Here is a 288,358-nt window from a genome sequence, read left to right as displayed (position 1 = left end):
GCATTTCTGATGATTTGGTCCTTGAGTACTGCAAGCAACTGGGTGACCAAGTGCGTTCTATCTCTCGCCAGATTGGGGAAGACGCCGTCGCCAGTCCAGCAACTCCAGTCCATAAATTGATTCCAGGTGATTGGGTGGTACTCAAGAAACACACTCGTTCAAGTTGCCTTGCACCGAAGTGGGGAAAGCCAAGACAAGTGATTCTGGTGACCACAACAGCGGTGAAGTGTGCCGGTGTCCCAAAGTGGATCCATGCCAGCCATACCAAGAAGGTAACGGGAGAAGAAACAACTGACGCAGAAGGTTGTCCAGCTGAAGGGTCTCCAGACGTTGGTCCTGAAGTAGCTGATGAAGAACAACCGAGCACCAGTCAAGACGAGTGGATACCCATAATCGACCTGACAGATGATCCCGTAAGAACAAGAAGTCAAACCTACTCAGACAGAGAGTGGAATAGTGAGGACGAGACAGGAATAGGAGGAGACAATCAGATTATCAAAATCCATGTCAAATCTGATGAGGAAGAAAATCAGATAGGGACAGAACAGGTGATCGATACACCTCCAAGAACTCCTGAAATTGAAAAGGGACAGACAGAAATTAGGGCGAAAGTTCGAGCAGAAGAAAATCAAAGGTTCGAAGTGCTTGAACAGGATCAGATAGAACTAGACGAAGGTGTTCAGGACACAGAAATCGAAAAGTCCATAAGTCAAATCCAGTCTACACCTGAACAAGGCCAGCTTAGCAACCAGGCAGAAGAAACTGAAGTAAGACCTGGAACTAGTCAGATAGAAAGGGAAGAAACAGAAGCAGAAGTGTCAAGCAAAACGAGAATAAAAGAACATTAGAAGAAAGCCATACAACAGTGCCAGTTAAAAGATTCAAGAAAAAGAATACAGAACCAAGGTACATCAAAAGACGAAGATTAAGACTGAAAACAGTAGAAGACAAGCTTGAGCAAAGAAAACTGGGCTCCAGTAAAACAGAGCAAACTGGAGAGAACTCCAAGCGAAGGAGTGAACGTATAAAAAGACTGAACGAAAAGTATCAGGATCCTGAATGGACTTACCTGGTGTTGGAGGAGTTTGAGGATCTTGATATAACTGACGAAAGTGACGAAGAACTGACTGCTGACCAGTCTGCCGAAGAAGAAGAACCAACCTGAAATTGCCCAGTGTAAGCTACCTGTGCAAAGTTACAAAGAGGGGTTGAAAACTTCTTTTGAGCGGAAATGTCTGATTCAAATGTGAATGGAAGACCTAGACGTAATTGCTGTAAAACAGGCTGTAAAGTATGCATATGTAGTGTAGCCTTAGTGTTAATATTATGGATAGGACTAACCATTACCATTCCTTATATGATGAGCAAAAGTACTAATACTGACACTACAGAGACTGTGACGAAAAATACAGAAAAAGTGACATCACAAAGTGTAGAAAAACATGAAAAAGCACTTAGCATTAGACAAACTAAATCGGACTTAGAAGCACCAGGTGAGGAAGGACTACATTATCACGGAATCAAAAACCAGACTCATTTAAACGTATTCGCTAACCTTTTAGTGCATTATGTAGAAACCATGGAAATAGAAGACTGTTATGTTTGCATGAAGCTACCTACTTCTGTAGCTGAGGGAGTGACATACCATCACTTGCCCCTAACCTATGGAATTTCTTGTAGTATTTTAGCTAGCTTATTTTACAAAAGAGGACCGTTACAGTACTATTACTCTAACTCAGACGTGATATTTTCTGAACTTCCTATACGTGGAAACCTGAACCCTGTACATACCAAAAGTGACGTAACACGTTATATGGGAGAATATTTTCTGACTATAGGTACCATAGATTTAGGTGAAGCACACAGAGATAACTTGACCTGTTCCTTACATGAACAAGAGAAAGTATTCTTAAATATGGCAGAGAAAAGAAGAGAAAGTTCCCAAAGAAAAGCGAATGATAAAAAGCAGAGAACTTCTAAGTGGGCGGAAAACATAGGAAGCACCTCAAATGGTGGGGTTAGTCCTGCTTTGTTGCTGGATTTCGAGAGAAAAGGGACACTTTGTCTTCACCGAGAAAAGACTAGTTATTATAATAACATTTTCATTGGTTCCAGTCAATGTGAACACAATTACAAGGTAATTGGAGGTTGGGGTTTCAAAAATGGGTCAGAACCTGTGTTTCCAGGAATTTATTACATATGTGAAAACAAGGCATATTTCAAATTGCCGGATCACTGGTATGGAAGCTGCTATTTTGGAATTGTCTTCCCGAAAATATACCATGTGAATGAAATTGCTGGAAGCAATGAAAACACTAACAGTTTAGTGCGTAGTAAAAGAGAAAGTGTAGGTGAAATAATGGGTAGTATATTTAGTGCATTGATACCTGCAGTAGGAGTGGTTCTGAACACACACAGAATTTGCAAATTGTCAACTATAGTGGATCGGACTGATAGAGGGCGCGAGGTCACCCAGCCAATGATTCCGCCGTTTCCGGCTTCAGGGCCCATATACTTCCAATTCACACTATTCATTGACAGGGCGACTCCACGGGCTGCTACCAATTGTGTGTGTTCCCTACTGTTATCACTTAGTGTACCCGACTTACCATCCACCGACACGGGTACCTATAACTTCAACGGATCAGGGGCCTAGCTGTAAAAGGAAAGGCAACAAATGCAAATTCAAATGACATTCAATACTGTTTGTAAAAGGACCACGGACAACTGGAAGTTTTAAAATGTTTATCTAAAGTTCGTTTTCGTCAAGCATTAAACTTACAAGAATAAGGCAGTCAATAACCAAGATAATGAAAAGTACATAACTATAGAGAAATAAAGTCAGGGTAACCATTTAAATGTAATTATGAGATAAAGAAAAAATGCTATGCATTCAAGGCAAGGAGTTTTCAGACAGTTTAAGTAAGGCCGTTCTAGACCATATCAGAAAATGACAAACTGCAATGCAAAATATGATTTCCAAAAGGTAGGATAGCATAGGAACAATTTAAGAATATATGCACTTGACTTTATGATTCAATAGTTTGCGGCAAAAGCATGGAAAAATCAACATGTGCAAAGGTGTGTCTTTATTAAAGCAAAGACAGAAAATTAGAAAGGTGCAAGTTTAAAGAACTTAGAGCAGTATTTACCTAGACTGGTGTAGAAACCAAACCCTTCTCACGGGTCAGTTAAGGACAGGAAACCCTCAAGGAAGGATACCCCTCAAAGGACAGCAGGTGCAGAATGGACACCCAGGACAGGACAGGATACCCTCAGATTAGGAATCAGGACAGGACCTCAGGACAGGACAGCAAACCCTCAGGACAGGACCGCTCAGGACAGGACCGCACCCGCAGTTTGGAAGCAACGCCTGCGCTCCACCCTCTCTGCAGTTATCGATCAAGACCCCGATTGGGTCAGCGAACTCCCAGCAAAGTGCTTCGCCAGCACTTTAAGGTTCAGTAGAACCTTAGTCTATGGTCAATTTCGGACAGAGTGCTCTGCAGCGCTCTGTATCTTCAGTCACCTATTGAGTACTATGGGTCAGTGACAGGTCAGCTAAACCAGACAAGTCGGACAATTTCCCTAGGTGAACCCAGGGTAGATATACAGTTTTGGGACAGGGTACCACCCCCCAAATGTTGCAAAGTGTCAGAATCCACAATTTCGATTGGTCCTAAGGTAGGATTTGGGTAATACACCAATCATAACACACTATTTGGATGCTTCATTTACATATCTGGGTACCGCCTAGCGAGATCGGGGTTCCCATGAGAAACTGCATAGAAATACAATAGATATATTACATTGTTTCGGAATAAGAACATGTGATTCCGTCCTGCTAGGGTTGCAGGTCAGTTCTCAGGAGCATCTTGCCCATCACTGCCAACTGGCGGTGTTCCATCAGCCAAGGTTGTCGGTGCCCCAGAAAGTCGCACATGCGTAGAAGGGACCTCCAAGATGGCTTTTGGTGCAGTTAGACCCCCATTCCCCGCGGTACATGAAAAGTAAGCGAAAACAAATTAATACATAAAAATAACATTATGAAAACACATCACAGGGTTTGTACTTTCAACTTATCACTATAAAATATACTTATGCAGTCTAAATGTTAGCTACATATAATAGGCACAAGAGCAGTGGCACGAGCAGTACCACGTTACTGGCAAAGCTATGTATTACGCATGCGCATAAATTTCCCTCCAACTCTGCAGACACGTCAGGACACGTGAGTGTGACTGACTCATGCGCAGTAACTAAATACAAGCGGCGGCCATATTTTACGGACATGGATTAAATGCATTAGGAATACACATAGGCAAGCTTCATAAACTTTGCTTAAACTAAATATAAACGTTAGTAAGACGTACACTTATTACCTTGTTACACATAAACGAGGTTCATGAATACAGCAAGTCGCAAAATATGCGAAGCTTTGCTTCATAAATCCCCTCTTTGATGATATTTACTATCATCACAAAATTTTAATGGAACCAGATGCCAACTTTCTTTCACACTTTGTACAACTCTATCTCTTCCAGCAATTTCTCCAGTTTTTCCCTTTCAGTTTTAGTAGGGTGAGAATTCTTCACCTTTTTATAGATCTGATTATTCACTTCCTCCAATTCGAGCTCATCCACACTTCGTTTCACTCCTCTGGCATTCACTTGATGCTTTCCGGTGTGTTTACGACACTTGCAACAGACAAATATAAAAAATAGGATAAGACCTATAATTCCAATTGGCATCAGTACCTTAAACAATAAGCTTTTACCTAAGCTAGCAAACCAATGACCTACATTTGAGAGACCATCTACCAGTCTCTTCCAGGCACTGTCAACCTCGAGTGGTTTGAGTTCCCTTTCCAAATTAGTAATGTTTTTCACATATCTTTTGAGCTGCACACTTTTGTCCGGAATATAAGTGCAACAATGTTGCGCCTTCAACATCCGGCAGACTCCGCCCTCTTTTGCTAATAAGGTATCAAGAGCAAGTCTGTTCTGCAAAACCATTGATCTGATCGCAACCATTTCGGTATTGACCAGCAGAAATCCATGAGCTGTGTCAGTAGACAACACATCCACTATAGTGGACAATTTGCAAATTCTGTGAGTGTTCAGAACCACTCCCACTCCAGGTATCAGTGCACTGAAAATACTACCCATAATCTCACCTATACTTTCTCTTTTACTACGCACTAAGCCATTAGTATTTTCACTGCTTCTAGACACTCCATTCACATGGTATATTTTCGGGAAGACAATGCCAAAATAGCAGCTTCCATACCAGTGATCCGGCAATTTGAAATAAGCCTTGTCCCCACAAATATAATAAATTCCAGGAAACACAGGCTCTGACCCATTTTTGAAACCCCAACCTCCAATTACCTTGTAATTATGTTCGCATTCACTGGAACCAATGAAAATGTTATTATAATAGCTAGTCTTCTCGCGGTGAAGACATAGCTTGCCTTTCTTTTCAAAATCCAGCAACAGAGCAGGACCCGCCCCACCAGTTGAGGTGCCTTCCATGTTCTCTGCCCACCTTGGCCTTTTCTGACTTTCGTCATTAGCCTTCTTTTGTATTTTAATTCTCCTTTTCTCTGCCATGTTTAGGAACATCTTTTCCTGCTCATGCAAAGAACAAGTCAAGTTATCTCTGTGTGCTTCACCTATGTCAATATCACCAATAGTCAGGAAATAGTCTCCCATATATCGTATCACGTCACTTTTGGTATGTACAGGATTCAAGTTCCCACGTATAGGAAGCTCAGAAAAGATCACGTCATTATTAGAGTAATAGTACTGTAACGGTCCTCTTTTGTAAAATAAACTAGCTAAAATGCTACAGGAGATTCCGTATGTCAGCGGCAAGTGATGGTATGTCACGCCTTCAGCTACAGAGGTAGGTAGCTTCATGCAGACATAGCAATCTTCAATTTCCATAGTCTCTACATAGTGTATTAATAAGTTTGCGAAAACATTTAAGCGTGTCCTGTTTTTAATTCCATGATAATGTAGTTCTCCCTCATCTGATGCTTCTAAGTCTTGTTTTGTTTGTCTCAGTGCTCTCTCATGTCTAGCTACACTCTGTGTTGTCAGCTCTTCACTGTCAGTATTTACAATTTCAGTAGGGACAATATTAGTATCTTTGCTTACAGCAAAGGGAATGAAAATTGTTAGTCCTATCCAGAGTAATATCAGGACAACTATACTACAGACACATACCTTGCAGCAAGTTTTGCAACCGCTGCGACTAGGTCTACCATTCACATTTGAATCAGACATTTTGGCTTCAGAAGAAGTTTCTCAACCCCTCTTTGTGTCTCTACACAAGTATCTTACTTTGTGCAAATTCACGGTGGCTCTTCTTCTTCTTCGTCAGAGTACTCAGGGACGGGCTCTCCGTCGCTTACGTCAGTGATATCGAGATCTTCAAGTTCTTCTAACACAAGGGTCCATTCAGGTGACTTGTACTTTTTGTTTTGTCTCTTTATCCGATCACTCCTTCTTTTGGAAGTGTCTTCTGGTTGTTCTGCTATGCGAGCACTTCTCCTTTCTTCTGCACGTTTTTCTTCTACTGTTTTTATTCTCAGTCTTAATTTCTTTATGTATCTAGGCTCAAGATGCTTTCTTTTCTTAAGTCTTTTTGTTGGTACTTGAACTTCGTTCCCTTCTCTTGCCCTTTTGTTCTCATTAACTGTTGGCAATTCTGTCTCAGTTTCTTCTTCTTCTATCTGACTAATTCCAGGGCTAGCATCTGTTTCTTCTGCCTGGGTACTAATCTGGCCTTGTTCAGGTAAATTGTGTGTTTGCTCTTCAAGTGTCTCTGACTCTGTTTCCTGAACACGTTCTTCTAATTCTATCTGATCCTGTTCAAGCACTTCGATCTCTGGACTTTCTTCTGCTCGAACTATTACACTATGTCTAGTCTGTCCCTTCCCGATATCAGGTGTCAGTGGAGGAGTATCAATCACTTGTTCTGTATTCCTCTCTTGTTCAGGATCCTTCACTTGTTCAGTATCGGGCACCGGCTCTGCAGCATTCACTTGTTCTGTATCAACCACGTGCTCTGTCCCTGTCTGACCTTCTCCTTCCTCAGTTTTGATGTGAATCTCAAGAGTCTGAGGCTCTTCGCCTGTGCCTTGCTTTTCCTCTCTAGTCCACTCTCTACCTTCCCAAAGTCGTTCACTTGTTCGAATGGGGTCTTCGGTGAGATCAATCAAGGGAATCCACTCTTCTGGCCATATGCTCGGCAGCTCGTCTTCAGCTACTTCTGGCTCAGCTTCTTGGACCCCTTCAGCAAGCTGCGCTCCTGGTAGTTCGTTATCAACTATTCTTGGGCCATCGTCTGCTGATTCTGTAGCTCGACTGGTACTGGGCTGTACGTCGTCAGCTACTTCTGGTCTGGCTCCTGCAGAGTCCTCTGCGGGACGTCCTTCTGTTTCAGGCACCTCGTCTGGTGGTACCTTCTGGGTGTGGCTGGCGTGTATCCAACGCGGAACCCCTGCACACTTGACTGCTGTGGTAGTAACCAGAATCACCTGACGTTTTTCTCCCCACCTTGGCTCCAGGCAGCTCTTCCGAGTATGCTTCTTTATCTTCACCCAGTCCCCCGGGACCAGTTTGTGGAGAGGAGTCGTTGGATTGAGGATGGCGTCTTCTCCGATCTGGCGAGAGATAGAACGCACTTGGTCACCCAATCTCTTGCAGTATTCAAGCACCAAATCATCAGTAATACTCAACAGTTTGCTTCCTGGCACCCATGCTTGTCTCATCACTCTTCCCATAATAATTTCATGGGGACTTAGGCCTGTCTTGCGATCAGGAATACTTCTGAGTCCCATCAGGACCAGGGGCAGGGCCTTCACCCAGGTCAATTTCGTTGCATCACACAGTTTTGCTAGTCTGTTCTTGATAGTTCCATTTACTTGTTCCACTATTCCAGAAGCCTCTGGACGGTATGCACAGTGAAGCTTTTGTGATATTCCAAAGGCTTTACAGAGTTCGTCGATCACCTCATTCTGAAAATGTCGGCCTCTATCTGATTCAATAGTGACTGGAACCCCGAACCTAGGTATCAGTTCTTTTAGTAAACACTTAGCTACTGTTATTGCGTCATTTTGGGGAGTAGGGAAAGCTTCCACCCACTTTGAAAATAAACAGACCATGACAAGGACATATCGCTTCCCTTCACACCGGGGCATGGTGATGAAGTCAATCTGTATTCGTACAAAGGGACCCCCTGACCTCCCAATTTTCCCCAATTCAACCATTGTTTTCTTTCCTGGGTTCATCCTTTGACATGACAGGCACCTCTGGCAGAGGGACTCTGCTACTTTCCTGAACTTTTTACTGTACCAAGTCTGTTGGAACACTAGAATCATGGCGTCCCTACCAATGTGTGATCCTTCATGTATCAATCTCGCCATTGTGCTAAGTAAGTGTCTAGGTAACACAGGCATACCAGTTGGACCTAAGATGACACCATCCACTCGTCTTGGTCTACATCCATCTTCCTTCCACTTCTCTCTTTCTTGCCAAGGTGCCGCCTGCTGCCACTCTTTCACTTCATCCCATGTAGGCACTTCTTCAAACACCTGAAGTTGGCAGCTGGTTCCTGGCCCCCCTCGTTTTGGATTTACGATATACCGATCTCTTGCGCACCATTGGGCCACTCGATCAGCATAATCGTTTCCCAGTGATACCTTGTCCATGCTCTTCTTATGAGCAGCACATTTTACCACTGCCAGTTCCTTTGGTAACTGGATTGCCTCTAAAAGGTCCTGAACAACCTTTCCATTTCGAATAGGGGTACCTGATGAAGTCAGGAACTCCCTCTGTAGCCACAACTGGCCGAAGTCATGCACAACCCCATAACAGTACTGACTGTCAGTATACACTGTTATGCGCAGGTTCTTCCCAATTTGGCAAGCTTTTATCATAGCAATCAATTCGGCTACTTGTGCAGACTTTATATGATATAGGTAACCTGCTTCCTCAATTTTCTCTAAGGAGACTACCGCATAGGCAGCACTCAGGCCTCCTTGTTCATGCCTTAGACATGAACCATCTACAAATAATTCTTTGTCATGCTCAGGCAATGGCGTTTCTTTTATGTCTGGGCGTGGCTTAGTGTTGAATTCTGTTAAGTCTATGCAATCATGTTCATCATCCACCCCCCCTCCATATCCTTTGGGTCGGGAAGTAAGGTGGCTGGGTTCAGAATACTGCACCTAACAATGTTTACATTTGCAGCACCCACAAGAATCCTCTCATATTTAGTCAGCCGACTAGGGGTGAGATACTGAGTTTTTGTTCTGGTCAACAAAATTACCACTCCATGTGGGACATACACAGTTACCGGATGTCCCATGACAATGGAATCACTCTGCTCTAAACTTGCGCAGGTAGCAGCTACTGCTTTCAGACAACCTGGCAATCCAGCAGCCACTGGATCCAGGGTGGCAGAGAAATATGCCACAGGCCTTCTCGTTGTGCCATGATCTTGTGTCAGGACCGACAATGCACAATTATCACGAGTGTCACAGAACAGGGCAAATTCTTTGGAATAGTCTGGCATTCCCAATGCAGGGGCTGTACACAGACAATCTCGCAGTTTCGTGAAGGCTGTTAAGCTTTCATCATCCCATTCTACAACATCTGGAGTTCCTCTCTTGGTCATTTTTATCAAGGGCCTAGCTAGGACTGCAAATCCCAGAATCCACTGCCTGCAGTATCCTATCACACCCAGGAACATTCTGATCTCTTTCTGAGTACGGGGTAACTGCATCTTTTGTATTAGTCTCACTCTTTCTGACGTCACTTTCCTGACCCCTTTCTCTATCTGGTGCCCCAGATATTTCACTGATTTTGCACAGAACTGTAATTTGTCAGGGGCCACTTTATGTCCTTTCTCACTCAGATGATTCAGGAGGGCAATGGTGTCAATCACACAATCCCTATGACTTTTAGACGCCACCAAGAGGTCGTCTATGTATTGCACTAAGACAGAGTTTCCAGGTAAGACCAAAGTTTCCAAACATTTTTTCAAGATCTGATTAAAGATAAAGGGGCTCTCTGTGTACCCTTGAGGGACCCTGTTCCAGCAATACACGTGACCATTGAAGGCAAATGAGAAAAGAAATTTGCTATCTGGATGCAAGGGAATGGAAAAGAATGCATGACATAGGTCTATCACAGTGAACCATTCAGCATCCCAGGGAATCTGATACAGAATCACTGCTGGATTCGGGACAATAGGGCAGCAGGGGACTACTATCTTGTTGATTTTTCGTAGATCCTGCACTACTCTGTACTTGCCACTAGGCTTTTTAATGCCCATAATCGGGGAGTTACATGGGCTACTCATTACTTCCTGTATGATGTTTCCTTCTAGCAATTTCTGTATTTCCAGAGTAACACCAGCTTTCACTTCTGCATTCATTCTGTAGGGTTTAGTATTGGGGTATACTGCATTGTCCTTGATAGCTATCTGTATGGGGTCCACATTTTTCATTAACCCTACATCTTTCCCAGTAAAGTCCCACACCTCTGGCTTCACTGCTTCTTGGAGTTCTTTGGGTAAATCCTGCATGGTCATTCGTTTAATTTCCGAGTCAGGGCGGACTAACATTATTTTATAAATGCCGTCTTCATCTGGGGTCTGAATTTCAACACCCTTTGGTGTGCAAAAGATGGTACAGTTCATTTTGCACAGCAAATCACGTCCCAGCAAGTTCACTGGACTGGTGTCGCAAACGACAAATCTATGCATTTCCTTAAAGTTTCCAATTGAGATCTCCATGGGCTTGGTAACAGGAGTACTAATCAATTGATTAGATACACCCACTACTTGGATGGCTTCTCCCGAGAGGGGTAGGTTTGGAACGTCCACTGTTCTCACAGTAGAACGGGTAGCGCCAGTGTCCAACAGAAAGGTGACATCATTCCCGTCAACCTTTCCTTCAATGTATGGTCCGGACTGGTCTACCGGCAAGGAGGCGCCAAGTACGCACTCCTCGTCCTCCCCTCTCAGGCCCCGTCAGTACTGGTCATCACAAAGGAAGGTATCATTCAATAGATACTGCGAAGTTGCTGCATTTCTGTTCTCATTGCTTTCCCAGACTTCTATCTCATCTCCCTCTGCTTGTTTTCCCTTGTATACCTGCTTTGGTGCGCGAGGCACCTGCACTGTCTTTACCTGTGGTTGAGTCTTTCTTGGTCTTTCTTTCTGCGTCTGTGGAGTTAAATCAGGTGTTTTGGGGTTATCATCAGGCAAATAAGGACACTCGTTACGCCAGTGTCCAATTTCGCCGCACTGATGGCAGGGAAATTTCTTCATAGCCTCCTCCCTGCTCATTCTGGGCCGGGGCTTACTTCCTCCCCCACCCCCAGGACCTTCATTCTTAGCATTTTTGACCATTGTACTCAACTGCTTTTCCTGCTGTTCTGCGAGCTTCACCTGAGCCCACATCACTTTCTCCTTGAGAGCCTTTTTCTTTTCTGCCATTTCGTCCTCGCAGTACTTTGCGTACCGTAGGACCTCGTCTACCTTTTTGGTATGCCAACAGATTTTATTATCTTTTATCCACTGACAAATTTCAGGCCTTAAACCGTTTACAAACCTGTAAATGAAATGCGTCATATCCTTCATTTCGATGTTATCTATACCACTGTATGTTTTAAACACCTGCAACAACCTTTCATAATAGGAGTGCACTGTCTCCTCTCTTTCCTGCGTTGTTCTATCTATCCTGGTCCAATCAGTTTCCTTTGCTGGCACCTTTTCTTTCAAGTGCTGAATTACCTGCTCATATTTTCTCATGACTTCCTTTGAAGGTTCCCCTGTTTCTTTATCTCTTGTGTACTCCTCACTAGGCCAGGCTATGGCTATTTTACACTCGGTCCATAGATCGACCGGGACCACAATGTCGAAAAACCCATCCAGGTCTTTCCACAGACATTTTTGCACCTTTACGAACCTTTCCACTTGCCGGTACCATTCAACCGGCTTCTCGCGCAGTTTCGGGAAATCGTTAGTAAAGGACACAATATCCTGTCTGGACCATGGAACGTGCACATACCTCCCACCTGGTACCTCACGCATAGGGCATAATGTTTCAGGCTTGTCTACTTCTCTTAAAGGGAACTCAGGGGTAGCTTGTCTGGATCAAGCCTCATCTTTCTTTCTTGCCCACCTGCTTCTCCACCTTTCCACATCTCCCCATTTTTGCAAAACTGCAAGCAACTCTTTAATCTGCACCTTCTTCCCTGACACATTCAGGTTCTCTAAATCTTTGTCTGAGAATTCAGCTCTGTAAGGTTTTTGTAAGGGCTTGGATCTTGAAATATCTACCCCCATACTAGCTGCGGTGTCTGTCAGCTTTTCGTGGAGCACCCTGGTACTTCTGGTAAGGCTTTTACACATGAACAGCAATTCTTCTTCAGAATAGGTGTTTAATCTGTCTAACCCCACATTTCCTGCCATTAATTCCTCTATTTCTACCCTCAGCTTGTAGAGGTCTAAAGGTTTCGTTTGCGGAGCCTGTTTTTCTAAATCACGACTCCAACTTTCAATCTCTTCCGGAGTTACCAAGGAAACACTCCTAGTCCCTGTTGCTGATTCTAATTTAATTTCTTTCGCATCAAAAGGATTATGCCTCTTCTGCACTCCCTTTCCGGTCTGTTTGTTTGGTAGATCCAAGAACACCACTTCGGACTCGCACTCACTGGACTGATCGTCTATCAGTAGGGGCTCTTGCCTCAGCGGGGCCATTATCGGGTTCATAACTGGAGGGTTCGAACTTCCTTGACTATTCCCATACAACGGGACTACTGGTCCGATCGTTACCGGAATAGTCAAAGCTTCAGGACTGGTATTTAACTGGGAGATCTTCTGAATTATTTCTGTCCTCTGTCTAGCTAGGACTTCTTGCTCCCTTTCATCTAGTACTCTTCCTCATGTCCGGTCAGGTATCATCTGTGGGGTCAGGTGAGGGGTAAGACTCGGGGCAGTAGGATGCGTTTCACTTGGTCCTCCGCCATAATTTGGTTTTGGGAACAAAGTTCTTGTGCCAAATGACCTACGCTCTTCCCCATATGGAGGCTGCAAAAAGGGTACTCCTGAACTTACTGGCTTTTCTTCGTTTTCATACAGAGGTCTGGGAAAAAATGTTCTTTCACGGGAATATTTTTCCTCTGAGCTCTCGGGCATTCTAGGATATATATTGCGTACCTCTGCGGGTCCGGGATTTTCAAAATAGGGCAATACCTGGCCACCTCCCCCCCTACATAGGGATCTGTCCTCCTCCTTAATAGATGGACGCTGGGGATTCTCTCCTGCACTGGAAGGTCGGGCTCCCTCATTATAAGGGGGCGGACTTCTCGTAAAGATGTCATCTAACAATTCATCGTCTGACTCTCCAAGGGCTCCCCAATGCTTACATTTTTCTGTCTTTTTCTCTTCCCCCGAAGGGGTACATGCTGGCATCATGGGAAACAGACCCTCAACAATCATGCTCTGTCTCCACTGTTTCATCCTCTTGTCCCTAGTCTCCTGTTTCAGCCTTGGGTACCACTTGGTCAGACCTTTGTCCATCCGGGGTTTCTCTCTTTCAAAAGCCTCAATCTCCCATTCCTCTAGTGCCTCATACTGCATTAGTCTCGGTTTGGGATGTAATTCATTCATGCGGGTTCTCAAATTGAATAAAATCCTACCATTGAAGGTACCGTCTAACGGAAAAGCCAATACTCCGTCATCTTTTGTGTACCTTACCCAATTCTCCAACCACACACAGGTATTGTACCCTCGGTCAAACATCATGAATGAGGCAGGAGTATTCGGTGGCGGGATAGTAACGCCCTCTCTAGATTTAATCGGTTTGTCCGTTTTGAAATAATTCTTTACCCTGCTTACAAGGGACATCTTCCTCTTAGCTCCGTACATGATATCGTATCTATTAGCTTTCCACTGATCCCTTTCAAACCCTTGGTTTCTTGGATCGGGTCTAGTCTCTGGACAATACGAGTGCCACATACGATTTTTTACGCTTAACTCTGTTTACAAATTCACCTCCAATCAGAACGCGTCTTGTAATTCCGTGCGACCAATGAGGTGCACGCGTTCAAGTATTTTCGGCCAATGGGTGCGCGGCCCCTTCGTGAAACTGTTCTCACGCTCTGGCGCTTCACCCCTCCTTCACAATTCCAGCCCCGCTACCCGCCCGCTGCTTCTACCAATCCCAGCGCGGCACGGAGTGACGTCAGAGGTGCTTCGCGACTGACTCCCTCCCTTCACAAGGTAACGGAAACTTTCTTTCCTTTTAAAGTGCTCAGTGCTTGGTTATTTTTACAACAAATACACATTCGCCACAGTGCTCAAGTGTCTAGACAGGATAGCTTTGTTTTACTGCAAGTAAACTACTTCCATTTACTTTTCACGCGCTGCGGGTAGATCTCTTCCGCCTACCCTTCACTCTAGCATCGGTGAACCTGTTATTCCCCTAAACTCATCCACTTCTCCGGGATATATCCGAGTCTAAGGTTTCCCAGCGGACCCCTCTGCTTTCACCCTAGCTCCGAGGAACCTGCTACTCTTCCGATGTGACCCTTACTAGGTTACGCCACTATGGGAAGTTTGCCAATGAACCTCGTTACTGACATTTATTCACACATGTATTCAGAAAACCCTAGTTAGTGCTTCCCGGTTATCCTAACCTGCACCTAACTTTCCTTAAGCCTGTGACCTCAGGACAATGGATTCTATTCACCACTTGCCCTTTCAATTCCCCGGGGAGTTCGGACAACACAATACGAGACGGTTTACAACTGCATGGATTAATACATATAACAATATAAGAACAAGAATAATAATGAAAAAACAATTCATTGATTTCAGCAGCGTATTCACAAGAGAGTGATCGGTCCCCTCGGAACAGCCGCTCTTATAGCAGCATTAATGTACTAGCAGCTACCGACTTAACTAGTCTAACTAATCCTGCCTAACCTTTAGCTAGTCCCTAACCATCCTCTGCTACCAGAAAACTGATAGAGCGCGCGAGGTCACCCAGCCAATGATTCCGCCGTTTCCGGCTTCAGGGCCCATATACTTCCAATTCACACTATTCATTGACAGGGCGACTTCACGGGCTGCTACCAATTGTGTGTGTTCCCTACTGTTATCACTTAGTGTACCCGACTTACCATCCACCGACACGGGTACCTATAACTTCAACGGATCAGGGGCCTAGCTGTAAAAGGAAAGGCAACAAATGCAAATTCAAATGACATTCAATACTGTTTGTAAAAGGACCACGGACAACTGGAAGTTTTAAAATGTTTATCTAAAGTTCGTTTTCGTCAAGCATTAAACTTACAAGAATAAGGCAGTCAATAACCAAGATAATGAAAAGTACATAACTATAGAGAAATAAAGTCAGGGTAACCATTTAAATGTAATTATGAGATAAAGAAAAAATGCTATGCATTCAAGGCAAGGAGTTTTCAGACAGTTTAAGTAAGGCCGTTCTAGACCATATCAGAAAATGACAAACTGCAATGCAAAATATGATTTCCAAAAGGTAGGATAGCATAGGAACAATTTAAGAATATATGCACTTGACTTTATGATTCAATAGTTTGCGGCAAAAGCATGGAAAAATCAACATGTGCAAAGGTGTGTCTTTATTAAAGCAAAGACAGAAAATTAGAAAGGTGCAAGTTTAAAGAACTTAGAGCAGTATTTACCTAGACTGGTGTAGAAACCAAACCCTGGCCACGGGTCAGTTAAGGACAGGAAACCCTCAAGGAAGGATACCCCTCAAAGGACAGCAGGTGCAGAATGGACACCCAGGACAGGACAGGATACCCTCAGATTAGGAATCAGGACAGGACCTCAGGACAGGACAGCAAACCCTCAGGACAGGACCGCTCAGGACAGGACCGCACCCGCAGTTTGGAAGCAACGCCTGCGCTCCACCCTCTCTGCAGTTATCGATCAAGACCCCGATTGGGTCAGCGAACTCCCAGCAAAGTGCTTCGCCAGCACTTTAAGGTTCAGTAGAACCTTAGTCTATGGTCAATTTCGGACAGAGTGCTCTGCAGCGCTCTGTATCTTCAGTCACCTATTGAGTACGATGGGTCAGTGACAGGTCAGCTAAACCAGACAAGTCGGACAATTTCCCTAGGTGAACCCAGGGTAGATATACAGTTTTGGGACAGGGTACCACCCCCCAAATGTTGCAAAGTGTCAGAATCCCCAATTTCGATTGGTCCTAAGGTAGGATTTGGGTAATACACCAATCATAACACACTATTTGGATGCTTCATTTACATATCTGGGTACCGCCTAGCGAGATCGGGGTTCCCATGAGAAACTGCATAGAAATACAATAGATATATTACATTGTTTCGGAATAAGAACATGTGATTCCGTCCTGCTAGGGTTGCAGGTCAGTTCTCAGGAGCATCTTGCCCATCACTGCCAACTGGCGGTGTTCCATCAGCCAAGGTTGTCGGTGCCCCAGAAAGTCGCACATGCGTAGAAGGGACCTCCAAGATGGCTTTTGGTGCAGTTAGACCCCCATTCCCCGCGGTACATGAAAAGTAAGCGAAAACAAATTAATACATAAAAATAACATTATGAAAACACATCACAGGGTTTGTACTTTCAACTTATCACTATAAAATATACTTATGCAGTCTAAATGTTAGCTACATATAACAGGCACAAGAGCAGTGGCACGAGCAGTACCACGTTACTGGCAAAGCTATGTATTACGCATGCGCATAAATTTCCCTCCAACTCTGCAGACACGTCAGGACACGTGAGTGTGACTGACGCATGCGCAGTAACTAAATACAAGCGGCGGCCATATTTTACGGACATGGATTAAATGCATTAGGAATACACATAGGCAAGCTTCATAAACTTTGCTTAAACTAAATATAAACGTTAGTAAGACGTACACTTATTACCTTGTTACACATGAACGAGGTTCATGAATACAGCAAGTCGCAAAATATGCGAAGCTTTGCTTCATCAGGATGTCTACTGACACTGCTAGTGGATTTCTGATGGTCAACACTCCCCTGGAGCCCGAGGTGAAGTCCGCGTGGGTCAGAATTCTATATTGCCCCTTTGCCAGGAAGGCGCATTTAGTACCTTGTAGATGCGTTTCTTGAAGGAGAATGACATCCGCCCCTGATCTTTTAACATAGCTATTGACCAGTCCCCGTTTAATCTTACAGCCCAGGCCGTTTACGTTCCAGGTCAGTACTTTAACACCATCACTAGACACATTTACTCTTTCTGAGTCCCCCATGAGCATATCGTGTAGTAAGAGCTGGTGGCCACTTGTTTCCTATGTCAGGAGTCGTGGTGAGGTGCGCTCGTGTGCTCAAAATGACATGACGAAACAAACTCCACCCCACCCCTGCCATTCCCCTGCCCCAATAAACTTGGTCTTCTCCTCAACAGCCCCCCATCCCACCGCCCCCCGCCCCACCTTTCTCCCCTATCCATCCCAGCAGTGCAACAGGCAGCGTGGTGGACTTCCAGGCAGAAAAGGTCTGCCACCCTCCCTAGAAAACCAACTAGTTTGTCCCTATACTCCTATCTTTACTGCATACAGTGCTTCCCTTAATGTACAAACACTGTTGTGATGAAACAATACCCTGAAAACAGTAAGCCCAGGAAGAAAATAGGGGGTAGCATGATAACTTGCGTGTCTCTCAGCTCTGTGCCGCCTCTCCGTCGTCCATCACTTCGTTAATTCAAGAGTGTGAGTCCTTCACATCTTCGGGCGAGGCCCCCACTTCCGGGGCCAGCTCCTGTTCCATCTCGTTGATAGCTATTACCAAAGGGGGCATGGATTGTTCCTTGGGGTCGCCGGAGTCCGTTGTCTCGCCGCCGGGTTCTTCCTCTCCCTCTGATCTTTCTTTCCCTGCTAGGCAATGGAATCGTGATCCTGTCAGGTTGTCTGTGGCCGAGGATGCTGAATTGCATTTCCGTCTCGAGGACATACTTTTGGCCGGATGTGGTGTCGTATTCACCATCTTAATGCCCCTCATATTTCTTGTCCGTTGCGATCGTGGTTGTTCCCATCCTGTGCCATTAATGGTCTTTTGCCTCTCCACCTCAGTTCTGTTGTCCTCAGGCCTCCGAGTGGGAGGGCGCTCCTCCAACCACTGCCATGCCTCTTCAGGGTGGGCAAAGAAATGTGTCTTTCCCTTATACATTACTTTCAACTTCGCCGGGAACAGCAACATATATTGAATTTGTAGGTCCCTCAATTTTGCTTTCACTGCGTCGAAGGAGCGCCTCATTTTCTGCACTTCCTGCTTGTAGTCTGGGAAGATCATGATGTTGGTATTTTCCAGACGTATCTCCCCAAGTTTCCTAGCTTTTCTCAGGATCAGGTCCCGGTCCGCAAGTTCAGAAAGCGGGCTATGACCGGCCGCAGTCTCGCACCCTCCGGCGGTCTCGCCAAGAGCGCCCTGTGCGCCCTCTCTATCACGAAACACGCCGAGAATTGCGCCGCTGGGAAAGTCTCCTGTAGCCAGGTGCACAGGAATCCCTCCATGTTGGCCCCTTCGATTCCTTCTCTAATACCCACAAAGCGGAGGTTGTTACGTCTTGCCCTATTTTCCGCATCATCGACCTTCCATTGTAAGTGCCTGTGTGATTCCCGGAGCTCCGCCACATCTTTCTTCAGCGTAATTATCGTATCTTCGGCCTCCCCCAATCTGTTCTCCGCCGTGGTGACCCTTTCCGTCAGATTGCGGAAATCCTGGCGCAATAAGGTGACCTCCGATCCCACCTCTCCTATCTTGACTTCCAGGGCACTCCGGGACGCTTGTATATCATCCCTGGATGCCTGTATGGCTCCCATCAATAACTCCGTGTTGGTATGGGCACCCGAAGGCTCAAATGTACCAGTCTGGGGGGCCACCGTGTAGCGTTCCATGGTGCCCTGTCTTGGCGTCTTGGGGATCGGGTCTTTTTTCCCCATTGTGGCACTCTCCGTGAACCAGATGTCTCCTCCTCAGCGTGCGTCAATTTAGCCCTAGGTCCCAATCGTCACACCAGGTGCCCCAGGCCCCGCGCTGGCTGTCACTGCGTGAGCCACTGGCAATATCCCCTGGGTCCCCCGGTCAGTCGCCTCCGCACCGGGCCCAGCCCGTCGCCGAAACAGGTGAGTGATGGACCTCGCAGCCGCCTAGGCCACGGTAAATGCAGCAGATGTGGCAGTGCCCCGCTAACGTTGTGGCCCGCTATGCACCTCCTGGACCTCCCAGTACCACAGGACGGAAGGTAATGGCTGCCTTGGGCGGAGAGGGAGGGGGGAGAATGCCTCATGGGTCCCAGAGTCCAAGTCCTCCCGCGGTGCCAGGGGCACTCAGCCCGACCCGCGGGCCTCAATTGCAGGAAGGGCGTAGGGGATTGGCGCCAGTCCCTCCTCCTTAAATCACTGGGAGACCAGCGGCTTCCCCCGCGTCTACGGGCCGATTGCCCCGAGCCTCCTCACCTCACTCGGACCTCTGGGCAAAGTCATCCGCTGCCCGCGATGTGGTCTCCCCCTCCTGGCTGTCTGGGGAGGCGTCCTAAGGGCAGGTCGCGGTCCGGCAGTGCACAATCTCTGGCCCGGGGACGGGCCGCCGGACTCCCCCGCACGTCTCTCTGTGTCCCCTGTCAGCACCCCAGGGTCATCAGGGGCCGCCGCACCCTCGCTCCGGCATCCGTGAGGTCTCCCGATGCTTTCTCCGGCACCTCTCGGATTGCGCCTCAGGGCGCCGCCATTTTGATTTTGTCCGGGGTCGGCTCCCGCAGAACAAACAATCGTCCGGAGTCAAGTTTTGGTGGCTGGAAGGCGGAATTTTTTTGTGTCCCCAAGTATTACGGGACCTTCATGGGTCCGTGCAGGTCCAATTTCAGTCTTTTGGACGCCGGATTTGCGACAGATTATTATCGGCTGTAGAGAGCTGGTGAGAATTCCGACTCACTCGGCCATGCTTCAGGCCACGCCCCCCTCTCAGATTTATTCTTGAGTGTTTGTCTCATCAAATGCTTAACACTACCCTCTGACAAGCCTAACTGCTCAGCCACACTACCACAAACAGAGCATTAGTATTATCTACTTTTGCCTCTGTATACTAATCTGGGACTAACTGGACTCTCTGCATAGTGTACTTCGTTTTAATGCACTATATAGAGAGCCAGCTTTCTACATTGGTGGATCAGCGGTGGGGTCTATGACTTTGCGTCTGCTGATATCACTCTGTCAATAAGTGTCCACATGAATAAATCCAAAAATTGCCTTTAGCTAGTTCTATTTTTTCGATTGGTCTATTTTTCCACATTTCTAAAATTAACTGTTAGGGCTTTGGTTAAGTCCATAAAACTAGTTGTTAGAATTTAAAAGACCTAGTTTAAATAGGAAAAAAAGTGTCAAGGTTTTTTTTTTACCTCTCCACAAAGGTCCCAACTTTAGTGCAATAATGAGTAACACAGAGTGACAGACTCAAGAGCTCGACCTGACCACTTATCTGCAAATGTCCTTCTCTCGGTTAAGGGCCCTCTGAAAGGGTTACTGAATCAAAACTGGCTCACGCACTACCATTGTAAAGCTTCGAAGGCAGTTGGCAGAATATAAGCGAGATCATGCAATGGATGACACTGATACCCATGAGGATTAGGCCAGGGCATAAAATTCTGCTCCACTCGTGGTGTTTGCGGAATTTGGCAACTCTGTGTTCCACATAGAATGCAGAGTTACTGATAAACTGCACTCCGCAACGGAGCACAATTTTTTACGTGCTCGCCACGTAATTTCAAGACAGTGGTTGAGAAAGGGGGCGGGTCCTCCAACGACGTCTTAGCAATCTGGCTGTGGGGGACTTACTTGTCGCAACAATAGAGATTCTTGGCCTCCAACAACTCTCAGTAGCCAAGGGGACTTCATCCCCTAACCAGTAGTGTGCAGGAGGCCCCTGTGCAAAGTGGTTGAGAAAAGGGGTGGGCATGAGATGAAGTCTCAAAAATCCAGCTGTGGGGGGCCTACTTGTTGCAACAATAGGGTTTCTTGGCCCCCAATGACCCTCAGCGGCCATGGGGACTTCCTCCCCCAACCAGTAGTGCGCCAGGAGGCCCCTGTGCAGAGGGATTGAGAAAGGGGGTAGGGTCTCTGATGATGTCTCAGCAATTCCGCTGTGGGGGACTTACTTGTCACAACAATAGGGGTTCTTGGCCCCCAACGACCCTCAGCAGCCAACAGGACTTCATTCTCCAACTAGTAGTGTGCAGGAGGCCCCTGTGCAAAGTGGTTGAGAAAGGGGGTGGGGCCTCCGACAACATCTCCGCAATCTGGCTATGGGGGACTTGTTGCAAAAATAGGAGTTCTTGACCTCAATGACCCTCAGCAGCCAAGGGGACTTCATTAGGGGTGGCTGAGCAATACTCTGCCCACTTAAGGAACTCCCCAGAATTTGGCAGAGTTTTTTGGCAACTTGATGGATTTCCACAAAGTGAAACTCTGTGAGCTCCACCCAGGCCTAATGAGGATCAGGAAGAAGACAATAACATTGAGGAGATGGTAGAGTCCCCTCTTTCAGAAGGAGAAGACCTCTCAGAGGAAGAGCTTCTTCTTGAAAGACTGGCCAGGTGGGCAGCTATAAAAGCTCAACTCCAGGACACAGAGAAACAGAGAAAAGAGTTGGGCCTAGGACCCATCTATGGTGGCAGCAATTTTCTAACTTAGGACAGAGAGGAAACTTCGACCCGAAAATCCCCAAACAGATTGTCCCCAAGTATATATATGGTGATGATATCACAAAATGGTTTACAGCTTTGGATTGGTGCTCCAGGGCAGAATAGGTAACATACGCTGACAGAGGTTGTCCGCGGAAATGGGACAAAATATGTGGATGATGGAATTCGTACAGAGGAATTTAAAAGAAGAGACAGTTTGTATGGAGGTAGCACTGCAGGAATTGACTGTACATATGAAAGGAAGAACGTTATTCCATAAGTGTGTAGGAGCATCAGAAGTTATTGTGTGTGCAAATACGAACAATATGGTATGTTTAAGTTTTTTTTTATTGTGTGGAATCTACTTTAATACTTTTATAAGAATGATGTACTGAGTGGATTTAATTTTTTTTAAAGTATTTAAAAAATGGTTTGCAGCTTTCCTGAGAGCTCACATCAGAAGTGGCGGTTTCTCTATTAGGGCGTCGGGGCTCCGCCCCCGTTATGAAATATACCCATGAATTACGAGCTTCCAAAATCAATGCCTTGAACGCGAGGGACTGTATGCCCCACACTCGCTCACCGATATCACCACTGCAGTGTTAATTGTTATGACCTCTCACCTCACATGATTCACCCTGCCCTGTTGTTTTCTCAAGCAAGCAGCCTAGCCTAAGGCTACGTGTTTGCCGGCTGAGAACCTCACAGCCCTGAAGGCTGTGATGTCATCAGCTCGGCAAACAACTAGCTGCGAGGCGCAGTCTCCACCCCCTGATGGCGTGGAGGTTAAGTTAGCCCTGGGCGTTTTGAAAACAAGCCCGGGATCGCTAACCCTCCACATCAATCAGAGAGTGGAGCTTGTTACCACGCCCTTTCCCAACTCGTTACAGGGGGTGGGTGGGACCCCTCCCTGTGACAAGTTGGGAAAGGGTGTGGCAGGTGGGAAGCATGAATTGAGTCTGTGCAGACTCGACCACCACAGGTTTCCCACGCATGACCTCCCTGTACTCTGCAGTCACTGTGGCAATTGCGGTCGGAGTGCATTTTTTATCTGCGTCATCATCGTCATTTACTGCAGTGCCAGGCCAGCACTGATTACTTCGCAGTATTGCCGCCTTGCTTTCCGATTCAAATAGCACCGGTTTTGGAACTTTTTGCTGCCGCCTGCCAGAGAGTACTAGGCCGGACTGCCTGCTGATGTGATGTCGTCCACTCTGAACTAACTCGGGTCAGTTCACAAGTTCAGGTAAGGCCCAGGCGGGCATTTCTATTTTACAGTAATTCCACCAGTAGGACGCTTGGCTCAGGCTGTTGACACACAGCGCTATCACTGTCATGTTGGATGCGGGGGGCTGCAATGGTGTCACTGTCTCCTGTGACAGACAGTCAGGGCCGCTTTCATGTTTGCCAGACCGAGGTGATAGCTGTGTCTGGGTTAGTGTGAAGGGGTGCTTCGGAGGTTCTGCGTTTGAACAACGAAACCTCCTATTTCTCTGAAATTATCTGTCATTTCCCACTGGAATGAGAGAATGTGATCCTCGGGGGGAGCAGAGAGAAGCGGTCTCCCCCCGCGGATTTTCGCCCGGGTGGACAGACCCGGTGCGATGACGTGCGTTAGTGCAGGGCAGCGCGCGCGTAGATTGCGGCGTAGGCGTTAGTTAGGTGACGGGCGCCATTTTAGGTTCCGGTTTCAAGGAGGCAGGGGCTTTTTGGCGAGGCCCGCCCACCCACCCCTTTGCATTGCAGTAAAAAAAAAAAAAAAAAATTGTTTATGTTCATGTATAAATGTTGTATGACAAAACAGAGATGTTAATACTGTAAGATGCCACAGTTGGTCAGGCAAATTGTTATATCATTTAGCTGGAAGTGGCGGAATAGGGGGAGGTCAAGATCTAGAGCGGACTTGACCGTCCTTCATGAGAGAGGGTGGGGGGAGGTACAGTATGGGGGAAAAGGAAAGAAAAGATGGAAAGTGAAAGATTTTGGAAACATGGGGGAAAATGCACGAAAAGGAAGTTATATTTGGTTTTGGAACAATACAGTTATAAACAAAACAAATGCAGTAATAAAGGTTATGGTTTTGGTACAATATGCAAATTTTAATGGTTTTGATGATAAATGGAAAATTTAACTGTTGAAGGTTTTGTGGATATTGATGATATTGCCTGATCTAACAAATAAAAGTGGCCTTTTATGCTTCCAGTGATGTCTGTCTCATTGCAGTGGGTCTGGGTTATCTTGGGCGATAGGTTCTGGGACCTCGAGGTCATGGTGCACTGGACGCCTGCCCCTGGTTACGTGGAAACGCACTTGTATGGAAATCCTTAAATGTGGGAGGGAGCAAGCACGGACGTCATGACAAAACTTTCACTAGTGACTCAATTTCACCCCTGGACGCATATTGTTATTAGGTCTTCGGCTCTCTCGTGTAGAAACCTGATGAAACTGTTCAGAGTGGGCCTGGTTCACGAAAAAAGTGTCAAGTATGGGAGAAGTTCTATGAATGTATTTCCATGCTTATAAAAAAAATCATAAAACAGTATAATAGTACGAACAGAAAGCCACCGCGGATGCCGTTTTCCAGGGGTACTTGTTGCATATGATTTTTTTTTAGGTTGTCTAGTCCTACTGTAAGCAGTTGTGCATACCGTGCATTTCTGCACATTAGGAAGAGCTGCCAAATGTAAAAAAAAAATGTTCTTTATTTTTATTCTCCAAAATAAAAACATGTCACCACTGAAGAAAGCTTTCCTCATACATTCCCACCAATCTTCATCGAGATTTGCTCCTTTTCGTATCCTCATTAAAAAGAACAGTGTGAAGACGTGATTTTGTCTTCGGCACTCCTCTCCACTCCCTCCGTACAGAGAGGGCATCTCCAGGTCACAGTATTTGCGCTTCACAAAAACAGCGCTCGAGGATCGTTTTGCCTACCGCATTTCTCCACTCTCCAGTGGATTTCCAAATAAAAAATTCTACAGAAGTAGTCTTCACCCTCCTCGCTGGATTGCTATTATCGAGGAGGAATGTACTATCAAGTGGGCTTTTTCCCTAAACACAGCAGTCTTCTGTATCTGTAAAATTGCAACTGGCGTCTCATTTTCCAAAGTAAGTCGTTGTTCACATTTATGAAAAGGGGAGTATAAATGTGGGAAATACTGAATTGTGGGGATTTAAAGCACAGCCTACGAAAAGCCTCTGTGCCTGGGACAAAGTCGACAGGTGAGGCATGAGCAAAATCAAAAGCTTAGCATTCATTCCTTAACATAAGAAAATTACCATATAGGTGACCTTGAATAGCCTTTCCAAACATGGTAACTAACATGGTCTTGGACTGCCGGCCACCTCCCCCCTTAACACACTGACTGAATTACCCAATTCAACCAGTCAACACATGGGGGTCTTTGGAAGTCAGGGGGTACAGGCCCCCCCCCTGGCCGTATTTATTAAAATATAAAAACAAATCAAAACTTTAATAAATTAAACATTTCTGACAATTATTAAAATGCACATTCCAGAACATTAGATTACATCCGTTTCGACATGGTATGATGGGCTAACCTTAACAAATATCTAGTACAGCGTGTTTCCTAACCGAATCTAAACATCCTGAAAATTAAACTGCATTCTAATAATAAAGTCGTACGGCAAGGTCGTCAACCGGTGTCAGATCCTTTTACAGCTGCGCTCTCACGTTCGAGATGCGCATGCGCAACCCAGGGCACGTTTCGCCCACGTGCGCTCCCTGAACTCCATTTAACCATAACAGGAGGGCCCAGACACTCGCGCACCTTAGTGACGTCATAGTGTTGTGAGGGGTGGCTACCAGCCTGAGGAAAGCGTAACTCCCTCCCCCGCACCCTTTAAAAAACGGGATATCATATCCTGCCCCTGAAGTTCTGAGAGAGACCAATGGCCCCTCCCGCGGGCGGCCCCTTTCGTGAATGGGTCCGCCCCCCCGTAAGGACCTTAAAATGCTGCTCACCGATTAATGACCTTACCGCCACAGGCCAGGTAGTTGACCGACTATCTGGCCCCCCCCAACCGCCTACATTGAAAGGTCATATCCTCCTAATCAAGAAACCCTCTACCCCTGCTAATTTGTTCCCTATCCTTAGGACATTCCTTGACTGTCAACTGGACCCCCCCACCCTGTGAGTAGAGACAACCCCTCCAATAATTGTCCCCTCTTCATTATCAGCCGACTGGCAATTAAGGTGTCTGAACTAATTTCTCAAACCAAGTGTTGATCCTCTTTATCGAGTGATTCATCACCGAGTGACTCCGTGCACTCGCATAGTCCCCCCCCTTGTACGTGCAGCCTGGGGAAAAATTGCCCCCTTATGGTGCAGTCTGAGTCCTATCATCGTTACCCCATGTCCTGTAATGCATGAGGGTGTGGGGGCACGCCTATCGAGGATCCCTGGCCGTGACCGGGGGTATCCTGGTACTATCCTTCTACCCCTCCCACTGGCATACTGTACAGTCTGCTAACCATCCACACCTAGCCACTACGCTCTGGAAAGTGTTAAGTGTATGGTACTACTTTTACTCTGGAAGTCCCTGCTTCCTGGACAGGGGAAATGAGGCGTTGCATAGGCCTATCATTCCCGGGGTTGCCGAGGCCAGGAATGCACACACCCTTGTGTACTGTTCCATCTCTACCGTTGTCAATACCAATTGGTGATCTATGCATATACCATGCTGACACTGGTGGCCCTGCGTGCACAGGCGCCGTTACTGTAGGTATACAATTTCCTGTTAAGGCAAATACTGCCATTGTTGTGAAGCAACATCCTGCTACATTACTGTCGCCAGCCCAATTAAGGATTTACACACCAAAACAATCAACTCTGTGTTGGCATCTCCTGCGTCTTTTGATCGCTCGCCCATCACACTTGCGTTGTTGCTTGCCATCCTCTACCTGACGTAAGCATCCCTTGGGCTGTCCACCAGTAGCAGCTGTTGTGATGTGGAGCACTCCAGATATCCACCATGGACCCGGCCATACATAAATGGAAAAGATAAACACAAACCATTAGTGTTTCTGGCGATAACTGCTGTACACGTGCTAATCTTATATTGCCATCACTTGCTACGTTTGAGATACAATTAGCGTCAGATGCATACTCTTAAACACTTCCGACTAAGTGTTGAGCATAGCCTCAGTCGGTGTCCCCTGTAGCGTGACTGGATTAGTGTTATGAAGAGTGCCCTGTAGAATGGCCTTCGTTAACCAATACTAGCCAGTGTGCAGTGCAGTGACACAAAGCCTGGAGTCCCCAGCGAATACCATAGCGCCCTCATGACTCCTTAAGGATCATTAGGATATCAGTTTAAAAAGGAACAATCTGTTTGGATTAGCACCCACCCAATCACAACTTGATGAGATATACGTATTCCAAGTATCGAACCCCTCGCGCCTGACTGTTGGCTTCGACCGTGGCTGACAGTGGTAACGCGTACTATAACTAAGGGGCTACCATAACCTATATATATTATTTTTATGATACCAAACTGAGCATCATTCCTTTAACAAGTTGCACGTAACAGGTGGCCCTCCGGCTGCAACACATGATTTTTCCATCCATTCATAGTATACCGCCACCTATTGTAAATCATGACGCAACATTAGTATCAACAGATCAGGGTGTTTAATGTGTTACCGTTCATTAACCCATTCTGCCTCCCCCAGTTCAGCCCTGGTCATATGCAAATCTGTCCGACCCTCCTGCCCATATAAGAGCACCAGCAGTATCAAAGATGGGATTTAGGCATTGTCACGACCTTCCTCTTTAGATCCACCCTACTATAGTGAGTCCTTTGCGTGCTATGTGTCCTCTGAGAAAATTGCTTGAAACTAACAGGCATACTATGGAATGGCAACTTCCTGGCTGACATTTGGTACGGCTGACTTACTTAGGCAATAAAAACAGGGGGGGAAGAATTAAGTGCCACATGCTGTTAAGTAAACACGCAAGTGCACACAGGGGACCCAGAACTAGCCTTGTCAATATTCCGATAGATATATCCCTTACGTAGCCACTTTACCATGTTACCGTTGGTAAGTAGCATTACCTTGGTCCGGGGCGTCAAATGTTTTCTACCACTGTAACCAGGCGTAAATCGCACTGTGCCTGGTAACTTGTGCTACACATTTCCTAGATCTGGCTAGGTCAATGTTTAAAGCATGTAGCACCATCTCCAGAGCATCTCAATGCAAAGGAGTACCACTATACACCAACTGTAAGTTATTCAGACAAAACAGGGTTCTTTGCCTCGTAGCCTCCTAAAGGGACCCGAGGAAAGTGTTTAGAATAAATACCTATATCTATATCTATAACCACCTGGTGTGGTATTACTTTAATTTCCTCACTCGTGAGAATTTTTTGTACTGGTAAAACCAGCTGCTTTACCTCCCTAGCCGCCTGAGCCTGACGGCTGCTCGCCACAGCTACCACTAGGATAGATTTCTAATAATGTTGTCTTTAACCTACCGTCAATAAGGGTCGCCTAGACTGGTGCAGTGCGCCCCCTATAATGTCAGTCAACTCTCTCACACTATGCTCACATAATTTGGCTCCCTGGTCTGGCTAGATCAATGTTTAAAGGCCTTCTGAACCCCCTACAAATCCTCTCCAGGAAAAGGAGGAACACTACAAACAAAATGTAAGCCATGCCGACCACAAGAGTGGCCACACCCCAGCTTCTCACTCAAGAATCACTAAAGAATCCACTTGAGGACTCCCTTTTCGGTCCCAGTGGCCAAGCCCTGGAAGTCATAATCACCTGATATTCGTTGCATTCAGTAATGCATAAGGTTCAGAAGAGAAGAGTTGGATGTTCATGAGATAACCATATGACGCACCCACCCTAGGAATGAGCCACATACATGCCTCTCCCCCTACATGCACGTGTGCACACACATATATACTACACATATGCATCTAGACATAAAGACACACCCTGTCCCTAGTCCCAGTACTCGTAACTGCCTGTTCAGTACCAAACATAGTACTATTCGGTGTTTAAACAGAGCTTTTTTAGAACTTTTTTTTGGGCCCCTGTGTCACTGCACCTGTTGCACCATTGAAATCATGAAGCTCAGTACTGTAAAGTAACTGTATTTTCGTTCACCTCTGCCCAACAGTTCTGCCTGCGCATGGAAATGATGTTTGTGGCGCACCCGGCCCTTGCAGAGACAATTCGGTTTAAACAATCATAAACGCCACAAATCCAGACTGGCATCATTAACGCCAGGGACAGTTTCCAGAGTGAGTAATACTATAGACAAATTAGGAGTTCATATCTCATACTCCTGCCAGGGACTGACATCACGCATATGAAAAGATGTGCTTTAGACTAACTATATATTCTCGCTGTATTGTGCGAATGGTGACGTTATTGGCCTATGAGCAATGGAAGGGGAAACCTATCGACGTGGTAATACCCCCTATCTAAATTATCTGCTTCTCATCCAGCTGACTACCCTACTGCGATCCCACCCGGGCCACATTGCACGTGGAATGTATTTATTTATGCCCTTACATATATAGCGCGGACTTTACCCGAAAGCTTCATAGCGCTTCACGATAGGAACCACATTTATACATGAATGAGAACAGTACCTGAGAACAGATTACCTGCTTCTCGTCCAGCTGTCTACCCTACTGCGCTCCCACCCGGGCCCCATTGCACGTGGAATCGCAATGTATTTATTTATGCCCTTACATATATAGCGCGGACTTTACCTGAAACGTGACACACACACACAACAGGGTATATACCTCTTTAAATTGCAAATCATAAAATACAACCACACAGTTAACTAGTATAAAAGCACTTTCAATTATTGCCTGTTGTAAAATTGGGGTGCATTCACTATGTACATTATCATCTAACCCTTTGTTTATACGAAAAACAAAATTAAAACATTGCCCTTCAAAGAAACCTTCTTTAGTCTCCCATCCACCTTGTGCCCTAGCTGTCCCTGCTTAGCTTCGCATGTAACCCGGTGCAACAACAATTAGCTTGGACAATATCGCATGCGGCAGCTCGACAATCGCTCGCGTTTCAAACCACTCTAAAGCCATCACTTTTGATCACACTTTTTAATGTTGCATTTTAGAGTATTAATTAGGAATGTCCATTTAAATGTTCCTTAAATTGAGTTTTTCTCGGTGTAGAAAGAACATGCAGCCCTTTTAGACTCAGCGTACTTTGGCAACAACGTTTTCTGGGAGAATGTAACTAAACCGTATTGTCCTAGTCCGGGAAAGATCCTCAGTTACCTTCACTTTAATTCCTTTATTTATTTTCCTAGACTAGCATGGCGACAGACGACAACCTCATTGTCAAAACTGAGCACATAAAAGTGCGTATTTTTTGCTCAACGAGCGCCCACTAACATAGCGCACAAACTCCTCAATCATAGCGCAAATTAAAATTGTGCTCCACATCGGTATAATTAACACACAACCATGGGAATATGAGCACCACAATACACAACCATGGGAATATGAGCACCACACTCTAATCTAGCGGCACATCGTTCCCAATGGGCAACGCACTACCTAGGTAAATTTACCTATCTCCATTGCCCCTGTGCACTCCAGCCTTCCGTCGGGTAAAACGATGGGTGGCCGCGACGAACGCTGCTCCAGCGTTGCTGAAAGTCTGTCCACCATCCTTCGGACCTCCGGATGGCTCCTCTTTTTCGCCCTTGTCCGCTCCTTCCAGAGACCACGATCCTCGTCGACTCTGCTTGCTCCCCAGGTACGAGACCGCAGACCTGCAGAGGAAACAAAGAAGAAAAGACATTACGGGCCGCTGGGGGCCCAATAGCTCGCTCGATCTCCGGTCACAGCAGATTCTCCCGCTCCGCCACGAAGAAAACGCTCCTCGCTGCCCGCTTCACAGGGTGTGCTCCCACGAAACGCCGACAATTCTTGGACCTGGAAGACAAAACAGAAAATTACACAGCCCCACGGTGGGGCGAGGAGCGAGCCTGGGAGCGCGGGCACAAAGAGGCCGCTTCCCGCGCTCCCCAGGCTTTTAACCCTTTCGCCGCCGCGGCCCCGCCCCCTCGCCCCGGAAGCGCACAACTACTTCCGGGGCGAGGGCGCGGGGCAAGCGACCCCGAAAGGGACGGGGTGTGGGAGGGGCCGGGCCCCGACATGCTTGCGTGGGGGGCGATTGGCCCCCCCTTGTCTTGTGTTGTGCTGTTAGGATTGCCGTGGTGTAATGCTGCCTCTGATACGAAACTGCAAACAAGTTGTGTGATGTATTTGGAGATCTCCAGCTTCATAGTGACTTCAGAGAAAGTCTTCAAGAAATGTGAATGTTGTGGTGATGGTGTAAGATGTGAGGCAGGTAGAACCTTGCGCATCTGGCTGCATGTACCCTGGCCCCTTTCCACACAGATTGTTTCAATGATCTTGTGGGTATACTGATAGAGCGCGCGAGGTCACCCAGCCAATGATTCCGCCGTTTCCGGCTTCAGGGCCCATATACTTCCAATTCACACTATTCATTGACAGGGCGACTTCACGGGCTGCTACCAATTGTGTGTGTTCCCTACTGTTATCACTTAGTGTACCCGACTTACCATCCACCGACACGGGTACCTATAACTTCAACGGATCAGGGGCCTAGCTGTAAAAGGAAAGGCAACAAATGCAAATTCAAATGACATTCAATACTGTTTGTAAAAGGACCACGGACAACTGGAAGTTTTAAAATGTTTATCTAAAGTTCGTTTTCGTCAAGCATTAAACTTACAAGAATAAGGCAGTCAATAACCAAGATAATGAAAAGTACATAACTATAGAGAAATAAAGTCAGGGTAACCATTTAAATGTAATTATGAGATAAAGAAAAAATGCTATGCATTCAAGGCAAGGAGTTTTCAGACAGTTTAAGTAAGGCCGTTCTAGACCATATCAGAAAATGACAAACTGCAATGCAAAATATGATTTCCAAAAGGTAGGATAGCATAGGAACAATTTAAGAATATATGCACTTGACTTTATGATTCAATAGTTTGCGGCAAAAGCATGGAAAAATCAACATGTGCAAAGGTGTGTCTTTATTAAAGCAAAGACAGAAAAATAGAAAGGTGCAAGTTTAAAGAACTTAGAGCAGTATTTACCTAGACTGGTGTAGAAACCAAACCCTGGCCACGGGTCAGTTAAGGACAGGAAACCCTCAAGGAAGGATACCCCTCAAAGGACAGCAGGTGCAGAATGGACACCCAGGACAGGACAGGATACCCTCAGATTAGGAATCAGGACAGGACCTCAGGACAGGACAGCAAACCCTCAGGACAGGACCGCTCAGGACAGGACCGCACCCGCAGTTTGGAAGCAACGCCTGCGCTCCACCCTCTCTGCAGTTATCGATCAAGACCCCGATTGGGTCAGCGAACTCCCAGCAAAGTGCTTCGCCAGCACTTTAAGGTTCAGTAGAACCTTAGTCTATGGTCAATTTCGGACAGAGTGCTCTGCAGCGCTCTGTATCTTCAGTCACCTATTGAGTACGATGGGTCAGTGACAGGTCAGCTAAACCAGACAAGTCGGACAATTTCCCTAGGTGAACCCAGGGTAGATATACAGTTTTGGGACAGGGTACCACCCCCCAAATGTTGCAAAGTGTCAGAATCCACAATTTCGATTGGTCCTAAGGTAGGATTTGGGTAATACACCAATCATAACACACTATTTGGATGCTTCATTTACATATCTGGGTACATCCTAGCGAGATCGGGGTTCCCATGAGAAACTGCATAGAAATACAATAGATATATTACATTGTTTCGGAATAAGAACATGTGATTCCGTCCTGCTAGGGTTGCAGGTCAGTTCTCAGGAGCATCTTGCCCATCACTGCCAACTGGCGGTGTTCCATCAGCCAAGGTTGTCGGTGCCCCAGAAAGTCGCACATGCGTAGAAGGGACCTCCAAGATGGCTTTTGGTGCAGTTAGACCCCCATTCACCGCGGTACATGAAAAGTAAGCGAAAACAAATTAATACATAGAAATAACATTATGAAAACACATCACAGGGTTTGTACTTTCAACTTATCACTATAAGATATACTTATGCAGTCTAAATGTTAGCTACATATAACAGGCACAAGAGCAGTGGCACGAGCAGTACCACGTTACTGGCAAAGCTATGTATTACGCATGCGCATAAATTTCCCTCCAACTCTGCAGACACGTCAGGACACGTGAGTGTGACTGACGCATGCGCAGTAACTAAATACAAGCGGCGGCCATATTTTACGGACATGGATTAAATGCATTAGGAATACACATAGGCAAGCTTCATAAACTTTGCTTAAACTAAATATAAACGTTAGTAAGACGTACACTTATTACCTTGTTACACATAAACGAGGTTCATGAATACAGCAAGTCGCAAAATATGCGAAGCTTTGCTTCATCAATCCCCTCTTTGATGATATTTACTATCATCACAAAATTTTAATGGAACCAGATGCCAACTTTCTTTCACACTTTGTACAACTCTATCTCTTCCAGCAATTTCTCCAGTTTTTCCCTTTCAGTTTTAGTAGGGTGAGAATTCTTCACCTTTTTATAGATCTGATTATTCACTTCCTCCAATTCGAGCTCATCCACACTTCGTTTCACCCCTCTTGCATTCACTTCATGCTTTCTGGTGTGCTTACGGCATTTGCAACAGACAAATATGAAAAATAGGATGAGACCTATAATTCCAATTGGCATCAGTACTTTAAACAATAAGCCTTTACCTATACTAGCAAACCAATGACCTACATTTGAGAGACCATCTACCAGTCTCTTCCAGGCACTATCAACCTCGAGTGGTCTGAGTTCCTTTGCCAAATTAGTAATGTTTCTCACATATCTTTTGAGCTGCACACTTTTGTCCGGAATATAAGTGCAACAATGTTGCGCCTTCAACATCCGGCAGACTCCGCCCTCTTTCGCCAATAAGGTATCAAGAGCAAGTCGATTCTGTAAAACCATTGATCTGATCGCAACCATTTCGGTATTGACCAGCAGAAATCCATGAGCTGTCTCAGTCGACAACACATCCACTATAGTGGACAATTTGCAAATTCTGTGAGTGTTCAGAACCACTCCCACTCCAGGTATCAGTGCACTGAAAATACTACCCATAATCTCACCTATACTTTCTCTTTTACTACGCACTAAGCCATTAGTATTTTCACTGCTTCCAGCAACTCCATTCACATGGTATATTTTCGGGAAGACAATACCAAAATAGCAGCTTCCATACCAGTGATCCGGCAATTTGAAATAAGCCTTGTCCCCACAAATATAATAAATTCCAGGAAACACAGGCTCTGACCCATTTTTGAAACCCCAACCTCCAATTACCTTGTAATTATGTTCGCATTCACTGGAACCAATGAAAATGTTATTATAATAGCTAGTCTTCTCGCGGTGAAGACATAGCTTGCCTTTCTTTTCAAAATCCAGCAACAGAGCAGGACCCGCCCCACCAGTTGAGGTGCCTTCCATGTTCTCTGCCCACCTTGGCCTTTTCTGACTTTCGTCATTAGCCTTCTTTTGTATTTTAATTCTCCTTTTCTCTGCCATGTTTAGGAACATCTTTTCCTGCTCATGCAAAGAACAAGTCAAGTTATCTCTGTGTGCTTCACCTATGTCAATATCACCAATAGTCAGGAAATAGTCTCCCATATATCGTATCACGTCACTTTTGGTATGTACAGGATTCAAGTTCCCACGTATAGGAAGCTCAGAAAAGATCACGTCATTATTAGAGTAATAGTACTGTAACGGTCCTCTTTTGTAAAATAAACTAGCTAAAATGCTACAGGAGATTCCGTATGTCAGCGGCAAGTGATGGTATGTCACGCCTTCAGCTACAGAGGTAGGTAGCTTCATGCAGACATAGCAATCTTCAATTTCCATAGTCTCTACATAGTGTATTAATAAGTTTGCAAAAACATTTAAGCGTGTCCTGTTTTTAATTCCATGATAATGTAGTTCTCCCTCATCTGATGCTTCTAAGTCTTGTTTTGTTTGTCTCAGTGCTCTCTCATATCTAGCTACACTCTGTGTTGTCAGCTCTTCACTGTCAGTATTTACAATTTCAGTAGGGACAATATTAGTATCTTTGCTTACAGCAAAGGTAATGAAAATTGTTAGTCCTATCCAGAGTAATATCAGGACAACTATACTACAGACACATACCTTGCAGCAAGTTTTGCAACCGCTGCGACTAGGTCTACCATTCACATTTGAATCAGACATTTTGGCTTCAGAAGAAGTTTCTCAACCCCTCTTTGTGTCTCTACACAAGTATCTTACTTTGTGCAAATTCACGGTGGCTCTTCTTCTTCTTCGTCAGAGTACTCAGGGACGGGCTCTCCGTCGCTTACGTCAGTGATATCGAGATCTTCAAGTTCTTCTAACACAAGGGTCCATTCAGGTGACTTGTACTTTTTGTTTTGTCTCTTTATCCGATCACTCCTTCTTTTGGAAGTGTCTTCTGGTTGTTCTGCTATGCGAGCACTTCTCCTTTCTTCTGCACGTTTTTCTTCTACTGTTTTTATTCTCAGTCTTAATTTCTTTATGTATCTAGGCTCAAGATGCTTTCTTTTCTTAAGTCTTTTTGTTGGTACTTGAACTTCGTTCCCTTCTCTTGCCCTTTTGTTCTCATTAACTGTTGGCAATTCTGTCTCAGTTTCTTCTTCTTCTATCTGACTAATTCCAGGGCTAGCATCTGTTTCTTCTGCCTGGGTACTAATCTGGCCTTGTTCAGGTAAATTGTGTGTTTGCTCTTCAAGTGTCTCTGACTCTGTTTCCTGAACACGTTCTTCTAATTCTATCTGATCCTGTTCAAGCACTTCGATCTCTGGACTTTCTTCTGCTCGAACTATTACACTATGTCTAGTCTGTCCCTTCCCGATATCAGGTGTCAGTGGAGGAGTATCAATCACTTGTTCTGTATTCCTCTCTTGTTCAGGATCCTTCACTTGTTCAGTATCGGGCACCGGCTCTGCAGCATTCACTTGTTCTGTATCAACCACGTGCTCTGTCCCTGTCTGACCTTCTCCTTCCTCAGTTTTGATGTGAATCTCAAGAGTCTGAGGCTCTTCGCCTGTGCCTTGCTTTTCCTCTCTAGTCCACTCTCTACTTTCCCAAAGTCGTTCACTTGTTCGAATGGGGTCTTCGGTGAGATCAATCAAGGGAATCCACTCTTCTGGCCATATGCTCGGCAGCTCGTCTTCAGCTACTTCTGGCTCAGCTTCTTGGACCCCTTCAGCAGGCTGCGCTCCTGGTAGTTCGTTATCAACTATTCTTGGGCCAACATCTGCTGATTCTGCAGCTCGACTGGTACTGGGCTGTACGTCGTCAGCTACTTCTGGTCTGGCTCCTGCAGAGTCCCCTGCTGGACGCCCTTCTGCTTCAGGCACTTCGTCTGGTGGTACCTTCTGGGTGTGGCTGGCGTGTATCCAACGCGGAACCCCTGCACACTTGACTGCTGTGGTAGTAACCAGAATCACCTGACGTTTTTCTCCCCACCTTGGCTCCAGGCAGCTCTTCCGAGTATGCTTCTTTATCTTCACCCAGTCCCCCGGGACCAGTTTGTGGAGAGGAGTCGTTGGATTGAGGATGGCGTCTTCTCCGATCTGGCGAGAGATAGAACGCACTTGGTCACCCAATCTCTTGCAGTATTCAAGCACCAAATCATCAGTAATACTCAACAGTTTGCTTCCTGGCACCCATGCTTGTCTCATCACTCTTCCCATGATGATTTCATGGGGACTTAGGCCTGTCTTGCGATCAGGAATACTTCTGAGTCCCATCAGGACCAGGGGCAGGGCCTTCACCCAAGTCATGCCAGTTGCATCACCCAGTTTTGCTAGTCTGTTTTTGATAGTTCCATTTACTTGTTCCACTATTCCAGAAGCCTCTGGACGGTATGCACAGTGAAGCTTTTGTGATATTCCAAAGGCTTTACAGAGTTCGTCGATCACCTCATTCTGAAAATGTCGGCCTCTATCTGATTCAATAGTGACTGGAACCCCGAACCTAGGTATCAGTTCTTTTAGTAAACACTTAGCTACTGTTATTGCGTCATTTTGGGGAGTAGGGAAAGCTTCCACCCACTTTGAAAATAAACAGACCATGACAAGGACATATCGCTTCCCTTCACACCGGGGCATGGTGATGAAGTCAATCTGTATTCGTACAAAGGGACCCCCTGACCTCCCAATTTTCCCCAATTCAACCATTGTTTTCTTTCCTGGGTTCATCCTTTGACATGACAGGCACCTCTGGCAGAGGGACTCTGCTACTTTCCTGAACTTTTTACTGTACCAAGTCTGTTGGAACACTAGAATCATGGCGTCCCTACCAATGTGTGATCCTTCATGTATCAACCTCGCCATTGTGCTAAGTAGGTGTCTAGGCAACACAGGCATACCAGTTGGACCTAAAATGACACCATCCACACGTCTTGGTCTACACCCATCGTCCTTCCACTTCTCTCTTTCTTGCCAAGGTGCCGCCTGCTGCCACTCTTTCACTTCATCCCATGTAGGCACTTCCTCAAACACTTGAAGTTGGCAGCTGGTTCCTGGCCCCCCTCGTTTTGGATTTACGATATACCGATCTCTTGCGCACCATTGGGCCACTCGATCAGCATAATCGTTTCCCAGTGATACCTTGTCCATGCTCTTCTTATGAGCAGCACATTTTACCACTGCCAGTTCCTTTGGTAACTGGATTGCCTCTAAAAGGTCCTGAACAACCTTTCCATTTCGAATAGGGGTACCTGATGAAGTCAGGAACTCCCTCTGTAGCCACAACTGGCCGAAGTCATGCACAACCCCATAACAGTACTGACTGTCAGTATACACTGTTATGCGCAGGTTCTTCCCAATTTGGCAAGCTTTTATCATAGCAATTAATTCGGCTACTTGTGCAGACTTTATATGATATAGGTAACCTGCTTCCTCAATTTTCTCTAAGGAGACTACCGCATAGGCAGCACTCAGGCCTCCTTGTTCATGCCTTAGACATGAACCATCTACAAATAATTCTTTGTCATGCTCAGGCAATGGCGTTTCTTTTATGTCTGGGCGTGGCTTAGTGTTGAATTCTGTTAAGTCTATGCAATCATGTTCATCATCCACCCCCCCCTCCATATCCTTTGGGTCGGGAAGTAAGGTGGCTGGGTTCAGAATACTGCACCTAACAATGTTTACATTTGCAGCACCCACAAGAATCCTCTCATATTTAGTCAGCCGACTAGGGGTGAGATACTGAGTTTTTGTTCTGGTCAACAAAATTACCACTCCATGTGGGACATACACAGTTACCGGATGTCCCATGACAATGGACTCACTCTGCTCTAAACTTGCGCAGGTAGCAGCTACTGCTTTCAGACAACCTGGCAATCCAGCAGCCACTGGATCCAGGGTGGCAGAGAAATATGCCACAGGCCTTCTCGTTGTGCCATGATCTTGTGTCAGGACAGACAATGCACAATTATCACGAGTGTCACAGAACAGGGCAAATTCTTTGGAATAGTCTGGCATTCCCAATGCAGGGGCTGTACACAGACAATCTCGCAGTTTCGTGAAGGCTGTTAAGCTTTCATCATCCCATTCTACAACATCTGGAGTTCCTCTCTTGGTCATTTTTATCAAGGGCCTAGCTAGGACTGCAAATCCCAGAATCCACTGCCTGCAGTATCCTATCACACCCAGGAACATTCTGATCTCTTTCTGAGTACGGGGTAACTGCATCTTTTGTATTATTCTCACTCTTTCTGACGTCACTTTCCTGACCCCTTTCTCTATCTGGTGCCCCAGATATTTCACTGATTTTGCACAGAACTGTAATTTGTCAGGGGCCACTTTATGTCCTTTCTCACTCAGATGATTCAGGAGGGCAATGGTGTCAATCACACAATCCCTATGACTTTTAGACGCCACCAAGAGGTCGTCTATGTATTGCACTAAGACAGAGTTTCCAGGTAAGACCAAAGTTTCCAAACATTTTTTCAAGATCTGATTAAAAATAGAGGGGCTCTCTGTGTACCCTTGAGGGACCCGGTTCCAGCAATACACGTGACCATTGAAGGCAAATGAGAAAAGAAATTTGCTATCTGGATGCAAGGGAATGGAAAAGAATGCATGACACAGGTCTATCACAGTGAACCATTCAGCATCCCAGGGAATCTGATACAGAATCACTGCTGGATTCGGGACAATAGGGCAGCAGGGGACTACTATCTTGTTGATTTTTCGTAGATCCTGCACTACTCTGTACTTGCCACTAGGCTTTTTAATGCCCATAATCGGGGAGTTACATGGGCTACTCATTACTTCCTGTATGATGTTTCTTTCTAGCAATTTCTGTATTTCCAGAGTAACACCAGCTTTCACTTCTGCATTCATTCTGTAGGGTTTAGTATTGGGGTATACTGCATTGTCCTTGATAGCTATCTGTATGGGGTCCACATTTTTCATTAACCCTACATCTTTCCCAGTAAAGTCCCACACCTCTGGCTTCACTGCTTCTTGGAGTTCTTTGGGTAAATCCTGCATGGTCATTCGTTTAATTTCCGAGTCAGGGCGGACTAACATTATTTTATAAATGCCGTCTTCATCTGGGGTCTGAATTTCAACACCCTTTGGTGTGCAAAAGATGGTACAGTTCATTTTGCACAGCAAATCACGTCCCAGCAAGTTCACTGGACTGGTGTCGCAAACGACAAATCTATGCATTTCCTTAAAGTTTCCAATTGAGATCTCCATGGGCTTGGTAACAGGAGTACTAATCAATTGATTAGATACACCCACTACTTGGATGGCTTCTCCCGAGAGGGGTAGGTTTGGAACGTCCACTGTTCTCACAGTAGAACGGGTAGTGCCAGTGTCCAACAGAAAGGTGACATCATTCCCGTCAACCTTTCCTTCAATGTATGGTCCGGACTGGTCTACCGGCAAGGAGGCGCCAAGTACGCACTCCTCGTCCTCCCCTCTCAGGCCCCGTCAGTACTGGTCATCACAAAGGAAGGTATCATTTAAAAGATACTGCGAAGTTGCTGCATTTCTGTTCTCATTGCTTTCCCAGACTTCTATCTCATCTCCCTCTGTTTGTTTTCCCTTGTATACCTGCTTTGGTGCGCGGGGCACCTGCACTGTCTTTACCTGTGGTTGAGTCTTTCTTGGTCTTTCTTTCTGCGTCTGTGGAGTTAAATCAGGTGTTTTGGGGTTATCATCCGGCAAGTAAGGACACTCGTTACGCCAGTGTCCAATTTCACCGCACTGATGGCAGGGAAATTTCTTCATAGCCTCCTCCCTGCTCATTCTGGGCCGGGGCTTACTTCCTCCCCCACCCCCAGGACCTTCGTTCTTAGCATTTTTTACCATTGTACTCAACTGCTTTTCCTGCTGTTCTGCGAGCTTCCCCTGAGCCCACATCACTTTCTCCTTGAGAGCCTTTTTCTTTTCTGCCATTTCGTCCTCGCAGTACTTTGCGTACCGTAGGACCTCGTCTACCTTTTTGGTATGCCAACAGATTTTATTATCTTTTATCCACTGACAAATTTCAGGCCTTAAACCGTTTACAAACCTGTAAATGAAATGCGTCATATCCTTCATTTCGATGTTATCTATACCACTGTATGTTTTAAACACCTGCAACAACCTTTCATAATAGGAGTGCACTGTCTCCTCTCTTTCCTGCGTTGTTCTATCTATCCTGGTCCAATCAGTTTCCTTTGCTGGCACCTTTTCTTTCAAGTGCTGAATTACCTGCTCATATTTTCTCATGACTTCCTTTGAAGGTTCCCCTGTTTCTTTATCTCTTGTGTACTCCTCACTAGGCCAGGCTATGGCTATTTTACACTCGGTCCATAGATCGACCGGGACCACAATGTCGAAAAACCCATCCAGGTCTTTCCACAGACATTTTTGCACCTTTACGAACCTTTCCACTTGCCGGTACCATTCAACCGGCTTCTCGCGCAGTTTCGGGAAATCGTTAGTAAAGGACACAATATCCTGTCTGGACCATGGAACGTGCACATACCTCCCACCTGGTACCTCACGCATGGGGCATAATGTTTCAGGCTTGTCTACCTCTCTTAAAGGGAACTCAGGGGTAGCTTGTCTGGATCGAGCCTCATCTTTCTTTCTTGCCCACCTGCTTCTCCACCTTTCCACATCTCCCCATTTTTGCAAAACTGCAAGCAACTCTTTAATCTGCACCTTCTTCCCTGACACATTCAGGTTCTCTAAATCCTTGTCTGAGAATTCAGCTCTGTAAGGCTTTTGTAAGGGCTTGGATCTTGAAATATCTACCCCCATACTAGCTGCGGTGTCTGTCAGCTTTTCGTGGAGCACCCTGGTACTTCTGGTAAGGCTTTTACACATAAACAGCAACTCTTCTTCAGAATATGTGTTTAATCTGTCTAACCCCACATTTCCTGCCATCAATTCCTCTATTTCTACCCTCAGCTTGTAGAGGTCTAAAGGTTTCGTTTGCGGAGCCTGTTTTTCTAAATCACGACTCCAACTTTCAATCTCTTCCGGAGTTACCAAGGAAACACTCCTAGTCCCTGTTGCTGATTCTAATTTAATTTCTTTCGCATCAAAAGGATTATGCCTCTTCTGCACTCCCTTTCCGGTCTGTTTGTTTGGTAGATCCAAGAACACCACTTCGGACTCGCACTCACTGGACTGATCGTCTATCAGTAGGGGCTCCTGCCTCGGCGGGGCCATGATAGGGTTCATAACTGGAGGGTTTGGACTTCCTTGATTATTCCCATACAACGGAACCACTGGTCCGATCGTTACCGGAATAGTCAAAGCTTCAGGACTGGTATTTAACTGAGAGATCTTCTGAATTATTTCTGTCCTCTGTCTAGCTAGGACTTCTTGCTCCCTTTCATCTAGTACTCTTCCTAATGTCCGGTCAGGTATCATCTGTGGGGTCAGGTGAGGGGTAAGACTCGGGGCAGTAGGATGCGTTTCACTTGGTCCTCCGCCATAATTTGGTTTTGGGAACAAAGTTCCTGTGCCAAATGACCTACGCTCTTCCCCATATGGAGGCTGCAAAAAGGGTACTCCTGAACTTACTGGCTTTTCTTCGTTTTCATACAGAGGTCTGGGAAAAAATGTTCTTTCACGGGAATATTTTTCCTCTGAGCTCTCGGGCATTCTAGGATATATATTGCGTACCTCTGCGGGTCCGGGATTTTCAAAATAGGGCAACACCTGGCCACCTCCCCCCCTACATAGGGATCTGTCCTCCTCCTTAATAGATGGACGCTGGGGATTCTCTCCTGCACTGGAAGGTCGGGCTCCCTCATTATAAGGGGGCGGACTTCTCGTAAAGATGTCATCTAACAATTCATCGTCTGACTCTCCAAGGGCTCCCCAATGCTTACATTTTTCTGTCTTTTTCTCTTCCCCCGAAGGGGTACATGCTGGCATCATGGGAAACAGACCCTCAACAATCATGCTCTGTCTCCACTGTTTCATCCTCTTGTCCCTAGTCTCCTGTTTCAGCCTTGGGTACCACTTGGTCAGACCTTTGTCCATCCGGGGTTTCTCTCTTTCAAAAGCCTCAATCTCCCATTCCTCTAGTGCCTCATACTGCGTTAGTCTCGGTCTGGGATGTAATTCATTCATGCGGGTTCTCAAATTGAATAAAATCCTACCATTGAAGGTACCGTCTAACGGAAAAGCCAATACTCCGTCATCTTTTGTGTACCTTACCCAATTCTCCAACCACACACAGGTATTGTACCCTCGGTCAAACATCATGAATGAGGCAGGAGTATTCGGTGGCGGGATAGTAACGCCCTCTCTAGATTTAATCGGTTTGTCCGTTTTGAAATAATTCTTTACCCTGCTTACAAGGGACATCTTCCTCTTAGCTCCGTACATGATATCGTATCTATTAGCTTTCCACTGATCCCTTTCAAACCCTTGGTTTCTTGGATCGGGTCTAGTCTCTGGACAATACGAGTGCCACATACGATTTTTACGTTTAACTCTGTTTACAAATTCACCTCCAATCAGAACGCGTCTTGCAATTCTGTGCGACCAATGGGTGCACGTGTTCAAATGATTTCAGCCAATGGGTGCGCGGCCCCTTCGTGAGACTGTTCTCACGCTCCGGCGCTTCACCCCTCCTTTACAATTCCAGCCCCGCTACCCGCCCGCTGCTTCTACCAATCCCAGCGCGGCACGGAGTGACGTCAGAGGCGCTTCGCGACTGACTCCCTCCCTTCACAAGGTAACGGAAACTTTCTTTCCTTTTAAAGTGCTCAGTGCTTGGTTATTTTACAACAAATACACATTCGCCACAGTGCTCAAGTGTCTAGACAGGATAGCTTTGTTTTACTGCAAGTAAACTACTTCCATTTACTTTTCACGCGCTGCGGGTAGATCTCTTCCGCCTACCCTTCACTCTAGCATCGGTGAACCTGTTATTCCCCTAAACTCATCCACTTCTCCGGGATATATCCGAGTCTAAGGTTTCCCAGCGGACCCCTCTGCTTTCACCCTAGCTCCGAGGAACCTGCTACTCTTCCGATGTGACCCTTACTAGGTTACGCCACTATGGGAATTTTGCCAATGAACCTCGTTGCTGACATTTATTCACACATGTATTCAGAAAACCCTAGTTAGTGCTTCCCGGTTATCCTAACCTGCACCTAACTTTCCTTAAGCCTGTGACCTCAGGACAATGGATTCTATTCACCACTTGCCCTTTCAATTCCCCGGGGAGTTCGGACAACACAATACGAGACGGTTTACAAATGCATGGATTAATACATATAACAATATAAGAACAAGAATAATAATGAAAAAACAATTCATTGATTTCAGCAGCGTATTCACAAGAGAGTGATCGGTCCCCTCGGAACAGCCGCTCTTATAGCAGCATTAATGTACTAGCAGCTACCGACTTAACTAGTCTAACTAATCCTGCCTAACCTTTAGCTAGTCCCTAACCATCCTCTGATCTACCAGAAAACTGATAGAGCGCGCGAGGTCACCCAGCCAATGATTCCGCCGTTTCCGGCTTCAGGGCCCATATACTTCCAATTCACACTATTCATTGACAGGGCGACTTCACGGGCTGCTACCAATTGTGTGTGTTCCCTACTGTTATCACTTAGTGTACCCGACTTACCATCCACCGACACGGGTACCTATAACTTCAACGGATCAGGGGCCTAGCTGTAAAAGGAAAGGCAACAAATGCAAATTCAAATGACATTCAATACTGTTTGTAAAAGGACCACGGACAACTGGAAGTTTTAAAATGTTTATCTAAAGTTCGTTTTCGTCAAGCATTAAACTTACAAGAATAAGGCAGTCAATAACCAAGATAATGAAAAGTACATAACTATAGAGAAATAAAGTCAGGGTAACCATTTAAATGTAATTATGAGATAAAGAAATAATGCTATGCATTCAAGGCAAGGAGTTTTCAGACAGTTTAAGTAAGGCCGTTCTAGACCATATAAGAAAATGACAAACTGCAATGCAAAATATGATTTCCAAAAGGTAGGATAGCATAGGAACAATTTAAGAATATATGCACTTGACTTTATGATTCAATAGTTTGCGGCAAAAGCATGGAAAAATCAACATGTGCAAAGGTGTGTCTTTATTAAAGCAAAGACAGAAAAATAGAAAGGTGCAAGTTTAAAGAACTTAGAGCAGTATTTACCTAGACTGGTGTAGAAACCAAACCCTGGCCACGGGTCAGTTAAGGACAGGAAACCCTCAAGGAAGGATACCCCTCAAAGGACAGCAGGTGCAGAATGGACACCCAGGACAGGACAGGATACCCTCAGATTAGGAATCAGGACAGGACCTCAGGACAGGACAGCAAACCCTCAGGACAGGACCGCTCAGGACAGGACCGCACCTGCAGTTTGGAAGCAACGCCTGCGCTCCACCCTCTCTGCAGTTATCGATCAAGACCCCGATTGGGTCAGCGAACTCCCAGCAAAGTGCTTCGCCAGCACTTTAAGGTTCAGTAGAACCTTAGTCTATGGTCAATTTCGGACAGAGTGCTCTGCAGCGCTCTGTATCTTCAGTCACCTATTGAGTACGATGGGTCAGTGACAGGTCAGCTAAACCAGACAAGTCGGACAATTTCCCTAGGTGAACCCAGGGTAGATATACAGTTTTGGGACAGGGTACCACCCCCCAAATGTTGCAAAGTGTCAGAATCCCCAATTTCGATTGGTCCTAAGGTAGGATTTGGGTAATACACCAATCATAACACACTATTTGGATGCTTCATTTACATATCTGGGTACCGCCTAGCGAGATCGGGGTTCCCATGAGAAACTGCATAGAAATACAATAGATATATTACATTGTTTCGGAATAAGAACATGTGATTCCGTCCTGCTAGGGTTGCAGGTCAGTTCTCAGGAGCATCTTGCCCATCACTGCCAACTGGCGGTGTTCCATCAGCCAAGGTTGTCGGTGCCCCAGAAAGTCGCACATGCGTAGAAGGGACCTCCAAGATGGCTTTTGGTGCAGTTAGACCCCCATTTCCCGCGGTACATGAAAAGTAAGCAAAAACAAATTAATACATAAAAATAACATTATGAAAACACATCACAGGGTTTGTACTTTCAACTTATCACTATAAAATATACTTATGCAGTCTAAATGTTAGCTACATATAACAGGCACAAGAGCAGTGGCACGAGCAGTACCACGTTACTGGCAAAGCTATGTATTACGCATGCGCATAAATTTCCCTCCAACTCTGCAGACACGTCAGGACACGTGAGTGTGACTGACGCATGCGCAGTAACTAAATACAAGCGGCGGCCATATTTTACGGACATGGATTAAATGCATTAGGAATACACATAGGCAAGCTTCATAAACTTTGCTTAAACTAAATATAAACGTTAGTAAGACGTACACTTATTACCTTGTTACACATAAACGAGGTTCATGAATACAGCAAGTCGCAAAATATGCGAAGCTTTGCTTCATCAATCCCCTCTTTGATGATATTTACTATCATCACAAAATTTTAATGGAACCAGATGCCAACTTTCTTTCACACTTTGTACAACTCTATCTCTTCCAGCAATTTCTCCAGTTTTTCCCTTTCAGTTTTAGTAGGGTGAGAATTCTTCACCTTTTTATAGATCTGATTATTCACTTCCTCCAATTCGAGCTCATCCACACTTCGTTTCACCCCTCTTGCATTCACTTCATGCTTTCTGGTGTGCTTACGGCATTTGCAACAGACAAATATGAAAAATAGGATGAGACCTATAATTCCAATTGGCATCAGTACTTTAAACAATAAGCCTTTACCTATACTAGCAAACCAAAGACCTACATTTGAGAGACCATCTACCAGTCTCTTCCAGGCACTATCAACCTCGAGTGGTCTGAGTTCCTTTGCCAAATTAGTAATGTTTCTCACATATCTTTTGAGCTGCACACTTTTGTCCGGAATATAAGTGCAACAATGTTGCGCCTTCAACATCCGGCAGACTCCGCCCTCTTTCGCCAATAAGGTATCAAGAGCAAGTCGATTCTGTAAAACCATTGATCTGATCGCAACCATTTCGGTATTGACCAGCAGAAATCCATGAGCTGTCTCAGTCGACAACACATCCACTATAGTGGACAATTTGCAAATTCTGTGAGTGTTCAGAACCACTCCCACTCCAGGTATCAGTGCACTGAAAATACTACCCATAATCTCACCTATACTTTCTCTTTTACTACGCACTAAGCCATTAGTATTTTCACTGCTTCCAGCAACTCCATTCACATGGTATATTTTCGGGAAGACAATGCCAAAATAGCAGCTTCCATACCAGTGATCCGGCAATTTGAAATAAGCCTTGTCCCCACAAATATAATAAATTCCAGGAAACACAGGCTCTGACCCATTTTTGAAACCCCAACCTCCAATTACCTTGTAATTATGTTCGCATTCACTGGAACCAATGAAAATGTTATTATAATAGCTAGTCTTCTCGCGGTGAAGACATAGCTTGCCTTTCTTTTCAAAATCCAGCAACAGAGCAGGACCCGCCCCACCAGTTGAGGTGCCTTCCATGTTCTCTGCCCACCTTGGCCTTTTCTGACTTTCGTCATTAGCCTTCTTTTGTATTTTAATTCTCCTTTTCTCTGCCATGTTTAGGAACATCTTTTCCTGCTCATGCAAAGAACAAGTCAAGTTATCTCTGTGTGCTTCACCTATGTCAATATCACCAATAGTCAGGAAATAGTCTCCCATATATCGTATCACGTCACTTTTGGTATGTACAGGATTCAAGTTCCCACGTATAGGAAGCTCAGAAAAGATCACGTCATTATTAGAGTAATAGTACTGTAACGGTCCTCTTTTGTAAAATAAACTAGCTAAAATGCTACAGGAGATTCCGTATGTCAGCGGCAAGTGATGGTATGTCACGCCTTCAGCTACAGAGGTAGGTAGCTTCATGCAGACATAGCAATCTTCAATTTCCATAGTCTCTACATAGTGTATTAATAAGTTTGCGAAAACATTTAAGCGTGTCCTGTTTTTAATTCCATGATAATGTAGTTCTCCCTCATCTGATGCTTCTAAGTCTTGTTTTGTTTGTCTCAGTGCTCTCTCATATCTAGCTACACTCTGTGTTGTCAGCTCTTCACTGTCAGTATTTACAATTTCAGTAGGGACAATATTAGTATCTTTGCTTACAGCAAAGGGAATGAAAATTGTTAGTCCTATCCAGAGTAATATCAGGACAACTATACTACAGACACATACCTTGCAGCAAGTTTTGCAACCGCTGCGACTAGGTCTACCATTCACATTTGAATCAGACATTTTGGCTTCAGAAGAAGTTTCTCAACCCCTCTTTGTGTCTCTACACAAGTATCTTACTTTGTGCAAATTCACGGTGGCTCTTCTTCTTCTTCGTCAGAGTACTCAGGGACGGGCTCTCCGTCGCTTACGTCAGTGATATCGAGATCTTCAAGTTCTTCTAACACAAGGGTCCATTCAGGTGACTTGTACTTTTTGTTTTGTCTCTTTATCCGATCACTCCTTCTTTTGGAAGTGTCTTCTGGTTGTTCTGCTATGCGAGCACTTCTCCTTTCTTCTGCACGTTTTTCTTCTACTGTTTTTATTCTCAGTCTTAATTTCTTTATGTATCTAGGCTCAAGATGCTTTCTTTTCTTAAGTCTTTTTGTTGGTACTTGAACTTCGTTCCCTTCTCTTGCCCTTTTGTTCTCATTAACTGTTGGCAATTCTGTCTCAGTTTCTTCTTCTTCTATCTGACTAATTCCAGGGCTAGCATCTGTTTCTTCTGCCTGGGTACTAATCTGGCCTTGTTCAGGTAAATTGTGTGTTTGCTCTTCAAGTGTCTCTGACTCTGTTTCCTGAACACGTTCTTCTAATTCTATCTGATCCTGTTCAAGCACTTCGATCTCTGGACTTTCTTCTGCTCGAACTATTACACTATGTCTAGTCTGTCCCTTCCCGATATCAGGTGTCAGTGGAGGAGTATCAATCACTTGTTCTGTATTCCTCTCTTGTTCAGGATCCTTCACTTGTTCAGTATCGGGCACCGGCTCTGCAGCATTCACTTGTTCTGTATCAACCACGTGCTCTGTCCCTGTCTGACCTTCTCCTTCCTCAGTTTTGATGTGAATCTCAAGAGTCTGAGGCTCTTCGCCTGTGCCTTGCTTTTCCTCTCTAGTCCACTCTCTACCTTCCCAAAGTCGTTCACTTGTTCGAATGGGGTCTTCGGTGAGATCAATCAAGGGAATCCACTCTTCTGGCCATATGCTCGGCAGCTCGTCTTCAGCTACTTCTGGATCAGCTTCTTGGACCCCTTCAGCAGGCTGCGCTCCTGGTAGTTCGTTATCAACTATTCTTGGGCCAACATCTGCTGATTCTGCAGCTCGACTGGTACTGGGCTGTACGTCGTCAGCTACTTCTGGTCTGGCTCCTGCAGAGTCCCCTGCTGGACGCCCTTCTGCTTCAGGCACTTCGTCTGGTGGTACCTTCTGGGTGTGGCTGGCGTGTATCCAACGCGGAACCCCTGCACACTTGACTGCTGTGGTAGTAACCAGAATCACCTGACGTTTTTCTCCCCACCTTGGCTCCAGGCAGCTCTTCCGAGTATGCTTCTTTATATTCACCCAGTCCCCCGGGACCAGTTTGTGGAGAGGAGTCGTTGGATTGAGGATGGCGTCTTCTCCGATCTGGCGAGAGATAGAACGCACTTGGTCACCCAATCTCTTGCAGTATTCAAGCACCAAATCATCAGTAATACTCAACAGTTTGCTTCCTGGCACCCATGCTTGTCTCATCACTCTTCCCATGATGATTTCATGGGGACTTAGGCCTGTCTTGCGATCAGGAATACTTCTGAGTCCCATCAGGACCAGGGGCAGGGCCTTCACCCAAGTCATGCCAGTTGCATCACCCAGTTTTGCTAGTCTGTTTTTGATAGTTCCATTTACTTGTTCCACTATTCCAGAAGCCTCTGGACGGTATGCACAGTGAAGCTTTTGTGATATTCCAAAGGCTTTACAGAGTTCGTCGATCACCTCATTCTGAAAATGTCGGCCTCTATCTGATTCAATAGTGACTGGAACCCCGAACCTAGGTATCAGTTCTTTTAGTAAACACTTAGCTACTGTTATTGCGTCATTTTGGGGAGTAGGGAAAGCTTCCACCCACTTTGAAAATAAACAGACCATGACAAGGACATATCGCTTCCCTTCACACCGGGGCATGGTGATGAAGTCAATCTGTATTCGTACAAAGGGACCCCCTGACCTCCCAATTTTCCCCAATTCAACCATTGTTTTCTTTCCTGGGTTCATCCTTTGACATGACAGGCACCTCTGGCAGAGGGACTCTGCTACTTTCCTGAACTTTTTACTGTACCAAGTCTGTTGGAACACTAGAATCATGGCGTCCCTACCAATGTGTGATCCTTCATGTATCAACCTCGCCATTGTGCTAAGTAGGTGTCTAGGCAACACAGGCATACCAGTTGGACCTAAAATGACACCATCCACACGTCTTGGTCTACACCCATCGTCCTTCCACTTCTCTCTTTCTTGCCAAGGTGCCGCCTGCTGCCACTCTTTCACTTCATCCCATGTAGGCACTTCCTCAAACACTTGAAGTTGGCAGCTGGTTCCTGGCCCCCCTCGTTTTGGATTTACGATATACCGATCTCTTGCGCACCATTGGGCCACTCGATCAGCATAATCGTTTCCCAGTGATACCTTGTCCATGCTCTTCTTATGAGCAGCACATTTTACCACTGCCAGTTCCTTTGGTAACTGGATTGCCTCTAAAAGGTCCTGAACAACCTTTCCATTTCGAATAGGGGTACCTGATGAAGTCAGGAACTCCCTCTGTAGCCACAACTGGCCGAAGTCATGCACAACCCCATAACAGTACTGACTGTCAGTATACACTGTTATGCGCAGGTTCTTCCCAATTTGGCAAGCTTTTATCATAGCAATCAATTCGGCTACTTGTGCAGACTTTATATGATATAGGTAACCTGCTTCCTCAATTTTCTCTAAGGAGACTACCGCATAGGCAGCACTCAGGCCTCCTTGTTCATGCCTTAGACATGAACCATCTACAAATAATTCTTTGTCATGCTCAGGCAATTGCGTTTCTTTTATGTCTGGGCGTGGCTTAGTGTTGAATTCTGTTAAGTCTATGCAATCATGTTCATCATCCACCCCCCCCTCCATATCCTTTGGGTCGGGAAGTAAGGTGGCTGGGTTCAGAATACTGCACCTAACAATGTTTACATTTGCAGCACCCACAAGAATCCTCTCATATTTAGTCAGCCGACTAGGGGTGAGATACTGAGTTTTTGTTCTGGTCAACAAAATTACCACTCCATGTGGGACATACACAGTTACCGGATGTCCCATGACAATGGACTCACTCTGCTCTAAACTTGCGCAGGTAGCAGCTACTGCTTTCAGACAACCTGGCAATCCAGCAGCCACTGGATCCAGGGTGGCAGAGAAATATGCCACAGGCCTTCTCGTTGTGCCATGATCTTGTGTCAGGACCGACAATGCACAATTATCACGAGTGTCACAGAACAGGGCAAATTCTTTGGAATAGTCTGGCATTCCCAATGCAGGGGCTGTACACAGACAATCTCGCAGTTTCGTGAAGGCTGTTAAGCTTTCATCATCCCATTCTACAACATCTGGAGTTCCTCTCTTGGTCATTTTTATCAAGGGCCTAGCTAGGACTGCAAATCCCAGAATCCACTGCCTGCAGTATCCTATCACACCCAGGAACATTCTGATCTCTTTCTGAGTACAGGGTAACTGCATCTTTTGTATTATTCTCACTCTTTCTGACGTCACTTTCCTGACCCCTTTCTCTATCTGGTGCCCCAGATATTTCACTGATTTTGCACAGAACTGTAATTTGTCAGGGGCCACTTTATGTCCTTTCTCACTCAGATGATTTAGGAGGGCAATGGTGTCAATCACACAATCCCTATGACTTTTAGACGCCACCAAGAGGTCGTCTATGTATTGCACTAAGACAGAGTTTCCAGGTAAGACCAAAGTTTCCAAACATTTTTTCAAGATCTGATTAAAAATAGAGGGGCTCTCTGTGTACCCTTGAGGGACCCGGTTCCAGCAATACACGTGACCATTGAAGGCAAATGAGAAAAGAAATTTGCTATCTGGATGCAAGGGAATGGAAAAGAATGCATGACACAGGTCTATCACAGTGAACCATTCAGCATCCCAGGGAATCTGATACAGAATCACTGCTGGATTCGGGACAATAGGGCAGCAGGGGACTACTATCTTGTTGATTTTTCGTAGATCCTGCACTACTCTGTACTTGCCACTAGGCTTTTTAATGCCCATAATCGGGGAGTTACATGGGCTACTCATTACTTCCTGTATGATGTTTCCTTCTAGCAATTTCTGTATTTCCAGAGTAACACCAGCTTTCACTTCTGCATTCATTCTGTAGGGTTTAGTATTGGGGTATACTGCGTTGTCCTTGATAGCTATCTGTATGGGGTCCACATTTTTCATTAACCCTACATCTTTCCCAGTAAAGTCCCACACCTCTGGCTTCACTGCTTCTTGGAGTTCTTTGGGTAAATCCTGCATGGTCATTCGTTTAATTTCCGAGTCAGGGCGGACTAACATTATTTTATAAATGCCGTCTTCATCTGGGGTCTGAATTTCAACACCCTTTGGTGTGCAAAAGATGGTACAGTTCATTTTGCACAGCAAATCACGTCCCAGCAAGTTCACTGGACTGGTGTCGCAAACGACAAATCTATGCATTTCCTTAAAGTTTCCAATTGAGATCTCCATGGGCTTGGTAACAGGAGTACTAATCAATTGATTAGATACACCCACTACTTGGATGGCTTCTCCCGAGAGGGGTAGGTTTGGAACGTCCACTGTTCTCACAGTAGAACGGGTAGCGCCAGTGTCCAACAGAAAGGTGACATCATTCCCGTCAACCTTTCCTTCAATGTATGGTCCGGACTGGTCTACCGGCAAGGAGGCGCCAAGTACGCACTCCTCGTCCTCCCCTCTCAGGCCCCGTCAGTACTGGTCATCACAAAGGAAGGTATCATTTAAAAGATACTGCGAAGTTGCTGCATTTCTGTTCTCATTGCTTTCCCAGACTTCTATCTCATCTCCCTCTGTTTGTTTTCCCTTGTATACCTGCTTTGGTGCGCGGGGCACCTGCACTGTCTTAACCTGTGGTTGAGTCTTTCTTGGTCTTTCTTTCTGCGTCTGTGGAGTTAAATCAGGTGTTTTGGGGTTATCATCCGGCAAGTAAGGACACTCGTTACGCCAGTGTCCAATTTCACCGCACTGATGGCAGGGAAATTTCTTCATAGCCTCCTCCCTGCTCATTCTGGGCCGGGGCTTACTTCCTCCCCCACCCCCAGGACCTTCCTTCTTAGCATTTTTGACCATTGTACTCAACTGCTTTTCCTGCTGTTCTGCGAGCTTCACCTGAGCCCACATCACTTTCTCCTTGAGAGCCTTTTTCTTTTCTGCCATTTCGTCCTCGCAGTACTTTGCGTACCGTAGGACCTCGTCTACCTTTTTGGTATGCCAACAGATTTTATTATCTTTTATCCACTGACAAATTTCAGGCCTTAAACCGTTTACAAACCTGTAAATGAAATGCGTCATATCCTTCATTTCGATGTTATCTATACCACTGTATGTTTTAAACACCTGCAACAACCTTTCATAATAGGAGTGCACTGTCTCCTCTCTTTCCTGCGTTGTTCTATCTATCCTGGTCCAATCAGTTTCCTTTGCTGGCACCTTTTCTTTCAAGTGCTGAATTACCTGCTCATATTTTCTCATGACTTCCTTTGAAGGTTCCCCTGTTTCTTTATCTCTTGTGTACTCCTCACTAGGCCAGGCTATGGCTATTTTACACTCGGTCCATAGATCGACCGGGACCACAATGTCGAAAAACCCATCCAGGTCTTTCCACAGACATTTTTGCACCTTTACGAACCTTTCCACTTGCCGGTACCATTCAACCGGCTTCTCGCGCAGTTTCTGGAAATCGTTAGTAAAGGACACAATATCCTGTCTGGACCATGGAACGTGCACATACCTCCCACCTGGTACCTCACGCATGGGGCATAATGTTTCAGGCTTGTCTACTTCTCTTAAAGGGAACTCAGGGGTAGCTTGTCTGGATCGAGCCTCATCTTTCTTTCTTGCCCACCTGCTTCTCCACCTTTCCACATCTCCCCATTTTTGCAAAACTGCAAGCAACTCTTTAATCTGCACCTTCTTCCCTGACACATTCAGGTTCTCTAAATCCTTGTCTGAGAATTCAGCTCTGTAAGGCTTTTGTAAGGGCTTGGATCTTGAAATATCTACCCCCATACTAGCTGCGGTGTCTGTCAGCTTTTCGTGGAGCACCCTGGTACTTCTGGTAAGGCTTTTACACATAAACAGCAACTCTTCTTCAGAATATGTGTTTAATCTGTCTAACCCCACATTTCCTGCCATCAATTCCTCTATTTCTACCCTCAGCTTGTAGAGGTCTAAAGGTTTCGTTTGCGGAGCCTGTTTTTCTAAATCACGACTCCAACTTTCAATCTCTTCCGGAGTTACCAAGGAAACACTCCTAGTCCCTGTTGCTGATTCTAATTTAATTTCTTTCGCATCAAAAGGATTATGCCTCTTCTGCACTCCCTTTCCGGTCTGTTTGTTTGGTAGATCCAAGAACACCACTTCGGACTCGCACTCACTGGACTGATCGTCTATCAGTAGGGGCTCCTGCCTCGGCGGGGCCATGATAGGGTTCATAACTGGAGGGTTTGGACTTCCTTGATTATTCCCATACAACGGAACCACTGGTCCGATCGTTACCGGAATAGTCAAAGCTTCAGGACTGGTATTTAACTGAGAGATCTTCTGAATTATTTCTGTCCTCTGTCTAGCTAGGACTTCTTGCTCCCTTTCATCTAGTACTCTTCCTAATGTCCGGTCAGGTATCATCTGTGGGGTCAGGTGAGGGGTAAGACTCGGGGCAGTAGGATGCGTTTCACTTGGTCCTCCGCCATAATTTGGTTTTGGGAACAAAGTTCCTGTGCCAAATGACCTACGCTCTTCCCCATATGGAGGCTGCAAAAAGGGTACTCCTGAACTTACTGGCTTTTCTTCGTTTTCATACAGAGGTCTGGGAAAAATGTTCTTTCACGGGAATATTTTTCCTCTGAGCTCTCGGGCATTCTAGGATATATATTGCGTACCTCTGCGGGTCCGGGATTTTCAAAATAGGGCAACACCTGGCCACCTCCCCCCCTACATAGGGATCTGTCCTCCTCCTTAATAGATGGACGCTGGGGATTCTCTCCTGCACTGGAAGGTCGGGCTCCCTCATTATAAGGGGGCGGACTTCTCGTAAAGATGTCATCTAACAATTCATCGTCTGACTCTCCAAGGGCTCCCCAATGCTTACATTTTTCTGTCTTTTTCTCTTCCCCCGAAGGGGTACATGCTGGCATCATGAGAAACAGACCCTCAACAATCATGCTCTGTCTCCACTGTTTCATCCTCTTGTCCCTAGTCTCCTGTTTCAGCCTTGGGTACCACTTGGTCAGACCTTTGTCCATCCGGGGTTTCTCTCTTTCAAAAGCCTCAATCTCCCATTCCTCTAGTGCCTCATACTGCGTTAGTCTCGGTCTGGGATGTAATTCATTCATGCGGGTTCTCAAATTGAATAAAATCCTACCATTGAAGGTACCGTCTAACGGAAAAGCCAATACTCCGTCATCTTTTGTGTACCTTACCCAATTCTCCAACCACACACAGGTATTGTACCCTCGGTCAAACATCATGAATGAGGCAGGAGTATTCGGTGGCGGGATAGTAACGCCCTCTCTAGATTTAATCGGTTTGTCCGTTTTGAAATAATTCTTTACCCTGCTTACAAGGGACATCTTCCTCTTAGCTCCGTACATGATATCGTATCTATTAGCTTTCCACTGATCCCTTTCAAACCCTTGGTTTCTTGGATCGGGTCTAGTCTCTGGACAATACGAGTGCCACATACGATTTTTACGTTTAACTCTGTTTACAAATTCACCTCCAATCAGAACGCGTCTTGCAATTCTGTGCGACCAATGGGTGCACGTGTTCAAATGATTTCAGCCAATGGGTGCGCGGCCCCTTCGTGAGACTGTTCTCACGCTCCGGCGCTTCACCCCTCCTTTACAATTCCAGCCCCGCTACCCGCCCGCTGCTTCTACCAATCCCAGCGCGGCACGGAGTGACGTCAGAGGCGCTTCGCGACTGACTCCCTCCCTTCACAAGGTAACGGAAACTTTCTTTCCTTTTAAAGTGCTCAGTGCTTGGTTATTTTACAACAAATACACATTCGCCACAGTGCTCAAGTGTCTAGACAGGATAGCTTTGTTTTACTGCAAGTAAACTACTTCCATTTACTTTTCACGCGCTGCGGATAGATCTCTTCCGCCTACCCTTCACTCTAGCATCGGTGAACCTGTTATTCCCCTAAACTCATCCACTTCTCCGGGATATATCCGAGTCTAAGGTTTCCCAGCGGACCCCTCTGCTTTCACCCTAGCTCCGAGGAACCTGCTACTCTTCCGATGTGACCCTTACTAGGTTACGCCACTATGGGAATTTTGCCAATGAACCTCGTTACTGACATTTATTCACACATGTATTCAGAAAACCCTAGTTAGTGCTTCCCGGTTATCCTAACCTGCACCTAACTTTCCTTAAGCCTGTGACCTCAGGACAATGGATTCTATTCACCACTTGCCCTTTCAATTCCCCGGGGAGTTCGGACAACACAATACGAGACGGTTTACAAATGCATGGATTAATACATATAACAATATAAGAACAAGAATAATAATGAAAAACCAATTCATTGATTTCAGCAGCGTATTCACAAGAGAGTGATCGGTCCCCTCGGAACAGCCGCTCTTATAGCAGCATTAATGTACTAGCAGCTACCGACTTAACTAGTCTAACTAATCCTGCCTAACCTTTAGCTAGTCCCTAACCATCCTCTGATCTACCAGAAAACTGATAGAGCGCGCGAGGTCACCCAGCCAATGATTCCGCCGTTTCCGGCTTCAGGGCCCATATACTTCCAATTCACACTATTCATTGACAGGGCGACTTCACGGGCTGCTACCAATTGTGTGTGTTCCCTACTGTTATCACTTAGTGTACCCGACTTACCATCCACCGACACGGGTACCTATAACTTCAACGGATCAGGGGCCTAGCTGTAAAAGGAAAGGCAACAAATGCAAATTCAAATGACATTCAATACTGTTTGTAAAAGGACCACGGACAACTGGAAGTTTTAAAATGTTTATCTAAAGTTCGTTTTCGTCAAGCATTAAACTTACAAGAATAAGGCAGTCAATAACCAAGATAATGAAAAGTACATAACTATAGAGAAATAAAGTCAGGGTAACCATTTAAATGTAATTATGAGATAAAGAAAAAATGCTATGCATTCAAGGCAAGGAGTTTTCAGACAGTTTAAGTAAGGCCGTTCTAGACCATATCAGAAAATGACAAACTGCAATGCAAAATATGATTTCCAAAAGGTAGGATAGCATAGGAACAATTTAAGAATATATGCACTTGACTTTATGATTCAATAGTTTGCGGCAAAAGCATGGAAAAATCAACATGTGCAAAGGTGTGTCTTTATTAAAGCAAAGACAGAAAAATAGAAAGGTGCAAGTTTAAAGAACTTAGAGCAGTATTTACCTAGACTGGTGTAGAAACCAAACCCTGGCCACGGGTCAGTTAAGGACAGGAAACCCTCAAGGAAGGATACCCCTCAAAGGACAGCAGGTGCAGAATGGACACCCAGGACAGGACAGGATACCCTCAGATTAGGAATCAGGACAGGACCTCAGGACAGGACAGCAAACCCTCAGGACAGGACCGCTCAGGACAGGACCGCACCCGCAGTTTGGAAGCAACGCCTGCGCTCCACCCTCTCTGCAGTTATCGATCAAGACCCCGATTGGGTCAGCGAACTCCCAGCAAAGTGCTTCGCCAGCACTTTAAGGTTCAGTAGAACCTTAGTCTATGGTCAATTTCGGACAGAGTGCTCTGCAGCGCTCTGTATCTTCAGTCACCTATTGAGTACGATGGGTCAGTGACAGGTCAGCTAAACCAGACAAGTCGGACAATTTCCCTAGGTGAACCCAGGGTAGATATACAGTTTTGGGACAGGGTACCACCCCCCAAATGTTGCAAAGTGTCAGAATCCACAATTTCGATTGGTCCTAAGGTAGGATTTGGGTAATACACCAATCATAACACACTATTTGGATGCTTCATTTACATATCTGGGTACCGCCTAGCGAGATCGGGGTTCCCATGAGAAACTGCATAGAAATACAATAGATATATTACATTGTTTCGGAATAAGAACATGTGATTCCGTCCTGCTAGGGTTGCAGGTCAGTTCTCAGGAGCATCTTGCCCATCACTGCCAACTGGCGGTGTTCCATCAGCCAAGGTTGTCGGTGCCCCAGAAAGTCGCACATGCGTAGAAGGGACCTCCAAGATGGCTTTTGGTGCAGTTAGACCCCCATTCCCCGCGGTACATGAAAAGTAAGCGAAAACAAATTAATACATAGAAATAACATTATGAAAACACATCACAGGGTTTGTACTTTCAACTTATCACTATAAGATATACTTATGCAGTCTAAATGTTAGCTACATATAACAGGCACAAGAGCAGTGGCACGAGCAGTACCACGTTACTGGCAAAGCTATGTATTACGCATGCGCATAAATTTCCCTCCAACTCTGCAGACACGTCAGGACACGTGAGTGTGACTGACGCATGCGCAGTAACTAAATACAAGCGGCGGCCATATTTTACGGACATGGATTAAATGCATTAGGAATACACATAGGCAAGCTTCATAAACTTTGCTTAAACTAAATATAAACGTTAGTAAGACGTACACTTATTACCTTGTTACACATAAACGAGGTTCATGAATACAGCAAGTCGCAAAATATGCGAAGCTTTGCTTCATCAGGTATCATCTGTGGGGTCAGGTGAGGGGTAAGACTCGGGGCAGTAGGATGCGTTTCACTTGGTCCTCCGCCATAATTTGGTTTTGGGAACAAAGTTCCTGTGCCAAATGACCTACGCTCTTCCCCATATGGAGGCTGCAAAAAGGGTACTCCTGAACTTACTGGCTTTTCTTCGTTTTCATACAGAGGTCTGGGAAAAAATGTTCTTTCACAGGAATATTTTTCCTCTGAGCTCTCGGGCATTCTAGGATATATATTGCGTACCTCTGCGGGTCCGGGATTTTCAAAATAGGGCAACACCTGGCCACCTCCCCCCCTACATAGGGATCTGTCCTCCTCCTTAATAGATGGACGCTGGGGATTCTCTCCTGCACTGGAAGGTCGGGCTCCCTCATTATAAGGGGGCGGACTTCTCGTAAAGATGTCATCTAACAATTCATCGTCTGACTCTCCAAGGGCTCCCCAATGCTTACATTTTTCTGTCTTTTTCTCTTCCCCCGAAGGGGTACATGCTGGCATCATGGGAAACAGACCCTCAACAATCATGCTCTGTCTCCACTGTTTCATCCTCTTGTCCCTAGTCTCCTGTTTCAGCCTTGGGTACCACTTGGTCAGACCTTTGTCCATCCGGGGTTTCTCTCTTTCAAAAGCCTCAATCTCCCATTCCTCTAGTGCCTCATACTGCATTAGTCTCGGTCTGGGATGTAATTCATTCATGCGGGTTCTCAAATTGAATAAAATCCTACCATTGAAGGTACCGTCTAACGGAAAAGCCAATACTCCGTCATCTTTTGTGTACCTTACCCAATTCTCCAACCACACACAGGTATTGTACCCTCGGTCAAACATCATGAATGAGGCAGGAGTATTCGGTGGCGGGATAGTAACGCCCTCTCTAGATTTAATCGGTTTGTCCGTTTTGAAATAATTCTTTACCCTGCTTACAAGGGACATCTTCCTCTTAGCTCCGTACATGATATCGTATCTATTAGCTTTCCACTGATCCCTTTCAAACCCTTGGTTTCTTGGATCGGGTCTAGTCTCTGGACAATACGAGTGCCACATACGATTTTTTACGCTTAACTCTGTTTACAAATTCACCTCCAATCAGAACGCGTCTTGTAATTCCGTGCGACCAATGAGGTGCACGCGTTCAAGTATTTTCGGCCAATGGGTGCGCGGCCCCTTCGTGAAACTGTTCTCACGCTCCGGCGCTTCACCCCTCCTTCACAATTCCAGCCCCGCTACCCGCCCGCTGCTTCTACCAATCCCAGCGCGGCACGGAGTGACGTCAGAGGTGCTTCGCGACTGACTCCCTCCCTTCACAAGGTAACGGAAACTTTCTTTCCTTTTAAAGTGCTCAGTGCTTGGTTATTTTTACAACAAATACACATTCGCCACAGTGCTCAAGTGTCTAGACAGGATAGCTTTGTTTTACTGCAAGTAAACTACTTCCATTTACTTTTCACGCGCTGCGGGTAGATCTCTTCCGCCTACTCTTCACTCTAGCATCGGTGAACCTGTTATTCCCCTAAACTCATCCACTTCTCCGGGATATATCCGAGTCTAAGGTTTCCCAGCGGACCCCTCTGCTTTCACCCTAGCTCCGAGGAACCTGCTACTCTTCCGATGTGACCCTTACTAAGTTACGCCACTATGGGAAGTTTGCCAATGAACCTCGTTACTGACATTTATTCACACATGTATTCAGAAAACCCTAGTTAGTGCTTCCCGGTTATCCTAACCTGCACCTAACTTTCCTTAAGCCTGTGACCTCAGGACAATGGATTCTATTCACCACCTGCCCTTTCAATTCCCCGGGGAGTTCGGACAACACAATACGAGACGGTTTACAACTGCATGGATTAATACATATAACAATATAAGAACAAGAATAATAATGAAAAAACAATTCATTGATTTCAGCAGCGTATTCACAAGAGAGTGATCGGTCCCCTCGGAACAGCCGCTCTTATAGCAGCATTAATGTACTAGCAGCTACCGACTTAACTAGTCTAACTAATCCTGCCTAACCTTTAGCTAGTCCCTAACCATCCTCTGATCTACCAGAAAACTGATAGAGCGCGCGAGGTCACCCAGCCAATGATTCCGCCGTTTCCGGCTTCAGGGCCCATATACTTCCAATTCACACTATTCATTGACAGGGCGACTTCACGGGCTGCTACCAATTGTGTGTGTTCCCTACTGTTATCACTTAGTGTACCCGACTTACCATCCACCGACACGGGTACCTATAACTTCAACGGATCAGGGGCCTACCTGTAAAAGGAAAGGCAACAAATGCAAATTCAAATGACATTCAATACTGTTTGTAAAAGGACCACGGACAACTGGAAGTTTTAAAATGTTTATCTAAAGTTCGTTTTCGTCAAGCATTAAACTTACAAGAATAAGGCAGTCAATAACCAAGATAATGAAAAGTACATAACTATAGAGAAATAAAGTCAGGGTAACCATTTAAATGTAATTATGAGATAAAGAAAAAATGCTATGCATTCAAGGCAAGGAGTTTTCAGACAGTTTAAGTAAGGCCGTTCTAGACCATATCAGAAAATGACAAACTGCAATGCAAAATATGATTTCCAAAAGGTAGGATAGCATAGGAACAATTTAAGAATATATGCACTTGACTTTATGATTCAATAGTTTGCGGCAAAAGCATGGAAAAATCAACATGTGCAAAGGTGTGTCTTTATTAAAGCAAAGACAGAAAATTAGAAAGGTGCAAGTTTAAAGAACTTAGAGCAGTATTTACCTAGACTGGTGTAGAAACCAAACCCTGGCCACGGGTCAGTTAAGGACAGGAAACCCTCAAGGAAGGATACCCCTCAAAGGACAGCAGGTGCAGAATGGACACCCAGGACAGGACAGGATACCCTCAGATTAGGAATCAGGACAGGACCTCAGGACAGGACAGCAAACCCTCAGGACAGGACCGCTCAGGACAGGACCGCACCCGCAGTTTGGAAGCAATGCCTGCGCTCCACCCTCTCTGCAGTTATCGATCAAGACCCCGATTGGGTCAGCGAACTCCCAGCAAAGTGCTTCGCCAGCACTTTAAGGTTCAGTAGAACCGTAGTCTATGGTCAATTTCGGACAGAGTGCTCTGCAGCGCTCTGTATCTTCAGTCACCTATTGAGTACGATGGGTCAGTGACAGGTCAGCTAAACCAGACAAGTCGGACAATTTCCCTAGGTGAACCCAGGGTAGATATACAGTTTTGGGACAGGGTACCACCCCCCAAATGTTGCAAAGTGTCAGAATCCCCAATTTCGATTGGTCCTAAGGTAGGATTTGGGTAATACACCAATCATAACACACTATTTGGATGCTTCATTTACATATCTGGGTACCGCCTAGCGAGATCGGGGTTCCCATGAGAAACTGCATAGAAATACAATAGATATATTACATTGTTTCGGAATAAGAACATGTGATTCCGTCCTGCTAGGGTTGCAGGTCAGTTCTCAGGAGCATCTTGCCCATCACTGCCAACTGGCGGTGTTCCATCAGCCAAGGTTGTCGGTGCCCCAGAAAGTCGCACATGCGTAGAAGGGACCTCCAAGATGGCTTTTGGTGCAGTTAGACCCCCATTCCCCGCGGTACATGAAAAGTAAGCGAAAACAAATTAATACATAGAAATATTATTATGAAAACACATCACAGGGTTTGTACTTTCAACTTATCACTATAAGATATACTTATGCAGTCTAAATGTTAGCTACATATAACAGGCACAAGAGCAGTGGCACGAGCAGTACCACGTTACTGGCAAAGCTATGTATTACGCATGCGCATAAATTTCCCTCCAACTCTGCAGACACGTCAGGACACGTGAGTGTGACTGACGCATGCGCAGTAACTAAATACAAGCGGCGGCCATATTTTACGGACATGGATTAAATGCATTAGGAATACACATAGGCAAGCTTCATAAACTTTGCTTAAACTAAATATAAACGTTAGTAAGACGTACACTTATTACCTTGTTACACATAAACGAGGTTCATGAATACAGCAAGTCGCAAAATATGCGAAACTTTGCTTCATCAGGATGTCTACTGACACTGCTAGTGGATTTCTGATGGTCAATACCGAAATGGTTGCGATCAGATCTATGGTTTTGCAGAACAGACTTGCTCTTGACACTTTATTAGCAAAGGAGGGCGGAGTCTGCCGAATGTTGAAAGCGCAACATTGTTGCACTTACATACCAGATAAAAGTGTTCAACTCAAAAGGTATGTAAGGAACATTACAAATTTGGAAAAGGAACTCAAACCACTGGAGCTTGATAGTGCCTGGAAGAGACTTACTGATGGTCTCTCCGCTGTAGGTCATTGGTTTTCTAATTTAGGTAAAGGTTTTTGTTATAGGTACTGATGCCAATTGCAGTAATAGGTTTTATTATATTCCTCATATTTGTCTGTTGCAAATGTCGCAAACACCAAAAGAAATATGCTGTGAATAAGAGAGGTGTGAAATGGAATGTGGATGAACTTGAATTAGAGGAACTGAATAATCAGGTTTATAAAAGGGTGACAAATCCTCACCCAACAAAAGATACGAAAGAGAAACTGAACCGAATGTTGGAGGAGATTGAATTGGGAAAATTGTGAAAGTTGGCATCTGATTCCATTGGCTTTGTGATGATAGTAAATATCATCAAAGAGGGGATTGATGGAGCAAGGATTCGCACATTACGCGACTTGCTTGAACTCATGAACCTCAAATAACCATAACAGAGTAACCCAACATGTCTTGTCTTACTAACTTCCCTTTATTTCGACACTGGGAATGCCCAAGAGATGCTTGCCTATGTGTTTACTAAAACGTAATAACGCTTGTCACTAAAAATGGCCGCTGCTTGGCGGGGTTTCTTCTGCGCATGCGTTAGTCACACTCACGTGACGTGACGTACTTGCAGTTCTGGTGGGATATCTTTGCGCTTGCGCATTAGCATTAAGATGTCCGCTTTGTGTCCTCACATGGTGAAGCTTGCGCTGATGCTTTTGTGTTATTGTTTATCTGCATTTAAAACCTAATGCCATAGTTTATATAAAGTAAGGGGTATAGAGTAGCTATTCATGGTATACAGTGTATTCATTTATTTCTGTGTTTTAATTTGTTTTCGCTTACTTTTCATGTACCGCGTTCTTGAGGGTCTGAGAGACACTCGTGAATCCATCTTGAGCAACCCTTCTGCGCATGACAGTCTTCTGCCGGTGGCATTGAATCACTGCCAACCAGAGGTCCCAGCCAAAATGTGCCTGGGAAGATGCACCCTCACCTAGCAGAAGAAGCTGAATTGTCCTGCAAATGCTACATTTGTAATTTATCCATTGTATTCCGTAAAGTATGTCATGGGAACCCCAAAATCAATAGGCGGTCCCAGAATATGTTAATACAGGCTTGTAGAATTGAAATGTGATTGGTGTGTTGACCTATCCTACTTGGGGACCAATCGAAATTGGGGATTCTGACACTTGCAACATTTGGGGGGTGGTACACTGACCTGAAAACAGTATAACTAGCCTAGGTTTAGCTAGAGAAATTGTCCGACTTGTCCGAATAGCTGACCTGTCACTGACCCAACGCACTCAATAGGTGATTGATACAGACTGCTGCGGAGCACTCTGTCCGAGCTTTCCATAGACTCAAGGGGTTTTGCTAAGAAACCTTAAGTGCTGGCGGAGCACTTTGCTGAGGAAATTGATAACCCAATCGGGGTTCTAGCTGATAGCTGCAGAGAGGGTGGAGCGCAGGCGTTTCTTCCAAACTGCGGGTGCTGGTTGTGCCTTGGTGGTCCTGTCCTAATCCTAATCTGGGTTTCCTGTCCTGTCCTGGGGTGTCCATTCTGCACCTGCTGTCCTACTGATGATGGTCTTTCCTTGGGGTCCCTCCCGTTCTTAACTGACCTGTGGCCAGGGTTGGTCTTCACACCATTCTAGGTAAATATAGTGCTGAAACTCTATCATGCACCTTCTATCTTTCTGTCTTTTGCTTTAATAAAGACATACCTTTGCATATATTGATTATCCATGCTTTTCCGCAAACTACTGAATGAAAACGCTCATACATTTATTTTTCCTTAGCATGTTCCTATGTTTCCCTTCCTTTAAGCACAATTTCTCCACACCGTTCATGAATATAGATGTGTTATACATTTTTCTCTATTAAGCTAACTGAAGTGATGTTTCTAGAAATTTCGCGTGTTCCATTTTTTTACCTTCCCTATAGTGGTATAGTATTCCAAAGTATTATCCAGTAGTAACATTAAAAAGTGTCCTATAATTTCCATTCTGAAATTCAATCACTGGAATTCCTGATTAGCATGTTCCCTGTTCTTACCTCCTTTTAGTTATAAATGGTTGGCTTGATTTATTTTCTTTATGGATACGTACTCTTTATAATCTTGGTTATTGATTGTCTACTTATTGTAAATCTTATGCTTTCCGAATCTGAACTTTAGATAAAGGTTTTTAAACTTCTTGAGTTTGTGTTTATTACCTGAGTGCAAACATAAAAAGTATTTTGGTATCTGCTTTTCTTTTACAGCTAGCTCCCTGATCCATTGTGGTCATAGGTACCCGTAACGGTGGATTGGTAAGTCGGGTACATTAGAAATAAAATAGGAAGGAACAAGGGTTACTGGTAGTAGAGTGTATGGTCGCCCGATTAATAAATATGGTAAATTGAAATATATGGGCCCGATACGTGTATGGTAAAATTGTTGGTCGGGTGACCTGCGCGCTCTATCATATGTTCCTAACTAATCCCTAGGTGGTGACTGACTGAAGGGACTGCATCATCCCGCTATCCATTGCTGGCCTTCTACCAGACTTCTGATTTGGGCCAGCTTAAGGGTAGTGTGAAAGGTGCGGCCCTACTGGACGCTGACTTGGAGGGGGGTGCACCGACCTGACATTTCAGCTGTGCCGAGTTCCTTGTGTGCACAGCTTTCAGGCACCAATTAAAATGTCAAGATAACTCTTGTGATTAATGTTCCTGCTAGAAGGAGAGATCAGATTTTTGTCTAGGGGAAGTTTTGACTCTCCATAAAGTAGCGCAGAGGGTTATTGTGCCAGCTGCAAAGAACAGATCTGTGTTTGATGTGGATAGCTGACTGGGTTAGTAAAGCCAGCCTTTACCAGTGCTTTAAAACAATTGAAATGCATGTGAGAGAGGGCCTATGGAGAGACAAGGGGCATTTTTGACAGGTGTCAGTGAGGTAATCAGAGGAGGAGGTCATGGGGAAGGGAGGATGGTGTCGAAAAAAAACAGTTGCACTGGGCGCCACCAGCACTAAAGCATGCCCTGTTTTTGACATATCATCAGGTGGACTCATGGCGCCAGCCTATTGCGTTTTCCACCTACCCACGTTGCAACAGGTGAGGCCTTATTAGCACTAGCGAAAATAATGTTGTATCCTGTGAATCCCATATAAACCTACTGGGCAGGAAAATAACTTGTAACTAGTCTGTCTGTTATGAAGCACTCAGATGCTCTTGGCAAAGTTCATGTTATAAATAAAACTGCCAACAATAAAATGCAGATACGCCTGTCATCCACCCTCTACTCTCACCATAAATGGAAAACGTCTTCCACTTTCCAACTTAGACAAACTAAGCAACCGGTGATAATATTGGTTACATAACCTGCTTTAGGGTGGGTGCTGACCTGGTAAAGGGGAGGGGGGTGTAGAGAGCCATCCGGGCTCTCACATACAATGTATCATTGCACGCACGCACGCACACGCAACCTTGGGGCGGGCTCGCCCCTCGGTATAAATAAACAAGCGGAAGACCGCTCGGGGTCTTTCCGGCTAAGTGTATAACAGAGTCTGTGTGGTCACTTGCTGTAGGTGCATACACGTGGTGGGCCCCGCCTCACAATTCTACATTGGCGACGAGGCCGGTGTTTTACCTGCATCCACGCGTGCCTGGTGCCCCGGGTTGCCTGCCCGACGCCTGCCTCGCGCTGCGGTGCTTGCCGCCGTGCTGTCCCGGCTCCCCGTGCGCCTGAGACCCGCCCACGCGCCTCCCGTGAGGGAGCGCCTTCGGCTGGCGGGACTCGGGCCCGGCGGAAACCAGCGTGCAGCCGGGTGAAGATCCAGCGGGTGAGTGTTCGTCTGCCCCGCATGCGCAGCCCCTGCCTGCCGCACTCCGCCTGCCACCGCGGAGGAGGCGCGCCTGCCGGCTGCGAGCCCGCGAGGAACCACGTGACGGCCCGCCCTTGCTCTTCAGGGTTGCAGCGCGTGAGGCGCCTCTGCTGAGGCGCGCGCCAGGAGCGGCGCCAGGCCCTCGAGGACGGCTACTGACGGAACGTGTTCAAAATAAAAAAATAAAAAGGGCAACATGATAAACTAACAAGCACTGGCACCTGCAGTCAAGCACTGTGTAAAATAATTAAATCAGGCAAGCATTGGCACGTGCAAAGGGGCAGCTCAGTTGACGTCAGCCCTGCCATCACAGCTGGTCCTTGAGCTCCTCACCTTCGCTACCACTGCCTATTCCTGCGTCGCGCCCGGAGGCGCTTCGACACGTGGCGCGGCCTGCGCACCTGCCCTGCGTCTCGCGCCGCCGCCATCCCGGAACGCACCAGCAAGGCCAGAGTGACGCCTCGCCATGAACAACGCCGCACCAGGAGCGGCCCCAGACGGGGCTGGCCAGCCCCCCCAGCAGGCTCTCCAGCAGCAACCAGCTGCGCCCGCCGCTCAACCACAGGCTCAGGCACAAGCCGGAGCGGGGGCCCCGGCAGGTCCTCCCGCACCCGCGCCACATGCGCATCAGCACGCCGGCGCAGCACCCATACCGCCGTTCAGCGAATCAGCAGACCCGGCAACGGCGGCCGTCCGCTGGAGAGCATGGGTCGGACGCCTCAATCTGTACTTCAGGGGCACGAGAGAAACCGACGGTACGGTGAAAAGGTCGCTCCTCATTCTCTATGGGGGTCAAGAGATCTATGACTTGTTTGAATCGCTCCCGAACACTGGAGCCGAGGACAACTATGACGCCGCAGTCGCGGCCCTCAACGCGCACTTTGACCCTCAGTTGAACAATGATTTTGAAAAATTCAAATTCAAGCGCGCATGGCAGCTGGACTCCGAGTCAGTCGATATGTACTACACTCGACTCCGACGGCTCGCGAGCACGTGTCCCTTCAACAACCCCCGCGACGAAATCAGGGACCAGATCATCGTCGGCTGCAAATCTAAGTTACTGAGAAAGCTGATCCTCCGACAGCCGGGGATCACACTAGACGAGATCCTCGTCCTGGCAAGGTCGCACGAGTTGTCGGATGCCCGGGCGGAAGAGATGGAGGTCGCCCTCCGCACCCCGGTGATCGCCCCGTCTGGGGCGAGGGCCCCGGCCATCAAAGAGGAGCGGGTGGAGGCGATCCAGAGAAGATTCCCGCCTGCAAGGCCGCGAAGTGGCCCGCCAAGGGACGGCCAGTGCGGGTACTGTGGTGTGGACCACCCTTCCACGGCCACGTGTGGTGCCAAAGGCAAGACGTGCCTCAAGTGTGGGCGCATGAATCACTTCGCTGCTGTCTGCCGGGGAGGGAAGTTCAGGGCAGCAGGCCCGCGCGCCAGAACCGTGACCCAGCGGGTACGACAACTGTCTCTCGACCAGGAGAGACCCCCTCCCGACACGGAGGCTCAAGACCGCCGGCCCAGATATGAGGACGACGAAGACGATGAGGTGTATGTCATCTCCTACGTGAGCCGGGCATCCACGAAAAGACGACCGCCTCCGATGTGTTCCGTCTCAGTGGATGGGACGAGTGTCAATGCGCTGATAGACACAGGGGCGTCCGTGAACGTCATGGACTCGGACCAGTATGAGCGCATGTCCCCAAAACCGACGCTGGCACCGTCCGCGGCACGCATCTACACCTATGGCGGGACGGAGCCCATGCCTCTTCGTGGAGTGATTCAAACTACCGTGGTCAACGGAGAATATTCAACTGTGACCAGATTCCACATCACCGAGGGCAAGAAAGGCACCCTCCTGAGCTGCCACACAGCAGAGGATCTGGGACTGGTGTTTTTCGCAAACCAAGTACACCAGGCTCACGCCGACTTCATGTTAAAGGACTTCCCAGAACTGTTCAAAGGCCTTGGCAAGCTCAAGGGTAAAAAGTTTAAGCTACACATTGATGCGACGGTGAAACCCGTCGCTCTCAGACACCGGCGAGTACCTTTTAACCTCAGGCCCCAGGTTGAGGAAGAGCTTCGCAAGCTTGAGGAGTTGGGAGTGATCGAGAAAGTGTCGGGCCCGACACCCTGGGTCTCGCCCCTGGTGGTTGCCCCCAAACCGAAGCAGCCGGGAGCCATACGTCTGTGCGTGGACATGAGGCTCCCCAACACCGCTGTCAAGCGCGAACGGCACATCACCCCCACTATGGACGATATCATAGCTGACCTCAACGGGGCGAAATGGTTTTCCAAATTAGACCTCAACTCCGGATACCACCAGCTGGAGCTAGAGCCGGCTAGCAGGTACATCACCACGTTTTCGACGCACGTGGGGCTGCGTCGCTACACTCGGCTCAGTTTTGGGGTCTCGTCGGCCGCCGAGGTCTTCCAGAACGCCATTCGCGAGGTGCTCTCCGGACTAAAGGGGGTGATCAACCTGAGTGATGACATCCTAGTTTACTCAACGACCCTAGAGGAGCATCACGCCAACTTGAGGGCAACCCTGCAGAGACTCGCCGATAGCGGCCTCACCCTCCACCGCGCCAAGTGTGCCTTCTATCAGGAGTCAGTGGACTTCTTTGGCTATATCTTTACGAGGGAAGGCCTTAAAGTTGACCCTAAGAAGGCCGAAGCCATTAAAGCAGCCAGCACGCCTAGGAGTCAAACCGAAGTCCGCAGTTTTCTGGGCATGGCCACATACTGTGGCCGGTTCATCCCGAACCTAGCCGACTTAGCGGAGCCCCTCCGCGCCCTCACCCGTGCTGATCAGAAATGGGACTGGACTGCTGCTGCACACAAGGCGTTCCAGGCCGTCAAGGCCAGTCTGCTAGACAACACCATCATGGCCTACTTCCAGCCACGGAGACGGACCGAATTGATAGTCGATGCCAGCCCAGTGGGATTGGGAGCCGTACTGCTGCAGGAGTACGGGCCGGAAGAGTGGAAGCCGGTCGCCTATGCCAGCAAGGCCCTGTCCGACACGGAGACCAGGTATGCCCAAATTGAAAGAGAGGCGCTGGCCATCAAATGGGCGTGCCAGCACTTTCACCTCTACCTCTGTGGGCAGGACTTTACGGTGGTCACAGACCATAAACCCCTGTTGCCCCTCTTTGCGGGAACGTCCCGGCTTGCTCCCCCACGCATCGAGCGGTGGGCTGTCCAGCTGCAGGGTTACCGGTTCAAGGTGGTGTTCAGGCCAGGAGCACACAACCCTGCCGACTACTTGTCGCGTCATCCGGATGTCACTCCCCCGCCGGCCCTCGCTGCTGAAGGAGATGAAGTGGAGGAGATAGTGCACATGGTCACACAAGCGGCGTGCCCCGAGAACATGTCGCTCCAGGAAATTAGCGACGCCACTGCGACGGACGAGACCCTGGTGAAAGTCAGAGAGGCACTCGAAGGAAATCGTTGGGCCCATTTCCTTGATGGCGCTTCGTGCCTCCGGCCGGAGGTGCGTCACGCCAGGCAGCAGCTGTGGCAGATACGGAGTGAACTTAGCGTCGGAGATGAGGGGGTGGTGCTGCGCGGGCACCTCATCGTCATGCCCGAAAGCCTCCAACAGCGAGCCCTGAGCCTGGCTCACGTGGGACACCAAGGGATTGCAAAGACCAAGGCCCGCTTGAGGAGCAAGGTATGGTTTCCCGCGATGGACAGCCAGGTGGAAGCCATGATACAGGCCTGCCACGCATGCACGATCACGGGCGGAGACCCTGCCCCAGCGCCCGTGCTCACGGAAGAAGCGCCCCAGGCCCCGTGGGCTCAACTCAGCATTGACTTTGGCAGCTTTCCGGACGGTCGGCACATGCTGGTGCTGGTAGATTCTTTTTCCAAATTCCCAGTTGTGGAAGTCATCGCATCCACTGCATTCCCGCAGGTAAAGAAAGTCCTAAACCGAGTGTTTGCTACGATGGGGCTCCCTGAAGAAATCAAGTCCGATAATGGGCCCCCCTTTCAAGGGAGAGAGTTTCAGGCGTACTTGGAGGCTCTCCGGATCAAACATCGGAAAATCACACCCCTGTGGCCTCAAGCCAACGGGGAAGTCGAAAGGCTAATGCGGACATTAAACAGAGCGCTACGGATTGCGGTGGATAACGGTGAAGACCCGGAGGCCGCCCTGGACGACTTCCTTGGAGCCTATCGGCAGACACCTCACTCAACGACAAAGTGTGCTCCCTCTCATGTTCTGTTCAAGCGAGCTCCAAGGGATGGCATTCCTACTGCCCACACGTGGGCGCCGGGAGAAAGGGACGCTGAGGCCATACAGGCCCGGCGACAGGCCACCAACATCAAAGCGAGTGCACATCGGCATGCCAAAGAACCAGCCCTCCGGCAGGGGGACACAGTCGTTGTCAAGGATCGCCATCCTGGGTGGAAGTTTCGGACTCCCTTTGAGCCAGAAGTGTGGACAGTAGAACGAGTACAAGGGACTATGATTACAGCTAGGAGGAATGGCCACACCGTGACGAGGAATGCCTCCTGTTTCAAGAAGATACTGGACAATGTCAATGTGCGTCAACGGTCCGAGAGAATGGAACATGGAGACCAAGAAAGCATGGACTTTGATAACTGTTTTGGTCCAACACCTACTCTGCCGCGAATGGCCACTCCACCAAGGCCTCCACCAAGGCCAGTGTCACCAGGCCCTGAGGTCGGGCGGAGTCAGCCAAGGGTCGAAGATGCGAGCGAGGGTCCGAGGACAACCCCGGCCGGGGTTGTCGAGCTACCTCGGACCCAGGATCGTCGCTACAACTTGCGGCCCAATCCAAGGCCGAGTCAACGGTTGTTGGACTTTGCTTGTTCGTATCCATGAGCAAGAGACTATGAGCGTGCCTGCAGAAAGAGACTAAAATAAAGGAGGGATGTAGAGAGCCATCCGGGCTCTCACATACAATGTATCATTGCACGCACGCACGCACACGCAACCTTGGGGCGGGCTCGCCCCTCGGTATAAATAAACAAGCGGAAGACCGCTCGGGGTCTTTCCGGCTAAGTGTATAACAGAGTCTGTGTGGTCACTTGCTGTAGGTGCATACACGTGGTGGGCCCCGCCTCACAATTCTACAGGGGGGAGCTGTGTTTGACAATAACTTACGATGTAAAAACACCTGCTGCAGATTTCCTTGTGCATTCAGCTTTCATGCAGCAATAAAAATGTCAAGATAACTCTTGTGATTAATGTTCCTGCTGCACAGAAAGATTGGCATTTTAGCTAGTGGCAGTCAGGTTGACTCGCCATAAACTAGTGCAAAGGGTTAATATGCCTGCTGCAAAGAACGCAGACCGCGCAGAAAAACAGATCTGTATTTTATGTAGATGGCTGAGTGGATTAATAAAGCCAGCCTTTTCCGTGCTTTAAAACTTGTGAAATGTATGTGAGAGAGAGAGGGAAGATGAGAGGCACTTTTGCAGGGTGGCAGTGAGGGACTCCGAAAAAGACTGGCCAGCGCTAAAGCGGCCACTGCCTGCACATGGATATATTTTGTTTATATTTCCTTTATTCTTTGTTAACCCTATTCTCGCCGATCTTTTTAACACGGGAGTTGAAATGTGTCAAAGAACCTCTCTCCCACTTGTATTACATTACGAATGAGGACCACGTGCTCCTCTCACTCATGCTCCTCTGATGTCGGCGTCTCTTTTCTTCCTGGTGTTGACTGCACTACAAGTCCCGTGATGCCGCGCGCTACCGCGCCCCCTGTCAGCGGAGCTCTGTCCCCTCCTCGGCTCTGCCCCGTGCAGTCTGTGCCGGGCTTGGAACGATGGACGCCTGCTGGACTCTGCTGCTCGCGCCCTTCGCCCTGCTCCTCCTCGCGGCGCCCTACATCAGGTCAGTGCTGCTGCTGGTGCTTTGAAGCTCACTCCGTTCCTGAGCCTGCCCAGTGACGCACTTTGTGTACACTGAGTGCAGAGCGCTCATTCATTCTCTGTGCGCGCTCCTAGCAGCCGCCGGCGGGCAGACAGGGCACACAGCCTGCACGGGGGCCATAGCGTGCATCTGTGGGCACAGGGACCGCTTCTTGAATGCATCTGCTCACCGCACAACACAACACCACACCTCACCTCACCTCACCGTGCACGGGACAGGAAGCACGGCATGTATAACTCACCACCTTACATAGAGGGCAGGACCCACACTTTACCGTGCACGGGACAGGAAGCACTGCATGCATAATTAACTCACCACCTTAGATAGAGTGCAGAACACCATACCGTGCACTGGACTGGAAGAAATGCATGCATAACTCACCACCTTAGATAGAGTGCAGAACACCACACTTTGCCATGCACGGGACAGGAAGCACTACATGCAAACCCACTCCTGTAGAAAGAGTGCACCGCACATCAGAGCACTATACCTTGCCATGCACGGGAGAGGAAGCACTTCATGCATAACTCACCACCTTAGATAGAGTGAACCGCACAGCAGAAGAGAACACCATACCTTGCCATGCCAGCGACAGGAAGCACTTCATGCAAACCCACCACTGTAGAAAGAGTGCACCGCACATCAGAGCACTATACCATGCCATGCACTGGACAGGAAGCACTGCATGCATAACTCACCACCTTAGCTAGAGTGCACCGCGTGGCAGAACACCATACCTTGCCATGCACGGGACAGGATGCACTTCATGCATAAGTCACCACCTTAGATAGAGTGCACTGCACAGCAGAAGAGAACACCATACCTTGCCATGCACGGGACAAGAAGCACTACATGCAAACCACCACTGTAAAAAGAGTGCACCGCACATCAGAGCACTATACCTTTCCATGCACGGGACAGAAAGCACTTCATACATAACTCACCACCTTAGATAGAGTGAACCGCACAGCAGAAGAGAACACCATACCTTGCCATGCACGGGGCAGGAAGCCCTTCATGCATAACTCACCACCATAGATAGAGTGCACCGCACAGCAGAACACCATACTGTGCCTTGGCTTGCATGGGACAGGAAACACTACATGCATAACCCACCACCGTAGAAAATGTGCACCGCACAGCAGAGCACGATACCTTGCCATTCACGAGACAGGAAGCACAGCATGCATAATTCCCCACCTTAGCTAGAGTGCACCACATGGCAGAACACCATACCTTGCCATGCACGGGACAGGAAACACTACATGCAAAATCCACCACCGTAGAAAATGTGCACCGCACAGCAGAGCACTATACCTTGCCATGCACGGAACAGGAGGCCCTGCATGCATAACTCACCACCGCAGATAGAGTGCAGAACACCATACCGTGGCATGCACGGGACAGGAAGCACTTCATGCATAACTCACCACCTTCGATAGAGTGCACCGCACAGCAGAACACCATACCGTGCCTTGGCTTGCACGGGACAGGAAACACAACATGCATAACCCACCACCGTAGAAAATGTGCACCGCACAGCAGAAGAGAACACCATACCTTGCCATGCATGTGACAGGAAACACTACATGCATAACTCACCAACGAAGATAGAGTGCACCGCACAGCAGAGCACCACACCTTGCCATGCATGGGACAGGAGTAATGCATGCATAACTCACCACCGTAGATAGAGTGCACCGCACAGTAGAGCACCATACCTTCCCATGCACGGGACAGGAAACACTACGTGCATAACCCATCACAATAGATACAGAGTGCACCGCCCTGAAAATGAGCACAGTATGCAAACATTGTACGGGGAACAAGGCACGTGTTACCTGCACAAGGACCATAGTACACGCTGCATGCTTGAACACCGCGTGCACCGCGCTGCAAAGAATGCACTGCCTGCAACTTCCTGCACTATGAAAACAATGTATCCCTCTACATATGGTGTCGTTTGAACAGGCGGCGCACTATCCATTGTGCTACAATACTGACCATGCTGCAAAAATGAATGTTCCATCACCGTGCACAGGCAGAGCATTCACCACCCTACAGAGGCCACAACGTGCACTAGTCTGCCCATGGGTACCGTGTGCATCAAACTGTACAAAAAGCACAGCATGCGCGACCATGCCCAGGAGTGCCCTGGGACACCTCACACAGGTTGTTGCATGCATTGCCCTTCCTAAAGACACAATGCAGTTCCCACACTGCACTACTCTGCAGAGGGCCACGCCTTGCATTACTAGGCACACATGCACACAATATGCACCACTAAACTGATGTGGCACAGTATTCACCATCCTGCCAATGGTTCACAGCATGTGCCACCAGGCACAGAGGCCACAACTACACCAACCTGCACCGAAGTGCAGTGTGCTTCAAGTTACACTGGTTGTTTAATACATTACCCTGCGCTAAACGCATTGACTTGTAAATTCCAAGCAGCACCTCCCTGCATAGCTCTCTGTATCTTTCTGCACAGACGTGCATCATCCTGCACATACACACACCATGCCCCACCCCACACAAGGGGCACAGCAAGCACCACTGTGCAGCTAAGGCGCAGGGCTGAACATCCCGCATACACCATCTTGCACAGCATTGGAATTACAGCTGTGCAAAAAAAGCCCAGGTGTGGGTCCTGTGCTCAGCGTCCTACCAGGACCAAGTTGCACGTGACCAAAGAGTCCCCGTCAGTCTGGGTCGCCTGTGTTCCGGTTCAGGGATGACCTGGCCTCGCTCTTCGGGATTCTGATTGGAGCAGGGTCAAGACTGATTTGCACATGACAGCAAAGGGTCACATTATGCACCAATAAACAAGGATTTCTTTAGTGCATTGCCCTGAGTACCATATGCAGTGCCTTGCACCAGGCCTATACTCAGGGCACAAGTCCTAAGAAAAGAAGTGGGGGGACTGACCTAGTTTGACAGTATGCAAGTGACATCACGGCGTGCGACATCATGACGTGCGACATCACGGTGCGCAACATCAAGGCGCACGATATCGTGGCGCCCGACAACACACATGGCATCACATGAATTGACATCATAGAAAGTGGCATCACAAGCCACGACTTTACAGGAAGTGGCATCACAAGAAGTGACATCAGATCTAAAGTCCTCGCATATATGTTTAGCGGGTCTATCATGTGTATGTTTGAGCACATTGCAAGGACAATAGCACAGTGAGCTATGGAAGATGATATGTGACTTCTACACCTTGCAATCCCCCAATTTTATGTGACACATCCTGTACATTCATTTACAAACTTGTATAATTTATTGTACATGTAATATGCATATGTTGATGTATGCACTTGGACACCCTGCATTGGAATGAGTAGGGCTATACAAGAAAAAATTGTGGTACTTACATTATTTCAACGCCTCCTCAGGGGAAATAAGCTCTATATAAATGCAATTTGCTTTGTGTAAATACCGGGAAAGACCAGCACATCTGATATATTTAACAGTGGATGCATATCTCCTAAACAGGGAGTGAACAAAGTGAAAAGCTGCCTTGCTTAAGTATGCGTGAAGTGCTAACAATGTGTGAGCCTTTATTTCCTCTCCGCTTCATTTGCATCAGGTGTGAGGCTCCTGACTGCTCCCAGCCAAGAGGCTGAACAAAAGGAGGTCTGATGACCCCTCAAATTCGGCCTTTGTTATGGGCCCAGCAGGAGTCTTATATAAGAAAGCACCATCCCCGCCTGCCCATTGATGCTTGTTGCAGATGGAAAGCAGACAACTTGCAGGCCCTGCTAAAAGTGTCCCAGTGTTTGGAAATGACACCGGGACGAGTTCAGCACATTATTCAGTGGGGCCCAAATTCTAGGCATGGTGGACGTCATTCACTCTGTGAAAAAAATGGGTGGACGCCATGCACCCGTGTGTACCCCCGACTCGTGCCCTGCCTAAGCTGCACAGTCGAATAAGGTATAAGATGTACCTTTTTTAGAGGGCGTACCATGCATCGACATGCACTGGAAGCACAATTTGTACTACTCTGCATAGAGCTCCACATTATCACCTTATACAGCAGGCATAATGCCTTCCCATTACAAAACATAGACAGAGCACAACACTGGGTTAAGTAAACAGCTGATTGAGCCCAACCAGCAAAATTATTTTAATACAAAATTTCATAAAGTAGATTCTGTTCAGCAAACAGTCTTCGTGACGATTGTTCTATGGTTACAACATTGATACAGCCACAGCCGACACGTGTTTCGTCGCCATTTGTGACTTTTTCAAGGCTGTTAACAAAATCATACAAAATATTATTTTGTATTTACTTAACAATCAAATGGAGAGGTTTACAGATTTACTTTTCAATTTCTTAGAATAATTTTAAAAACGAACTGTTATGTTAATTGAGTTAATTGGGTGCCGCTCGTCAAAGGAGTGTCGGACTTTGCACTCTGTGGGTTTGGTGCTTGCTCGTCTGCTGCCAGGAGCCCCGTAGGGCACAGAAGCTGTTTGGAGGGTGAGAGGGCTGCAGGAGGACGGGACTGCGAGGCTCGTCAGGCAGTGCGTGTAACAGCTAGCACACCTGCCGCCTCTTCCCGTGTCTCCGCCCCCCCTGCCTGAGCCTTGAAAACTCCTCGCGGCCCCCGCTCCGCGGGTGCCGCTCGTCAAAGGAGTGTCGGACTTTGCACTCTGTGGGTTTGGTGCTTGCTCGTCTGCTGCCAGGAGCCCCGTAGGGCACAGAAGCTGTTTGGAGGGTGAGAGGGCTGCAGGAGGACGGGACTGCGAGGCTCGTCAGGCAGTGCGTGTAACAGCTAGCACACCTGCCGCCTCTTCCCGTGTCTCCGCCCCCTAATTACAACCCCATATCTATCTTGGAATCACAACGCGTTAGCGGGACCTATCCCGGGACGAAGCCCGGACTAAGGGCGGACCCTCTGAGACCCTCCGAGAACCGAGGAAAACCGGACCGGGCGCATCTCTCTTTGTCTCACAGGTACTGGTTGTTAATAACATTGACCTATTTTGGTTGTGTGTACCGCCATCCGCCCGTAAATGTCTACTGTCATATTAGAACAGCCCATGTCTGATAAAGCGGGAGTACTGTTGAATGGCACTCTAGACAAGTACTTCTCAAAGTCCACAACTGACGTTGCCAGGGAAAATATTCTGGCAGAGAAGCGAGCGGATCGTCGTCGCTCGGTAGAAAATATGAAGAACGGCTCTATTCTTTTGCCAACATCCCCTGCCATTGGGTCGATTGACATTGTCACCGAAACAACATCTGGTGAGTTGATTAATCTATTAGACTCTGACCCCTTGGAACTAAACGTAGCTGTGCTCACACCTAATGTGTCAACTTCACTAGATTTGACCAGGCCAACTGCATCTTCTAAAGACACTAGTGAATGTACGCCAAAGGAAGATAGCCTGCCATTGGTAACTACATCCCGTAGCAGGGCTGCAAAACAAATTCCCCAGGAGAAACGCTATGGCCCACCGCCTATTAAGAAACAGCGAAAAAGGAGGGACTTGTTGCAACCAAAGTTGAGCTGTAGAGACTTTGGTAAAAAGGCAATCACTGCCCCAAAGGCATTACATAATTCTCATGTTGAATCAGAGGGGAGCACTATATTGCCTTTATCATCATCCCAGCCTAACCCACATCTAGACCAAGAGCATAGTATGGACACTAGTGATGTTGTGAATGTATCAATAGTAAACAAAGGCTCTGTGACCCTATTAGATATAGAGAGTTTGATTAAATCATACTCTGCAAGCATTATTGAGAGGCTGATGGAAGTAGAAAGTAGGCTGTGTAAGATTGAACATGCATTAGGTTGTAAGGATGCTGTAATTGATCCTGGTCGGAATAATGTAGGTAAAAAACATCAGAATACCACTACAAAACCAACATCGACCCCTGTTCATGTGTCTAAACACATCCCAAACCACACTACAATTCCACCCACGATTGCACCCTCTGTAAAACCCATGGGGAAAACGGTAACAGCACTGGTCCATCACCATTCTTCTCCCAAGCCCTCTCAAACTAAAATTGTTGACCAACCAGTTATAAGTGTCACAAATAAGACTACTGACAACACTAATACCAACACACTTTTGAGAAAACCAGCGAGGGAGGTGGGAGAAAATAGACATACCTGGGGGAAACCCAGAAGGACTCCCTTACCCGAACTTCCCCCAGAGGCTGTACCCTACGTGGTAATTTTAACAGGGGTGCCTGTGCTTGGTCAAAACAAGCGGGAGGGTTTTGCCCAATTAAAAAACAAAATTATGCATTGGCTGAGTATTTACAGGCCAATTGCAAATCACATCAATGGGGATATCACCCATGTCCGACGTCTAGAATGGCTAGGTGGCAAACCTAAAGACATCGAAGGAGATATAGTGGTTGTGAATTTTCGAGACCCCAATGCAGTACAATTTATTTTGAACTGGCAGTTGGGTGCCTCTAATAATACAATAATTCCCAAACCACTCACCTATTTCTATCCTAGATCTTTGGTGTTTTCATCTCAATATCACCCGCCTCAGTACTGCCCTCCTCAGCGTATACAGCATTTACAGCAAAATAATTATCCAAGTGTCCAGGACGCTGTGAGTATCCAACATGCCCTGTACCCTTCATCACTTCAGAACACAAATAACATGTATCAAGCACCACACCCGGTGGCAACTTCAGATCCTAGGGTATGGAACCATATAATGCCCAAAATATATAATCCCCAGAATGGAAGGATGGATCACCTAAAACCCTTCACCCCCCTAGAAACCTTCAATAGGTTTGACATCTTTAGCGGTCTAGATGATTGTGATTGATGCCATCTGTTCGGGGGGGATGAGGGATCAAAGAAAATGTTTGTGGGTGATGTGGGTACTACAGTTAAGCTTGATGTATCTGATATTAATGTGCTTCCCTGTTTGGGCAAAACTGTACTCCATGATATGAATGTTTCTGAAGATATAAATGTTATGGGAGAACAGGTATTAGCCATGACCAGCTTGGGGAGTATCTTAACTGTTGAGGTAGCGCCCTTGTTACCCCCAGTGGTGCCTTTGCCCAATTTTGATGAGATCTCTGGGGCTGCTGCTGGAAGGCCATTAAATCTCACTGTGTCGATAAAAATGATCTGTTGGAATATAGCTGGTGTTGTAAAAAATCTGAGGGATCCTGAGTGGTCAAACTTTATAGAATCCTTTGATTTCTGTTTCCTTCAGGAAACTTGGGCAGTTGAGGTGCCTCACAGGGTGGGTTACAAGACTTATGGGATTGATGCGATTCCCTCTAGAAGTGGAAGGGCATCGGGGGGTCTTTTGATATGGGTGAAAATAAATCTAAAGGTAAAGATTGAGGTGGTGCCCACTAACTCTGTAGACATATTGGTGCTAAAAGTCACAGTATCCAACGGGAAAAATTTGTTCCTTGTAAACATTTACAACAGGCCCTTACCCTCATCTGGAGAATCACCAATTATTGCAAAATTAGACTGCTTTCTGAGCAATCTGGATCCCAGCCATGATTTTGTTATCTTGGCTGGTGATCTAAATTGTAATTTTGAGCCTGTTGAGGGTCTTAGCGAAATCTTCAATGAAGAAGATCAAGCAAACAAAATCCCTACTTTAGAGAATGTCAAATGCTCAACTTTGGGTCTTCAATTGTTGAGTTTATGTACGGAACACTCTCTTAGGGCTTGCAACGGAAGGTTACCATCTGACAGCTCTAAGAAACCAACATTCTCTAGAAATACTTATAAAAGTAACTTAGATTTTGTCATCGTTTCTATCCCCCTCTGGCCAAATCTCCTGGACTTTGAAGTACTGGAGCGATTTGAAAGCGATCATTTTCCCTTAATTTTGACATTAGATGCTTTACTCTTTAATAATACGGTCGATCAAAGCACAACTGAGGAAGGGGTGAATTCCAATTTTGAGATTCATATTAGTAATAATAGAAGATCTCTGAAATGGCCACTCATATTGGACCGTAATGATATCCTCAGTGAAATCTATTCACTTCTGGCTGGGACGTTTGGCCCTTATTTGGCGTCAATGGGAGAGGACGCAACAACAACTGCATTCCTGCCATTACACCAAAACTTTTTTAAAGAATTAAAATTACTGGTTACCAAGATGCCCAAAAAACCCAACAGAAGACCCAGAATCTGTCCCACAGTAAACCTTGGTACGACAGATCCTGTAGAGAATCAAAGAGGGAATTATTGATTGCAATTAAGGCTAAATCTCCTTTTGATGTAAAACAAGCGAGGAACAACTACAAATTTGTACAAAGGGCTGCAAAGATGGCATGGGAGGAAGACAAATGGGCCAATCTGCTGCAAGCAGCTAGGGCACGTGACAATGTTGCCTTTTGGAGGCTAGTGGCAAATGGAAATAAGGTGGGCAGGGTGGTCAAGGATGTTTTCCTGGATGAACAAACTTGGGTTACCCATTTTACAAATTTATACAAAAAATATGATGACCCATGTTTGGATATGCATGCATCAAATTATGAACCCCCGGCAGACCAACTCTCCTTTACTTTAGGAGAAACAGAACTGGCAATAACCCAGATTAAATCAGGAAAAGCACCAGGCTTGGACAAAATTCCTGGGGACCTATACAAGCATGACTTAGCTGTATGGGTACCATATATTAATTTTTTATGTAACGTATTCTCAGGCACTTTAGAATTTCCAGAGAGCTGGAAAGGAGCGGAAATTGTTTTAATTTTTAAAAAGGGAGATAGGATGGATCCTTGCAACTATCGGCCAATAAGTCTAATGGATATTTTACAAAAAATTTATTCACGCCACATTCTTTTACGCGTGAATAACTGGCTAGATGAAAATGCAATACTGACTAAGTTCCAAGCAGGGTTTAGATCTAACATCAGCACAATAGATCAGATTTTTAGATTCTGCTGCCTCTATTGGAAGTACGTGGTGATTAAAAGGTGCCATTTATATGTTGCCTTTATCGATTTAAGGGCAGCATTTGACTTGGTGCCTCGCAATCTCCTATGGAAAACTTTGAGTTCAGCAGGTATGCCAAATAACCTTGTCACTCAGATAAGGGAGCTACACGCAGGGAATTTTGCTAGAATTAGATGGGGTCCAAATGGTGAATTAACCCAGAAGATACCCATCGAGCGTGGAGTCCGCCAGGGTTGCGTCCTGGCCCCCACGCTCTTTTCCCTGTTTGTAAACGATATTCCCCAATTCTTGGAGAGATGTAAAAATGACTCCCCGAAACTGAATGGTGAGAAGGTGACATCGCTACTATTTGCTGATGATACCATTTTGATTTCTCAAACGAAAAATGGTCTGCAGATAATTATAGATACTTTTAACGAATACTGCAGTCAGAAGGGGCTTGAAATCAACGTGAAGAAGACAAAATATATGGCCCTGAATCCCATAAAACCTGATAGAGGCTGCCTTACATTAAACGGTGAAAAGCTGGAATCCGTCCCTCATTTTTCGTATTTGGGGGTGACTTTGGACTCCAACTTTACTTGGAAAGCCCAATTGGATAAAAGCAAATTAATTTTTGTCCAGAATGTTAAACCTATTCTTAGGGAGCAAAATTTAAGTACAAGTAAAGCAGCTTCTCCCGTGATGGAACTTTTTAAAGCCAAGGTTCAATCAGCGGTCCTTTATGGGGCAGAAATATGGGGTCCCGGTTCAAAGGAAACGTTCAGTCTCCTAGACAATAACTTCATGCGAAGTTTGGCAAGGGTCCCAAGAGGTACTCCTTTAGTCCCCCTGGAACTTGATCTAAACTTCAAAAGAACTGATCACCAAGTCTTGATTCGACCATTGATGCTGTGGGTCAGACTATGGCATGTCCCTGAACTCCAAGATTATAGAGATGGATTAAAAGAAGTTATTAAACTTGATAATCAGGGTGACATCCCATGGTTAAGACACATCAAGATTTGGTTAAGTAATATAGGGCTGAAACATTTTTGGGAGAACCCCGAACACCTACCCGCAAACCCCAAATCAATATTAAAAAGGGCATTTTGGAGTTTCATACTAAATAGGACTATAAGTAATAGTACTAGCGGGACCTTGGTTTCAAGGTTCCTAAACTTTAAGAATGAACCTATGTATGAGACCTTTATGGATGAAATAGAGCCCCCACTAGCAAAAACTTTATTTCTAAAATTTAGATATGGAAATTTACAAATAAATACTACCTTGGCCCGTTGGGCTAGAAATCGTGCTGCAGGAACTCCGACAATGGATGAGAATTGCTCTATGTGTACTTACAATCAGATTGAAAACGAGCAACATATCCTCCTTTTTTGTCCTTGTTATAAACAGGCCAGAAAGAGATGGATTAAACCCATTTGCCTTCTTTTAGGCCTGAGCTCCAGTGCACAGGCGGTGAGAATCCTAACAACTAACACCTCTCAACAAATAATATTTAGTGTTAGTAGATTCCTACTTTCCATATTCTATACAAGGAAAAAATCGGGGCACTGTTTGTAATGTAATATAATTAATCCGCTTGGAATTGCTAGGATGCTCCCTATTTTGACCTATGAATGTAATGTTTTGTTCAACCCAGCTCCTAAATTGCCGTAGCTTTTTGTTTATTTTGCTTTTTAAACTAATGTTTTATTTATTGTAATGTTTTATTATAATGAAATGTAATGTAATATATGCATTGCTCTTTTATGGCACTCGTGCCGAAATAAAGATTTAATGATGATGAGTTAATTGAAGACTGTTTGCTGACCAGAATCTACTTTATGAAATTTTGTATTAAAATAATTTTGCTGGTTGTGCTCAATCAGCTGTTTACTTAACAGAGTGTTGTGCTCTGTTTTGTAATTGATTAATATATTCGGAGAGGTCCGGTGTGTATTACGGGATACTGTGGGTGGCACGGTATAAGACATAGAGCACGCCTCAAAAGAAAGAGTTAGATACAGATTTTTATGCAAACAAAGCGGAGGTGCTGGCTGTTCTGTTTATTCCACTGCCATCATTTCCTATTATATATAATGCCTTCCCATCTACAGACGGAACAGCTAGCTTCACTGTGTAAGCATACTTTACTATGCGGAGGTGCTCCGGGTTCATCATAGGGGAAACAAGCATACCGCTGGGCACATGGCCACAGTGTAGAAAGTCATGAATCCCCTTGCACAGTGTCGCTGCATTTATGGCAGCGATCAGGGGCACCGCATATCTGGTGGCGCAGAGGAGCCCAGCATAGACATGCCTTAGGACAGGGAGAACAACACCGCGCCATCTTTAACAGGATGCACAACATGCATCCGCATGCACAGCAGTCACCACCTTTCAGAAAGGGCGCATCGTATAACAAAGCGATACAAAAGGGGATGATGAACGGAGCGTTTGAGCAAATCAAACACTCACCCCCAGTCAACTGATCTGGGTTTAATCCATCACCATTCTTTAGCTCACTCAGCCACCCCAGTTCAGACATGGCCATATGCAAATCAGTCTGACCCTGTGCCTCGTGGGAACAGTCCAGCTGAACTGCCAAGCCATGTCTTCCCTGGACCGGAAACAAGCATCCTGGGACCGGTTTCGGATTCATAATCCCCATCAGCCAGGCTATCTTGAATCCAGTGGCCAAGTGAGCAAGGGACTCACGTCTGAGCATACCCTGCCAATTTAGGGCGAACAAAGCGATACAAAAGGGGATGATGGACGGAGCGTTTGAGCAAATCAAACACTCACCCCCAGTCAACTGATCTGGGTTTAATCCATCACCATTCTTTAGCTCACTCAGCCACCCCAGTTCAGACATGGCCATATGCATCGAATAACAAGACACATTATACATGAGCATCACCTTACAAAGGGCATAATGTAAGGGACGTAATGCATCATTAGTAGGCAGGTGGCGGTTCTTCTGGACATGCTTCTAAGGATTTCTTATTCTTCTGAGACCTCTGATCTTTCATAAATTGCTTTTGCATTAGGTTAATTTATTTGCAGGTTTGATCAATTGCAAAATAAACCTTCGTGCCTAGTTTCCACCATCACAAACTTGTAGCACGCACACATTGTCAATACCTGGCTTTATCATCACCCCAACTCACTTGAAGTCCTAAACCTGACTTGGAACTGATACCAAAGCTGAGTCTGTGCCGTGAAGGCCGCCCTCATATCTTCCTCAGCAGGATCTCAACCCACCGAGCTATCTTGCTGGCTCTCTGTATCCACATCCCATGACCAGGCTGCTTCCAGATTTCAGTTCTAGCTGTGCGTGCAGCGTCGGAGGCCCTGGCACGCTAACGCCTTTCCTCTTTTGTGTTTTTGTCCCCACAAACGAGGCAGGCCTGAGATTTCGAAAGGGCTTAGCAGGCCTGAAATGGTTTAATCATGTAAATCCTGCTGTGAGATTAGATGGTCCGAGCTCGTGCCTTCAGCTATATATAGGGCGGAGGGTAAGCCCGTTTCTAATGAGAGATTACACCGCTCATTTCCTGTTTTAATGCTCCTAAAAATGGCCTTTAGAAACCCTTCCTGTTAATGTAGCTTGGTATTTAAAGGCTGGGACCACCAACCACACACTGCAGTCTGCTTTTCAACAAACACTGCTTTCCTGAAACTCCCTGGATGCTGACGACAAGGATGGTGAAACCATCTCCTTAGCTCCAGTTTACTTCAGCCTCTTCTTGCAGCCCTGCCAGATGAGCAGGACAGCAGCATCTGCAAAGAACTCATGACTAGGGACCTCCAACCTCTGCTATAATGAGACCTACCTCTGATCAATGCTAAGAATCCATGGCCACTGATAAATATTGTATGTTTTACAATAGTGACCTTGTTAGACAAAGTGATTACAAGATTGTAGCCCAATTTAAAAAGATTTATCATACAATACAAGGTGAATAATATAATGTTAAGAATTATAGATGGGTAACTGTGAGTACCCAAGAGTATGAGACTGAAATAGAACCAAGGGGTTCTAAGTGACATCAGATAGCCAATGAGAGCAAAGCTCGAGTTGTTTATGATGTCATATGAAGCGTCCTCCCCAGCCCGAGAGCATGCAAATGAGTACGGCGCACAAGGAGCTCTGTAACAGACGTCTTTATTCCTCAGCATACGATCACACACTGCACTCTCATTACGTCAGAACCGTTAATAACCACACCTTGACACCTCCCAGTAAGATACGTAATTCCTCTGTTAAGTCCGCACAGAACAACAAAGGTCCTAGCGCACAGTCTCACGACACTACAATTTAGAACCCCGAGATGTAAAACATCTCCGTATCTCACAGTTACCAATCTACAAAAATATGTTATGAATGGCCCTCAAGATCATCAGCCTCTGTTTATAACTTCTAGGCTGAGGCAAAGGAGTAATGGGGGGGCCATACATAATATGGCCTCTCCTCCTTGTCCCAAATGTGAAAAAAGACCATACCTTAATCAACCCTTATCACTTCCCTGTCTTTGCTCTCCCTCCTGCTGCTGTGCTTTCTGCTTGCAGTCAAAGCAGACAAGCAGTGCTGAACTGTCAGGCTCTCAGAGGCCCTGTCAGCCAGCCTGGAAGCCCTTCGCCTTCGTGACGTAGAAACAGCGAGTAACGAGTTTTGTTATCAACTGCTGCTACTTCATAGCAGTGAATTGCCAGTTTTGGAATCTGGTGTAAATGACAGAGGCTTCCTATAGTAGGCAACCATAAGAAAATAATGTATCAATGTGAAATGCCTCTACCGGAGCATGAACATAACTGCCTGTTGCATCCCTATTGTTAACGGACAGTAGCTGTTTCCATACTTTACTGGCTGATTCACTACCCTCCTACTGTAAAACGTGTAATCTGACATTGCCACTGTCTAGAGGGGAGGTAAGGGAAGTAGCCAAGTTAAAGCTGCTATTATTGAACTGCAGGTCTATGAGGAAACATAAAGTCGAGATATATGTTTTATTGCTAAATAGAAAACCGGATGCCTTATTTCTTACGGAAACATGGCTGGATAAAACATCTTCCCCGGAGGTTCTTGAAGCGGTCCCCCCTGGGTATAGTCTGTTGAGACTAGACAGACAAAAACAACGAGGTGGAGGACTAGCTCTAATTTATAAATCAGAACTAGAATGTACGCTAATAAAAGCCACCATACCTAACACTGAGTGTGGCCTCTTTACCCTAAAAGTAGATCCCAAAAACATGGTAAACGGATTACTGATATATCGCCCCCCAGGGAGTGTGGCTCAATTTGGAAACCAACTTTTAGACCTAGTAAATCAACCAGTAATTAGATATAAAAAGTTTCTTGTCTTGGGAGATCTAAATCTCCATTGTGAAGACAAAGATTGTAAAGAGGCACAAACCGTGATTGCAGCACTTAACTCCGTAGGGGTTAGGCTGTTATCTACAGCCCCCACACATCAGCTGGGTCATACCCTGGACCCCATTTTTAGGTCTCGCTAGATGTAAGCAAAAAGCGAAGCTTTTTGCTGTCTATGCGAGACAACTATAGCAGTTACTTTTCGGGGAATGAGGACAGCAGAGTTCCACGCGCTTTCCCTTGCCGAGATTGCACCTCGGGAGCGCGCACGTCGCCGTGCCTCATGTTCCCATTGCAAACAAAGCCACTCTCACGCATGCGCACATCCACACACTGCATACACACACGCACCCCCCCTTAAACAGACACACGCTGCATACACACAGGAGCGCACCTACACACACGCACGCACACACGCACGCATACAGAGACACCACCACCACCCCCCACCCCCCCCCCCCGCCACCGCCATAGAAGCGCCCCCGACCGCCGCAGACATAGAAGCGCCCCCGGCCGCCGCAGACATAGAAGCGCCCCCGGCCGCCGCAGACATAGAAGCGCCCCCGGCCGCCGCAGACATGAGGCCTCACGCCCCTCCTCTCTATGCGGGACTCACCGGGTCGGCTGGCGCTCGGCGGGCCGGTCTCTCCTTCTCCAGCGGGGGCTCCCTCTTCTGCACGGGCCCCCCGCCATGGCTGGCACGGCATCTCCGGTCTCCCTCACTACTCGGGAGACCGACCGGAGGACAACAGGCAAAGCTTCAGCAAGGGAGCGGGCACACCTCTTCCCGGCCCCGCCCACAATCAGGCGGCGGGCCGGACATCTGCTTCCGGTGTTTTCCTCCGGGCTGCGGCGGTGATTGTTCTCTCGTCTTGTCTTAGTGGGCGTGTGCACACCAGTCCAGCTCTGTGGTTAAACATGTATTTTTCAATACTGTCTACATTGCCTTGTTAAAAATATGGACGAACAATCAAATTATGAATACTCTTCAAGAACGGCTGCCCGTCTCTCCCCCTTGTTCCTTCGCTACTGGTATGTTGCGAAGCAGACTGCAGAGCAGTCACGGATGCCGGAAATTGACTCTTCCACGTTTGTATGGTTTGGCATCCCGCTTTTCATTTCCTTTTTCTACGATTGGCTGCGCATGCTGAAGGTCGTAGCCTACTTGCATAATGCCAGCATGCTGTCAGAGGTATTGGACTGCAGTGAGTTTGCTCAGATTCACGGGATGTTAAGACCTTGCCGGGACTCAAATCTCTATTTCTGCAGCTGTGCTTTCTGTCGTTCCCCCCACGCCCTTCCCCTGAGTTACGCTGCCCCTGTACTTTAAAATTCCGTTTCCAGGGGGGCATGAGACATTGTAGTCCTTCCACTTTCCCTTTTTAAGCATATTGGGGCTTCAGAGCCTGGGGGCGTCCATGTGCCTTTCTTATTTTCTACATGAGCCCAATTTTATCATGCTCCGCCACCCGCCCCCATCGCTGTCATGTGTCATCACTGCTTGTAAACCTGTTAACAAGCCATAACACGCACATTCCAGAGCCCCACGCTACTGTGGTGGTCCGCAAAAGCCTCTACACATTACATTTCCCTACCATCGCTGCGCTCTCCAGCCTCTTTCCATTTTTCAGCAGCAGGCAGAGAAAATGTCATAACGATGCACTCTGTGGGCTGCTACTGGTCATTTAATAATGCAGATGCCGTTTGGAAGGTTGTATGATATAGCGCAGGAGCCCTACGAGAGAAAAAGAACAAGCATTTGCCCATGCAATAGGTCTCGCATTTACTAGAGTTTGAGCTATTGGCATTGTAGATTATAATGCCTTTTGTTAATGTGTTGGTCTTTGAAACAAATTAATAAAATGCATTGTCATTTACAATGCCAAAAGCATAAACTCTCGCAAAATGTGAGACCTATTGCATTGTAAATGCTTGTTTCTAATTGGGAAGGTGTTAAGGTCTTACCCCCGGTTCAGTTGATCTGGTCGGACCACAGCATCGTCCCGTTCGAAATAGAAGATGACTCCCCGCGAATTAAATTTAAAGGATCTTTACCACAAAAGCGCAGGGTCTGGAAGAAATTTTCCCCTGAACTATTCGAACGCGCCTTATTAAAACACCCCCTGTCCCCAGGTAACACACTTCAGGAAACATGGAACAGTTATGAGAACTGGATGTCCAAGGCCCTGGATGAGGTAGCACCCTGGGTGATTAAACCTCCGACCAGGCAATCCAGAACTGCTCCGTGGTTCTCTGAAAAACGTAGACTGGCTAAAGCCAAATGTAAAACGGTGGAGCGGAGGTGGAGGCAGAACTATGCCCCTGAGCTCAAAGCATGATATAAGACAGAGATAAAAAAATACCAGAAATTGGTAAGATTAGAAAAGGGCATCTATTTTAAAAATAGAATTGAGTCAGCAGGCAACCCCACCAAAGAACTCTTCAGTATTTACAGAGAACTCACGACCCCATCCAGGCTTGAAGCTCAAGATATCTACTCTACTGAGTTATGTGATCTTGTAGCCGATTTTTTTGTGGATAAGGTGGACACAATTCATGACACTTTTACAGCTGGTAACAATATGTTATCCAGCCCGGGGGTTACTGGAGCTATCTCCACACAAAAATCTCAGCTTACATGCTTTAAAACGCCTGAAAGATATGAACTACTAGGAATTGTTAAGATAATACAATCCGGATCTCCGTCTGACGCGTGCCCAGTGGCGCGGTGTAAGGGAGTTATGGAGAGCATGCTACTCGACCATATTAGCCACATGGTCACCTTATCTTTCCAGGAATGTCACGTACCTGAAGCGTGGAAAACTGCACAGGTTATTCCTCTAAAGAAGAAACCCAACACCCCCACTTCGCAACTCCAAAATCTCCCTTCTCCCCTTTTGTGCAAAAATTGTGGAAAAGATTGCCAATAGGCAGCTCATGAAACATCTAGAGGAGGAAGCCCTCCTCCACTCATCACAATCGGGATTCAGAGCTGGCTACTCTACGGAGTCGGCCGTTCTGTATTCCACTGAGCGCATTAGGCAAATTGTGGATGAAGGCGAGACAGCAGCATTGGTTTTATTAGATCTGAGTGCAGCGTTTGACACCGTGCTGCACTCAACGCTGCTGTCTCGCCTGATGGAGATGGGGGTGACAGGGTCAGCGCTTGCCTGGCTACAATCCTTCTTAACCGACAGAAGCTTTCAGCTGCACTGTCCACCCTTCAGATCTTCCCTACGAAAGGTAAGCCACGGGGTTCCCCAGGGCTCAAGTTTGAGCCCTACCTTGTTTAATATCTATATGGAACCCCTGGCTCGAGTGGTGGAGGTATTTGGGGTGGACATTGTTAGCTACGCTGACGACACACAGCTGGTGTTTAAGCTCACACCCGACCGCAGCGAAGACGCCATTAACTTTTCGAACTGTATGTCAACAGTGGCAGTATGGATGAACGACAACTGCCTGTGCCTTAATGGCGAAAAAACTGAGTTACTGGTGGTCGGGAGAGCTATGGTGGCCTATTGAACTAGGGAGCCCCCCATTCCGATGGAGTCGGTAAGAAATCTCGGCGTAATACTGGACACCGACCTCTCGTATACGACCCATGTCAACAAGGTCACGGGGAGGTGCTTTGGTTTACTTAGGGTTCTCCGTAAGGTCGTAGATCTTCTTCCCGCCGGAGCTAGGAAAACTATTGTTCACGCCCTAGTGACTCCGCACCTTGACTATGGAAACGCCATGTTGATAGGGCTAAGTCATAAAGCACTTCACCAACTGCAGTGCGTGCAGAATGCTGCCGCACGTCTAGTGCTTGGCCTCCCGCGTAGAGCTTCAGGGAAGTCCGCCCTGGCCAAGCTCCATTGGCTTCCTATTAAGGAGCGAATTAAATTTAAAGCCCTGTGCTACGCGCATCGCATTGCCCAGGACAAAGGTCCGGACTATCTAAAGAACCTCCTTATTATACACTGCCCTACTCGGAACTTAAGATCTTCTGGCGCGATGCTGTTTAAAACGCCCCGTATTCTCAGGGCCAGAATGGGCGGACGCTCATTTAGGTACTTAGCCTCCAAACACTTGAATGCACTGCCGCTGCACCTTAGGATGGAGCCGTCTGAAATAAGATTCCGGAGGAAATTAAAAACATTCATGTTTCCCATTTTGTAAACCCCTAGCTGGTAACATCGGCCCTCTGAATAATTTATCAGTAGTTAGCGCGGGGACACACTGTTCTCTGTGTAGCCAGGCGCTTTACAAATGATTTATTATTATTATTATTATTAATGGGATTTACAACTTGTAATTTTATTTAAGTTTATGGCTCATGCTGATTCATTCACTGTACCATATATTGTACTAACATTTCATAATCCCCATGTCCATGATGCAATGGACATTTGGAGATCTTTTCAGTGCTGGCTCCTCCTCCTGTGGACTCTGTACATTGAAATTCCTAAAAGATATGCCACATCGTAAGGCTAAGGGCAAAGTTTGTTCTTTCTTCAGGTTTCCACTGTTCAGTGCATTACTACAGTGGACGCCAGTTCGGTTGGAGTAGGTGCTATTCTTGGCCAATTGGTCAAAGGGAAATAAAGCACTGATATTTGCACCACCGAGTTTGAGAAATTGTATTACCATTGTGCGAGAGGCATTCACAATGTTTAAAACTTCTCCCTAGAGTTACAGATGTGTCTTATGTATTGACCTTAACCCACTGGTTTATTTTATTGGTGAAAATGGCAAGGGCAAGCAAGTCCACGACTCATATGTTTGTTATTATGTCTCCAAGATTATTATTTTGAAATAAGATTGACTTCAGGGACTTAGATTTTTTTGGCACACTTCTCTGTCGAATGTTTGGAGGGCAGTTCAAAGGGGGATGAAGTCAAATGCATAATTGGGCTTATTGATGTTTTCATCTTTTAAGCAGCCAAAACTGTACAGTTCGCTAAGCCTAGTGTTATAATTCTAATAAGTGATTGATGCATCCTCTCTGTTCATGCTCTTGCCTTGCTGCTCAGTCTATGTGATGTCATCAGAATGTTGTGAGTGTTTGAGTGTTTGAGTGGAAGTAGTAAGCAGTTGGTGTGAGGGGCTGAGCAGAGATTTAGCTGCTCCTGGTGGGGCATTACATGAGGCCTAGCATGAGACTTAATATGGATCCTACTTGAAGAATAAAGCTGTGATCCTGAACTACATTACCTGGACTACGGATCTTTCTTATAATTTTAACACTGGCGACGATTTTTTGAAGAACCTGCGTGCTATTTTCCATGGCGCATGGACTTTGGACTAAAGAAACCTCATGTTAAAGTGGATTTGAATGGACATTAGACTTTTGAAACTGAAGAAACTACAATCTGTGGAACTAAAGACATCTAAGGAATGTGGATTTCAACAAACCTGACACCCCTAATGCCCCACCAGTGACCATTTCATCGGTTGCCCCAGTAAGTGCCAGTTTATCTTAGACTTTACTTTGTTGTTTGGAAGTCCTCCTGTCTTCTGAACTGTTCCTGTTCTGTAACATGTTGACAGAGAACATCATTGGTGACTTGGAAATGATTTGCGTGTACTACTGAGAACTGTACATTTGGATTTGGTTGGTCCTGCTACCTGTTGGATTTTGGGAATGTCTTACCAAGGATCTAAAGGGCCAATTCCTATCTGCCTACCTGTCTTTGAGAAACAAGACAGAAGTCCTCATCCTGGGATCTTCACCCTCCGCCTGGGACGACTCCTGGTGGCCCCCCGCCCTGGGTAGCGCACCCAAACCCACAGACCACGCACGCAACCTGGGCTTCATGCTGGACTCCTCCCTCTCCATGACCAGACAAGTCAACGCCGTCTCCTCGTCGTGCTTCAACATCCTGCGCATGCTACGCAAGATCTTCCGATGGATCCCCACCGAGACCAGGAAGACGGTCACCCAGGCCCTCGTCACCAGCCGTCTGGACTACGGCAACTCCCTCTACGCCGGAACCACCGCCAAACTCCAGAAGAGACTCCAGCGGATCCAGAACACCTCAGCACGACTCATCCTGGACATCCCCCGCCGCAGCCACATCTCCGGACACCTGAGAGACCTGCACTGGCTCCCGGTCAACAAGAGAATCACCTTCCGGCTCCTCACCCACGCACACAAAGCCCTACACAACCAAGGCCCAGGATACCTCAACAGCCGCCTCAAGTTCTACGCTCCCAAACGCCAGCTTCGATCGACCAGCCACGCCCTCGCCGCCGTCCCCCGCATCCGAAGAGCCACCACAGGAGGAAGGTCCTTCTCCTACCTGGCCGCCAAGACTTGGAACTCCCTTCCGACCCACCTCCGCCTGACCCAAGACCACCTCGCCTTCAGGAAGCAGCTCAAGACCTGGCTGTTCGAGCAGTAGCGGACCCCCTCCCCCCAGCGCCTTGAGACCCTCCGGGTGAGTAGTGCGCTATATAAATGCTTTGATTGATTGATTGATTGAAAGTATGCCAGAGTAGCGACCTGCTCCTACCTACCTGTTTGCTGCCTGTCTTCTCCTGTCTTTGGAGGGCTGCTTCGTGTCTACCTATCAAGTACCCAGTACTGCTGGTACTGCTACACTAGGAGAGTGTTATCTTGTCTTGCTGCCTGCCTTAAATTTTTAATTAACATTTGCCACCCTGATGTACTACTGCGTTGCAACAACATGCCAACCAGTGAGCACTACTTCTTGCTATGTTGTCTCAACAATTCTGTTTTTTCTTGATGCCTGTTGCCTGTCTTAGATGATGCTGGTTTGTTGCCTTTTCGTTATGAATTTGCACTCGGACTGTTTTAGGTTGTGTTTACTTTATGACTATTGCCCCGTTTTACTGTGTTTTGCACGTCATGGCAGTTGCACCACTACGCATTTTTCAAAACCTGTCTCGAGCGCTGCCAATCTGCGCTCATTGCCTGCGCACTTACCTGTTTTCAACCATCTGTGACGTTGTTTCGCCTCCAAGATCCTCACTTGACGCCTTAATGCACGGTGATGCCGAGAGCCACCCGGCGCAGCGTCACCGTGCGTGCCGCCATCTTGTGGTTGGCGGCTTCATTGATATACATTGGCTGATTTCCTGACTGCATATTCCTCGATATTCAACGAGGGTTCGCTGCCAGTCATGTTTTTTTTTCTTCGGTGAACAATAAAGTTTGTGGGACAGACAGAGCGTGCCATTTCTCATGCTTATCTGCGGTGACACGCACATTTAATGTACTCTTTTCCAATTTAACTCGCCATTAATTTTTCATCAACTTGAAACTGGATCGTCATCATAACTTTGTCATCGTTTGTGCCTACACTCTTCGGTGAAAGGCACACCTATCCTGCTTCACTTTGGTTTGATGTTTCAAGCAAATGGGAAGGATATTGTCGTTTTTCTTGTTTATAATCTTCCAGCAACGTACTGTTTCATTGCGATTTACCTTGATCTACTTGTTCTTCAAGCCCAGCATGCTTGCTTTGCAGACCACGGTGACTACCTTCTTTGTTTTAGCTTATTATTTTCTTGGGACACTGCGTTTCTCCATAATGTTGTCGTTGTGAGTTCAATTTTGGGTGTGTTTGTATCCAATGTTGTATTATTTATTGGAACCTGTATTTGTATCGAATGTTTGTGTCATTTACTGGAGCCTGATACTTAATTTGTATGTAAGGGGGGAGAGTGGGTAGTGCTTGTCTTGCATCTGTATGATTTGAGAGAGATAGAGTATAGTGTTCCGGGTCACTGTGTACGCTTTTCTGAATTGGTTGTTACCTCCTATGAGGTGTTGAACTGTGTGTGACGGGTACGCACATGAGGTCTATCTTTTGAGTAGCTTCTCTTATTTGCCTGTTTGGTTTTACCCTTTGAATTGCTTCTTACCTCATATGAGGTGTTGGACTCTGCGTGACGGGTACGCACATGAGAAGTCTACCTTTCGAGTAGCTTTTCTGAGTTGCCTCTTTGGTTTTACCCTTTTGAATTGATTTTTACCTCGTATGAGGTGTTGGACTGTGTGTGACGGGTACGCACATCAGAGGTCTACCTTTCTAGTAGCTTCTCTGACTTGCCTCTTTGGTTTTACCCTTTGAATTGGTTTTTACCTCTTATGAGGTGTTGGACCGAGTTTCTCTGCATTTATCCTGGTTTTGGAATGATGTAAAAATGCTTGAAGTGATGAATCCAAGTTGAATTGAATACTCAATTATTCAAATTGTAGCAATGTAAAGGAATACCACAGGTGAGTGCCAGGAGAGCAGCATACAATCCAAGGGCTCAGCTCTAACTGACCAACAGAACTCAGAACAGTATAAACATCACCTTCTGTAGTTCTGACCTCACATGCAACACGTGCATTAAAGAAACACTACACAATAATAATAATACAACAACATAACACTTCCCCCCTCCTTATAATAAAAAGGAAAGAAATAGCAAAAGAAGGAAACAAAAAAGGAAAGAAATAGCAAAAGAAGAAAACAAGAAAAAGAAGAAAGAAGAACAAAAACAATTCCTGAATAGAACATCATATATTACTCAAGGTAAAAACATTACATGACATATCCTTTAAGCCAACCAGGTAAAACTCTGATTCTCTTTCCATGTAGAGAATCAACTATTTTAGAATCACATTCTGCATTGGAACTGCAATCACCAATCCCTCCCCCCCCTTACAGGAAGAAAAGGCATTAGAAACAGGATCATCAATCAATTCAGAATTATTTACAGTATCGGTAGCCATAGTGGTCTTCAATCCATTCAAAATTCTCTTGATTATTGAACTCTGGAGAATTTATATTCCTATTCTGTACAGGATTAATGGCAATATTTTTAAGATTCCACACTCTTCCATCACAAAGTCTCACTGAGTTTCTCAAAACCTCTGCCACTTGCTTAGGTGGCTCATAACGACTCTCACCCTTAGATACTTTGAAAGGTTTTTTAACACGTACCCAGTCACCTACTTTAACCTCCACATCTTTGGTGCCATGATGTCTGTCATAAAACTCCTTGTTCTTTGCATGAATACATTCCAAATCATTCTTCACTTCAATAGGAGACCATTGTGTAACTTTACCATCAAGAAGCCAGCCAGGGTTGAACTTGCACCTAGGCAATCTACCTCTCATCATGACGAATGGAGACAACCCTGTACTAGTCTGAGATGTTACTCTATACGACCAAACAGCCTTTTGTACCTGCACCCTCCACTCCAACCCCTTGTTAACAGATGCCTGAATAACACCTTTAACTACTCTGTTAAATCTTTCTACTGTGCCATTGCCACTTGGATTATATACGGCTGAAGTTTTATGTTTAACGCCACATTTCTCAAAATAATCCTTTGCAATATTAGACAAAAACTGTACTCCATTATATGTTAAGATACTAACAGGTAAACCTTCCATAACGAAAATTTTGTCCAAAAACTTGAGAACCTTAGATGTGTCCATTTTGTCAACAAACCTGAAAATTGGCCACTTAGGGCCATATGTATCATACTTCCGTTTTGCGAATTCCAAATAGCGAATTTTAAGGAATTGCTATTTGGAATTCGCAAAACGATATGTATGTACAAAATCGCTATATAATAGCGATTCCTTACCATTCCTAATTTGCGATTAGCTAATTGCTAATCGCAATTTACCCATTCATTTCTATGGGCCAGGAGGCCCATAGGAATGAAGGGGCAATTTGCGATTAGCAATTTGCTAATCGCAAATTAGGAATTTTTCCAAGGGTGCAGGGGTGTCTCAAGAACACCCTGCTGCACCCCTGAAAAAGACATTTGGGGGCATATGGCGCACATACATGCCCTAAGGGAATGTATGGGCGTCATATGGCACCTTTTGTTTTTTGGAAAAAAGCTTTTTGAAAAGAATTCGCAAATTACCACCAACTAGAAGTTGGTGGTAATTTGCGAATCCTTAATGGCATTTTTTGAATATTTTTTGTTTGATACATTGCATTTAAGGAATCGCAAAATTTGCAGAATTTCGGCCTTTGCGAATGCTAATTAGCTTGATACATATGGCCCTTAGTAAATAAATCAATGGCCACTAAACCATACTCCTTAAGTTCACCAATAAGTCCAATGATATCCACCGCCACAGTTTCCCATGGAAGATCCAGAATCAGCCCTTCACTCATAGAAGGTTTTAAAGTTCTAAGAGTTTTATCTGCAGAATTACAAACCTCACATTGTCTTACAAAATTTTCAACATCTTTGTCGACTCCTGGCCACCAAAACATGCCCTTCAATATTAATTTGTTCCTTGCAATCCCAAAATGCCCCTCATGACACAACTGCAACACTTTCTTTCTCAAGGAAACAGGGGGAACAATTCTATTACCCCTCAGCAGCACATTGTTTTCTAGAGACAATTCCATGCGGACTTCCCAAAATGCATTCAAACCATCCTTAACAAGATTTTTCTTAGGCCATCCTTTACAAATGTAATTCATCACATCCTTCAAAATGACATCCTTCGCTTGTTCCTCCATCCACTGATCCTTAGTAATAGCAGGTGCACCTGAATCATGTACTAAAGCAACAGTATAGTCGCTCCAAGGATCATCAACACATTCTTCTAAAGGTGAAGGCAATCTAGATAAACAATCCGCAATAAGATTTTCTCTTCCAGGTAAATATACCATTTTGTAAATATACTCCTTCATGCGCATAGATAGCCTAGCCAGTCTTGCTAAAGCTGCAGAGATACCATCACTAGAAAGAATCCTAACCAAAGGCCGATGGTCGGTGCGAATAATGACAGGTTTACCCCACACAAAGGCCCTAAAATGCTCCAAGGACCGTGCGCAAGCTAACGCTTCCCTCTCTATAATAGGATACCTTCCTTCAGCAGGCGATAGCGCTCTGGAAGCGAACAAGATTATCTTTTCTTTACCATCCAATCCCTTCTGTGATAACACTGCTCCAAGACCCTTATCACTAGCGTCTGTAGTCAAAAAACACTCCACATTCGGATCAAAACTTGCCAATGCATTCTCATTTTGCAAATCAACTCTGATCTGACCAAACTCATCCTCACACGCCTTACTCCATTCAAACTTTGTATTCTTTTTGAGTAGAGAGCGAATGCTGTGTACTTTAGATGCAAAATTCTTAATAAACTTCGCACAATATTCAGCCATGCCAAGAAATGCTCTAACTTCTTCTTTAGAGGTAGGCGCTGATGACTTTATAATATTTTCCACCAATGCAGGTTTAGGCCTGACCCCTTCCTCACTAATAACATAACCCAAGTAAGACACAGTTCTTTCACCAAATTTACACTTGGATAATTCTACAGTCAATCCCGCAGACTGAAGGGTACTCAGAACAAGTTCCAATCTAGAATCATGTACACCTTTGTTCTCAGCCGCCACCAAAATATAATCCTGAAAGAAAAAAAACATGTACATATCACCAAACAATCTATGCATGAGACGCTGGAAGACAGCCGCGGCTGACACCAATCCAAATGGCACCGCCTAAATTGGTAGCAACCAAAAGGCGTGATAAATGCCGTAAACCTCCTAGACTCGGGCTCCAATTCTACCTGGTGGTATGCAGCAGAGAGGTCAATCGTTGAAAACCAAGTAGCACCTCTCAAAGAAGATACCATTTCATAAATCTTTGGTAACGGAAACTTCTCCACAATAATATTATTGTTCAAGTGGCGCAAGTCGATGCACAAACGGATTTTGCCATTAAATTTCCTTGCGACCACAATCGGAGAAATCCACCCCGATGTTTCTAATTCCTAAATTATACCTTTGGAAAGTAAACCCTGTAACTCTTTCTTCACTTTATCCCTTATTAACATTGGAATTGGTCTCACTATGTACTTTTGGCTCAGCATTCGCTTTCAACACAATTCTGTGTTCAAAACGTTTTAACATTCCTAATTGCTCACCAAACACATTAGGAAAGTTTTCGCACATTATGTCACCCAATTTGCTGCATTCATCCATGATCAAAACCTTCTCCTTGCTATTAGGATCCAAAATAATATTTAAATTATTTTGATCAAACCACCCCAGTACAGATGGTCCAACTTTTGCTATGTATAACTTCCCTCTAGTAGTTCTTCCTTTGAAAACAAAGGTAAGCCATCTAAATCCCAACATCACAATTCTCTCCCAGTGTAACTAACAGGACAGATGTCTGATTCAGTCAATTGGTCCCCAAGTTTTCCAACAAATTTCCTTTTACATACTTCCTTATTAACAATGGTGTATGGAGACCCTGAATCTGCATACCCACTCACTAAAACTCCTCCAAGAGATATCTCACACACAGGTTTGCCCTCCATGGAATTATCCGTGATATTAATAACATAATTACCCCTCACATTCTTTACACACATCTTCTCTGAAACTTCTTCTTCCTCCACACCACACTCTTCATCCCAAATATATTTCACATTCGAACATCTACGGCACATTTTACTAAAATGACCTATTTGTCCACAAATTCCACATTTCTTCTTCAAAGCTGGACAATTTTTACTAAAAGCCAAATGTGTCCTTCTATCACAGCGATAGCATCTTCTCTCCTCTACTGTTTTCTCCCTATTCTGGAATTTTGTAGATTGATTGATCCATTTCCCCTGCGACTGTTGATGAAAACTTTTACTTGGTGGTTGAATTTTACATATGGCTGCAGACGTTTTAATAGTGTCAGATTCCTTCACAACAGTTGCACATCTTCCCGACATTTCTGACTTCCTCATAATAGCAACTATATCCTCCAAAGGTGCATCCCCGTTAACCCACAATCTATCTTGTAACGTGGTGTTATTATTGTGCATTACTAACTGATCACGTATTAAATCATCATGTAATCCACCAAACTTGCAATCAATTGCCAACTTTTTCAAGTCATCAATCCACTCATCTACAGTCTCCTCCTTTGTCTGTTTCCCCTGAAAGAATGTGTGTCTAATTACTCCAATACAGACCTTTGGAGAAAAATATTTATCCATAACCTTAATAGTATTTTCAAATACATCCAGTTCTTTACTCATTCGAGAATGTGTTTTTAGTCCAATAGGCCCCAGAGAATGCAACAAAATCCTCTCCTTTTGCTCTGCTTTCACCTTCTTACTCTCATCAACTGCTTCAATATAATTAATAAAGTATTCCTTCCATTCAATCCATTTGATGTTAGGTTGTGCACCAGAAACTCAGAATGGTTCAGGAGAACTAATCGGAAAATTCTGTTGAGCCATGTCTCCACTTTTACTTGAAATAGAATCTCCTTCTTCCATAAACAATGTAAGTTCTCACAACAAATAGTTTTTACTACAGAACATACACAATAATATATAGCTTTCCCCCCGACTTCCTCACCTGTTGTTCATAAAGAAACAAAAATACCAATGCTGTATGTTAATTTCCTCTTCCGCTGGTTCTTTATCATAAATGTACCTCAAACCTCATAATAACTTGTTCCTTCGTATGCCTGTACTTCCGACTGTCCGATGTCGTTCCTCGATAAAATAAAAAACCAAATATGGCCGCCGGGCTAGGTCACGTTGCGTGACCCCATGTCTAGCCTTCCTGACGTCAACCGCTCTTGCGCGTAGTTCAGAGCAAGACGTAAGAAGGGAAGAACACATCGGCGTCCCAGGCAAAGAGGAACGAAGCGTCTTCATCAGCACGCACCGCCCTACCGAATACCGCCTCTGCTTTGAAAATGCGGCCGAGGCAGAGGATTCAACAGTCACAATGCGCAGATAAATTGAAGGTGAGTCTTACCGCAATGTAGACAAAGAACGAGGTTCCCACGAAGAATTAGTTACAACCAGCCCGATAATAACTTGCTGTCTCTGTTGCCAGTGAAGAGGTAACTTAAGGATTATCCTCCCCAAAAAAAATCGTCACAAAAAAAAAGCGATCCTTAATAAAGTTCAGCATCCCACATCGTTGCCAAGTTGAAGTGATGAATCCAAGTTGAATTGAATACTCATTTATTCAAATTGTAGCAATGTAAAGGAATACAACAGGTGAGTGCCAGGAGAGCAGCATACAATCCAAGGGCTAAGCTCTAACTGACCAACAGAACTCAGAACAGTATAAACATCACCTTCTGTAGTTCTGACCTCACATGCAACACGTGCATTAAAGAAACACTACACAATAATAATAATACAACAACATAACAATGCTCTTTAGCTTCCCTGGATTTACCCTTGTTTGGGAAGAAGATAATTTTGTTTTAGTTTCTCTGGATTTACTCTTGTTTTTAGTTGAAGTATTCATATCATCCTGTGGTTAGGGGTTGCAACATTACCCTTTAGTGTTGCGTCTTTAAGCTTTGTGTTATTCTTGAAGCTTGTTGACTTTTTGTATGTGTGTATGTCCATCACCACACATTTTATTTAAATTTGTCAAATTGCATGTATGTACCTTGATCTTGCATGCTTGTATTTTTACTATTCTGATGAGGGGGGATGTGTTATAATCTAATAAGTGATTGATGCATCCTCCCTGTTCATGCTTTTGCCTTGCTGCTCAGCCTATGTGATGTGATCAGAATGTTGAGAGTGTTTGAGTGGAAGAAGTAAGTTGTTTGTGTGAGGGGCTGAGCAGAGATGTAGCTACTCCTGGTGGGGCATTACATGAGGCCTAGCATGAGACTTAATATGGATCCTACTTGAAGAATAAAGCTGTGATCCTGAACTACATTACCTGGACTACGGATCTTTCTTTTAATTCTAACACCTAGTGACTTCTATAAATGTAATGTGTATTCCATCTACAAATTGGGAATAATCAATATTACATTACACGCAACATCGCATATGTGGGGTATCTCGTTACTTGTTCCTGCAACAAAACTTATGCCACTGAAAGCAAGGATTCAGGAACTTTACGAAACTATCAATGAAGATGATGCTAGGCTCCTCTTGGTGGAACGTAATCCATTACTGGCCAGAACCTACACCTTGTTTTTTAAATTGACCACATCCCTAAACTGAGGTAACGGGTTTTTAGGAACCCGCTGGTGTCAGGGGATAACACCCGAAGACCTCTGAGTTCCCTTGTTCCGGACCACAGAAACACGTAGTCTTCTAGTCGCAGTCAAAGATCAAGTTTTATTGGTAGCTACCAAGTAACACGTGTCCCAGAAGTACACCACACAGAGAGTAGGTTCTTGGGAGACTGTTCGTTTTTACAGAACCAGCCGTCTCCTTATATATCAAATATATGGCTTCAAGCAAGAATTCTTGAGTTTATGGTATGGCAACACACATATTTCTACAACAATACAAAGAGCGAAGTCATGTAAGCAAGCCCATATTTTAGATGTCCAGTTTGCTGATAGATTACCCAGTTGGATCGAGAACTCCCATCAGATATAGATGAACCACCAATAAAGGAAGGTACAACCCAGCCATAAAAGGGCCATAAACAAGATACGGGGACAGGTGCGTGTTTGAAGGAAACATGGGCTGTATGTAGTGAATGGTTCGTGGAATGTTATGCGTAGATGCTATCGTATTCGGCCACTGGGCGAGGAGCTGCCTAAACAGGTTTGGCCGAAGACAGTGGAGTCAGTTGGGACAGGTCAGGGGAAAGTCACGAAAGGTGGACGTGTCTATTTGGATCAAGCTCGACCTTTAATTGACTTATCATGAGGGCAAGATGCAAGATGGATGCCGTTCACAAAATGGAGTTTAAGGGATGAGACGGAAACTGTGATTTAGGGGTGTTGGCAACCCTCGATTGTAACGCAAATACATAGGAATGATGTCCTAATCATTATCGGTTCGTAGACACCAAAATCGTCTCGGTACGTTGAGGTTTCGTGACACGGGTATTGGACCTCGATATCGGGAAAGCCACAGGGTCCGGATTTTGGGAACCACAGACCCTCCTTTTGCCCTCATATAAGGCAATAACTCATGCTAATCTGAGTCCAAATCGGTATGAAGAAATTCGTGGAGATGTTGCTGGAGCATCATTCTGCTACTCAGCTCGTCCTGTGACACAGACTTCCGTACACACGAGGTAGCACAGAGGCCACATAGTGCAGGAGCACACTGTATACACAAGCAAAACATGAACAGAAGTGCCAAGATCATCCCGATGAAAATCAAAGTTTTCCATCCCCAGGCAGTGATCAGTTCCCAGAACCACCCCAGCAGGGACCAATCCCCTTTCTCAATGTGAAGGGAACCAGATATTTCGTGTAGTTTGGAGATGGCCTGGTATACTGTTGGTGCGTTATCAGGGATGAAAATGCAGCAACTGGATTGGATGACTCTACACACACCACCACGATCGGCGAGTATAATGTCTAAGGCAATTCGGTTCTGAAGGGTCATAAGTCGATCCGACTGAAGCTCTGTTGTCAAATTGCCAAGTGCTCCGGCCGTTGTGGTCACGGCGGATTCAACTATCCTCGCTAACTGGCGAATATTCCTGCTGTTCACCATAGGCCCCCAAAATGGCAGAAAACCCTTTGCGAAGTCAGCGAATTCCTGACCCGCGGTGTCGTCTTTACTCACAACACCTCTAGCTGTCCTTGTCCGGTGGTAATCTGCTCGGGCCGTGTAGGTAGGAGGCAGCAGAAATGAAATAAAACATATACCTGAGAAATCAGGGGGCAACCACGTGTAGGCTTGGTCGTGGCAAACGAAATACGTGCCTTTAGCTGCCAAGAGTATCGGGGAAGTTCGGGAAGCAAATACATATGTTTCCGTGCAAATGCTCTTTCCTAACTGTGCTGTGGGGTTCCTACCAATACCCTGTAAGCATAAGTGACCTCGGTGGGGAACTATCCAAACTGGGCGAGATTTCTGTGCTGCCTGGCTCTTGACCAGGTAAACCCCATGTTTGGTCACGTTCCAACGGGTGTAGGGACTCAGTTCATCTTTGGGGATTGTCAGATAGGTGTCGATATCCCTACTCATGTTCCTTATCCCTGCAATTAGTGCCTTGTTACTGGAGTCGCTCGCAGCGGAACGGGTCGGGTATGGTTCTAGGGCGAATAGGAACATGGTCTGGAAAGCCCACAGAGAACCATAGTAGCTAAATGGCAGAACGAAGTATGGGATACCCTTATCGGTTGTGTGTGGCATAAGTCCGCATATCCAACAGTTTGACGTGTTCATTATGGACTGGTGTTGGTGTAGAAGCTGGATGAAAGAGTTGTTTACAAATTCGAGTCTTCGGGCAGACTCGTGTTCAGGTAAAGGGTGAAAGTAGTGTGGAGAAATAGTGGGAGGAGGTGGTGTCTGGGTGTCATTCGAAAAGGTAACTTTAAATACGAACAAGGTATAACCAATAAAAAACACAAGTATGCTACATAACATTAAAACACATAATATCAGGAATCTTCTTCTGGACAGTATCGTGCATAACTGTTTTTCGAAGTTCGTGAGTCTGACAGGTCTCTCTACCCTTGGAAACTCCATCCTCTAGTTGCTGCCCGCGGTGGTTGATTGATTCTCCCAGGGAGCGCGCTCTGCTCAGTCCGCGGTAACTCCCGTGGACCAATCAGAACCGTGGACCTAGAACTTCCCAGTTGCACTCCCCAGACTTCAACCGCGACCCTAGCAGCAGAACCGGATGGCGGTTCGAAAAATCAAAAATGAGCTAGTTCCCTTGGGACGAGAGAGCTGAAAATTCAAAAATAGTTCTTAGGGGAGAAGAGGAAATTACATTAGATCAAGCTTTTATTAGTTCTTTTGTCTAGACCGCAGGTTGTATCGTCGTTTCCCAGGTACGGTGTGATCTTCAAACAGCGTTTCAGGGTCAGTAGTGTCCAATTGCATAGATGGTGACACAAGTCCTTGCAAAATATGATCACTCTTCTTTTCGGTGCTAGTTTCTTTCAAACGGGCATCGCTGAAAGGGATGAAGCGAGGTACGGATTCTGTCTCAGAGTCAGCAAGTCCTTTGTTGACCCACTGGTCGTATGGAAGGGGTAGAGGGACCCGTTTGCAGTGGGTCCCATGTACCCAGTTCTTCTTGCCTTCAACCCGAACAGCAGATCTTGTTGAAAGTAGTACCAGGTGCAGTCCGGTCCACCTCGGTTGTCCGTTGTTGGTGCGCTGAAAATTCCGCAACAAAACCCACGAACCGGGTTCGATGAGGTGACCTGGATCGTCAGAGGCTGGTGGAGAAGAACTGTGAACCTGTTGGTGTAAAACACGCAATTTAGTTGTCAATTCGCACAAATAGTCAAGCAGTACGGGGTGCTCTATCTCGCTCAGTTTCTTGGGTCTTGGCACGCCCCAGACGTTGGCTGGGCGGCCAAACACGATTTCATGGGGGCTAAGTCCTAACCTGGAGTGGACAGTCGTCCTGGTTGACAAAAGTGCTAGAGGCAAGGCATCAGGCCATTTAAGACCTGTACTGGCTTGGATTTTGGCTAGTTTGAGTTTCAGAGTGCCATTGTAGCATTCTACTAATCCAGCCGATTGGGGGTGATTCGCAGAGTGGAATTTTTGGTGTATGCCTAGACACTCACACACACTCTTCATCACGCATCCTACGAATTCACTTCCGTTATCACTCCAGACAATTCTAGGCATACCGAATCTAGGGAAGAACTCTTTGACAAGGGCTTTGGCAGTCGATAAGGCGGTGTTGTCCTTAAGGGGGTACGCTTCCACCCACCTTGAAAAGGCGCAAACAACAACGAGAACGTATTTCAGGTTGTTGCACCTCTCCATGTGGATGAAATCTAGCTGCAAAACCTCGAACGGTTACGTTGGAGGCGCAAAATGACCAGCTGGAGTTGGCGTTCCCCTACCGGGATTGTACTTCAAACATACCATACACTTTCTGACCACGTTTTCTGCGTACTTTGGGATATTGCTATTCTGCCATACTGGGGCCAATAGTTTACATATTCCTCTCGAATTGATGTGTGCCATTCCGTGAGCCATCGTTACCACTGCAAGTACGTATGCATTAGGTAGTAACCATCGCTGGTGTTCCGATAGTTCGACCCAACAACCATTCGCATCCAATCTACCTGTGCTTTCTCTCCATTCATTCATCTCGTTCTCAGTGGCCTCGGCTTGCATTGATTTTACGCTTTCAATGGTGTCCTCACACATTTCTACATCAGCAGTCCATCTAGCGGGACCCATGACATACATCCGATTCATTGTGTTCCTTGCAGTTCCTTTCGCAACCTCATCTGCAAATGCATTTCCGCGGCCAACATCATCCTGAATCTTTCTGTGTGCACTACATTTTATAATGGCGACTTGTAGGGGCAAGGTGAGTGACTCAAGGAGCTCATTAACTAGCTGGCCATGTTGTATCTTTGCACCATGGGACGTAAGGAACCCACGTTCACGCCATAATCTCCCAAAACTGTGAGCCACACCAAAGGCATATTGGCTGTCAGTGTACACATTCACTCGCTTTCCTTTCGCCAGCACACATGCTCTAGTAAGCGCTATCAACTCTGCAGCTTGTGCAGAACTGTGGGGAATGCGTGCAGTCTCTACAATGGTGTGTAACGTCGTTACGGCATATGCTGTAGTCGTATCACCATTCGGCAACTTGAAACATGAACCATCAACCCATAGAGTATCATTGCATTCGGGAAGGGGAGTGTCCTGTAAGTCTACTCTCCCTTTTGTCTCTTCCTCTGTCCTGAAACAGCAGTCATGCTTGTCAATCTTGTCTGTCTCTGTCGGGATGGGTAATAACGTAGCGGGATTGAGTGTATCACACCTCTTTATATGGATGTGACTTGCTAGCAGGGTAAGTTCGTAACTGGATAGTCGAGCGCAAGTAAGGTGTTGTGTCTTTGTCCTATTTAGTAAAATGTCTACTGCATGCGGAACTATAACGATCAGAGTGTTATTCATGACTAATCCAGCAGACTGTCGAATGCAGACAGCTGCTGCGGCTGTTGCTCTTAGACAACTTGGCAGTGCCTTAGCCACTGGATCCAGAGTTGCCGAAAAATACGCGCATGGGCGCTGTTTGTCCCCAAAGAGTTGCATTAAGACTGATAATGCACAACCTTCTTTTTCGTGGACATACAATGTAAAAGGCTTACTGTAGTTGGGGTTTCCCAACACAGGAGCCAAACACAATGCATCGCGCAACTCGCGGAAACTCGTCTGACAATCTTCAGACCAAGGCATAGGTTTAGGCGTGTCTTTGCGGAGTAGTGACAGTAAGGGTTTGGCTAGTAGTGAGAAATTCGGTATCCATTGTCTACAGTACGATGTAATGCCCAAAAAAGCTCGGACACCTCTCAGTGTCCTTGGGGCACTTAGTTCTGTGATTGCCTGTATTCTTTCTGGTGTCAGTCTCCTTCCCTCCTTCGATAAGATGTGACCTAGGTAGGTTACTTCTTGTCGACAAAATTGCAGTTTTGAAAGGGAGACTTTGTGCTTCATGTCACATAGGTGACGTAATAGCGACAACGTAGCTTCCTTGCAAATCTCTTCAGTGTCTGCAGCGATCAGTAGATCGTCTACCTACTGAATCAATGTTGACCCATCTGGCAGTACAATTGTGTCTAGTTGTGTTTTCAGAGCCTGACTGAATATTGTTGGACTTTCGCAGTAGCCTTGAGGAGCGCATTTGAAGCGGAAGCTTCGTCCTCCTAAATTGAAGCCGAAAAGGTCTCTACTCTCTTCGGCGATCGGGATGCTGAAGAAAGCGTTCTTCAGGTCAATCACCGAGAACCAAGCTGCTGAAGCTGGAACCATTGTCAATAAAGCAGTAATGTCGGGGACGACTGGAAACTGCGGTATAACTACCTTGTTTACTTCTCGGAAGTCAATCACAAACCTATACACAGGGGGCTGTGAAGGATCAGTACGTTTCAAGACCGGTAAAACTGGACTGTTACAAATGTTTCCTGTTGTTTCCTCGATAACATCTTTATCGACCAAATCATAAACGATCGTTAACAATGCCTGTTCGCAGTCGTTAGAAATCTTGTATTGGGGAATACGTGGCAATCTGACGTTTGCTTTCAAAGTTATGACATACGGTGCTATCTCTAAACGACCTACATCGTTGGAACCATTAGCCCATAGTATATCTGGAAGTGATGACAATTCGGTTGGGATACCTTCTTTTGACAAGTATATTGGAGAAATGACTTTTCTCCCTAAAGTAAGCTGTACTCCCGAGGGAGAACAGTACAAAGTCGCGTACAACCTCTTTAGCAAATCCAATCCCAACAAATTTTCACCGCAACCTGTTGTAAGAATGAGGGGTGCTTCTAATTCACAGGGGCCAACAGAAACGGAAACAGGACTAGAGATCGGGTTTCTAACAGGGGCGCCAGAGAAGCCTACTGAGACATTCATTTCGCCAGACAAAGGTGCGCCAGGAAGTTTTGAGTGCATAATAGAACTTTTTGTAGCACCAGTATCCAGCAGGAATGGCTCTGACACTCCTGAGGTAATTACCTCGACATAAGGTCCATCCTGATCTACTGGAACTGAAACAACTCCCTCTCTTTGTCCATGGCTGTCCTAGCGATCGTTACCCTCATTGTCGTGTTCGGTGTAATAGTCGTCAGCATAGTACTGAGCTGACTTGGACGATGAATTACCCTGTTGATCAAAGCTATTAATTGATTTCTGAGGTGGAAAAGAAGTTATATTCTGAGTGAAATTTCCACGGCCTCTACCTCTATAGGCATGCTGAACACCTCTTTCCCTTACACCTTGTGCACCGTTTAAACGTCGTGCAAGAGCCGGACAATTATTCCTAAAACGGCCCTCTTCTTTGCAATACGCACATTGATTCGGGCCATACGTAGGACGCTGATGGGAAAGCTCGTTTCCTTGCGCGTCTCTAGAGTACTGCAGATTCTGTTGATAATTAGGCTGGCTAGCCATACGAGGCTGATAGGCCTGTTGGAGAAGAACTTTAGTTTTCAAATCTTTCGTCTTCTTGTCTGCCTTGTCTAACTCGTCTTTACGCCTATTTTCATAGTACTGGGCTGTTGCTAGAATCTGCGCTGACGTAGAGACAGCCCAAGCACTTTCTGAGTCTTTTAGTTTAGCACACAATTCAGGAAGCAAATTGTGTACAAACTTGTCTACAAACAGTCTTTGGCCACCCTCGGTAGCCATATCCTGACCACTATGGTCAGTGAAGGTTTCCTCAAATCTCGTGAAGAAGTCAGACACATTCTCGTCTTTCTTCTGCTTGCACGCGGATAGCTTGTCCCAGTTTACACGTACTTCAGGCATAATTGTCTTCATGTATGCGATAATTCTACCAGGAAGTTCAGCTATTAACGGCTCAGGCTTGAAACCACCGATTTGTCTAGCATCTGTAGTCGCAATGTTTGCCCATGAGTCACCTAATTCTTGGTCATGATCCGTATGACGTATCTTACTCCATAAAGGATGTGGAACAATGTTCCCAAACAACATGTCTATATCCGCTAAATTCATTATACATGAGCTTGCAGTTTGGGACAACTCCTTATAATACCCAGTCGGGTTTTTACGGGGATCGGGTAGTGTCTGCTTGAGTGCTAGAACTTCGGATCTTTTCCAGGGGACATGTACCCATACACGCTGGAAATGAGGCAGAACCGGTGGAACTGCGTTTGCATCACCTTCCCTCCACACCGGAGGAACCTCTCTCATAGGGTACTGTCTCGCTCTTTTCCTACTATACGTACCACTGTCAGAGGATGACCCAGAATTACCACCTGTACTTCGATGTGATAATAATATCTCTACTGCTCTTTCAACGTCGGGACCAACTATCATACCCTCCCCAAATTTAAATCGTAACCTACACAACTCCTGCAGGTTGCTCTTCTGACCATTATCTTCCAAATCCTCACACAGGAAAACACACATCTGCTCAAAGACGTATCTTTGCGTTGGTTCGTCCCATTGACGGAAAACGTTCATGACAGACTCTACATCATATCTCGCTGTATCCATAGCCCAATTTCGTGCTAACTTATTCAATGTTTCCCTTTCCTGATAATCAGGCATTTGGCTTCGTAATTGTCTTCGTTCCGTGTTAGGGGTCGTTTTAGGCGACCGAAAAAGTGGTGAAGGAAAGTTAGTAACAATGCTGGCCATTTTATGCCAGACGAAAGGTGAAAGTGGAGGAATAGCTGGTAGTAGAACAGAGTCACGCAAAGCAGAAACAGAAATGTTCGTAGAACGAGTATCAGAGAGACTAGAAGGTGCGCTAGGCGAAATTTTAGAAGGAACGGTAGGAGAAATAGATGTGATCGGTGAGCCTTGAGGAGGCTGTGCCAAAGAAACAGGAGCCAGCTGAAGAGTAGCTGGTAAGTGCAGTAAAGGAGCCTGTATTACAGCTACCAAAGGTGCAACGAAAGGTTGCGGAGGTGCTATGGCATTTTGTGCATAGGGTGGCGGAGAATTTAATAGGTGGGACATCAATGGATCTTTCTCGGATCCTTCCTGTTGACCTTTTCCTCTATTTGGCAGCATTGGGTAACATTTATCTATCGCTAGTTTCTTGCTCCTAAGCATCTGTTCGCTCTCCTGCTCTTCCTCGTTATCTCTGTATGCAACGGCAGCTTGCACCATTGACATACCTCTTTTATTCTTTTTTGCTAGTCTTATTTCTTTCTGTTTGGCTTCCTTGCGCCATAAGCGGAAAGAGTCAAACATTGCCGGCCGGGCTTTCTTCTTGAACAATTTGACCTCTAAGTTATCTAATATTTCTTGGTCGAAACTACCATATTGGGGCCATTTTAAAACACCATCCTAGCGGGTGTATTTTATCCATACCTCGTTATATGTGATAGGACCTACGCCGTGCTTCACATAGAGTTCATACATTGGAGTTCCAATTGGAGGAACCGGACAAGAATCTTCCAACTGGGAGTCCTTACTACAACCAAGACAAAACAAGTTTCCAAGTTTGCTAAAACCAGGCATCTTCGCTCACTGGTCTAGCTTCAAACTTCAAAGGATTATCTGTTACGATATTTCTCGTAAATACACGAGTCCTTCGGCTTTGGGGCTTGCAAGTTCCAAATCAAGTCGTATCTCAAGGATACCAAAAACTAAGAACAAACTAAGGACTAGGAGACGCTCCACTTATACTTAACTGAAGTATTTGAAGATCGATGACAACGCTAGAAGACTCGTCTATCGTTTCGCTCTACCAAGGATCACTGGGTCCAAAACAAGGCGATAGTCAGGGCAGCAGTCCTTCGTAGCCGTCGGGACGCGGGGAACCTCGCAGCAAAGACCTTCGGAACCACGTCGACATACAGGGGTCGCTGAAGTGGCTGGCCGTCCTCCGGAATTTTCACACGAAGCTCCTCACGAACATCTGGCTTGGACCGTCACCGCTTGATATCGCCCCGAGTTGGGCGCCAACTGAGGTAACGGGTTTTTAGGAACCCGCTGGTGTCAGGGGATAACACCCGAAGACCTCTGAGTTCCCTTGTTCCGGACCACAGAAACACGTAGTCTTCTAGTCGCAGTCAAAGATCAAGTTTTATTGGTAGCTACCAAGTAACACGTGTCCCAGAAGTACACCACACAGAGAGTAGGTTCTTGGGAGACTGTTCGTTTTTACAGAACCAGCCGTCTCCTTATATATCAAATATATGGCTTCAAGCAAGAATTCTTGAGTTTATGGTATGGCAACACACATATTTCTACAACAATACAAAGAGCGAAGTCATGTAAGCAAGCCCATATTTTAGATGTCCAGTTTGCTGATAGATTACCCAGTTGGATCGAGAACTCCCATCAGATATAGATGAACCACCAATAAAGGAAGGTACAACCCAGCCATAAAAGGGCCAAAAACAAGATACGGGGACAGGTGCGTGTTTGAAGGAAACATGGGCTGTATGTAGTGAATGGTTCGTGGAATGTTATGCGTAGATGCTATCGTATTCGGCCACTGGGCGAGGAGCTGCCTAAACAGGTTTGGCCGAAGACAGTGGAGTCAGTTGGGACAGGTCAGGGGAAAGTCACGAAAGGTGGACGTGTCTATTTGGATCAAGCTCGACCTTTAATTGACTTATCATGAGGGCAAGATGCAAGATGGATGCCGTTCACAAAATGGAGTTTAAGGGATGAGACGGAAACTGTGATTTAGGGGTGTTGGCAACCCTCGATTGTAACGCAAATACATAGGAATGATGTCCTAATCATTATCGGTTCGTAGACACCAAAATCGTCTCGGTACGTTGAGGTTTCGTGACACGGGTATTGGACCTCGATATCGGGAAAACCACAGGGTCCGGATTTTGGGAACCACAGACCCTCCTTTTGCCCTCATATAAGGCAATAACTCATGCTAATCTGAGTCCAAATCGGTATGAAGAAATTCGTGGAGATGTTGCTGGAGCATCATTCTGCTACTCAGCTCGTCCTGTGACACAGACTTCCGTACACACGAGGTAGCACAGAGGCCACATAGTGCAGGAGCACACTGTATACACAAGCAAAACATGAACAGAAGTGCCAAGATCATCCCGATGAAAATCAAAGTTTTCCATCCCCAGGCAGTGATCAGTTCCCAGAACCACCCCAGCAGGGACCAATCCCCTTTCTCAATGTGAAGGGAACCAGATATTTCGTGTAGTTTGGAGATGGCCTGGTATACTGTTGGTGCGTTATCAGGGATGAAAATGCAGCAACTGGATTGGATGACTCTACACACACCACCACGATCGGCGAGTATAATGTCTAAGGCAATTCGGTTCTGAAGGGTCATAAGTCGATCCGACTGAAGCTCTGTTGTCAAATTGCCAAGTGCTCCGGCCGTTGTGGTCACGGCGGATTCAACTATCCTCGCTAACTGGCGAATATTCCTGCTGTTCACCATAGGCCCCCAAAATGGCAGAAAACCCTTTGCGAAGTCAGCGAATTCCTGACCCGCGGTGTCGTCTTTACTCACGACACCTCTAGCTGTCCTTGTCCGGTGGTAATCTGCTCGGGCCGTGTAGGTAGGAGGCAGCAGAAATGAAATAAAACATATACCTGAGAAATCAGGGGGCAACCACGTGTAGGCTTGGTCGTGGCAAACGAAATACGTGCCTTTAGCTGCCAAGAGTATCGGGGAAGTTCGGGAAGCAAATACATATGTTTCCGTGCAAATGCTCTTTCCTAACTGTGCTGTGGGGTTCCTACCAATACCCTGTAAGCATAAGTGACCTCGGTGGGGAACTATCCAAACTGGGCGAGATTTCTGTGCTGCCTGGCTCTTGACCAGGTAAACCCCATGTTTGGTCACGTTCCAACGGGTGTAGGGACTCAGTTCATCTTTGGGGATTGTCAGATAGGTGTCGATATCCCTACTCATGTTCCTTATCCCTGCAATTAGTGCCTTGTTACTGGAGTCGCTCGCAGCGGAACGGGTCGGGTATGGTTCTAGGGCGAATAGGAACATGGTCTGGAAAGCCCACAGAGAACCATAGTAGCTAAATGGCAGAACGAAGTATGGGATACCCTTATCGGTTGTGTGTGGCATAAGTCCGCATATCCAACAGTTTGACGTGTTCATTATGGACTGGTGTTGGTGTAGAAGCTGGATGAAAGAGTTGTTTACAAATTCGAGTCTTCGGGCAGACTCGTGTTCAGGTAAAGGGTGAAAGTAGTGTGGAGAAATAGTGGGAGGAGGTGGTGTCTGGGTGTCATTCGAAAAGGTAACTTTAAATACGAACAAGGTATAACCAATAAAAAACACAAGTATGCTACATAACATTAAAACACATAATATCAGGAATCTTCTTCTGGACAGTATCGTGCATAACTGTTTTTCGAAGTTCGTGAGTCTGACAGGTCTCTCTACCCTTGGAAACTCCATCCTCTAGTTGCTGCCCGCGGTGGTTGATTGATTCTCCCAGGGAGCGCGCTCTGCTCAGTCCGGGGTAACTCCCGTGGACCAATCAGAACCGTGGACCTAGAACTTCCCAGTTGCACTCCCCAGACTTCAACCGCGACCCTAGCAGCAGAACCGGATGGCGGTTCGAAAAATCAAAAATGAGCTAGTTCCCTTGGGACGAGAGAGCTGAAAATTCAAAAATAGTTCTTAGGGGAGAAGAGGAAATTACATTAGATCAAGCTTTTATTAGTTCTTTTGTCTAGACCGCAGGTTGTATCGTCGTTTCCCAGGTACGGTGTGATCTTCAAACAGCGTTTCAGGGTCAGTAGTGTCCAATTGCATAGATGGTGACACAACTCCTTGCAAAATATGATCACTCTTCTTTTCGGTGCTAGTTTCTTTCAAACGGGCATCGCTGAAAGGGATGAAGCGAGGTACGGATTCTGTCTCAGAGTCAGCAAGTCCTTTGTTGACCCACTGGTCGTATGGAAGGGGTAGAGGGACCCGTTTGCAGTGGGTCCCATGTACCCAGTTCTTCTTGCCTTCAACCCGAACAGCAGATCTTGTTGAAAGTAGTACCAGGTGCGGTCCGGTCCACCTCGGTTGTCCGTTGTTGGTGCGCTGAAAATTCCGCAACAAAACCCACGAACCGGGTTCGATGAGGTGACCTGGATCGTCAGAGGCTGGTGGAGAAGAACTGTGAACCTGTTGGTGTAAAACACGCAATTTAGTTGTCAATTCGCACAAATAGTCAAGCAGTACGGGGTGCTCTATCTCGCTCAGTTTCTTGGGTCTTGGCACGCCCCAGACGTTGGCTGGGCGGCCAAACACGATTTCATGGGGGCTAAGTCCTAACCTGGAGTGGACAGTCGTCCTGGTTGACAAAAGTGCTAGAGGCAAGGCATCAGGCCATTTAAGACCTGTACTGGCTTGGATTTTGGCTAGTTTGAGTTTCAGAGTGCCATTGTAGCATTCTACTAATCCAGCCGATTGGGGGTGATTCGCAGAGTGGAATTTTTGGTGTATGCCTAGACACTCACACACTCTCTTCATCACGCATCCTACGAATTCACTTCCGTTATCACTCCAGACAATTCTAGGCATACCGAATCTAGGGAAGAACTCTTTGACAAGGGCTTTGGCAGTCGATAAGGCGGTGTTGTCCTTAAGGGGGTACGCTTCCACCCACCTTGAAAAGGCGCAAACAACAACGAGAACGTATTTCAGGTTGTTGCACCTCTCCATGTGGATGAAATCTAGCTGCAAAACCTCGAACGGGTACGTTGGAGGCGCAAAATGACCAGCTGGAGTTGGCGTTCCCCTACCGGGATTGTACTTCAAACATACCATACACTTTCTGACCACGTTTTCTGCGTACTTTGGGATATTGCTATTCTGCCATACTGGGGCCAATAGTTTACATATTCCTCTCGAATTGATGTGTGCCATTCCGTGAGCCATCGTTACCACTGCAAGTACGTATGCATTAGGTAGTAACCATCGCTGGTGTTCCGATAGTTCGACCCAACAACCATTCGCATCCAATCTACCTGTGCTTTCTCTCCATTCATTCATCTCGTTCTCAGTGGCCTCGGCTTGTATTGATTTTACGCTTTCAATGGTGTCCTCACACATTTCTACATCAGCAGTCCATCTAGCGGGACCCATGACATACATCCGATTCATTGTGTTCCTTGCAGTTCCTTTCGCAACCTCATCTGCAAATGCATTTCCGCGGCCAACATCATCCTGAATCTTTCTGTGTGCACTACATTTTATAATGGCGACTTGTAGGGGCAAGGTGAGTGACTCAAGGAGCTCATTAACTAGCTGGCCATGTTGTATCTTTGCACCATGGGACGTAAGGAACCCACGTTCACGCCATAATCTCCCAAAACTGTGAGCCACACCAAAGGCATATTGGCTGTCAGTGTACACATTCACTCGCTTTCCTTTCGCCAGCACACATGCTCTAGTAAGCGCTATCAACTCTGCAGCTTGTGCAGAACTGTGGGGAATGCGTGCAGTCTCTACAATGGTGTGTAACGTTGTTACGGCATATGCTGTAGTCGTATCACCATTCGGCAACTTGAAACATGAACCATCAACCCATAGAGTATCATTGCATTCGGGAAGGGGAGTGTCCTGTAAGTCTACTCTCCCTTTTGTCTCTTCCTCTGTCCTGAAACAGCAGTCATGCTTGTCAATCTTGTCTGTCTCTGTCGGGATGGGTAATAACGTAGCGGGATTGAGTGTATCACACCTCTTTATATGGATGTGACTTGCTAGCAGGGTAAGTTCGTAACTGGATAGTCGAGCGCTAGTAAGGTGTTGTGTCTTTGTCCTATTTAGTAAAATGTCTACTGCATGCGGAACCATAACGATCAGAGTGTTATTCATGATTAATCCAGCAGACTGTCGAATGCAGACAGCTGCTGCGGCTGTTGCTCTTAGACAACTTGGCAGTGCCTTAGCCACTGGATCCAGAGTTGCCGAAAAATACGCGCATGGGCGCTGTTTGTCCCCAAAGAGTTGCATTAAGACTGATAATGCACAACCTTCTTTTTCGTGGACATACAATGTAAAAGGCTTACTGTAGTTGGGGTTTCCCAACACAGGAGCCAAACACAATGCATCGCGCAACTCGCGGAAACTCGTCTGACAATCTTCAGACCAAGGCATAGGTTTAGGCGTGTCTTTGCGGAGTAGTGACAGTAAGGGTTTGGCTAGTAGTGAGAAATTCGGTATCCATTGTCTACAGTACGATGTAATGCCCAAAAAAGCTCGGACACCTCTCAGTGTCCTTGGGGCACTTAGTTCTGTGATTGCCTGTATTCTTTCTGGTGTCAGTCTCCTTCCCTCCTTCGATAAGATGTGACCTAGGTAGGTTACTTCTTGTCGACAAAATTGCAGTTTTGAAAGGGAGACTTTGTGCTTCATGTCACATAGGTGACGTAATAGCGACAACGTAGCTTCCTTGCAAATCTCTTCAGTGTCTGCAGCGATCAGTAGATCGTCTACGTACTGAATCAATGTTGACCCATCTGGCAGTACAATTGTGTCTAGTTGTGTTTTCAGAGCCTGACTGAATATTGATGGACTTTCGCAGTAGCCTTGAGGAGCGCATTTGAAGCGGAAGCTTCGTCCTCCTAAATTGAAGCCGAAAAGGTCTCTACTCTCTTCGGCGATCGGGATGCTGAAGAAAGCGTTCTTCAGGTCAATCACCGAGAACCAAGCTGCTGAAGCTGGAACCATTGTCAATAAAGCAGTAATGTCGGGGACGACTGGAAACTGCGGTATAACTACCTTGTTTACTTCTCGGAGGTCAATCACAAACCTATACACAGGGGGCTGTGAAGGATCAGTACGTTTCAAGACCGGTAAAACTGGACTGTTACAAATGTTTCCTGTTGTTTCCTCGATAACATCTTTATCGACCAAATCATAAACGATCGTTAACAATGCCTGTTCGCAGTCGTTAGAAATCTTGTATTGGGGAATACGTGGCAATCTGACGTTTGCTTTCAAAGTTATGACATACGGTGCTATCTCTAAACGACCTACATCGTTGGAACCATAACCCATAGTATATCTGGAAGTGATGACAATTCGGTTGGGATACCTTCTTTTGACAAGTATATTGGAGAAATGACTTTTCTCCCTAAAGTAAGCTGTACTCCCGAGGGAGAACAGTACAAAGTCGCGTACAACCTCTTTAGCAAATCCAATCCCAACAAATTTTCACCGCAACCTGTTGTAAGAATGAGGGGTGCTTCTAATTCACAGGGGCCAACAGAAACGGAAACAGGACTAGAGATCGGGTTTCTAACAGGGGCGCCAGAGAAGCCTACTGAGACATTCATTTCGCCAGACAAAGGTGCGCCAGGAAGTTTTGAGTGCATAATAGAACTTTTTGTAGCACCAGTATCCAGCAGAAATGGCTCTGACACTCCTGAGGTAATTACCTCGACATAAGGTCCATCCTGATCTACTGGAACTGAAACAACTCCCTCTCTTTGTCCATGGCTGTCCTAGCGATCGTTACCCTCATTGTCGTGTTCGGTGTAATAGTCGTCAGCATAGTACTGAGCTGACTTGGACGATGAATTACCCTGTTGATCAAAGCTATTAATTGATTTCTGAGGTGGAAAAGAAGTTATATTCTGAGTGAAATTTCCACGGCCTCTACCTCTAGAGGCATGCTGAACACCTCTTTCCCTTACACCTTGTGCACCGTTTAAACGTCGTGCAAGAGCCGGACAATTATTCCTAAAATGGCCCTCTTCTTTGCAATACGCACATTGATTCGGGCCATACGTAGGACGCTGATGGGAAAGCTCGTTTCCTTGCGCGTCTCTAGAGTACTGCAGATTCTGTTGATAATTAGGCTGGCTAGCCATACGAGGCTGATAGGCCTGTTGGAGAAGAACTTTAGTTTTCAAATCTTTCGTCTTCTTGTATGCCTTGTCTAACTCGTCTTTACGCCTATTTTCATAGTACTGGGCTGTTGCTAGAATCTGCGCTGACGTAGAGACAGCCCAAGCACTTTCTGAGTCTTTTAGTTTAGCACACAATTCAGGAAGCAAATTGTGTACAAACTTGTCTACAAACAGTCTTTGGCCACCCTCGGTAGCCATATCCTGACCACTATGGTCAGTGAAGGTTTCCTCAAATCTCGTGAAGAAGTCAGACACATTCTCGTCTTTCTTCTGCTTGCATGCGGATAGCTTGTCCCAGTTTACACGTACTTCAGGCATAATTGTCTTCATGTATGCGATAATTCTACCAGGAAGTTCAGCTATTAACGGCTCAGGCTTGAAACCACCGATTTGTCTAGCATCTGTAGTCGCAATGTTTGCCCATGAGTCACCTAATTCTTGGTCATGATCCGTATGACGTATCTTACTCCATAAAGGATGTGGAACAATGTTCCCAAACAACATGTCTATATCCGCTAAATTCATTATACATGAGCTTGCAGTTTGGGACAACTCCTTATAATACCCAGTCGGGTTTTTACGGAGATCGGGTAGTGTCTGCTTGAGTGCTAGAACTTCGGATCTTTTCCTGGGGACATGTACCCATACACGCTGGAAATGAGGCAGAACCGGTGGAACTGCGTTTGCATCACCTTCCCTCCACACCGGAGGAACCTCTCTCATAGGGTACTGTCTCGCTCTTTTCCTACTATACGTACCACTGTCAGAGGATGACCCAGAATTACCACCTGTACTTCGATGTGATAATAATATCTCTACTGCTCTTTCAACGTCGGGACCAACTATCATACCCTCCCCAAATTTAAATCGTAACCTACACAACTCCTGCAGGTTGCTCTTCTGACCATTATCTTCCAAATCCTCACACAGGAAAACACACATCTGCTCAAAGACGTATCTTTGCGTTGGTTCATCCCATTGACGGAAAACGTTCATGACAGACTCTACATCATATCTCGCTGTATCCATAGCCCAATTTCGTGCTAACTTATTCAATGTTTCCCTTTCCTGATAATCAGGCATTTGGCTTCGTAATTGTCTTCGTTCCGTGTTAGGGGTCGTTTTAGGCGACCGAAAAAGTGGTGAAGGAAAGTTAGTAACAATGCTGGCCATTTTATGCCAGACGAAAGGTGAAAGTGGAGGAATAGCTGGTAGTAGAACAGAGTCACGCAAAGCAGAAACAGAAATGTTCGTAGAACGAGTATCAGAGAGACTAGAAGGTGCGCTAGGCGAAATTTTAGAAGGAACGGTAGGAGAAATAGATATGATCGGTGAGCCTTGAGGAGGCTGTGCCAAAGAAACAGGAGCCAGCTGAAGAGTAGCTGGTGAGTGCGGTAAAGGAGCCTGTATTACAGCTACCAAAGGTGCAACGAAAGGTTGCGGAGGTGCTGTGGCATTTTGTGCATAGGGTGGCGGAGAATTTAATAGGTGGGACATCAATGGATCTTTCTCGGATCCTTCCTGTTGACCTTTTCCTCTATTTGGCAGCATTGGGTAACATTTATCTATCGCTAGTTTCTTGCTCCTAAGCATCTGTTCGCTCTCCTGCTCTTCCTCGTTATCTCTGTATGCAACGGCAGCTTGCACCATTGACATACCTCTTTTATTCTTTTTTGCTAGTCTTATTTCTTTCTGTTTGGCTTCCTTGCGCCATAAGCGGAAAGAGTCAAACATTGCCGGCCGGGCTTTCTTCTTGAACAATTTGACCTCTAAGTTATCTAATATTTCTTGGTCGAAACTACCATATTGGGGCCATTTTAAAACACCATCCTTGCGGGTGTATTTTATCCATACCTCGTTATATGTGATAGGACCTACGCCGTGCTTCACATAGAGTTCATACATTGGAGTTCCAATTGGAGGAACCGGACAAGAATCTTCCAACTGGGAGTCCTTACTACAACCAAGACAAAACAAGTTTCCAAGTTTGCTAAAACCAGGCATCTTCGCTCACTGGTCTAGCTTCAAACTTCAAAGGATTATCTGTTACGATATTTCTCGTGAATACACGAGTCCTTCGGCTTTGGGGCTTGCAAGTTCCAAATCAAGTCGTATCTCAAGGATACCAAAAACTAAGAACAAACTAAGGACTAGGAGACGCTCCACTTATACTTAACTGAAGTATTTGAAGATCGATGACGTCGCTAGAAGACTCGTCTATCGTTTCGCTCTACCAAGGATCACTGGGTCCAAAACAAGGCGATAGTCAGGGCAGCAGTCCTTCGTAGCCGTCGGGACGCGGGGAACCTCGCAGCAAAGACCTTCGGAACCACGTCGACATACAGGGGTCGCTGAAGTGGCTGGCCGTCCTCCGGAATTTTCACACGAAGCTCCTCACGAACATCTGGCTTGGACCGTCACCGCTTGCTATCGGCCCGAGTTGGGCGCCAACTGAGGTAACGGGTTTTTAGGAACCCGCTGGTGTCAGGGGATAACACCCGAAGACCTCTGAGTTCCCTTGTTCCGGACCACAGAAACACGTAGTCTTCTAGTCGCAGTCAAAGATCAAGTTTTATTGGTAGCTACCAAGTAACACGTGTCCCAGAAGTACACCACACAGAGAGTAGGTTCTTGGGAGACTGTTCGTTTTTACAGAACCAGCCGTCTCCTTATATATCAAATATATGGCTTCAAGCAAGAATTCTTGAGTTTATGGTATGGCAACACACATATTTCTACAACAATACAAAGAGCGAAGTCATGTAAGCAAGCCCATATTTTAGATGTCCAGTTTGCTGATAGATTACCCAGTTGGATCGGGAACTCCCATCAGATATAGATGAACCACCAATAAAGGAAGGTACAACCCAGCCATAAAAGGGCCATAAACAAGATACGGGGACAGGTGCGTGTTTGAAGGAAACATGGGCTGTATGTAGTGAATGGTTCGTGGAATGTTATGCGTAGATGCTATCGTATTCGGCCACTGGGCGAGGAGCTGCCTAAACAGGTTTGGCCGAAGACAGTGGAGTCAGTTGGGACAGGTCAGGGGAAAGTCACGAAAGGTGGACGTGTCTATTTGGATCAAGCTCGACCTTTAATTGACTTATCATGAGGGCAAGATGCAAGATGGATGCCGTTCACAAAATGGAGTTTAAGGGATGAGACGGAAACTGTGATTTAGGGGTGTTGGCAACCCTCGATTGTAACGCAAATACATAGGAATGATGTCCTAATCATTATCGGTTCGTAGACACCAAAATCGTCTCGGTACGTTGAGGTTTCGTGACACGGGTATTGGACCTCGATATCGGGAAAACCACAGGGTCCGGATTTTGGGAACCACAAAACCACCACGGGTGGTTATCGTGAATTGATTGTTTTTAAGACAACATGAAAGTCTATGGATTTTTACATTAAAGTCTGTAAGAAAAGTAGTTAACAAAGAGGTATTGGCTTTAAATTTACTCTGCCCCTATTTAAGTGCCATAGGGGTGTTTTGAGCACAACAAGATACTCATTGGACTGCTAAATGTACTCCACAAATTATTAAAACAATAATATTGACTACTCATAATAGGTGTAGAGAAACAGTTTTGCACAATTAAGACATATTTTGAAAGACAAAGTGCCATTTAACAACAAGTCTATAAACTTGTTCTCGTACAATGAAGATGTTTATTTGAATGATAATGTAATCTATGTGGTTCAGCTTACATAATTATGGCACTTGAGAGGACATTTGATTACTATATGCAGTTTCTCGGTCCTTCCAGCTGTGTTTTTTAATTTTTTCCCTATATATGGCCTAGTAAACATATCTTCCATTTCTTGGCGAATACATCTTTTCCCATTACTCTGAACTCCCCCTCCCGACATACATCTATTCCCCCACAAAATAATACACTAACTATGACCACGTAATTACTCACAAACCAATTTCCCATACCGTCCTTGACCCATTCGCTTTTAATATTTGACTTCACCAATAGCAAACTGATACAACCCCTGAAGATTCAACCCTTTTAAGGCATTGACCACCGCCAGATTGCTGAAATACACAAAATGACAATGAATGATGTTTATTGTTAGACATACCTACTATTTCTATATAGCCTTTTCTACATGCCTGTCTCTTTGGAGGAACATGGGACTGAGACGGCCTTGGTGATGGCAGCTGAGGAAATCAGGAGTATTCTGGACGCAGGAGGGAAGGCGGCCCTCATCTTGTTAGATTTGTCGGCGGCCTTCGACACTGTTAACCATGATATCCTCATAAGCAGGCTGAAAGATATAGGCCTACATACATCAGCTACCGCCTTGCTGGCCTCCTTTCTGGAAAATAGATCCTTCTCAGTCCAGCTTGGGGAATTTTTATCAAGGTCTCTTAGTCTGCCGTGGGGGAATTCCCCAGGGCTCGTCTCTGAGCCTGTCCCTTTTTAATTTTTATGCTGCCCCCTTAGCCAACATCATCAGGAAATGCGGGTTTGTCCCACTATCCTATGCTGATGACACCCAAATAGTGGTGGCAATCTCAAACAATACCACTGAGACCGCGGATAGATTCAGACTCTGCATGGACCAGGTCAGTCACTGGATGCAGGACAACTGCTTAAAATTGAATGGTGATAAATCAGAGGTCATGCTACTGGGGGCCGAACCTGACATCTGGTCTAACCTTTGGTGGCCGGACAGCCTCGGCAGATGTTCATCGCCGGTGGACAACATGAGTAACCTAGGTGTCATATTTGACTCCAAACTAACTTTTAAAGCACAAATAAACAATCTCTCCTCCTCTGTTAGGTATACGCTGAAACTTATTAGGAAACTGTTGCCATATATTCCACCTGACACCTCCAAAACCCTGGTTACCTTGTTAGTCCTATCAAAATTAGATTATGGTAATGCATTATATGTAGGGCTATAAAAACAGCTGTTACTAAAACTTCAGCGGCTCCAGAACGCGGCAGCCAGGCTGGTTCTGAATATTTCTAAGTTCGAACCTGTTGCCCAAAAAATGAGAGGCCTTCACTGGCTCACTGGCGAAAAATGGATTCAGTTTAAGTCAGCCTGTCTAGCTTACAAAACACTGCACGGCTCAGGCTCCCGCTTTTTAAAAAGAAACCTACAACCCTATGCACCCTCTAGGACTCTAAGATCCAGCAGTGCTAAGCTCCTCATGACCCCCAGATTCAAACAACTAAGGTGGGGGGAAGAAGCTTCATAGGTAACACAGCAAAAACATGGAACAAGCTTCCCGTCGAACTGAAAAACAGCCCCTCATTGTGGTCCTTCCGTAAAAACCTAAAGACCTGGCTTTATTCAGCTTAACCAGAGCCACCGTCGAGCAGTTTAATCTTTGGTAGCGCCAAAACGCCCTCGGGCATTCACGCGCTCTATAAATCTCAAAATCAAATCAAATCAAATCTTTGCCAGTACTTTTATACCTCTCTCCTGTAGAGGGGCTGTAACCCGTGTTGCAATCCACCATTTGCCTACTCGACTCAACACTTCTACTAACTGACCACAACAATGTAACCTCTAACAGCATGTTCATATAATTATTTTCTTACAATGAATCTATAACATTAATGATAATGTAAACTGTAACTTGTTCACTTTAAATTGATACATCTTGCATTCCTATTTAACTTTTACAACAGGTCCCCCACCTTGGACAATAATGTATATATCTTTTTCTCGAAGACAGACTTAGCCAGTGTTAAACTTCATCATTTGCCTTACAATACTTCCCTTCTGAAACTATGAACTACATAGAAAAATCATGCCCCAGGATTAGGCTGTCCCAAGATATTGTACCATTCTCTAACAATTCAACAATATATGGAATTCATATTGTGCATGTATACAATTTAGACTTCTTATTAATCCACACTTAATGCTGTGCCTTCATGAGCGTTACTTTCGAACAAACTTGGCCATTAAAAACCACTTTCGATGATGACTTAGAAAAGAGATTCGTATTAACACTAGTTGATGGACACGTCTGGTGTTTTAGGACCAGAGCAACACCCCTGGGAAGAGATTCCTCAGACTGCCCAAGACCTCCTAAGACATACTTGAAACAGGAGTGGCTCCAGTTACCAATGCAGTTCTTCTTGGAAATAGAACACTCGCATCATACTCCACACTCTCTCCTACCTTATAATGGTAAGAGCCATCTATTAAACATCTGGCCCCCTCTGCCCCGTTCCCCTTGAGTGAATGTCATTTAATAATTGTACAATTTATTTCTATATACCTCTGTAGTTACTGACCATACCATGAATTTTCCATTAAAAGGTATAGACAAACTGTTACAATTTTTGTTTTTGCCGCTATATTATTGCTCATCGTAGAAATTCCCTTATTCCATAGCTTGAGGCACCAGCTAGCACTCCTATCAGCACATCCTCAAAACTACAAGTGTATTTACAGTTACGTGCCACTTACACGAGTGATCACCAGGTTACTTAGTTTTTGTTAAAGAACTGAATTTATTAGTATGTTTACTTGACTTAAAGTCTTGGAAAAGCCCCACGCTACACACACTGAAGGGCGAAACACATATGGACCATATTATAAATATGTTGGCTGTACTCAAAATATCTCAAGGAAATTGTGACATTTTATTATTTTTAAAACTACAAATATAAATTGAGAGTCCTCAACATGTGTATTTGCACCTTGAATCGTCACAATACAATATGAAATGCGGAATTCGCCCAACACTTTATTTTGGAAATAGTGCTGTACAACAAGGAATTTGCCTGCTTTATACTAATTGCTACCCTAAATTGTGTATCTAAAGGATTCTTCACTTGCTTAGGTAAAGGGTGAACCAACTGAAGTGGCTACCGCTTACTTCACTGTTATTACAGAGGGGGGCACATACAAGTGTAAGAAACCCTTACACAGTGTTTATAACTGCATAAGCCTATTATAAATTACCAATAAAAATGATGTTAAATAATTCACTTTACAAGACTGCTCAGATTATGGTTAGCTATAAACATTTGTAAGTCCAGCTGTTTATTTTGTTATCTATGCATACTTTTAATCTCCGGCAGAGCTCCCACAATGCTAAATAGAGAGAACTTTGCCTATAGTTTCACATATGGAGATTTCTGCCTCTGCTGTGGAGCCTCCCATGTTAAAGTATAGGGAAAATAAAAAAAGTTTATCACACTTGGAAAATGTTTGTAAAAAAAAGTATGTGAATTATTAATGTAGTATAATTTAGTATATTTATTTTAAATGTATAAAGACATAATGCTGCAGCACTATACATGTTTTTAATAAATCTTTAATTAATGTAAATATGTTAAATTACATTCCAATAATGTTTCACAAGCTTAAATTTAAAAATTGAATTAAAGCAAACACATTTTTTATAATGCATTATTAATTATTAAAAGTGATATATAAAATTAATGAACACTAATTTGATTATACTTAATATATGTTTTGTTACATTGAATTTAAAATGCAGTAAATGTTATTAAAATGTTTTATAATGAAATAAAAAATACTACATTTTTTAAACAGTAAATTATTTTTTAAAATGGTTTTATTATTTTAAATAATGTAATTTAAATTAGCATTTTTTCTCATGGAGTTTACATTTAGGTACCCGCCTCCATTATTTTCCATAGAAGGATGTTGCAGGTACCGGGATGTGGCCATGTGTGGTGCTATAGTTACTAACTTTTTTTTAGTATTAAATTACATTCGTAAGTTAGGCTCCACTCACTTTTTCACAGGGGTAAGTCTACACTTATAAGTAATTTTACACTTGGATTTTGTGATTAGTCAAAAGTAGTAAAGTTGGTTTAAAGTTTGAGAGTGAAGTTACAAATGTAACTTACCTTTGTGACCAGACCAACGTTTTTTTAACTCTATAAGCCTATTATAAACGTCCAATAAATAAATGATGTTAAATAATACACTTGGCAAAACCACTTACATTCAAGTTTGCTGTAAACCTGTGTATGGGCAACTGTTTAATGTGTTGTCAATGCATAAATGTTAATTTATAGTGCCATAACGTTTCAAGACTCCCAACGAAGGCCCCAATTATGAGTTGGCCAAAATAGACTTGGCATTGGCAGCACTCAATAAGTACCGATCGACACTGGTGCAGTTAAGACCTACTATTCTGAGATTTGGTCCTGGAAATGAGGCATAACAGGCGAATTTGGTATTGATCACCCAACTCCCTAACTCCTTCATGCCCCCACTCTCCCCTCCCCCTCCCCGAGATGTGATTTCTGCTTTATCATTCATAAAACTCCCTTTACTTTAATGCAAGTTAATGAGGAATTTAAAATCTCCCGCATTTTCTTCTTAAATTATCTCTCTGTGGTGCTCTGGAATCTTGGGATAGGTGTGGTGACATTCTTCTCGACTTAATAGTCATTAAGGCCTTCTTTTTCTCGTGTATATGTTTGCAATAAATATGTCTGAACAAGAAGTTGGAGATGGAAAAGAAACAGTCGCCTTATGGTTATGTAAAGTAAACTATTTACCCTCATAAAGCAGAACAAACATTTTCCAGGAAAGTATGAATAAAATGTCCCATAAAGCTGTGCGGGGCTGAGCAGACACCACGTGAAGGCCATTGCCAGGCAGAACCCGAGGTCTGTTGTCTTTCCGTTTAAGTGAAGACTGCACGAGGGCTGTGTCGTCAGAGCCTAATGAGATGCATCATTCTTGCGGTTTAAAGTTTAAAAAAAAAAATCTATTTGTTTTTTAATTTGTAGGAAATGCAGACTCAAAACTAACTGCTTGGTTTGGAGAAAAGTCGTAACGAAAACCTCTCGTTCTAAGAATTTGTTTCGATATTTGTAGTAATTATACAGGAAAATAGAAGATATATAAATGAACACCCCCTTCAACCATGCATTCTGGAAGGGCAGCCATCAAGATGATGCAAATTGTATCATTTCACCACCCCATGAAGCATATAAAGTGCTATATAAATTGTACAATACAACAAAATACAATCCTTCTGAATTCATCTATTCTTACATTTCCTATTCCCTTCCTCACATGTTTCCGTTTTGTATTCATTCCTTCCTCGCTCCCTTGCTTTCTTCATTTATTCTTTTGTTCTTTCCTTCCTCACTTTCCTTCCTCCTTTTTCCTCAATGTCTCTTCACCCCTTCGATGATTTCCTTTTTTCTTTCTTCATCCTTCCCCCTTCCGTTATCCCTTTCTTCCGTTTTATCCTTTCCATTGTTTTTCTTGTCCTTCATCCATTACTTCTCCCGTCTGTACCTTCCTTTATTCACCCCTTCATTATTTGCTCTTTCTAGTTATATTCATTTCTCTTTCCATATGCCTCCTTTGTTTCCTCTTCTTTTTCTCCTATACCTCTCCTACAGCAGACCTCACAGAAATGCACAGGGAATTGCAAAGAGTTTGTGTCAATAAAACTTGCATGGCTTGCTCGTCAAGTTGATTAGTGGTAAGGTATCAGCTGTTGAGATATAAATGTAATCAGATCAGGTCATTCTTTCAAGGATGTTGAAGTGGCCACTTTGCCTTGGCTTAACGTTCATAATATCTGCTATTAGCGCCAAGTGGTAATCCTATTTGCAAAAAGCACCAAAGATCTAAAGGCTGCTTGATGCCATTGCACAAAATCTTGATGAAATATTCTTTCCCACTAAACTCTGCACTAGGGGCACATTTCTTAGTGCAGGTACCACTTGCATGGTCAGTTGATAGCAGGCCCACGAGTTGGAAGATGCAGAGCCAAGACTGAGGGCTACATAATAATGTATGCCCTACAGGGAGGAGGAGCAATGCCTGGGGTTATAATTTTTGATAGAGTGGCCTTTGTCCCCACTGTTAGGGAGGGTAACTGATTTCAAACCCAGTGCCTTGGAGATCAGTTTCTTGAAACAGTTAGTAAGAGGTAGTGGTGTGAGAGGGTGCAGAGGGAGAGTGCCAGACTCAGTTTTGCTGGTATTGAGTACCTGCACCTATTGCAGGTGGTGGTATATGTGCATTGCACACTTTCTCCCTGCTGGCAGTTCAGAACAGCATAGTCGATGCATTTGCAACTGCGGTAGACAATTTTGAAGTTCACTCTATCCTTGGCTGGGAGCCTGAGCAGGAATTTGAAATGTGCAGATCCCGGTGTGTTCTTTTTGAGTGGAAAAGTGACTATCACTGCCTCATTTGGAACCCTCTGAAACTTTTGGGTTTTGTATAATGGAAAACTGTGATATAAGAAATTGGAGCAGTCAAGCCTTGAGCTAACCAGGGCACGACTTCCATGGGAGGGTATTGGTTGGACGTGAGCGCAAGAGTCTTTCTTAAAAGATTCATTTGATAGAAATGATTTGACAACTGCTCCTACTTGTCAGTTTAGGCTGAAGCCAGCATCCAATAGGACGCCACAGATTATGTGGTTTTGTTCGGTTTGTGCTTGTAAAAAAAGTGGGTTCAGGGCTCATGCTGTGAGGTGCTGCGCTGGCACCTGGCAACAGATTGTACGTCTTAGAGCCATTCAATTTTACACTGATATGTCCCATCTGGAATTTGATGCCAAGGGTTTCAAATCGGTTTGGTTGACTAGACTTCAGGTAAATCTGTGTGTTGCCCGCATAAGAGTGGACATGAAGGATATGGAAACCAAGCAAAACTTTCAGAGGTTTAATGTACAAGATGAGTGGAAATGGGTGTGAGAGGTGGAAACTTGGAACCCTGTGGTACTTCGTTTGTGGCCTTGTGTGCTAGGAAGGTGATTTTACACAGTCTCACTCTTTGAAAGCTTTTTTCCCAGAAGGATTTAAAGCAGCATGTTGTTAGAGGTGTTGACCCCCATTTCAAGCCTGTGGAGTGGGTTGTTTGGCCTACTGTGTCAAAAGGACTTGCTAGCTGTCTTAAGTTCTACGGATACATATATGGTATTTTCTCCATTGGGTTTTTCCCTTTTTGCATCTTGTTCACATCTCCATCATACCATCTTGAGAGGTTTGCTTGGACTGCATGATTCTTGTGTTGAGGAGAGCTAAATTGCCCATAATATTGGAAATCACATTCTTTCTACTAACTTGTCCGGGAAGTCACAGTGCTCTGTTGGTACTTTTCCTGCTTTAGTCAGACAGTGAATGGAGTTTTGTTAATGTGTTTAAGGTTTCTTGAGTTTACTGCTGTATGACGTTCTACCTGATGAAGAATTGATCCAAAGTGGTGTCCCTACTGTGGATAGGTGATAGGCTGCATTGGCACAGGTAGTTGTCGGACTTGAAAAATTTGAAGTATAGATGAGTGAGTATCGTTGTTGTTACCCCAGTGGGGGCGACCTCTTCCATGTAAATCTGATTGCAGGAGCAGATAAAGTGTTCTAGACATAAAAGTGCCCCGGAAAGTCCTGTGTGCTGCCAAGAAGGCTGGTGGAGGATGTTCAGTCTCAAAGGTTTGGGTGTTGTATTTGTGATCTCACAAATGAGGCATTGGAAGAAACTGGCGTACTGAGTTTGTCTTTTTGCATTTGAAGAATTCCTTCTACCCCTCCCGGGTTCTTCAGAGGCCGATAATGTAGTTTTCTCGACATCAAATAACATGAAGGAAGGCTGAAGCAGGTTTCTGTCATATTTAAATCATCTAGTTCAAAGTCCACGATGACTTCAGGCAGAGATATGGAGTTGAACAGGGCGGACCTGCAGCTTGAGAGAGTGGCCTTCATGTGGCGGGTAAGTGTTGCCTCACTAGTTCGAGTGTGATATTTCTGAAGTTACCTGAACCTTTGATACTGAGCTAAGGATGCCAACGTCAGCCTTCTCATGTGTTTTTATTACTAGAGGTATCTGGGAATCCAGCACATATCTTTACAGGAAGCAATACAGAGACAAGAAGCGAGATATGGAGAGACAGATTCTACTCTAACCATAGTTGCACATTACAAATTCACATAACAAAATGTATGTGCAGGGAAGAAGGCATCATTCCAGTGCATGTTGTGGGTCCACCAGTTGCAACGCATTTTAGAAGTTGTCACCTTTGCTTTATTATTCTGTTAGAATGTTATATTTACAGAGAGAGATCTACGCCCCTTATCTTACTGTTAGTAATATTTACTACTAATGAGGCGCAGTAAAGGAAACGTAAAATATCACACAGGCGGCCTCTACAGCCATATTTACTTGCACAGATGGACAGTTTGAAATCCGTGTTTGTTAGACTAGTACAGTAGTATTATTTAAATAGTTGAACAATAACATACTTATAGTCCATATTTATATTAGTAGTTGTCTGTAGAATTTACAAGGAAACTAACCAAACGTGAATTAAAACTGGAGTAGTCTGTGACTTACTACCAAATCTCAATAAAAAGAAGTTTGACCCAAAAAAAACTAGAGTTGTGACACGAGAGTCCACATTGGACCCGTTACCCGAGTTCACACGCAGGGTACAGTGTTTTCCATTGATTGGGGTAAAGTTCACACTCAAAGCCTACAGAGATTTACAGCTATCGATTTAAGTATTTACAATAATATGTAAACATTTTGGTGGCTCCCACTATTTACACGTCTTCATCCCTGCTCTCTATTCAGCCCTGTTGCATTAAATGGAATCCACTGTAAAATCAAAAAATATTCCCTTTGGGGTCCAAAATCACATCATGATGTTGAACCCCAAAGGGAATATTTTTTGCTTTTACAGTCTAATACGGAGCCCTGACCCTTTGATACAAGGCCCGTCTCAAACAATTCTTTTTTGTTCTAATATCTTTATTAGTTTGATAGAAGAAATATAAACTATTACAATACCATAATAAGCAATACAACCAAAAAGAGAGTTACACAATAAATAAATAGATAAATAAGCATTTATCTGAATAGATATAATCAATGTCATACCGTCTCAAACAATTCTTTGTTAAATGGGACACAAGACTAGCATAGCAAGGATTCAGTGGGCCTTGGTGCAGTGCAGACAAGGTAGGCCCTTTTAATTGCTGTTGGGATAGTAAATAAAGCAATTATCAGGGTTCAATTATCCCGTCAGGGCTCTGGGCCCCGGTGCTACTGCACATGCTGCACCAATGGTAGCTATGGCCCTGGTTGCAGAAGACGATATCAATCTAGCGGCTAAATTACACAGTGTGGAACCTAGAAACCTGAATTCAACTCCCGGCTCCCTCGCTCGACCCTGAAGTGAGATTTAAGTCAAATTTAGTTACTTCACTGTGTCTTATTTTCATCATCACATTTGAGAGCACCCTGGCATACATCAAGGGGCGCCTTATACAAACTCTTCTCTTGTATATGATTTAATAGAAAATAAGGTTGCCCCCGGTATTGCAACAATATTGGGCATGTATAAGGAACACATGACAACTGACGCCTTCACTCCATAGCACATTAGTGAAGGCGCGGGCAGGTGAGGCATTAATGATTTTAAGTTCATATTTGCTGTTTATAAATGCCACTAAATTGAAGCAGTCCCACATTTTAAAGAAACAACTTTTTAGAATGTTGCTATATATTTATATAAATGTTTCGTAATTTGTGGCTGAAGCGCGCTCATCAAAGGGTGACTAGCCCGGATACTTCCAAGCAGTGATGTGACATTAACAGGTGTGGTGACCCTTCACCCCCGACACACTGCTGCTCGTCACATTATGTTGCCTGGTTGTTGAGTGACTCACAGCTCACACTGAGCTCCCCGCCAGTGACATGAAGATTTTGTAAATCCTGTTTAAAAACCTCCACGTCGCACCGTCTCGAGCGCCACCACGTCCGCCCCCCCCCCCCCCCCCCCCAGCAGGCCCTGTGCGTGATGTATTGTATTGTATTGTATTGTAATTGCATTTATATAGCGCTTACTACTATAGTGGTGGATAGGTTAGTCAGTTATTTGGATTTGGAATGATAGCAGAAGGATAGAGGAAGACAAAGGTTTGTATTTATATAGCGCTTGTTGACGCACGCTATTCAGGAAGCCTACAAAGGATTAGTGGTGAATTAATATGGTGAAATAAAGTAATTTCAGTGGTTTAGTGCTTTGGCGCCTGATCGAAAGCGGACTTCGTGGCTCTGTCCCCACACCAGTAGTGGCCTCGTATTTTTTTAACATCTGGTTGAACATTTTAATTTTTTCTTTTAACCTTTTGTTCAATGTTGGTACGAGAGTTCAATGATTTCTAGTCGCTCTGCCCCCTCACAGTCGCCCTTTCTGCAGCCAGGTTTCCTCACAAATTAATTTCCCGATCTTTAGCTCCTCTTCAAAGCCTGAGGCACTTGAGCTAGACGCGAGAAGAGAGGTGGACCCGGCGGACCGCGGCGTCCACCCCCAGATGCACCGTCGGAAGCGGGTCCAGACCAAAGGGCACGCGGGGACGCCAGCGCGAGGCCACGCCCCGGGCTGCGGGGTCTGGCTCGCGCTGTGACCTGATGCTGCTGGCACAGGGCGCTAATCCCCAGGAAATCCCCATCACAGCAGACAGCTGGCGAGCTGGCGTCAGTACACTCATCAGATGGCCGTCTTCTTTGTCTTGAGTGGGAGAAGTGAGGGCGGGGGGTCAAAATTAGACAGAAACGAATGCCTGGAAGCTACCTTCTACCCGCACAATAAAGAAGCCACATAAATATATGCGGATAAACTAGGGTGACTGCCATCCTGGTGGCCATGGACACGGTTTCCAGTCCTCGATTTGTGTGTGATGCATTCATGCTTCATCCTCGATTCGGTTCTTGAGCCTTTGCAATATGATTAACATTCCTCACAACAAAGATTTGTGGAAAAAAAAATCACGTTTGGATTCCGAAAAGATCTCGACTGAAGAAGTGGGCAACCTGAAATAAAGGCTAGTATTATGGGGATATATTTTGCCCTAAAACTCTTCCTAATCCCTGATTTAGAAAATATATATATGTGTATGTATATGTGTATGTATATATATATATATATATATATATATATATATATATATATATATATATATATATATATATATATATATATATATATTAATTGGGGGAAAAGGTTAAAGTAACATTATAGGTGAATTTGTCAACAACAACATTAACATTTTGAACTAAAATGACCACAGAAATTCACCAGATATAGTTAGCAGCGCTAACTATACTTGTGCCCCAGCCATGCACTGCTTATGACCTCACATATGACATAACTCACAACATGTTCTATGACATCATTTATGACATCACTGATGACATCTCAATTGATATAACTGATGACATCATCAAATGAGTGTGTTAGTTTGTTTTATAGTGATTGGTAGGTACCATATTAATTGTGTACCTAAGTTTGTACAGCTTGTTTCCAGCTAATGGGTGTAAGTGTGTACAAAACATGTACTCCTACTGCACCATAGGTGTGTAGAGATACTCAACACTTTATACATATTTGTATTCAACAGTAACTCTGTGTGAGGTGTCAGTTGACTTCTGTTCATTATGTTCCACACAATCTATTTTGGTACTCTGGAAAGTTTCCAACAAGGAAAGGTTCTACGGACTAGATACTAACTTTTGTAAGCAGCATTGAGTTATTAGAAAGAATTGTGATAGCTTGAAAATTTGTAGTTAACATAGAAGGCTGTATGCACCAGGCACAACCTGTACACTTGCTTGTTTTGCTTCGGAAGATGGGTATCTATAGTTTTCACCACAGTATGAAGGATGCAGATAGCAAGATCTTGACCACCTTCAGATCGTGGTTATTTTTTTTAGCAAATAGTGTCTTTTTTGACAACTTTTGCATAGAGTGTAGATTTTTCTTGGTAGATTCTTTGTAATACTCTGTGGTGTATTTCTCATGGGAGTTTCACTGCTTGCACAGAATGTGGTAGAAAATAAATTCTCTCCCTAGAGAAAAAAACGGTTTACAGTAACCTGATCTGTATGCATATATCAACTTAATTTCTTAATGTAGGTTCGGTGAGGATGCAGAAAAAAACTGTCCGTTTTAGGGCATTTGTTTTGAAACTGACATTTACTATTTTTAAGAATCCTGGCTTTCAGCGAACAGTTGTATACAGATTGAACACCATAGTCAATGAGGGTTTCACATATATCTGTGGTTGATTGTTAATGTGAACTATACTACCTGTAAAGTGTTGGGTGTAGCGTCAATGTTGCACATAACGCTTTCTTTCGACACCTAAGGGGATTGTATATGTGATGGCACTAATGATGCCTGATAATCTCCTGAGACTTTTTGTAATAACTGTCAGGTCCTTAATGCCATAGTCATGTATAGACGAATATGTGGGAAAACAAAGCTTGGATGATGTCATCAGTGATATCCACAATGATGTTATTTGAGATGTCATCAGTGATGTCATAAATTATGTCATGAGCAGGGGCCGAGAAAAAGGGGGGGTTCCAAAATGCTTTTTCCTCATGCAGTGTCTATGGAGATTTTGCAGTTTTTAGAAACGGCTACAGCCCGAACTGCTGAACTGAATTACACCAAGTTTTGCAGAAAGGGATATTTTGGTCTACATAGAGATATTTTTGTAATTTTGTGTAAATCTGTCCAGTAGTTTGGGAGTTATTAATGAAAAAAATGTATAGATATCTAGGACACGGATGCAGCAGACCATCTCATTTGGTTAGAAGAGACCAAAACCACAGTGACTACTGTGAGAAGTTGGCCTGGCATATGCTGTCCACTCTTCTAGTGAGCACCTTGCACCAGTCCAAATGACCCTTATTGATGGTAGGCTTAAAGACAACCTATATAGAAAGCTATCCTAGTGGTAGCTGTGGAGAGCAGCCTTCAGGCTAAGTCTTGAAGGAATGTAAAGCAACTTGTTTTACAAGTCTATAATCTCATGTAATGACCAAATGAAAGGAGAATAACACCAGATATATATATAAAATACGTGTATTTATTCTAAACACATCCCTCTAGTCTCTTCATGAGGCTAGTGGCAAAAGTACATAAGGAAAACTTAATAGCGCAGAAGCAAAGAAGCTGTCTGGAGGTGCACTGACAGTGTGTCATTTAAAAGGTGGTGCGCTGTCCGTGCACCCCATGATAGCAGCCCTCTAAAGGAAAGAGAAAGAGAAAGAGGGTCCTATTGGCCCCCAGACATCCCCTTGCAGGCGGGTGCAGTCAACATGCACCAACGGCCAACTTTGGAGTGAAGCTATGCTACTACTTTATTCCTATGAGAGTCTGTACCTCGTAACAAGATGATTTCTGACAATTTATTTATTCAACAGTCTCCTTGGCTTGGATTAACTGATAACTATTTCCCACGGGCTGTGGGAGACGGGGAGAGGGAAAGCATTCTGACCAAGCTCAGGGCGGAGCGTAGACGTTCCATTGAAAACTTGAAAAATAGGCCCCTTGGAGATAACTGTTTACCACTTACCGGGGAGCCATCTTCATTGGACGATGTCCCTCTTCTTCTGAGGGATTGCACTTATAACCCTACTGAACCAACTACTAATGTTACCCCCCCTATCAGCCCAAGTTGTGTGACTGTTGATCTAATTACCCAGCCTCCACCTGCCATAAAAGGTAGGAAAGCTAAACCTAAGCCAATTCTTGTACACGGGGTACATGGCCCCCCACCTAACAAACGTAGGAGAAAGTCGAGGGGTGGTCAGGGAAAAACTAAAACAAAAATTCCTCACACTGAGTTTGGGAGAACTCTAAAACCCCCCCAACTATTGAGAGGTTATCGGAAAATGTACATATTATACCGCCCGAAAAGACCACTACAACACCTGACTCAGCTGATGCCATGGTAAATAATGTTACCAATGTTCCGCTCTCTGTTGTCCCGTTAGGAAATTTGGAATTTTTGCTCAGGTCTCTGTTATTGCCGATTAGTGAGAGTATCAAAAAGGTTGAGATTAGACTCACTATCCTGGAGGCCACGATAAGTAGCATGAAATCCTCGGCTAGCCATCAGGGTAGATCTCTTGAGACTAATCCTCCCCCTATTGTCACCCCCAATTGCCCTAATACGCCAGGTAGTCTGGTGACCACTGCTGCTCTTCCCCCTCAACCTCTTATGGCTAATTTAGCCCCAGCCCAATCACGGAAACCTAATTTCCCACCCGTGTCAGTAGGTCCAGCTCCCTCTATGCCAATTATTGGCAGTACTGTTCCCCCACCCCTAGTGAAGCCTGCTGCTAGACCCCGTAGACCCAATCTCCCTCCAGAGGCTAATGATTTTATGGTAATTATGGCCGGTGTTCCCCCACTTGAGGTGGGCGAAGGCGAGAACTTTTGCTCACTGAAAAGTAAGGTCATCAAGTGGTTAAATTGGAACCGACCGCTTCCGACCTACCTTAACAACGAAATCATTATGGTGAGAAGGGTACCTTGGGTGGGTAAGACAACCAAATCTATAATAGGGGACTGCATTATGGTGAGTTTTCGAGATGCGGGGACTGTTACCCATATATGTCATGGGAAGAACAGATCTCTCGAATCAACAATTCAGACTCTACAAGTGTCCTTCTTTTTCCCTCCAACCCTTATGCATCCCGCTCAAGCCCACGACAACTGGATGAGGGTCGCCCGGAGGGGTAGAAACCATGACTTTAAGGCTAGGCCAGCTTTTCAACCCCCGGCGACACCCTTCCATAACTTTAATCGATTTAGCTGTCTGAATGGACTCGAGGGGGTTGATTGACATATGGTTAGACATTCCAATACTAGGGGAAAGGAATGCCAAGATGTTGTAACTATAGAGGACTCAATATTGGGTTCTGGGCAGCAAAATCCGCCGGCACTGCAAATTTTACCTAGTATGGCTAGGGGGACTGAGGCAAATGAGATTATGGCTATAGCCACTGAATCTACAATGGGAGGAAATGGGTCGGTACCTGGCCAGGTGGAGACTGTGGAACGAATTGGGCTCAATGGGGGAACAAAGTATGCTCACGATGAAATTAGAGCCATATCCTGGAATATAGCAGGTTTGGCAGCCAAATTTAACAACAAGGAGTGGCGCGCCTATATTAGCACATTTCACATAATTAGCCTTCAGGAGACATGGGCCCTAGAAAACAGTAATTTCCACATCCAGGGGTACAAATGCTTTTTTGTCCCGGCACAAAAAACGAGATCGGGAAGAGCCATGGGTGGATTATCGATATACGTGGACTTAAACCTTCCGGGCAGCTGGTCCATAACGGACTGGAACTCACTTGCTATACAAGCAGTACGGTTTAAAGGAAAGGGGTTAAGACTAACTGTTTTTAACATCTATAATAACGGGGCAGGGGGAGGCCATATCCCATTTATAGGAGAATTAGATGATAGATTGGGTCAGGAAATTTGGGCTAGGAAAGCGGGACAGGCACCTGCCCTACTGGTCATGGGAGACTTTAATTGTCACCTATGCCCGGCATTGGTACCAATAGACGCAGAGTGGTCTCATTGCTCCGTAGCGAAAGGGCCGCATTTCTCGCACACACCGGAGGGTCTAGCTTTTAGCAAACTCCTTCTCAATTATGATCTAGTGCACACTATTAATTTGATGGCTGTGCAGAGGGATGGTGGTCTACCACCAACATTTAAGGGCAGAGGATGCTCCTCTTTTATTGATTATATTTTAGTTTCTAGATCTCTTATAAATAGAGTTATTAGCGTAGGGATAGAATGGAGCACTTTTAGTGATCACAATCCCCTTGTATTGGGGTTGCTGTATTCGGTAGGTTTAAGAAGCAGATACCAAGGCTCAATTACAGAGAAGGTAACAGACCAGGGAAGAAGATTAAGATGGTCCAAAATAGACGGGGAAACCTTCTATAAATCCTTGATGGACTCTGGAAAACCCGCCATGGATGACTGCTTAGATATGGGTGTACAAGGTCCGCGGTTGCTCGAAGCATTCGGCCAGATTGCTGACCTTATAGATGGTCTATTAAAAACTAGCGCTCCTATAGGGAACCAAGGTAACCCACGCTGGTTTGATAGAGATTGTTCAAAGGCTTTGAGGGAGCTTAAAAGCAGCCTTAAAAACAAACCTAGGGACACCCTGCAAATTGCTGTGTGTAGGAATAAGTATAGGAGGGAGACCAAGAGGAGGAAACTAGCTCTACAGGGAGAAGCGTGGGCAGACCTAAGAGAAGCAGGGGAGAACAGGGATATGTCCGGGTTCTGGAGAATTATTAATCAACCAACCTTCCAGGAAAATAATGTCCCGGAGATAGGATTAAACATCCTACCAGAACAATGGGTCTCCCACTATAAGGGGCTGTACAATCATGAGCCAGGCCCAACTGAAGGGTATGCAGGGACCCCACACGAAGGCACCACAGTAGCGTTTTCCATTAAGGAGATCACTGCTGGAATAGAGGGCTTAACAAAAAACAAGGCTCCTGGTCCAGACGGGATCCCCCCTGACCTCTTTCTGAGCTGTGTAGAACTGTGGGCCCCCATAATGACTAGGGTCATAAATACTGCTATCATTTGTGGTTTACCGCCGTCCTGGTCAAAGGCTATAATCGTCCCTATTTTTAAGAAGGGTAATAGGGACGACCCCCAGTGTTATCGCCCTATTTCTCTAATTGATGTGTCTGCCAAACTCCTGGGAAGGGCGATCCTCAATAGATTGTCCGAGTGGGCCGAGGAAAATAACATCTTTTCGGACACTCAGTATGGATTCAGAACGGGGAGGTCCACCAGTGACCAATGCCTGAACCTCTATATGCTGACTGCCAAATACACCATGGCCAGCAACGAAGCCATCTATATGGGGTTCATGGACTTGGCAGCGGCATTCGACCATGTAAATAGGGAGAAACTCTGGGTTATGATGTCTCTTATGGGGATTGAGGTTGACCTAATTAACATTCTAAGGGAACTCCACAGTGATACCTCTGCAAAAGTCAGATTTAACAGAGAGGGTGGGCTGACCGACTCATTTCCCTGTAAGAGCGGGGTACGGCAAGGCTGTATTCTAGCCCCATTTTTATTCTCACTCTATATAAATAATCTGGAGCAGTTTTTGTTAAATCTAAAAAAAGATTGTCCAAGGGTGGGGTTGCGTCATATCCCCGTACTGCTTTATGCAGATGACGCGGTCCTGCTCGCACGAACGCCTAGGAGCCTACAGACTTTGATTGACGGATTTGTTAAGTTCATGGGCTCTTTAGATCTTTTTGTTAATCTGGGCAAATCTTATGTGCTGTTGGCTGGCAATAAACCATGCACCAAATTTACGTACACGATAGGAAACCATAAAATAGAAGAGGTCAAAACATTCTCCTATCTAGGTGTAACCTTTGACGGGTATTTACAATTTAACTCCCTGGTTGAAGAGCGTTGCTGTAAAATGATCACCACGAATGGTGCTATTGCAAGTTATGGTAGGAGGGTAGGTAGATGGAGCCCTGAACAGGTGATGAATCTGTATAGCTCCATATGCTGCTCCAAAGTGATCTATGGGGCAGAGGTATGGGGCTTTGTTAACACTGGGAAAATACAGAGGGAAGAAAATAAATACTTAAGAACTATTTTGAGAGTACCCCCAAGCACCGCTGGCTCCATAGTACATAGAGAATTGGGGAGGCCTTACCTAGAAGATCTGGTAAAACTTAGGCCAATAATGGCCTGGTTAAAAATTTGGGTCAACCCCGAGGCGTCTCTGAGCAGGGAAATTCTAAAAGATTGCTTAGACAGAGATAAATGTATGCAAATCCCTTGGCTTAACTATGTAAAGAGTACCCTAGAGTCACTTGGCTACAGGAACCTCTTCACTGACCCGGCAGCAATTGTACCACAGCATAAAGCGATTGTAAAAAAAGTTTTTCTAGATCAAAAAGCACTTCAGAGAGCTGACGCTGACTGCCCAAAAAGACTGTAAGGGCTCATAACCTGGTTAAGAGTACGGAGGGAATGGAGCCATACTTGTACCTCATGCATAACGCCCAGGATAGATTCCTGATGTGCCGCTTCAGACTAAATCTACTTCCGTACTTATTGGCATCACCAGCAGGGTTTTTAACTACAATCGAGCAGAAGGGAACCTGCGGCTGCGACAACAGGCCTCCGCAGGATTCCCTTCACTTTGTACTCCTGTGCCCTTTTTATTCAATGCCCAGGCGTAGATTTTTAGTGAAAATCCTGAAACTAGCCAAACTGAAACATGCTAGAGAGGCCTTAACCTATTTACAGAAAGCATCAGATCCTCTAACATTGTGCTGCATAATGAATTTTATTAAAGTGGCGGTCCGATTAAGGGCAACCAGAGGAGAGGATTGATTCTTAAAATCTGCTATTAATCTCTTTTTTTTTTAAAGTGTTAAATTCCTTTTCCCTTTTGTCATATGTAAATAATTACACTACTAGGATTCTGATAATGGTTTAATGGAATTTTATATGTTTTTTTAATTATGTGTATATGTATGTGCTTTTATGGTGATTTTTAATCATCGAATAAAGAATCCTTGAATTGAACTGATTTAGCTGGGGATTTACCAAGAAGGATACATAGATATTTTTTGTATAAGTGCATCATTATCTGTAATGACCCAGGCCAGGTTCTTCAATTTGTAGTTTACTTTGTTCTTCCTCGTGTTCTCCTTGTCTAAGATTGTGCTTCTTCCTTCTACCTGAGTGAGTCACTGAATGCACCCACCTGCAAGTGGATCTCTAATCCCTTTCAAAGTGCCTGTCTGCCTGGTTTGGCTTTCGGTCCTTAGTTGACTACAAACTGTGCTCCTGTGTGCATCAGCAGCTCAGATAGTAAATACACTTTATGACTGGTAGCATTCTTTGGATCATGTGTGGGCCTGTGCAGATCACACCATGAAAGAAGTTTCTTTTATATTGTTCTGTTGTGCCTATGGGATTTTGTGTTCATTTCAAAACCAGTGCTCGGACTGCTCAACACTGATTTTTATTAGGCATGGGGCCCTTCATGTATTTGAAAGCAGCGTTGTGACCATGCTACTGATGGGCATGTGTGAACGTTGCACAAGTTATCTTATCTTTGTGTTATGTGCAGCATACAGTGTTCTATTACATTTTCTATTTTGGGGGAAGTAACATGCACAAATCAATAAGTTCCCATTAATGGCGCTCACAGTGATTTTTATGTGTGAAGTTGCCAAGAGTCAAGACTTGTTTCAGCAGCAGAGGTCCCATTCTGACATGTAGGGAGGAGGAATGAATGTTGAACTTGGTGATGCTGGAGCTGTACCATGAATGTATTCCACAAAAAAGTGGAGGATCAGAATGGCTCCATAAACCTCTTATTGCTGAATCCCATACTACAAAACACAGAACAGTAGCTGCCTCATCATATCTTGCTTATGAGTTATTTTGTGTACAGCTCATACATTAATTAGTAGATTTTCTAAGGGAATGTATGTTGAGTAGAGAGCCCAGCTTCAGCAAAACGGGCACATGGACCCTCTCTGAGCTTGGCGGGCAGGGGTTCATGATATTGCCCCTGATCCTTTTATAAGACAGAATGCGGTTCCTGTAGACATGCTTTTCTGACTATAAAAGTGTAAAACTATGATCAGCAGTTTTGGGTGCAGTGTTTTATGGGAGGATGTTTATTCTGAAGGCATACATACGCACGGTGATGTCTGTTGCCACGGTACTGTAATAGCTGAATTTGAATGAAGGAACTGTCCTCCTCTGAGTGCAGTATAATGCCATGATGTGGTGCAGCTTACCCTGGACTGAGACCCTTCTCAGAGTTCAGCTAAAAACCTGCTGGCCACTACCTATCAAGATGAAGTGAACAGTAAGCTGAATCCATATGAGGTGAGCCCTGTTCCCAGAGCAGGAGTAGAAGTCAGTCCTAGGGTGCCAGGGACACCATAGTGATCACAATGATATTTTAAGTGGCTTATGATGGCCCGAGTGGGTCATAGCGGAAGCATCCATCATGGAAAAGTGCATAGAGGTAGGCACTGCACTTTTACCGCTTTCACACTAAAGGGCACAGTCCAAATGTAGCAAAATTTGGTGTTTTCCAGTTTTTACTGTAAATGAAATTGTTTCTTTGTGATGTTTTATAAGTTATAATCAGTTTTAACTGAAAACCAGAAACCGTACTGATATTCATAGTTCAATTATATTATGGAGATTGTAAATATTCATGCAGTTGAGTCACATTTATTTTGTGGCATATCAAAAAGTAATAGGCGAGATTATAGTAAGCGGTCCGAAAAGTCTACCTAGCTGCGGATCGCATACAGTTCATGTGAGCCAGGCGCGTGCACATCATCGCCAGCCACATCAGACATCACACACCAACATTTGTCTGTGCCTCAGCATCAGACTTCAAAAGCTGCAGCTCCCCCGCCCGCATCAGACTTGAAAGGAATGCGCTCCCCCGCCACAGCAATGCAGAGAGCTTGTCGTGTTTAACTTTGAGGCAACCTCGTTTCAGTTTCGCGCGAGGCAATTCTTCCCGTCCCTCTCCCCTCCCGCAGTCCGATGCATTCTAATTCACCCCCTGCCCCCCACTCCCCGTTCGTGCCTTCAAATGCTTGTTTTCATCAGAGCCATGACGTCGCGGCTCGCCCCCCACCCCACGGAGGCCATTTACAAACTTCTCCTCGTTTAGTTTATGTAAAGTGCGAGCTCTAGTTTTCCCTTTTACTGCTGGCGAGCTTGATTTTCACTTCTTTTATGTGGTCGCTGGACAGGAACATCTGAAGTGAATTCTTGTTTCCTTTTCTGTGGAGCACTCCATTAGAGCGGTGTATTTTTGACCCGTCACACTTGTGTACGTTGCGCCGTGTGCACTCCGTGCTGCTTCCTGTTGCCAAGCTGCTTCTTCCAGCCCTCTTTCCTCATGTGCCCCCGTGTGATTCTCCTCATTGCTTCCCCCCCTCCATTAGAGCGGTGTGTTTTTGACCCGTCACACTTGTGTTCATTGCTCCGTGTTGCTTTCTGTTGCCCAGCTGCTTCTTCCAGCCCTCTTTCCTCGTGTGCCCCCCGTGTGATTCTCCCCATTGCTTCCCCCCTCCATTAGAGCGGTGTGTTTTTGACCCGTCACACTTGTGTATGTTGCTCCGTGTGCACTCCGTGTTGCTTCCTGTTGCCCAGCTGCTTCTTCCAGCCCTCTTTCCTAGTGTGCCCCCTGTGTGATTCTCCCCATTGCTTCCCCCCCTCCATTAGAGCGGTGTGTTTTTGACCCGTCACACTTGTGTACGTTGCTCCGTGTGCACTCCGTGTTGCTTCCTGTTGACCAGCTGCTTCTTCCAGCCCTCTTTCCTCGTGTGTCCCCTATGTGATTCTCCCCATTGCTCCCCCCTCCATTAAAGCGGTGTGTTTTTGACCCATCCCACTTGTGTACGTTGTTCCGTGTGCACTCCGTGTTGCTTCCTGTTGCCCAGCTGCTTCTTCCAGTCCTCTTTCCTCGTGTGCCCCCTGTGTTATTCTCCCCATTGCTTCCCCCCTCCATTAGAGCGGTGTGTTTTTGACCCGTCACACTTGTGTACGTTGCTCCGTGTGCACTCCGTGTTGCTTCCTGTTGCCCAGCTGCTTCTTCCAGCCCTCTTTCCTCGTGTGCCCCCCAATGTGATTCTCCCCATTGCTTCCCCCCTCCATAAGAGCAGTGTGTTTTTGACCCGTCACACTTGTGTACGTTGCTCCGTGTGCACTCCGAGTTGCTTCCTGTTGCCCAGCTGCTTCTTCCAGCCCTCTTTCCTCGTGTGCCCCCTATGTGATTCTCCCCATTGCTTTTCCCCCTAATTCTGGTGTTGCTTTTGCTCTTGTCCTCCACATTTGCATCCTTTCCAGCCCTTCACCTTTGCTTGTGTCCACTTCCGTGTTGCTTCGGCGCCCCCCTTCTACCCTTGTGTAGCAATGGTGTTCTCAACCGTTCCCTGTGTTGCTTTCTTAGTTAGCGATCCAACTCTTATCAGTAACTAAAAATATATTAAAAACTCCTGCTAATTTTTGTAGGAGCGCACTTGCGTGGTGTGCGTGACCGCATCAAAGAATTTGTAGTGTTTTTTTTGTTGATATTTTAAACTAGTCAAAACCTTGGTAAAGCCATTGGTCACAAAGGAGAAACCTCTTGGCTTTTCCCATTGTTTCTTCTAAACTGCAGCCAAGAAGAACGGGTTTTCAACTTGAATGTGTGTGTTCCAGACTTGTCTGGCTAGCTCTCAGTGTTTATCTTCATTTTTTATTTTAAACTTTGAAATCTCTAGTAATCGTGATTTATAACTGGACGATCTTAAACCACCATATATTTGTATCTATTAAAGACAAATGGGCCATTGGGTGCACTGTCATAAACTCACCCCCTCCAACCTCCCCACACACACACAATCCCACACACACAGCCCCACACACACAACCCCCCACACACACAACCCCTCCACACACACAACCCCTCCACTCACACAACCCCTCCACACACACAACCCTACACACATACACAACCCCGCACACACACACAATCCACACACACAACCCCACACACACAACCCCCACACAACCCCACACACACAACCCCAAACACACACACAACCCCACACACATCCCCACACACATCCCCACACACACAACCACACACACACACAACCACACGCACACAACCACAAGCACACACAAGCACACACAACCACACACACAACCCCACAACCATACACACAACACCAAACACAACACACACCCACAAAAACACAGACAACCCCAAACCCACCACACACAAACCCACACACACAACCCCACACACACAACCCCACACACACAACCACTCACACAACCACCCACACCCACAACCATACACACACAACCACAACCACACACAACCACACACACAACCACACACAAACACACACACCACAACCACACACACAACCATCTATCTAGCTATCTATCTATCTATCTATCTATCTATCTATCTATCTATCTATCTATCTATCTATCTATCTATCTATCTATCTATCTATCTATTGCACTCACTCTATCTCTCTATCTATTGCCCTCACTCTATCGTCCTCACTCTATCTATTGCCCTCAGTCTATCTATCAATCTATCACCCTCACTCTGTCTAGCTATCTTTCTATCGCCCTCACTCTATCTATCTATCGCCCTCACTCCATCTATCGCCCTGGCTCTATCTAGCTATCTCCCTCCCTCTATCTATCTATCGCCCTCCCTCTATCTATCGCCCTCCCTCTATCTATCTATTGCACTCACTCTATCTATCGCATCACCACAGCATCACTCACCACCACCACAGCATCACTCAGGGGCACCACAACATCACTATGCGCTACCACAGCATCACTGAATGCCACAGCATCACTCGTCGCCACCACAACATCACTCAGCGCCACCACAGCATCAATCTGCGCAACCATTCAACAACAACTGGTTCCCGCGCCGGGATGCTCATGGGTAACTGAGCGCGTTATACATTTTGTATAAATAAATAAATAAATAAAATATGTTCTGTCAATGTTTCAACCTTTATTTCAAATGTCACAAAAAAATGGTAATATTTCACTTCTGTTCTTGGATTTTCGTCACAAAAAAATACACTGAACATAATCTTCACAAAAGTTATTTACAAAAGTTTAAGCTATTGCCATTATAAATTACAATAACTTCTATTTAAGTATTAATTATTAAAAATAAATAAAAGCCATTGTTAGTTGTAATATCAATACATCTAAGCCATACAGCAGTTGATGTTGTTGCACCAAGGATATTGTTCTGGATAACTAAATACTTATAAGGTCCCAAAGGCGAGACCCATTGGCTATGCCAATGCTTGGTTTTTGTTAGGCTATGTGCAGAGCAACTTTTAAGAGTTGTAGAGTTTTTAAGAAGTCCTTCCATTGGACAGACTGCCCTCCAACCGACGTCTTCAGTTGGCAGGAGATGTTGCGCAGAACACCGCAGACTGCAAACTAAGAGGAAAATTCAATGATGTTTTGCTGTTATTTCTTTTTAAATTACCTTTAAAAATCTAACATTTTTCAAATCTCTAGAGCAGTGAATCTGAGTTGAAATAGTGTTCGTGAACAGGCAGCGACTATTTTGTTTAAAAGTTACGTAGAAGTGGTGCTGAGTGCAAGCATCCAGCATAGGACGATAGGCGGCTCTGACCAAGCCAGCTCAGCATTACGCCAGGTCGGAAATGGTGCGCAGTGCGTCTGTCATCGCCTCCCCCTCGCGCGGACCTCGGGACGAGCACCAGTGCCGCGGATCAGGTTCCCCTATGCTCTGCCTCGGTCCCTGAAACCTGCAGCACAGGCCCGTGGTAAGAAGCTCGTAAACCCAGACGAAAACACACAGGCCGCCACTGTTCTCGCCACAGAAAATGCTTCTATCGGGTCTAACATGGCATTTTCACAACTGGCTGAACTCTGGGCGCTCTGGTGCGAGAGAGAAAGAGGAAGTACCGAGGAGGAGGACAGTGTCATCTCGACCTGCAGAGATGCTATATCTTACTCTCTAGTGAAATAGGTGAATCTAGGGGAGCGGAAGAGGAAGACCTGCGTGCCCCTCTGACTGAACACAGTGAAAGAGCCAGCAAAGATGTGTGCAGGGATGGAACACAATCCCCTGCAGTTCCACTGTCTATTGTACTCGGCTGTTACTCGTGCCGGCGCCTGCATGTGAATGGAATTGCCTGGTGACTGACACGCTGGTCCCAGGCTGCTTAAGCCCAACCTCTCTGGCTCCAGGAGAATCTGTTTCTAATTAACGCGAACGCAAGATGCGGGCGAGATAATTGGAACCAGATGCCGCTCTGCGCGTAACCGCAAGCCCTAGGCCGTGGGCGGTTACATTTTCTGGGAAAGGTGGGACATGCACACGCCTTTACCCAATTGCGTGCTGTCTTTTAAGGAAGACGCACGCAAACACCAATAGAAATATTGGTGGAAAAAATGCCACAAGCACGAGCTTGTGAAAAAGTCCTGGTCAGTTGCAAGTGGTCGTTTTCCTATTGCAGCGCATGCACGCTGCTATAGGCTCGACCTAAAAAAACAGTCACAAACAGGCAGATTTTCAGAATCTGCCGCTTTGCGACCTGTATTTTTGCATTTGGGATGCATCATCCCAAATACAAAAAATAGCAATTTAAGGAATCGCAAAATTTGCAATTCCCTAAATTGCGATTACATTTAAGGAATCGCAAATTACGATGCCTCGAATGCAATGCATGATGCCATTGAAAATAGCGATTTCGCTATTAGGGGATGCAAATTACCGTTAAATGGAACTTGACGGTGATTAGCAAAAACTTCTTTTCAAAGTTCCTGTTTACACACACACATGCTCTTGGGGCATGTGTGTGCGCAACATGTGTTCACATTACAATTTCAGGGGTGCAACAGGGTGTCCTGGCACCCTTGCACCCTTGAAATTGCATGCGCAATTTGCGAGTACCTGTTGGGTACTCGTAAATTGTGCATGCAATTCCCATTCATTCCGAATAAATGGGAAGCAATTCCTTAATTGCGAGTCGCAATTTGCGAGTCGCAATTAAGGAATTTGTAGGAATCGCAATTTTATTTGTGATTCCTACATGCAAAGGCAATAGCGATTCTTTAATTGCGATTCCTTAAAAATTGCAATTAAAGATTCGCTATTGACTTCTTTGATACATGTGCACCAAAGTCCTGTACTGCCAACCTCAAGTTGGTGGACAGGCAAGTCTCTAATGTTTAAGTTATATGCCTCCCTTAAGGTTATTGTTGGTGGTTAACAATTTTTAAGAACTTTTCTTTAACATAATTCTAGAAGACTTAATTAACAATTCAACTCAATGGAATGGTTTTAACGGTGCAAGTGCTCTAATTAAATCTCGTGTTCTTTCTGAATTTTAGTCTGCTGGACTTATGAGGATTTTCATTAACTAGTTGTTTAAAGTACCCATGCTCTGTCATTTTGCTTTAGCTTTTAATATTTTTACTCTTATTATGTATTGGGTGGTAGGAATTTAGTTTGAATACACTCTGCTGGAGACTGTGTTCGATCCGGTGTGCTTGTATAGCCCGTACAGTCACTGCTGCCTTTTTAGTACTGCATCTATTCTGAATTGCACCTATTGGGAAATTGTTTTTAACTTTAAAATTGGCTCAAGCATTACGCGCTTTATGTTTTAAATGTTGCTCTGAGGGCATGTAGGTAAAATTGTAAATCCATACCTGAGCTTACAACTCAACTGAGCGCTCGGCCCCCGCGATACCCGGAAGTTATTTGGGACCGCACTGCACTGGGGTTGACGCTCTAGTTTTCCGGTCCCACCACTATACTACATGCGATGGAGCGACCTCGCAGCGGGCGCGCCGCTGGAGGCGCCAAAGGCAAGTCCGTCTGCGCCCGTCAGCGCCCGGAACGCGACCAGCGCCAGAACACCAGGCCAAATCTCACCAGAAGTATATGGTAGGCAATCTCTACTAAATTTAAGAGTAAATACCCCCCAAAATATGCTTCCACAGTCGGTCAGTAAAACAGGGGCTCATTGCACCAATTGTGCTTTCAGACTCTTTGCTAACACTGGTGTGGGCTTCATGGTCACATGCAGTTGAGGAAAAGGAGAGGAGGAAAAAGAGCGTTTCAATGATAGAAGTAGGGGCTTCAATGAAAGAGAAAGGATAAGGGGACATAAGAAGCAGAAATCAAGGTAACAGCAACAGAACACGCTAAATGCCTGCTAATTATTGTTCGCTCGGTAGTTAAGCATAAATACGAGCTGGAAGACCTTATCCAACTCTCCCTACCAGACTTAGTCTTTTTAACCGAAACTTGGACAGACAGCACATCAGTTCCCGACTGGAACACTGCCATTCCAGAGGGTCATGCGTACCACTCTCAAGACAGAGCGACGGGCAGAGGGGGAGGGATAGCGATCATCTACCATGATCATCTCAAAGTACAGATTGAGATGATCTCTACCCTCCCTGCGGAAGCACTGCAGTTCTGCATTAAACTTAACAACTCTCAGATCTTTCAAGGGATACTGATGTATCGCCTGCCGGGAACCAAAGGGGCCTTCTCCCAAGCCCTTTTGACGCACCTGGAATCTTATACTGACTCACTCTCCCTCACTATTCTATGAGATTTTTAACTATCACTTAGAAGCAAATAACAATGCAGATACCCCTAGGTTGTTAGACAATCTCGAGGCTTTTAACCTCAGACAACTGGTAATAGGACCTACCCATCTGGCAGGCCATATGCTGGATGGGATTTTTACTAGTGACCCTGATATCATTGTCTCCAACCTACAAGCTCTACCATGGACAGACCACAAGGCTATTCATTTTAAACTTAAGCTCACCCAGATACAACCCGGAGCCCAAGCCAAACTTTCCAAGGCATTAATCAGGCGATGGGATAAAACCAAAGACTGTGACTTTGAGTTGGCACTTAACTCTTCCCCGACGACCCTAGATTCTGACAACAATAAGGCAGCTCAGCAGTTTAATGACTGGCTAATATCAGTAGCTGATAAAGTCGCACCCAAGAAGTTAATGATGGCAAAAAGAGTTAAAACGTCATCGCCATGGTACACCCCAGAACTTAAAAGCTTAAAAATCAACTGCAGAATAGCAGAGCGCCACTGGCGCCAAAACTATGACAAGCAAAAGAAAGTCATTTACAACTGCACCATTTTATTGTATAAAGAAGCAATTATTGCCGCTAAAAACGGTTTTTTACTGTGAAATTAAAAGAGGCGGGTAATTCTACCAGGGAACTGTTTAAATCAGTTAATCTGCTCGCTAAACCTCAGCAAGACAAAGCGTTCAAGCCAGACCAAAATCTATGTAATAAAGTGGCGGACTACTTTCAAGAGAAGGTGCGGGAAATCTATAACAATTTCCCAAGCCCTGCCAGACCTCAGGAAATGATGGTACCCAAAACCAGCCCACAATGCAAGCTGGCTTGTTTCCAGCCAATGAACAACTGAGAGGTTCAAAAACTTTTACTTTCCGTAAAATCTGGTGCACCTACTGATCCTTGTCCCTTCCATTATGCATCAAGCAGCACATAAGATCTGCGAAAATCGCGCCCCTATTCTGAATCAAGTCCTAGCTTCTGGCTGTTATCCTACCACTTGGAAAATGGCTGCTAATACGCCTCTTTTAAAGAAACCAAATCTAGATCCTAGTGAGCCTAAGAACTATCGACCCATAGCCGGTCTCCCTATCACTGCAAAAGTGCTAGAAAAACAACACTGTAGAGTGTTAACAGACTATCTTGACGAAAACAACCTGCTGGATACCACACAGCATGGCTTTCGTCCACGTCACTCTACTGAGTCTGCACTAATTCTTGCAGCTGAAGAGATCCGCAGGGCTCTGGATGATGGGGGAAGGGCGGTCCTCGTGCTGCTTGACCTATCAGCCGTTTTTGACACTGTAAATCACACTGTTCTGGTGCAGCGGCTGAGGGATATAGGGGTTGGAAGGACCGCGCTGTCCATACTGTCCTCCTTTCTGGAGGCAAGTGAGCAGAAGCTGTTCTGGGATAGCATGCAGTCAGAGAGTTTTCACCTCCCCTGTGGGGTGCCACAAGGGTCTGCGCTATCGCCAATCCTGTTTAATCTGTATGTCACTCCTTTGGCCAATTTAGGAGACACGGCTTTGGGTTGGTCTCATAACCTGATGACTCCCAGCTCATTATTTCCATCACTAACCAGCCAGAGACCACAGCAGTCAGGTTTCACGCCTGCCTTATTGATATCATGACCTGGATGGGTCAGAGTTATTTGATATTTAACACTGAGAAGACAGAGGTGATGGAGTTTGGGCCAGGCCAACCCTTTTGGAATCAGGCCTGGTGGCCGTTGAAGGCCGGAGAGTGCCCTCGTCCAGTCAAAAAGGTCAGAAATTTGGGGATTATTTTCGACAACAAACTGAATTTCGGTGCGCAGGTTAATAGTCTCATCTCCTCAGATTTCTTCCTTTTAAAAACTTTGAGAAAAATGTTTCCTTTCATACCTCAAGAGCTCCAAAAAACAGTGATGGTATCTCTTTTTCTGTCAAAGCTGGATTATTCCAACGCTCTGTTTTTGGGAATTGATGAATTTCAACTACAAATAGCGCCTCGGCTGTCTGCTGGAATGCTGCTATTTAGCTCCTCCACAGACTTTACAAAGCTTAGCTGGCAGCACATGGGACGCATGCTTCTTTTGGCAGGCACAGCGCGTAGCAGGGTACGATGTTTCACTCAACAGGGCAGAAATTTCACTGACGTCACGGCAGTGTCACAAGAGTCTTCAGTCTCATGATTTGTTTAACAGTACGATCAGATTGCAAGGGCACTAGGTTAGTGCTCTTCAATTTCTGTTGCTTTGAAGCAGTGTTAAGATTGTAGAGTTTCTTGTTGCTCAAATGGGCGTCATTTCTGATATTTATATGTTTCCCTTGTCATCATTGCTTGATTTTTGCTTGTGAGAAAGTGTCACTCATAGTCGTTGAATGTCACTCATAATCACACTGAATTTCTGAAAATGTCACTCAAAAGCAATCTGAAACCTTGGCTGCTATGTATTATATGGGATAAAGTACCCCCTGCCGTACATGAAAAGGATATTGCAAATCACTTCTAAGCTCCATAACCTTATAAAGGAACTCTGGTTATGGAACTCCTCCATGACTTGCAATATCCTTATAACGTATGGCAGGGGGTACTTCATCCCTAATTTAATGGCGCTTTCATTCTATCTTTGCTGTTATCGGATGGCCAGCACTTGCTCTCTCTCTCTCTCTCTCTCTCTCTCTCTCTCTCTCTCTCTCTCTCTCTCTCTCTCTCTCTCTCTCTCTCTCTCTCTCTCTCTCTCTCTCTCTCTCTCTCTCTCTCTCTCTCTCTCTCTCTCTCTCTCTCTCTCTGTTTCTTTCTCTGTTTCTTTCTCTCTCTCTCTTTCCCCTCTCTTTCAACCAGCTCAAAAAGCCTGTCTCAGTCACAAGGGCTGGAGGCTTTATCATCCCAGCTTCAGATAGGGCATGGGTGTATGAATGCCATGATTGTGAAAGACCGCATGAGGGGAGTGCTGAGCTCAGACATGCAAACTTATGGGCGTGTATTGGCTTGTGGACACAGTGCTTTCTGACTGCAACATCTGTGATCAGAGCATAGTGTCAGCCACAGCCCCTGCAGGTAAGAGATTGGTTTGGGTGGCCTGAGAAGGCTGGCCAAACAGTCATGTGCACTTAGGAGTGGGAAACCACTCCTCCCATGCCTTGCTCCGAGAGCAGAGCAGCCCTGCCCACCTTTAAGCTAAGCAGCACAAAAACATAAAATGATAATAACATATAGTTATTATCATTTTATGGTTCCTTTCCTTTGCACTGCTTTAAGGCAGTGGGTCGACGCTCATCTGCAATGGCGGATGAGCGGCCACTGCTACTCTCTTCTACTCACTGCTACAACACTGTACTCCCCCTACTCCACTCTACCACACTCCACACCACTGACTTTTAGCCATGCTGAACAGCAGCCATGCTGGAGTAAAACAGGGCAAAGCCACAGTGGCTTTGCCAATGCTTGTTTAAAATGGATGCAGTAGTTACTGATGACAAGAGACGTAGCACTTTGGCTGTAACCCTGATGCCCAAAGAGAGTATAGAACCCTGTTGGCGAGCAGCATCCCAAAACATATAGAATGCATGCCAGGGATGCGAGTCATCTGCCCAGGACAATATTCCTTGCACTCTAGAAAGATGGATCCCAGTGCAGAAGTGCACATGGAAATCTCTCCAAGGAGGTTCTCCCTTACAATTACTAATTATTTGCCCATTTCAAACTTCCATTCCTTCCTTACTCCAATAATGAACTCTTTGTTATGTTAAAATATTTTTAAAGCGCAAACTGCTACCCAAAGGTGTCCTGGCGCTGTCTATATGCAACCCAACAAGATATAGATAAAGAGCCCGGAGTTATGCGCCAAAAAGCCAGGTTTTTAAGGCTTTCCTGAATGCCAGTAAATCAGGACTGTTCCTAAGATGAAGTGGTAGAGTATTCCATGCCTTAGCTGCACCAGCTATGAAACTCCTACCTCCCCAGCTGGCTTTTTTAGAGATAGGTACCATTACCGATTTTGCTCCCAGAGACCGAAGTGGTCTGTTGGGGACATACCACCGAAACTGTTGCTTCAAATGGTGTGGCCCGGTATCATGAAGCGCTTTGTAAACTGTACAGAGTGATTTGAACTGCACCTGTTCCTTAATGGGCAGCCAATGAAGTCTTCTTCTGATCTCTCCGGAGATCGAAGCATATTTGGCTGTTCCTGTGAGCAATCTGGCAGCCGAATTTTGTAAAAGTTGGAGTCTATGCATTAGTCGTTCCTGAATCTTTAGATAAAGGCTATTGCAGTAGTCCAGACGCGACAAAGTTAGTGCCGTCACTACTGTACGTTGGTTTTCCTTGGATAGAAACTGCAGGATTTTCTTGCATGTTCTAAGAGCAAATGTGGTCGCTGAGACCACTGCATTGACCTGGTCCTCAAGGATGAGTTTGTCATCAATCAGGACACCCAAGTTCTTTACTTTCCTCGTAGGGATCAGAAGCACCCCCAATGAGTCTGGCCACCAACTTGGGGTCCAGAACTTGGGGTTATTGCCAAACAGAGTAACTTCTGTCTTGCTAGAATTGAGTTTTAAACAATTTTTGGTCATCCATTTACCCACTGTTTCCATACACTCACAGAATCGGGTAGCAGTCTCCGTCTCTCGCCCAGGCCGCAGAGACACCACAATCTGAGTTTCGTCTGTGTACAATGTCAGAGCAAATCCAAAGGATCTGATCAGGGGGGCCAGCAGGGAGACATAGACATTAAAAAGTGTGGTTCTAAGCGAGAACCCCTGCGGCACTCCGCAGGGCAGAGAGAAGAGTTTAGAACAAAATGCGCTGTGCGAAACTGTTTGTACTCTGTCCGAGAGGAAGAACTTCAGGAGATTCCAAGCTTTACTATGGATTCCACAATTCCACAAACGGTCCAGCAGCAAGTAATCGTGGACCATGTCGAAAGCCGCCGACAGGTCTAACATAATCATTGCGGCTTTGCCTCCCTGGTCAAGCGCGGCCCTAATTTCCTCTGTAGATTTTAAGAGAGCGGCCTCAGTACTATGACCCTCTCTGAACCCGTATTGCGTTGGATCCAACATTTGTGCCTCTTGTAAGAATGTACTTTGTTGTGCATTGATGCCTTTCTCCATCAATTTAGCTGGCAGGGGGATGCGTGAGATCGGGCGAAAGTTATTAGGATCCTTCGGGTCCAGATTCGACTTCTTAATTAGAGGAAGTATTGAAGCAGTCTTCCAGGCTTTAGGAAAATATCCTTCCCTAAGCATTGAGTTCATCATAGCAGTGAGTGTTATAACAATGGGTTCAGGGGCTAGTTTTAACACCGCCACCGGGCAAGGGTCATAGGGGGAACCCGATTTGGCTGACATCAATGAATTACGAATGTCCTTGATGGAGAGAGGTGTGAACTCATCAAAACTCGGAAGACCCGCCCGAGCTATATATTTCTCCCTGACACCCAATGATCCATCTGACCCAGGCCCTTTAAATGTGGTAACAATAGCTTCCACCTTGCTGCAGAAAAAGTTGGCTATTTCCTCACAAAGCCCCTGACTTGGCGAGACACTAGGTGTGCCAGAGTACGCTAGGCTGGTCACTATTTCGAAGAGTTCTTTAGCCGAGTTTATTGCAGAATTAATTTGGTTGGCAAAGAAATCTTTCTTAGTTGTAAAAAGTAGATCTTTATGAGCCACGAGGCTTTGTTTCTATGCCAGCTTCTCTGCGATGTTATATCCCCTCCTCCATTTCCTCTCTAGGAGTTTACACTTTAGTTTATGATCTTTCAGCTCCTGAGAGTACCATGGGGCAGAAGGCCGTGCTCTATTAGAGTTTGAGACTTTTTTAGGTGCTAACGTATTGCTGGCTACCTCGAGTCAGTTAGAATATTGAGTAGTCGCTTCTCAATGTCTACAGACGAACAGAATAAGGTGGAGTTCAACAGGTCTTCTAGTTCTTTAGCATCAATTTTATTCCATGCTCTGGAGATCCTTTGTTTCTTGGTTAGTCTACCCATCTCATGGTGATAGGAACTCGCTAGCTCAAAGCATACTGCCACATGGGCTGACCAGACCAGGGGCAGCAGACCTGTAACAGTAAGTTGCGGGTTGTTGGAAAAGATCCCGTCCAACGTGTGCCCTGCATTATGAGTAGACCCCACCACATGCTGTTTAAAGTCAATGCTTTTCATAAAGTCCAAAAGCATCATCGTATCTGGGTCTGCATGCGCCTCTAAGTGGAAATTAAAATCTCCCAGTAAGGTATAGGAGCTGGCACACAGCCATTTTTCCACCAGAATTCCCACCGATATTTTTTTTTTTGCGTGCTTATATAGCGCTATGAATAGACTCCCGGAGGAGTATCTCCGCGCTTATGACACCTGGAATAAGAAACTTAGAAGGAGCCACAGGGAATATAATTAATAACCAAAAAAATCCCATATGAACCAGCGGATAATTGTTTAACATGAACTAAACAAGAAAGTTTTCAGGCATTTTCTGAACTTAAGGTGATTCCTACACTGTCTTAAGGAAAGCGGGAGGGAATTCCAAAAACTGGGGCCTACCACAGACAAAGCCCTACCTCCTTGCCTGGATTTGGTAATTTTGGGAATGTTTAGCAAAAGTTGTTCGCCAGACCTAAGGGTACAGGTGGGAGCGTATGGAACAAATTTTGTAGCTAAATACTCTGGTCCCAATTCATTAAGGCCTTTGTGAATAATACAGCAGGTCTTAAACTTCACTCGTTGCCGTATAGGCAACCAGTGTAGTTTATGCAATAAAGGTCTGGATGGGGACCTGGGAGGTGCATTAAGCACCAACCTCGCTGCTGTATTTTGTACCACCTGTAGGCGGTTAAGAACCTCTTCATTAGCTCCTGCCAGGAGACCATTGCAGTAATCAAGACGGCTGATAATCAGAGCCTGAACCAAGGTTCTCCTATAAGAATCAGGGAGGAAAGGAAAAATCCTCCGAAGGAGACCTATTTCGTGAAAGCATGTTCCTACAGTAATGGTGACATGATGTTTCATAGTCAACTCAGGTTCTAATCTGACTCCTAGATTCTTGATCACTGTTTTGGGCTCAGGAACTGGGCCCAGATCGAGAGGCCACCAGTCAGGAGACCATTGGACCTTTACATCGCCGAAAAGCATCACCTCCGTTTTTCCAACGTTGCATTGAAGGAAATTGGAGGACATCCACCTTGCAACTGCCTTCATTCCATCGGAGAAAGATTGTATTATCTCCGGTGTAAGATGTTTAAAAGGGAAGAGCAGCTGCGTATCATCAGCGTATGACACTGGGTGGAATCCATAAGCTCTGGTTACATCTGCCAAGGGGGCCACATAGGTGTTAAACAAAGTCGGGCTCAAACATGAGCCCTGTGGAACCCCCTTGGTGATGTTAACCTCCTCCGACCTAAAGTCACCCATGGTGACAGATTGGGTGCGGTTGGAGAGAAAGCTTCTGATCCATTCCAGTGCAGTACCACCGATTCCACTCTCAGACAGGCGTTCGATAAGGATGTTGTGGGAAATAGTATCGAACGCTGCCGATAAATCTAGCAGTACCAGGATTACGGAATAACCTTTGTCCTGGTACAGCCGAAGATCGTCTGTTATCGACAGCAAGGCCGTTTCAGTGCTGTATTTTGGCCTAAAGCCTGACTGGGATGGATCGAGGCAGCCAGATTGTTCCAAATAGGTGGATAGATGTTTATTGGAATGCTTTTCGGTGATTTTCCCCAAGAATGGTAAAAGGGAAATAGGTCTAAGATTAGACAAATTGGTCCAAGGAATAGATGAATTCTTCCTGATCGGTCTGACAAGAGCTTTTTTCCAACATTGTGGAACTACTCCAGATGTTAATGAGAGGTTTACTAGCCTCTGAACGTCAGGGCCCAGTGTGCTCCCAAGTGGACCCATGAGTCTGGCTGGAAGCCGGTCTGCCGGGCTTCCACTTTTAATATCCGTAAGTAGTCTTTGGACCTCACTCAGTGAGATTTCCGGAAATTCATTAAAGGAATGAGATTTTGTAGCTTTAGTAGATGGCATGTGCACCAGAGCAGAAAGATCTTGATTACTATTATCAGTGTTTGTCATCTCTATTCTCCTGTAGATAGCATCAATTTTATCCGAGAAGAAGCTCGATATACTATCACAAAGATGTTGTGAGGCCATGTCTGCGCTCTCGCACGCCGCGGGTTTCAGAAAGGTATTGACAATCTGGTACAAGGTCTTTGAATCGTTACCAGCTGCCTCTAACTGAACAGTGATATGATGCTTGCGAGCAGATCGTATGGCTTTATGATAGCTGTTAAGAGCCATCTTATAATTAACTTTATCTCCTTCCAAGTGAGAAGTTCTCCATGTTTTTTCAAATTTCCTAGCTGTACGTTTAAGACTACGCAAATCCTCCGAATACCAGACTTCATGTTTCTTAGTAGGGCTTGTTTTGAAGGTCTTTATCGGGGCAAGTTGTTCTACTACATCACCAATTGCTAAATCCCACTTTGAAAGAGCAGTATTAATGTCGTCTGTACATACGACTAGGGGGGAAAGATATTTTTTTTTCGAAGGTGATGTTAGTGATTTTGTGCCACTGCCTTCGTTTAGATGGAATATGGGCATATACAGTGGATCGCGGAGCATGTATTGGCATGAAAAACTCAAGCATAAAATGATCTGTCCAGGGATATTGTTTGGGTTCATTACATTCAATACCAGAGAAGTTGGTTATAATCATGTCCAAAGTATGTCCCGCTTGATGTGTGGGTCCACTATTATGTTGTTTTAGTCCCAGAAAAGAGATGTCGGTCATAAAGGATTGTACCTCATTGTTATTTTCCTCCTCACTATGAATATTAAAATCCCCAAGTAATAAAAAGTCTTTATCTGGGCTTATATGTGGTGCTATTGCTTCCACTAACAATTTTGACATATTTTTCAAAGGGCCAGGCGGGCGGTAAACCAGGGCTCCTTTCCTACTACATTTAGTAGATGAATCAATCCTAAATGTCATCATCTCAAAGTCAGAGGTGCAACATTGATCTAAAACTGAGACAGAAATGTCGTCCTTAAATACAATTGCTATCCCTCCACCAATTTTTTTCGGTCTGTCCTGTCTAACAATCTTATAGCCCACCGGTATGCCAAGGGTAATGGCAGGGGTGGTGTGAGGTTTAAGCCAAGTTTCGGTTAAGAAACACATATCTGGCTTGTAGGTAGAGATAAGGTCCCAAACCTCGGTTGAATGCTTCACTAAAGATCTAACATTACATAATAGGTTGCTACCCCCAAGAGTCCGAGTAATCGTAATGTTATCAGAGCATTGTTGATAGCAAACACTGTGCGTCAAAAATTGTGTATGGCAAGACCTGCACAAAAAAGGCCCTTCAGGGCAACATTGTGATGAAGGGGAACACTTTGGTGAAAACAAAAAGGGGCGTAAATGACGTAAAGTGTGAGAGAGATATACCCGCCTGGTACCCGTAATGTCACCAGTGGGGAATGCCATAGCCCCTAGCCACGTCCTGTCGCGGACGGGCGCAGACGGGCTTCTCTCTGGCGCGTCTCAGGCGCTTCGCTGCGCGCGACCGCTGCGCGCTTTTAGTGACGAGGGGGCTAAATACCCTCAGGTTACATCAACTAGAGCGCTGACCGCTCAGGCAAATGCGGAAGTGACCTAGCTCTGCCTGACCCGCCCTCCGCTCAACGGCACTGGTTGCCGAGTCGGACCGGGGCGGGCAGGACGCGATATCGAGCCCAGGTTATGCACAGATAGATGTTATCGTTTTTGGCCCAATAGCGAGTAGCGCTTTTTAATGCTAACAGAACAGATAAAGTTCAAAATGCAGCGTTAGTGGAATGCATACATTTAAAAACACAATTATCAGCTAGCATACAAGATTAAAAATCATTAGCTGCCAATTTCTGATTACCAGTGCGCCAGCGGATCGGGGAGACGCTCTCACAGTCCCCCTACCGCAGTGCACCGCCCGCTCCTCGCTGCCTAAATACCCTCAGGTTACATCAACTAGAGCGCTGACCGCTCAGGCAAATGCGGAAGTGACCTGGCTCTGCCTGACCCGCCCTCCGCTCAACGGCACTGGTTGCCGAGTCGGACCGGGGCGGCAGGACGCGATATCGAGCCCAGGTTATGCACAGATAGATTTTATCGTTTTTGGCCCAATAGCAAGTAGCGCTTTTTAATGCTAACAGAACAGATAAAGTTTAAAATGCAGCGTTAGTGGAATGCATACATTTAAAAACACAATTATCAGCTAACATACAAGATTAAAAATCATTAGCTGCCAATTTCTGATTACCAGTGCGCCAGCGGATCGGGGAGACGCTCTCACAGTCCCCCTACCGCTGTTAAAAAAGGTCTCTTGAGGCCAGGAGGCCTATGGAGGAGAGTAACTCTGAAAGAAGCCTGATGTGAGTAGTATAGGCAGAACTCCAATGCCTCGCAATCTGGGATGAATACTGTTCCAAAAGTCGCATTGATGGAGGTGTGGTAAATAACCGCGAGACCCCCCCCTTTCCTCCACGGCCTATTTAAGGTGTAGTAAGATTAGCCTGGGGGCGTAGCCGTAACTAAATCTGGACCCGATGCCTCATCATTCCAAGATTCCGTAATAAAGGCAGCCATTATTGCCTCTTCCTCAATTAGTCTAGCGCACTCCAGACTGTGCTTTACCAAGGATCTAGCATTCAGCAGACTGCACTTCAGTCCCTGCAATTGTGAGGTGTCTGTCTTGTTCATCATCATCAAAATACTTTATTTCGGTTCTTTTACAAACCATAAAAGTGCATATACAATATACAGTACTTTGTCACAGAAAAAAAGAGAAAAAACATTCCTTTCACAAAAGTGCAAGTGCAAGAAAAGAAATACTTTGATGGTATAAGCACATAAAAGGTACAGAGTTTCACAAATTAAACATTACTGATCCAGACAATTTCTCAGTCTGACAGATAATTTTAAAAATTCCTTAATTTGGAGGATACTGTCACTGTGCAAAAGCTGCAAGTACAAAAGTGCCGGCCTGATTTGTTTAAAACCAAGTTTTTTTAAAAGAGTTACTAAGTATCGCTTGCGTGGAAATTCATAAAATTTACATAAAAAAATAAAATGCAGCAAATCCTGCGGAGACTTTCCGATGCAGCCGCAAGGCGCTGCTAATTTATTAAAAATATCAGTCTTAGGTCTAATTAGCAGTTGATGGAACAGCTTAAGTCTGAATCTGGTCAATAAGTATTTTTCGTATGTGGTCAGTGAACCTGCCAGGTACGGTTCAAGGGTCTCAGTGGTCTTTAGCATAACAAAATTCCTCACACTATGTTTCTGAAGCGCCGCTTCTTCTCTCAGTGTCTTCCTGTCCATCAAGAAGGCCTGTTTGACGAACTCCAGATCTCCCTTTAAAATTTGGCATGGATTGTCAAAAAGTTCAGGTCGTCCAAGTTTTACAAAGTTTGACTTTAGATATTTTAGCCAAGGGGAACACATTGCCTTGTCCAAACCCAAAAAGCCCTTCACAATTAAATGCGTTAGGGGTATGTCCTCATTTAGCCATAATTTAAGCCAGCAGGTCAAGGGACGCAAAGAAAACAGATCACATAAGATATTGCGTCCCCCACTCCTCATGTACAACAAGGCTAGACGCGCCAGTGGGGACACACAATAACCGCTTCAGGAATGAGTTTTCCACAACCTGTAATTGCTCCCCACCAACATACCCCCAGATTTCACTTCCATAAGATGCAATTGCCACAGACTTAGCATTATACAATTTCAACATGGCACAAGTGGGTTTTCCCCCCAATTTGGCAGCAAAATTGAAAATAGATGCATTAACTCTCACCATTTCTCCTTTCTTTTTTACAAGATGCGGTTCCCAATTTAGTTTTGTATCAAAAAGAACTCCTAAATAAGAGAAAGTTTTAGATAAGGGAATTACATCTTCACCAATCTTGAAAGGGAAGGACCTTTTTGGTTGCTGACCAACTTGTAGAACAAATAATTTGTATTATTTACCAGAAGGTCTCTGTCAGCCATAAACAAGTTAAAAGCATTTAGCAGGGATTGAAGCCCCTTCTCTGTTCTTGAGATTAAAACTGCATCATCTGCATAAAGAAGTATTGGAATTCCACGCCTGCCTACTCTTGGGCAGTCAGCACAGACATCCTGTAACACACCATCTAACTCATTAATATAAAAATTAAAAAGAAAGGGGGACAGAATACAGCCCTGCCGGACACCCTTTCCAATGCTAAAATTATCTGTTACTCTCAAATCTTAGGAGTATCTCACATTGGCTCTGGTATTACAATGTAAATCAACCAGGAAATCAACCAAGCCGCTATCTACCCCCTTCGACCTCATGGACTGCCACAGCTTTCCCCTGTTTACACAGTCGAAAGCGAAGGACAGATCCATAAAGGCGAGATGGATGGTGCCTTTTTGTATAACGGTGTATTTGCTTAATATCAAAAAGAGGTTGAGACATTGGGTTATTGTAGAACGACCTTTACAGAAACCATACTGCGAGAGGGACATAATATTCTTTTCCTCAGCCCAATCCGTAAGTCTTTGCAATACAATTCTTCCTACAATTTTAACCATAGAGTCTATCAGTGAAATGGGTCGGTAACAGTGTGGGCTACCCTTGTCCCCCTTTTTAAAAACCGGAGCAATTGTAGAAACACCCCACGATTGTGGACATCCTTCTTTCACAGCAGCATTGAAGACAGACTCTAAGATGGGCGCCCAGAAATTAGGTTCAGACTTAAATAAGTCAGGGGGAAACCCATCAGGCCCAGGGGCTTTCCCAGGTGTTAGCCCCAAGATGCCCTCAAAAACTTCACCTCTATTAAAAACAATTTGTTCACCAGTATCAATACAGGCAGAAGTCGTAATCACATCCAAAGTACAACAGTATAACTTCTTAAAATGCGCTTCCCAATCCTCCTTAGATATATGGCTTTCTAGGCCATCACCCGGTTCCTGAGCCAGGAACGGTTTCCTAACCAAGGCCCAAAATCTAGTACTACTCTGAAGGGTGGCAGGATCTAGAATCTCTGACCACGCATCTTCCCTAAGGGATTCCTTGTGTCTAGCAATAATATTTTTATAAGTCTTTCGACACAACTGGACATCAGTTTTAATCCTAGGTTTTGTCCCTAGTGCTGCTCTTAAATTTCTGGCGGCTTTTGAGCACTCGTGATTGAACCACATAGGTCCTTTAAAATCCGACATCTTTACAGGTGCTGATAATAGCTGGGAAACCTTATTCGCTAGACATTGGAAAGCATTTAAAACAGTGTTTGGGAGTGCACCCTCTTGCGTACAAACCGTGATTTCATCTGCACATGAGACTTTAATCTCGTTAAACAGCAGATCGGGGTTAACCGTCGACCATCTCAGCCGGCGACTGCCATCTCGTGGTAATCACCCTACCAATAGAGGAGTCTTCTCTTTCTTTAGCTATCAATGGACCCCTCATGAAAACAGTAAGTGGATTATGATCACTGAATTCATTATCTTCAATGGAAAAGGAGCCCACAAAGGACTGCATTGATGATGTTAACAGTACAAAGTCTATAAAGGTTCCCCTCCCGTTCCCCTTAAAGGTCGGGGTATCACAGCACTTAATAGGGGCCATCAAAGCCATCGTAGTTGCTAGGTCCAGCTCATTAAGCATGTCATTTAAGTGTTCACCCTCAGTTGTATGCTCGAAGTGAAAATCCTTACAACGTGAACAATTAAGTTCTGTAATTGTTTTAAAAAGGGGATCTCCACAAGGGTGCACATTAAAATCCCCCATCACCATGAGGTTGTGAACACAGTCCTTCATAGAGTTACTGATAAAGGTGTTCAGTGTTACTATCTGACTGGAAGCAATAGTTAAATTAACAGCATTATAGAAATTGACCAGGCCGGCCCTACAGTTTTCCCCTGTTAAAACGAACCCAACAATACCAGTATGGTTTGTTGTGATCCTCCGCACATTACAACAAAGTGCTAAAGAAATAAACACATTATTTACAACAAGGGGTGGTGATGGACAGAGTCTCTGAATTAAGCAGAGTACTCTCACCCAGTCAAGAGATCAGGGCTAGATCCAACACCGTTTTTTAGCTCATTGCACCATCCCAGTTTCAGAACCTGGCTGTATGCAAATTAGTCTGTCCCTGGCCCAGTGCATCATGGGAACAGGGCAGACCAGACTACAAAAGCCAATTCTTACACTGGGAAGGAAACAAGCTTCCGGGGACCGGTTTCTGGCATTTCAGCCGTCTTCGGCCCGGCTTGCTTGAATCCTGATGGTGCAATGAGCAAGGGACTCACATCTGAGTATACCCTTCCACGCTTAGGGTGGACAAAATTATTTACAACAAGGGGTGGTGATGGACAGAGTCTCTGAATTAAGCAGAGTACTCTCACCCAGTCAAGAGATCAGGGCTAGATCCAACACCGTTTTTTAGCTCATTGCACCATCCCAGTTTCAGAACCTGGCTGTATGCAAATTAGTCTGTCCCTGGCCCAGTGCATCATGGGAACAGGGCAGACCAGACTACAAAAGCCAATTCTTACACTGAGAAGGAAACAAGCTTCCGGGGACCGGTTTCTGGCATTTCAGCCGTCTTCGGCCCGGCTTGCTTGAATCCTGATGGTGCAATGAGCAAAGGACTCACATCTGAGTATACCCTTCCACGCCTAGGGTGGACAAAATTATTTACAACAAGGGGTGGTGATGGACAGAGTCTCTGAATTAAGCAGAGTACTCTCACCCAGTCAAGAGATCAGGGCTAGATCCAACACCGTTTTTTAGCTCATTGCACCATCCCAGTTTCAGAACCTGGCTGTATGCAAATTAGTCTGTCCCTGGCCCAGTGCATCATGGGAACAGGGCAGACCAGACTACAAAAGCCAATTCTTACACTGGGAAGGAAACAAGCTTCCGGGGACCGGTTTCTGGCATTTCAGCCGTCTTCGGCCCGTCTTGCTTGAATCCTGATGGTGCAATGAGCAAGGGACTCACATCTGAGTATACCCTTCCACGCTTAGGGTGGACAAAATTATTTACAACAAGGGGTGGTGATGGACAGAGTCTCTGAATTAAGCAGAGTACTCTCACCCAGTCAAGAGATCAGGGCTAGATCCAACACCGTTTTTTAGCTCATTGCACCATCCCAGTTTCAGAACCTGGCTGTATGCAAATTAGTCTGTCCCTGGCCCAGTGCATCATGGGAACAGGGCAGACCAGACTACAAAAGCCAATTCTTACACTGGGAAGGAAACAAGCTTCCGGGGACCGGTTTCTGGCATTTCAGCCGTCTTCGGCCCGGCTTGCTTGAATCCTGATGGTGCAATGAGCAAGGGACTCACATCTGAGTATACCCTTCCACGCTTAGGGTGGACAAAATTATTTACAACAAGGGGTGGTGATGGACAGAGTCTCTGAATTAAGCAGAGTAATCTCACCCAGTCAAGAGATCAGGGCTAGATCCAACACCGTTTTTTAGCTCATTGCACCATCCCAACGACGACGGCTGTAATGCCAGAAACCGGTCCCCGGAAGCTTGTCTCCTTTCTGGTGAAGAATTGGCTTGGTAGTTTGGTCTGCCCTGTTCCCATGATGCACTGGGCCAGGGACAGACTAATTTGTATATAGCCAGGTTCTGAGCTGGGATGGGGCAGTGAGCTAAATAACGGTGATGGATCAAGCCCTGATCTTTGGACTGGGTAAGAGTGGTCTGCTTAATTCAGACACTCTGTTCATCACCACCCCCTTTTCTGAATCGTTTTTGGCCACTATAGGTGTGGCAGGGTATACTCAGACATGAGTCCCTTGCTCACTGCTCCATCAGGATTCAAGCAAGCCGGGCCGACGACGGTTGTAATGCCAGAAACCGGTCCCCGGAAGCTTGTCTCCTTTCTGGTGAAGAATTGGCTTGGTAGTTTGGTCTGCCCTGTTCCCATGATGCACTGGGCCAGGGACAGACTAATTTGCATATAGCCAGGTTCTGAGCTGGGATGGGGCAGTGAGCTAAATAACGGTGATGGATCAAGCCCTGATCTTTGGACTGGGTAAGAGTGGTCTGCTTAATTCAGACACTCTGTTCATCACCACCCCCTTTTCTGAATCATAGAAATAAACACAACCATTCCCCCTTTGGGTCTGCCCCTAGTGGTTGCTACTGCAGGGACATAGTAGGCCTTATACCCTTCCAGAAAATGATTGCAGTCAATTGACCAGGTTTCCTGCAAACAGATAATTTGGTACTTCTTAATGTACCCAACCCAGTTGCAGTCCATAATTTTTGTGCCTAAAACTGCAATATTCCAGGAGATTACGTTATTTGAGTTTGTTACTGCCAAGGTACTCTCCATACATCCCATGTCCTCTATTCTTCGAGTTACCTGCCCAACAGATGCCACATGTCAGTCACATGACTCTAACCCCGAGAGAGCATCAACTCTATTATGTGTTGCAATTTTGAATCCATTCCCACTCTGGCTACCAATACTATACAAATAGGCTCCATTAGGGGTCAATGACTTTAGGGAGAAACATGATCTAGGAGGCCCAGGGATCGGTGGATTCTTGATCAGGTGAGAATAGAAATATCCCAGAGTGCGTATGCAAATACTATTACAAGTATAGACCAATGATGCTGCTCTTAATAAAACTGTAAAAAAGTGCAAAAAAACGATGGATTTAGGCCCAGATCCTTGTACTGGGGTGAATGTATGACATTGTTCTACATTCTGTCCATCAACTGTGTTTTTTGCAATTTTCACCCCGAGTGGGCTGGGTATGCTCAGACGTGAGTCCCAGGCTCTCCACACCACTGGAGTCAAGCTATCCAGGCTGATGAAGGCTGATAGCCAGAAACCGGTCCTTGGATGCTTGATTCCGGTCTGGGAAAGACATGGCTTGGTAGTTCGGACTGGACTGTTCCCATGAGGCACAGGGTCAGAGCAGTTTTGCATATAGCCAGTGTCTAACCCAGGGTGGTGTGGAGTGCAAAAAAACGATGGATTTAGGCCCAGATCCTTGTACTGGGGTGAATGTATGACATTGTTCTACATTCTGTCCATCAACTGTGTTTTTTGCAATTCTCACCCCGAGTGGGCTGGGTATGCTCAGACGTGAGTCCCAGGCTCTCCACACCACTGGAGTCAAGCTATCCAGGCTGATGAAGGCTGATAGCCAGAAACCGGTCCTTGGATGCTTGATTCCGGTCTGGGAAAGATATGGCTTGGTAGTTCGGACTGGACTGTTCCCATGAGGCACAGGGTCAGAGCTGATTTGCATATAGTCAGTGTCTAACCCAGGGTGGTGTGGAGTGCAAAAAACGATGGATTTAGGCCCAGATCCTTGTACTGTGGTGAATGTATGACATTGTTCTACATTCTGTCCATCAACTGTGTTTTTTTGCAATTTTCACCCCGAGTGGGCTGGGTATGCTCAGACGTGAGTCCCAGGCTCTCCACACCACTGGAGTCAAGCTATCCAGGCTGATGAAGGCTGATAGCCAGAAACCGGTCCTTGGATGTTTGATTCCGGTCTGGGAAAGACATGGCTTGGTAGTTCGGGCTGGACTGTTCCCATGAGGCACAGGGTCAGAGCTGATTTGCATATAGCCAGTGTCTATCCCAGGGTGGTGTGGAGTGCAAAAAAACAATGGATTTAGGCCCAGATCCTTGTACTGGGGTGAATGTATGACATTGTTCTACATTCTGTCCATCAACTGTGTTTTTTGCAATTTTCACCCCGAGTGGGCTGGGTATGCTCAGACGTGAGTCCCAGGCTCTCCACACCACTGGAGTCAAGCTCTCCAGGCTAATGAAGGCTGATAGCCAGAAACCGGTCCTTGGATGCTTGAATCCGGTCTGGGAAAGACATGACTTGGTAGTTCGGACTGGACTGTTCCCATGAGGCACAGGGTCAGAGCTGATTTGCATATAGCCAGTGTCTAACCCAGGGTGGTGTGGAGTGCAAAAAAACGATGGATTTAGGCCCAGATCCTTGTACTGGGGTGAATGTATGACATTGTTCTACATTCTGTCCATCAACTGTGTTTTTTGCAATTTTCACCCCGAGTGGGCTGGGTATGCTCAGACGTGAGTCCGAGGCTCTCCACACCACTGGAGTCAAGCTATCCAGGCTGATGAAGGCTGATAGCCAGAAACCGGTCCTTGGATGCTTGATTCCGGTCTGGGAAAGACATGGCTTGGTAGTTCGGACTTGACTGTTCCCATGAGGCACAGGGTCAGAGCTGATTTGCATATAGCCAGTGTCTAACCCAGGGTGGTGTGGAGTGCAAAAAAACGATGGATTTAGGCCCAGATCCTTGTACTGGGGTGAATGTATGACATTGTTCTACATTCTGTCCATCAACTGTGTTGTTTGCAATTTTCACCCCGAGTGGGCTGGGTATGCTCAGACGTGAGTCCCAGGCTCTCCACACCACTGGACTCAAGCTATCCAGGCTGATGAAGGCTGATAGCCAGAAACCGGTCCTTGGATGCTTGATTCCGGTCTGGGAAAGACATGGCTTGGTAGTTCGGACTGGACTGTTCCCATGAGGCACAGGGTCAGAGCTGATTTGCATATAGCCAGTGTCTAACCCAGGGTGGTGTGGAGTGCAAAAAAACGATGGATTTAGGCCCAGATCCTTGCACTGGGGAGAATGTATGACATTGTTCTACATTCTGTCCATCAACTGTGTTTTTTGCAGCTTGCTTAATAAAACTGTGGCAACATGTTGGGGGTGCCTGAAATTAACAATGATACAATCACCATTTGTTGACTTACTGGATGGTCCGATCCAATTCACCCTTCTTGTTGTTATTATCTGGTCAGCAAATTTAGCAGGGAACCCACAGTTTTTATTGAGCCAAGAGACCGTTCTATTCTTTAGACAATCATGAGATTCCTCTTGGGCCCGATATGCATGGCACTCAATGGGAGGGACATAAGTAAGTACGGCCACATAAGGTGCACAGTCTGGTGGAAGATTGACATAGCGAGTTTTCTTTACATGACTGTGAACTGGCATGCCCTCAGGAACTCCCATAGCCCTTAAGTTCTGCGTGGTTGGTGAGATTGGATCAAATGGGGCAGGCTCAACGGCAGATATACACTGCCTTGTGTTTTTTAAATTACCTCTGCCTACTCCCAGACCCTCAACGATTGGTGTATTATTCTCTACATTAGAGCTTCTTGGTGCTAAGGCCAAATGCGATGATAACAACCCACCTAATCTTTCCACTTCCAGAGTCATTATGTCTAATTTAGATAACAATGGTTGCAATAACTCAATAATTTTTGCCTCTATCTTTTCTTCTAGAGAATGAATTAGAAGAGCAAATGGCTCCATATCTATATTAATACTGGCGCCACCCATACCACTACCATCCTCTGGATCCTTTAGAGCTACCCCACTGCTTGGGGCTGGATTACACTTTCCTGCTCTAGACTTACAATTCCTCCCCCCACGTTTAGATTGTGCCTTCCTGCACAATCTTACTGGCCTAACCGGGGGTAGTGGGGGTAGAGGCTCTTCCTCTGACATGTCAGGTACTGTTTCTAGATGGTCTTCAGACTGGTCTACATGTACCTGCGCCTCAGTAATTGTGATAACCCCATTACCCCCTTCCTGTCTATCTGTAACCGCTAGATTCACCAGAGGGGGAGGCAACTCTGCTAATAAGATAGAATCATTACCTCGCCCCAGAGACGCTCTGCGGGTATTATTAATTTGATTAACCTTTTGTACAAGATAGTTTTCCATGGATCCTGCCCCAATTACGGGTTTATTGGCCTTAACCTTAGCCATTTGCCAGGCTTAACAATAATCCTCCGCACAACCCAAGTTACCAGCAAATAATGCACAAACTACTAACTTCTAGTGACACCCAAATTAAAACTCACACAATATTTTGATGAACGAGACAGGTCCAAAGGTCAAAGTACAGAGGACCCGCCCTTTGCCCGGTCTTCGCCCGGCGCCACCCGCGCGCGTCCCGGGAGCGAGAGGCGCTTCGCTGATTTTATTGCGCCTCCGGGCGCTTGGCCAGCGTCACGGGTTGAGACCTCACGGGGCCGCTGGGAATTGCAGTCCGGTGGACTGAAGCTGTTTCCCTCACGGCGTGGGCGGACTGCCCCGGCAGGTAGAAGGGCCTCCTGCGTGAAAGCCGTTTCCCTCACGGCTGTTACTGTGCTCCGGTTCTCTTCCCCTGTCTTATTCCTTCTAGTATGATTACAGATGTTAGCAGGTCTGTAAAGTAGGGCAGGTAGCACCATCTTACACTTAGGACACATAGTAGAGCAGGAGGGAACCTCATTATCAAGACTAATATGTGGGCACCCCACCACTCCAGCCCTGCCATTCACACTGCGTAAGTAATCACCAGAGTATTGTTGTATAATTGGCTTACCCGCTCCATAACCTACAGGGGTACTGGCGCTGAGCCCTGATCAAGCGCGGACGGGCGCAGACGGGCTTGCCTTCGGCGCGCCCGCTGCGCGCATCCCTACCAATTATAACATCAGGGGCGAAAAAGACTAGCCCGCTGACGGTACTTCCCCCGAAATGGCGTCCCGCTTTGCCAAGTGCAGCCCCAGGTCTTAGCCGTAATTAAGCATCCTGATCCCCTAGTGCCTTCCCAATATACTATTAGATACTGTTTTTAACTAAAAAAAGGCGCTAACAGCTTCAGTGCAAAAGTGGCAAAGTTTTAGCAGCATTTAAAAACGGACCTAACATAATCACATTAGAGGCTTAAAAACTCGTAAACACAGTGTAATAAATTAAACAATGGTAAAAGTGCAATTTCAGCAATAATAGCAGCAGCGGTTTTCTCCCGGTTCAAGCCTCAGGAGCATATAGAAAGTTCTGGCGTGCTTAGGGACTCTAAAATAATGCTGTGAAGCTGGGGCAAAGGTCTGTACTGTAATCACTAAAGACTTTAAAACCCCAGTTATCTTCCAGCCTTCAACTCACAGCAGGGCAGTACTGACTTTTAATCTTACAGCACAACCATGCTAACAGCCTTGCCGCCTCCTCCCGATTCACTCTTTGCACTTCCTGGCTCACTTGTCTTCCTCGTGTAGATTCCGACAAGGCTACCAGCAGGATACACCCCAGAACCCAACTGCCTACTGTCAACTCTTAAATCTCTCTCCATGAAAAATCTGGACCCAACTTTATTCCCTACGGCATCTGACCAAGACACAGGGCTCACCACCTGTGCACATCAGCCACACCTTTTGGGGAAACCATAAACACAATTGCAAAGTCCTCCCATGCACGAGGGAGCTCCAGCATTGACCAGACAGTGAAGGGGTGCACTGTAAGTGGGAGGCCACTTGTGGTGGTGAAAGAGACTCAAGGGAGAGTCAGATAAACCTCTTTATATTTTGCCTATATAATGTGAATGGTGCAGTTTTCCACACATTTTTGTATTTCAGGGTAGTTTTTTTTTTATAAATATGAATCTAAATTCTCACATCATGTTCCTGGTCAAGCTTCTTTAGACTCAGGAAATTCTGGTTAATGTGTGACGAGAGGGAAAACTGTATGTTGAGTTGCCCTGTTTCCCGAACCTAACACACAGGGTAGTGTCACACATACAACTCCTTTTATCTTACTTAGCATTACGAAAGGGCTAAGTCTACTTGGATGGAAATACCTATTGCAGAGGACAGTGGTGCGAATTGTTTGGTTTGTGTCTACGTCATCAGAGATATTCCACGTTCTATGAAGTGAAACTCAGGAACACAGGAGCATAACAAGAGTTGTTGGTGTATCTGCAGATTTGAAAGACACAAAAACGAAACAAGCAATGTCTGGCTTTAAAGGAATGTTGTATGGTAAAGTGAAGCATTACAATTAGATAGCATGGGAATGTATATGTTTGGAAGCAACGATCTGTTGAATAATATTGATGTAGGTTAAAAGGTCAGGTGACAGTTGCACTGTCAAGCCAGACCTAAAAATCCATGTAGGTTAAAGGCTGCCTTCTTTCCATCTGTGGTGCTGACAGGTAAAAATGCCATAAAATATCTAGTTATCACAGACACTTTAATATCATTAGAATGTAACATGGGTGCCCCTGAAAGTTCAAGCTGAGGCAGCTTGGTAAATAAACAGAATGATCACAGTTGTGTGGATGGCAAGTACTTTTTGAGGGAAGCACACAACCTCTGGCCAATTAAAACAGGTAGTCTTGGCTCCCAACTTGTGGGCGGAGCCTCACCCCCTCTCCTGGTGATGCTTACATAATAGGTGACAGCTGTGATGTCAAGCCGAACCATAAAATAGCAGAAAGTTTGAAAGTGTGCATAGCAAAACCAGAAACAAGTTCTGATATTTCTGCTAATTATTTCTGTTAATTAGTTCAGTTCAGTTCAGTTAGTTTTTATTTCGACAATTAAAAATCATCATAAAAATACATAATATCAATACATTTTAACAATACGCCTAAAATATCATTAAACTACATTTCTGAACTTTACAATAGTATTTTAAAATACAGTTAAATAATATTAGATAAAATTAACCCCCAGCAGCGGGACATGTGAATCAGAAGTAGAGGTGGGCATTAGTTTAAATTCACAGTTAGATCAGTTTCTTGTGTTTCTCAGTCTAACCGCTACTTTTAAAAAACTTGAGATGGCACACAAAGTGTACATATCACTTGCTTTCTGTAGGAATAGAAGGGCAGCTTTCGCGTGACGTAATTTCTGTTTTCTCAGGATATTAACCAAGAATCGGCGCCTAGGCAATTGATAAAATGAACATAAAAGTACAAAATGAAGGGTGTCCTGCGGAGACCTATTGTCGCAGCCGCAGGCACCCTTCTGCTCAATCGTTATGGTAAAACCAAAAGGATAAGCTAAAATGTTAGGTAAAAGATTGAGCCTAAAACGAAACATTAAAAATCTCGCATGTTGGTTATGCATCAAGAACAAATAAGGTTCCATGCCTACCCCATTGGCTACTAGGCCATATGCCATTACTGTCGGGTTGGCCTTTGCCGCATTAGCTCTGCATGTTTCAGACTTTTCTAGAAGCAAATTCTTTATAGTAAATTTACAATTAATCGTAATTTGCGACACGTCAAAGAACAAGTGTGACTGATCAATGTCTATCAGAGTATTTTTAACGTATCTTAGCCAGGGGATTTGCATCGCGTTTCCCTTTGCAGGCAGTCTTTGACAATTTCCCTTGTTAATTCAGCCTCAGGGTTAGTCCATATTCTGATCCAGGCCGTGATTGGCTTAATCTTCACTTGATCCGAAATGTATTGGATCCCCAGTTCTGAGTGGGCAATATCAGCGGCAGTGGAGGGGGGGCTTTAAGAATTCTCCGAAGAAACTTATCTTCTTCGATTTGCAGTTTTTTCGCATCCCTGAATCCCCACACCTCTGCACCATATAGTGCCTTTGGCATTGTAACTGATCTGTACAGGGTCATTATTTGTTCAGGGCACCACCGACCCAGTCTGTGCGCAAAACCTAGGATTGCTCCATTTGAAGACACCAATTTAGAACAATGTTCCTCCAATAGGGGTTTAAAATGCATATCGCCATCCAACAAGAGGCCCAGATAGGGAAAGGTATTCACTATTTCCAACTTGTGTGTCCCAATTTTAAACATAGGCTTCTTGGTTGGTTTCTTGCCGGCCATCATGACAAATGATTTTTTTAGATTTACAGACAAATCCAGGTCGGCCATAAACTTCACAAACCCATTCACCAGATGTTGTAGGCTGTTCGGTGTACGGGCCAGGAGGACCGCGTCGTCCGCATATAACAGTACTGGAATCTGGCGCGGTCCTACTCTCGGGCAGTCCAGGGCAAGGGAGGTGAGGTTGCTTTCCAGGTCATTGAGGTATAATGAGAAAAGAAAAGGCGCAAGGATACATCCTTGCCTTACGCCCTTTGAACAGGGGAATGGTTCAGTTCGCCCCCCCTCGGAGCTGTAACGGACCCTAGCCGAGGTGTTCCAATGGAGCTCCTTTAAGATATTTATGAGCTCCACCTCCATTCCCATGTTATACATCATAGCCCATAGTTTATTTCTGTTGACATTGTCAAAAGCGGCAGCCAGATCCATAAATCCCATATATATCGTGCCGCTGCTAGCTTTCGTGTATTTGGCCGTTAAGAGATACAGATTCAAACACTGATCACTAGTAGATCTGCCCATTCTAAAGCCGTACTGTGTCTCCGCTATGGTGCGATGTTCCTCTGTCCAGTCCGTTAGTCGATTTAAAATCACACACCCCAGTATTTTCGCAGAGACATCAATTAAAGAGATCGGTCTGTAACATTTAGGATCTTCTCTGCTCCCTTTCTTGAAAATGGGCACAATCAGAGCGGTGGACCAGAACGTGGAAGGCCTGGCCTAATGGCTGCATTAAGGGCCATTGGTAAAATTGGTGCCCAGAGATCTATGTTACTTCTGTAAAGGTCTGGGGGTGTACCATCGGGTCCTGGTGCTTTATTGGGGGTAAGACCTTGGATCGCCGTTTTTAGCTCTTCCACTGTAAAGGTTACTTCTGCGCTCCTGCCTCCCTCCCATTCTCCCTCCTGCATACCCGTGTTAGTGTTGTTATACAGGCCCTCAAAGTGCGTAACCCAATCATCTGGGAGGATTGTAGACGTAATGGCTGGTGCTGTATTGTCGTGGAAACAAGGTCTATTCACAATTCTCCAGAATTCCGAATAATCCCTGTTTTCACCTGCCTCTCTTAGATCTGCCCAGACTTGTGCCTGCAGTGCTGCTTTCCTTGCCCTAACACAAGACTTGTAAATTTGCCTACAGTTGGCTACTAGTGCCGTGTTCCTTGGTTTAGATTTGAGGGCTTTTTTTAAATTCCTCAATGCCTTAGAACAGGTGGTGTCAAACCAACGTGGGTGGTTCATTTTTGGCTTGGCAGAATCTTTCACTTCCAGTAGTTTATCTGCTAATTTTGTTAGGGCTTCAAACGCTGCTACTACCTCTGTGGCTTCTATTTGGGGGTTCAGGCATTGATCTACATATTTCTCCCCTTTTTGGACTAAGGCTTTATAAAATTCCTGAGGGTTTATTTTTGTCCATTTTAAACGCCTCCCCTGGTCTACCGGCTGCAACCTACCCTCCATTTTTTTAATCTTTCTCCTGCAGCCCATGTACCTTAGTTCTAACACTAGTGGGTTGTGATCACTAAAGGGGCTCCACTTTGTAATAGCCTTTGTAATGCGGGGTGTCGCAAAAGCTGATATGAATATATAATCAATTATTGATGAACACCCTCTCCCCTTAAATGTAGGGACAAGCGTACCCCCCTTCTCCTGTCCTGCCATATCAATAGTGTGGACTAATGCATGAGTCTCTATTATTGTAGATAGGCTTGTATCTTCCTGGGTGTGCTCAAAGTGCGACCCCTTTTGTAATGGGCAAGCATCCCAGTCTGGTAGTATAGTGGGAAGGTTTGGGCAGAGGTGAGAGTTAAAATCACCCATCAGAAGTATTATTGGGGTCCCCCCATCTTTTCTCTGGTCAACCTTTTCGCTTAATCTATTGTTTAGCTCTGATATAGCAGCGTTCTCCCCTTGTGAGGACCCTGGATTATAGATGTTAAAGAGTTCTAATTTCAGTCCTCTACTTTGGAGTGTTACTAACTGCAGGGTATGTGACGCCCATAATGGCACTACCCATTTCCCTTCTATGGTTAGGTGAACATAGACAGATAAACCTCCTTTCGCTCTCCCTGCTCTACTTTCCTGTGCTGGGACAGCAAAGCACTTATAACCCTCTGGCTGGTACGATGCCGGGTTCAATGCCCATGTCTCTTGAAAAGCGAGTATCTGATAGCCTTCAAGTTCCTTCCTCCATTCTGGATTTTCAAACTTAGCGGCTAGCCCTGCTACGTTCCAGGATATAATGTTTATCTTTCCCTCCTTCTCTTCTTCTTCAATGGGGACCTGGGGCAGTGGCTTACGCTTGATCACTTGACTGTTCCTTTCCCCATTTTGTCCTCTATCCATAGGTGGGGAACAATGTATCTCCCTAGAAAGGGAGCAATCTACTTCAATGGGTGGGGTGCAATCTCTCTCCCTATCTTTGGAAGGTTCTGTAGCTAGCATTCCTTGTCCCTTGCTAACCTCACTCGCTGCCGGATCCTTATTCGGGGCCCTGCTCCTCGTAACCAGTTCAGTCTTAGCTAGTAATGCTAGTCATTCATTGTTGTCTAAGGTCAGTAAGGGGCTAAATCTATTGGTCCACTGAGGGGGTGGCTGATGTTGGTAATACTGGGTCGTGAGATCATTGTGCCTAACCCAATGGTCATCTACTATTCTGCCTCTGGTACCCTGCTTGGGGTTTGGGGGGTATGTATCAAATATTCTAGGGTAAAAGTAGCCTAAAGGCATTGTCCTAATTGTGCTTGTGGAGTTTCTATTTTGATTGTCTAGAATGTATTGCACTAAGTTTGGGTTTTTGAAGTTTGCAATAATGCAATTACCTTCTCTATCTTTTCTCCTCCTTCCTACCCAACTTACCCTTCTTACATTTAGAATTTCCCCCTGTTCACCCCCCTGCAGTGGTCTATGAATATTTAGCCAATTGACAATCTTGCCTTTTAGTTCCATCTGCGATTCTCTCTGTCCTATTCTAAGTTCAGGAACCCCCTTGACTATAACTAAACAAGCATTAGAAATGCAATCGGGCTCGGATTTATTTGAGTTTGAGCTAATGGCATTATAAATGCCAATGTATTGTTGCTATGTGTTGTGGAGTGTGTCCAGGAGTCCTGCTTCTCTGACGTCACAAAAGGGCCAGGAGTCATGCTGCTCTGACATCAGAGAAGGAGGGCCAGGAGCCATGCTGCTCTGACGTCGCAGAAGGGCCAGGGGTCATGCTGCTCTGGTGTCACAAAAGGGCCAGGAGTCATGCTGCTCTGACGTCACAGAAGGGCCAGGAGTCATGCTGCTTTGATGTCACAGAAGGACCAGGAGTCCTGCTTCTCTGGCGTCACAAAAGGGCCAGGAGCCATGCTGCTCTGACATGAGAAGGAGGGGCAGGAGTCATGCTGCTCTGATGTCACAGAAGGGCCAGGAGTCATGATGCTCTGATGTCACAAAAGGGCCAGGAGTCATGCTGCTCTGACGTCACAGAAGGGCCAAGAGTCATGCTGCTCTAATGTCACAGAAGAACCAGGAGTCCTGCTTCTCTGACGTCACAAAAGGGCCAGGAGTCATGCTGCTCTGACGCCACAGAAGGGCCAGGAGTCATGCTGCTCTGACGTCAGAGAAGGGAAGAACAGGGAGTCGGACTCGGTGGTCACGCGAATGGCTCTCACCCAATGAGACTATTACAGACAATCTTTCATTACAGATTTCATGCATTCCAATAGTGTTCATGCTAATTAATAATTGTGTCAAAAGTGATTCTGGAGCGCGGACTCCCCTGCCCTCGTGGCTGTTCTGATGGTATGCGCAGCCGGCCGCATGTTGAATTTTGACCTTGCCCCTCGCACCCCCCTCACCCCGCCCCTAGCGCCGCCCTTTTCCCAGACCCTGAGCCCTGCCGCTGGGAGTCCCGTAGAATCTGGTTTTATAAGTTGGGACCACATTCCCGAGCTTCATCCCATGGTGACAAATTGTGGGGGCCCGCAGTGGGTCCCCTGGCAGCCTGCCCATGCCAGCGGGGTGGGGCAGAGCTCTGGGGGGAGTTAGGGCCTGCGCGGAGGCCCGCACACGCATTTTACCGCAAGCGCCTTTTCAAAGGCGGACACTGGTAGATAAACGCGGCGCTGTTACTCATTATCTCTTAACGAGACCCGAGGCCCCCGTAAAAAACACACCACATCTGGCTCTCTTCCCCGCGTGTCCATTCTTATTTTCTGTAAATGTCTTTTTTATTTATTTATTTCCATGTTCTGCCGGACCACATGTCGTGGGCTGCGTGCCAGCCGGCGCTCTCATGGGTTCCCACGCACTTATTACAGTACAGACACTTTCACAAGTACTAATAAGAGAAAAACTGCTTTCTGCACCATTCATTTGGCTTGCGAAATTACTCAAAGCGTTCGGCAGCAGCGCGGCAGCAGGCGAAACAAACTGATAAACTGCAAAAAATACATCATGCGGATATGCCTTGGGAAATGTGTTACGTATTTAACACATTTTTACAAATAAAACTCTGTATGTGAATACAGTTGTTGTTTAAATAAACGGATCCAGGTATTTTTCACCATTTATGGAACATATTAATTTTGTATCCGACTCTGTGGTCTTTCTCATGGGAAAAGTTGAAAAAATAATGCGCTCGGTTACGCGTTCACTGGTGAAACCCAACGTGGTGCTCTAGGCGTCGCACATTAGTGTGCTTCGTTTGTTAGCTTTGTGCAAAACTTTAGTTTAAAACAGTTCTGTTTTCGTATTTTGCTGCTTACACGAGCAGCAAAAGTAATGTGATCGATTTTTGCACGTGTGCAGAACTTTACGTAGCGTGTTAGTTTCCCCACAAACGGCCAGGCATATTGTTACATTCAAACGAAAAGTTCGTTCTAAACAGCTTTAGACATGCATTTGCTTCTTTCTGCGAACTTTCTGCGAAAGTACACTTTTGTTAGATTAGGGACGTTAGGCGCAAGGACAGGAGAGAGACCCACTGATTTATCCAGGATCACGCGCTTTTGGAGACGCAACACCCTGATTACAACTCGGGCCTCCTGGTTTAAAAGGTGATTTATGGGTTTGTTTTTTTGCAATCTTGCACGCATGTAGGTCAAGGGCATTAGAGCGATTTACATGAGCACAGATTCAATGTCGTCATGTTATGTTTTTAGGGCTCGGACCAGTTAAGTTTCATGAGGACACAACACTCACCTTTAAAGTTGCTGGGGACGGCCGCCGGTGCAATCTGCAGACTCCAGAGTTCACAGGAGAGGAGGGGCTGGGGCCGGGAGGAGCAGCTCATGCTCGCAGTCCGCAGTCGCAGGCTCCGCTCAGCTAGAAAGGAGGACGTGGGGGGGGGGGGTCCCTCGTCGCCCCTGCGTACACCCAGTACACACAGGCCATGCTTCCCGACTCAGAGGGGGTGGGAGGGGCGCTGAGGAGAGAGGGAGGACATCTGCGAGCTTACCGTGTCACTGTTCTGTTGCATGCAATGGTGTACGCGCTCGCACCATCTGGCTTGCATTACACGGGCACTCTGACAGCTCGTAATTAAGATTAATCACTCTGCCATGCTCGTTCTCGCACACAAAATGCCACATCGGGCACGCGTACATTACTTACAGCCTATCACTTCAAGGCTACTACATACACAGCACAGGGAAGACGAATCACTGACCAGATGACAGAATGTGTGGAATTCCTCTCACCAAGGCCCTAGGAGATACTTCTTCTTTTTTTTCTCCTTTAACATTAGTTCTCGAAACTCCTCCCAGTTTCACTGGGGAGGAGTCCGAGCCCTAAAAAGGACTAGCTTCTGGCGGTAGGTTTACATATGGCAAGTGAGCTTGGTGTCTATCATACTGCTCAATACCAGGTTGCGGGTCAAACTGTTTGGAGCTAACAGATAATCCTCTATTCGGGTGTCCAGAGTCTCCCTGTCCTTTAGTATTTTCCCTAGTTCCCTGGTGTTTCATACTGCCTTCCTGCCCCCTATTAACATTAGGCGTTGGCTCGGGATGCACCTCAACGATGCTGCATTGTTCATTACTCACACAATTGTTGTTAGCTAGGCGAGTTAGTTGGGGTGGAGCAGCAGTTTCAGTGTTAACATTCCCTTGTTGATTGACAGTTTGTGCCTCCTTGATCTTACCCTGCTTCAATATTTCATGCGCTATTTTATCCAGTCTACTGGTCAGTGGTTTGATTTGGCTTATGATAAAGGTTTCTAAATGCTTTTGGAGATCTAAAATTATCTCATTCACCCATCCCGGAGGTATACAACGGCCTCTCGTTTCTGTTATATAAACATCTTCTCCCCTATCTCCTGGTTTTTCACTCCTTGTGGATTTCTTCCAGTTTTGTGTTTGCGGGTATTTCCGCCCCCCTTTTCTGCTTCTTTTGTTAGATCTTACAGTTTCCCCTGCCTTCCTCAGGGGTTCATCTTCTATCGCTATCTGGGCACATAGGACGTCATTGATGGAGTCATTCTGGGTATCGTTTGGAGACGACAAACTACCGTTAGCATCCTCAGTTGGCGTGGGCGAGAGCGGCACAGTGGTTAGTGTCATAGATATACGTCTTTCAGTCCGTTCTATCTCGCCCGCCACCTTTTGCAGCATTAAATCTATTGCAGTTGGGGTATTTTTATGGGGTGCCGTGATAGTAGTCAGTGTTCCTAGCTTTTTTTGCTGTCTGTGGTGTGTCTGGTTTACTTTTAGTAGAACGAGTTTTAGGTTTTGTAGCCATAATATTTGTATGTTTTTTTTTTTTTTTACTGTTCGTTCCTCTTCGGACCCAGACGCCTTAATCCACTTTGGTGTAATACTATTCAGCTCCCTTGTGGGCTTTTAATAGGCACACTTTTGTATCGTTCACTAATTAATACCCCAATGAATTAGAGGCCGGAGCAATAGTACCTTATCATGCCGCCAAGATCTGTTTCCCGTCCCGTCCCTGGTCGTCCCCGGACGGCCACAGACGGGCCGCCCTCTGCCCGGGCTCAGCCCGGCGTCGCCCGCGCGCGTCCCGCGACGCGGAAGGAGCGTCCTGTTTTTGTAGCGCCTCCGGGCGCGCAGCGTCAGGCAGCAGGAAGTGGGCGTAAGTGGGCGCAAGGCTCCCTGGTAGCTGTGGTCTCCAGCCGCAGGCCGCGAGATGGAGCTTTGCGGCGCGGCGAAACCACAGCGTTAGGAGCCCAGGAGTCACGAGCGCCTGTCCAGCAGGTAGGAGTTATTACAGCAAATGCCCGTGAATGCCAGTAATGGTCCCCCCTTCCAGGCTGCCTATTGAACCACTCCCTTTACCTCCTACACTTCCTCCTGCGCTTGTATTGTTCGCACGCCGCCTGCTGCACCCTGCAGCCAACGCCGGTCCTCCTGGGCTCCTGGACTCACGGAGAGGTCGCAGCTCCTGGTTCTCAGTCGCGGCCGATAGTTGGTGGGCCGCGAACAGTGATTCAAATCCCTCAGTTTCGCGTGGCCGGTCACACAATTCCTCGGTGGTGCACAACGGTTGCGGTTACTGGTCACTGATCACCGCTGCCGCCACACAGCTCGCCACTCATTCTGGTGCAGTCCGCCCCCTGCGTGCAGTGCACTCCTCACTCCTCCAACCGCTGGTATCGAACCTGCCGCTGCCACTCTGTGGCTCCAAAACGACCGGCAGGACCAGGAGATCCGAGCGGCAGTCACGGTGGCAGTTTCTGTCCGGTTGAAGAGCCCCCCACAGTTACCGACACCGGAGCCGGTGCCGGAGCCGATCCCTCTTCACCACACGCGGCTCCCACGGCTCTCGAAGCAGCTCCGAAGCGCTCCGCGGGGTGCTCAGCGGGGCTTCGGGAGGCGGGGGTCAACAGGTCCTTAACTGGGGGGCCAACAGGGCCTCACGCACCCAGGCACGGCTCCCCACGGCCAAGGCAAAGAGTGAGCTGATGGTCGGTCAGACTGTTCTTCCGCAGCTGCGATCTGCGCGGCCCGCTTGAAGTGGTGTTCTGGAGATTCTGACAATTTCGCTCTCTGGCGCACTCTACTGGTGATCTTCGCCACACCGTCCACCAGCCATGGTGGTGAGACAAGGGTCATGTCCAATAATGTGCAGATTTTAGGCATGTGCATTAATAGTCTCCTCTAGCATCTGAACCATATTATGTCAGGTGTAAAGTAGTGCGGAGTTTCCGTGCTTTACAAGCACCTAAACACCTTGCCTTCTTCCTGGGTAAAAGTATAAGGCCCACAGAGGGGACAGCTTTCCAGCCCGTGTTTAGGAGATGTGAGGAGGAAAAGTGTGGAACCACCAAGGGATATTGGTCAAGGTGTCCACCCTTGTGTGAAATGAGTGAACGCAATGTGCCTCTTCCAGAGATGGGTGACTGTCATGATGTAGAAGATATCAATGGTAGTGGGTAGCACTGCCTAGATTCTGTTCCTACCAACCCTTCAACCATAGTTTTCCTGGTTTCCCATTACCGTTCTTTTGACAACTACTCACAGCATAATCGGACTCCTTTCTACTTATCCTCCTCCTGAGGATCCTCCCAGGATGCTTGGAATCTGATCACGACAACAATAAAAAATGGCTGCCAAGGAGTTTTTTAAAATAATTGTATTCTTTATTATGTTTTGGTTTAATGTTTGATTTAGGCATTTTGAGCTTGTAAAGTGAACCCCTGAGTTTTTAATTAATGTTGATTTCTTTTAGGAAGTTTGTCGCTGGAGGTGTGTGCAAGTCAAAAGCCAAACTCCATGGAAAAGTTGTAATCATCACCGGGGCAAACACAGGGATTGGGAAGGAAACAGCCAGAGACATCGCCCACCGAGGTATGTATAGTTTTTCTAAATACCATCACAACAACAACGCCGTTTAAGAGTATCCCATAATTGTAATAATACATGTATCGAACATCACTTTCATAGTACAACACGCCCGCACAGATTTAGGTATAGTCATCCCTTAATGATGCCTCTCCAGCAATTTGGAAGAGAAACTGTACTTGAATCCCTTTTTAAATCTAAATTTAAGGAAATGACATTCCACCACTATTATGATACAAATTTTAAAGAAGTGTACAGACAGAACTGCCATCCATTCAAGTCACTTAAATAGATTCTTCTCAGAAGTGATGGGTCGTGAAGTAGTCTTTTTTAATGTCAAACTCTGCAACCAAGGAGGATTGAGAAGACAGAACTGTAAAGTGTTCCACGATATATGCTACGTTAACAACATCTAAGTAATACTGTAGTCCCTAGTGAATGTAGGAAAAACTTGTCTCAGTAGACCAAGGTGCTCTCAGGCTTTCAACTGCCCAGAGAGGGCACTCTATACAATGGATTCAGATAGAAGACAGTCCCTCACCAACATAGCTTCAACATAGGCACCGGTCCTCATCGTAGAAGATGCCTGAATCCAAAGTGGGCTCCAGAGATGTTCTTTGGTGGTTTGCGTAAATACTTCTTTTGCATCCCAGTAGATACAGGATTCTTGCCACTTAATTTAAGGAGTATATGATCAAAGTTGTCCACCTGTATAATTAATATGTAACAATGTAGGAACCAGAATAGAAATGTGTTATGGTATGTCAAATTATTGCCTTTTATTACAAGACACAAGGGGCCAGATGTAGGTAGGCTTTTACCGGTCGGTAACGGCCGAATTCGGCCGGTACCGACCGGTAAATGGAATTTGAGATGTAGGGGGCATATTTTTACAGAATCGGTAAATTTACCGATTCTGTAAAATACCGAATCGGTATTTTTACCGATTCGGTACATTTGATATGTAGGTGGGACTCTTCTGAGTCCCACAAGCCTTACCGAATCGGTATTTTACCATCAAATTCAATTTGATGGTAAAATACCGATTCCGGTGTGCATGCACATGTGTGCATGCACACCTGTGCCATATGACAGGCAGACCTGCCCTTAGGGCATGTATGCCTGCCACATGGCACCCAAACCTGTTTTGGGGGTGCTAGAGGGTGTCAAAGTGACACCCCCTGCACCCTTGTGAAATTCGGTATTTACCGATTCGGTAAATACCGAATCGGTAATGCCCATTCATTCCTATGGGCTTCAAAGCCCATAGGAATGAATGGGCATTACCGGTCGGTATTTACCGAATCGGTAAATACCGAATTTTACCGATTCGGTAAAAAAACATCTGGATTGTCCTACATCTCCCCCCTTCATATTTACCGACTCTTAAATACCGAATCGGTAAAATTCGGTATTTAAGAGTCGGTAAATATTATTTACCTACATCTAGCCCAAGGGTCATAATAAACCCTCTTGTTTTTATATTTGTGGACGGAGTACCAATGGAATGGAAGTGTGAGGCTGGGTAATTTTAAATAATACTCTGTCAGCAAAAAATGCTATGAGACTAGTTGCATCACTTCTACTGATGCACAAGCATCATGTCTTGACTTGCATAAAACAGAAAGGGTTGAAGCCCGGAAGCAAGCAACATAGGGAACAGTGACCACCCCTGTTTTGTATATGCGTCTGTATGACAGGAAAGATTGCAACAAGTCGCTCACGTAGCATACTAATCCAGGATATGCGCTCCTATGCTGCCATGTCCTGCAGAAAACTACGTAAGCACTCTCACAATTCTGAGGGCGTCAAAAGCTTTTTTAATGTCCAAAAGAGAGAACTGTACCTTCCTTGTTTACCCTAGCATTATGGGCCACAATCAAATATAAACGCTGTATGTAGTGACCATGTGGTGTCCATAAACAATAACAAGCATTTTGCAGTACAACATCCTCGCGTTACATTTTTTTCTTCTATTTATTGACTTTTGTAACAATGGTGGCACGCTGCCAGGTTTGTGTGGGGTTTCATGTGGGGGAATATAAATATTTTTTAAAAACTTACCTTACCGGGTCCTGCGCCGCCTCTGCTCCTGGCTGGGTCTTGCATTTTCCTGCTGCTTTCCTGCTCGGCAGGAACAGGAAGAAGGCAGCCTCCCTCCCCTCCCCTCCCCAAAGCCAAACACAAAGCTTCAATGGCAGATTTGTGATTGATGAGGACGGCGCCCAGCCTTTGGGGAGGCCATTTTCTCTATGTAGGCTGCATGCAGACTACATAGAGAAAATCCAGAGTGCGCATGACTCGTTTGATCGGCTCCAGAGGGCCGCCCAAACAGTCAGGGCCCAAAGCATCGGGCAAGCCACTCCTCTCCGACCATCCCACCTGCCCGCCTCCAACCAGGCATACCCTTGTGCTTTCTCACAGTGTGAGAAGCAGAAACATTAATTGGTTTTTAAAATACCATTCTATGTTTCTGCTCCTTGCACTGCGAGAAGGCAGTGGGGCGACGCTCCTCCGCCCTAATGGAGGAGCCGCCCCTGCCTGAGAAGAAAAATGTCTCGTCTATAAGGATTCACATCCTTATCTTGAAAATATATAACATGACCTCCCCACTTCAGTTTGCCCATCTTAGTTTGTTCCTTTTTGTTAAGTTTGTTTCCTGCAAAGTAGGAGGTGAACAAATCCGATGTAGATTTCCTTATGCATCATCCACTGATGCACTCACTCCTAGAGAAACGGTGATGGCATATGCAGACTACAGGTGGGAGCGCCTACAACTTAACAGGGAGAACTGAGCAGAGCTGAGGCTAGGCCCTGGCTTGGCTCTTAGAGCTGAGCTCTGAATATGTTTGCTATGTTAATCATACAACAAACATCATGCAACATATGATAAAGTCTCTTCAAAATTCCAAAAAGTGTCTTTCTTTAACATGTGGAAGCTTTTACATTAATACGTCACATTATATCACTGCCCTGAGAAGTACTTATTAAAAGTGATAGCTTGTAAGCATGGACCATATGAGACAAGACAGTTGTCATGCAAACCCTGTACGTGGCTCAGATTAGAGCAACATTATAGTCTATTAAAAAAGCACAATAATTATTTTTTATACAACTGGTATTCTGGACTCATATATTTGAAAGTTCTTTCATGTGTGATAATGAAAAAAAAACAAAGGCTGCGGAAATAAAATAGTTGCTTAAGATCACACATTTTAAGCAGGAAAGCTGTGAATTATTCAGATTTTCTGCTTACAAATCAGCCACTAAATGGGTATCTATTTGTCTTTCCTTTTTATGTTAACACATTGTTATGACCTCTTTTAAACATTTTTCTGCAGTTTTATGTACCATGAACTCGACTGAAAGGTGTTGCCACTTTTCATATAGCACCACTCACGTTATACAAGGTCACATTCATTGCTTATGGGCACGGGAAGATTAAGGGATTTGCCCAGAATCACAGGATGTTGAGCCGGCGCTGTTACTCAAACCTGGTTCCCCAGTTCCAAAGTCATCAGCTCTGGCCTTAACGCCACATCCTGGGTAGAGCAGCGGTGGCAGCCAAAAGCCACATGAAAGCTCGGCTCGTTATGGGATCTAGGGCCAGATGTAGGAAGCCTAATACCGGTCGGTAACAGCCGAAATTACCGAATTTCGTCCGTTACCGACCAGTATTCGGCTTTTCTGATGTAGGAGGCCAAAATGAAGGATTCGGTAATTTACCAAATCGGTAATTTAAGGAATCGGTAAATTACCGAATTCTTAAAATACTGATTCAGTAAATTACCGAATCCTTAATGTAGGGAGCACTGAAATGAGCGCTTTTCCCATTTCAGGATTCGTAATTCACCACCAACTACAAGTTGGTGGTAAATATCGAAAACCTTGAAAAAAGCAATTTTTTGCAATTTATGACAGTTCCATGTGGCAGACATACATGTGCCACATGTGCACCCATGCACTATTCAGGGGTGCAACAGGGTGTCAAAGTGAAACCCTGCCACCCTTGACTGTGTTCCCTCTTTTACCGAATCTTCGTAATTCACCACCAACTACAAGTTGGTGGTAAATATCGAAAACCTTGAAAAAAGCAATTTTTTGCAATTTATGACCGTGCCATGTGGCAGAAATACATGTGCCACATGTGCACCCATGCACTATTCAGGGGTGCAACAGGGTGTCAAAGTGACACCGTGCCACCATTGACTGTGTTCCCCCTTTTACCGAATCAGTATTTACCGATTCGGTAATTCCCATTCATTCCTTTGGGCCTGGAGGCCCATAGGGATGAATGGGAAATACCGAATCGGTAAATACCGATTCGGTATTTACCGAATCTTACCGATTCGGTAAAAAATACCGAATGATTACCTACATCCAATTTACCGATTCTAAAATACCGAATCGGTAAAATTCGGTATTTCAGAATCAGTAAATCTGGATTACCTACATCTGGCCCCTAGCTTCTAACAGGACCTTGAGCTGAGATGGAGCCGGCTTAAGGCACGAGCCTGGCTCGAGCTGTCATTGGCTCACCCACCTCTAATGCTAACGTCTAGATAAGGTGGGCTTACCATTTCAGTAACATAGCCCACATATGACAAAGTAGGTGGTGGTCAGTAACCCGGGCACAAGCAACCCAAACTGGTAGTAATGGCATGAGTAGAAAGGACTAATCGTGCTGTAGAACAGTTACCAAGTCAGCTGCCTTGCAGCATAGGGATTGCTAGCACTGAACAGAATTATGAAAGTACTTGTGGTGAGCCTTATATTTTTCTCAGAGATGTGTCCTTTCCTTTTTCTCCTTCTTTTGTGAGAGCACTCCTTGCCTCTGACGGGGGTTGCCCTCTTTCTCAGTCACAGACCTTGAATCCCTTAACCAGGGCCAGTTGAATAATGCGATTTTGCCCCCCGCGGCGTTTCCTTCATTATTGTATATTTGCTTCACTTACCACATCATCCATCACCTGCTGCATGATTTGCATATTTTATTTTTTTTAAATGGGTCTATCTCAAACTGATCAAAAGTTATTAAAAGCGTACCAACTCCTGTTGCTGAGCAGTAGAAGGCCCTTCGCAAAGGTTGACGGGACATCGTTCAATCAATTTCAGTTTTTCAATTCTGTTGCTTATTGCTCTATTTGGGTGTCAGACTGGTACGAATGAGTTGTAACCATTGCCCAGATAGTGTTAACGTGAAAAAATGGCAAAATAATGAGGTAATAATGTCACAAAATGCGCTGCATTACCATACGCTCCATAATGTGGCTTTTCTTGCCGCATAATTTAGTAAACTGCAGCACAATCTGGTCCATCTCTGCCGCATGAGCCTTGTGGCCCTGTCCTTAACATTGAATTGCTGTCACGAAAATACTCCTCCTTATCCCCAAAAGGAAACCTGATTCCTTCAAATGATATCCCTCACTAAATATGCCCCACCATTGATCAGAAACAAACGAAGGACTCTCAATAAATAAGTTATCTCGACTCACCAATGTTGTAGTCGCTCAACTGAAGTAATGCATACAAGCTGGCCATGTCAATTGCTGCCACGTGGAAATGCAGCCAAGTGGACAGAGCTGTGATGAACACATAAATCCCCTAACTTCTTGTAAAGTTCGGAAACATGCACTTTAATATTGTATATAAGTAAGTCGATGACCTGTAAGCTGTTGCGCTTTCACAAAGATTTTACTGGAGTCGCAGAAAAAATGCGCAAAGTGGAAAATAAATGTGGCAGACTAATAAATAAAAAATAATATATTTGATCTCAGTGCAATGCATAGTGGGTATATCTTGGATGGCTCACAACTGTTGTGTCTTTCGATGGCTTTCCCTAAGGAGATGAGCAATGTATGGAATCATCACCGTCCACCGTCGCAAATTTCTTTTTTTTCAGATTTTTATAGCGCAAACTAGACCCGAAGGTATTGGAGCTCTTCACATGAGTAGCAGTTACGTTACACAAGGACACATTAATGTTTTGGTAGGCACAGTGATTTTCCCAGAATCACAGGATGTTGAGCCTTGACTCGAACCTGGTTCCCCAGTTCCAAAGACGGAAGCTCTGACCGTTACACCACATCTCCCACACCTTGGAACAGGGGTCTTCAAACTGGGGGGCAGGCCCCCTGGGGGGGGCTTAAGTGATCCCAGTGTGGACACCAGGCTCTGGCCAAAGAAGCATTTTGCTGATAAGAGTTCTTTGTTTTCAGCAGAAACAAATGAGCCTTAGTAAGCAGCTCTGTAATGGGCCATCACTAACAACGTTTGTCATTTAGATTCTGGCTGGGAGAAGGTGTAAAAAGGAAAGGGACTCCAACTATTCTTCAAACCCCACCCCCATTTCTATTAATCGCACTGTGGATACTCTTACACGTTAGAAAGGCATGCCAGACCAAAATGGTATATTTGGCAATCATGCATTTGATTGCATTTGAAAATGGTAACAGAACTTAACTGCAATGTTTAAATATGTCTATACATTTAATAGAATAATTGTGAAAATTTGAGGGTTTAAAAAGTTTGAAGACCAGTGCTTGACACTTAAGAGTGTGGGCTTTTTAAGTGCCCAGCAGTGAGTAAATGAGGCTGGAATATTTTCTTGTTGCAATATACTTTATTTTGGACCCTGTTCAGAGACATATAGTGAAAGCATTTGTTAAATATTTTGAAAAGAGCTGCACAGAGAGGTCAAAAGAAACTCAACAGAAGGCTGGAGGCATGGCGGGCTGATTAGATCCGCAGGACAAATGTCCGGTGGGCAGCCAGCCACACAGCCCCAAAGCCTGGATTGTGCTTCTAATGAATAGCTCCATTGACACTTCCCGGCAGCGATAGCGTCAGCTGGTCTCACGGGACGTACCAGCCCCGGATGACTGGTCTGCCCTTACTGCACAAAGAGGAACCTGTCAAGTGTGTTATGTTAGGACCCACAATCGGGTGCACCATTACGTCTACCCTGTTCATCGCTAGATGCTCTCACCTGTTTTGAGGTCACCATTTAACAAAGAGGGGGCGGGCTTAGAGTCTGACACTTACCAGAGCAGATCCTCCAAACGTATTACAAAGGGCCTGATTACCAGTGCCCCCATTACTTGTGATCGGTGTAGTAATACCAGGGCATGAGTCTGGGTACACGCGGGTACACAGCGTCCACCCACTATTTTCACAGAATCGACGCCGTCCACCATTTCAAGAAGTTGGGCCCCACATAAAGATGTTGAACTTGTCCCAGTATAATCTTCAGACACCGGGACAGGTTCAGCAGCTCCTGCACGTTGCCTACTTTCCATTCCCAACAGCAACGTGCAGGAAGCGAGGGGGTGGGGCTACGCTAAAGATACAGGCAGAAGTTAAGGGGCCATCAAGCCTCCTTTTGATGGGACTGGAGGCGCCCTGGAACCTCACACTTACATGCAAGTGCAACAGAGATTAAACAAAAGCACACAGCTTATCTCCTCACAGGTACTTAAGAGATGCATGCTGTAAGAATGTCAGATGGATTTGTCTGTCCCAGTATTTACAAAAATAGCAATTCAAATAGCACTATTTTATTCATTTTATTGCGCTACACATCCCAATGCTGAGTGTTAGAGTGCTTTACATAACATACACATTATCCACTCAAAACCAATCATGTGCAAATCAATTTACAAGATGTGTTACCTGAGACAGTCAGGATTACAAGATGTAGAAGTCAAATGCCCTTCATAGCTCACTAAGATCTACTAGAAGGATCACATTTTAGGAATTGCAAGTAACAAAAGTATTTCTGTGTTCAAAGCAGTATTCCACTTACCTATCTACATAAAATAAAAATCTGTGAACAGCATGTTACATGATGGGCTTTGCAGGAGACAACTTTTAAAAAAAAACATATTTTATTGGCTTTTCAGTTGGCAAATGTTATAACATACACATACCAGAGCACTATTGCATAATTAAGTGGTACATTTATGCTCACAACATTGTATAAGATGCACACCATGTGTTTTGCAATATCATGAATAACAAATCTGAAGAAGGTAGCAACAAAATAGAGGTTCAACAATCCCCAAACGCCCCCCCAGACCTCCACCCCCCAGAACAGTGGGTGATTATGTTTTGCAGGAGACAACTTAATCTTCTATACTACTTTGATTCAACTTTGGGACTACACAAAACACAGATCTCTCCAACAAATGCGCTAACCTCCAGAGTTATCTCACCATTATTATTATTTCCTGAGATTTATTGGGGATCTCTGCAGCAGATGCCTTAACCCCATAAAATTTTTTAAAATGCAGACATCAAAACCAATTAAGCAGAACAGATCTACTGCCATGCTTTTCCTTGTTGCCAATTTCTTTGTGGCAGGGTTTAAAAAAAAGTATTAGTTGAGGCCCAGATTTTACGTCAGGATTGCGCCTCATTTTTGGCACAACCCCCGACTCCAAATCTCATAAAAAATCATAATGCTCCTAAATTTACTCATGAAACACCTGATAAACATATGTGTGAGATCTTAGAATCTGATGTCACTTCTTGTGATTTCACTTACTGTGATGCCACGTGGAATGTCATGCGTCGTGACATCATGTGCTGGGATGGCACGCGTCCTGATGTCACTTGCGTACTGCTTAAGTTGGTCGGTCCCCCCACTTCTTTTTATAGGACTTGTGTCCTGAGTAATACCTGTTATCACACATATGCAGTTAAGAGTTTGTTGGAAAACACCGACCAACAGCTGTTTTCACCAAGTAAATATTTGCAGGTTAAACCTGCCACGATTACCGGGGGTGGGGAGAGCCTTAGAAATGACTGACATGCAGATTTCATGCCGTAATCAACAAAATCCGCAAGTTATTAACTATTTTTGTGCATGCAATTTTTAAATGGAGTTATTTATCGCATCTGATAAATAACGATTCCCAGGGTATCGTTATTTATTTGATGAGATAAATAATGATTTAATACCGGGAGCTCATAAACAATAATATCAAAATTGTTGGGGCGGGGAGTTTTATATAGCGCAAACTCGACAGGAAGGTATCAGAGCGCTTTACATGAGCACCACTTGCATTACATAAGTAAACATTAATTTTGTTAGGCATGGGGAGATTAAGCGATTTGCCCAGAATCACGGGATGTCACTAATGCACATGCCCTGGGGACATTGCAAAACCCCTGATGGGCGTCAGCTGTGCAGAGCCTCCACACAGGACCTTGGAACCGTCTCGGATAGTGCGTGACTCACCGTAACACCGTCATGTGTGTTGGCAGGTCTGAAATACAAGACATGGCTGTGGGGCTTCCCAGTGCTTGTCTCTGTATATTTTGCACTGATTGCATACACTGCAGTACAGTGGTTCTTCACCTGTGGTCCGACAAGTACCCCTGGGGGTCAGCGAGGTCTACTCACCGGGTCCACGACCGGTTTACAAAATTAAATAATATTAAAATGAAAAAATTAAAATTAAAGTATATGCAATTAAAGACGCAAAACTGAATTACAATTTTTTTCTATATTTGATCCTGAATTAAACTAAATATTATGCTAAATATTTCAATATTTGAGCATTTGTTTGGTGTGTACTTGTTTCTGCATTCTTGTGTATTGTTTTGAGGTTTAAATCCTAGAAATTGCTTAGGCCAGGGGTCCCGGCTTCCAATAAAGAATCAGTGAGGGAGTCCTTGAATTCCAGTAATGATTCAGTGGGGGTCTACAGCGGTGAAAAGGTTAATAACCACTGCTCTAGCAGAAAGCTAAACTTATCTCTAGCCAGAACTAAAAAAATATGGTTGCGGCACCAATGTATCATTGCTGGTCCGGGTTAGTTCATTTTGTGTCAGATGCAGTGCTTAATTTGAGCTGGTGGTTTCCGGTACTCTGCACCAGCACTTAATTGTCAACACTGGTGCTTGGCAGACTGCCACACGGTGGTGCTGTCTGGCTAATTTATCGTTGAGCACAACAAGAGCTAATTAATAATTAAACCTACATAAAAAAATGACTATTATGTGCTGCCTATGCCATTCTTTGTAGCTTTGAGGGCCTGAAATAGTCCGAATTGTCGCGCTTGTGGGAGTGTAATGGTTAGTAGTTGTGCTGTTACTATCATTGGCAGCGCAGTGAGGAGCAATGTGTGGTGCAAACTGCAGTGGCCTCCTGACGAGAGCCCTGGCACTTATTTCTTTACAAATTAAGCGCTGGTCAGATGTAATTCCTGCCCACACAAGGCTCAGGTGGAGCTGGGCACAGAATATAGAACAAGCAGTAGAAGATTAATTTTGGGAAACATATTTTTATTAATAGCACATACAAGTCCTTTATTGATGTATATTTTCATGAGCAGTCAGTATTAGTTTTTATCAAAGTGCACTGATACAGAACCCACCACTTAAAGCAATGTGCCATGGTCTTGCTGTTTGGGAGCACTATTAGCAAATGTAACATAGTATAATGACCCTTGTAAAGCTGAAAGGCTGAGTTGGCCATGCCAGGAATCAGACTCCTGACCTAAAAATAAAACTCTGCCTTCTCTAGTGTGAGAAGTTGGCCTGGTATGTGATGTCCACTATTCTAGTGGGCACCCTGTATCAGTCCAAACAACCCTTATGGTGATGGTTGTAAAGTCAACCTTATAGACCAGCTATCCTAGTGGTAGCATGGACAAAGCAGTCTTAGGCTAAACTCAAGAGGGCATGTGAAGCCAGCTGTTTTACCATATGTAACCCCTTTAATACCAAGTGAAAGGACACCACACAGGTTGTATATCAAAATATATATGTATTTATTTCTAACACAATCCTCTGAACTCTTTATGAGGTCAGAGGCACAAGCACATAACAAGATACTCAATTATAATACAATAAGTTGCACAAAATACAGTAATGCCCTAGGGGCACTTCGAACCATATACTAAAATAGTGGTTTAAGAACCACTTCACGAACAAAGGAAAGGCCTAGGGCCTGGAGAATCGCTGGGGCTACGCTGTACTACCAAAGGATAGGGAGCAGGAGGCCCACGGGATGCGCGTGCAGTGTCTTTACACACACACACGAGTTACCATAGAGTTAGAATGGGAACGAAAGAAATGGAAACTAGTTCTTTTAGGTCACTTCCGGATGGACAGGGAGAAAGCTACTTGAAAGTTAGATACTAGGATAGTAAATACCCACAGGAGCACCGAAGTACTCGCGTTATCTTACCCACAGGAAGCGGGTGCATAGGTGTTAGAGTGTGTCGGTTTTCGTCGCTGATTCCTATGGAGCCTTGGAGAAAGATGCTGCAGGCGACCAGAAGGGAAGTGTCTGGTTGGATCCAAGGGCGGATTTAGGATGAAGAGTACCTGAAAGCAGAGAGGACAGAGTCTAGGTCACTAGCCAGTGACCAGGATGGAACCAGGAAGGAACCAGGCGATGTCGCGAAGCAATCAGGTGATGTCGTGAAGCTTGTCTCTGCAGCCACGTGGACCAGGAGGTGTCGACGACGACCATGCGCTGGATACGGACCGTCCCACGAAGGCTCTCGCTGTCGGCGGTGTCGGCTTCCGGATTGGAGTCAACAAGCCCTGGCAAAGGCAACCCACGCAGGAATCGAAGATGGCTTCTTGATCAGACCAGCAAGGTCTGATGGGCTTCTCCTTTTCAGGGAAGCAAGGGCCAGTCTGGAGCAACGAGACTAGCGGTGTAGATTCAAGGTTTCGTCGTTACAGAGGCCACAAGCCAACGGACAAGTGACCGGACAAACGCGTCGAGCAGGAAAATGCAGAAGGGCCCCACGCAGAACTCGTGGAGTGTGGAGGGCTGATCTTCGGTGCAGTTGGTGCTCGGGGCTGGGGCTTCTCAATCCCCAATGCACAACTTTGAGGGTGCCTCTGAAGTTGCACGGAAAGCAATTCGCTGGCTTTCCAAGATGGCCGGTCCCACGTCTCTCGTCGCCTCCACGGGTCTCAGCTCTGCTGTGACTGTGGTTCGGGCTGTTGGAAGTCTGGAAGTCCGGGTCTTGTCAGGCTCTGTGCTCGGGCTCCGGCGGGAGCGTCGACAAAGCAAACCGTTGATCGCTTGATGGTGCCTGCTTTTCAGGGTGGTCACTCCTTGACCACAAGGGAGATTCTTCAGTCTTCTATGTCGAGTAGAATGTCGAAGGTCCAGAGTTTCGTTTCAAGTTTCAGTCAGGATACAATCTAAGGTCTTGGGACTCAGCTTCTACCTATATACCAAATTTAGTGGCTGGATTACCTGCTAGGTCCCTCCTATGGGTGGGACCCAGGAAGGGGGTGGTTACACCCCTTTCCCTATGTCCAGTTTCACGCCAGAGGTGGGGCTGGAGTGCCCCAGCACCGGTTTGAACTGGACTATGCATGGGACACCTTGTGTGCCCCAGGCAGTGTCTCATTTCATTCAGCCCTCCCTGCCCCAATACACTATGGCCTGTCTGGGGTGGTGCTCGCACCTCCCAAGACAGGAAACCTATTGTCCAAGCCTCCCTCGCTGGAAGGACTCCCAGCAGCAGGAGGTCAGACTTGTGTCTGTGGTAGCAGCATCCATTTTGTGATGCTGAGGCTCTGGTTAACTTTAACCGGGATTAGTAGGAACAACATGTCTTCTCCCTCTAGAAGGGTGGAATGCTACCCCCGTCGCCAGAACTGGCGAAGGGGGTAGTATTCCAAAGGGAATGACACCTTACACGACATGTTTTGATAAAGCCAAACCAAAGGTAGCATTTAACCGCGAGGTTCATAATGCACTTAAGAGTATATGGTATGGCTATATCCTAGAACAGCTATAAGGACATGGTTCCGAAAGCTGCAGACCGGCTCAGCTCATGCTAGAGCACCATCTCACATAAAACCAAGCACTCCGCCTTCAGGATTGTCAAGGCCTGCCATAGGAGTGACTTATAGGTGCATATGTGTCTATATATAAGGTTAGATATAGGAATACTATAGCTAAGCAAGGGGTGATTACACGACCTTGCCCCAGCTGAGTGATCAGCCAGTTGTGTCAGTTTGGATGGCCAGTCAGGGGTGGCAAAAGATATGCTGCAGCCCCTGGTAGGCCTAGGGTGCACCTATGCCCTTGGTACCTATGGTACACTGTACAGGGACTTATAAGAGTGACCCAATATCCAATTAGGTATGTACCTAAGGTACATGGAGTCCATTTTATAGAGAGAGCAGATAGCCTGGGGCCCTGATTAGCAGGATCCCAGGCCAACTAAGTCGAAAACCAGCTAAACACAAGGCAATAGATCTGGGGTAACCATAGTCCGGTATTCACCTTCCTACATCTAGCTAGTGCAGAAGTCTTTAAACTTTTTTATGCCACTTCCGCGCATGTAAAACTATTTCATTGGGGCCACCCAGAGTGACCAATATATTTTTTAACGATTACCCGATAACATCGCAGCTCTAGACATGTATAAAAATTCAAACATTGCAGTTATGTTCAATTATTCCTTTTAAAATGCAATCAAGTGCAGGATTGTCAGCATACTATTGTCCCTAGCCTTTTCTCCCTAAAGTGTATAACCATCCACAGTGTGATCCTTTGTCAGAAATTGGGAACGTTCAGGTGGGGGTTATTTGGAGCCCCCACCTCAACTTGACATCTCCCAGCCAGGACATCACTGACTCCAGGATGGATATTCAAGGGTATAGCTGTCTGTATGGATCTCCTAGAATAAAACTCTGTCTAGGATGGATCTTCAAGAACATAGTTGTCTCTTGGATGGATCTTCATGAGTACAGCCATCTCTAGAGTGGATCTTCTCGTCTATAGTTATCTCTAAGATGGATCTTCAAGGGTATATCTGTCTGTATGGATCTCCTATAGTAAAGCTGTCTCTAGGATGAATCTTCTAGAGTATGACTGTCTCTAGGATGGATCTTATTGAGTATTGCTGTCTCTGGATGGATCCCCTACAGTATTGCTGATTTTAAGATCGATCTTCTAGAGTATAGCTGTCTTTAGGATGGATCTTCAAGGGTATAGCTGCCTGTATGGATCTCCTAGACTAAAACTGTCTAGGGTGGATCTTCAAGAGTATAGCTATCTCTGGATCGATCTCCTAGTGTATTGCTGTCTCTAGCATGGATCTTATTGAGTATAGCTGTTTCTAGGATGGATCTTCAAGAGTATAGCTAGCTGGACCGATCTCCTAGAGTAAAGTTGTCTCTAGAATATATCTTGTAGGGTATGGCTGTCACTAGGATGGATCTTATTGAGTATAGCTGTCTAGGATGGATCTTCAAGAGTATAGCTGGCTCTGGATGGATCTCATACAGAATTATTGTTTTTAGTATGGATCTTCTTCAGTATAGCTGATTTTAGGATGGATCTTCAAAAGTATAGCTTTCTCTAGGATGGATCTCATAGAGTATTGCTGTCTCTAGGATGCTTTTATTGGAGAATAGTTGTCTCTAGAATGGATCTTCAAGAATACAGCTGTCCCTAGGCTGCATCCTCTTAAGTCTAGCTATCTCTGGATGTATCTTCTAGAGTATTGCTGTCTCCAGGATGGATCGTATTGAGTTTGTCTTTCTCTAGGATGGATCTTCAAAAGTATAGCTGTCTGGACGGATCTCCAAGAGTAAAGCTGTCTGTAGGATGGCTCTTCTAGAGTATAACTGTCTTTAGGATAGATCTTATTGAGTAAATCTGTCTCTAGGATGAATCTTCAAGAGCATAGCTGTCTCTGGATGGATCTCCTAGAGTATTGCTGTCTTTAGGATGGATCGCTTAGAGTAAAGCTGTCTGTAGGATGGCTCTTATAGAGTATAACTGTCTCTAGGATAGATCTTATTGAGTAAAGCTGTCTCTAGGATGAATCTTCCTGAGTATAGCTGTCTCTGGATGGCTCTCCTAGAGTATTACTGTCTCTAGGATGGATCTTCTAGAGCAGTGATACTCAAAGTACAGCCTGGGGGGTGCTTGCGCCCTCTTGACCTTTACATTCTGACCCCCGGGTGAACAGTCGCATGAGCTGCTATTTACTTGCTGAGCACTAATATTCAGTAAAATTATTTACAGGTGAAATGAAGTAACTATGGTGGTGACTTGCACCACTTAACTTTAGTTAACCTGCAAATAAATGCTTGCCCGTTTATTTAACATTTTGTTTAGACATCCTTATACAATCCCTTATATATCCAGGCCCATTACCGCCACCCTGCAGGCATCAGTGTGGCCCTCGGTCACACCACAGACCATATGTTGTGGCCCCTGGGCAAATGTTTGCGAGTACACATGTTCTAGACTATAGCTCTTTCTAGGTAGGATCTTCTAGAGTATAGCTGTCTCTAGGATGGATCCTCTAGCTTATAGCGGTATCTAGGATGGTTCTTCTAGAGTATAGCTGTCTTTAGGATGGATCCTCTAGCTTATAGCGGTATCTAGGATGGTTCTTCTAGAGTATAGCTGTCTCTAGGATGGATCTTATTGCGTATAGCTGTCTCTAGAATGGATCTTCAAGAGTATAGCTGTCTCTAGGATGGATCTTCAAGAGTATAGCTGTCTCTAGGATGGATCTTATTGCGTATAGCTGTCTCTAGAATGGATCTTCAAGAGTATAGCTGTCTCTAGGATGGATCTTCAAGAGTATAGCTGTCTCTAGGATGGATCTTCAAGAGTATAGCTGTCTCTAGGATGGATCCTCTAGCTTATAGCGGTATCTAGGATGGTTCTTCTAGAGTATAGCTGTCTCTAGGATGGATCTTATTGCGTATAGCTGTCTCTAGAATGGATCTTCAAGAGTATAGCTGTCTCTAGGAGGGATCTTCAAGAGTATAGCTGTCTCTAGAATGGATCTTCAAGAGTATAGCTGTCTCTAGGATGGATGTTCAAGAGTATAGCTGTCTTTAGGATGGATCTTCAAGAGTATAGCTGTCTCTAGGATGGATCTTATTGCGTATAGCTGTCTCTAGAATGGATCTTCAAGAGTATAGCTGTCTCTAGGATGGATCTTCAAGAGTATAGCTGTCTCTAGGATGGATCTTCAAGAGTATAGCTGTCTCTAGGATGGATCTTCAAGAGTATAGCTGTCTCTAGGATGGATCCTCTAGCTTATAGCGGTATCTAGGATGGTTCTTCTAGAGTATAGCTGTCTCTAGGATGGATCTTATTGCGTATAGCTGTCTCTAGAATGGATCTTCAAGAGTATAGCTGTCTCTAGGAGGGATCTTCAAGAGTATAGCTGTCTCTAGGATGGATCTTCAAGAGTATAGCTGTCTCTAGGATGGATCTTCAAGAGTATAGCTGTCTCTAGGATGGATCCTCTAGCTTATAGCGGTATCTAGGATGGTTCTTCTAGAGTATAGCTGTCTCTAGGATGGATCTTATTGCGTATAGCTGTCTCTAGAATGGATCTTCAAGAGTATAGCTGTCTCTAGGAGGGATCTTCAAGAGTATAGCTGTCTCTAGGATGGATCTTATTGCGTATAGCTGTCTCTAGAATGGATCTTCAAGAGTATAGCTGTCTCTAGGAGGGATCTTCAAGAGTATAGCTGTCTCTAGGATTAATTGTATTGAGTATTGCTGTCTCTGGATGGATCTTCAAGAGTATAGCTGTCTCTAGGATGGATCTTATTGCGTATAGCTGTCTCTAGAATGGATCTTCAAGAGTATAGCTGTCTCTAGGATGGATGTTCAAGAGTATAGCTGTCTCTAGGATGGATCTTCAAGAGTATAGCTGTCTCTGGGATGGATCCTCTAGAGTATAGCTGTCTCTAGGATGGATCTTATTGAGTATAGCTGTCTCTAGGATGGATCTTATTGAGTATATCTGTCTCCAGAATGGATCTTCAAGAGTATAGCTGTCTGTAGGATGGATCCTCTAGAGCAGTATCTGTCCGTAGAATGAATCTTCAAGAGTATAGCTGTTTCTGGATGGATCTTATTGAGAATAGCTGTCTCTGGTGCTGTAGAAATGGTTTTGCTGATTCCCTATGGATGTGTATGAAATTTCTGTCTGTCAGTGTCCTCACTTGCCTGCCACGCCAGCATTCTTCCTGACTTGTCCTTCTGCTGATGTTGCTTAGCTATGTACCCATGTTCTTGCATTTATCCAGGAAATGGATTGCTGTTGCTCTCCATACTTTCTTTCTCCAAAAGCATGTTACTGAACTTCTAGATTTTCCAACTGAATTTACCTAGCTTTCAAATTAAGTCTGTTTACTCACCCCTTATGTGGTTACTATTCTGGTAGCTCAAATTGCCACTGCTAATGACTCCCAAATTGTGTCTTTATCTTTCACAGAAATATTCTTCAAAAATAAGGTGTCTGTGTTTTCCAAACCCCATCGTTTGTTTGAACGCAGAGGCTGGGGGTGACTCTGCTTTGTGGATTTGTGCCATTCCAGTATGCACACCAAGGGAGGATAGTCAGAGTCAAGATATGTTGTGACTATAATGCTTGACGTGCTCTTCGTCTATGACTATGTACTGTCTTTGTATGAGGGCATGTATACAAAACAGGGAGCAACCCTACTAACCAAGAGACAGGGTACCACAGGTAAATATGAAAAGAAAGCTCTCTTAGACATACATAGAAATCCACCTTTAGTCAAGTATGCAACACTATGTCACACATACATGCATACACATCTACATCAATCAAAACTGGAACCCAAATCTGAACCCAAAAAGCAACCTTATATCACAAAAAGTTAGGAAACTCTGATATATACAACACAATCAGGGTTTTATTAAAACAAATAGTTACACTAGAAACAATAATAAAGCAATGACAATGATAAAATGCATATATTCAAACATTAGAAAACATCATGAGAGACAAAACAGTGTGTTAAATCATTAAATTAATCAAAAAACGGTTATTCCCAACAGGAATCAATTCATAACACACCATCAGTCTATTAATTCTACATCAAATTATACATGGGGTCGTTTCTGGATAGAACCAAATCTTAAAGAATAGGCGTTTCGGTGGTAAAGGATTATTGAGGTACCACCTTTATCAGTAATGTAATTATGGCCAATCCTCAAAAAACCTCTAACATTTAACGTGGTCCATTTGATCCGCTGTTACTGCACCTTCTTTATGAATAAGGTCCTCAATTGGTTCATATATATATTCACTTATCCCTAAGTGTGAGGTTTTCAGAAAAGACTCGGGGCGAAGCTTGATATGTATTATCCGTAATTGTATTTCAGGGATGGCACACAGGATTTCCCACCTTTAATCGAGGTTAAAGCAGATAATCGCGCGTCCCATACAGTCGTCCCTATCCGTCTCGTCTTCAACTTATGAACGGACCGGTTTGTATGAGGGCAGCCTATTGTAGAGTGATAATGAGTATTTCCTGCCTGTCTCATTCTGCAGACCTTCTCCTTTAGCCGCAAACAATGGGCACCCTTCACAACAGATATTGCAGAGCTGTACAAGGCCCTTGCTAAGTTGAGAGATTTGTCCTTCCTTACTCTGAATGTACAATTAAAGCACCTCTCCAAGTAAATATAGAATGTAAACGGTGTACTAGACTTCAACCACATGGCCTTAGAGAAAAATGTATCATTGTCCACGAGTGGTGCATATATGCTCACTAGACATATTTTGTTCCCCTCTCGAGTACCCTTCCCTGTGACATAACGACCTTCTTGTTACTACATTACTATTGACACCTTCATAGGAATTCATTAACCATCAAGATCACCACACCCCTCACTCAGGTGTAGAAAGAGGCAGAATATATACCTTCCCTTCACCCTTTGCCCATTTTGGCATGTCCGTCCTGGCTCTTATGTATTTCCTAGCCAATGGCTATGTGTACTCCCTGCCTCCTCAAGTAAGAGCCTGCCATATGCCATTGTACTAGAATATTGATAGCCCTCACATTTCATGTGGGCAACTTAAATCCTGCAAAACACACACGATGATGGACGGAATGTTGCACATTGGCAAACCTTTCACCCCCAGTCACAGATCTGGGTTTAATCCATCGTTATTTTGCTCACCATGCCACTCCAGTTCAGACATGGCCATATGCAAATCAGTCTTGACCCTGTGCCTCATGGGAACAGTCCAGCCCGAACTGCCAAGCCATGTCTTCCCTGGACCGGAATCAAGCATCCTAGGACCGGTCATTGTGTTATCATGAAGGTCTGTTGCTGTGCCGTGTATGCTCTTGTAAGCCATCCTGTGGCCTCATGCTCATCTGAGTATCTTTAGCTATGGTTGTGCCCTGTCTACAATCCCTATCCTTATAAGCTCCCCAGGACATCATAGAAAGGAACATCATAGAAGCTCATCACTTTTCTCCAAATCCTAACCTTAACCGCAGTCAAGAACAAATTTCATAATAAAAAACTAAACCTGCGTGCCCTTGCATCTGGAGCCACCAGATATTGTTGGCCAGTGTGGACTCCTTGCACATCAAACTTTAACCACCATATGCATTGTCTTGCTGCTGTTGTCCGAAAAGAAGTACTAGAAGTTTGATTACATATCAGTTCCATGGCTATATTTTGTTCCAGCAACTTCTTCCTAGTGCATAATTCTCAAAAGGGTGTATTTTGAGTTAGCATCCATGCCGGTCAGCAAACTCCTCCCGAGTGCCCTCTTAAATATCCAAAGTGCCTTCAGAGGCCTGTGTTATCTGGCCATTTGTTGATCCACATTGTTATTCTCCATGTTTCTGCTTATCACACACAATCTCTTCCTCTTTTCCTTAAGGTGGGTTTAGCTCACAAACACCCACACCCCGCCCCACTTTTCAATATAATCCCATCCCTTCTTGAGTGTTTGAAGAATTTAGGTCCCGTCTTTAGAAAAGACACTTAATTTCACAGGGAGAATTAGCATGTGTTTTAATTGCATTTCCAGGAGTTAGAGTTCCATCTGTTTAGTGGAGCATCACAAGGGGAATAATGAATTTCTCTGGGTCCCCACAGGATGATTTACAGTCACTGTAACCAAATATCCTGTGGTTGTCTGTTAGAATATCAAGGATAAATATATCGACCTGCCCAAATACTGACTACCAGAATAATGTGAAGGTAAATGTATGTAGGCAATTGTAGATTTACTGTTCTTAACCCCATATGTATGTATACGTACCTTCAGAAAATTCTAGTAGTATTCTAATATTAAACCGTGTTTACCATTTTTGGGGGGGAATCCAGTGAGTGCTTCCGCCAAAGGCTTCGTGTGTTCAGCTGTAAACAAAGAAGACCCCTCCCTCTTCCCGCTCTCATTGACCAGGTGCTTAGGAGACTGTGGCTTGTGGCTGCTTTAAGCCTGAGCCACTGCTCTCCTCTCACCCATCAGTCTGTAGACTCACCAGAGTCCACCTGCTTTTGCTATAGGGACCTTCTACATTCTCTGCTGTCTCCTCTAGCCAGAGACAACTATGCCAACAGGAATGACACACCACCGTGGGCAACACTACTTCTGGCCAGAGGAGAAATCTTAATGTGCCAGCTCACATTGGTTAGTAGTTCACTCACACCCACCAGTGGGAAAAGAAAGCATTTATCTATATGCTCTATATGGGCTCTCTATTAATCAGTGGCGGCTGACCACGATGCGAAGTGGTAGGGAGGTGGGGGGGACATAAATGCGTTAAAAAAATATGTATACAAAATATACAAATACATTTCGACTTACCTGACGCAGCGTCCTCCACCTCTCCCGATCCCCGACTAGCCCACACTGCGCAGTCTCCCAGATGCCAATCCCAGCGCTGCTCTCATGTTGGGATTGGTCTGAGCGGCCTGCTTTGTCGCTCAGGCAGTGCCCGGGAACCTGTTGCTTTTCTCCAGCCGTCTGTACAACAAAGTCTGGTGGAGAAATGCTATGTGCGCATGACCGTTTGGCCAGCCTAAAACGGTCGGCCAAACAGTCATGCGCACATAGTAGTGCCCACGACTTCTCTTCCTGAAGCTCTGGTTGTTGGTCCGTCCCCACCCCGCAACTCAGCAACCCAGCAAAGGCAACAGTGTAAAAGAAAATGATAATAAAATAATTTTATTATCATTTTCTTTTTCATTGTTGTCTCTGCTGGGTAGCATCAGTGGGGCGATGCTCCTCTGCCATAGCGGAGGAACTGCCCCTGCTATTAATATATTTACAGTGCTACAAATGTGATTGTGATGCCTTCTGCATGTCCTTTCAAACACACATAGTCAGTTCTTCTGGTACCTGCTGAATGATGGAGATGCTCTTTAAGTCTCAGTGATGTTGCAGTTAAAGATGCAGTTCTGGGCCCCTACAGTGAGTGCTTGGCAGCAAGATGTGCTGCTGTATAAGTGCTGTCCCCATTACCCCGCTGTTAATTTATATATTGAGCCTCATGCAAATAGTAGAAGTGGTTAAACGTCCAGTTAAAGTGATGTGCTATCATATGACAATGGTCCTTTGAAAAGATGTGACTGATGGATTTCTGATGGTGTTTAAGCATTTCAGGGAAAACTCATGATTCCTTGCTCCATAGTAGACTCTGAATCAAATGTGCCCTAAGATGCATCATGAGTGTTAGGCAATCCTCACAACTCTTTCTTTGTAGGCGCACAAGTAATAAACATGGGAATTCAATTCAAGTAGGCTCTCTCCAGGAAATCAGTTAAACACTGTGGCATTGTAAGTTATGGGAACTTGTCTTGTGGTATTGTTTGCAAGAAAAGCTACCTTTGTGCACTGTACTAAGCCCCAGTGACTGGTTTAAAACTGCATTTTAAATTTTTTTAAATTTTACAGAGTTTTATATAGAGCGAACTTGACCCGAATCGGGTATCAGAGAGATTTACATTGCACCAGTTGCATTACATGAGGACACATTCATTTTTGTTAGCCACGGGGAGATTGAGGGCCATATGTAGGTGACCCAAATACCGGTCGGTAACTGTGGAAATCGGTAAATTTCACTGTTACCGACCGGTATATAGGCATGCGCGATGTAGGGAAGGAATCGGTAATAAGGAATCGGTGAATACCGATTCCTTATTACCGATTTCTAATTTACCTATTCGGATTTACCGAACACCCAAATACCGAATCGGTAAATAAGAAACGGTAAAAACAAGAAAAGAGATGTAGGTAAATTCAGTAATACCGAATTTCCTAAAATTCGGTATTTAGGAGTTGGTAATTAACACTGACTGGAAGCAGGTGGTAATCAGGTGCAGTGTACGTTTGGACTATTGAAAAGCAGGTTCAGCTGCCTCCACAAAAGCGGAGGCGCACGTCAGTACACGCCCATCATCTGCTGCAAAATCATCGCAACTTGTGCTATGCTGAACAACCTTGCCTCTAAGAAAGGTACAGAAGATGAATTAACGGACTCTGAGGATGATGATGATGAATTTGCACAGCCAGAGCCCAACACAGCAGGAGTGGTGCCAGCACCAGATGGGAGACAAAAACGGTCAGAGATCACACACAACTATTTTTGAGTGGGTAGGGAGACACAGCCATTTGTTGCATTTGAATGACGAAGTTTAATATTTTGGCACTACGCCACTACACGAAGGGCTCAACTTGCCAGTCCTATTTGTAACCACTCTACGAGGTTGTAATGGGTTAAGTCGCCCAGTTAAGTACACAAAGTGTGGCTTGCATTAACGCCTGCGGCCACGCACAACACTGCTGGATTCCCTTAGAAGACTGTCTTCACTGGAACTCGATCCAGTGCCAGCCCCATGACGTCTGCTGATCCTCCTGGTCTCAGTTGCAGGGGGCGTTATGCTGCTGCGACTGGTCGTCTCCTCACTGTCCCCCACATCACCTGCACCAGTATTGGCAGCTTGAGTAGTTAGGAGCACTTCAAGTGCAGTTGTGACTTTGACAAGCCCCCTAGAAACATCACAGCTGCAGTGTGCCATCCCTTTCTGCATGGCTACGGAGCGCATGCAGAGCAGAGAAGTGTCAATTGAGAGGCGGTTCACCGCCTTTGTATGGTTCTCCATCTTCTGCCTCTCCCTGCGCCATGCCATCCTGTCCTCATCAAGTTTGCTGCACAGCAGCATCACTGACTGGGACATGTCCCTCATGCCCTCAGCCATCTCCTTCATTCCCTCATAGAGCTGATGCCCTTCTCAGTGTTCTGCATGTTTGTATTCAGGTGTCTCTTTAGCCTCTGTACAGATTGTATTGCCTTCCCTTGCAGGCGCTGAACCTTCACCATGTTTGCCTCCAGCCCTGTAAACATACCATGCTCCTCACCCTGCAAAGGTGGACTGGGTTCCCTAGCCCTGCGGCGGCTGGCACCTGTGTGTGTTCTCTCTGTGGTGGACTGCGATCCTGCATTACTGCCATTCACTGGCACAGCCGAGATTTCTCCACCCCTGGTGTCTTCAAAGGACAACTCCATATCTTGGAGTGTGGTAACAGCATGCCTCCTGGGTCTTGTCACTGCCGGTGGTGTCGCTGCTGGTGATGCTGGCAGTGGTGGTGATGCTAGCAGTGGTTGTGATGCTGGCAGTGGTGGTGATGCTGGCAGTGGTGGTGATGCTGGCAGTGGTGTTGGTGCCGGTGGTGGTGTTGTGGTGTGTCCCCTGCACTTGCACTGGCCTCCTCCGATCTCTTCTTCAGGGGTAACCCTTCCTGCCTTGTCTTGTGCAGACCTGCGCAATGTCTCACCTGTGGACACAAATTGTACATGAGCTCACTGGTCTGGCAGAACTACGTAGCAATAATACATTTTAATTTCTGGCACACTATCTTTCTGTCCTCTGCTTGCTTATCACTGATGTGTCCCTTCCTGCACATAAACAATCTTAAAAAAAGAAAATGACGAGCTGAAACTTCTATGTGTGCTGTATTCTGCTGCACACATATAAGTTACAAAACACCACTACTGATTGTTTATGTGCAGGGAGGAACTCCTTCCTGCACATATACAATCTTACCCTTCAACGCAGGCACAATTGTGCAAGAGTGCCTGCGTTGGCTCTAGGCTGCTAAATTTAGTGCCAGTGCAGGGTGACATGCAGGGCTGCACTGTATTCTTCTAAATACGGTGCAGCCCTGAAACAGAAGTGGCGGCTCGCAGTATTAAGCCAAGATGGCTAATGTTGCGTTCTGTCACTTCCTTGTACATATGCCCCACACTTTCTAGGCAGTTAAAAGTGGTTTTGCCTAAAATTTTCATGAATGGCTGCTAAAATGTTAGTCTAACTTAAAATGGAGGTTGAATGTAAATTTGCTGCTCTTCATATAAACAGAATTAATACTTTAAAATAACAGTAAAAACTGAATAGCAAGCAGTGTATTTTGATTGCTCTGAAAAAGCCTCCTGTCTGATTTTCAGTCCAGTCTAGTTTATCATACAGCCAGCAGCTGCACTACAACGTTTTCCCCTCTTGGTTTGAGTTCATTCGGAGTCGCTGTGGCCTGATATATATATATATATATATATATATATATATATACATATATATATATATATATATTACCTACTGGCGGTCGCCAGTAGGTATATATAGTTAGGATTTTTTCTCTATGGGATTTTTGAAAATTCTATGTCTAATAACTTTGGCGTTTGTGGACGGAATTGGCTGAAATTTTCAGGAAAATGGAACATTTTGTTTCTGAGCAGCCCCTGAAAATTTGGGGGGGTTCGTCAAGGGGGGGCCGAGAAAAAAGGGGGGTCCCAAAACGTGTTTTTAACATTGAGTTTTCCATAGGGCGGTTGGCCTCACTTTTAGCCCGAACGGCTGAATGGATTTGCACGAAACTTGTCAAAATTGTAGGGACTGGTAGCCCGATGTGCCTTTGCTAGGTCTCAATATATGTGCTCCAGTGGATTTTGAGAAATTAACGTTCAAAAAAAGATGTATATCTGTAACAGCGGACCGGGCAGCGCTCCAGTTCGCGTACTTTTCGCGTTATGGAGCTTTGTGAAGCGAAGCTGATTGGTTCTCCGGCGTCTGTAAACATTCCAAACAGTCCGTAGCGGCCGCCATCTTGTCTCTCGGTAGGATCGAGAGACAAGAGGAGGCCAAAGCGAAGGGGAAAATGACCATAAGGGGGCATAGTAGATCCTCCCTGACCCCCTAGGTTTGATGTGGAGGTTTTAAAAGGGCCCCGCGGGGCAAAAAAAAAAATAATAATAAAAATCGAACGGCTGAATGGATTTGCACGAAACTTGGCAAAATTGTAGGGACTGGTAGCCCGATGTGCCTTTGCTAGGTCTCAATATATGTGCTCCAGTGGATTTTGAGAAATTAACGTTCAAAAAAAGATATATATCTGTAACAGCGCTCCGGGCAGCGCTCCACTTCGCATACTTTTCGCGTTATGGAGCTTTGTGAAGCGAAGCTGATTGGTTCTCTGGCGTCTGTAAACATTCCAAACAGTCCGTAGCGGCCGCCATCTTGTCTCTCGGTAGGATCGAGAGACAAGAGGAGGCCAAAGCGAAGGGGAAAATGACCATAAGGGGGCATAGTAGATCCTCCCTGACCCCCTAGGTTTGATGTGGAGGTTTTAAAAGGGCCCCGCGGGGCAAAAAAAATAAAAATAATAATAATCGAACGGCTGAATGGATTTGCACGAAACTTGGCAAAATTGTAGGGACTGGTAGCCCGATGTGCCTTTGCTAGGTCTCAATATATGTGCTCCAGTGGATTTTGAGAAATTAACGTTCAAAAAAAGATATATATCTGTAACAGCGCTCCGGGCAGCGCTCCACTTCGCATACTTTTCGCGTTACGGAGCTTTGTGAAGCGAAGCTGATTGGTTCTCCGGCGTCTGTAAACATTCCGAACAGTCCGTAGCGGCCGCCATCTTGTCTCTCGGTAGGATCGAGAGACAAGAGGAGGCCAAAGCGAAAGGGCAAATGACCATAAGGGGGCATAGTAGATCCTCCCTGACCCCATAGGTTTGATGTGGAAGCTTTAAAAGGGCTCCGCGGGGCAAAAAAAAAAAAATGCGCCCGGTTAGCGTAACGGGAAGCGGACTGGGGAGCGTACTGCAAGGAATGAAGAATGATTGACTTTTAACTTATTGTATGTTTATAGACTTTTTTTTAACTTTTTTTTCTGCTGAGTGACGTCTCGGCCTATCTTCACGGGATGCAGTCCCTACCATCTCGGCGTTTAAGCCCAGGGGGACCGGTAGTGTGGGAGAGATAACGGGGCATATTATCAAGGGGGTTTATCTCCGCTTTTTTGGCTTTAAAAGCCAAGAAAGCGGAGATAAAATTATCTCCGTATTACCTAGCTGTCGCTAACACCAGTTAGCGACCGCTAGTAGGAGATAGCGACCATCTTGGGCCCCACTTTGCATGTCAGTGATATTTATCACTAATGACATGCAAAGTGGGCATGCCAAGATGTTAGCGACTGGAAACAGTCGCTAACATCGCTATCTCCTATTACCAACTTTTGGAGATATTCGCGCTAAGCGCGAATATCTCCAAAAAGTAACACCTGCCCTGAGCAGTTCTTAGCCATGTTATCCAATGGGAGGTGGATAACATGGCTAAGAGCATTAGCTCGGTAATGCATGAATATCGCTGACTTTTCAGCGATATTAATGCATTGCGGCCGTTTTTTATCGCATTTGCGATAAACCTTGATAATAGCAAGGTTTATCTGCGATAATTTCTGACGATGCTTAGCGGTAAAAAATTCGTTGCTAAGCATCGTTAGGGATAAATATCGCTTAACTTTGGTAATATGCCCCAACGTCTGTTAACGTTCGATTCGAAGGAAATCAGGAAGTGTTGAAAAACATTGTCTGCGCCATCTTGCCTTTTTTCAAATGCCACACTTTTGTCGTGCACGGCAGCCATTTTAGATGACTTGGCCAGACCCACTCTCTGCACGCTGTCGATCCTTAGCATGGCTCCCCACCCTCGCAAGCATCTCCCCCAGGCACTGGTCACCCCCGCTCTCTGTATTATGCATGGGCAATAAACCTCCCCCCATCTGCGCTGCTCTTCCCTGAGAATCACACCCTGTGCCCGCCCGACACCTCCCTTTCGCCCTATTCACTACCGCACCCTCTGACACTCCTCTTCCTCTGTGTCCGATTGTCCAGGCCGGTCCCAGGCTATCAGCTAGCCTTGCAGGTGTAGTTTATGGCCCCAGCTGTAAAGAATCACCCCTCTTCAAAGGAGTTATAGTAGATCAAGGCCCACACCCGATGAGATCCGTCACACCACACGCGTTCCTACTATCTGAAAACCATCCTGTATTGTGATTGGGGAGGGGACCGAGCCTGAAGCGGAAGATTCCAGGGATGACTCTTTGTACATCAAAGTTTTTACAATTATGTGTCACATTAAAAATATATAGCACTCCAACAAAGTAGTAGGATTATAAAACTTTAATAACTTATAAATATATACAACAAAACAAAAACAGTAAAAACATTTAAACATTTTTAGGGAAAAAGAAGGAACAATGGTCAGTAGCGGTCGGTTGTGCGAATAGTCCCAAGGCAGCACAACGTCCAGATTTCTGGACGGCACCCAGGTGATGTTGCCTGGGTGCCGCACTGATTTGGGTATCCGGCGTGGGGTGTCCCGGGGGGTGGGTCGTCAGTAGCGGTCTGTTGTGCGAATAGTTCCAAGGCAGCAGAACGCGCTGAAATGTGGATGGCACCAAGGTGATGTCCAGTAAGTTGCCGCCCTCCGAATAACGGCGTGGGGCGCCCCGGGGGGGGGGGGAGGCGGCGTGAACGGGCCTCCCCAGGTGGAGCCTCGTCTGCTGTAGTGTGGCGCCCCTTTACCGTTTCAGTTGCCATTCCGTCCGCTTTTGGTCCACTGTGTCAAAATCCGCAATTCAGCTGAGTTGCGCCCACTCTTGCGGTGCAGCGATAGGCGGCTGTCACAGGACTCTCAAAATGGCGGCAGGCTCTTTCCTTTTTGGGCCTGGTCCACTGAAATGGCCCTGGGACACCTTGGAAATCGGACGCTTGTCTGCTAGGTCTTGGACCCCATTCTCGAAAGCGTCCCCTCCGCCTTGAGGATTCTACAAAAGTCTTGGGGGCCCCCGACTCCTGCAGGCTTCCGGTGGGGAGCGGCTGCCATGATTGCTCGCGGAATGACCACGACGGAGCCACGAGATGGTGGTGCTTTCATGCTGACGCCAGCTTCAGTCTGAAACATCCAGAAACAAGGTGGGGCTTTCATCGTTTGGGAAAAAAAAATAGTTTTCATCCAATGAAAAGTGTTATTTTTAGGTCATATGATCAAGCCTTCCATCATTAGGAAACCAAAAGTAAAATGAACCAATGAAAAGTTTTATAAACAAGTCACATGACCTGTTATGCGGCATAGGGTATAAAAAGCGTAGAAAATCCGTTGGCACGTGAGGCGGCGTCAGTAGCGGACCGATGTGCGAATAGGCCGAAGGCAGCACAACGCGCCAAGATCCGGATGGCACCGAGGTGGTGTCCAGCAAGTTGTCGCACTGGTGTGGCCATCCTACAATGCTGAAAGTCGGCGTGGGGCGCCCCGTTGGCCTGTGAGATGGCGGCAGTAGCGGACCGATGTGCGAATGGGGCCAAAGGCAGCGCAACAATATTTTCTGAATAGAAGACACCACAAGGCGCTGAGATTCCAAGATCCGGATGGCACCGAGGTGGTGTCTAGCAAGTTGTCGCACTGGTGTGGCCATCCTACAATGCTGAAAGTCGGCGTGGGGCGCCCCGTTGGCCTGTGAGATGGCGGCAGTAGCGGACCGATGTGCGAATGGGGCCAAAGGCAGCGCAACAATATTTTCTGAATAGAAGACACCACAAGGCGCTGAGATGCCAAGATCCGGATGGCACCGAGGTGGTGTCTAGCAAGTTGCCGCACTGGTGTGGCCATCCTACAATGCTGAAAGTCGGCGTGGGGCGCCCCGTTGGCCTGTGAGATGGCGTCAGTAGCGGACCGATGTGCGAATGGGGCCAAAGGCAGCGCAACAATATTTTCGGAATAGAAGACACCACAAGGCGCTGAGATTCGGTTAGCACCGAGGTGGTGTCTAGAAAGCTATGCAGCTGAGTTGCGTGCGCACTTGCGGCGAATAGGTCGAAGGCAGCACAACAATGTTTTCTGAATAGAAGACACCACAAGGCGCTGAGATTCGGTAGGCACCGAGGTGGTGTCTAGCAAGTTGCCGTACTGGTGTGGCCATCCTACAATCCTGCTCCGAATAACGGCGTGGGGTGCCCGAAGGGGGGGGGGGGGAGGCGGCGTGAACGGGCCTTCCTAGGTGGAGGCTCGTCTGCTGTAGTGGGGCGCCCCTTTACCGTTTCAGTTGCCATTCAGCTGAGTTTCGGCCGCTCTTGATGCTACAGCGACAGGCGGCTGCAACAGGACTCTCAAAATGGCGGCCTGTTCTTTGGATTTGGGCCTGGTCCACTAAAATGGCCCTGGGACACCTTAGAACTCGGACGCTCGAATTTTTTTTCCTTTCCTCTACATGCAAAAAAAGGTAAATGCCCGGTACGTTACACGCTTCATCTGCCACGATGTACTCTCCAGAGGAACCGAAAAAAAATATAGTTATGGTAACTATACCATGCATCGTCATATGGAGAGGTGGCACCGATTAATTATAGTGCTGCATAAAAGAGAGATTTGGAGGAGAACCCCCGACCTGCCAGTACATTCATCAAAGAAGTGGCACTGACAGCATCAGAGGCAAGGGAAACGGTCCCAAATATTTAGAAGAACTTTGGAAAGATTAAAATGACATGTTTAGATTGTGGCAAATTAATTTCATGTGGACAGATGAGTGTTACTCTAATAAATACAGCATATGAACATCATCATAGTCGATGGTTGGTAGAGACATTTTGACTATATTCTGGACCTGCCCGTCCTTGCCCAAAATGGCGCCGGAATAAATGGGACTCGTAACTCCTTGTTGTGTACTGGTTGCACAACCTTGATATCACGAGATACGTATGCAGTTTTGAAGCACATGGCGGGCGGGGACGAGAATAGATTGAATATTTCGATATCCCTATTGATATTAAGTTCTGATGTGTTATTGATTACTGTACTATTGAAAGTTCGAATTAACGTCACCCATGGTACTTGCCCGCAAATGTATATCTAGATAATTTTATTGTAACTGGCCCTGTCGTATTTTAATTATAAAATGTACGTCCACCGATTCCGCAACTGTTAGACACTTTAGTTCTTGCAACCTAATGGCCCGCCCGTTACGTTCCTCTACAGTGTAAATGTCTACTCATCATATACGATTACAGTTTGCTCCGTGGCCGGCCCACGTGGTTATAGGCCCGTATTTGTATAATGACATTTTCACAATAAAGGTTTTTAAAAGAAAACATGGTAGTAGTATATACATTGGTAAAGTTTTTAATAATAGTCACTGTTTTAGAATCAGTAAAAGGCAAGTGAAATAAAGCAGACCAATTACATGAAGGGTAAAAGGTATAATACGCAGGAACGCAGTAAAGATAAATGGTCAAGGGCTGTTGTGTTTTCTACTCCTGCAACATAAAGTGATCGATAAGAATCTCATATTCAGGCGTATCGGCGACTAAGACAGCAGGCCGACCCTCTTTTGCTCAACGGCTCCGTCATGGGACGAAGAAACGCCCTTTTTCTCGAAAAAGGAATATATTTTACTTGCAGGACAGTTGTAAATTTTCCGGGAAAGTACATTAGCCTGGAACATTATAACATATATTTAAGAAAAAATAATGTTCGAAAGTAATAAAAAGCGTAATTTTTAGGTCATATGACCAAGCCTTTCATCATTAGAATAAGAAAAGTAAAATGAACCAATGAAAAGTTTTATTAACAAGTCACATGACCTGTTATGCTTACGTTACGCGCTGCGCGTCGCGCCCCGGATCACTTCCGGATGCGCTAACGCGGCGCGTCATATGACGCATTACGCGACAACGCAGGTCCAGAATATAGTCAAAATGTCTCCACCAACCAGCGGTCGGAACACAACCCCTTTCAGCAGGCTAAATAGTTCTGTTAAATGACAACAGAAGGGACAGGCAACAAGAACCATCAGTCAAAGAGGGGAGGGCTAGTTCTTCTCTACCGGGTCACGTTGGGGCGCTACCGGAACTGATCGAATTGGTAGTCTACAGTGTTTCTGGATGTTTCAGACTGAAGCTGGCGTTAGCATGAGAGCACCACCATTTCGTAGCTCCGTCGTGGCCATTCGACGAGCAATAATGCTAGCCGCTCCCCACCAGAAGCCTGCGGGAGTCGGGGGCCCCCAAGACTTTTGTAGAATCTTCAAGGCTGAGGGGACGCTTTCGAGAATGGAGCCCAATCTCTAGCAGACAAGCGTCCGAGTTCCAAGGTGTCGCAGGGCAATTTTAGTGGACCACGCCCAAATCTGAAGAGCCGGCCGCCATTTTGAGAGTACTGTGGCAGCCGGCTATCGCTGCACCGCAAGAGCGGGAGCAACTCAACTACATGGTGAGCGAGACGCTGTAGTCGAAAGAGCGGGCGGTAAACAGCTGAATAGCGGAAGAGGCACAGTGTAGCAAAAGCGGGCGGAATGGCAACTGAAATGGTAAAGGGGCGCCCCACTACAGCGTGTCTTTAGGTGAAACGGATTGTGGGACAAGGTCAAGAATGGAAGAGTTACCAAAAGGCAAAAAGTTCCGCTTGATCCCGGGAGCCGGCCACCTATGTCGGGGGCGATCTCAGGCTACACCAGGAGAACACGACTTGGGGAGGGAGCCGGAGCCAAGCGCCCCCTCCGAGTCCGCGCCATCACACCGTCCCTCGGGGGCCTCCGTCAAGCGGTTCAGGGTGGCACCGCATTACATTGTTCACAAATGCAGTCACGTCCTCAAACAGCCCCCACTTTACTTTGAGAATAGTGAAGCTGAAGCAAGTGCAAATAGGCTTCAGACAGTGTTACAAGCACTCCTCATAACTTTGAACCATCAGAGTGCATGAGTTTCATGCTCGATCGATTGAGCTAGCCGGATCGGGCAACAAAAAGTATAAAATAGTTATGTAAATAGTTGTTTAATAAAATGTTTTACCCTGTTACTTTGCTGGTGTGTTGTATATATTTGTAATATTTGCATAGAGTTTATCGTTATTTTGGGCGGGGTGGGTGGCGGAGCCGAGCTGTATTGCAGCCATCATGGTGTGGAGTTCAGTTCATCTCAATAGTTTTGTGTTTGTCATGAGGGGTTGTTCCTAATGTTTCTATTTTAGCGAGGTCAAAAAGAGATCCCATTAGTGGCCTACTGATTTTGCTCGATTCCTTTTGTTTTTTTACACGATTTTTCGCTATCTGCAAAGACTAAACAGAGTATTGCGACTCTGTGCTTGTTTGTAAATAGAGAATGAACCAAAGAGAACCAATTCTAAAACAGTAAATGCTTGGATAACAATCAATCAAATGGAGAGAGAAGCAGGCACGACGGATTACAACGGGGGCAAAGGCCTGCGTTAACTACCCTTCACTATCTGCAAAGAGAGAGTACTCCTAATAGAAATGAGGGGGAGGGGGGGGCAGCATTCAAGGCAGATCAGTGTACATAAACACGAAAATGTTTTTACTTACCACGTACTTGACATTCGACAGCTTATGATATTTGCTATTAAAAAAACATTGAAATTCACTGAAAAAACCATAGGTTAGAGACCATATATAGTTAGGAATTAGCATTTAAAAAACCTTGAAAATTCACTGAAAAAACCATAGGTTATAGACCATATATAGTTAGGGATTAGCATTTAAAAAACCTTATTTTACTCACACAAAACCATTGAAATTCCATATATAGTTAGTTGCACTAACTATATATCCCGCACCCGCAATCCACTGCTGATGATGTCACATATTACATCATTCATGACATGGTCAGTGACATCACTGATGACATCACTGATGACATCTCAAATGACATCACTGATGACATCACTGATGACATCTCAAATGACATCACTGATAACATCTCAAATGACATCCCTGATGACATCTCAAATGACATCACTGATGACATCACTGATGACATCTCATTTGACATCAATGACCACATCACTGATGATATCATTCATGTGACAATACAATGCATCTCCTCACACTTTAATATAACCTCTGTTACACCCAGTGTTAAATACAGAGTATAATTTTTGAAACCATTGACACACCAATACTAGTTACTACATACGCACTCAGTGATTCCTATGTTTACACACACATTCACTCATTTACCCATACAATCATTCATACATACAATCACTCATCTTTACAACACTATCATATGCACTCATACACCTATACAGACTCTCACACTCTGTCACTCATCCATGGAGTTACTCACACACCTAGTCAGTCCTGTAAATAATCAATCACACTTCCATTTTCTAATCTATACAGTTAAACATAGAGCACCTTACATTTTGAAACATATACTAACACATACTTACTCTCTTATACAATCATTGATACAAGTACACATTGATCTGCACAGAGTCACACACCTCCCAGCCAGCCACACACACACTCAGTCTCCCATACAAATACGTGGGCAATCAATCAATAACCCATATAGTTACTCATATAGCTACTGACCAACACATGCAGCAGTTTACAGAACAACAGACATAATGATGCACAAATTAAGACAGTTTAGTCACTAACCCATGCACTCAGTGAGACACATTTAATCACTCACTCATACAGTCAGTCACGCACCTACTAAATCCTTCATCCAGACACTTCTACATCTACTCATTCTTCAATATGTAAAACATATTTAAACTTTACAGAAACACACAGTCACTGGATGATGTCATCAGTGATGTCATTTGAGATGTCATCAGTGATGTCATCAGTGATGTCACTGACCATGTCATGAATGATGTAATATGTGACATCATCAGCAGTGGATTGCGGGTGCGCGATATATAGTTAGTGCAACTAACTATATATGGAATTTCAATGGTTTTGTGTGAGTAAAATAAGGTTTTTTAAATGCTAATCCCTAACTATATATGGTCTATAACGTATGGTTTTTTCAGTGAATATATATATATATAACACACAAAAAAATCATGGTGAAATAAGCAAAATTCTCAAACATTCAAAAAAGACGCCCTCATGGGGTAAGATCTTTCAACTCGCAAGTTCCACCATTGGAACTTACTCCTACTGACCCTCTGCCCTAGTGCGGATTTTCTAGTAGGATTACTAGAAGTCCTGGATTTCCTAGAAAAGTCCTGGATTTTAATGGCGTGTGCTTGTGCCCGATCACCTTCTTGAAAATGACAGAAATGTCCAGTTTATTAGAAGGTCATGTATGTCAACTTGGATCCATTTTCTGGGAGGTGCTTGTTTTGGCATTTTTGTCTAAAGAAAGTTGTGTTTGGTCTCTAAGCAAGATGCTCATGCTTCTGTAGCCTGTCGAGTGGGCTGGTGAAGAAAGGGGGTTGGGAAGATGGGAACTCAGACGCATCTGCTGCTGCATAACACACCTGGGGAATGGAGAAGCTAAGTTAACAAGCATTGACAAAGCCAATAGGTTTTGCCTACGGGAGATCTATTTATAGGTTTGTATTACTATTGTTTTGGAGTATTCAGGGAATATTGAGTTCCGGATTATGCGACTAAGCGCATTACTGTTACATATGTGTTTTTTTTCTGTTTGGAGATAAAGGGTGGGTATATCAACAGAGATTAGGCAGAGGTTGTGGTGTTTCAAAAGCAGCCGGGTATTAAAAACAATGGTGAGGGGCAGGGGGTGGTGGGTTGACACAACTAATCCATGTTGAAGGCAGAGCTGCCGTGCTTGGAACTGGGGAACCGGTTCACGACTCAGCTTCGGCTCTACATCATGTGATCCTGGGCAAATCATTTAACCCTCCCTGTGTAGTAAAAAACAAAAACAAAATGAAGTGTCTATGTGTAATGTAAATGGTGCTTATCTAAAGCACTCCGATATCTTCGAGGACACGAGTGAGGGCGCAGGACGTGGCTGAAGCAGGGGGTGGGTAAAACAAGATAGCAGGGAGGATGACGCGGTGGGTTAAAAGGTTTGGAGGTTTAATTAAAAACAAGAAAAAGAGAGCAAGCACTGCACAAGCGCAGTGCAGGCGAAACCTACAAATGATCACAAGTTTTCCTCAAAGGAATGATAAGGCTTCAGAAAATAGAGTCAAATGGCAGACTGCTGCTGTCCTTTCCATACTGACTTTTTGGAGGGATCAAGCATTGCTTTATTTCCCCATAAATCAATCCTCTGATATTAATGGCCTATGGGGAGGAGCATAGCACAGGGTAGCCGGCTTTTTAGGTCTAGTCTAGGCATCGCTTGTGCTGTCTCTTCAAGACATGCTGTATTCAGGATCTGGATATTAAGCTCCACCCATTTTCAAGGACTGCCCCTGTTACATGTGTTGTTACCCAGACAGTTTTGAAGCACTGTTCTTCTTTAAGCTGGAGCACTGGAATCCAGTGCTCCTGGTTTACAGAGCTTTGTTGTAAACAGGGCTGTAAATCTTGTTCTTATTTTGCCACTTTTGCTATGCATTCAAAGGCTGAGGACTGTTTTTTTCCCCTTGTGTCTTGAAGTTGCTTTTGCATCAGTTTCACTGCCCTACGAGTCACGTCATTTATCTTGTTTATGCTGCAGAGTGTATGTGCACGCTGCTTGTGTTACACTCCTCCTCCATTTGCTCCACCCCCTCCCCAACCGCTCTCCCATCGTACTTTCACATCCTCCCAGTCTGTTGGCGCTGCCACCAGTCTGACTCTTCCAAGGCAGTCATTTTGGTTGCTTTTATGCATCATAGTTAAAACCAATAAATGTGCGTGTTTCTATCGGATGCTGTTCAGTTCTGCTGTTTTTGCTGTTTTTATTAAATTGCTGAAAAACAGCTGAATTATCAAGTACAGAAATAAAAATCCTGATACTACTGCCAGCAATTTGTAGTAAACCTTACAAGCAGGGAAGCGTAAAACCACGCCAACCGGTCAGTCATCTGTCCAAGCTATTGGTATGTGCGCTTTGCTCTGCGTTACAGTAGATGGAAAAAATGCACTGCACAGAAAGACTGGCTGTGCACCCAAAGCATAATGTTTTCGTCTAACAGCTGAAGCCATCTGGATTTATCCGAGAAACCCCCGCAGCTTTATTAAAACCAAGAAGCAGCTTCCCAACACAGGGATTTCAGTATGATTTACGGTGGCGAGAAAAAACAGCAGAAAGGTTTGACTTGGCTGGAAGCCTGTTTGTTGTTTGTAAATCAAAACAAGTATTTGCAATGCAATAGGTCCCGTATTCACGAGAGTTTGAGCCATTAGCATTGTAAATGACAATACCTTTTATTTATGTGTTATTTTTAAAATGGATAAATAAAAGCCATCATCATTTACAATGCCAATAGCTTAAACTCTTGCAAATGTAAGACTTATTGCATTGCAACTGAGTTTGCTGTGTGTTATATATAAAAAGAAAAGCGTTAGGAGAGAGCATGTTCTGCCTGCAACAGCAGGCAGCACTAAGCTATTTGAGGATGAGAAAATAGTGGTCGGAGGCTGTAATTAAAGCCTACCGAATAACAAAATAACAACACACGTAACAGGGGGTGTCGCCATGGGAGGATACAAAATGAGACAAGGCGGTACTAAGGAGGGACTACTAAGCCTATTGACCAATGAGCAGCCACAGTTTACAGTGGACAGTGAAACGAGCTAATGAAAAATATGGGCGGAGCTTCAAGTCCCTACCTGAATACAGCATGCCTTGCAGAGCAGCACATGTGGCCGAACTAAACAAAGTTCCCAGTATTTGGTTTTATTGTTTTGGTATTGTGTGCATAGAAAAATCACTCAAGCACTACTGCATTTTAAAGTAACTTGATACAAATGTCGGCTGCTGGCATAAGCTTAACATTAAGACCCTTAAGTGGTAATGTGTTTAAGTAGGTTGCTGGCTTCCACTCTAATAGTGCCGGTGCAACTATTTTGTAAATAATATCATAAACATTGTATAATGCCATAATGTACCTATTAGATATAAACACTGCCGTAGGTTGCTGGCTTCCACTCTAATAGAGCCGGTGCAACTATTTTGTAAAAAATATCATAAACATTGTATAATGCGATAATGTACCTATTAATATAAACACTGCCAGAGATGTGTAGGTTGGCCTCTGTCTCGCATTTTTAGGACCACATTATTGTGTTAGCCTGTAACAGATGCCATACTCTCACCAAAAAGCAGCAAGTGTAATATTTTCGATTACTGCTTCCTTTAGGGATTTCAGTATGATTTATTGTGGAGACAGAAGACAGCGGAAATGTTTGACTTGGCTGGAAGCCTGTTTGTTAGCAATACACCAAAAACAAAGCCCCCAGTATTTGGTTTAATTGTTTTACTATTGTGTGCTTAGAATAATCACTCAAGCACTACTGCATTGTAAAGTAACTTGATGCATATGTCCGCTGCTGGCATAAACTTGAAATTAAGTGCCTAAGGCGGCGATGTGTTCAACTAGGCCGCTGGCTTCCACTCTAACAGAGCCACTGGAACTATTTTGTAAAAATTAACATAAACATTGTATAATGCTATAATCTACCTATTAATGTCAAAGACGTAATAAAGACTTAGTGATAAATAGAAGGCCACACCTGTCACCCTTGCGGATTGAAAACATGCTGGCATTTGTTCCAATGACGGAGGTTTAGGAACATGGATGCATTTTAAGGCGTAATAGGCTAGTAACCTTGGTCAGAACGGATATAGATAAAATATCACTTTACATTATTAAAATTTGTAGAGCGCACGTATTCCCGTAGGTGTCTTAGCGCTATGGACGGGCGAGGAAGTCTGCACTGTCGGCTAGTTTTGGAATAGCCAAGTTTTCAAGCCTTTCCGGAATCCAATGAGAGAGGAGGAATTTCTGAGCTCAAGAGGGAGCGTGTTCCAGAGTTTGGAGGTAAAAAAGTGGAAACTACGCCCACCCCATTGCACAGTGCGGGTTATTGGTACCTGGAGTAGTTTAGAGCCCGAAGACCGCAGATTCCTGGTCGGTTCGTACCAGGAGAACAGGTTTTGAAAAAAGGTCTGCCCTTTGTTGTTAAGGGCCTTAAAGGCTATGGATAGAGCCTTGAATTTAATCCGTTGCTCCACCGGAAGCCAGTGTAACTTGCGGATTTCAGCGGTGACTGAGTGAGTTCTGGGGATCTTGAGAAGCAGTCTGGCGGCCGAATTTTGGACACTTTGTAGTTTTTTAAGACATTGTTTTTGGGCGTTGCCTAGTAATCCGTTGCAATAGTCCAATTTGGACTGGATCAAAGCTGTGACAACAGTTTTTCTGGCGTCTACTGGAATGTAGGGAAGAATTTTTCTAATCTTTTTTTATGAGAAAGTGGCTTGCTGAGACAATGATCGTTTGTGTGATGAATTAGAGTAAGTTTAGGATCAAGCCACACCCCTAGGTTCTTAACTTTTTCCGCCGGTCTAGGGGGTTCACCCATATCCACTGGCCACCAAAGGTTACCCCAGGATGGTTGGACATTGCCAAAAGTTAAGATCTCTGTTTAAGAGGAGTTCAATTTGAGGCAGTGGGTGTTCATCCAGCAATTGACCGTACGCATGCAAGTTTGAAATTGTGTGACGGGAGATGGTTCTTTTTTATGTATTGTTATGGCAATCTGTGTATCGTCAGCATATGACGTGAGGCAGAACCCAAAGTTCTGAATTATTGGAGCCAGCTCTGAGACGTACACGTTAAAAAGTGACGGGCTCAGGGACGAGCCCTGAGGCACTCCACAAGGGAGGGTGTAGGTATCCGAGCGGTAGGCATCCAGCTCAACCGGGAGTCTTCTGTCTTTGAGGAAAGAGGATAACCGAGCCAATGCTGTGCCCCCGATCCCTATTCTCTCGAGCCGCTCATGCAAGAGAGAATGGTCAACCGTATCAAATGCGGCTGACCGATCGAGGCGTATGAGCATGGCTGTGCCGCCCCGATCCATCGCCATCCTAATCTCTTCTGTAGCTTTAATCAGTGCTGTCTCAGTGCTGTGCTCTCGGCGGAAGCCGAACTGAGATGGATCCAGCACGTTATTATCATTGATGAATTGAGTCAACTGGGAGTTCATAATTTTATCGATTATTTTGGCTGGTAGAGGAAGCCTGGCAATAGGGCGGTAGTTGTTAGGGTCAGTGGGCTCCAGTGAGGGTTTCTTGAGTAATGGGAAAATGGAGGTATCTTTCCAGGTTGAAGGGAAACAGCCAGTCCTAAACATGGAATTGAAGATATCTGTGAGACCTGGGCTAACCACATCACCGATTTCTTTAAGAATTATTGGTGGGCAGGGATCAAAGGGGGATCCAGATTTGGAATCTTGTATGTATCTGGCACCGGTCTCAACAGAGACGTGAGAAAAGGCAAGCAGAGTGTTGGTGGTACGCTCACTGCGAGAGGAATCTGTCGATATTAGAGGGGTAGAGTTCTGAAAGTTAATGAAAATGTTCACTACTTTGGATTTAAAGGTTGTTGCAATGTTATCGCAAAGCTCTTGATCGCATTTAATTGCTGGACCTTTTATCGAAGTGAGTATGTTCACCACTCGAAAGAGTTCCTTAGAAGAGTTTTTTGCTTCCTTAATTTGTTTGGTATAGAAATCCTTTTTGTTAGCTATTAGATGATTTTTATAATGTGATAGTGCTGTTTTGGAAGCAGATTTCAGGATGGGACAGTACTTTGTGCGCCAGCGTCTTTCTAATTTACAAGGTAGTAAGGTCAGGAAAGTTTCTGATAAAGTTGTCATTTTAAATTCCATCGTTCTTGCAACATGGACAACCTGATGTGGGTTAAATGTCAATTTAGTGGGGGCTTCTGGGATTTCCCCAAAGAAACCATATTTAGGTAACAGGTACAGCAGAGCAAGGGCAAAAGTAGAGCAAACTTTCCCATACACAGAAAAGGCTCAGCACACTCAGCAGTAAATGTAGCAGTTCTAATGCAAGGGCCATGTTCAACACAGGCAGTACAAGCTTTCCTCCCAAATACAGAACAGGCATCACATAGCTGTAGCAATATACACAACTGCAATGCACGCCACCCTCGAAATAAAGAATAGGCGTTCCCAGAGCTGCAGTCCAAGACACCACCATTGCAAACCTTCCTTACAAACAGATCTAGCACAGGCATCAACAACACATCCTTCACTAATACAGACAGAATCTGTACCGCCTGGGCCTCAGAAAGAAAAGATGCACCGTGCAGCAAGAGCAGCAGGTGCAATATAGATACAGAAGGTGCAGCCTCCCAGAAATGTAGGACAAGCATGACACAGGCAGTATAAAATGAGTCTGGTACAGCAGATAGAGCAAAAGTAAGCCGCCACAAGTCTCTAATTCTTTACCCGAACAAACATACATATTCAGTTCGAACATAACACAATAACATAAAGAAAGCAACATAACAGCAGAAAACATATCAGAACATCCTACCAAAACCGTCAAACCAAAAACTAACAGACCTCCACACAACACAAGATAATGACATTGCAATTATGTAGCAACACAAAAGTATCTCAGCACACAAATTGACTCATGTGTCCCTAAGTCGTACCTGGAGGCCTTCTCTTCCTCATACTCCTCGGCAAATGACTGTGACCGAGGCCAGAGTGCAGACTCTTGAGCTTGAGGAACCTCGAGGCCCCCATCCTAGAGTGGGGATCATGCGGGGACGTGGCTCTACCATGCAAAGCCCATCCACTGGTGCAGATTTGCCCTTAACTGGGCTCCCCCCTCCCTCGCTAGGTTGTCCCACGCTGGGCCGGGAAAGGGAGAAGGAAAGAGAAGGTTCACACCTACATACAAGCATAGTGTTTGATAACATTTAGAGGTGGACTGGCATTAATACCAACCTGTGGAGGAACCTGCAGTAACAACTGGAGCCTCAGGTGAAAGCTCAAAAACTATTATTACCAAACGGTAAGACATCTCCACAGAGTATAACTAAATGCTCTTGCCAACTGCCACCCAGAACCCAAAGTTGGGGAAGAGGGGTAGCAGCCCAGACCACCAAGTTTGTGTGAAAAAGGCTGCTTTATTGAAACAGATGCACATAACAAAACAACCTAGACCTTTATCTTACAAAACTAGAGCCTTACTGTACAAATTTGCTCACCTATATTAAGCTACCCCTCCCCTAAAATCTTCCCTCCCCAACAATAACCACTTAATCCAGTAATAGTGTACTTGCTCCAGATCTGCTTATCTGCAACTGGGACCTTTAAACTCCCCAAAATCTTTACTACAACTATTACCCTCTATCAACTACACTTCTTACAGAACCTTTAACTTCCTGGCTCGTTGAGGGGTGAACTTATTTACCCATTCCCTTTCAGCCTGAATTGCCGCTGTCAACACAATAGACTTCGGTAAACAATGGCAACTTCTCAGAAGTGCACCTGCACCTGTTTCAAAGCGACAACCCTAATAACATAGCAAACCCAATGTACACCTGTTTGAATGTTTGAATGAAGCCACCCCGGATGAACACTTAGAGCCTAGGAAGACACACCCCTCAGAACCCCTAACTCAAGGAACTGGTGGGCGGGCAAAAATACTATCTACGAGGTACCATTGTCACCAAGACAAAATGGCGGCGGGTACCTCAAAATGCCCAGTTATAAACTCCTTGGGCTACAAAAGTAGCCCACAAAATGTACAATCCCCTGAGCAGTCGTCAGACTGCTCCAGTTTCTCAAATTACCTGGAGGACAGACCTCCCTTTGGTCAGCTGCCCCCCAAGTCCCCATTGGGGATGAGGGGGAGCAGCACAGACCACTGGCACCAGGTTTGTATGAAGAAGGGTGCTTTATTGAAACAGGTGCGCATAACAATACAACCTAGGCCTTTGCCATACAAAACTAAAGCTTCTCTATACAAAGTTGCTCACCTATGTTAAGCTACCACCACCCCTAAAATCTCCCTCCCCATAACAACTTAATTCAGTAATAGTGTACTTGCTCCGGAGCTGCTGAACTGCAACTGTGACCTTTAAACTCCCCAACCTCTTTACTACAACTATTATCCTCTAATCACCTAAACGTCCTACAGAACCATTGACTTCCTTGCTAGTCCAGGCGTGAACTTATCTACCCGTTCAATGAACTTCGGTAAACGATGGCAACTTCTTAGCCAACCCCCACCCAGAAAAAAGAAAGGACTCAATGCCTTTTTCTGCCCCCGACCACATGGATCTAATGGAAGTTTAATAATTTAGCTAAACCCAGCTTTAGCTGCAGCAAGTACAATTCCATACCCATGAAGGAAACCGTCCCCCTGGAAAAATTCCACGTTCTCATAGTGCAGTTCTGTATGTGCCACCCTACTTATACCAACCTCCCTACAAAGGGAGCACATCTCTTTGTAGAGCTTCCTCATGGCCTTGTCTATAGCTGCCTTACAATCTGCCCCTTTCAAGACGCTCTTAGGTACCAACTCTGTCCAAAGGGCATGGCAACCTACCCAACTTCTGTTGATCTCCTTCAAGTCCTCCCTCATGTCTTTTAGCTAGGCTAAACCTTTCTGTACCACACACTTGTTCTCACATAAATGTAACTGCAGAATATCCAGGCACCTGTCCCCACCCAGCATCCTATTCAAACATGGTATTAACTCTCTCCATCTCATGCCCCCGTTCTCAAACCAATTGATGAGGCACATGCCAACATTAGAGCCCAAATTCAGCCCTTGTGTACTGGACTTGGCATACCGCTCAGCCCACTTTACAAAGAAATGGTCCACAATCCAGATATTCAAACTGATAGCCAAGGGCCCCGGGAACGAAACCTGCAAAATAGAAACAAAAGTTGACAACCTGACCATATCTCAACAATTCCTCTCCCCCTCTAACATAATGATGAAAATAGTTGGATGACCATCTTTCCACACTCAATATCCTTTCTCGGCTTCACCATGTCTACCTGCTTCTGTAGCCATCCCTATTCTAAAAGAATGTGTACTGAAACCCTGTGCATCCAGGCCAATGAGGGCCAGTGCCTTGCGCAGTATCCAAAACAGCTGGAAAGCGGACACTGGCTTACAAGCCTCGTGCTGAAAGATCCTCTCCCCCTCTGTACTGACTGAGGCTTAAGAGCCAACCTTCATCTAACTGGGCAAAGCATGGTTCCAGGATAAAGAAGTAGCAGATTGCTCTAGTCCTGACCCCTTTGGTCTGTTAGCCCTTCTGCACACCCACTGATTCTCTCCCAGATTGTCCCCTGGCTCCCTTTATCCCCCAAGATGCTCAGACACCCAAAACAAACCAAAGAACATCAGTGCCATCAGGGTGGAAAACAACATAGCCTCACTGTTCCTGGCAGTCCCTTAAGTTCTTCGCATAGTGTGTCCAAAGGCCTCTTCTTGGAATCCAACTGACACGTCACCCTGGACCACCTTTTGAAGATCCTCTCACTGAGCTCGCCCGCGGAAGGAGCATACAGCCTGATTCATCATTCTCCCGTTTTACGAGCCCCTAATAGCGATTCATAACGAATCGCTATTAAGGACTTGCAAAACGGGATTCATGTAGGAATTGCAATAAATATTGCGATTCCTACATGTTCCTTATTTGCGATTAGCTAATTGCTAATCGCTAATAAGGAATAACTCCCCATGCATTCCTATGGGCCTACAGGCCCATAGGAATGCATGGGGAGTTATTCCTTATTTGCGATTAGCAATTAGCTAATCGCAAATAAGGATGCGATTTCAAGGGTGCAGGGGTGTCCAAAGGACACCCTGTAGCACCCCTGAAATGTAATCTACATTGGTGTTGCGCACACACATGTCCAAAGGACATGTGTGTGTGTAACATGCAACTTAGAAAAATGCATTTAAATGCATTTTTCTAAGTTTTTGCTATTTACCGAGAGGTCTGACCTCTCGGTAAATAGCGGCCCAAAATTGCAATTTCGCAATTTTAAAATGATTCATGAATTGCATTTAAGGAATCTCAAATAGAGATTCCTTAAATGCTATTCTTCGCAAATGTGCGAATTCTTTAATAGCGAATTTTGCATTTGGGATGATGAATCCCAAATGCAAAAATTGCACTCGCAAAAGGCAAGATTCTGAGAATCTTGCCCTTTGCGAGTGCAATTTAGCTTGATGAATCAGGCGGATAGCCCCATCAAAGCTTACCCATAGAGGCAATATCCACCAGCTTTCCTGAAATTAACACCAAGGACTGGCCTTTCACAATCAACGTCAAGATGAACTAGACTATGTCTTCCACCCTAGCCCATTTATCTGTCCTCCTCTGAGCCTCTCCTGCCAAGAACTACGCCCATGCCTGAGAATATGCTGTACTCGTGGATGCTAGTAGCGAAAACTCTACCAATTGAAGGATCCTTTTTCTCCTACTGTCCATAAGTCTTGTGGCATTCTGGTCCTAACTGTCCACCTCCTTGGCCTGCCCATCGTCTCTCTACCCCTATGAACGAGACAAATCACCCTCTATGTCATTGTTCACACATGGCACATGTCTGGCTCTGAATACAGCATCAAGTTGTTGGCATTTCAACTCACAAATCCTCACCAACTTCAACAGTTGTGCATCCCTCACCGATTGTCTGTTGACCACCTGCACCAATGACATGTTTTCTATTAGAAAAAGAACACTCTTGTGTGCTAACTATCTTCCCCACAATGTCACCTCTACAACCAAAGGAAAGAATTCCAAAAATGCAATGCTGTGATCGCCCCGTTTCCACTGTGGCAGCCATTCCTCAGTTAACCAACTACCTTGCTAATACAGGCCAAATCCCAAACCTCCTGAAGCATCTGAAAAAATCTGTACGGCCCTGTCCACCTCTTTCAAAGCTGCTTGGGGAATCCAGTTAAAAGATTGGAGAAAAATTTGCCATATCCTCAAGTTCTCTTTAACACCCGCTGACAACCTCACATGATGGAGCAGCAATGGCAGAACTGAAAGTGGCAACCCTAACCTCCTACAGAAGGTCCTTCCTGCTCTCGCCACCCTGCATGCAAAATTCAAATGCCCCAACAAAACCTGCACCTCTTTCACTGTGACTTTTGCATCCAGCAGCCGCTGCATAGTTCTTTTCTTACCCTTTGGCAATTTGGCCTCCATTACCCCTGAAACAATTTTGATTCAGAGAAATTATATAACAGTAGTAGGTCCTACCATTTGTTCACCAAGGGCACCCCGAGGTCCCTATGAGCTACTGGAAACCTGACAGTCCGTGGAACAGGGGTTCCCCATGAATAAGAAGTCATCCAAGTAATATGTAATGTGCTTGTGACCTGTGTAATTTATGAAAAGCCATTGCAAGAAGGTGCTGAAGCTCTCAAAAAGTGCACATGAATGAAAGCAGCCCATGGGGAGCGCCTTTTCAACATACCATTTTCCCTCACACCGAATCCCCAGCAGCTGAAAGTCGGCAGGGTGAACCGGCTACAGATGTAAGGCGGACTTAATGTCTCTCTTTGCCATAAGAACCCCCTGTTCTACTTTCTCCACTAAAAATAAAGCCACATTGACCGATGAATAAGTGACTAAAACGTGTTCCTGTCGGATCTTTTTTGGGCACCACCCTTAAGGGGGACACAATTAAGACATCTAATGGCCATTCCTCAAAGGGGGCTGCCATCCTACCCGCCTGAATCTCTTTGAGAAGTTTATCTCTCACCACCTGCCTGTGCATGCTTGCTGATTTCAAGTTATCCGCCCAGCTTCTCACCCACGGGCCAGTCTGAAACCCCAAGTAAATCCTAGCTTCTTCCTTTCTATCATAACGGGAAAGCCAAAATTCGAATCTGTCCCATTTAAAAGGTGAACCAACTCTTCCCTGCCGGTCCTTGTCCACCCCTCCTTGAACTGTAACCAGCTGCCTGTCCTTTCTCAGCTCCACTGTGGCCCTGCTGTTGTCCCTTCCCTGCTGAATAACTGGCTTGGCCCCCACCCGAAGCAGTAAACCAGTGCATGCCTGCCTGCACATTTTCTTTTTACAAAATTCCCTTGTGCAGCCCCCTTTATTGAAATCCTAGCAAGCTCCCAATCGGTTAGCCTTGCCTCTGTCTGCCATCACCACTTCGCATGGGGTGCCCTGAAAGGGCCGATACACAATCAGTAGCTCGCTAGCCATACAAATTGTTTTACCAAACTTTGCAGGCCCCATCGTATGCTGCCATAGTTTGTTGTCAGTCTCTCCCCATTGTGCCTCTGGGTCAAATTCCATACGGGCCTTGAACTCCTCATCGTACTGGGCCCATGCATAACCAACATAATTTATTTGGGCTTTTCTGGTGACAACCATGTATTTGACATGTGTGTAGTATACACTAGCGTATATAAGGAATGCTGCTGTCCAATTCTCAATAGTGACCAGCACTTTCGGGCACTTGGACAGATCAAATTCTTCTTCTTTTGAGCCTTCTATGAACCTTTGCTCCCTATGAGTTAGCTTCCTCATCTCTACATATTCTCCCTTCTAACAGCTTTCATTTTACCATACATGACAGTTTCTTTAGTTTTAACTCTCAACTCTCCGGCTTGTCCCCCTTCCCTCGTCCTCTACCTTGCTACCCTGTTTTGTGTTGTCACTTCCAGGTCCCACTGACTTTTCTGTCCCTTTCACGGAAGACCCTGCTGTTCCTTACCTGGCTTGGTTGTCCCTTTGCTGCCTTGTAATCCCTGCTTGTTGTGCCCCCCACCGAGCCACTTGTATTCACATTTTGTTAATTTTGCCAGCACCAGTGAGGCCTCACCCGACAACAGACAGGCCTGGCGTGTATTAAATTCCACCTGGGGAAGGCCTCAGTACTCCCCAGCTGCTCCCTCACCACTCCTAGTATGGGAGCGGCCCGTCCTGCTCACCTGGCTCAAAACACGCTTGGGGGTCCTGCATGCTGTGGAACACGTAAAGACTGCAGCCGTGATCCCCTCTTCTGCTTTCCTCATGGGGCAACCGCTACGCTGCAGTGCCCCCTTTACCACAAGGTCGAGGCGCCTGCATCTTTCAAGGGCTTCATGGCCGGCTCCAGCATCTCCTCACTGGATACATTTTCTGATATCACTGTAAGCCCACTGACTTATTCTCACCAAAAGTGCAGTGTATGACACTCCTAACTAGGCATATCCACAAATAACGCTATCTACCAAAGCCAAAAACGCTATCTACGAGGTACCAGCCACTGTGCCACCAAGACAAAATGGAGGCTGGGACCTCAAAATGCCTGGTTATAAACCCCTTCGAGCTACAATATTTGGTCAGAAAATGCACAAACCCCTGCGCAGTCGTCAGACTGCTCAACTTCCCCCAAATTACCAGGGGCAGACCTCCCTTTGGTCTCCTGCCCCCAAAATACCCATTCCAAATCCATACCGTGCGTGAGGATGCACCCGCACATAGACATCCGCAAAGGCAGAAGGGCATGGGAAGCGGGAAGAAAGACCAGGGTATAAATGTTCACACCGTTACATATCAAACTGAGGATGTATAATCATCAGTAAATACCATGACACGATATTTACAGACCCTAATGAACATACAAAAGCGTTTGTAGAGTTATCATGAGGGTTGACCATTGACTCCATTTCACTTTAACTACATGGTGTGAGCACGGTTACATTTTGTGCCTGTCTGACCCTGCCTTTCAGCTGCAAATGCCGGCAGGCTCAGCTTACTTGCGCCGCAGAAATGTTTATGTTTTCTCACTTCACCAAGCAAGAGAGTGAAGCTGCTAGAACAGACAGTGTGGGATGCGTTTAGTGTCCAATGATGAGAAAGTGAAGAAATCTGCCTCAGCTCTCATCGGAGCCTGACAAGCTCTGTTGTGTGACCTCGACGCAGAGAGTGCAGCCAGCACCTACAGTGCAGATGAAGGGAGGGGGAGCTTCTAGAATTCTCCTCCATGTTAGTAAAGAGTATAAAGACGGATACCTCTTGGCGCTTTGAAAGGAACTTTCCTGGAAGTGGATGCACTGCCCAGGGCTATTGTGCCCAGTTGAGACTTTCCCTGCTGAAAATACCTACGGGGTTCCCAGTCGTGCTGGCAAGAATGATAGACAGACAGCCAGTGAAATATTCAGTTTTAGGTATTCATTCTTGGGTTCATGCAGTTATCTTTCTATGCATTTATTCTTGTGTATATACATTCACTATATGCATTTATTTTACATGTGCATTATTGCCATTTGATATATGGGAGATTGCTGCAATATATATTCTCCTTTACTTTGCAAAGGAGTGTTGAGCTTTGTTTTTGTTGTGTCCAGGTGTTTTGAAGTCTTGCTCAGGTGTTCTGAAGAAAAGCAAAACTGTTAGCATGGTGGATAATGATTGAAGGCAGGCAGTGACCAAAGTGGCTATTAATCCACAATTTCTTTGTTTTTACTAATGCAAACTGATTTATGCGATTTCCGTAAATGTAATTAGGGAATCGACACAGGTGGGACCACTGTCAGAGAAGAATTTGTCGTTAGTAGAGTAAAAATAAACAAACTTGCAGACTAGGTCTTTAAAGAGTTCTTTTTAAGGCAGTTTTTAATAAGAGCATTTTGTGACTTGGTTCATGGGCCAAGTGATGAAATTAAACTGTCTGCGACAAGGATTAAAACATTTATAACTTGGTAAACCAACCAAATCAGCTGTAGCCTGCAGTCGGAGGTCAATTGTAACTTGGGGATTTATGGTAAAAATTAAATCCAGAGTGTTGCAAAGTCATCCTGTGCCCTGGGCATCCCCCCAGCGTTATGCTGACTGGAACTGGTGGTAACTGATTCTGACTGTTTAACAAGGCCCAGGGCCAGTGCCAAGCTAAAAGGAACACATTAGAATACAGTTAAGACACCCAACATACACTAGGGTACACTATGGTATGATGGGGTACCCCTGTAATTGGCATGGCCTACCCCATAAGCCCCTAGTATGTAATAGGGCAGGGGATTGAAACTACCTAGAAGTCTCCAGTATCCTGGGGCATGGCAGTTTAGAGGCCAGCAGATTTTCTGCACCAGCATGTGTGCAGTGCTCCCTGAGGTCAGTTTAAAAGCAGGACTGGTTTGAAACCTTAAATTGTGCCCAAACTCGACTTTGGGGGTGGGGGCCCTTAAAAATGAGAAACCTACCATGTTTTTGCATATTAGGGACCTCCTGGGATACCTAGGGGTGGGGGGTCAGTTATCTATAAAGTATGCCCTTATAAATGAGTTTTTATATGCCTGGGTAAAGTGAAAATTTACATTTCACTCCCTACATTGTATTAAAGAGCTGCTCAAATTCAACTTTGATGCTGGGAGAAGTGGATATGGAGGATCTGCAATATTTCTGCAGATTCGGAACCCCTGAAGTCTCCCCTAGTTGGTCAGGGGGTGTGGGTCCTGTAGAAATTAGGGAAATACTTATAAAATATGTTTTTTTAAGCCCTGGTGCTAGAAAAGTGGTCCAAGTCATTTTCCCCATTGCAAACCCCATGGTCCATAGGTTAACATGGTAGGAAGTTATTGATTAATAAATATTGATTGATAAATATTGATAGGAGAGGACTAGCCGGACCATTCAAAGACTTCCCAGAATGGTAGTAGTAAATCCAACAATATTATATTGTTGAATTTCTCCTAAAGTGTACATACAAGAAGTTATGAGACGTTCTTGTTTGTAAGTCCAAATTCAGCCTTTCAGTGGTCTGCCCTGATTGGTCAGAGTTCAGTGGATTAGCCATGCTGCTGGGAGGGCAGTGTGCTGGTCTATAGGAATGCCAGTTCAGGAGGTGGCATCGTAAACTATGCTCTTCAAAGGCAGTGGAGAGGCCTGGGTTTCAGTTTCACTCTGACACTCTTGACCCAGAGTCAGGGCTAGGCTTAAGGAAGGTATGTGCAGATGGTAGGGGGAGAGTCCATGTAAATAAGCCATCCCAGGGGGTGTGTTTAGCCAGCCCTTACCTCCTTGCTGGAAAATTAGCCATTATGGATTTGGAAGAATGATGCTAACTGGGACAAACTAATGCTACAGTCTACAGGATGTGGTCATAACTATGAGGAGTTGCCCTGCTCTCATTGGTCAGCAGTGACCTGGTGCTTGACCCAGAGAATTTTGAATAAGTATCTGAGAGGGGCAGAGCCCTCCAGATCTGCTGCTTGAAACGTACTGAAGCAAGAAGTGCCCTGCTAAAAAGATTTTGCTGTGCAAGGAACTCTAAGGCCTGACCTCTGAAGACTGCACCAAGTGAAACTGCAGCCCTGTGGATTACCTTGCTGCCAACGGACAAAAGTGGAACTCCATGCAAGCTACAGGTTAACAGAGCTCACCTGGACAGCCCCACAAAGAATTCAAAGCCTGGAGTACCAGTGGATTTGTAAGGGTTTTGTTCAAGTGGATTGCGGAATTGAAGTTTCACACTTTCAAGGACCCTCTTGGAGATTCCAGAACCTTGGATTGGGTGTTGGATACTTTGGGACCCGCAAGCAGAACTCCAGGAAAGTGTTCTAACTGGACCCCGCTTGCTGAAGAAGGCAGCCCACCACAGTGGTGAGAAAATTCTTCAGAACAATTTATAAAGGTGTGTCCCTGACAGAGAAAACAAAATTACTAAAAGGGGCACTGCTGTTTTCTAAGCACTAGAAAGTGACCAATCTTTAAAAATTCATATCTCTGGTTCCCTACATTGGATTCTTTTCGTTTTTGTGTCAATTAAAAGATAAAAATATTACCTATTTTTATAAATTGGTGTGGGATTTTTATTTTGTGTTGTCTTAATTATTTATTGAAATGGTGTTTTAAATGCTTTACATACCTGTCTTTGAAGTTAAGCCTGTCTGCTCGCAGTCACGTTACCAAGGGTTGAGCATAGGAATAATTTTCTAAGACCTATGCTGGGTCCTATCGTGTGTTAGTGGCCTTATTGCCAGTGGCAGACCTACATTTGCCCCTACCAATAGCCCACTTTCCAACACAGAGTGTACCCCACTTTATTGGTGGGAGACCGTTCGTTTGTGTAGGCCTTCCAGACTGGAAAGGAGGTTCATTGGGACTGAGTCTAGTCTTAGCTACTCCAGTGTTTAAGTCGACTAAAACAATCAGTTGCATGTATATGATGGTGAATGATCTTCCAACAAGTTCAGTAGGTAAGTAAGGAAGATGTTGCAAACTTCAAGGGAGCAGGATATAAAAAAGGAAATATTCTTGTACTGCATGAGAAATCTTGCATTGTATCAATAGTGGGGAAGAGTTGTTCCCATTCCAAACCATCAAAACCTCTTCAGAGTTGGGCTATCTTGATGGCCAGGCCCTTTGAAGGGCTTAGTTTTATGGCAGTTAAGCAATATTCTCTAAATGGTAAGGCACCTTGTTGTAGCATCAGACTGCTATCAATCAACGTGGTCAGTGAATTAATACAACATCTCCATTGTATCCAGTGGTCTGCCATACCATCACCTAGACTTCGAGTGTTATGGCTGGACTGTTCCCATTAGACACAGGGTCAAGACTGATTTGCATAAAGCTGGGACTGAACGGAGGTGGCGAAGTGAGCTAAAGAATGATGACGGATTCAACCCAGATCTGTGACTGGGGGTTAGTTTCTGAAAAGTTTCAGCGCTCCATCCATCATCTCCTTGTGTTTGCCCAAAACAATAACACTAACAGAACCAAAAGAACCCCACCCCAGGTAATCATCAAACTTTTCATTTCAAAGATGCTTTCCCATGTGAGATGCCATTGAGTGTTACACCTCCTACCTCTCAAAATAGCATATACATCCCAATGCAGCCTACAGGCAACTAACACTTAACAAATAGCAAAACACAACGGAGGACCCCACAAGTGCAGGAGTCACGCACCAGCCAAATCCAGCTTCGATTTTGCAATCCAGGACGCCTGAACACCCTATCTCCTCCCTATGTAGAGGCCCAGAAAAAAACTGTGAACAATTAAAAGGTGGGTAGGCATGTCACTATGTGGCGCGCCTGCCACCCCCTTGCAGTTCACTCTAGAATATTGTGCTCCACTGTGGTATGAGGGAGACCAATAAACAAGTAATAAACGTAGGGGCAGGAGGTTCTCAACCCCCATAGAATCCTCCAGTCACCAAACCCCAAAGAGAGAAATCACCATCAGTTGCCATCTCTAGTGTAAAAAAGGAGTACACTCCGTGCAGTATATGTTCTAGTGGCACGAGGGCCCCCAACGCCCGCCACATGTTCTGCTGCTGATATTTATGTCAGGGTGTGGTGGACTGTGTCTGTACCTCATCTGCATCACCACCCAGCACGTCTCCCTGAAGGTCAGCCACTGTAACAGCTAACGTGCCATCCCACTGCACCTCAGTACGGGGCCACTTACAGCATCCTCCATGCCCCATCGTCGCCTCTCAGCAGAACCACTTGGCCTGGGATGTCTGCTCCGAATCAGACCCCTGGATCTTCCCCGTACTCTGCCAGTCTTCTACGGAGGTATCATTTTGAGCCAGCTCCAATCCCTCCTCTGGACTCGTGGAAAAGTGAGACTGACCATTGTACACCACCTGTAAATTGGCAGGGAAGAGCATCATATAGTTGATGTTCATTGATTGGAGTTTTAGTTTAGCAACCAATAAGGTATGCCTCAGGGCCCAAACCTTGTGCATGTAGTCAGGAAATATAGGTATAGTGTGGCCCTCATATTTAGGAACACCGTGTTAACAGGCTAATTGATGGATACTGTAATAATCACTGTAGTTAAGCACTTTCACAATTTAGGCCCATGGCAGGGCTCCTGGCGGAGGCTGGGGCACCCACATCCAGTGCACACATTCTATCACAAAGAGGGTATTCAATTGAGAGGGGTCAACAATGCTCCTCAGCCAATGTTCCAGAAATGCTTCTGGAGAGTTTCCCTCCTGACCTTCAGGAAATCCTATGAAGCGTAGGTTGCTCCTCTGAGCCCTACCCTCTGAGTCCTCCAGGCGGTCATCAAACTGCTTTGTTTTGTCAGTCAGCACGCGGACCATGGCCTAAAGCTTTTACCTCTGTCGATAGGCTCTCAAACTTTGTTTCTGTCTCCCTGGTTCTCTCTGTGACTTCGTGCACATCTGCATGCAGGAGATTGACCTCTATGGAAATGGAATCAATCTTACCCTCCGGCGTCTGTTTGGCGGATGCAATGGTCGCTAGTATTTGGGCCCCCATGGGCTCATCAACAACCTCCTAGGGCCCCCCTCGTCATACCCTGAGCAGCACGCTGTGGCTCTAGGTGACTGTATAATAGTCCAATCTAGTTTGCTGCGTTTTGGGACCTCTATACCAGCCCATGGTGGCAATCGGAGCCATGTCACACCAGTCTCTTAGAGCAGTACAGTCAAAGGATGCACCCCAATCCAGGAACTGCCCTCTCTGCAAGGATCCCAGCAAGCTCAGCTCAGCGTCCATGGTACAGGAAAACTAATCTGGGGTCACTCCCCGTAGTTCAGCTCTATCGCCCCAGAGCTATACGGTCCATTAGCTCTAGCAGCCACAGGACAAAGCTCAGCCCAGCAGTGTCCCCACCACAGCCATGCCCCGGTCTCAGGGCAACCACACGTGCAACATATTAAGGTCCAAAAGGAAAGACCAGCAGTTATCCTAACTTGCCTCTGCCTGGGTCGGCCGGAAGCATCTGGCTTGACAGGGTCCCCCAGGCGCTATATTCCAGTTTTTGGGGGAGGGGTGGCACCACTGCAGGCCCAAAGCTTCTTCAATAGAGGATGGGGGCAGCCAAATCGCAACAGGCCCGCGTCAGCAGCTGCGCCCCCAACCTCAGAGCGGGCTCCTCAGCGTCTGCCACTGCTCGTAACTAGGCAAGTTGGCAACAACCATGGTCCTTCCCCATCCCAGAGGCCACAAGCCCGCAGGGAGGCCCACGTCTCGCCCTGTCACTCACCTGGGGACTGCCACCACAGGACTGTCTGTCTGGGCGATCGCAGCTCTCAGGACAGGAGCGCCAGCAATCGCCAACCCCCGAAGCTGCAGTGTTCCCACTAAACCTTGCCACACAGGGGATTGGACGCTCACCGGCCCCACGACTTCCGCAGGTTGGATCTCTCACTCATCAGGGCTCACCAGCAGTGCCATCCTATTCCCTGCTGCGTATGTGGTCAAAGCTTCTCGTCAGTGCTGCTCCCTGAGTGCATCCAACTTCCCTAGTTGAAGCAGGAGGTCACTGCCACAGCAGGGCACGGGGCCAGACTCCGAACAGGGCAGCAGTAGCGCAGGATGCCTTAGGATTACACAGGGGCCGGCTGAGCCTCTCTTCAAATGGTGTGGTCAACCATCTGGCCTGGCCTGCCCCCCTCCCCCATTGCGTGTTAAATATGGAGGGCTGTTACTGAAGTAAGTGTTATCAAGCATTTACCATAATGCATTGGGGCAAACTGAGTGCTGGGATGTGAGGCAGTGTTCTCCCACTCTCCTTTTGTTTGAAAAGGCTCCCTTGAGCTAATGAGCTGATGAGATCTGGCTGATGCACCTGCGCTTAGTGAGTGGTACAGAGACCTGAGAAGACTTTGAGCAGCATCTCCAGCAACCCCAAAGTGATGTGTTGCTCTCTATTGGTGAAAGACTACTATCCTGAAACACATGTCTAGAAATACACAGCACTGGCTGCATCAACATGGATGAAAAACTACAGACTGTTACTGAAGTAGGTGTTTTCATGCACTGCATTTACCCTAATGCATCGGGGCGAATAGAGTGCTGGGATGGGAGGCAGTGTGCTTCCACCCTCCTTTTGTTTTAAATACGGAGGGTGCTGGGATACTAATCTGCCACACCAGTTATAATTAATTTGAATTTTACTTTCCAATTGTTTCATATGGATTTATTTTTGCAGTAACTTTTGTTCCCTACAAATGTTATCTTCATTTTGGGGCTTTTTTCCCATTGTAACTAACCTGCTTGGAGAAAATCTATTGTGTTGTATATTTACTACATACAATTCACTGAGAAAACTCGTCATCCTTGATCCAGCTACCATCAGTGAGCCAAGCAACATAGTTAGTTTTGGCTTTCTGAGAGCTCAGCACAGCGCACGTTAAGTCTGTGGCCTCTCTCTACCTAGCTTAAGCTTCTGGTATCCTATGGTGGACTTATTAGTCAATTCTGGAGACAACTTCCTATAAAAGGATCTGATTGGCAATGCATAATCTCATTACCAGCAGCATTACAATGAATGGCCTTAAAAGAAGAGCTACACCTCAATATATTAATAACAGCAGTGTATCAAAAATCCAGTAAATTAGGATTCATGTGATCATAGATTGAATGTGAATTGTTTCCATCCTGGAGAAGACAAAGTCTCACAATCTTTGTTTTTGGTCGGGATTCCTTTAAGACCTGCATTCCGATTTCATCTGATTATTTGTGAGAGTACATATTAGGCGTGAGTTGGTACAAATGTATGTGTGATAGGATTTTAACATGGCTAAAGATGTTATGTGTATGGAGCTTTACAGTCTAGATTTAGTCATCTTTTTGGTCATAAGTATTTTTCATAGAACTGTATGTTTCTTTTTCAAATTTTTGTATTTATAAAATATTTTTGTTCTTCGTACAGAATTGTAAATATATGAAGTATGTTTTTCTTTTTTTGCATTTAGAAACTGAAGCAGTTTAGGAAATGTGTGCCCTAAAATTTGATTCCCAAAATGTATTCATTCTTCGTGCATCTAAAAGTGTAAGCAGGGCATTCCAGGCATGCTACATTGGTCTACGAATGCAGAAATCTTAGGGGCAAATGCATCAAGCAAAATACCGGTCACAAACGGGCCGATTCACAGAATTAGCCCCTTTGCGACTGGTATTTAGCCATTTGTTATGCATCAAGCCCAAACCCAATCACAAAATAGGTAATCGCAAAATTTGCAATTACCTATTTTGCGAATTCATTTAGGGAACCGCAATTTGCGATTCCTTAACTGCAATGCAGGAAGCAACATGAGATTGCGACTTAGCATTAGGAATCGCGAATTACCAGTAACTTCAAGTTGTTGGTAATCTGCAATTCCTCAGAAAAATGCTAGAAATTGCATTGGCGCATACACATGCCCTTAGGGCATGTGTTTGTGCCACATGTGCCCACATGCCAGTTTTGGGGGTGAATTTAGGCCCATAGGAATGAATGAAAAGGCATTCCCTATTAGCGAATCACAATTTGCAATTCGCTAATAGGGAAGGTGTAGGAATCGCAATTTATTTTAGCAATTCCTACATGCATAGGGAATTGAGAGTTCTTAATAGCAATTCCTTAAAAATCGCTATTAAGGAATCGCAATTCCTTACATTGATGCAAGTACCCCTTAGTTTGTAGTGCACAAAGACCTGAAAGACCCCCAGAAGTAACCATTTCATACATTAAACCTCAACTCAGGCCCTTAGTTGAAGGATGTCTAATATATTGCCATGCAGGCCACAGCCATACCAGATTTATTTTCATACACACCATAAGCTAAAATTACATTTAATGAATCTATACCCCTGGGATTTGCAGGCAATAGCATGTTTTTTGTTTATGCTCTGGAAGACAGCCCATGAACTGTTTTCTGGTTACCAAAGTGTTGAAACTGATCTACTCTTACCCACTTGTGTTGTTGATCTTTACAGGTGCTCGTGTCTTCATCGCCTGCAGAGATGTGCCGAAGGGGGAAGCGGCAGCCTGTGAGATCCGTGCAGAAACAGGAAACGAGCAGGTGGTTGTCCGCAAGCTGGACCTAGCAGACACAAAATCTATCAGGGAATTTGTTGAAAATATCCTCAAAGGTACCACGCAAGAGTAACATTATTTTACCCTTAGTGCTGATGATAATGGGTTTATAATTTAGAGTGCTATAAGTGATGGATAGTACAAGGTTGACTAAAATAGCCCCATAGGTGTGCAGATTGTCTTCAGGGCTTCTGTCTACTTGGTAGAGTTCCTCCAGTGCAAATGCATGAAATGTTTTGTGAGTTTCAGGCTCCACAATTTCCAAAACCTGCAGACAAATGGTATGCAATTCTTCCTTTCCTAAAATTGGCGCAAATTTATAACAATTGTATAACAGTGAACCATTCACCCGGGTTGGGTTAAGCTGTTGACTGCGAAAAGGGTGATTATAGGCTGCATCATGTTTTTTTTTATTTATTTTTTTATTTTTGAAGGTTTTGTATAGCGCGAACAAGACCCTTATGGGTATCAGAGCGCTTTACAGGGCATCCGCCATCATTGTTCCCGCCATCATTGTTCCCATACTGAAAAAACCGGGCGCTGATCCCTCAGTTCCAGCCAATTTTCGCCCCATTTCCCTCCTGCCGTTCTTGGCGAAAGTTCTCGAGCGCCATGTTACTTCTGCCTTGAGCTCTTTCGTGGAGAAGAACGGGGTCCTCGCCCCTCGCCAGGCCGGGTTTCGCCCCGCACACTCTACGGAGTCCGTAGTGCTAGCGGTCCTTGACAACCTCAGGGAGGGTATGGATACCAACCAACCTCAGGCCCTTGTCCTCCTCGATCTCTCAGCCGCTTTTGACACGGTGGATCATTCCATCTTGCTCTCCCGTGTCAGGGCGGCGGGGATCGAGGGTTCGGCGCTGGTCTGGTTATCCTCCTTCCTGAGGGACCGCACCCAGGCCGTCCGCCTGGGTGACTTCACTGCGGACTTCTGTAATGTCCAGTGCGGGGTCCCCCAAGGCTCCTCCCTTTCCCCCCTTTTATTCAACCTGTACATCTCCCCTCTTATTTTTTCACTGCAACAAATGGAGGTCGCCGTGTTTAATTATGCGGACGACCTCCAGCTTGTCTTTAACCTTTCCTCTTCCCCCGACTCTGCTCTTAATTTTCAAACCATTATGATTCACATCCGTGACTGGATGAACCACAATCATCTTAAACTCAACCCAGACAAAACAGAGCTGGTGTTGACGGGTGGTTCATCCAGCCCCTGGTCCCCCATCTTCTGGCCCCTTTCCCTTGGTCCCCCTCCTGTCCCCGCTACTTCAGTTAAAACTCTTGGCATTAAGCTTAATCCCCAACTCACCCTTCACTCCCAGGTCAGCTCCGTGGTCTCTTCTTCCTTTCTGGCACTGCGTACCATACGCAAGGTATCCCGTTTTTTTTCATTCGACGCACTTAAACTGATTACTCTGGCCATGGTCGTGTCCCGCCTGGATTACGGCAACGCCCTATATGCTGGTATTCCTGCATATAGCCTTCGGCGGTTGCAGCAGATCCAAAACCAGGCGGCGCGCCTGGTGTTTAAACTCCCTAAGTCCCACCATGTCACTCCCCTCCTAAAGTCCCTACACTGGCTTCCTGTCTGTGCCCGTGTCCAGTTCAAGCTTGCCTCTATCACCTTCCAAGCGCGACTGGGCACGGCCCGGCTTTCATCTCATCTGAGATTGTGCCCTATGTCCCCGCTAGGGAACTGCGGTCTTCCACCCAATCCCTCCTTACGGTCCCACGGTTCCGGAGAAAGAAATGGGGAGGCTCCAAATTTGCGACCCTCGCCCCGATCTTTTGGAACTCACTGCCTCCGCAGCTCAGAGCTTCTACCTCCTACCTACTGTTTCGGAAACAGCTCAAGGCATATCTCTTTGCTAAATCTTTCTAACCAATAATCTGAGCTTTCCCCTCATGTTTAGCTCTTTGTCAGTTTAGCGCCATGAAACCGCTGGTGTACGTGCGCTGTATAAATAATTTTAAATAGAAATAGAAATAGGGCAAATGAAAGTGATAGAAACATGTATAGAAAAATATATTTTAGACTAATCCAAAATTAGTAACTAATAAAGAATATACAGGATATATAAATAGTTCAAGTGAATTTGGCCATGAGGATTGATTTCACTTCTTTTTTTAAAAATGCCATGGAAGGATCCTGTCTCGTTTCTGGGTGCAGGGCATTCCAAATCCTGGGAGCCATTCCAGAGTAGGTCTGGATGTATGTCTTCTTCTTAGCAAATCATTGTGGTTTCTGTTACCGCCGGAGAGCACCAATTTCTCTGCTAGGTAACTCGGGGTTTTGTGATGTAATGCTTTGTGAGCCATACAGGTGATTTTCAAATGAATTCTGGCCTCGAAAGGTAGCCAGTTGAGGGCACGAAGGTCAGGGGAGATGTGATCATTTCTTTTGGAGCCTGTGATGAGTCTAGCCGCTGCATTGCTCGAGGCTCTTTGAGGGGCCATCGTCGATCTAGGCAGGCCGCAGAGAGTGACACTCCCATAATCCACTCTAGGGATTACTAGAGCTTGAACTGCTTGTTTGAAGTCTTTTGCAGGCAGGAAGGGTTTCATTCTTCTCAAGGTGTTCAACTGAAAATGTTCTCCTTTTGTAGAGGTACTGATGTGTTTTTGCATATTTAGCTTACTATTCAGGTTCACTCCTAATGATCTCGCTGAATCGATAATGAGGGGTTGACCGTTGAGTGCTGTTAGGTGGTTCATCCACTTGGGGGTGATGACTTATTGGCTGGGGGGAGCAATTAAGAGGAATTTGGTTTTGAGGGTGTTTAGTTTCAGGTGTTTTTGGCCAACCATGTCTGCGTTTTTTTGGAGCATTGCATTGAGAGATTTGATGTCCTCAAGGGAGTGGATCTTTATGTAGAGTTGAGTGTCGTCCACTTACATGTAATAATGGACCTTTGAGGAGCTGAGAAGTTCGGTGAGTGGTTCCATGAAAAGGTTGAAAAGCGTGGGTGAGAGGGATGATCCCTGCGGTACTCCTAAATTGACTGGGGTGAATTTGGACAAGGATTGATTGACCTTGAATCTTTGTGTTCTATTTTGAAGGAAGGAGGTGAACCAGTTTAGAACAGATCCAGATAACCCCATTCTGTATTTCAGGAGATCTAGTAAGTTGTCGTGTTTGACTGTGTCGAATGCCTAGGATAGGTCAAGCATAATTAGTAGACAGGCTTCGTTTCGGGGCAGGATTTTTAATGCGTCATCTATAATATGGGTCATGGCTGCTTCTGTACTGTGCCCTGTTCTTAAAACTGAGTGATATTGGTCAAGCAGGTTGAATTGGTCTATGTGCTTGCTCAACTGTGTGTGAACACATTTTTCTAATAAATTGGCCAAAGTGGGGATGTTGGATATTGGGCGATTGTTACTCAGGATTGACGCGTCCACCGATGGCTTTTTTAGGTTGGGGGGATGCCTGACCTGCTTTAAGGATTTCTGGGATGGTTCCTTTAAGGAGAGAAGTGCTTATAATCTTTGTCTATAGAGGCAATAGCATTGGAATGAAGTCTTTTAAGTAGTCTGCGTGAAGAGGGTCTGTGAAGTGGCTGGATGGATTCAGGACCGTGAGCGTTTTTAGAATAGTTTCTTCGCTGTAAGTGTTGAGGAGGACCAGGAAGTGTTGCTTTTTCGGTCGAACTTTGTGGAGGATGTGAGAGGGGCCCCTAGCAGGGGCAATGAAGTGTCCATGTGAGTGTCAGTATGGGATAATAGGTCATTGAGCAGGTCTGTTTTGATGTTTTTTGTCTTCATGGTGAAGAAGGAGGCAAATTCTTTGCATTTGGGTGGTGTGTCTGGGTTAACTTGGGGGAAGTGGGAGACTCCCTTAGATTGAGATTTGATTAGTTCGAATAGCCTTTTGGGATGGTTTTTGGCTTGATCTAATTGCTTACTGAAAAAATCTGCTTTTGATCTTCTAATCTTTCTATAATAGGAATTTCTCCCTCTTCTTAGTAGTCTGAGATGGTCAGAGGATGGTGCAGATCTCCATCGTCGTTCAATTACTCTTAATGATAGTCTGTCTTCGTTTAGCCTACCATCATACTACGGTTTAGAATCTTTTGTGGCAACTCTTTTCAATTGTAAGGGAGCTAGTTTGTCTAATACCATGTTCATGGAGTCAAAGTAATGGTTAGTCAGACCTTGTACATCTGAAAAATCTTCCGGTGGAAGCAAGATGTTAGGACTAGAGGATGCAAGTAAGTCGGGACCGATATTTTTTTGGTTCCTCTTCCAAATTTACATTCTTGTGGGTTGGGTTGAAAGTCGTTTAGCTGATTCATTGATATAGAATGTGATGATGTGGTGGTCAGACCAGTCGCATGGGAGGATCGATTCAAGATGGGTGGAGTTTGATTTGGAAATTACTAGATTGAGGGATGAGCCTTTATCATGTGTGGGGCTGTCACAGATTTGGGAAAGGTTAAGGTCTGAGAGGAAAGCTTTGAGGCTATTGACTCCTGGGTTGTCAGGGTCATTTCAAGTGGAGTTTGAAGTCTCCAAGGAATATTTGAGTCATTTGTTGTCCAGCATTAGTAGCTAGGATATCCATGAGTTGTTCGATGAAGGTGAGGTTATCCCCAGGTGGGTGGTAGAATGCTTGCAGTGAACAAATTGGTTTGTTATTACTAGTGATTTCTAAACACAGATGTTCATAGGAGGAAGATACCGGGGAGTAGGAGCGGTTCACTGAGAGGTTGCTCCGATGTAAGCAAGCGATACCACCGCCTGGCCTATCAGTTCTATCTTGTCTTGTGATGTGATAGTTTAGGGGTACTAGTATGTCTAGGATGGGTGTGGATGGTTCATTTAGCCGTGTTTTGTTCAAGATTAGAAGGTCTGGTTCATTTGAGAGTATGAGTTCAGCAATCTCTGCAGCATGTCTTGCGGTTGACCTACAGTTTTGAAGTATACATTTTAGCCGAGCTTTCGTAGGGGTTGCGTGGGGTTCGTATAAGTTGGGGACTCGCATGAGGTTGTTTTCAACTATACTTCTAGAGATGTGTCTTGTAGCTCAAAAGGTGTCAGAAAGGATGGATTTGATTGGAGAAAATTTGGGTGAGTTATCTAAGTGTGCAGTATTAAGAGGCTGTTATGGGGGTTCATAGGTTTGGAGTATGGCACTTAAGTCTTTCATTGATAGAGGGTTTTCCTCCCTTAGATTGAGATTTGATTAGTTCGAATAGCCTTTTGGGACGGTTCTTGGCTTGGTCTAATTGCTTACTGAAAAAATCTGCTTTTGATCTTCTAATCTTTCTATAATAGGAATTGTTTGCGCTTCTTAGTAGCTTGAGATGGTCAGAGGATGGTGCAGATCTCCATCGTCGTTCAATTACTCCAAATGATAGTCTGTCTTCATTTAGCCTACCAGCATACTTCGGTTTTGAATCTTTCATGGCAACTCTTTTCAATTGTAAGGGAGCTAGTTTGTCTAATACGATGTTCATGAAGTCAAAGTTAGTCAGACCTTGTACATCTGAAAAATCTTCCGGTGGAAGCAAGATGTTAGGACTAGAGGATGCAAGTAAGTCGGGACCGATGAATCATTTAGCCATGTTTTGGTCAAAATTAGAAGGTCTGGGTCATTTGAGAGTATGAGTTCAGCAATCTCTGCAGCATGTCTTGCGGCTGACCTACAGTTTTGAAGAATACATTTTAGACAAGCTTTGGTAGGGGTTGTGTTGGGTTCGTATAAGATGGGGCCTCGCATAGGTTGTTTTCAACTATACTTCTAGAGATGTGTCTTGTAGCTCTAAAGGTGTCGGGAAGGATGGATTTGATTGGAGAAAATTTGAGTGAGTTATCTAAGTGTGCAGTATTAAGGGGCAGTTATGGGGGTTCATAGGATTGGAGTACGGCACCCAAGTCTTTCATTGATAGAGGGTTTTTCCTCCGGACGGGATGAGGCATTGGGGTAATGTACTGTTCTCCAACTTGGGAGCTCATGTTTTTGGGATGTTACCTGAGGTGTGGCCTCCTTGAACCTTCATGTGCTTGTGGCAGAGACCAGTGACAATGATGTGAAGGAGTGTGCATCTCTCACGAGTTAGCATTTTGGAGATAATCAACTACTACTCTTGTTTCATATTTTTCGCAATTTTTGTTCTGCTACATTAATGCTACCCTATTTTTCATTTTCAAGTGGATTAAAAGTTGCATATACTTTAGCTTCCACAGGCAGCCAGGAAAGCCAAGATCTCCAAGCAGTGTCTGGAATATTTGAAATTTAATGACACCGCAGAACTGTCCAGCCTACTCTTCACCAGTTGTCTAAGGCAAGCTAAAGTTAGGAGCCTTGAATGTCATTAGGGACAGGGAACTCATACCTAGATCGATGGAAATCTAGAGGAGGCTGAGTCAAGTGATTAAAATTCTGGATTCAGGCCAGGCCTTATGACAGTGGCCAAGGTGAGAGGCCCATTACAAATGTTGTTGATCGGTAGGTCTCTATGAGCTCTCAAACAATATATTTTGTTACAGTGATATAGTTAAGACTTGCGGTTTTAGGGCTAGACTCCTCAAAAGATTGACAAACTTCTATGCTGGAATCCAGGGTGCACGCACAAATTTGTCTTATCAATGTCTGGCAAATGTTGGAGGTCTCAACATTATGTGGTAACTTACTCACATTTATTGTTGGTCAGAGCCCTGTGGCAGAGGGCGGATGGCTTCGCGCTGAGCGCTTTGAATCACTTTGGCATTTTTTAAAGTTGTATCTGCTGATTGCTAGCAGCGTGTTTATTGATTCCCGACCGTCCTGCTGAGTAAGAGCCGGGAACGGCAATTTTGTTTTTAATTTGTTCCTACCCCGCCCTCCCGACTCCTCCCCCACCGCATCACCGCCTACTTAGGCGCTGCCTCTTTCCCTCGCGCATTGTCAGAGCCCTGTGGCAGAGGGCGGATGGCTTCGCGCTGAGCGCTTTGAATCACTTTGGCATTTTTTAAAGTTGTATCTGCTGATTGCTAGCAGCGTGTTTATTGATTCCCGACCGTCCTGCTGAGTAAGAGCCGGGAACGGCAATTTTGTTTTTAATTTGTTCCTACCCCGCCCTCCCGACTCCTCCCCCACCGCATCACCGCCTACTTAGGCGCTGCCTCTTTCCCTCGCGCATTGTCAGAGCCCTGTGGCAGAGGGCGGATGGCTTCGCGCTGAGCGCTTTGAATCACTTTGGCATTTTTTAAAGTTGTATCTGCTGATTGCTAGCAGCGTGTTTATTGATTCCCGACCGTCCTGCTGAGTAAGAGCCGGGAACGGCAATTTTGTTTTTAATTTGTTCCTACCCCGCCCTCCCGACTCCTCCCCCACCGCATCACCGCCTACTTAGGCGCTGCCTCTTTCCCTCGCGCATTGTCAGAGCCCTGTGGCAGAGGGCGGATGGCTTCGCGCTGAGCGCTTTGAATCACTTTGGCATTTTTTAAAGTTGTATCTGCTGATTGCTAGCAGCGTGTTTATTGATTCCCGACCGTCCTGCTGAGTAAGAGCCGGGAACGGCAATTTTGTTTTTAATTTGTTCCTACCCCGCCCTCCCGACTCCTCCCCCACCGCATCACCGCCTACAAAGACGCCTATCATGCGTCAGCGCAGCGGACGAGCGCAGCGGGCGCGCCGGAGTCGCGCCAGAGTTAAGCCCGTCTGCGCCCGTCCGCGCCAGCACGGGCCTAGGGCCAGGTTCCCCTGCCCATACCCCTATATCATATTCGCGTACTGCTTTACTTCAGCTACGGGGATCATTTTGTTCCTCGGGCATTTCTCTGAACTGCCAAAACGCGCCCATCACATGCCCTCACTGTTCCCTTGCCTTGGATTCTTTTAATTCAAGCACCGACTGTATCTCTTCTACTTTTTGGAATATCCCCATTACTAAGCCTACTCTCCCTACCACTGTGCACAACTCTTGTACCTCTCTGAGTTTTATAAGCATTAACTGCCGCTCCCTTTCGAAGCACAAGAGAGATATTTTTGATCTTCTAGAGACAGCTGGTCCAGCTGCCGTGTTTGTCACGGAAACTTGGTTGAATGACTGTTCTGGTCCGGACATCGCCATGGCCCTCCCCTACGACTACACCTATGTAGGGCGTAACCGAGTCCTTAAAGATGGCGGGGGAATAGCTATTATTTTCAAGAGAGAATTCTCTTGTAAATGGGAAGATCTCAATTTCCCTAACTATGAAGCCGGGCTATTTAAACTGACCCTCTCCCCTCATTTTACTTTGACTGGCTCCTTGATTTACCGCCCACCGGGATCTGCTTGCGGTTGGGCTGCCTCACTTCCTGAATTTATCGCCCCATTTTTATTGCAATCAACCAACTTCATTATTGTGGGTGATCTAAATATTCATTTTAACTCTGCTTCTTGCGCGATTTCTAAGCGTCTTCTACAGGATCTTGAAGCGCTCGACCTTCACCTTCATAATTTCGACCCTACTCACAAGGCGGGCAACCTTCTCGATCCTATTATATCTAACCTTACTGATATTGTCTATCAATCTGCAATTCCGGTCCTCTGGTCTGACCATTACATCGTCAATTTTTCCATCAAATTGAGGGAACCCCACTCTTTGAGTCCCGGTCTTCCCCATAATGCCAGTAGGAACTGGAAACGTCTAGATATAGACAAATTAAATTCTTTTCTTGCCAACTCAAAACCCACAGTTTCCGGCACGACCATTACAGAGCTTCCTGCTGTTAGCTCATGGTTGATAACTGCTCTGGACGCGTGTCTTCCCATCCATAAAAATAAAGCACAAATTCACCATCCACCGGCACCTTGGTTTACTGACTCCCTCCGCCTAGAAAAATCCAACTGCAAAAAGCTGGAACGTATTTGGCGCTCCAATTATGATCCGGAGCACAAAGCAAAATATAAGTCTGCCCTTAAAACCTATCATGCGGCCTGTGACATCGCCAGAGCCAATTTTGCTAACAGCACCATACTGACAGCACAAAATAGGCCAAAGGCTCTGTTTAAAATAGTCAAAGACTTGTCCGGTGCGTCCTCGGCACCTAAGGACCCTTGCTTGAACACGGTCCAGTGCAATGCCTTAGCCAATTTTTTCCTTGCGAAAATTGATAAGATCTACGACACTTTTAACTCTATGTCCGCAGCCTCCATTCCTTCTGTGCAAGAAATGTGCAATGTTCCCCATATTCTTATTCCCTGTTCTGAGTCAGTGATCCCCCCACTTCAAGTGTGGGACCCCATTTCTTCTGAGCTCTTAAAAAAGTATTTGCATAACATCAAATCTGGCTCCCCCCTTGATCCAATGCCCCCTCAAGTTCTGAGCTCTCTGGACTCAGCCTCGCTCCTTACTATTTTGGATGTCCTGAACGCCTCGCTAACAGAAGCTTGTGTTCCTAGTGACTGGAAGCACGCTATGGTGGTTCCACTGCTGAAAAAGGCTAATGCTGACCCCAACAATCCCTCTAATTTTCGCCCCATTTCTCTGATTTCATGTTTTTCCAAGATCTTGGAAAAACACGTTAACTCTTTGCTTAATTCATATGTTGAAACTTCTAATTTTTTACATGGTTCTCAATCCGGGTTCAGTGCTGGTTTTTCTACGGAGACCACTCTGTTGGGTGTGTCAGAGACCATCAGACGGCAGGTGGACAATGGGGAGACGGTGGCACTCATCTTGCTTGATTTGAGTGCCGCATTTGACACCGTCTCCCACTCCATCTTGTTGTCCACCCTGAAGGCTATTGGCGTTGGAGGTGCCGCCCTGGCCTGGATTGCTAATTTTCTTTCTGATCGCACGTTCCAAGTTTTCTCTTCTTCCTCTGTTTCATCTATATTCCCTTCCACTCACGGTGTTCCCCAAGGGTCTATTCTTAGTCCCCTTTTCTTTAACCTGTATGTGAGACCCCTGGCTTTTTTGGCAGAACAGGCGGGTCTCACAATTTACTCTTATGCTGATGACACTCAAGTCATCTACTCATTGTCTACTAATAAAAATCTTCCCTCTTCTTCTCTTCAATCCGGGCTGAAACAAATATCAGATTGGATGCTGAACCACAAATTAAAATTAAACGGGGACAAGACCGAACTGCTCCTGTTTGGTTCAGACACCTCGCTCTGGGGCCCACAACATTGGCCACCTGAGATGGGGCCTTTACCCACTCCCACGTGTCTGCTCGTAATCTAGGGGTTACCTTTGATAACCAGCTAGCATTTAAACAACACGCGGTGAAAGTCTCAGCCACCTGTATCACCATCATCAGGTGGCTGAGGAAAATTACGTGGATGCTGCCTGCCGACACCCTGAGATCTGTAGTCCAGGCTCTTGTCACCTCACGCCTGGACTATGGGAATATTCTATTCCTTGGTGCCGGCAAGGAGGTGACCAGGAGGCTTCAGGTGGTACAGAACATGGCAGTCCGCCTCATCTGTCACCTTCCTGCGAGATCCTCGGTCTCACAGCATAGGCGTAAACTGCACTGGTTATGTATCGAGAGTAGAATTAAATTTAAAGCTCTCTGCTATATGCACAAGATCATGACAGGCAGAGCCCCTTATTATCTTTCTGTTTTGGTTCAGCAACACATCCCCCCCGTACACTTAGGTCCTCCACTCAGAACAAATGTAAAATCCCCCGTGTCACCAGAGCCAAAATGGGAGGACGTTCGTTTTCCCTGCTGGCACCTTCGTTATGGAATTCTTTACCCCAATTTTTGCGCTCTGAACCTTGTTTTCTGAAATTCAGGAAAGGAATTAAAACCTGGCTCTTTGATTCTTAATCCTCCTGGTCTTGTTTTCCTTGTGCTCTTCATTTTGCTCAGTTTGCTTAGCGCCGGGAAACCTCCGGGTAGCTGTGCGCTTGATAAATGCAATTATAATAATAATAATAATAATTTATTCATTCACTCATTGATTCATTTATTGGCACATGGTGCTTTTGTACCTAATACTGTATTAAAGTTGCATGCTCTGTCTTTGCAGACAAAACCATGAAACATTGGAAATGCAATAGGTCTTGCATTTATTGAGTTAGAGCTATTGGCATTCTAAATCGTTTTTCCCTATGTGTTATGGAGTATATGTTTGTGGTGTGTAGTGATGTTATGTGGGTTTATTGTATTAGTTAGTTGTGGCATCGTGTGGTGTGGATTTATGTGGAGTGGTTTTCTGTAGTGGAGTTATGTAGTATGGTGTGCTATGGAATTATGTGGATAGTAATTATGTAGTATTGAGTGTTGTGGAATTATGTGGAGTGGGTTGTGTGCTACACAGTGTAATTATGTGGAATGGTACTTTCTTTTGTGGAGAACGTATTTTAAAGGGCACTCACAAAAGCTAATCAGAAGCTGGAGGTGGGCTAAAAGCCCCCTGAGTGAATAAAGCATGTCGCGAGACCGCGTATGCGCCGGCTAGACTCGACCTAAAAAGGAAGGTTTGGGCTTGGCAAGTAGGTTAACTTACGAGGTCGAAGCGGCTGTTTTTAACTACACACACAGTAAATGCAGGGGCAGACCTGAGACATGTTTAAAGAGCTACTTAAGTGGGTGGCATAGTCAATGCTGCAGACCACCCACTGGTAGTATTTAATTTACAGGCCCTGGGCACATGTAGTGCACTTTATTAGGTACTTATAAGTAAATTAAATATGCAATTGGGTGTAAGCCAATTGTACCATGTTTTAAGTAAAGAGCACATGCACTTTAGCACTGGTTGGCAGTGGTAAAGTGTTTAGATTCCTAAAGGCAACAAAAACGAATTTAGCAAAAATGGTAGGGGGAAGGCAAACGATTCTTTCCCCCTCCTGAGGCGGAAGCCGGGAGGTCTATTCTCTCACTTTGCGCTTTTTAATATCGCGCGTTTTAAATTTTGCTTGATTTAATAAGCTTTCACTGTGGCTTGATTTAATAAGCTTTTACTTTGTCCTGAGACTACCTTGTGCTTTGTGCCCTCTCCCCCCCTCCCTTCGCCACCGGACCGCTCTCGGCGGAGTATTGACGCCGAGAGCTGGTTCCTGGTTTGGCGTGGGATTGACGGCGGCCATATTGGGTGTGGGCTATTGCGGGGACGCGCTCTAGTTGCACTTAAAAGGGGCTTAGAGAGCCCGGCGATTGATCCTGACAGAACGATTCTTTCCTCCTCCTGAGGCGGAAGCCGTGAGGTCTATTCTCTCACTTTGCGCTTTTTAATATCGCACATTTTAAATTTTGCTTGATTTAATAAGCTTTCACTGTGGCTTGATTTAATAAGCTTTTACTTTGTCCTGAGACTACCTTGTGCTTTGTGACCTCTCCTCCCCTCTCCCTCCCTCCCTTCACCACCGGACCGCTCTCGGCCGAGTATTGACGCCGAGAGCTGGTTCCTGGTTTGGCGTGGGATTGACGGCGGCCATATTGGGTGTGGGCTATTGCGGGGACGCGCTCTAGTTGCGCTTAAAAGGTGCTTAGAGAGCCCGACGATTGATCCTGACAGAACGATTCTTTCCCCCTCCTGAGGCGGAAGCCGGGAGGTCTATTCTCTCACTTTGCGCTTTTTAATATCGCGCATTTTAAATTTTGCTTGATTTAATAAGCTTTCACTGTGGCTTGATTTAATAAGCTTTTACTTTGTCCTGTGACTACCTTGTGCTTTGTGACCTCTCCCCCCCTCCCTTCGCCACCGGACCACTCTCGGCCGAGTATTGACGCCGAGAGCTGGTTCCTGGTTTGGCGTGGGATTGACGGCGGCCATATTGGGTGTGGGCTATTGCGGGGACGCGCTCTAGTTGCGCTTAAAAGGGGCTTAGAGAGCCCGGCGATTGATCCTGACAGAACGATTCTTTCCCCCGCCTGAGGCGGAAGCCGGGAGGTGTATTCTCTCACTTTGCGCTTTTTAATATCACGCGTTTTAAATTTTGCTTGATTTAATAAGCTTTCACTGTGGCTTGATTAAATAAGCTTTTACTTTGTCCTGAGACTACCTTGTGCTTTGTGACCTCTCCCCTCCTCTCCCCCCTCCCTTCGCCACCGGACCGCTCTCGGCCGAGTATTGACGCCGAGAGCTGGTTCCTGGTTTGGCGTGGGATTGACGGCGGCCATATTGGGTGTGGGCTAATGCGGGGACGCGCACTAGTTACGCTTAAAAGGGGTTTAGAGAGCCCGGCGATTGATCCTGACAGAACGATTCTTTCCCCCTCCTGAGGCGGAAGCCGGGAGGTCTATTCTCTCACTTTGCGCTTTTTAATATCGCGCGTTTTAAATTTTGCTTGATTTAATAAGCTTTCACTGTGGCTTGATTTAATAAGCTTTTACTTTGTCCTGAGACTACCTTGTGCTTTGTGACCTCTCCCCCCCTCCCTTCGCCACCGGACCGCTCTCGGCCGAGTATTGACGCCGAGAGCTGGTTCCTGGTTTGGCGTGGGATTGACGGTGGCCATATTGGCTGTGGGCTATTGCGGGGACGCGCTCTAGTTGCGCTTAAAAGAGGACGGCCATGCCTCCGCGCAGCGGACGCGTACAGCGGACGCGCCGGACCTGTGCCGGAGTCGTGCCAGAGTCCTGCCCGTCTGCGCCCGTCCGGGCACAGGGGCCAAAACCCCCCTGTTTGTCGACTGACATACTCCTCAGGTGAGCTACACCAGCTAGATTCTAATACTCTTACCTTACCTTCAACCATTCTGACCAAGCTAAAAGAGACAAGCATCCTGTGCACTAATAGGAGTATGCCGGTGCTTCATCCCAGCCTGAGGCTAACTAGCCTGAATACTAGATCGCTACAAAAACACCATCTTGAAATTTTCACCCTTCTTCAGGATTAAGACATTGATATCCTAACTCTTACAGAAACGTGGTTGGGCGATAGCTCTCTACCCGATAATATTGCCGCCCTCCCAAACGAATATGATGCTATATGGCATAATCGTGCAGATAAAGCTCGAGGGGGAGGTGTGGCAATTTTGTTTAAAAAACATCTAACTGTCACTAAACTAATGGCCGAAACAGTCGACTTAGCGGATATACTTGGGGTGAAGATTACACTGAGAAACACCTGCCTTGTCATTCTTACAGTCTATCGTCCCCCAAAATCTACCTCTTTGTTTAATGACTTATTGGCCCCCATCATTTCAGATATCTGTACACGTTATCAAAAGATCTTAATAACAGGAGATTTTAATGTCCATTGGGACAAATCGCGCAAGGATGTGGCAACGCGACAGCTGGAAATTACCATGACCACACTTGGGCTCCAACAATTAGTAGAGGCACCCACACATAATAAAGGCCATACCCTTGATCTTATCTGGACCTCTGATCCGGATGTAGCTCTAACAGGTATCCTACCCTGCATATGGTCAGACCATTACCTGATAAATTGCGATATCCCTATAGATGGTTATCTGTCTCAACCACCATCCTTAAAATCTAAAAAAGTTCGTCAATGGAGAAAAATTGACTCTGATATCTCTCTCATCATTCCTGGAGTCACACCATCTACTCCAGGAGCGTCAAGCAGGGTTTCGGGCGCATCACAGCACTGAATTGGTGATGCTTTCAGTGCTGGATGAGCTCAGAGGTATGGCTGACAGTAAGAAACCGAGTGCCCTGATATTATTAGACCTGTCAGCGGCATTCGATACTGTCAGCCACACCCTGCTTCTGGACAGACTGGCCGCTTTCGGGATACAAGATACAGCCTACAAATGGCTCAAATCCTTTCTTTCTGGAGGAACTCAAAGGATTCAATTGGAGGACTGTATATCAGACTTGGGTATCCTGAAGTGTGGAGTCCCTCAGGGATCTGCTTTGTCCCCACTCCTTTTTAACCTTTATCTGCAGCCCTTAATAGACTCCCTGGTAAGCATGGGCTGTAAAACCTTCAACTATGCCGACGATACTCAGTTGTTACTTAGTATTGATAACACGGCATCTGCACAGACCCATGCCCAAAAAATTCTTAGTCATACGGTGAGCTGGATGACAGCGAATTCGTTGAAGATCAACCCAGACAAAACTGAGGTCCTGGTGGTTTCAATCGAAGCGTCTCCTTGGGGTGATTTGTTTTGGCCTCAAGACCTTGGCCCCACCCCTAAACCTTGTTCTGATGTAAAAAGTCTAGGCATAAAGATCGACCATGAGCTGTCAATGGCCAGCCAGATTTCCTCCGTTGTTGGGACCTGCACTAATTTAATCAGACAGCTACGTAAGCTAGTCCCTCTCCTCTCCTCTTCCACGCTCGGTACAATTGTCTCCGCCACAATAATCTCAAGATTAGATTATGGGAACGCCCTGTATTTGGGTCTGCCCAAAACATTGACAAATAGGCTGCAAGTGGTCCTGAACGACGCAGCTAGGCTCATCTTTAGGCTACCTAGACGTACTCGTGCATCTCCACTGTTGTGTAAGCTACATTGGCTCCCCATAAAACAACGGGTGGAGTTCAAAAGTTTATGCATCGCCCATAAGGCAATCTTTGGTCAAGCACCTGCTTACATTAAAGAACGCCTTGGAGTTTACAAACCCACACGATCATTAAGGTCCTCAAACACTCAACTGCTGTCTTGTCCCCGCTATAAATTAGCAACGAAGGGTGGCAGATCTTTCTCAGTGGTGGTTCCACAGATCTGGAATAAACTTCCAGAGTCTCTTCGTAAGGAATCAAATCTGTTGCATTTTAGGAAGTCTCTAAAAACACTCCTGTTTAGGGAAGCCTTAAGCACCGCTTAGTGCCACGGCCTCACGTATCTTTTTTTATTCGGCCAGTATTGCTTTCTTCTGTCAAAAGCGCCTAGAGACCTGACGGTGATTTGGCGCTATATAAGCTGTAGAAAAAGAAAAAAAAAAGTTTGGAGGTGACCCTGCAACGTAAACCCTAAAACTTCCAACGTAAACCCTAAAACTTTAGGAGGCATTTAACCTAGTTGCTGGGAAAAGCACAGGAAATTCAATGGTGTAGAACTGAGAAGCGCTTCAAATCCAAGTCAACGATGTGCAGAAAAACAACACCCGCCAACAGCATGCTAACTGGTGCTTCATTTATCCTACTGTCACATAATGGGTAGGCTTATGCAGTGGGACTAGCATGTTTGCCATGATTTTTAGACAAATTCTGAGGTAGCTTCTTGGAAGAAAAACCCAATAAAGAGGACAGTCAGTCATCAGAAATCTAAAATCTGATGTAAATTCAAGTCTGCTCTCATGGTGACACACTTATTAAACAACAACCACTCCAAGAAGGACCTTAAGCGGAGTGTCCTTGAACATGTGATCCAGAGAAGAAAAAATGGTAACCTCGAAAACACATTACAGACAATGGAAGCCAGGATGATTTTGAAAAAGCACGGTGCAGAAGACAACAATACATTTCTGTGACTAGTGCAAGTACCCACTGTTGCAAAACCCAGTAACTGGTGATGTTTTTTCCTTAGTCAAGATTTGAAGACATGATAATTGTTTATGTAGCAAGTGTATGGAACCTTTGCACAACACACATACATAAAAAAATAAAAACGGATGAGAGTACGGGGCAGCGACGTAAAATCATTCAAGAACACAGAAGTAGGCCAAATGAATTACTCTGCAGCTTCCCTAAACCCACAAGTACGGCATTTCTCAGCAGCTGGAGCCACCGCAAAACTACATCTAAAGTAGCCACGAACTCGAGAAATATGCATTTTTCGTAAAGAAAAACTGTGATTTTGTGACTCCAACTTATAGCTAGATAGGTTTTTAACCAGGCGACGTCAGATAACCCCGTCCCTCAAAATTAAGGTTAATAATTTTTATCAGTGCTTCATTTAACAGAGCTAGGTCAAAGAGGGTGAACTGGCAGTTGGAAGCAGGTGTGAGAACGTGAGGATGCAAACAATGTGAACATCATGAAAAGGGTGGAGGGGCTAAATGGGCTGATGGCAGTGTGAGGTGTTGAAATAGCGAATATGGCTGTCGAGAGTGATGAAAGTTGGAACAAGGTATGGGTGCAAGGTCACAGAGGGAATGGCGGCTGGCTGGGTGGAATGACAGGTTGAAGGGTGGTCCAGGCAGGGTAGAATAAGGTCATATATCCAAAAAGGGTGGCACAAGTAAGAGATGGACATATAGTGCCAATGAAGGGTGGCACAAGTAAGAGGAAGAGGTATATAGTGGTAATGAAGGCTGGCACAAGCGGTATGGGGTGGAGCTACTACGAGGAGGGTGGTAAAGAGAGAAAATAAATGGCACAGACTGGAAGGAGGGCAGTGGTACAGAAGGGAGAGTGGCTGTGTGAGGAGAGTGAAATGGGCAAGGAAGGTGGTATAGACCAGCAGGAGAGTACTACAAGAAGCTGGCCATGTACAGGGAGCGAAGCTGGAGGGGTGGTGGCATAGGCAAGAAGGTGAACAAAAGAGAGATATGTTAGATGCAGAGAGACACAAAAGCAGAGTGCTATGGGAAAGGAGGGCTCTATAGACAAGAGTGAGGGTGGTACAAGGAACAGGACGGTAGAGATGTTAGATAGGAGGACACAATGCAATGAGGTTTGTGGGGATTGGCCATGGAGGAGGGGGCCGTGATCCAGGAAGAAAAGAATAGGGAAAGATTGGGCAGATCAGAGTGGCAGGGAGGAAGAAAAGTGGGACAGACCAGATGGAGGGTAAGGGACAAAGAAGGGTGGTGCGAGGTGGTGGGTAGGAAGATCCTGCAGGAAGGAGAGTGACCCATTTGTAGCAGTGGTGTTAAGAAATGGTGCAAAGGTCAGGGCAGCATTAAGAGCACAGGTGACACCAGCAGCGGGTGGGGGCAATAGATATATTGGGGCTACAGTATTTAAAGGGAAGCGGTGGCACAGGCAGTAGAAGAGTTGCAACCAGGGCTAATGGGGGCCTTGTATATAAACGCAAGCGGATAGAGGAGAGCCATTGGATGAGAACAGGGGGTTGGTGGCCTGTGGAGGGTACGAGTACAGACAGCGGGGCAAAGAGCAGAAGGGTGGGGTACAGACAGGAGGTTGCTAATGTACAGGCAGGATGGTGGATGAAGTAAGAAGAGGGGTGACAGGAACGAGCAACGCAACGTAATAAAAGGAGGACTGGACTGCCAGCGGGACACAGGAGGAGAGGGTGCCACATCCGCGGAGTGAGGGGGTTAGACAGCGGGTCAGCAAGAGATGGGTCTGGTTAGAAGGGTACAGTGAGCATGGGAACAGAGTCAAAAGAGGGGTGAGAGGCACAGGCTTCCGTCAGAGACCCAATCACTCACTAAGTAGGCAGCGCCTCCCTCCCCACTGCAAGTCTCGGTCTCTGGGATGGAGAAGTGTATGTCCCCCATCTAGTGCGCCCCACTGCTCGCAAGCGATGGCAAGCACCTTCTCGCGCCTAACCCCCCTACCCACCAACACCTTCCCCTCTCCTGGTATGTGTTGCGGTGCCCTGGTGCAAACAACGTTTTGCCACTAACCTTCGGTCACCATCTTGGATTGGGAAGGGGAGCCTCAAGACAGAGATGGCACGATCCAAGTGCAGGCAAATTTTGAACATTAACTGCACTAGAGACAGCGTTCATAGCGAAGAAGGGGGTGGGGGATATTTCTATAAAACAAAAAAATCAATAGCGCTGACATGCATGGAGTGTCCTGCCTGTACATGAGGCCATTGAAAATTCTCGCTGCTGTGTCTTATGTAATGCTACATAACACACATTCCACAGGATCAAAAGAAACTGGGGCTGGAACTGCAGGGTTTTAGGCTGTCATTACCGTAAATAACTAAAGCGCACTTCCGCAAGATTGGAAACGCACTAGCGCTACTGAATGCATTTTTGTCGCGCATGTTGAAACATTTGTTCACAGTAATTAAGCAAGCAACAAAGCGCTCATTCATGTTGTTATTACACAACACTTCTGTTATAGCTATGTTTTTTTTTTTAAACGCGGTCACTAGCATTGCGCTAAGTAGAATGAAAGGCACCAGGCTATGCACCATCGACAAAGATACGAGCTGCGTCTTTACCGAAGACAAGAGCAGCCTAAAAGATACAAGCTGCGACGGTGCGCAAAGGAACATTTACACAAAAGAGTTCTCCAAAATGACAAATTAGGAATGCATACTTAATGAGATTGTACTTGGCCGATGCTGCTGAGCCTTTAAGGGAAGTGAAGTATCAGCTGCCTGAGCAACTTAGGAAGCAGGAAAGAAGAGTGATGCATGAATCAACCAATGGGGTGAGTAGAGGCGGGAATAAAGTCGATTCATTGATTGCAACAGGTCTTACAGACAGCGCATGTGTGCTGAAACTCAACCTAAACAGGACCTCAATTAAAGTGCCTGTGCTTGACAGTTTTTTTAGATGAGTTGCTGTTACAATGATACTTACGCACAGTTCTGTCTTCCATGCACATACAGCAACCTAAAAAAAGAAAACGTATAAAATGTTACATCTTACGACACTACAGGTCTAGAGGCCAGTTATTGCAATTTCCTGTGAGCTGGAGCAGCCGTTTTGTGCTCCTGGTGCACAGTGTTTGTTTGTATCCAATGAAAAATACACCAGTTCTATCCTCTTTGCAAATTGGAAATTTAATGTAATTTATTTGAAAGGATCTGTACATATATTTCAAACCTGTAAGAAACTGGACGAATACTACGTAGCCACTTGCAAGAGACTTTATATTTATCCATCTAAAGTATTTTTATTGAACACTTATATGTAGGTAACCTCAGGGATCACAGCTAGACACACTATTTGAAGGCACACTTCTTGTTTATTCCAATTTTGTTTCTTCAGAGCATTTCCAAAATGGACGTTGCTAGGACCGAAGTGCTCCCTGCTTGGTAAAAGGGTGTGCACCACTGGCCTAAACACCTGCCTGCATGTAAAACTAGTATCCTGACTTATATTTTGTCTGTGGCATTACGCTAACCTAGTGTGGGTGCCGATACTTAGGCTTGTCTCTGACAGTGTGAGGTTCAGGACCTGGCATATGCCCTGAAGGGGTGCACTAAGTGTGTCCTTAAATAAGGCATGTTACTATTGCCCTAACCCTGTGTATGTCTCATAAAGCAGTGATGGCAATGTACCATGTTCTGTGACTTTGTGGGGTAACCAGAACCCTTTCTTTGTGTCAGTGAGATTGAGGTCTGCTGACCTCTCCTGTGTAAAGTTCTGATGTTATTTGAAACCCAGAACCTTGCCCTGAAATCCTGTGTGCATGATGAATGTGTGTATGTGCAGAGATAGCATTGCACATGTATGGTATGTATGTATGGTAGTAAGACTCTGTGTAGTTGTTTCTTTGCTTATGAAGGTTCTGGTGTTTTGTGAAAGAATCGGACATTGAGAAGCCACGGCTCCTCTGCTATGATGGAGGAGCATCTCCCCCCCACAAAAATGGCTGGAAAGAAAAAGTAAAATGATAATACACACTTGTTTCATTTGACCTTTCCTGCCAAGTCTTGAGGGCGGGGCCGGGGGTGACAGGCACTGAGGGGAGTGGTAGGTGCACTTCCTTCACTGCACATTATGTTTTAGCCTTCTGTCTCAGGCCGGTCATACCATCATGGGCAGTGAAATCTCTCTCCAACCGAGCAATGCAGCTGGGTTGGAGAGAACAGGCACAGACTCACGCAAATCGAGGGCACTCGGACCAATCCTGAAGCTGCTGTCATGGGTGAGAGAATCTTCAGGATTGGCCGCCGGGCATTCTGGAAGCCTGTGCCGCCTGGAGAAGAGGAGCAGAGAAGCGATGCAGACAGCTGCAGGTACGTTTATTTTTTAGGTTTCGCCCTGGCCGTAGCACTGCGAAGCAGTGCTCCGCCTAGGGCGAAATCTAATGTTATCTCAGTAGTGGGGACTTGAAACCGCCCCTTCTTCCATTGGCTAGCTCCATAAATGGAGGCTAGCCATTGGAAGACATGGTTGTCCATCACTCTTTCCCCGTCAGAACGCAAATCGTGGGCGTTTCTGATTCTTTTTTTAAGTCCCGCCCCTTGTTGCCGTGTGTCCCGGGCCGCGCTGTGATTGGCTGCCAGGCCGGGACAACCCCCTGACGTCATTCCCCGGGCCGCGCTGTGATTGAAGGAGAGCGGATTGCAGAAGAAAGTCTGTCTAATCTCTGCCCTCAGCTGGAGGCCTGCCTGGGTGGATAATGGGATGCAGATAGACGGGGCGGCCCGAGTGGATAAGAAGGGCGCCCCTCCCCCTCCACCCCTTTCCATTTGAAAAGGCTGGCGGAGGGGGCTCGGGGACTGTACATATTTTGTACTAAAAGCTTTAATTTGAGCAGACTTTGAAAAATGAACCGGCGGAGGGAAGCCGAAATCAATATGCGCCCGAGCCAGGCTGACTGCACCGGGCGCACCCAGGCAATTTGGAAATCCTGCTGAGGTGACGGAAGGTGGGCGCCGGCAGGCGGGAGCAATCATATTTTATTTGGAAACTACGCCTCTGACATCTTTTTTCTGGGGCCGCTGCTCAAGTTTAATGTCCGTGTGTTTTTTTTGTCTCGTTTAGCGCATAGGGGCTGAGGATGAGATCATGAGACAAAGACATATTAGGTTCGCGAGAAAATGGACGCCTCTAGAATGAAAGCTTTTATTATAGGACCAAGGCGTTTATAATCAGTGTGTCATTAAAGCACTACTGATGCTCACTCAGACAGCTGTTGTAGAGACTGCATGTGACCAGTCACAAATGGTTCTTCCTGCATCCCGTACATGACCTGGGTTTTAGCAGGGCTTTAAGTGGGATGAAAAAGGGGGTGTCTCACAAGGGGGATTGGCCACTGTAATTTCTCTCAAGGGGCGTGACCAATGTAGTTAAGGGCGTGGCTTAAAACACATAAACTAAAAATCTGTGCTTAGCATAGTGTGCTGCCCGACTTGTATTTTGCTGTTCCTGTCATTGCATCCAGATATATGATACAACAAGTAACATCATACCTACATCAAGTCAGGACAATTGGCTTTGTCAATGGTTGTTAGTTGCATAAAATAAATAAGCAGCAACTATGGCTTCTATATGATATTGAAAAATCTTCCACTTAAAGCCCTGGTGACACCAAGACAATGTCGCTGCAGTGCAGCGTGAGTGCAGAATTAAATAGAGTGAGGGTGAGTGCAGAGTGATAGTGAGTGTAGAGTGAGTGCAGAATAAGTGCAGAGGGAAGTGAGTGCAGAATAAGAGAGAGTGCAGAGTGAGTCCAGAGTGTAGAGTGACTGCAGAGTGACTGCAGAGTTAGAGTGAGTTACTGCAGAGTGTGAGTGAGTGCAGAATGTTTGCAAAAAGAGTGCAGAGCGACAGTGAGTCCTGATTGCAGAGTGAGTGCAGAGTGAGTGCAGGGGCAGAGTGAGTGCAGTTGCAAAGTGAGTGCAGGGTGAGTGCAGGTGCACAGTCAGTGAGTGCAGAGTGAGGGCAGGCGCAGAGTGCACAGAGAGTGAGTGCAGAAAGAGTGAGTGCAGAGTACAGCGTGAGTGCAGAGTGAGTGCAAAGTGAGTGCAGGTGCAGAGTCAGTGCACAGTGAGTGCAGGTGCAGAGTGAGTGCAAAATGAGTGTCAGTGCAGAGTGCGTGTAGAGTGAGTGCAAGTGCAGAGAGCAAAGTGAGTGCAGGTGCAGAGTGAGTGCAAGTGCAGAATGACTGCAGAGTGAGTGACTGCAGCGTGAGTGTGACTGCAGAGTGAGTGTGATTGGAGAGTGAGTGTACAGTGAGTGCAGGTTCAGAGTGAGTGCAGGTACAGAGTGAGTGCAGAGTTAGTGCGAGTGCATATTGACTGCAGAGTGAGTATGACTGCAGTGTGAGTGTGACTGCAGAGTGAGTGTGACTGGAGAGTGACTGCAGAGTGAGTGTGACTGCAGAGTGACTGCAGAGTAACAGTGACTGCAGAGTAACAGTGACTGCAGTGTGTGAGTGTGCAAGGTAAACAGTGTGCGAGTGTGCAGGGTGAACAGTGTGTAAGTGTGCAGGGTGCACAGTGTGTGAGTGTACAGGATGAACAGTGTAAACTATGCATGGTGAACAGTGTGAGTGTGCAGGGAGAGCAGTGTATGAGTGTAGGGGCACTGTGTGAGTGCAGGAGACAAACACTCAAACTAAGCCCACCACACATACATAAGACCACATACGAAACACCACACCACACACACCACACACACATACACCACACACACATACCACACTCACCACACACACACCAGCTTCTCACCACCACACACTCATCACCACTCACCACCACACACTCACCACCGCACACTCACCACCACACACTCACCACCACACACTCACCACCACATACTCACCACCACACACTCACCACTACACACACTCACCACCACACACTCACCACTACACACACAACCACACACACAACCACACACCATCAGCCGTCAGTGCACGCTTTCACCAGGCGCAAACACCACCAGCCATCAATTGTTATTGTTATTGTTAGGTGGTATTTATTAAGCGCACTGTCACCGTGAGTTTCCTGGCGCTACAAAGGATCCTGAAGTTAAACAGAAAGGATTTAATGGCAATGGGAGAAGAGCAGAGTTTTTAAGGATTTCCTAAAAGCAAGGAGGGAACGAGAGGTCTTAAGAGGGAGTGGGAGGGAGTTCCACAGCTTAGGGGCCAGGTGAGAAAAACTGCGACCACCAGATCTGGTGAGTTTAACGCGGGGAACAACTAAGAGATGAAGGTGGGTAGACCTTAGGGCTCGAGAAGGACAATATGGAGTAATGAGGGACTTAAGGAAGGCAGGAGATGAACCAGTGAGAGCTTTGAAGACCAGGCAATGGACCTTAAAAGCTATTCTTTCACTGACTGGAAGCCAGTGAAGTTGATACAATAGAGGTCGAGCCGACTGCCATCTGGAAAGTTTGAGTGCGAGTCTGGCAGCCTGGTTCTGGATGATTTGTAACCTGGACAAAAGGGATTTGGGAAGACCGTGATAGATCGAGTTTGAGAAGTCCAGACGGGACATCACCAAGGCTATGATAACTTGTAGCAGGGCTTCGGGAGTCAGGAAGTGGGCAATCTTCCGTATCCTGTATAGCTGGAACATACAGGAAGATGTTACTGCACTCACCTGGGCCTTGAGAGTGAGGCCGGAGTCGATAATGACCCCGAGGCTCTTTACACAGTCAGCAGGGGAAGGAGGTGTGCCAAGCTCAATAGGCCAGAACTGAGGGCCCCAATAGGAGGCACTTCTCCCAGGAAGGAGGAGCTCAGTCTTGCCCGGATTGAGCTTTAGTTGGTTTTGGTACATCCAGTGCTGGATGTGTGTCATGGCCGACTGGAAGTTGGAGACAGCGTCAGGGGAAGTGAGGGGGAAAATAATTTGCAGATCATCCGCGTAATTAAACACGGTGACGTCCCACCTGCTTAAAGAGTGAAGGAGGGGTAGAAGGTACAAATTAAAAAGGAGTGGGGACAGGGAGGAGCCCTGAGGGACCCCGCAGGATGACGGAACACTGGTGGCGTTGAAAGGGCCCAGCCTGACTGCCTGAGATCTCCTCTCTAAGAAGGATTTAACCCAAGACAAAGCAGGCCCACGGACTCCGGCGGACTCGACACGGTGGAGTAAGATGTTATGGTCCACCGTGTCGAATGCCGCTGATAAGTCAAGAAGGACTAGTGCCTGGGGTAATCCTTTGTCAGCCTTACTTCTAAGGTTGTCCAGCACGGCGAGAATCACAGCCTCTGTGGAGTGGGCTGGTCTGAAGCCGGCCTGGTTGTTAGCCAGGAAGTTGGACTCCTCGATAAATTGCGAGAGGCAAGTGGTGACGCTTTCATCAAGCACAAACACTACCAGGCATCAGTGCAAGCTTCCACCACACACACAACACCAAATGTCAGTGCATGCTTTCACCAAACACACACACATCACCAGCCATCAGTGCACACTTTCACTAGTCACAAACAACATCAGCCGTCCGTGCATGCTTTCACTAAGCGCACTCGCCACCAGCTGTCAGTGCACCCTTTCACCAAGCACACACACCACCAGCCATCTGTGCACGCTTTTAAGAAGCACACACACCACCAGCCATCAGAACACAATTTCTACAGGCACACACACCACCACCCATCAGTGCACACATCAATTGTTAACGCATCCACAATTAACTATTGTAGCAATCGCAATATAATGCCCTTTACTTTTAAACATATTCATCTAAAGTGCAGCATGCCACCATTCCTACTATTCCAATCCAACACACATTTTCCACTACACACCACATGCATACACTCCATAACACATGGCTAAAACACATTGCCATTTACAATTCCATTAGCTCCAACTAAAAAAAAAACGAGACCTATTGCGTTTCTAATGCTTGTTTAAACTAGTTGCTTATATTGTGCACTATATTGGGGATACCGCGTTGAGCCCGGACCTGCTACTGGCACCGAATTATGTGTTTGTTAACATGGTTGCTGGTTTGAGCCACAGTCCCTCAATTTTTCTATACAATGGATGTACGTATGTGGTGCATTTTTAACCTAGTTGCTGATCTTGTGCACTATATTGGGTATATTGGGTTGAGCCCGGGCTTGCTACTGGCACCGAATTGTGTGCTTTTAACAGGCTTGCTGCGGGCGCCGAATTGTGGGCTTTAAACATGGGCGTTGGTTTGAGTGGTAGACTGGCGATCGGTTGCAGGCACTGGCTTCCCACGGTTCCCACCGCAATCTGGTGTACAGAAGCACTCAGCTGCTGTTGACTAGAGAGATGCTAACAATAAACAAGCTTTTGCAATGCAATAGGTCTCGCAGTTGTGAGTGTTTGAGCTATTCGCATTGTAAATGGCAATGCCTTTTATTTACGTATTGGTTTTTAAAACATAAATAAAAGGCATTGTCATTTACAATGCCAATAGCTTAAACTCTGGCAAATGCGAAACCTATTGCATTGCAAATGCTTGTTAATATTCTTTTTTAATTTTTTGCCATCTGCTCATCAAGTACACCGGCTGCTACTGACATTGAGGATATGATTAGTCAGTTTGTTGTTATGGTAATGGTTTGGTACAGTATGCTATAGCGTGCTCCTTACATGCTAGTGAGAGAAAGTACATTGTGCATTGTAGCGTCACTGTTTTATGACTTCAAAAATATGCTTTACATTAATAAGTAAAAATTAAAGATGTAATTTGTATTATTGCACATTATGAAATGTAGCGTTGTATCTATATGTTTATTGTTGCTTTTGGAAAGAGTAGTGCCTACCAGAAGATGCATGGATGTTTCGAGGGGCATCAAAGGGGCCCGCCAGGGCCATAACGGAGGCCCATGGGGGTCAAGGGACGGTAGGGACCTGATAGGCGCACCCAAAGTCCCTATCCGTCTGCCTTTCAATGGTGGTCGAACCATCATGGAAAGGCACAGGGAAAGGCGCATCGAAATCCCTACGGTGAAGCCTGAGATTGCACTGCCCCTATTGTAGAGATTATTGTCCGTCATCGGAAAGCGTCAGTCGATCCCTCCACCTACTGCCTCTAACCGCACGTATCGTAATGCGGCAGTCGGACCACACCAGCAGTTGTCAAACGAACCACCACCGCCGACATCGTAATAGGCCCGTGTCCTCCATCTGGGGAACAGAAAAATCAGACGTCCTTAAAGAGTGAATCTAATCATGGTTTAAACCATAGCTAGTAGGTTCTTGTTATGTATATGGGTGCTGTACTTTCTGCTTTTGGAATGGAAAGTACAGCTTAAAGTTGGTCTTATCTTCATCTAATCTAACTTCTAATCCAAACTCTTAGAATCTCAAGATGAGACATGCATGAAATTTAAACATATTCTTAATCAAGTTCCCTTTACCTCACTTTCTTGAACAGTATCTTTTAGCCTAGAAAATATATTGGTATTTGTTGAAAAAGAGATTGCAGGCTAGCATTGTAATCAACATATGGATGTGCTACATAAAGTCATATTACTTTGAAAATCTATTTATTTTCTCTAATGTGTTCATCTTTGCTGCTGCTTCTGACGCAATGTCTCATAATGTGTTGCAGAATGCCTGATTCATGTTTTTCCCATTTTCTGTTTTCCAGAGGAGCAACACATTCATATCCTGATCAACAATGCAGGGGTGATGATGTGCCCGTACTCCAAGACAGTGGATGGGTTTGAGATGCAGCTGGGAGTTAATCACTTGGGTAAGACCACTACATTGAATAGCATTGCATAGCAACTATGTATGCTTTGGGATTAAATGAAGGGACTGTTGAAACAGACCACTCAATGTATCATTGTTAACCACTCATGACAAAAGTATATGTAACATGACTTTTTTTAAATCAGTAAATATAACAAATTTTCTAATTCAATGAGCACAAAACAACATACATCAAAACCAGGAGACTGTATGATGGGATAGAAAGCTTTTGTAGGCTCTGGAAATCAAATCCAAATCAAATTGGAAATTAGTGTTCCGGAAGATCATTTAGAGTAGACTTTACAAACCATAGTTTCCTTCAACCTAACGGAGCCTCTTTGTCTGGTATCCGATGTGAACATGGATCTAGCAGACGATCTGAGTTCAAGAACCAACAAGAAAGGCAGTAGATTCACGTCAGAAGTAGACGAGGCATATCAACCTCATTATGCAATAAAAATAGTGCTGGCGGCCAAGATATCTCCCCACTGCGGTGATCAAGCGACATGCCAAATATCAAACTACCAACAGCTTAGTTGTTAAGAACATTACATTACGAAAGATGCCATAATGTAGAGACAAGGAAGGAGCTGATATTGTCACGGTTCTCAAATGCCCCCTGAAAAACTTTTACTGGAAATTTTATCCCTCTTACCTGAAACATGCACAGCGGTATCTCTTCTAGTGTAAGTTTTGCTAGGGGCAGGTGGGAGTCAAGATAAGCTATACAACTCTTCACTTTGTTTTGACTTATGGTGTATTGCTGTGTGAAGTTAGATCACTCTCATAAAATGTTATGCAAGGTCAGTTCTAAATATTTAAAGCAAAATGTGGTAAATATACAGAATATAAATGCAGTCTGTGTACGTGCCAACTCATTTTAAAGGCACCATGTTTCAAATTATGGAATTTTCAAACAGTAAATGTTGTTTTGATGGAAGGTACCCTAACATTAACCCCCACAATGCTGATGCCACCACTGACACATGCCTAACCCTCCCCTCTACCATCTGTAATCCTAACCTTGATTCTGTATCTAACACTTACTATGAAAGTAAATCCTGTTCACCCTTTCCCTAATCTTGTCCAGTCCCTAAGTCTCACCCTAACCTTTTTCATAACTAATATTAAATATGCTAAAACATATTGCAAATATTATTTAATATTCTGTTGTGTTTTGGACTCCAAAAAGTACTTTTAACTAATGATTTTTCGAAGTTTACATTTTAATACTATTATTTTTCTACAAATGCTTTTGAATGTGTGTAATAATATTGAGGGGCAAGAATGAATTCACTTCCATAGTGGAATTCAGACCTTTAACACATCACTGCCTTTATGTATTGAGTAAAAATCTCTTGTGAGAAAATGTTGCCTAAATTATTTTCCTGTGTGCTAAACACGTGTAAAATCTCTCTAATCCAACAGGCAAACTGGAAATAATAAATACAGAACGCTCTGTAATAACAGATTCAGTGGGGCAATGATTATGTGTTTATAAGGCCAGAAAATATACTAAATAACGGTAATATGGCACACAATCCAATCCAAAGTTTGTATAATTTCTCCATAAAGTTACACAATATTTGAAAAAAACTTCCTATTACATTTATTCTTCATGGCACATAGCTATTCCAATAAATAGCAGCATACTACAGCTATAGTCAGATGTTACCAACAGCATTTTGTCACCAAGTCATAGTCATACATTCACCCTACTCATGGTAGAACTAATGGAGAAAAAAAATTGTGCCTTTTTCATCCACAAGAATTTAGTTTGAGCCTCCATATCCCATTGATATGGAAAGATTTGTTTTGTATGTTAATCTTAGCACAAAGCACAATTATTTAGGCGAGGATGTGACAGCCAAACAAATGAAGGCACCACATGTAGACACCATAAACAGTGAAACCTTGAACCTTCATATTACAGTTATCAAGCACAGAAGCAGGGCTGCCCTTGGGGTATGGCAGAGAACTGGTAGGGTTTATTTGCATAAGAATGACGAATTTGAGGATAACATAGTGCCCTATTTTATGGTAGGGTTGTGCACAGGTTAATTTAGGGTTAGCCTGTACCTCACCCTGACAAGCAATGTGGTTGCTACTTTACTATTACTACTACTACTTCTTTACCAGGGCTCACACCGCAGGGAACCCACAATCCAGTTTCTCAGAGCACTCATCCTATTTTTTGCATGTGAGCATCCGAAATCCATAGAAACCCCATATATGTCTGATACATCCCATGTGCAGAAGACCCAGTGACACGAAGTTGGGGGTCCAGCCTTGGCAGGGGAATGTTTCTGTAAGATGGCCACTAAAGCAAAGTAACACGCAAAAAAATATGACAAATGTCAAGTTCAGTACGATCTCCAGGCTAGCTCATCCGGGCAAGGAAGATCTGGGATCCAGCGATGGTAACCTAAGGATGCGTAGTTTTTAAAAATATATGTTGTGATATGTTCCCCATACAGTGCTGGCGGGATCTTTGTGGCCATGCACAAGTAACCTCAACCAGCATTTTTCAATTCGCTTACCAGATTTCCAAAACATATTGCATTCAGTTTATTGCCTTTGTGAGCTCTGAGGCTATAGAAAACTTACACATGCCTGGTACTCAAATCATCAGGAGACCCAGAGGAACAAATTTTCGGTTCAAGCCTTTGCACGGATATGTTCCTGTGCAAAGGCGACTGGAGGGAATAATAGAACGCTAAAGATCTGACAAACATCATGCCCAGCATGATCTTCTGGCCAGCCAATCAAGATCAGACACTCAGCAATATAAATCTTCAGATGTATACATTTTAAAATTGTATGTGTAAGGAAATGGCTTTTCCCAGGTTCAGCCACATTTTTTGACTATCAGGTAAAGGTGTAATGACTGTGATGCACCAGACCCTGCTGACCAGGCCTCAGTGCATGTGATCTGACCCTTCAAAGTGTATATTTAATTGGCTTACACCCAATTGGCATAGGTTAATCTACCTATAAATCCCTAGTATATGCTACCCGGGGTATCCAGGGCCTGTAAGTTGAAAAGTTCCTTATGGACTGCAGCTCTTGTAGTGCCCCCACGAGTGTGACAAAGTAAAGCATGTCTCCCAGCTTGCCACTGCAGACTGGTAGAGCAGTTTTAAACTGCTGACTCGACTTTGCAATTTAAAGTAAATGGCCAATCCAAAACCTTCCTTTTTAATATATGCAAGTTACCCCCGCCAGACAGTGAAAACTGACATGTATTCTGCCCATCTAAATCAGGTAAAAAGAAGAAAGATCACTCTAGAAGGACATCTTTATATACTCTATTTCATCAACACACGAATTATTATTGGACATGTATAGCATTATTTAAGTGCGTGAGTCAAATATTCCTGTATAAATACGGTCTCTTGAGAACCCTATGATGCTTAAGTGGCTCATATATTTGCAAAGTACCATTTCAAAATCAATGTATTGTATATATAAATAAATCAGAATGGTTTCTAAGCCTTTGGTACGTAAAACACACTATCCTTGTATGTGACCCACACTAGTATCATGAGGCCACCAACAGCACATGTTTTATAACCAAAGGTTGGCTGGGAGATAGCCCACTCTGCCTTTGAGCTGTCAAGTGTGTATGTGTGCAAAGCATCCAACAAGGTTTAGATGGCAGTCTGTAAATTCATTTAATTTTTTAACCTTCAGGGTGATCTTCTCACAATGTGTGGTTAACCTGTTCTTATCTTTCAAATTATGGACTCTTTAGGACGAAACAAGGAAGTTTTCACGCCCTGAGGCTACTACAGAATTTGTATATATTTTCTGAATCACAAATCGGGGACGTAGAACAACCAAAACTGGCAAATGTCAGTGGAGGAAGCAATCAATTTCTGGCACCAAACTTGCCCTTTAATTACTGCATTTGGTATGCTTGGTGCTGTGGTGTACCCTGGTGTGAGGAACAGGGTAGATCGCATACATTCTGGTGCTTACATGCCCCATCATTTGACGGTTCCCCTGTTTTTTCATTCATCTAAATCAGGTGGGCCGGATTATACGTCTTCATCTGATGCCCCTTATTCTGGTCGGGCTGCCAGAGGGGTTTGAATACATCTGAGATGGTTTGTCTCTGCCATGATTGACCCTGAGGTTTACCTGCAATTAAATCCGACCGGTGGTCTGCATTATTGGTACTAAGGATACTCCATCTCCATTGTGATGGAGTATGCTTACCACCAAGAATCAAATCAGGCCCTTTGTTATGCTGATACTGCTCAAATTCACTACACACAATAAGTAAGCACCTTGAAAACTGTATGCAGAGGTTGTTTTTGCTGCTCCATGTAGTTAGTCCCAGAAACATTGTTTTTTTCTGAAATTCCCTCATATGTTTTCACAGGCCACTTCCTGTTAACCTACCTCCTACTGGATACACTGAAGAACTCAACACCTGCAAGGATTGTGAACGTGTCCTCCTTGGCCCACCACTTTGGAAAGATCAGATTTGAGGATATACACTGTGAAAAAAGCTACAACAGTGGCCTCTCCTACTGCAGGAGCAAGCTGGCAAATATACTTTTCACTCGTGAACTTGCCAAGCGTCTACAAGGTATGTTGGCAGGACACAGCCTTTTGTCTTTTGTTCATGATTGTGAGACATTATCTTGTAATACTACAGTGACAATAGAAGATCGCTTCATTGACCTAGAAGTAGGGTTTTAATTTACCTTGGTGGAAATTAAAGTTCTTCTGCAAGGATATTGTTTACATTCACTTGCTTTGAAGTATTGTTTGCCTAGTAGTAGCAATTTTTTCCAGTGAAGCCCAGTCTCTGCTCACTAGCAACCCATCCCTTGCAGAAGTAAGTTTGACCAAAGTTCAGGATAATCCATAATCTTTTATCAATTCCATTTCTGTCTGCTGGGACTCTATTTAGCTTTTGGTTGGTTATAGTTGTCATATTTACTTAAGGTTCTTCTATCACTTGTGCATTTTTCCTTTCAGTATTATTTCAGCATTTGTATCCCCCCAGGGCTCCACAGTAATACAGCAGGTTCTTTCCTGCTAAGGTACCAGCAGGGACGTTCTTGACGTTGTGATTTCCTGTATTTGTGAGCTTAGTAGTTTATCAACTAGAGCGCCAGGCCGAAATGTTTAATTGGCAAAGCAATGTTGGTATGGTTTAATTCCTGGTAATGTGAGTGGGGGGTATCAGGTTGAATGTTGATGTCAGCATGGCTGTCAGATAAGCTCATAAAACCATGAGGATGGTTGGGAAAAGGGATCCGCACTTTTTGATGATCCTAAATGGATGCATGTGCACCTCCCAGCACCTGAACACTTCTCAGAAAGAGTGATAAAAGACAGGGTAGATGGGCAGAGCCCTAGCAAAGCATCTGCTAGCGAGAATGTTTCACTTGACCCTATTATCTGTTCTATAAATAACCATAAACAATGATGTCTAGTAGGGCAAGAGATTAGTGGTACACTCCTAGCAGTTGACTGTAAAAAACAAACATTGATTAGTCTACTTGCTAGCGGTGAAAGTGGGAGAGAAAACATTTACATATCTACACATCCACCATGTCTTGTGACCATCATCATATTTCCTCAAATAATCACAGACATGATCAAGTATCCCAAAAAATATTGCACCTTCAATGTTGTTTCTGAAAATGTTAAGTTGATGCAATGAAGGTCGGAGCTAGTGAGTAAGGTAGTCTTTCCACCACTGGACCATGCGGTGGTAGGACAGCCACAAGGAATAAACGGATACTCAATTGTTAATCCTGACCAGGTCATGGACCCTAGTAGAAGGTCATCCTTTTCTGTACATTCCACCAGAGAGTAGAACAGGGTGCATCAGTCCTTAGTTAGACATCATTCTAGGCAAAATACAAGAGGTATCCTGTCGGAAAATTGAGGCTTGATGCATCGAAGAGCGAAATGTAGAAACAAACACATCACTATTGAACATACATTGTACAACATCAGAACTTCTAGTACAAGACTCTTCTTCAGTCAGAGGTTTATATATCCCACTACTAGAATAGAAACAGTCGACAAAAACAAGAAAGAAAGATGGGCATCCTATCTAAAATCGTGCTGGAAGCTTTGGAGAGTGGTGCATACAGGCTAAACTGAATATGAAGATGTATAATCTTTCCCCTTCTTCAGTTCCTAAGAGACTGGTAGCAAGGATCTGTAAATCAATGCAACATCACCACCTCTCCATGGATACCAATTTACACAAAATATGGAATAGTAATAAACTTTCATGTGTCCACAAACTATGTGCCAATAACTAAGTAGCCATCTATTTGTTCTGTATTAATTTAACTGAATTGAAGGAAACCTGTAAACTGCACTATATGTCGAAGCATCTGCAGCCTCTGGTCTTACCCACACTTATGTCGAGTAAAAAGAGGGCGGATTATAATAGAAGTATAGTCTTGATGGATCCTTTAAAACTACTGGTAGATGGGTCAAGTCATAAAGCCATTACAAGCCTATTCCAGGCATTTAATTCTTGGTGGCATGTTATACCTCCCTTAGTGGAGAAACGGAATGGGAGGTGCAGGCCAGACCCCTTAGACAGTAGCGTTCTGTTTTCCTGGTAAAATAAGACATTCTCTCTTGGATAGAAGGGGTCGGGCCTACGTACCAGCGAAGCAGCAGACTAAGAACTCTGGCTTACAGACGTAAGTAGAACAGTTTCCTTCTCTTTTCCGACATTTTGTCATTCATCTTGAGGCCCTGTCCAAGGTGCCACCATGCATTTTGTTCCTCTTTTAGTTTTTCGTAGCAGTGTTACATAGCAGCCCATATACAAGTAGGAGGCCAATTCAAGCCTACAATTTACTAAACACCAACAAAAATGCATTTTAGAGAGAGAAGAAAAAAAAGGATTATTTTTCTCAGGGCTGCTAGTAGGAAGAAGATGCTACTGAGAAATTAGTTGAATTGCAGTGCCAAGCGGAAATTAGGATGGAGTTGGACATTTAAGGTCTAAATTTGGTCACAAATCACAAATGGAAGATGGAGTTGTCAATATGTGAAACAAAGATGGCTGTGTTTAGATATCTTTGTAGAAGCTGGATCTCTGTATGAGAGATCCTTGGGGTGAAGATAAGGTGCAGAGATAAGGAGAGCAAGGAAAATTTGGATTTTATTAAAGACACAGAGGCAAAATGATGCGTTTATCCTTTATTGCCACCACTCGGAAGCATCTTGAAAGCTTCTTGAACTTAGAATCTTTATAACATTCCAACATAATAAAAACCCCCAGCAACCAATCCTCTTCCTTCTTTTTGGGTAGAGGTGTGGCGCAGCTGCCTGGTCGGCTGACTCCGGAGCACCGGGCTCACGGTTCGATTGCCGGCAGCAGCTCAGCCCAGCGTCATGTGACTCTGGCAATAGCTTGCTAAATCTTCCCAATGGCCTCAGTGACTTGAGACCCTTAAGGGTGATCAGTTCGCGCTTTACAAATACCAGGTTATTATTATTATTCTTTTATGAACTGCGAACTTGCATCTATCAAAACAATTGTAAAAAGTTTCTTATGTTGAAAATGAACAAACATCCTTGAAACAAACTCTTCTTCGTATACGTGTCCAAAAACGTAAATTTTCTTAGGAAATGCATCAGAATCTCAACACGTCTAGTAAAGATAACAAAATCAGGGAGGGGTGAAAAATCTGTAGGAATAATATTAGCTTCTGTGTCTTTAATAAAATCCAGATTTTCACCCCACCGAGGCTTTAGAAAATCTATATTTTATGTCAAAACCTGGAGGCCAATATTATGAAAGTTTAAAGCTTATCAACTAAGCATTTAGCTTCATTCTCAATTGGTCTAAAGTAAAAAACCCTGGAAATGGAATTCAGACAACCAATCAGCGCAACGTAAAATGTCCTGTAGACTTCCTCCCAGCATACAAGCTTTGGATGCTGCTTTACCCCTTACAGAATGTGCCTCAAACATACTCACATCCACACCACATTTATTCATCAACTCCTTCACCCATCTAGCCAGAGTGGGTGCCAAGACTTCTCTGTGAGTATATCTAAAGGATATCAGTAATTGTTGCACACCAAATCTAATCAAGCTTGTCCTACGTTCGTATTCTTTAATGCAACGAACGACACACAATTTTGACCTGTCATCGAAGAAGGGATAGAAAATTATTGTTGAACTTGTCTTAGTTCTTCTTCCTACTTGAAAACCCCTACCAGGCACATCTAAGGCTCGAATGTCTGACAACCTGCGGAAAGACAGCAAGCACAAAAGCATAGTCTACCTAAATGACAAATCCTACAAACTCAAATCGGAATTATCACTCCAGGATTTCAGAAAACAAATCATTTTGGTACATCCCGCAGGATAGAGCCTGGTGGTTTAGCAATTCTCATGCTCCTTAACAACCTTCTAACCATTTACCAAATTATGACCTGCTGAGATAGCTGATCTGTATAAATTCACCGATCTATATGCCAAACCTTTCGAAAGTAAATCTGTCAGGAAATTTAAAACCTGTGTTATATCTGCTGAAACAGGATCCAAATCTCTTTCAACACATCAGCTACGCCATTTCTCCCAAGCCGGTCTATAAGCCTTCTATGTTCATAGCACCCATGACTCTTCGATGAGTCTTGAAGCTTCTGGAGCTTCTTGAAGCTTCTGGAAAAAGTCCTGTTTTTTTCTATACTCTCCTGAAACCTTCCATGCCACCAAATCAATTTGACCTGATTCTACCAGACTGTGAACCTCCCCTTGAGGTGCTCTTAGTATCTGTGGATAAAACGGTAACAGCACCGAAAGATCCACACTGATGCTAGAGAGCTCCAAACGGCAGTCACCACCACTGTGTCTTTCTGCAAATCATTCCTGTCACCCTGTTCATCATGGCAAAAGGAGGAAAAGGATAGGGTTGAAGACCTCTCCAATCTTGTAAAAATGCACCCATTCCGGCCGCATCCAGATGCCGACTGTAAAATTTCTCCACTTGAGTATTCATTCTGTTCAGGTGTGCTTGGAAGGGACCCCACAAGAGATTCAAAGCGCTGAATACCTCCTTGTCCAGCATAGCATCCAATCGCTGGAATCGTAAAATTTCTGTGAATACCAATCTGCTACTGAATCAGACATTCCCGGACTGTGTTCTGCCTGAACACTCGGACCTCTCTCCATGCAATATTCCCAAAAGATTTTTGCTACGTCTGCCAGTCCCTTTAAACGGGGACCTCCTAGTCTGTTTACATATTTCACAGCAGAAACATTGTCTATTACCAACACCACCGAACATTTCACAGTTTCCTTTGCAAAACATCTTATTGAAAAAGAACCTGCTAATAATTCCAAACTGTTTTTATGCATTTTCTCCTCTTACTCTGTCCATCAACCACTAGTTTTTAGCAATCCACAGCTTGCACCTCAACTTCCAAACTTGCATTCGATTCCACAATTAAGTCTGCATCTACTCTAAAAATTGCATGCCCGTTCCAGGTTTCTAAATTCCTCAACTACCAAATCAACTCCTGTCTTGCTTCTAGAGAAAGACAAACTTTCCCGGAGTATCTCAACCCAATTCTCAAATGCCTTGCTTTCAACCTCTGTAAGGCTCGATAGTGTAAGGTCCTGGGAATATGGCCTAAATAGAAGATGATAAAAAACATACAATATGGGCTAGTATTCTGAGATAAACACTGTTGGATGTGAGAGTGTTCTTTATCTCCTTCCGAATTCTCTTTAATTTGTCCCTTAGCAGCCTCAACACCCCTTCTACAGTGGTGACAATAAACCCAAACATTGAGTCTGTAGATTTAACACAAACTGAGATTTGGTTATGTTCACCACAAAACCCAATGTCTCCAACAGACACATTGTCAGACATGTATGGGATAATAACAGATTCTTGTCCTGATCCATAATCAGTATATCGTCCAGATAAATAATAATAATAGGCACACCTCTCTCACGCAAGTAAGCTACTGGTCAGAGAATTTTTGTAAAGCACCAAGGTGCTGATGAGAGGCTGAAAGGCAGACAAACAAATTTCAACAATTTCTTCCTCCATTGGAACCTCAAGAAACTCTAATAATTCCCCATTATCGGAACTGTAAGGTACGCATCTTTCAGGTCCAAACGAGTCATCTAATAGCATTTTGGCAACACATCTATCAACAAATGACTTCCTTCCATTTTGAAGTGATGGTAAACAACCCAATCGTTCAGTTCCCTCAAATGTATTACCGGACGTATGCCCTTGTCATTCTTTTCCACTAGGAAAATGTTGCTCACGAAACCATGCACTCGATGTTTCTCTCTCACCACCGTACCTTTTGCAATTCACCCTTCCACGCGGGGCTAATTCCCCCACGGTGAGGGTGGGGGGGCCGTGCGCTGTGGCGCGGTGCTCGTGATGAGCTCAGCTCGTCATGCTGCACAGTGGAGCTGTGCTCATGACGAGCTGAGCTTGTCACGACTCTGCCCACTCCCGTAGAATGCCCGCACAGGCGGGTAATTAGCCACACGTGGGCCGTCCGCTGCCGTTATGACGAGCTGAGCTCGTCATGAGCACAGCTCCACTGTGCCTCATGACGAGCCGAGCTCGTCATAAGCACGCAAGGGGTTAACTCCTTTATTTCTGAATCTATCAAGTTCATTTGTTCTCCTGAAAACTCAAGAGCTCTTGGAATGCAGTCTTGCACTGGATTTCCCACAAACTCTGTGAAAACCATGAACAGTCTCCAGTACCCAAGGTTCCTTTGTAATCCCTAACCAATTGTTATAAAATTGGGCAAATCTTAAGGGGATAGTAGAAGGGTCTACACTTACCAGATCCTCTGCTTCTTCTGTCCTCACGGTTATATCGTCCCTTTGTTCTTTGTCTCTGGGGAAAAATCTGCCTCCGCTGTGGATTGTTGACCTTGAAAGCCTCTATATCCTCTAGAAAAGGAGCCTCTAGTGATTCCTTGGCCTAGGCCGGAGAACCGACTCCCTGTTCGCCGGGCCAACCAAAAACACAATTGTGAAACATCTTCATGATCTCTATATGAGATTTCTGAAGAGAGCTAAAGGCACCCACATACCTAGACATCTCTTTAATAAAGGCTTCCCTGAAAAGAATACCATTAGCCAAAGGGCCTTCTTCTTTGCCCGCCAGATCTACCAACTTTGGGTCTATTTTCAGTGGAATACTCTTTCTTTTTTGTTAAATAACGCAGTATTAGTGTTACCCAAAAGGCACACAGCTCTTTGAACCCACTGACAAAGTTAATAAAGAAGGAAGAGGACTGGTTGCTGGAGGGGTTTATTATATTGGAATGTTATAAAGATTCTAAGTTCTGGAAGCTTTTAAGATGGTGCTGAGCGGTGGCAATAAAGGATGATTGCATAATATTGGCATCTCGGTCTTGCCCAAAAAAAAGCAGAATTGTTAAGTCAGTATTTTATTTGAAAGTATTCCCACCAGAATGTGACAATGAGAGGTCAATGATAAGCTGCAGATACATCATTTAGAAGGTGGATGATGGTCCGTCTGAAGATTGTAAACTTTACACTGGATTACAAACGGAGATATAACTTATGATAAAAGGGCAAAAATATTTGTGCATGGGGCATACTGATAACTGAAGTTCGTGGTTTTCGGTTAAGATCAATAATATCTGATAAATCTCTCCAAACCAAATATTTACTTTTCAGTGTAGACTGAAAACAGAATTTTCTGCACTTAGATTGCCTTGGCGCCCAATATTGTCAAAGCTGTTTAAATGCAAGCCATATCTCTAAGCACTTTTCTAAAAACTCGAGATTTATGGTAAGCCAACCAGCATGTCCTTGTGGGAAACATCATTTACTACGAAGTCTTTACCACGAATGACTTTTAGTACGATTCACTTACCCCGCAAACGTCTTTTCAACGCGGGTGCATTCCACGATCGTCATCACCACGCAACGTTCTTTCCTTCCAGTCTTCGTTCTCTCGTCCTGCTCCTTCATAATTAATAAAAGGGAACTATAAAAAAACAAAGGGGGCTGAGGGGGCTTGGGGGGGGGCTTGGGGGGGGTCTCCCCCCCCCAAAAATAACAAGCTGATAAAAAAAAAAAAAACAGACAAAAAAAAGATATTAAGTGCCTCTGACGATCATGAAAAGAGCCTCCCCAGCGACGTGACATGTACGTCATTATAGTAGTCCTATCTCTATTTTTTCTAAACGTTTTTTGACGCTCGTTTCCGTGAAGGGCAGTGGAGAGGTGCGATAAGGATAAAATGTTTATACATAAAAAATTAAAAATAAAGCGCATTGTAAATTAAAAATGTTTTAATAAAAATGTAATCTGTAGTATTGTTTTTTAATAAATATCGATATTTTGCTTTGTTAGGCAGTTTTGAGATAATTTTTAGTAGCCTATCAGTATCATTATGTAAATTTAGAAGGGACGTAAGAGGTTAGTTAACGTAATTTTTTTGCGGAGTAGAATCATGCGTTATGAATTGCTGCGTGGTAAAGACACATGCGAAGTAAAATTCGCGTGGTAAAGCCATGCGTGGTACAGGTAAGCGTTGTAAAATCATATATTCGTCCTTGTTACCGTCCCAAGCTTCTTGGTGCTCCAGACCTACTTCCAACTCCCTGTGCCTGCCATCTTGGGAGCATGGCTCAATTATTTTAGATTGAGCTTCATGTTCTCTGGATTGTGCTATGCTGCATTTAACATCAAGATATTTAGCTGTTCTTTTTATTTCTGTAAAAGACCAAAAATGCAAAGTAACAGTGAATGTGCAACACTCGTGCACAGAGCACAAAGCTAAACTACCTTGCACAGTATAATCCTCACAGGACCACAGTGTAGGAGGCTGGTTCATTATATAGTGTCCACCTATGGTAAGGCACTGTGCACTGAGTCCAGGCAGCCCTTCGTGATAGTATTTAGGTCCCTGATAACCAAAGTTCTCAAGAGGCAGCCGTGGAGAGCAGCTAAGGCTTATCTAAGAGGGTGTAAAGCGGGTGCATTTACCACATAGTCTATCAGCAAGGGTTCAAACAAGAAAAAACCACACACGTGTTTACAAAAATACAGTAGTATTTATTATCACAACACTAATAGCTAACTTGGTATGTCTCCTACACATCAGAAATACTTTAGGAACAGGTAAGTAGTATAGAAAAACACATGGGGCCATACCAGGGGGCCAAACCATATGCTAAGAAAGTATTATGTGAAATAGGTACCAAGACAAAACTGTTTCCTAAAAAGGGGGAGCAGAGAACCGCCAAAGGTGAGTAGCTAGGGACCCCAAAGGGCACAGGTGCAGAGTAGTTACACCGGGTCAGACGTCTATAGGATAACACAGGGTTAGCCGCGGTTGGTATGTTCTTGTTCCCGGACCCTTCCCAAAGGGCCCCAAGGACACCAATTGGATCAGAGAAGCTTGGAGAGTCACCCCATCCATGGATACCCAGGGAACCAGGATATCTAACCAGGGAGACCAGCTGCATAGGGTTGAAATGATGTCGGAACCGCCCGTTGATGCCAGTGGAGGAGCTTGGAAGTCCGGCAGCTACAGCGACTCGTGTATCAAGACAGTAGAACCCAAATGTGGATTTTAGACAAGAAGCACCTGAAAGCAGAGAGGACCGAGTCCAAACCACCTTGACTAGGAAGCGCAGGACCAGAATGCTACCTCTTGTCTGAGGTACTTGCTGCAGCATGATGGTCTTGATGAAGCAGCTGTGGAGCCCAGGCGACAATACAGGAGCTGTCCACGAGCTGTGCCATGACGGCTGAGGAATGCAGGAAGGTCAGTGGCCGGCAGGACCATCAACAAGCTTTGGCAACCGCAACGGTCGGTTTAAGGAATAGATGCTTTGGTGTAGACCTGCAAGGTCTGTGGGACAACCCAGCATGCATAAGTCAGGACCGGCCCTCAGCACGCAGAAGAGACAGCAGGAATCATTGGATCCCCCCCCGCCCCCTCACCCCCCTCCCGAGGAACCTCTGGCAGCAGGCACAGGGAGTCGCAAGAAAACATCAGGAGAACGCAGGAGATGAAGGGCCACGATGCAGAGGATGCATGCAGGATGTCGTTCTTGGAGCTATGCGATGCTGGAGGCTGGGGCTTTTTGGAGCTTGAAAATATTTCATGAAGAGAGTCAACAAGCCTTGGCAATGGGAGACAGATGCTGTGCACAGGGAGGCGGTTCAGGTCAGCTGGAGAGGGATTACAGTCACCCAAGTTGCAGGGAAGACTGGTCAGGCCTCTGGGGAGCCAATAAACCACCACCGCTGTTGCAGAGGCAGTAGGTGTCCGTGGGACAGCAGATTCAGCAGACCAGTCATCGAGGTGCCTGCGGATGTAGGGAAGGGACTCCTTCACTCCAAGGGAGATTCCTTCTTGCTAGGATGCATGCAGAGTCCTTGCTGACTTGGAGGATGCACGTCCACTGATTTGCAGAAACTTAGAAGAGCGTGGAGATGAAGTTGCAGCAGGATTCTTCCCAGCAAGAGCAGTCTTGTCTTTGGTCCTGGTTTGAAGAAGCAGCAGAGTTCAAGTGTCCTCTAGCAGAAAAGTCTTTAGATGATCTTAAGAAGATAGGCAGTCGGTTCTTGAAGATGCTGTCCGGATGAATCTAAGGATGCACCCTCAGGAGAGACCTTAAGTAACCCTAAAAAGAGGAAGAACCCCTTCTGCGGTGACCCATCAATTAGGGAGGGTCAGGGACACTACTCAACTGACCTAGCCAGTCAGATACTCTCAGCGGCAAAGATTCAACATGGCACAATCAAGCGGCCTCCTACAGTAGCTCTGGGCCCCTCCCAAGGGAGGAGCTGGACATCGGGCTGGACACTCCCCTGTCGTTTGTGTGGTTTCGCGCCAGAGTAGGAGACAAGGGCTCCTGAACTGAGCATAGCTGGTTTATGGAAAGAGGGCATCAAATGTGCCCTTCAATGCAGTCCTGTGGTGCTCAAAGTGCCCCCACCCTACCTAATTCTAAAGGCGAGTTGGTCAGACCTCTCCTGTGCAGAAAATCCTTTGTTCAGTCTACACATGTAGGTATTGTGGGGTCCTTTAATGATCCCCCTGTATATGGTATCATGCAACTAGCACGGGAATTGATGTAGTTGCATGATTCCAACATGGTTGTTACCAAAAAGGACCAGGTTCGGAGCAGCCATTATTTAGTTAGACATCTCGACTTGCCAGTGTCTACTACATACCTTAAAATGGCTGCCCCGCACATACAAAGCCCAGAGAATGGAGTCAGGGGTTTGTAGGGGTACCTCTGCTCGTGCAGGGGTACCCACACAATTTGAGCTATGCATCCTGCCCTCGGACTGAATGGCCTACCTTAGGGGTGACTTATAGGTTTAAAGTGCAGTGATCAGGATATAAAGAAAACCTTATATCTAAAGTGAAAGGTGTACGCATCATTTCACGCAGACTGCGATGGCAACTCTGCTTACACAGTTTGCATGGGCTCCCATGAGTGGCATAAATACATGCTGCAGCCCAGGAGAGAACCTCTGGTGTACCAATGCCCTGGGTAGCTCAGAACCATATACTAGGGACTTACAGTGGTACCCCAGTATGCCAATAATGGAGTCTACAATGTACTTACCATCAAATTTAGAGGATAGAGCACTGCCACTGGGGTCCTGGTTAGCTGGATCCCAGTAAATTACAGTCAAAACACACTGACACCAGGCAAAATGTGGAGGTGTCTATGCCAGAAAGATCCTACATTCCTACACACAGCTGTCCCTGTACTGCTTTTCACTAAACACAGGCCCAAATGTCTGCCAGAAATCAGTGTTTAGCAATTCTCACAGTGAATTCCAAATAAATAAACATGAGATCTATTAGGCACACCAATATACATATGTAAGCTTCATAAAAGTATGGAGCTCTTGATTTCTGTCTTCACACATTTAGCAGGTCACCTCCTAATCCTGCTAGTTGACTTCATCCACATTGTGACAAACAAAGTCAGATGGCCAAAGATCTCTGTAGGTGATGAAGTTCCTTTGCTATGTCAGCTGGCATGCCGTACAGCAGCATCCTTTATTGATATAGCCAACTGTAAGCATATTAATTCTCTTTACAAGGGTCTCTCTTCCCTTGACCAGGTAGAGCAGATAAAAGCCAAAATTTAACAGAAGTAATATAGTTATTCAGTTATTTCTTTCTTGGCATCTTGAGACAAAGAACAGGAAAACTTAACTCTGACTTTCAATATCGGGGCACTGAGCAACCTATTGTATACCTCAGGGGTGAGTAAGTTGAAAATCCTCTCTCAGTCAAACAATGTCTTTTGACTACGAAAAGAGCAGCAGGGAGGTGCGTTAAATTCCCACCATTAACCTTCTATCAAATTTTAATGAGATGTAAATATATGTAAATTCGTGCCTTTTCCTGACATGAGATGGAACTCTCTTGCTAGGAGTTTATGTTCTTCAAAACATGATAGGCTGTGAGTTGAGAGAAATAGTGAAAACCTACCTAAAAGTGCACATTTAAGGAAAGAGTTAAGGGAAGGAATGAGGAGCAAGGAAGAATTGAAAATAAAAATGAAAGAAGTTCTGAAGGAAATAACAACTAAATTCTTTCTAAACACTGGAAAACACTATCCCTGTGAATTGTTACTGCAAAAAAATGTAGGTACAGAAAAGCACTGGTTTTATGTGTTTTTGAATCACTGAAACAAAACGCCACTAGAATTCATAACAAATAGAAACTGAAAACAGGAAAGCCTATAACTAATGTTATTTAGAACATGATAAAATCAAACTGTGAGTTTCCTTCTTAAAAGCTGAAGAAATTTGTGGGAAACACAGAATATGTTGCTTCTAAAAAGAAAAACAAAGATAGTAAATGGGCAAACAGAAATGGTGGTAGCACACTATAAAACTGTCTGTCAGCAGCACAAACTGTTAGAAAAAAAAGTGCGTCAAACACTAAACATATTCAAAATGCATGAAAAACTGACCTTGCATTAAAATGAGAAAGAAGAAAAAAAGAAAGCAGAAGGTGTTAGCCGAGGTAGCTAGTGCTAAGATGAGGATGATTATTGGGCGCTATATTGCAACTGACAATATCGACTTGCAATATCTCATATTATACTGACTACCCTACGGATGCTCCCACTCTCGCTGGTTTGAGGGTACCTATTTTAATGTTTGCAGACGACACCTTAATTTTGTCTAAAACATATGTCGGTCTGCAAAGAACCCTCAATAGATTTGGTCTTTTTTGCAAGGACCATGATCTTGTTGTCAATGTTGACAAAATTAAGTTCATGGTGCTGCATAAGTATAAATCTGTCAAAGCTAGAGTAGAAATAAACACCGAGAATTTTGAGCAAACTGATTCTTTTACATAGTTAGGTGTTACAATGGGCAAAAGGATGAATTGAAAGCCACAGATGGATTTGCTAGGCCTAAGGCACAACCAACTGGCAGGGGTGCTTTTGAAAGAACACCGTTTATCTCAAACCAAACCAGTTGCTCCCGTTTTAGCTACATACCAAGGGAAGGTCAGGGTCTCAACAATTTACGGTGCTGAACTATGGGGGGTTGAAAATCCAGCCTCTTTAGTCCAAGCTCAGACAACATTTCCGAGGGCATTGATCGGCCTCCCTCAGTCCACCCCTCTTAGGCCATTATATCAAGATTTTGGGTGTATTTCGTTTAAGAAGGCCGCATGCTCTAGACCTCTTGCCTATTGGCGAAGGCTTTGGACTACCCCGGAGTTAGCACCTTATGCGCAAGCTGTTAAACATAATAAGAAATACTGATAAAACTGGTTACAAAGGATTAAGGCTACATTAGCGGACATGGGAATCACCCATTTGTGGCATGACCCAGAAGGGAATAGTTTCCCTTCAAAAAAAGATTTTAAAGCCTTATAAAAGGACATGGTAAATTTGAAATCTATTTCCCAGGTGAATGCTATTTCACTAAAAGGTCTCTTTCTGAACAAAAAATTGATTACAGGTTGGAAGCCTACTGGGACATCATAATGAGTCCCGGTGATAGGAAGCTCTAGCATCAATTTAGAGTGGGCACTCTTCCCTTAAAATCTTTTTCAAGTAGGTGGAGGACGGTACAAGACTCAAAATGTTACTGTTGCCCCTGCATGGAAGAGACGTCATCGCATGTTCTGTTTGTATATCCTGCATATAAGGGTCCTCGCCATAAATGGCTCAAGCCAGTCTGTGCTAAAATAGGAACAAGATCTTTCCAAACTGCCTTACGTATCTTGAGAACTGATACAAGTGAGGTCATAGTTATTGCTATGGCTAAATTTTGGAGCTGGACGTGGGTCCTTAGAAGGAACCGCTTGCAGGCATTATGTAACTGATGTTATTTGACAGTTTGTATTTATTAACTTGCACATACGATTGCGGTCCTTATCCAACCATGTGTATGTTTAGCCTTTTTAACTTGATATGTTTTTATGGGACCTTTTATGAATTTTATTATGTGATTGTTTTAAAAGTCATTTTTGGATTCTTAATACTGTATTTTATGTGTCTTTTATGATTGTTCAAATCGAATAAAGACTAATTCAATTGACCTGCAATAACATAATTTTCATACATCGCCTACAGGACACCCCAAGGGAAGTATATAATTACTGCCTTTAACTCCATCTACATTTATACTTTATATGTTGCTTGACACATATGTAACATTGAGAGGGTCACACACATTGCAGGTTCTTCTGCATTCGCTTTAAGATCCTGGCTTGACACTAAGATATTGCTCCAAGTGTAAAACCCGTTTGAAAAGCTTCTTCACCAGAGCTTTCTTCTCACTTTCTTCCCAGGAACACAAGTTACAGTAAACGCTCTGCATCCTGGGTCTGTCCATTCTGAGCTTGTGAGGCATTCGTTCTGGTTAAGCACAGCCTGGAACCTTTGTTCCTTCTTCCTCAAAACCCCAAAGGAAGGAGCTCAGACCAGCATCTACTGCTCGGTGGCTGAGGAGCTGGATTCTGTCAGCGGAAAATATTTCAGGTCAGTGCCAGATCCATGATGATGTATTGACCTATACCAGTTCTAAGGCTTATGGTTATAGAAGTTTGGGTGTATCCCAGTAACAAATATGCTTGTGTAATTTACAAATGCTGCAACTTAAATGGGTGTGTGTTATTCTGTACACTGATGAGTTGCAGATTTCTTTTAAACATATATGTGAATACGTTGAATCGTGTGTAGGATGCATGCATATGATGTTTAGTAAATGTCTCCCTGCATGCTTTATTTATTTATTTATTTGTTTTCTTTAGCATGCTTATACTCAAGGTACATAGTGGCCCTGTTCTGGCACAAGAAATAATAGATGATATAAAGCCAAAATTGGGTTACTAGAAGAACAGAAACGTTTTATATTTTTTTTGAAGAGTAAGTGGTGCTTAGTGAAGCAAGAGAAAGCAGAGGTCTGTTCCAAGCTATGGATGAAAGATGCTCGAAGGCACGACCTGCGATCTTGGCCTTACAGCCATGAGAGATATCAATAAGCAAAAGCACCTGTGGATGACCCTAAATATGCGGTACATCGTGCAGTGGAGGTGATGGGGCCTATTCACGTGCTGCATATTGTAGTATGTTTAGCAGTAATAAAATAGTACTACAACATGGGATTCGCAAACCTCATAGTGTAAATCTCCACCTCTTTTATCTTTTCTATGAGGAAATCCTCACACATGTAAGTTTACCACTTAGGAGTAAATGTGACAGCTACCGGAGGGAGCGGTGGAAACATGGGGCATACTTTCTACATAAGGGGGTTGAAGGGAGGACTGAGGAGGAGTTAGGGGAGGGGCGTGCACCCACCCAAAAAAGAGTAAGCCTATTGCTATTCACAAACTGCACTTCAGAAGTTACTACAGCCAAAAAGGACTCATAGCAGTAGTAAATGTACTCCAGCTGGAGTATGTCCAGCACCACACGTGGCCTGACACTGTTTCTGCAACACCCTCTTATTGAACTCAATAGAGGTGAGGACTTAAAATAAAAGCTCATAGGAAATAATGTCAAATAACATTAAATTAGTTGAACATTTTAAAAATACATATAAATTTAATTTATATGTGACAGGTGAAAATGAGAAAACGGCGTTTGTGTGATGAGGAATGATGGGTGGCATTGGAGGCGGATCTTGGGGTAGAGTTAGGGGGCAGCAAATAAAGGTGGAGCTCATGTTATGCAGGTATAAAAATAGGTAACTGAACTGTGGCAGGTCAAAATACAGCAACATTCCTCCCGCCATGTGGCATGGTACCCGTCCCCACTCCAGGGACAGTAGTCAATTCACAAAGGCCAAAATAAGGCACTTGGTGTCCTTATCCACAGGTACAGCTTTCAGCTCTTGGATGAGCTCTGGTACTGAATTAACTAAAGTGTGTTCAAAACAGTCCCATGAGGGGAGATCTATGAGAAACTTTCAAGATAACCACTGACTATCTTTGTAAGCAAAATGATGGATTCCTGTTTGACTCCCTTGGATTAGAGAGATGGCAAGCCAGGAAAGAAAACATATTATTGGAAGCCGGAGAGAGTGGAGGTGTCAGCTTCGTTCAAGAGCACTCTGGTGACTCTTGATGGACGCAACAGTGCTACATATATGTATGAAATGGGCATGGCATTGAGGGAGATGTGTTCAGAGAAAGAGGAGCAACAGATGAGCCTCTGATCAGCAATAGAGCAAATCATCCAACATCACAGAGCAACATGAGCAGCAAATATTGTTGTATAAATGCCAAAATAGCCACCTGACTGGTATTGTTGAACCCTTGTCACAAACAATTCCAGCAGTCTTTCGGATGTGGAAGCAAGCCACTGCAGGTTTAGTAAAGCAGTCATGTTTGTGTAATTTAACACTTAATTAGAAATAAGGAAACAAAAAAACACACAGCCAGTCTCTGCTTCCTGTTCTCCTACATAGCATGCCAACTATGTTTCCATGCTCTAAGAACTGTGTAACCTTTGTAACGATGTAACCTGTAACTATGGTCTGATGCTCATGTAAAGCGCTCTGATACCTCCGGGTCTAGCCAGCGCTATATAAAACTTTTTAAAATAAAATCCAGGGGTATGGTGCAGTTCCCTAAAGGCAGGACTAGGAGTGGCTGTTCCTTGCCTGAGTGGTGGAAGTGTTACAGTGTGGGGTATAGGTGTGTGTGTGTGTATCCACATAATCATATACACACTTGAGATCTTTTTGGGGATCTATGAGAGCCAGAGGGTACTGATCCCTCAAGAGAATACTAATCATATAGAAGTCCGTCTGGCTATGTGTCAGGAGAAGAGAAGAGGAGAAAAACGAAGATCGAGTACTATGTAGAAAGAGAGGGGGGGAGAATTCCCATTAGGTGACATGCTTCATCATGTGGGTTCCCTCCTCACACCGTAGTGTGGGCTACGACTCCCCGAGAAGAGGAGCAGAGGTGTTTTCTCAGAAGATGAGCGTAAAAATACGGATGTCATTTGGGACATGGTCCAAAGGGGAGTGTTTTATTTTTCTGGTTGGCCTTGTTTTGGAGGGAAATACGCACAGCTGCTGCCAGTTTTGTCCATTATATTATCTATACTAACATTTAATTTTGAAAAATGCAGCACATGGTTAGAAATACATACATTTGCTCAATTCTTGTTAAACCTATTTGCTAAATTCTTGTTAAACCTATTTGCTCAATTCTTGTTAAACCTATTCTTCTGCTTGTTTTTCGCTCTCCAGCGATTGCAGTCCGGCCTACGTCGCCTCCCACGGTCGAAATGATGAGACAGCAAAGAAACTTTGGGAAGTCAGCTGCCGTCTCCTGGGAATCCAGTGGGACTAGCCAAACAAAAGAGCCTGCCTGCGGATGGAGGTGTGGACGTTTGACCCAGCATCCAAGAGATGACAATATGCAAACCTAAAAATCTAATTTCTACTTTAGAATCTTTACCACCATCCTTCGTTCAGCTTAGTGAGCATAAATAATTATGTACCTCACTGGGACCACCCATCAGTTTTCAGTGGGTACATTATCATTTTTATTTAATTTCAGACAGTAATGCTTATTAAAGATCACTTCCCACTTACTTTTCAACTTTTATATTCTAACTTTACCTGTAATTAACAATTTAAAATTTAGTTTTTCATGCTTTAAAAATCCACTTTTCTGCAGTTGGTTGTCTTCCACTTGAATAAATAAAATATTTTTATTCTAGAATTTGCCTATAATTCTGTTGTCAGTGCCGAGGTGAATCTCGAATTCAGGCTTATGTCCATTAGCCTGCCCCCCTTCCTTAAAGGATGGAAATGTGGTTGGACAAAGGACCTGAGTGGAGACAACTCCCCGGAACAGAACCCAGACAGGGGGGGAAGGAATGTTACGAGGTGCCTGTATTCCATTGCTAGCCCTACTTAATTCATCAATCATTCCCGAGGGTTTTACTTGAGGTGGATGTAATTTAATAATAAACAGCATAGTACCTAATTTTTGTTTGGTTAATGATAGGCAGGTGTGTGATAGCTGGTTTTTAAATTCAGGTTGTAATGTTTACCTGGATGATGAAAGGGTTTAGCCAAACTGTGGGCTAGAAAGTTGCAAGGGAATGTACATAGTTATTTGCAGGAGAAGGTTCTAAGTGTTGTCAATTGAAGATCACTCCTTAGTGGAGAATCTCCTCATCCTGAACTCGTAGTTATCGGTGGTTTCATATGTGTCTTCCGTGAGCGCCTACACCCTCCTACGAGGGCACAGAAGGGATAAGCTCAGTCCATTAGGGCATCTTCCTTTTTAGAGTCAGGTAAAGCCTAGGGCTCTCTACCTCTTCTGACCCCTAGCAATCCCTTTACCTCTCAGATACTCTAAGATTCACCAATTCCATCCTATCTTTACTCCTATTCTCCCATGAACCAAGAGTCTCAACTCCCGTTAAATGATGTGTTTATCTCATGGTGCCCTGAATCATCCTGTCTTACTCTCACCTCTGGCACCTGATATCGCCCTTTGAGGTCTTCTACTCCTCACTGCTGGGTGGTGACCATTAGGAACATTCCCTTGCTGCCCTTCTACTGCCTTGCTCCTCTCTCACTCGTGCCTGACCAATCGGAGCTTACTCCTTGTACTCACCGTGGGCCCCAACCTGTGCCTGACCTACACCTGGCAATGCACCTGGCTCTCCTGACTCGCCTCCTCTTCCTATTACCTAGCTGCATTACTCCT

The 288,358-nt window shown here is 45.2% G+C and overlaps 1 protein-coding gene across 1 annotated transcript; it reads left to right on the top strand.

Annotated features, from left to right (window-relative positions):
* Positions 1–71,886: 71,886 nt before the first annotated feature.
* LOC144780965 (retinol dehydrogenase 12-like) lies at positions 71,887–287,359 on the top strand. Its single transcript, XM_078659547.1, has 7 exons — positions 71,887–72,435; positions 181,360–181,478; positions 237,981–238,136; positions 265,046–265,150; positions 269,537–269,746; positions 283,970–284,159; positions 286,882–287,359. Exons 1-7 carry the CDS (start codon positions 72,368–72,370, stop codon positions 286,982–286,984), a joined length of 951 nt encoding a protein of 316 aa, XP_078515673.1. The 5' UTR covers positions 71,887–72,367; the 3' UTR covers positions 286,985–287,359.
* Positions 287,360–288,358: the final 999 nt, after the last annotated feature.

Source organism: Lissotriton helveticus, chromosome 9 (assembly GCF_964261635.1).
Source record: "Lissotriton helveticus chromosome 9, aLisHel1.1, whole genome shotgun sequence".
NCBI classification, from domain to species: Eukaryota; Metazoa; Chordata; class Amphibia; order Caudata; family Salamandridae; genus Lissotriton; species Lissotriton helveticus.
Note: the sequence above shows the minus strand (reverse complement) of the source record. Positions and strands in the feature narration are given on the sequence as shown.

What these genes read in the sequence shown, in the direction of transcription:
- LOC144780965 (XM_078659547.1), top strand. Translation starts at nt 72,368, where the DNA reads ATGGACGCCTGCTGGACTCTGCTGCTCGCGCCCTTCGCCCTGCTCCTC. An exon ending in CAGAGACATCGCCCACCGAG is followed by an intron (nt 181,479 to 237,980) that starts GTATGTATAGTT and finishes TGATCTTTACAG; the next exon opens with GTGCTCGTGTCTTCATCGCC. An exon ending in GCTGGGAGTTAATCACTTGG is followed by an intron (nt 265,151 to 269,536) that starts GTAAGACCACTA and finishes ATGTTTTCACAG; the next exon opens with GCCACTTCCTGTTAACCTAC.